The sequence below is a fragment of the Capricornis sumatraensis genome, chromosome 2 (genome assembly GCF_032405125.1).
Source record: "Capricornis sumatraensis isolate serow.1 chromosome 2, serow.2, whole genome shotgun sequence".
Classification (NCBI taxonomy): domain Eukaryota; kingdom Metazoa; phylum Chordata; class Mammalia; order Artiodactyla; family Bovidae; genus Capricornis; species Capricornis sumatraensis.
In genome coordinates this window covers 218,900,134-219,181,073 of record NC_091070.1, presented here as the reverse complement: position 1 = coordinate 219,181,073, position 280,940 = coordinate 218,900,134, and the positions used below count along the sequence as shown (strand labels likewise).

General features: G+C 56.4%; 1 protein-coding gene across 1 annotated transcript; it reads left to right on the top strand.

Annotated features, from left to right (window-relative positions):
• The first annotated feature begins 116,412 nt into the window (after positions 1–116,412).
• On the top strand, positions 116,413–259,684 carry HDAC4 (histone deacetylase 4). Its single transcript, XM_068961973.1, has 26 exons — positions 116,413–116,461; positions 116,696–116,767; positions 150,891–151,135; positions 166,492–166,642; positions 178,001–178,121; positions 186,652–186,773; positions 195,374–195,505; positions 199,302–199,414; positions 202,748–202,864; positions 202,959–203,157; positions 208,779–209,017; positions 213,350–213,607; positions 215,739–215,925; positions 218,108–218,241; positions 222,291–222,411; positions 227,511–227,557; positions 231,344–231,451; positions 233,365–233,420; positions 234,929–235,016; positions 236,565–236,684; positions 237,310–237,407; positions 247,193–247,311; positions 248,848–248,981; positions 258,021–258,105; positions 259,024–259,165; positions 259,584–259,684. The coding sequence occupies exons 1-26, from the start codon at positions 116,413–116,415 to the stop codon at positions 259,621–259,623; spliced, it is 3,297 nt and encodes a 1,098-aa protein (XP_068818074.1). The 3' UTR covers positions 259,624–259,684.
• The last annotated feature ends 21,256 nt before the right edge of the window (positions 259,685–280,940 follow it).

The window sequence follows — 280,940 nt, the reverse complement described above, 5'->3', positions numbered from 1 at the left end:
GCATCCCCACCATTATCTCATCATCAGTATCACCACCATCACCAGCATCAGCAGCAGCATTCACACCACCACCACCATCATCATCACCAGCATCCCACCATTATCTCATTATCACCACCACCATCACCAGCATCATCACCAGCATTCACACCACCACCACCATCACCAGCATCACCACCATCCTCACCATTATCTCATTATCACCATCATCACCACCATCACCATCATCAGCAGCAGCATTCACACCACCACCTCCATCACCGTCGCCAGCATCCCACCATTATCTCATTACCATCATCACCACCATCACCAGCATCATGACCATCACGACCACCATCACCATCAGCAGCATTCACATCACCAGCACCAGCACCAGCACCAGCACCAGCACCACCGCCGTCATCACTGTCGTCATTTCCTTGCTCTCCTCCGTCTCTGCTGCCTGTTGGTAGAGTTCCCGTGGATCCATCCAGGGCACCAGCTTTGTCCTCTGAGGTGTACTCGGCTGGGAGCCGCGCCCCCGGCCCCGTCCCGTTCCTCTGTGGGTCTCTTCCCTTGGCGCGTGCCTGCTTGAAGTCTCAGCATCCTTGTGGGCGGCCTCCCCTGCTGGCATTTCCAGGGCTGTGTTTCGCCCTTGGTGTCGCATTCTCTGTGTCACCTGTTACAGGGGTCCAATTACCTTGGTGTCTTCTGAGGCCAGTTCTTCTATTTATCTTGCTCTTATTTTTTTTCTTGTTGGCAAAGTAATGTCTCAAAATACGCTATCTAGGTTGGTCATAACTTTCCTTCCAAAGAGTAAGCGTCTTTTAATTTCATGGCTGCAGTCACCATCTGTAGTGATTTTGGAGCCCCCCAAAATAAAGTCTGATACTGTTTCCAGTGGTCATGTATGGATGTGAGAGTTGGACTGTGAAGAAAGCTGAGCGCCAGAGAATTGATGCTTTTGAACTGTGGTTTGGAGAAGACTCTTGAGAGTCCCTTGGACTGCAAGGAGGTCCAACCGGTCCATTCTAAAGGAGATCAGTCTTGGGTGTTCTTTGGAAGGACTGATGCTAAAGCTGAAACTCCAATACTTTGGCCACCTCATGTGAAGAGTTGACTCATTGGAAAAGACTCTGATGCTGGGAGGGATTGGGGGCACGAGGAGAAGGGGACGACAGAGGATGAGATGGCTGGATGGCATCACCAACTCGATGGACGTGAGTTTGGGGGAACTCTGGGAGTTGGAGATGGACAGGGAGGCCTGGCGTGCTGCGGTTCATGGGGTCGCAAAGAGTCGTACACGACTGAGCGACTGAACTGAACTGAACTATTTTTTTCTTATTTAAACTTTTCCTTAAATGGCCAGTGAATTGCCTGTTCATGTTTAAAGAAGATGAAGGGAAGGCGAATTCCAGCAGGATTCAGCGTGTCAATAGAAAAAGCAGAGCCGTAGGAATCTGCAGTGACAGTCACCCGCTCGTTGGGCCCAGGGTTCCCAGAAGCTTCAGAGGACACCTCTGACAGTTTAAAATTTAGGACTTTTGATCGGATAAGGATACCATCAACAAAGTCCAGGAGTCAATGAGAGGTTTGGGTAAAACGTGTGTAACATTTGACAGCTAAAGAAGAATGTTTCTGTTCTCCAGAGGCCTCTTCGAGACTGGAGTTTAGGAACCAAACACGGGGCTTCCCTGCTGGCTCACTGGCAAAGAATCCGCCCACCTGTGCAGCAGGCGCGGGCTGGAGGCCTGGTCTGGGAAGATCCCGCAGGCTGTGGAGCAGCCAAGCCCGTGCACTGCACCTCCTGAGTCTGCACTCCAGAGCCCGGGTGCTGCGACGACTGAAGCCCGGGTGCGGCTGAGAGCCTGCTCTCAGCAGCTGGAGAAACACCTGAGCAGCAGTGAAGACCCAGCACAGCCAAGAGTAAATACAGAAAATTACACACATATATAAAATTAAAAAAAACGAGTGAACAGAGACTGGGCAGTACAGAGAGCGCATCACAGGGCAGAGATGCCCAGATGCCCCGTCGGCGGCATGAGGAGACACAGATCCAGGTGGCGGGGACTCTGCGTCTCAGCCGGAGCGGCGGGAGAGAGACATGACGTCCGCTGCAGGCGGGACTGGGGCAGCGGTGACCTCGGGTGGGGCTGGAGCAGGTGTGAGCGGTGGCCTGGCTCTGAAAGACGTCCCGCGGCTGTGCCCTGAGATGGGAGACACGTGGTCCCTGACTCAGCGTCCTCCCCCAGGGAGCCCGGGCACCCGCAGGTAAGGATGTGTGTACTGAGCCGTCCGGCAGTGACACCGCAGAAGGAAGCCTGCAGCCCTGAGTAGGGCGGTGATGGGCTGGATTTTGGTACACCCGCACGATGGGTGGGACGTCCCGGGAAGTACTGTTGAGGCAGAGAGGCCAGACGCTGAGAAGTCTGTTGGTAAAATCTCGCTTGTGTAAGGTAGAGTGTGAACACCTGGGGTGTGTGCGTGCCTCTCTGTGTGTGAATATGTGTGAGAGAAAACGGAGAACAGTATGGACCGTACCCACACAGAGGTGCCCTGCTGTGGCTGGTGGTGGAGAGGGGAGGAAAAAGAAGGAAAAAAGACAAGGACTCCAAAGACGGAGCGGTGCGGATACCCTGCGCTTACGCGCACCAAGTGCGTGCGTTAACGTGTAAACGACGAGGAGGGGAGACGCAGCGCAGCTCCTGGCAGACAGGGCAGGCCCTGAGGTCGCAGAGTGATGGGGTGAGGGGGAGCCCACTGGGCAGTTTGCAGGCCCGTCTGCCGGTGGGGGCCGTGGCCAGGACAGTGGAAGTCCTTGCACGTCTCCACTGCATCGATGCGCTTGGTAAACGGAAGGACGAGGATGAAGGGTGGCTTCCTGGGGGTTGAGGGGCCTCGGGGATGGGGGTAGACCCTTGAGTCCCTGCTCGCTCCCAGCCTCTGGGATCTGTCCTCAGGCCTTTAGTAGAACACTGGGGACATCGAACTGCCGGTACCTCCCCATCCCTGGGGATTCTTCACAATCCTGGGTTTGCACTGGTTTTCTCCCTTGACCTCCGCTTAGTGAGACCAGGCGGGGAGCCACACAGGGGCTTAGCACCCCATCTTGATGCGGAATGCCCTGGGTGCTCCGGCAATTGGAGTGTCCGGCCTGCGCCTGCCTGCCCCCCACCCCCCATCTGACTTCTCTGCTCACAAGTCAGATTTCCAGCTCCTGCCTGCCTGCTGGAACCTTTTCCTCTAAAATTATTTTATTTAGCAGCTCAGGAAACAAGTGTTGTTTTATCTGGACGCTTTATCTATTTGGACTCTTAATTAATCTAAAGTTTGTTTATGTGGCTAATTATCAATCAACAGACATGGCCGTGTGGAGAAGCGATCCAGGGTGCTGGGAGTCTGCTTACTTCGGGAGAGAGGGTAGATTCTGTCATGCTGTGGATGGCATGTGCACACGTGTGTGCAAAGGATGACACAGTGCCCGTCCCCTTTCTCCTCTCAGGGTTAGACCTTCTGGCCTCTCCAGAGCAGGCGGAGGGAGTCAGGGCTGATGGAATCCTATCCCTCTGCTCACCACAAGAGCCTAATTTCAGAGTTAGTGAAGTTCCTGTTTGAACCCAGAAATGAAGTCTTATTACTGTCAAGTGTAGAGCCTGTTGGGCTTTTCCAGGTGGTGCTAGTGGTAAAGGACCTGCCTGCCAATGCAGGAAGCATAGGATAGGCGGGTGTGGTGCCTGGGTCGGGAAGATCCCCTGCAGAAGAGCATGACAGCCCACGCCAGTATTCTTGCACGGAGAATCCCATGGACAGAGGAGCCCAGCGGGCCACGGTCCATAGGGTTGCAAAGAGTGGGACCTGACCGAAGCAGCACTTTACACGTAGAGCCTGCTGTGCAACTGAAATATAAAACTGTCCACACAGACCATGGGGAAAACGTCTTGTCTTCGACGTTTGACGGTGTGACCATCCGTCATCAAATGTCACTCTTACAAAACATAGTTGCTCAACCTTACGGCCCGTATTTCATGAAGGGTGTCTGGTGAACAAAACGATGCTTATTTAAGAAGCTGGCTATGGATAAATAGGGCTCAGAAAAATCATACAGTCAACAGTCTGTTTTTTGACTGAAACTTATTTAAACTTATTAATCTTAATTCAAATTAAATTTACTATTTAATTGAAAAATATTTGAATTAAAATCATTCCACTATACGTTTCTCTGTCTGACAGCCCGGCTTGGGGCCTCCTGGGACTTGCCTCGGTTTGAATCCCCCCCCTCCCCCCCGCCCCCGTCACTGTATTTGCGTTACAGACTTGCACTCATGCACCCTGTGCGGCCTCTGTGAGCTTTTGCTGTTTCCAGACGAGGTAATCCGGTAAATATTTCCCGAGTGCACGGTGGTTGTGAGAGCGCAGCAGCAGGAGCCTGGTGTGTCGTGGGAGCCGGCAGCCCAGAAAGCCAGTGTTCTGCTGAAGCCGCGCAGGTGGAGTGGGCCCGCCCAGTAGGCATGATTCTGAGTCTTTCTTCCCTGTAAGACGACCTCTGAGTGCTTGATTCCCTGTCTCTGTTAGGCAGCCCAAAGCATTCAGCTGGGTGATTTCTGCCCCTTCATGGAGTTTTCACTGGGATCAGGAAACAGAACCCTTCCGCACACCCCTTGGCTCTTCCTTGCACACCCAAGGGTCATGTGTGTCGGCTTCTCCCAGCGCAGGTTGTTTGACCTGCTCTGGCGTCTCACACCGGGGCCCCCGCACTGTGTGCTCCTGAGTGTCTGCTCTGCCCCGGCCGCAGAGCGCAGCTGTGCTCTGCTCCTCGGAGCGCTCTGTGTGGTCTTGTTGCTGGACCACGCTCTCCGCAGGATTGGATTCTGATTCACAGTTATTTACTCTACTGCTGATGAACACAAGTGGACGGTGCTCCTGTGTCGCCTGGGCATGGCTCCGGGGAGCCCGCGTGAGCCTCAGCGGGTGTGTCTGCAGGGTATCACTCGTGCATGGCTCGGGGGAGCCTGCGTGAGCCTCTGCGCGTGTGTCTGGGTGGTATCCTTCGTGCATGGCTCCGGGGAGCCTGCGCATGAGCCTCTGCGCGTGTGTCTGCGTGGTATCCTTCATGCATGGCTCCGGGGAGCCCACGTGAGCCTCAGCGGGTGTGTCTGGGTGGTATCCTTCATGCATGGCTACGGGGAGCCCGCGTGAGCCTCAGCGGGTGTGTCCACATGGTATCACTCGTGCATGGCTCCAGGGAGCCTGCGTGAGCCTCAGCGGGTGTGTCTGCGTGGTATCCTTCATGCATGGCTACGGGGAGCCCGCGTGAGCCTCAGCGGGTGTGTCTGCAGGGTATCACTCGTGCATGGCTCCAGGGAGCCCGCGTGAGCCTCAGCGGGTGTGTCTGCAGGGTATCACTCGTGCATGGCTCGGGGGAGCCCACGTGAGCCTCAGCGGGTGTGTCTGGGTGGTACCCTTCATGCATGGCTCGGGGGAGCCCACATGAGCCTCAGCGGGTGTGTCTGGGTGGTATCCTTCGTGCATGGCTCCGGGGAGCCCGCGTGAGCCTCAGCGGGTGTGTCTGCGTGGTATCCTTCATGCATGGCTACGGGGAGCCCGCGTGAGCCTCAGCGGGTGTGTCCACATGGTATCACTCGTGCATGGCTCCGGGGAGCCCACGTGAGCCTCAGCGGGTGTGTCCACATGGTATCACTCGTGCGTGGCTCCGGGGAGCCCGCGTGAGCCTCAGCGGGTGTGTCTGCAGGGTATCACTCGTGCATGGCTCGGGGGAGCCCACGTGAGCCTCAGCGGGTGTGTCTGCATGGTATCCTTCATGCATGGCTACGGGGAGCCCGCGTGAGCCTCAGCGGGTGTGTCTGCAGGGTATCACTCGTGCATGGCTCCAGGGAGCCCGCGTGAGCCTCAGCGGGTGTGTCTGCAGGGTATCACTCGTGCATGGCTCGGGGGAGCCCACGTGAGCCTCAGCGGGTGTGTCTGGGTGGTACCCTTCATGCATGGCTCGGGGGAGCCCACATGAGCCTCAGCGGGTGTGTCTGGGTGGTATCCTTCGTGCATGGCTCCGGGGAGCCCGCGTGAGCCTCAGCGGGTGTGTCTGCGTGGTATCCTTCATGCATGGCTACGGGGAGCCCGCGTGAGCCTCAGCGGGTGTGTCCACATGGTATCACTCGTGCATGGCTCCGGGGAGCCCACGTGAGCCTCAGCGGGTGTGTCCACATGGTATCACTCGTGCATGGCTCCGGGGAGCCCGCGTGAGCCTCAGCGGGTGTGTCTGCAGGGTATCACTCGTGCATGGCTCGGGGGAGCCCACGTGAGCCTCAGCGGGTGTGTCTGGGTGGTACCCTTCATGCATGGCTCGGGGGAGCCCACGTGAGCCTCAGCGGGTGTGTCTGGGTGGTACCCTTCATGCATGGCTCCGGGGAGCCCGCGTGAGCCTCAGCGGGTGTGTCTGCGTGGTATCCTTCATGCATGGCTACGGGGAGCCCGCGTGAGCCTCAGCGGGTGTGTCCACATGGTATCACTCGTGCATGGCTCCAGGGAGCCTGCGTGAGCCTCAGCGGGTGTGTCCACATGGTATCACTCGTGCATGGCTCGGGGGAGCCCACGTGAGCCTCAGCGGGTGTGTCTCGGTGGTACCCTTCATGCATGGCTCGGGGGAGCCCACGTGAGCCTCAGCGGGTGTGTCTGGGTGGTATCACTCGTGCATGGCTCCGGGGAGCCCGCGTGTGCCTCTGCGGGTGTGTCTGCGTGGTACCCTTCGTGCATGGCTCCGGGGAGCCCGGGTGTGCCTCTGCAGGTGTGTCTGCGTGGTACCCTTCGTGCACGGCTCCGGGGAGCCCGCGTGAGCCTCACAGGCCGCTTTGAGTATCCCTTTCCCATAGTTCTTTTCTCCCGCCCACTCTCAAGGCAGCACCTGAGAGGTCTGGTCGTTCCGCCCTTGCTGGTGCCAGGTTCTGCTCTGCTTTTATATTTTCGACTTTTGTGGGATCCTGTTGTGGGCTTGACTTGCATTTCCTTAGTATTTCAGTTGCTGAGAACCTCTTCCTGTGCTGACTGACCGTTTGAAGTCCTGTTTTGTAAAAATGCCTGTTCATAGGTTTTGCCCATTTTTTATTTGGGTTGCTTGCCTTTTCTTTATGATTAGTGAATTACTTATTTTGGATTCTGATCCTTTGTTGGATGTATTGGGCGGATTATCTTCTGCTCTCTGGGTCACCTTTTTGCTCTTCTGCTGGATTTCTCGACAGACTGAAGTTCTTTGTTCTGATACAGTATAAGATGTCATTTTCTCTCCTCCACAGCTAATGCCTCACACTTCTAAATTATTACATAGGTTTAAGGAATCCTTGTCTGCCCACAGATCTTTTCCTTAAGCTTTTGTCTTCTAGGGGAGGCTTTCTCGTCTTGCCTTTAACATTTAGGTCTGTCGTCCGTCTCACACCAATTTGCTTGTTGATGTGCTTCCAGGTCACAGTTCATTTCTGTTTCCATAAAGATCCTAGTAACTCAAGCACTGTGTATTGAAAAGACCCACCTGTTTCCCTGTGGGTTTGGAATGCAGCCTTTGCTATAACCATATTACTATGTGTGTGCTGGGCTCAGTCTAGAATATTCTGCTCCTTGTTTTATTTATCTGCTCTCTCACAATGTCTTAATTTCATAGGTTTACACTGCGTGTGTTAGCCACTCAGTCTTGTCCAAGTCTTCGCGACTACATGGACGATAGCCCAGCAGACTCCTCTTTAGGCAAGAGTATTGGGGTGGGTCGCCACCGCCTTCTCCTGTACAGGGTATATGCCTCCATTTGTTTAGACCTGTGACTTGTAATTTGTTTCATGGACTTCCCTGTAGCTCAGATGGTGAAGAATCTGCCTGCAATGCAGAAGGCCTGGGCTTGATCCCTGGGTTGGGAAGATCCTCTGGAGAAGGGAATGACAACCCACTCCAGTATGCTTGCCTAGAGAATCCCACGGACAGAGGACTTTGGCAGGCTGCAGTGTGCGGGGTCACAGAGAGTTGGGCACGACTGAGTGACTAACACCGCTACTGTAGTGCTTCATGGCTCAATTACAGAGTTCTTATATATGTATCTTTCGGTGGACTTAGCCCTGGGTATCTGCGATTTTAGGTGTCATTGTCAGCGGCATCTTTCTTAAAGATGGTATCTTTTTATTTTCTATGTGCTTACTGCTGGCATGTGGAAAACCACTGGCTTTTGCATGTCAGCCTTGTACCCTGTCCTCCGGTTAAGTTCATTCAGGAGTTTTGACGGTTATTAGTGAATCGTTTTGGGCTGTCTGTGTGTGCAGCATATCGTCTATGAGCAGTGCAGTATCTTGCCTTTCCCCTCCTTGTGCCTTTCGTTTCTTTTTCTTGCCTTGTTGGGTTGGCGAGCGTTACCAGCGTGGTGTTGAATGGACGTGGTGTGGGGACACCCTGGCCTCCCGCTTGACGCCGGGAATGGCTCTGCACTGTCCTCGCCTGATGACCTGCTTCCTTCATCCTGCTTTGGGGCGCTGCAGGCTGTGGCTCTTGGCTCTCTTTTTGGGCTCGCTAGCGGCATGCTGTCTCTCCACCAGCCTGGCAGGCCGAGGCCACAGTGGGAAAGAGCATGGAGTCTGGGCTGCGGTCGTTGCTTGTCCCTGTGATGGGATGCAGAGGGTTGCAGGGAGTGGCAGAGCGTGTCCTCTTTGTGGTTGCTTAATAAGATTTTTTAAAGAATGTTCTCTTAAGGATTTATAGTTTCTAAGACTTTTACCCTTTGGAACATTTATGGCTTATTTTGTGAAATTAGGTCAACTGAAATTTCCAAGGGCCGTGCAGGAGGGAAGAACTATGGGTGATTCTTGATTCAAAGGGTTTGGTGAAGGAAATGTGAGCACACACAGGCAGTGGTGATGCGTTTGGTCTCAACTGTTTTGTATGGAGCAGAAATAAATAAGGAGGTGTCTTCATATAAATGCATGCATAGTGTCAGAGATTGCTCATTTGTGGATGATCATTCCTGTCTTTGTAAAAGTGCTACTGACTTAGAATTACACATTCCTTGCTAGTGTTCCCCTTCACAAATGTGGGCTTTAATTTAGATGATAAATCAGGAAAGAATGAAATTATAAATGCAGTTGCTTTTGTAGTCATCACATGTTCAACATTTGTCTAATATTTACCAGAAATATATAATTCAGTTAGAGCTGTACAGATCTATATTTAAAATGTTATCCATGAGTAGTTCTCACAAACCTTCAGTTCAGTTCAGTTCAGTCGCTCAGTCGTGTCTGACTCTTTGCAACCCCATGAATCACAGCACGCCAGGCCTCCCTGTCCATCACCAACTCCCAGAGTTCACCCAGACTCACATCCTCCGAGTCAGTGATGCCATCCAGCCATCTCATCCTCTGTCATCCCCTTCTCCTCCTGGCCCCAATCCCTCCCAGCATCAGAGTCTTTTCCAATGAGTCAACTCTTCTCATGAGGTGGCCAAAGTATTGGAGTTTCAGCTTTAGCATCAGTCCTTCCAAAGAACACCCAGGACTGATCTCCTTCAGAATGGACTGGTTGGATCTCCTTGCAGTCCAAGGGACTCTCAAGAGTCTTCCCCAACACCACAGTTCTAAAGCATCAATTCTTCGGTGCTCAGCGTTTTTTTCACAGTCCAGCTTTCACATCCATACTTGACTGCTGGAAGAACCATAGCCTTGACTAGACGGACCTTTGTTGGCAAAATAATGTCTCTGCTTTTGAATATGCTATCTAGGTTGGTCATAACTTTCCTTCCAAGGAGTAAGTGTCTTTTAATTTCATGGCTGCAGTCACCATCTGCAGTGATTTTGGAGCCCAAAAAAATAAAATCTGACACTGTTTCCCTATCTGTTTCCCATGAAATGATGGACCGGATGCCATGATCTTTGTTTTCTGAATGTTGAGCTTTAAGCCAACATTTTCACTCTCCTCTTTCACTTTCATCAAGAGGCTTTTTAGTTCCTCTTCACTTTCTGCCATAAGGGTGGTATCATCTGCATATCTGAGGTTATTGATATTTTTCCCAGCAATCTTGATCCAGCTTGTGTTTCTTCCAGTCCAGTGTTTCTCATGATGTACTCTGCATATAAGTTAAATAAGCAGGGTGACAATATACAGCCTCGACGTACTCCTTTTCCTATTTGGAACCAGTCTGTTGTTCCATGTCCAGTTCTAACTGTTGCTTCCTGACACACACAAACCCTAAACTCCTCTAATGTTTCAGATCTTAATACCAGGTGTTGTCCATGTGTGTGTGTGTGTGTGTGGTTTTTTTTTAGGAAAACAGTAATCTGCTGGTTGGTAAAGTGTCATCAGACATTTACATCAGGAGGAAAGGAACTATTTCACACTTGAATTTTATTTTGTGAGGAGGTTAAATTCCTCGTTAATTTTTACGTTGGGTTGTCCACCTGAAGCGATGCTGATGCAGTGCGGCGGGGGCAGAGGAGAAATGTGGTTACACCGGCGGGTCACGGTATTGGTGGGTTACCCTCTTAGACTGCACAGAAGAGCCTTGCTCTCCTTGTGGGGTTGGGTGGTTTGCTACCTGTGTTAGGAGTTAACTTAGTTTCAGCTGTAAAACCATTTGCTCTTGTCATTTTCTCCTATGCCCTGGCATCTTCATGACAGTGAGCGGGGTTCTCATGTGACCCAGGAACCCCGAGGGTTCACAGGCGCCTCAGTCACCCACAGGGTCCTTATGTAACCCAGGGTCATACCACTCAGAGAAGGCGGGAGACCGGTCTAGGGTCATACCACTTGCTGGGAGATGCGGGGCTGCACAGAGCTCAGCCCCCAGCTCCAGACGGGTGGGCGCTGTGCAGGGACCGACGAGTGCCCGCTGGCTCCGCGGCACCTCCCGTGCGCGCAAGAGGCAGACGGTAATCTGACGGGGGCGCCTGCGGGGCACGTCGGGGAGCTGGGGGGCCCAGCAGTGCTGCCTCTCGGGGGGCCTGCGTCAGTCCCCCTGAGTGTAACGCTCGGGCCCCATCCTGACCCCTCACAGCAACTCGGCTGGCCTCTGGGGAGAGAGCCCTCCCACGGGTTCACTCTGGGGGGCTGCCAGTCGAGGCGTCCGGCCCCGGCCCAGCCAGGAGGCGTGCATCAGGGCTGAGCCCTGGGGGCCTCCGGGGAGTCAGTCTCGCCGGCTGCTGAGGGCTGCCTCTTGCGTCCTGCCTCCAGACCCACCCCCTCCTTTGTTTTCCAGATCCTTCTGGGGGGTCTGTGTTTGCCCGGATCATTCAGGGGCCTTTTCTGTCACCTGTGGCCCTGAAGCCCTGGCGGGTATGCCTTCCTCCTCACAGGCCTGTGTTCCGGAACCCGAGTTCTTGCCTTGCTCTGCTCTCTGGAGAGAAGGGCTCACTGTCCAGGCACCGGCATTGCGCCTTGCGGGTTTGGGAACTGGTTCCCCCGTCTCCTGGCTTCTCGTGCACAGTTCCAGACTCGCTCCAGAATCTATCCTCCAGCCCGGCTCCCGCTGCCTTTCTCCCAGGGGAGCCAGGGGCCCTGGCGCAAGCTGCTCTGAGACGGGCGTGACCAGGGCCGAGCGGGGGCCGATGGCCCCGGCGGACTCCTGGCCCGGGGAGGTGCCCTCTGGAGGAAGAGGCGCGTCTCCGTTCACACCGTTGCCTGTGCTGGGCCCGGCCCCGCGTCTCAGCACTGCTTCAGTGCCCTTCTGCTTCCCCCGAAATAGACGGCATGGTGTCATGCAGAGCGCATCGTTTGTAAGAGAACTGGATCCTGAACACACCAGATCACAGGGAATGTCTCACGCAGCAATAGGGTTCCACGGGTGCCCCCTGTCGAAACTGCAGCCACCTCTGGGCGTTCCGGTGCGTGGCGCAGGGTTTGCAGGGGAAGCCGGCCTGGCAGGGCGCCTGTCGACAGTCCCCGGGTCTGGGTGCTCAGACTCGTTATCCGACTGTGTTTACCTCGTGTAGGTTTGAATATTCCGTAAGACCAAAGCTTGCTTTCTTTAAGCAAGAGAAGTTCATGATAAAACCCTGTAAAATCTTAAATTTAAAACATCAATATGAACATGTGTGTGGTGGTTTTTTTTTTTTAATATTTAAAAAGTTTGTATTTCTTACTCTTCCTATGTCCAAAAAACAAACAGTTAAAACCAACCAGGATGTGGGAGGAACCAAAGTGAGATACACACGCTGGCGAAGGAACCGAGCTCTAGCACAGGTACGCAAGCCCCCGCACAGAGGGGTGCAGAAGAGCTGCCTGGGGCCACCGTGGGGCCTGGGGACCCAGGCTGGAGGCAGGAACTGGGCGTGAATTCTGAGTCTTGTCACGTGTGTGCCGCGCGTGTGTGGGCCAGCAGTTCTGAAAGCACTTTATACTAGAGTTGTATCCTGGAGGTGAACAAGTAAGCAGATGGATTGTAACCAGTAAGAACCAGGTTTCTCACTGTTGGAGAAATCAGTGAAAATCGGGAAAGGAGGAGACTGAACTCGGCCTGTGATGCTGGGTTGGATCTGAGGTGTCAGTGTGAACTCATGATTTAACCAGTGTACGGAATATGGATGTGTGAGTTTGCATCCAGCGTCCCGTGTGCAGGGCGGGTCCTACGGCGGTGGCGCCCAGCTCTCGCTGCCCTCACGCAGTTCGCCTGAAAAGGGAGCCAGGACTTCCCGGAGAAATGGTTGATTCCCAGGCTGTGGCAGGGGTATCTCGTGGAACTGGAAAGTAAGGCAGTGCCAAAAAAAGGTAAAAGTTGGGGATGGGGGCTTGTCAGAAAAACACAGGAGCTCCCAGTGGCCAAAGCTTGAACGACAAAATAAATAATGATGGTTGTGATGATCACGCACAGAATAAAATAAAAATCCATAATTTCATAATGATGCAAACAGATGATCAAACAGCAGGAAGGGCAAGTGACAGGCCCTCCTCGCAGTGGAATTCCGATAATCGACAGGTGCAGAAGGAGGGGAGGTAAACATCACCCTTGGGCAGATAACCAAGACAGGGAGAGTTGCGGATGGGACGTGGTGGGCGTGGCAGCCACGAAGAAGCCCGGGGTGCTGACTTGGTCTCTCTTTCCTTGAGTGAGCTTTGATAGTTGGGGCCTTTTAGGCATTTATTTATTTCACCCAAACTGGCAGATTTATTCACATAAAGTTGTTCATCGTCTCCCCTTATCATCCATTTAGTATCCGTGTGGTCTGTGGTTAATTCCCCCTTATTCTGGATTTTGTCGATTTGCTTCTTCTTTCTCTGATTTTTTTATGATCTGTTTAGCTAGGCTCAGATGGTAAAGAATCTGCCTATAACGCAGGAGACCTGAGTTTGATTCTTGGGTCAGGAAGATCCCGTGGAGGAGGGAATGGCTGCCCACTCTAGTATTCTCGCCTGGAGAATCCCATGGATAGACCATCCTGGTGGGCTACAGTCCATGGGGTCACTAAGAGTCAGACACGACTGAGCAATTTTACTGTTGCAGAGAATCAGCATTTAGTTTCATTGATTTTTATATTCTGTTGATTTCTGCTTCTTGCTATTGTCTTTTTTTCTGCTCATTTTGGGTCTGATTGATCCTTTTTCTAGTTTCTTACAGTGAAACCTGAAGTCACTGACTTGAGACCTTCATCTCTGACACAGGTTTTCAGTGCAATAAGTGTCCCTTTCAGCACTACGTATTTTGATATGTTGTGTTTCATTTTTGTTCATTTGAAAATACTTCATGATTCCCGTTTTACTTTTCTCGTTGACCCGTGAAGTGTATTCTTTAGTTCTGGGTTTAGATGTCTGGTCTGTTATATTTGTTATTTAGATGTTTGGTTTTCCAGATATCTTTCTGTTACTGATTTCTAATTTAACTTCATTTTAGGAAATGAAATTAAATTCATTTTATCAGAGGACAGTCTTTCTATGTCTTGACTTGAGTGCTTTTAAACGTACTGAGGCTCGTTGGATGGCCCCAAAGACGGCCTGTCTTGGTCAATAGTGTGTGCATTTTAAAAGAACGTGGGGCATGTGCATTCTGCTGTTGTCCGCAGTGTTCTATAAATGTCATTTTGATCAGGTTGGGTGATGGTGTTGTTCACATCTTGTACGCTTTTATTAATTTTCTGTCACTTGTTCTAACCGCTGCCACGAGCAGGGCGTTGAAGTTCACAACTACAGTTTTGTCCACTTCTCCTTATACAGATTTTCTCCCTTTCCTGTCTTTTGCTTCATGTATGAAGCTCTGGTATCAGGTGCATACATGTTTAGGAATGTTATGTCCTTTTGGTGAGTTGACCCCTTGATCGTTATGAAACGACCTTCTTTGTCCCTGGTAATATTCTTTCTTAACATTTACCTTGTCTGAGTAAGTGTTAGCCATTACAGCTTTCTTTTGAGGAGTATTTGTATGCTGTATCTTTTCCCATCTATTACTTTTAACCTATTTGTGTCTTTATAAATAAGACCTGTTGCTTGTTGGCAGCTATAGCTGGGGCCACGCATCTTGGGGAAGATTTGTTTTACAGTGAAATGCATGCCCTCTTCTCCGCCGTTTTCAGGCCTTCCCCGCACAAGTCCTCTTTTACTCCGGGAGCAGGGTCTGGCCGTTTCACCCGCTCTGGCAGCATCTGCCCTTTGAACTGGGGGTGTTTGGACTGTTGGTTGTTGATACCGTTTGGCTTAAAGTGACCGTCTTGCTTTATGTCCTCCGTCTGCCACTTTCCTGCCCTTTTTCCCTTTTTCTGGCTCCGTTTGGGTTGAGCCTTTCTACCATCGTGTTATATTTCCCCTATTGACTTGTTAGTCACTTGCTGACTAGTTAGTCAGTCACTTTTCTAAGTGGAGGTTTAGGATCTCCGGTCTGCATTTCAGCCTGTTATGGTTCTATCTTCAAGGGTAAACCACTCCCTGTCTCGTGTAACAACATACAGCAATACGCCTCTCTTCCTCCCCTCCTGGGCTTTGTGTTGTTTCTGACATGTGTTTTCTTGGTGCATATGATCTAAACTTCTTAATACATTGGTATTTTTGCATTAAACTGTTCTCTTTGAAAGAGATTCAGCATCAGAGGAGAATCGTTTACATTCACATGTACAGTTCTCGCTTCTGAAGCTCGTCTCCTCTCTGTGGATCTGTGTCCATCTGACCTTGTTTTCCTTTTGCCTTTGAGATTTCTTTCAGTGCAGGTCTGCTGCTAAACACCTCTATTTCACCTTTGTTTTTGAAAGATTTTTTTCATGGGGTGCAGCATCCGAGGCAGAAGTGTGAGTGTGTGTGTGTGTGTGAGTTTTTGTGTGTGTGTGAGTGTGTGTATGTGTGTATGTATGAGAGTGTGTGTGTGTGTGTGTGTATGTGTGTGTGTATGAGTGTGTGTATGAGAGTGTGTGTGAGTGCATGTGTGTGAGTGTGAGAGTGTGTGTGTGTGTGAGTGTGTGTGTGAATGTGTGTGTGTGAGTGTGTGTGAATGAGAGAGTATGAGTGTGTGAGTGGGTGTGTGTGTGAGTGTGTGTGAGCGGGTGTGTGTGTGTGAGAGTGTGTGAGTGTGAGTGGGGGTGTGTGTATGAGTGTGTGTGAGTGGGTGTGTATGAGTGTGAGTGTGTGAGTGTATATGAGTGTGTGTATGAGTGTGTGTGTGTCTGAGTGTGTGTGAGTGTGAGTGTATGAGTTGTGTGTGTGTGTATGAGTGTGTGTGAGATTGTGTGTGTGTGTGTGTGAGTGGGTGTGTGTGTGTATGAGAGAGTGTGTGAGAGTATGTGTGTTCACACACGTGTGCATGAGTGTCCCACGGAAAGGGGTTGCCCCATCGTCCTCTGCCTGGCATTCTTCCCACTGAGAAATCTGCCTTTCCTCTTGTTTTTGTTTCTGTCTGTGATGTGACTTTTCCATCCCAACTGCTTTTAAGACATAATCTTAAAATTGGTTTTAAGTAATTTGATTATGCTCTGGCCTGGTGTAACCTTCATAGCATGTTTTTGCTTGGAGTTGATTGAACTTCTTGGATCTATGGGTTTATGAAAGTGAAAGTGTTAGTTGCTCAGTCACGTCTGACTCTTTGTGGCTCTCTGGACTGTCATGCGCCAGGCCCTGTATCCATGGGATTTTGCAGGCAAGGACACTGGAGTGGGTAGCCATCCCCTTCTCCAGGGGATCTTTCTGACCCAGGGGTCGAACCTGGGTCTCCTTCATTGCAGGCAGGTTCTTTACTGTTTGAGCCACCAGGGAAGCCCTGTGCGTTTATGGTTTTCATCAAATTTGGGAACTTTTAAGCCACTATCTCTTTAGGCGTTGTCTGTGTCCGCCCTGTGCTGCTGCGTGGAAGCTCTCGGTCACCTGGGCAATTCATCAGGTGTGTATCTCCTCAAGGGCCCCACGCCTGATGTCAGCGTCTGGAAACCACACAAGTTTTGTCTTTTGTAGGTGCTTCGTGTGGGGGACTAAATCTGGTCTGTATTACTCGATTTTGACTAGAAGCAGACTTCTGATGTTTCCCAAGGAAGTTGTCAAAACTTTATCAGAAGCTCTTGGTTTGGAGTAAGTAACGGCCGTAGCGATGGCTGGTGTGTGGACGTTGCCGTGTGCCAGCCCTGACACGGGGCTCCTCCTGCGCCGGCGCCGTTGTGTCGCCCTTTCACACCCCCGTGATGCTCCCAGTGCTGTGTGCGCCTTCCTCCCCATCTCCGCAGGCGAGCAGCTGAGGCGGAGCGCGCTCAGGTCACTTGCTTGAGGTCACGTCCATATTAAAGTGCTGTTTCTGAGCTTCACGTCTGGCAGCCTTGGTCCTCCTGCTCGCCCTCTCAGCTGCTAGCTAGACTGCCACTGACAGTGGGCTGGAAGTTTCTGGTTAGGACTCTGATTCCTCTCAGAGACCCAGAGTGCAGAGTCTCCCGACAGGCTTGGTGTGGCTGAGGTCAGAGCACCCAGGCCAAATGAGGCATCCAGAGGTTCAGCTGAGAGCAGGGAGGGAGACCCTGCCCCGCTGCCTTCCCTGGACGCACAGCGTCTCTGCTGGGCCCTGTGCCACATGGGGCTGCTCTCCAGACCCTCTGCCTCTCTGCCTCGTGGTGTTAGGGGCATCCAGCGGGAGCTGGCCTGTGTGGGATGTGGTCTGGTTGTAGTGCAGGGGTTGAGAGATGAGAACGTCAGCTTCACACAAGGCTGGCGAGGCTGGCGGGGAGCCCCTGGGGGAGGCCTGGGCACCCTGCCTCCTGGGCATTAGGGCTGGCACTGTGCCTCCCTTCCAACAGCTACATTGCAGTCCTAACCCCCAGCACCTCAGAGTGTGACCCCATATGGAGACAGGGTCCCTGCAGATGTAACGCAGACGAAGTCGTGCTGAGGTCAGCTGAGCCTCTCATTCTGGGTGACCGTCCTGGGAAGTCGGCCAAGTGAAGGCAGACACACGAGAGATGAGGAAGGCAGGGTTTGGAGCTCTGCAGCTGCTGGCCCGGGGACCCCAAAGATGCCAGCAGTCCCCAGAGGCGGGAAGAGGCCAGGGCGGGTTTCCCTGCAGCTTTGGAGGGAGGTCGGCCTCGCCAGCACCCGGACTTCAGATTCCTGGAGACGAGACTCCACGGCTCCTGACTGTGAACAGTGCGTTTCTGCAGTTTTTACACCGCTCAATCTGCGGCCCTTTGTTCCTGCGGCTGCAAGCAATGAACCCACCGGGGTTGGGAAGGTCCTTTCACGCACATCTCCCCTTGGAACAGGGCATGCTTGTCTGACTCAGTGGGTCATGTCCTCCCTGCACCTGGTGGGGAGGTGTCGGTGGGATGCAGACGCCGAGCTGGGTCCACTTGGCTTTTCCTGCTTCAGCAGTGCTTCTTAACGTCAAGGAACAGGGTGTGGCCACTGGGGACCCTGGAAGGCGCCTCTCCCCCCCTCCCCCCACCCCACCGCGGCTCCCGCTTCTTGCTCGTGTTGGCCGTGTGCTCTTTCTCGAAACTGGTTATTGCGTGGTTTCCTCCATCTCTATACGCTCTGTCCCCTGTTCCGTGACCCAGAAGCTTCAGTTCCCCCTCTCAACCTCTCCCGTCGCCCCGTCGCCCCTTTTACAAACCTCTACCTTTGCGGGACATTGTACACGGGATTAGGGCGTTTACGTGTCTTTTTGAAAAGTGATGACTTTAAGACTAGAGTTAGTATGGATTTGTCGCATCCTAGTCATTAAATTGCAGCTTTTGGTAGTCTGCTCCAGCCTTGTTCCCCCCCGCCCCATAAACCCTGGTATTTTTATGCAAGTTTTCGGAGCGTGAGTTTTTGCCAGAGTGCGTTACTGTATTATAGCAGAAGCTTCTTAATACAGAGGAGCTTATGCAGGCAATAGCTGTGTTGCAGCAGTTCTGCGTCTCGTTCTGTCTGCGTTTGGTTTGTCCCAGCCCCTCAGCCCTGGGCTAGCTGAGAGCCTGCTGACGCTGAGCACTTACCTTGGGTTCTGTGCGTGTCAGCTGCCAGAGGGGCGGCTCTGAGAAGCGTTTAGCCACTGTCGCGGTGGACAGAGAAGGGGTAGGATCAGAGGTACACAGTCTTTGGGCAAAACTGAGATCTAGGCCACAGTTATGTTCACTTGAGGATAAACAGAAGTAAATCCCCACCACGGAGTCTTGAAAGGTATTCTGGCACGTGGTGGAAAGGGAACTCTCCTGAAAGGCAGAAGAAACCAGTCAGTCATCAGAATCAGAAAAAAGGAAATTTCGGAAGGCTTTGGCCAGAAATACACAGAACAGAGGTCGTGAGGAGGGACTCAGGTGAGAGGAGAAGGCGATGGATTGAGTCACGAAGGAGATGATTGAAGACAAAGAGCTTAGGTTTAGTCAGAACTTGTGTGAAAAGCTGTAGGAATGAAGTGGAGATCATGGGAATTAGCAGCAGTGACCTGGCGAACACTTGGGCAGAGGCGCCTGGGGTGCAGAGTAGAGCACGAGCACCAGTGCTGAGACGCGAGAGGTTTTGGGTTCCAGCCAGACGGTGTGGGAAGCTATGAAGACGCCAAAACAGGTGTGGCAAAGCAGCCACCAAAACACGATCAAAGAGCATTTTCCTGAGCAGAAGAGAGGACCTGTGCGTACCGAAAGGTTCATGTTTGGAGCAAGTTAAATGAAAAGAGATTCTTACCATACGTCTTCTGACAACATTTTTGAATTTCAAGATCAAAGTAACGGCAAAATCCTGGCAGAGTGCAGACAGAAGAAAGCATCAGAAATCAGCCCCAGAGGCTCCCTGGAAATGCAGTGCTGCCTGGCTGGCCAGAGGGACGGCCCCTAAGGCCTTGAGGGAGAAACAGTTGTGACGCAAGGCTTTTATACCCAGCCACGCTGTGACTTTTGGGTGGAGGATCCAGAGATTTGTTGTTGTTCAGTTGCTAAGTCGTGTCCAGCTGTTTGTGACCCCATGGACTGCATCACGCCAAGCTTCCTTGTCCTTCACTATCTCCAGGAGTTTGCTCAAATTCATTTTCATTGAGTCAATGATGCCATCCCACCATCTCATCCTCTGCTGCCCCCTTCTCGTTTTGCCTTTGGTCTTTCCCAGCGTCAGGGTCTTTTCCAGTGAGTTGCCTTTTTGCATCAGGTGGCTAAAGTATTGGAGCTTCAGCTTTAGCATCAGTCCTTCCAATGAGTATTCGGGACTGATTGCCTTTAGGACTAACTGGGTTGATCTCCTTGCAGTCTCAGATTTGTAAGAGTTTGCAAAACATACCACCGATATTGCTTTCAAGACTGTGCTGTTTCTTTCTGGTCAAGAGATGAATAAACATTCTGTTTATTTTTAAAGTTTTCCTGAAGTACAGTTAATTTACAACGGGTGGATTTCTGCTGTACATCAGAGAGACTCAGTTATATGCAGACACGTTCCTTTTCATACTGTTTTCCATTCTGATTTGTCTCAGGGGGTTGAAGGCAGTGCCCTATGCTACGCAGCAGGACCTTGTTGCCTCCTTCCTGTGCATATTAATGATAGTTGGCATCCGCTCACCCAGAACTCCCCACTCATGCCTCCCTCACGCCTCCTTCCCCAGGCGGCAGCCACAAGTCTGTCCTCTTTGTGTGGCTGTTTTTGTTTTGCAGATATGTTTATTTGTGTCTTGTTTTAGATTATGTAAGTGGTATTAGATGGTATTTGCCTTGTTCTTTCTGTCCTAACTTCACTTAGTATAATAATCTTTAGGTTCATCCACGTTATTGCAAGCGGCGTTATTTTATTATCTTTTACGGCTGAATAATGTTCCGTTGTATATGTGAACTATATCTTCTTCATCTGTTCAAGAGAAGAGTAAAAGCCGTGAACATGAGATAAGTCATTGTGTTTCCTAAGGAAGTAACCATGTACAGAATAATAAGCGTGAAGATGCTGCTCAGTTATGGGTGGATGTGTTATTGGGTACCACCTCAGCAGACACCTTTTGGGATTTAGTTCTTGGCGTGATAAATAGGTTGGAGGTCTTTGGTTATAAGCAACAGGGGGAAAATCCTTGAACAGTTTAATCGAGAACAGGAATTTGTCACACTGTTAGAGGAGCCTTAGAGGAACCCCGGCCAGGGTCAGTATGAGGACTTTCATAATTACCATGTTCTCAGTTTATGTCTACGTTCCAGCTGTAATACATGCCCATCACAGCAAGGAATTTAGAGAGTCCTAGGTGGTGCCGTGCTGCACAGGCAGACGCTCGGCGGTGGGCGTTTGTGCCCCTGTTTCTGTGGGTTCTTCTGTTAGTGACTGTGATCTGGGGAAGAGGCTGGACTTGGGAAGAGGGTTGGTGTCTGTCAGGTGTCGCCCTCCAGGGGTCTGGGGACGGGGCCTGTGATCTGACGGCCAGGGCTGCCAGACCCACCCACGGTGGGGGAGGAGGCAGGCGGCTCCCAGCACAGCCTCAGAGCAGTGTTCCCAAGAGCAGATCCTGATGCCGGGGAGTTCCCAGCCGTCATGCTGTCAGAGAGGGCAGGGTGCCCGGCTGTGGAGCCAGCCGTCTGTGCGGGGAAAGGTGACGGAGCCCAGTGCCAAGGACACGCGTCACAATGCTCCCAGCATCTGCACGTGTGTCACGGCGTCAGGATGGCTCTTTAGACACTTCCTGTGAGGAGCGTGCTGTCCTCTTAAAATCAGAGCATGGGAGTGGATCGAGGAAATGGTTATCGTGAAGGTGGAGACCAGGGAAACTATTTCAGGCACAAATGAGCTGAATTTAGAGAGACTCTCAGATTGTCGCTGTGTAAGATAGAAATTTTGCTGGGGTTATCGTGAGAATGGAAGAATGTGTGTGTGTGTGGGGGGGATGGGATGGGCTTCAAGTGATTTCTCTTTTAAAGTGTTTTCCATCAACAGTTCCGAGCTTGCGCTACAGATACATTATTACACATATCCACATAGATATATTTACTAACAGAACCTCAAGTGCAGGACGTCCCCCATCTGTGAGCCGTAGAACTGTGAATCTTCAAAGGTGCAAATGTGCGTTCACACGTCAAGTCACATAAGTCAGCTCACGTGTCTGATGTTATCTGTAAGGCTGGGTACGTAGGTGAACTCGGTTGGGCTTATGAACAAAGCAGACTTATGGATGGGCTCTTGGGGGGAACTCGTGTGTGCGTAAAGGACTTCTGTAGTCTGTAGGACCAGAGACGGTGAGTCCGCGTGAGTGTTTTAGCACTCCACCGAAGGGGCGGGGGGGCACGCACCTGACTGAGTCCTGGCTGCACCTCCTAACCGAAGCCGCCCCTTTCTCTGCCCACACAGGTTGCCCCCTAAGAGCCCCTGGAGATCCCCGCCTCCTCTGGATTTCTGGGCCCACGACGTGGTCAGCGAGACCAGGGTGCTTCGGTGGCTGTGGGCCGGCCCTGCCCGTTGCTGGACTTGTATGTGCCGCTCGGACTCCGGGCTCCTTGGAGCTCTCGTTTACGTGGAAGTTTTGAGCCATTTTGAATCTTTTGAAGGAGAAGCCGCTGCTCGCAATGAGCTCGCAAAGCCATCCAGGTAAGCCAGACCCCGGGTCCTCGTGGAGGTTGGGTCCCGGGTCTGTCTCTGTGTTCATGATCACGAGCGCGGCTGGTTTAGGTCAGCCCCAAGGCCGGGCAGCCAGCTGTCCGTCTCAGCGGCAGAAAGATGAGCGGGGCCTCTCGGGGGTCGGGGTCCAGGCTTGGCCCTGACCCGCTCGCCGATGTGGGCAGCGCGCGCCTCCCCAGCGCCTCAGGGAGGCAATGGGTGCAAGGCCATGTGTGGTCTGGAGAGCCGCTTCCTTCTCCCTCTGCTTTGATTCTGAGGGTCATGGGGGTGGGCTGCCCCTGGGCTGGACACAGTTGGTGCCCCTCGGTGGTGAGCACCCACGGGCATCAGTCCTGGTGCCCAGGGCTTCACCAGGCATGGCGCTCGCATCTACACGCAGCGAGTCTTCACAGGCCCGGAACGTCCCCCACCTGCTGGGAAGAGGTGACTGGTCCAGGGCCACAGAGCTCGTGGCCGGGTGGGATCCGGGAGCACGTTTGTGCGGCTGTCAGGTTCAGAAGCATGCAGGGACACAGCGCTCAGGCTTCTCCAGCCCCGTCACCAAGTCACCTGGCCACCCCATGGCAGCGAGCCGTGGCTCGTCCAGCCTCACCATCCGCTGCAGCGTGGCCCCTGGGCCGCTTACACTGTCGTCCTGCGTCCACTCGGGCCTCCCATCAGTGTGGCTGGGGTCCCCACTGGGTGAGAGTGGGGGGCTTGGTCTGCTCTCCTTCCTGGGGATCGGACCCCTGCACGTCCTCTCCTGCCCTGAACAGAGTTGTCTGAAGCTCCAAGAGCAGGGTTCCTGCTTGTATTTAGATACAGAGGCTTTATTGATTTAGATTGTTCGTGTATTGATTGATACTGAGTGTAAAATATAATTTAACAGTCTGGATCGAAGTGGGTGAATGTGGACTCCCTTCCACCCAGAGCTGGGGAGCCTGCCTTCCTCCTGTGTCTGAAGATAAGGGTATGTGTAGAAATGTTTTAATAGAGGATAATCATCCTATCTCTGGAGTTCTGTGTTTCATTTTTTTTTTTTTTTCATTTAGTACCTTATGAGCATCTTTTGATGTCAGTATGTGCATAAACCTAACTCATTTTTGGTAGCTTACAGGTAGACACTTATGTGGCTGCAGCAGCGTTTAGAACAGCCCCAGATCATCATTGGACAATTACCGTACACATGTTTTGTTCGCACGCTTCTGTGACTGTCTCTGTTGGATCACTTCCAGGCAGCAGAATTGCTGGGTGGGTGGCACCTGCGCTGGAAACTGTTTGCTCTGCCTCGGTTTCTCCCCTTAACCCTAGTTTATGATCATTTGCATTTTTCTACATGTCCACAGGCACTAGGTGGGTTCAGTTTATTTTGTTCTTCTCAGCATGCCAGGGGAAATTTATTGTTTGAATTTGCATTATTGTATAAATGAGGGTGCACATTTTAAAAAGTTTTATTTTATACTGGAGTGTAGCTGATTCACAGTGGTGTGTTAATTTGTGGTGTACAAAGTGATTGAGTTTGATATATATATGTGTGTGTGTGTGTGTACATATACACACATATATCTGTTCTTTGTCAGATTGTTTCCCACTTAAGTGAATACAGAATATTGAGTAGATTTCCCTGTGCTATGCAGAAGGACGTTGTTGTTATCTATTTTACGAATAGTAGTGTGTGTCTGTTAATCCCAAACTCTTTAGCTTATCCCTCCCACCTTTTTCCCCTCAGTTAACCATAAGTGTGTTTTCTAAGTTCGTGAGTCTGCTTCTTGGTAAGTTCATGTGATGTCTGTCTGTCTCTGACTGAGCCTCACTTAGTGAGACACTCTGCAGGTCCATCCTTGCCGCTGCGAATGGCGCCGTTGCATTCTTTTTAGTGGCTGAGTGGTACCCCACTGCCTGTGTGCCCCGCATCTGCCTTATCCACTCCTCTGCTGACGGACGCTCGGGCTGCTCCCATGCCCTGGCTGTTGAGTCGGGCTGCAGTGAACACCGGGGAGCTGGTATCTTTCCAAGTTACGATTTTCTCTAGATATACGTCCGCATATTGCCGCGTCATATAGCAGTTCTGTCAGTATTTTAGTTTTTAAGGAACCTCTATATTGTTCTCCGTAGTGACTGCCCCCGTTTACATTCCCACCAACAAACAGTGTAGGAGGGTTCCCTTTTTTCACACCCTCTCCAGCGTTTATTGTTCATAGACTTTTTGATGATGGCTATTCTGACCAGTGTGAGGTGATAACAGATTTTTTATGAGCTGCTGTAGACATAAATCTCATACATGCCAGTAGGCATTTGAAGAGAAAAAATGCTTTTTTCTCCCCCCCCCATTTTTTTTTCTCGCTCTTTCTTTAACCTAGTTATGTCTATGTGTCTGCATCAGGACTGTGTGTGAAGTTTTCTCCTGCATGTGCGTTGTGTACAGCTGACCCTGGGCCAGCCTGGGAGTCAGGGGTGCCAAGCCTCCGCACAGTGGAAGATCCGTGTGTGGGTTGTAGTTGGTCCCCGCATCGGAAGTTGGCTACTCTGGATCTGTGAATCCAAGCCTGTGGATTCAGCCAGTCACGATGGTGCGGTGCTGTGTGTGGTAGTAACCATAAAAAACCCTGCTGTAAGCAGATTGTGTGGTGGTTCAATCCCATGCTGTTCAAAGGTCAAGTATATTTATATATAGGAGTGTACGTATGCATTTTTCTCTATGTGTTATCCATACATAATAACTTCAGGTACTTAAATCAGTGATTAAAGTATTACATCAGCATAGCTTTATCTTCTTTGTCTCTGATTTCTAGAGAAACGTGTACTTTCTCTTATGATTATAGTTTGTGGTATTCTTTTTACAATAAGACGTTTGTGGCTTTGTTTTTCAGTGCTTAAAATCTAACGAATGTGTCTTGCTGGCCCCGGTCTCTTAACAAAATGCAGTGTGTTTCTCTCTGTTTCGTGCCTCTTTGCCCCAGAATTTATCAGTCTCCTAAAAGTGTTTCTGCCCTTGGGTTCTCTTGGCTGATGAACGCTTCTCCACCCACTTATCTCCAGTGCTCTCACCTGGAAAACCCCATGGACGGGGGAGCCTGGTGGGCTGCAGTCCATGGGGTCACTAGGAGTCAGATATGACTGAGTGACTTCACTTTCACTTTTCACTTTCATGCATTGCAGGAGGAAATGGCAACCCCCTCCAGTGTTCTTGCCTGGAGAATCCCAGGGGCGGGGGAGCCGGTGGGCTGCCGTCTGTGGGGTCGCTCAGAGTCGGACACGACTGAAGCGGCTCAGCAGCAGCAGCATCTTCGCGTCTCAGACCTCCTCCTCAAGGCTGGTCCCCGTGAGCAGCAGAGATCTAGCAGGGTGTTGCTTTCCCCTCCTTCCCAGAGTCCTTGCGTCTTGCGCAGAGGCCTTGCCCGTGGCTGTTAACTGAGGTCGGGTCCTGTCTGCTGTGCGTGACCCTCTCGGTGGATGGGCCTGGCCCCCGTCCTCCTCTCTGTCTGACGCCCCCTCCTCCCAGGGCAGTCCTGCAGCGGCCTGGGTAGCTGACGCCCGGCAGTAGCATCTGCCGACGCGAGGGTGGGCTTGCTGGCAGGTCTCTTCGGCTGCTCTGCGGTCCACCCCGCCGTCCCCACCCCGGGTGGGTGCAGGCTGGGGGTTGGGCTGAGCCATGGTCAGCATGCACCTCCCTCCACCGTCCGCAAGCCCGTGGCCCGCCAGGGTGACCATCTGCTCGCTCATGGTGGTCCCCCATCACTTGGATCCCCCAGACAGGCATCTCCTAGGAGGCCCCTCCCCGTCCCTTGTCAGCTGACGCCGCTGTGTTCCCACCGTGTAGACTCGCTGCGAATCTTTCGTGTTGGTGTTTGTGTCTTGTCGTTTCAGTGGATTTGTGGGAGGAGGAGAACACTTAACCCCGAACGTGTTCGGTTTGCTGTTCGGAGCAGGGCCCCTCCTGGGGTTCCCTGTCCCGTCTTCGGCCCCAGCCTCCCTTGAGTCCCGCGTCTGTCTCTGCCTCCCTGGGCCGTGCGGTGTCCATCTGTCTGGACGCCCGCCGGCCCCGCCGTGTCACTGGCTGTCCCCCATCCCTCCCGGCCGCGGCCCCGCCAGCCCGGGTGGCCCTCGGGCGCCGCGGGGCCCCCCGTCACGCCTGTGGAGCCGGCCGGCTTGGCCCCAGTGATGAAACGAGCTTTTCACTTGACGGGGAGGTCTTCTCCCCGGCCCCCGCGCTGACCCCCTCTGGTGCTGGGTGAGGCGCGCATTATGGTTTTATTGCCGTTCCTTCTGCGCTTTGCCAGAGCCCGGCCCTGGCGCTCTGACGTAAAACTGCTGACTGGTGGGGCTTTTATTGCTCTGAATAACGATTGCGAATGCTGTGAGCGGCCCAAGCAAGCGGCCCGGCCTGACTCAGGCTGAGAGAACTCTCCTTTGAGAGCAGGAGGAGCGAGGAGAGGTGCTGAGACGTGATGCCTCTCCCGCCCCAGCGCTGCACGCCTTCCTGCGCGGGTGTGCGGGGCGGGGGGTCGCTGTGAGGACGCGGGGCCTCCACGTGGAAGGCGAGCCCCCCTCCCACACTGAGGGGCCGGGCACAGGCTCCCCGCCTTCCCTGCCTTCGTGTTCCTCAGATGACAGGCTGTGGTCGTCCGCGTAGCCCGAGTGTGCTGGGAGGTGGGGGCCTGGGTTGGCTCAGAGTGAGACCAGAGGCTGTCCCTCGGCCACGTTGTTACCACCCCCGCCCCACCCCGAGCAGCTCAGCTTCCTTGCAGTGACATTTCTGCCCAGAGGGCGTCTGAAGGAGCGGCTGTAAACCTGAGGGCGCCTGGTGTGCAGTCCTCTGGACCGCTTGTGGGCATCTGAAGCCCGCTCTCGACAGGAAGCTGGCCGAGCAGGACTGGGATCCAGTTACTCAAGTGTCCCGACCCTCCTGGAAGCTTGGCAAGAGGCTTGCATATGTTAAAACACAAGATGAGCCATTTTGAGGGAAACCTGTATATTTTAGACCCGTGTTTTAGTTTGGACCACACTCTGATTTGTCAGCATTCTCGTCACTCTGAAATGCCTCGTCCACATGAAAGCAGCTGAATGTCTGCGTCAACAGTAACTTGGTGATTGATGAGTTTCGACACAGTTTGATTTCTTCCGACCTCCATGGAGTTCTCATCCTGCGGGTCCCAGGAGGAGGCTCTCAGCTCCACCGGCCCAAGCCCGAGCCCTGGTCTTGCCCTGTTGCATCTTGAGTCTTGTTTCTTTCCACTCGGTTGGCCACCAGGGTTATATTATATTTCAGTTTAGAAATGGCCTCAGAAGGATGCATTTTTCTGTCTTTTAGACTGTGCTGTGCAAGGGTGGAAGGTTTTAGGAGCACGTTTCAAGGGAAGGAGATGAATTTTGAGGACCTGCAGGGAGCACAAAGGGAACATCGATTCTGAGACACTGGTGGTAGGGCGTGGGCCCCGTGTGAAGCGCTGGGGCCCCGGGAGAGGCCGCGGACGAGGCCCCGCGAGGCCCAGGTCAGGGCTCTCGGGGGACAGGTGTACAGCCAGCAGGGGCAGCCCTGGAGTCCTGGGGGCTCGGGCCCGGAGACCTGTGCTCACACCCTCAGGGAGCCGGGGGAGGCGGGAGAGCTTCTTCAGGACGCATCTGGGAGGCGAGGCGAGTCCCCAGCCGCTGGTGGGCAGGCCCAGGGGCTTCTGGACAAGACCGAGGCTGGGTCCCCAGTGTCCTGTGGAACGCAGAAACAGACCGGGGCTCTGGAGACCAGTGGAAGCAGGTGTCCCGTGGGAAGGGGCAGCCTCATTGTTTTAGCCTGACCTTGGGGAAGGAGGTGCTCACGGGCCCCTCATAGCACCTGCTTCTGCTTCCTCCAGGGCGGGTGCAGAAACGGCCTGCGAGGCTCCCAGCTGCGTGCGGCCCCAGGCTCCTCCGGGCGCCCGCCCGCGCAGTTACGGCTCCTGAATTGTTGCGGCCCGGATCCTCCATGCCATGATTATCCGGGATCTTAATCAGTCAAGGTTTGTTCTGGAAATCATGGAGACATAACGGCTTCTTTTGCAGCCTCCTTTTTTTTTTTTCCCCCTTTTTTCTCTAAATCCTCAAATTGTGTTTTGTCTTTTAAAAATCACGAATGCTCAGTCGTTATGAAGAGCGGAGAAAATCTCTGTCAATGGCACGCTGATGGTTTATTTTGGCAGCTCTCTGAAAACTCTTATACGGTTTGTGGAACATTTCCATCTATGTCCCCTTTTTCAAAACCGCCATTGTAGAAATGCAAATTCCTGAATTCCAAGATGCTGAATGTTGGATGATTAATGATATTGAAACTTAAGAATGAACTCCCGGTATGTGTTTGACATAGAAAGCCCTGAGCCGGGATCATTAGAAACCACAGCGCACAGCTTGTCGGTGGCACAGAAGGGCGGTGATTGAGGCGCCCAGCAGAGGGGCAGGTGGACAGGTGGGTGCTGGGCGCCCACCCCAGACGCTGGGCTGTGAAGGGCCGGGGCTGCTGTGTCTGCAAAACACATCGATGTTTCAGGCTTCTAATAGTAACAGATCGACACTGGTTACTTGCTTACTGCCAGTCAGACCTTGCTGTGCTCTTAGGGGCCTGGAATGAACAGCGATGTGGTTCTGAACGGTGCTTTATGGTTACTTCATGGTCTTCCACAATGAGCCCAGCAAGTGAGATGCATGCACGCGTGCTAAGTCGTTCAGTCGAGTCTGACTCTGTCATCCCGTGGACGCCTGGCTCCTCTGTCCATGGGGATTCTCCAGGCAAGAATACTGGAGTGGGTGGCCGCGCTCTTCCCCCAGGGGATCTTCCTGACCCAGGGATCAAGTCACCCTGTCTTTCACTTCCTGAATTGGCAGGGAGTTTCTCTTCCACTGGTACCACCTCGGGAGCCCGGGAAGTGAGATGGAACACGGTCATTCCTGTTCTGTCCACGAGGAAACCAGCACTGACTGCCATCCAGGGCTTGGGCCAAGGCCAGGTATCCACTCAGAGACCATCCTGGAGCCAGAATTGGTCGTCTGCCTTTGAGGGACGTGGGCCCCTCTGCCGAACAGACGCTGGGCACCCCGGACCAGTTAGCAGCGGATCCCGACCATTTATGTGGGGTGCCCGGGCTGGGCCAGGTGGAGGGAAGCACAAAGCCACGTCGACACAGCGGCGTTCACGGGGAGAGAGGGGATGGGCCGGGGGTAGGGGCACAGCGGGGTTCACGGGGAGAGAGGGGATGGGCCTTGGGTAGGGGGCACAGCGGGGTTCACGGGGAGAGAGGGGATGGGCCTTGGGTAGGGGGCACAGCGAGGTTCACGGGGAGAGAGGGGATGGGCCTTGGGTAGGGGGCACAGTGGGGTTCATGGGGAGAGGGGATGGGCTGGGGGTAGGGGCCCCCGAAGGGACGTGTGAGCAGAGGGTGCAGGGCAGGAGCTCCACTGCCCTGTGGGGCATAGAAGGGCCTGCAGGTGAAGGTGGGCTGGCAGAGGAGGGAGGGGGTGGAGAGGCGGGCGTCTGGAATGGGTCCAAACCAGGAGGGTCTGCTGTGCCCAGGTCCACATGGGCCCACCCCCGGCTGTTCTGAGACCCTGTTGGCCTGGAGAAGGGGCCCCAGCCCCCCTCCCAGGACACGAGCCTGTTCTCTGCTGGTTTGAGGCAGCAGGTCCCTGCCGCGCCTGAACCTCTTGGCTCCCGCAGCATTTCCAGTGTGTCTCGAGTGTGCTTCTGAACTTCTCTGAGCTTCTCTCTGCTGATCCTTAGAGGTGGCTGGGGGTCTGGCCAGGTTAACGGGAGAGATTTTGGTTGAAACCTTTTGTTTCACTTCCACTTTATTTGCTTATTTCACGAGACCATGATGCAAAAGTAAACATTTTTTTTTGGAAAATGATTAAGAAAAAAAATCAAATGAGGCAAATGACTGTGAACTTTGTCGAATCGTCTCTCAGTTCAGTTCAGTCACTCAGTCGTGTCCGACCCATTGGGGCCCCACGGACTGCAGCACGCCAGGCCTCCCTGTCCATCACCAACTCCTGGAGTTTGCTCAGACTCATGTCCATCGAGTCAGTGATGCCATCCAACCATCTCATCCTCTGTCGTCCCCTTCTCCTCCTGCCTTCAATCTTTCCCAGCATCAGAGTCTTTTCCAAGGAGACAGTTTTTCACATCAGGTGACCAAAGCGTTGGAGTTTCAGCTTCAGCATCAGTCCTTCCAATGAATATTTAGGACTGATCTCCTTTAGGATGGACTGGTTGGCTCTCCTTGCTGTCTCTGCTGCTGCTGCTAAGTCGCTTCAGTCGTGTCCGACTCTGTGCGACCCCGGAGACGGCAGCCCACCAGGCTCCCCTGTCCCCGGGACTTTCCAGGCGAGAGCACTGGAGTTGGTCGCCATTGCCTTCTCCAATGCTGTCTCTAGCTCTGTGTTTTTAAATGGGTTTTCTCGTACCCACTTGGTAAGAGTAGGGGTATCAGCCTGTGACAGCGAGTGCTAGGCAGGGCGTGATGGAGAGAGACCTCATTGTGTGATTTTCGTGTCCCCCCCACCCCCCACAAAACAGGCAGAAACGAGGGGGATGGACTTGTCTTCTCTTAGACACAGACACTGGTCCTCAGGTGCTCTCGGTCCCGGCAGGCTCTCGGCTCTGGCCGTCGGCGAGGTCAGAAGCCCTGCAGTCCGACGACGGCCTCATCCTGTTGGGCTTTAGGCTGTGTGTCCCCCAGCCCTCCTCCTTCTTCTCCTTGGCACAGGGTTCCTGCTGCCGCTGCTCAAATGGGGCAATCCTGACTCGGAACTGGAACATTCCAGGCTGCGGTGCACCTTCAGCGCTTTTGGGGTTTTAGCGTGAAAAGCAGTGTTCCGTGTTACAGCCATTCTCTCGCTTCTACAAATACTGGATACTTCTGAAGGGTAGCAGGAGGCTTGGTTAAAGGTAATATGAAGAAAAATACATATATATGTTAACATCTGCTGCTTTTTTCTCTGTTTGCAATAACGTTTGTAAGGACTTCTGTGAGATGGTGTCAGCGTCCCGATGGAGGCTGTTCAGCGCTCGCTGCCTGGGGGCTTCGTTCTCCTGGGGCTCCCACGGGCCCTCTGATACTGTACCCTTGCTGGATGTTGATGAATTGTTATTGTTAAGCCCTGTCTTCAAGCCTCTTCTGTTGAGGGGACTTTTGTGACTGATGGCGAGTTATTTTTACCTTTAAACTCCGAGGCTGTCTTGTAGAAGATTGCTTCTGACGGTGCAGTTGTTCAAGGTGCTGATGCCAAGGGAAGACCTTGTGTTCCAGGAGCTAAAGATTCTGTTTTGATTTGCTTGCACTCATAGCCAAGTTTATTTCTTCTTAAGTGCAGTGTTTTGAATTTCCCTGCGACGTCCTTTGTAGAAACTGGGCGTTTGTTAGAGCTGCACCTCGCGCTGACCTGTTGATCCAGTAGGATTTGTGCGGTGCTGCTGGAGTTAGAAGGGATTGCACGGACTCTGTTCTTAGCACAGCTTTACTGGATGTTGTGCTGTACGAAGGGCCCTTTCTGACGTGTTCCCATTTCTTGCAGCAGGTGTGTTTAGCGAAAGTTCCTCTAGTGTTGAGCAGCGTGATTCAGAGTTCTTAATGCTCCTCATTTGCACGCTTTATTGATTTCATCCAAATCAGGGGCTGATTGACTATTTCTTACGGCCCCGCCCTCACCAGGGTCTGACACACAAAATGCAAGCCTGCTTGCCACTTTTTGTGCTTGAAAAGCCGCCCATCCCAGCGCTTTGCCCGAACACCTGCAGTCTCCACGTGGCTTTTCATCCAGACCCGTCACGCCTGGGCCCAGGGAGCTGACTGCTTTATTTCACTCTCACTGAAAGAATCAGGGAATGGGAGGAAGGCGGGGTAATGGATCTCTTTCTTAGGTGCTAATACACAGAAAGGGCTTTTAGAAAATTTGGGAAGGCACTCGGGAGGGCGGAGACCTTGGAGGGCAGAGGTTTTTGCTGGGAGGTTTAGCCAAAGCTGGAGATGAGGGCTTTTGTGTTTTGCCATGCCGGACACTCAGAGCGTGTTGGAATCGAGTCACTGACGGTGATAGGATGAAGAGCGGGCGGTGGGTCAGGATCGCATTGGCGGCTGGTGGGTGTCTGTGGTTGCCTGTTAGCTGTAGGTCCTGAACATGAGCACAGTTCCCTGAGTGACAGGGAGAAGGTGTGGCTGCCGGGGAGGAACAGGTCAGAGAGGCGCTCCTCGCGGGGGGTCTGAGGCTCTGAGTGGGGGCGGGGTGCAGGCGGCTGCTGCCTGGGGGCTGTGCATGTGGGGTCCCCGTGACCCGGGCCCTTTTGTGGGGCCCTGCGTCTCCGTCCTCCCAGACAACGCTGCACCCTGGGCAGCTGCTGCTTTGCTGGATACAGTTTTGGCCATCGGTGTCCTTAAAGACTTTTGGAAGGGGTGGGTGTTGGAGCCAAGGCAGGTGAGGGCTGGAGGGTCACAGGGGAGAGTCTGACCTCAGTGCTACAGGAGGCCTGGCCTGGAAGTGCTGAAACCCCACTGAGGCTTTTCTGGCCCAAAGAGCCCAGCCTTCAGGAAACACCCTGCCTGGGGTCTGAGCAGCCAGCAAGGCGCCCAGTTCAGCCACGCCCACCAGGGCCGCTGGGGCCTCAGAAGGGTGCAGCCGTCTGTCTGCCCTTCCGTCCTTCTGGGATTGGGCTCCTTCTGTTATGTCCCCGGCATCTGTGGCGTTTGTGGTGGCGTGGAAAGGGGGCTGGGGCCACACTAGCCGGTGAGGGGCCACCTGGGCACGCCGGGTTTCGCGGAGGGGCTGGAGCGGTCCCGGAGGTGGGGGGCAGCAGGGCCTGGTGGGTGATGAGCCGCCGCGTGGAGCCGGGAGACCCCAGACCCAGGACATCCGTCTGTCCCTGCCCCGATGTGCTGCAGAAGGAGACCCCGGGGGGGGCGTGCTCCCCGCTCTGCCCCCCTCGGCGTCCAGCCTTCCCGCCCCTTCCTCTCTCGTCTCAGCGCCTCGTGCTCCGCTGGCTGGCCCCTCTGCCCAGCGTCAGGCTCACACGGCTGCTGGCCCTGGCCTGGACCGAGCCGCGGCCTTCTCGGTTCTCAGCTGGGCTTTCTCTGAGCTCCTCATGGGGCCAAGGACTCGGCGCCTGAGACCCTCGGGGCGAGGGTTTCTTCGCGTTTATAGGCACTCCACTTCCTAAACCGGAAACTCCAGCATCTGGTCCATGTTATATGGACCCTGTTAGGAGTGGATCGGTGACCGACTGGCACGGACACGGCCTCAGCGGCTGTGGTTCTGAAGGAGATGCTGTCTCTAAGGCCTTTCCCACGTGTGTTCCTATGGGGTGAGCCTGCTCTGACTGAGGGGCACGGTTTCAAACATCCGTGTTATCTGTGAGAAGAAAAGAGCCTTTCTCACGTTCCGTGCTGTCTGAGAGGACATCACGCTAGCGCTTCTTAACTGGTGCCTCCAGTTCTGGAACAGCCGGAGGTGCTGGGGCTGGGCGGGGAGGCTGGCCTAGCTACTGGGCCGAGCAGCCACGCGTCCCCCGGCTCCTCCGCCGGAGGACGGCTGGGCTCTGAGCCTGCCGTGGTGCCTCCCAGTGGGGGCTGCGCTGTGCCAGGCCTTCGCCCTTCAGGAAGACACGGCCCACTGGACTTTGCCTTGAGCCTGGCACCTGCCCGTGTGGCCGGTGGAGGTGGCGCAGTGACAGGTGGGCAACCCCGTGCCTCCTTCCGGAACCCCGCGCTGGAGCAGAGGGGGACAGGGGTCTGTGTAAGGTGGCCCCATATTCACGGTCAAAATCCAGACCTTTCTACCCTGGAAAGGGGTGGGCACGGCCTGCCACCCCTGAGTGGACAGCCACACGATGGAGGGGTACGTATCCCCCTCACCCCCCAGAGGGCAGCTGGACTCCACCTGGACGGGGCAGACAGGTGGCTCGAGGTATGAGTTCCTACATTCATTTTGAGACATTGGTTCAAATCACTGATCAAGATAACATCTTCACCCATATTTTCTACAAAGCCAGGGGCTATATTTTCCAGTTTTATGGCAACTAAATCCGTAGTTTTCCCGTTTTATTGTTCAGTCGCCAAGTCATGTCCGACTCTTCGTGACCCCATGGTCCGCAGCATGCCAGGCCTCCTGTCCCCACCGTCTTCCAGAGTTTGTCCAAGATCATGTCCACTGAGTTAGCGATGCCATCCAGCCATCTCATCCTCTGCTGCCCTCACAGTTATTGTGGAGCCCTTTCAAGTGAGTTCCACACACGCATGCTTGCTGGAAACAAAACTCTGCCATAGGAAGCGGAAGCTCAGGTCCTAATGGACGCCGGACGGGGGCAGGAGCTGCTGGGCCTGCCCCACGTGACCTGAGCGTCTTGCCCTGGAACCTTCCACCACTGGCTGAAGTGCTGTCCGCAGCGGAGCCTCCCTCATCCTTTGGAAGCTTCTGGAATCTCCTAGATTGACTGAGCTCAGAGCCCCCTGATTGCAGTGCCCTCTGTCACTTTTAAGCTAAACTCATCCAAACCCACAGAAGCTCCATGGCAGCTGCGGCAGATTTAAGAAAAGGCCTGGAAAAAGTACAAACTTGTCTCGCATTTTATAGTGATATCTCAATTCTGAATGTGAAATTCTAGTTTTGGATTTAAAAAGCAAACACAAAAAGACTCTGAGCGTGGAATGGGACCTTGTTTAGCATCATGGGAGTTGGAACGTTCACTCCGTTGGATGTTGACACCCGTCCTGGCGGCAGGGGTGGCTGAGGGTCAGCCTGGAGAAGTACACAGTCCCACGTGCTCTGCAGGGGCTGGAAACGCCTTTCAGGTCCCGCCCCAGAGAAGAGGAACAGGGACCTGGGCCTGCTGGGGTGTGAGGAAGGAATAAGGGGCTGAGCAAGGAGTGAGGGAGAGGAAGCCCCCCGCCCCCGGGACACACCAGCTTGGGGGTGCCAGTGAGGCACACCGGGGGGCCGCAGGGGGGTTTGCTTGGGGACCAGGGTGAGCCAGTGCCCCTGGGGTCCTGGACCCCCAGCCGGGAGCTGAGCTTCCCCTCCTTGCAGCCCGCTTCTCCTCTATGAGCAGCCGGGACCTGGTGGGTGAGTGGGACGGAGGCGCCACTTCCCAGGGCGTGGGCGTCGTGGGATGCCCTCCCGAAGCCTGCCTCGGACTCCGGGCCAGAGACGCACAAGCTCGCCTCCACTCCTCTCTGCCCGCGCCTGTCCGCGGGGAGGAGGGTCCGAGCCGCTCCTCCCCTCTGTCTCTTTCCTTCCCTCCCGGCCGAGCCAGCAGCGAGGAAGAGCGAGCCAGCAGCGCCCACTCTCCGTGGGAGTCGCCACCTGTCCCGAGCCAGGCCATCCAAAGCTGCTCGCGGGGCCGTCGGGGGCCGTCGAGGGCCGTCGGGGCCGGGGCCGTCGGGGCCGAAGCAGCCGTTTCCCCCTGGGCACGCGCCGTTCCTGGGAAGGCCGGGCCTGGGGGTGTGCCCGTCTGTCTGGGGGCAGAAGCGGGCTCCGCGGACACGGGCGCTGCTCGTGCCCCCTTGCCGTGGGAAGCTCGTGGGGCCCCAGGGGAGGGCCAGCAGCGGCGGCCGTGGGACACGGCTGCCCGTCACCAAACGCGCGATTGGGACGAAGCCCCGGCTCTTCTCTCCGTCTGCCAAACTTGGGCTCACTTTGTTCACTCTGATGAGTCCTAATCTCCTCCTCTTTCAGAGAGGTAGCCAGCTTCCTTTCCCTGGAGTTTTTGGTCGATGTGGCTGCCTGCTGGTGAGATGGGAGGGAGGCCCCGTGGCGTGCCAGTGCCGGAGTGAGCCGGGCAGACACCCCACGACCTGAACCTGGGCCGTGTGTCCTGCGGTGAGGCCGCTGAGGCCCGCGTGCGCCTGGTCGCCGTGCCTTCAGGGAGCCGTCTGCCCCGTCCCCTTGGGGCTCCTGCTGTGCCCGCCCCCTCTTCTGTACTGCCCATGCGGTGGAGTGAGGGCATGTGTGTTCTCCGGGAATTTCCGATTAAGTTGCATGGAGATGATGGCGCCTTACCTCTGTGATCTTCCTGCCCATGGGGCAACCTCGAGCCCCGGTCGTGCCAGCCGTCCGACCCCCGTAGAGGTACATCTTGTGATACACCTGCCCAGGACCCCTGCCCCACGCCTCCAGACCATCAGCATCCTCGGCAGCCAGATGCACAGCCCAGGGGAGCCTGGGGAGACAGATGTGAGGACTCAGCGCAGCGCGGGGCCGGGACAGGCTCCTGGGGTGGATACGAGGGGATCTGAAGGGATGGTGACCTCAGTTAAAAATGCCGTCATCAGTGTAAAGAATGGACTGTGGCCACGGCGGCAACGCGGGTGGACTGTATAGATGGCCACACTAGGTGACTAGGACAGACAGAAAAATGCCATATGACCCCCCGTGTATGTGGAATCTCAACTGTGCTACACGGGAGCTTCTTCACCAGTATATTCAGTGTCCTGTAATGACCTGTAACGGAAAAGAATCTGAAAAAGTAGATATCTGTAAACTGGGTCACTTGGCTGTGTGCCCGAAGCGTTGCAACTTACCTGCACTTCACCAAGAACATGTCTGTCAGTGTGCACTGTCCCGCAGCTGTCATAAGGAAGCCTAACCCGAAAAGAGCTGTGGGGCGGTCACTGCCGGGGGAGCCGAGTGCGGGCTGGCTGGTGGGGCACACGGGAACTCTGCCTGTCTACTCCATGTTCAGTGAAGTCTGCCGATAAACTTAGAAAAAATAAACGCATAGGTGTTCTCTCTTGCCCAGTCTCTATTTATGAATGATAATAGATTGCAGATGCTTAGGCACCCAGCTTTTAAACTTTTTTCTTTGGGGATTGTTCTAAATTAGTACAGAGAGTGAAAGTGAAAGCCGCTCAGTCATGTCCGACTCTTTGCGACCCCATGGACTAGTCCATGCACTCCTTCAGGCCAGAATCCTGGAGTGGGTGGTCGTTCCCTTCTCCAGGGGATCTTCCCAGCCCAGGTCTCCCGCATTGCAGGTGGATGCTTTACCAGCTGAGCTGCAAGGGAAGCCCAGATTGGTACAGAACAATGTCCTGTTCTTTTTTATGGTTGTGTGTGGGTGTGACGTTGCCCATTTAAGGAGCCCCTCGGGGTGGATCCTGGGTTTCTTTCCAGCCCTCTCACTATTGCTGCCGCCCCAAACAGCGCTGCCCTGAGGGTCCCCACTGCTGAGTGAACTTTGTACTGGGCTAAGACATGCGTCTTCTCTAGATGCACAGACCACCAGTGCTTCTCTTGAATTCTCACGAGAGGAGGACACTGGTGAGCGCTGTGCAGAGTGGGAAGAGGGGAGCTCGGGGGACCCCAGCAGCCCTTATGCAGCCCCCTCCCTGCCCCACCCCACCCCCGCCCCTCCTTTCCAGCTTCTCACACCTTGGACCAGCCCCTCCTGGTTTTGAACCTAATAAACTCAGCCACAGAACATCTGCCTGTTCTGTCTGCCTTTCTTCCCGCAACAATTTGTGAGGCTGACACCGCGTGACCCAGGCTGTGTACTCCTTTGCATGGGTGTGTGATATTTCATTGTATACACAGATCACAGTTTGTCTGTTGACGACACCTGGGTGGTTTCGGGCTGCGGCTTTTACACACAGTTCTCCCACGCGTTCTTTTGATAAGGTGTGTGTGAGCCCGCTGCTCAGATCTCCTGTGCCAGGTTACACTCCGAGAGGCCTCCGGGCTGCCCGCTGGCCAGCACGTGGCACTGACTCCTTTCTGTTCCGGCCACTGAGAGGCGTCTCCTATTTCCCCAGTCACTGAGTTTGCTGAGCATCCTGTCATATATATGTCAAACAGCTGGATGTCCCCTTTGCTGAAGTGCCTGTTTAAGTCTTTTGCTCGTTTAAGAGACTCGATTGTCTTTATTTTTCCTACTGACTGGTCGTTGTTTTCATAGGCGAGAGATGAATCCTTTGTTGATTGTTTCCTTGGCTGTTTTCTCTTAAGTCTGTGGGTTGCTTCTTCACTTTCTTAATGATGCTCTTTGATGAACAGATGTTCTTAATTTTCACATTGTCCAGCTACTGGTCATTCTATTTATGCCTGCTTGAATGCAGCGGAAAGAGTCTGTTATTTTCTGTTGTAGTTGCTGTTCAGTAGCTCAGTCGTGTCCGACTCTTTGTGACCCCATGGACTGCAGCACCAGGCTTCCCTGTCACAGTCTCCCGGAGTTTGCTCAGATTCATGTCCATTGAGTTGCTGATGCCATCCAAACGTCTCATCCTCTGTTGTCCCCGTCTCCTCCCGCCCTCAATCTTTCCGACCTTCAGGATCTTTGCCAGTTGAGTCTGCTCTTTGTATCAGGTGGCCAAAGGATTGGAGTTTCAGCTTCAGTATCAGTCCTTCCAGTGAATATTCAGGGTTGATTTCCTTTGGGATGGACTGGTTGGGTCTTGCAGTCTGTTATTTTCTAGAAGTGCCATTTTACCAAATGGATCTGTGGTCTACCTATAATTGATTTTTTAAGAAAATAGGATGTGCAGTAGTGGCTGAGGGCTGGTTTTCCCGTTTGGATGCTCCTTTGGCCCATCAGCTTGTTAAAAGCTGCTCCCTTCCTCCGCTGCCGTGTTGCCACTGTGTCCGCAGCCACCGTCACACACGCGGCTCTGTTCCTGGGCTTTATCTGTGTGTCAGTGAACACAGAGTTAACTGATGGGGCTGTCTGATTGCTTCTAACAGCTGGCATTGTTTGTCCTCCAGCTTTTTTGAATCATTTTAAAGGCTGTCTTGGTTCTTCTTGGCCCACTGCCTTTCCATATGAATTTTAAAACCAGCTTTTCAATTCCAGCAGACTACCTACTGGGATCCCAATTGGCATTTCACTGGTTTGTGTATAAAATCAGTTTGCTTTAATCTTCCAGCCCGTGGATGTGATGCATCTTTCTGTTTGGGTCTTCTTTCATCATTTCGATCACATTTTTCGTTTTGTATTTCACAGGGCAGAGCTCTTTCACATTGTCTATTTCATTTGCTTCTAGGTATTTTATGGGGTGCGTCTAAAAAATTTTACCGTTTGTTTGTATTTAGAAATACAGTTAGTTTTTGTGTAGCGACTGTGTCTCTAGACAGCTTTCAGAGTTGGCTTATTATTATTCTAGTTTACCTGTAGATTCTTTGGGATATTAATGTATACTGTCTGTGGATAGTAGACGTTTTAATTTTTTTGTGGCCAAGTTTTCAACTTTCTATGTATTTTTCTTGCTTTATTGAATTGTCTGGGGCCTTCAATCAAATGCTGAACAGAACTAGTGGTAGTGAGCATCAGTGTCTTGTTTGAACATCAAGGGAGAAGCCTTCACATTTCATCATTAAGGATGAAATTTGCTGTAGGTTTTCTGTAACAGCCTTAATCAGACCAGCACAGCTCTCTTCTGTCCTTACTAGTTGAATTTTCTCATGAGTCAGTGTTGCAATACTAGATCGAACCACATGGTATGCAGACGTTTGATCTCTTTCAATCTACAAAAATGACACTTTGACTTGGTTCACCTTAATATATTATAGGGCTTCCCAAGTGGCTCAGTGGTCAAGAACCCACCCACTAATGCGAGAGACGTGGGTTCAGTTCCTGGGCCGGGAAGACCCCCTGGAGAAGGAAATGGCCACCCCCTCCAGTACTCTTGCCTGGGAAATCCCATGGACAGAGGGGCCTGGTGGGTCACAAAGAGTCAGAGGAGACTTAGGGCTAAACAACAGCGACAAACAGCAATATATTGCATTTTGTTCTGCACCCATTAATTGTATGATTTCCCCCCTTCTGTTTCATTAATGTGATGAATTTTCTTGAATACTTTCTGAATGTCAGCCAGTCTTACCTTTCTTAGTAAATCTGACTTGATTATAATATGTTATTCTTCTTTTATCTGAAATCATTTTGCTTCTATTTTGCTTAATTTTTTTCATCTAAATTCATGACTGAAATTGGTCTGTGGTTTTCTTTCCTTGAAATGTCTTTGTTCAATTTTAATATGAAGTTTATACTGGCCTCTTAAAATGGAATGAGATTATCCTCTTTTTCTATTCCTAGAGTTGACAGAATTTTTTTTAAAAGAGTCAGATGGTAAATATTTTGTGGAACACATATGGTTTCCGTTGCATATTTTTCTTCTTTTTTTAAAAAACAGGCATTCAAACTTGTAAAAACCAGTCTTACTTAGCAAATTGTACAAAGTGAGGCCACAGATTGATACGGCTTTGGGCCATCGTTGTCTGATCTTCAATGGATTAGAGTTTATATAAGGGTATGTTGTTACTTCTTTCTTAAATATTCGGAAGAATTCACTGGTGAACGTATGTTGTAGTTTTCTCAGTAGGATGATTTCTAAATTATACCCTCAGCTGATGTAGGACTATTCAGAGTTTCTCGTTTTCTTGTGTCAGTTTTGATGTGTTTAGTTTTTCTCAGAATTTTTTTCTTTCTGTCTAAAATTTCAAATGTACTGGTGTAGGTTTTAAAATGCTCTTGTGTTATCTTCGTAGTGTTTGTAGGATTTATACTGACGTCCCTTTCATTCATATTGCTTGTTTATTCCTTCTCTTTTTTTTCCTCCACTGGACTTTCTGAGACAGTTGTTTTAATATTTGCAAACAACGATGTTTGATTTTCTTCATTCTATTAGATATTTTTTAAAAAGAATCAATTTCTGATCTTATTGCTAGTATTTCCTTTTGTTCTCTGGATTTTCTTTGGTTTTTTTTTTAAGTAATTGAGGCAAATATTTATCATTGAATTTATTCCCAGACTTTCTTCTTTCGTAGTGCACGCTCTTAAAGCAGTAATTTTCACCTATATTTGACTTTTCTGGATCACATAGGTATTTTAATGCCATTTTCATTATGATTCAGTTTAGAATGACAGCTGATTTTCTTTTTGATTTCTTCCTTGACTCGTGGGTTGTTTTATTTATTTCAGCCTTTGGTGCCTTTCTTAGTATTTTGCTTTTGTTACTGATTTCTCCTTGAATTTCATTATGGTCACTGAATTTTTATTTACTTTCAGTTTTTAAAACCTTTTGTATTTTGGTTTATTATGATATAGTCAATTTTGTAGGTTTTATATTTATTTGAAGAGAATAATTGAGATTTGTCAATTCTGTGTGTGTCTATTAAGTCAAGAGTGTTAATCACCGTGCTCAGCTCTTCTGCTGCTTTGCTGGTTTTTGTGACCTGCTTTTTCTGACAGGTACTGAGAATGATATTTTAAAATTCCTTGTTGTAATTGTGAGTTGGCGTTCATTCTTTTGCTGTTGTTCATTGTTCAGTCGCTAAGTCCTGTCTGACTCTTTGCGACCCCATGGACTGCAGCACGCCAGGCTTCCTTGTCTTTCCCCAACTCCTGGAGCTTGCTCAAACTCAGGTCCATCGAGTCGGTGAGGCCATGCAACCATCTCATCCTCTGTCGTCCCCTTCTCCTGCCATCGATCTTTCCCAGCATGAGGGTCTTCTCCAGTGAGTCAGCTAATATGTAAGCGTCCCAGCTAGGAGGCTTGCATGAACCCTCCGCATGGGCAGGCTCTGAAGGCGTTTCACTCCCCAGGGTCTGCTCCTCACCCTCCGCGTGGAACCTGGTGAGTCAGCAAATGTCTCCCGGGGGAAATGGGCTCAAACCGTGCCCTCCTCTCCCTTTCTTTCTCTCTCCTGCCTTTGCCCCTCGAGTCTGACTCCAAAGCCTTCATGGTACACATGTATGTTTTTATGTTAACCGCTGTGCTGCAGGGCTGGCCCAGCGTGGGCTAGTTGGCCGGAGCCGAAGTGGAAGGTGCCACGTAGTGTGTGGAAGGGTTCCCGGGTGACTGTCCCGGCGTGCCCTGACCTTTCTGTTCCAGTGAAGTAACTGCCGAGCACACTTTATAGCGGACCGAAGCGTACCTGCAGCCCCGGGCTGCTCTCACAGCACTTCTGCTCGGGTGTTTTACGAGGTGATTGATGTCACACCTTATAAACGTCCAGTCCCCAGATCTGAGTGCAGCGCACACTTGGCGAGCGCCTTCCTGCCAGCCTGCCTCCCCCCGCCCCTGCCTCCTCCCCTTGCTTTTAACTTACTTGTTTTTTCCCCCAGAGTGAATGAAGAATTCATTCCAGATTTAGCTTGAGCATTATTTCGTAGGACATTGCTTTTCATGCCATTAATGTCGGGACTGTAGCGGCAATGGTCTCTGCACTGGGCAGGGCGGAGCTCACGCAGCCCTGGGCCCCGTTTCCATTGTGTGTTGAGAAGGGGGTGGGGTCGGGTAGTAAAGGATCCCTCGGCTCCTTCTTCCTCTGAGATTCCACGGTTCTCACATTCAAGTGGCAGCCAAGGCTGGCGAGGTTGGAAGTAAGCCACAGGTCCGCAAACAGCGGCCTGGGGATCTTTGTGCTCAGGGGCAGCATTGTGAGACAGCACCTCATCTTTAATGGCTTCTGGTTCTGTGTGTGTGCGGGGGAGGCTGTGGGTGGAAACTGCTTTCCCCATTAAAATTCACTTTTTCTGTTTTCTAACACATGCATTGCATATAATGTGGTTACCTTATAAATACCACGTTTGGCTTTCTAGAAGTATATTTTCTTCCTGTAGTTGCTAACTTAGACCTTTTAAAAATAAATACGATTTTGTTGTTGCTGTCCTGTCAGTAATTCTGCTGTTGTTCAGGCGCTCAGTCGTGTCTGACTCTTTGCGACCCGACCCCATGGACTGCCACACGCCAGGCCTCCCTGTCCATCACCAGCTCCCGGAGTTTACCCAAACCCACGTCCATCGAGTCGGTGATGCCATCCAGCCATCTCATCCTCTGTCGTCCTCTTCTCTTACCCTCAGTCTTTCCCAGCATCGGAGTCCGTTCTTCACATCAGGTGGCCAGAGTATTGGAGCTTCAGCTTCAACACATAATTTTACTTACAGATAGTTGAATTACAGATTGCTAGTTTTCAGTATCGGAGAAGGCAACGGCACCCCACTCCAGTACTGTTGCCTAGAAAATCCCATAGATGGAGGAGCCTGGTAGGCTGCAGTCCATGGGGTCGCTAAGAGTCGGAGAGCGACTTCACTTTCACTTTTCGCTTTCATGCATTGCAGGAGGAAATGGCACCCCACTCCAGTGTTCTTGCCTGGAGAATCCCAGGGACGGGGGAGCCTGGTGGGCTGCCGTCTATGGGGTCGCACAGAGTCAGACACGACTGAAGTGACTTAGCAGCAGCAGCAGCAGTTTTCAGGATACGGAGAAGGCAATGGCACCCCACTCCAGTACTGCTGCCTGGAAAATCCCATGGACGGAGGAGCCTGGTAGGCTGCAGTCCATGAGGTCGCTAAGAGTCGGAAACGACTGAGCGTCTTCACTTTGACTTTTCACTTTCATGCACTGAGGAAGGAAATGGCAGCCCACTCCAGTGTTCTTGCCTGGAGAATCCTAGGGACGGCGGAGCCTGGTGGGCTGCCATCTATGGGGTCGCACAGTCGGACAGGACGTGACTGAAGCGACTTAGCAGCAGCAGCCGCAGCAGCAGCAGTATTCAGGAAGTCAGCGTTTCCCTCCCTGCAGGAGGTGAGGCTTTATGACCAGGAGACCACCTCAGCACTGCAGTCGGTTACTTTGTTTTTCTGGAATGTGCATCCTGAGGGCTGGCCGACCTGGGAGCCCCGGCTCCTCCCTGAGATCAGCGGAGGTCCGTGCCTGCTTGGTGGCAGGGAGCAGCCTCTCTGAGGGCCAGGCCCCGGCAGGCCTGCTTGGCCACACGCCTCTCCGTGGCCTGCTGCCCCCCTGCCTGCCCTGCTGAGCGCGGAGGCCTGTGTCCAGGCAGCTGACGGGGCCCGGCAGTTCTTGTCTAGAGACCCAGGCAGGACATGCGGCTGCTGCTGGCCTGGCGGCTCCTGCTCTTGCACAGAACTCCCCCGCCCTGGCCTCTTGGGGTGCTTCACTCCAGGTCACCAGGACGCCACAACCAGGCTCCCCCGTGTGGTCTGGGAGGTGCTGAAGCCAGCATCCGTGTTGGCGAGTGAAGTGCCATTGTGACACGATGTGGGGGCTTCCCTGGGGGGTGGCAGCTGGTGGGTCGTCAGTTTGGGGAGGTGGAGGCTCGACAATGGTGTGGCCTCCCTGTCCCTTCTCACTGTGCCCCCAGCAGCCGGAAGGATGGGGTGCTCATGATGGGCCTGGGGAGGCGCCCTTGGGGGCTCACAGCCTCCTCCACCGAGCTCCCAGCACTGAGTGTCCTCTGGGAGTGGGCTGCGGGGCTCCCACCCTGGCCCCTCAGGGAACTGGTGACCTCTGCTCTGGGCTCGGCTTCTGAGAATGGAGGTCACACGGAGAGGCCAGTCCTGGGGGTCTGCCGTGAGGGTTGGCGGGGCCAGTGTGTGCCCAGTGTGGCAGCTGCCGTTCTTGTCACGAGGCCCAGGCCTGGCCCCGAGTGTCTGGCAAGTCTCACGCTCATCACCCTTGTCAGGCTCAGGCCCTTTTGATAAACATAAACACCACGTGTCTTTTCATGTTTGAAACTTGAGAACTGCTGACATCATTTCTGAAAGCAGATTCGAGCGAGGGTGTTTGCACACGTCTGCTCATCGGCACCCCCTCCCCCGGCCAAGACCAACTGCCGGCCTGGTCCAGACGGTCCCACCTGCTGCTGCCTGGGCACAGGCGGCACAGAGGGGGGCTGCCAGCGAAGGGGGGCGCCTGGCAGGCAAGGGCAGGCGCGCGAGGCCAGCAGGCAGGTGGGGGGCTGTGCGAGCTGGACCAAACGTCTGTGTTTCCCGTTTTTCTCCTTGGTGATTAGTGACTGCAAACTTTAAAGGCCAGCTCTTGAGGAAGGCGTTTTGCCAACATGAAAGATGGGGGGATGCATCGCCCCAGCAGGAGAACCTGCCTGCAGGTCTGCCCAGCCCGCCGTGGCCCCCCAGGACCTTCTGAAGTCGCCTGGGCCCTGGGAGGGCTGGCAGAGGCCCTGGCTTCCGTCTGGGAAGAAGCGGCCCGCGGAGGGCAGGGCGGGCCGTGCGGCTGGACTCCGCACCCAGTTCTGGGCCTCGCTGTCCCGGCCTGGGAGCTCTGCCCACGCTCGGCCCTGTGGCCTGTGGGCCCCGGGCATGCTGCCACTCCCTGGCGGCCCGGGGCCTGGAGGGAGAGCTCCGCTTACACTCTCAGCCCGTCAGGCAGGCCGTGGCCTCCGAGTGGTCTCTGAAAAGAATTCCTCCTTCCGCGGTGGATTTCTGGCATGCGGCGTCGGGGCGCTCTCGCGTCAGTCAGTCGTCATAAGCCCTCCGTTGTCCGGACCAGACATAAACAGCCTGCCCAGCCCCGCCGTTCCTGACTCCCGGCCAGCTTAGCAGCCCTGGGAGCGCCAACAGGGGCGGCCGGGGGAAGGCGCCCAGCGCCTCTGTGTGCGGCCAGGCCCTTCCTCCAAGGGCCCGAGCTCCCCGGACCGGTCACTGGGGTGGGGCTGGCAGAGACGTGCCTTCTGCGCTGAAGTGTGCGTTTCCTCCCCGGTCTCCCGTGTCAGTGACACGATGTCTTCACCGTCAGGAGTGTTTGCCTCCCCCCAGTGGGGCGTCTGTGCATGGGTTTCAGTCTCATTTCAGCCTGTGGGAAGCCCACACCCTGCAGACCCTAAGCCTGTGCAGCCTCCTGTAAAACTCCTCTGAGGCTTTACATCAGCACCTGCGATCTTCCGCAAGTCCCTGGGCCAAGCCCCATCCCGAAATTCTCCCTGTGGAAGCTTTTCCGCCGAGGCACCCTGGCAGTGCTCCCCCCGTGTCATCAGAAAGGGCTGGAAACCAGATGGCACGCCATCCCCAGAGCCCCAGTTTACAAGGGGGCGGGCTCAGGCCTGCGTCACGGATCCTCCATGGGGACTCGGAGCCAGAGCCTGGGCCTCCAGTGTTTCCGTGGGTCATTCGGGCAGTTGGCACGGTGTAACTGAGCCCGCTGCAGGTGAGTCCTGCAGAAATCCTGGCCTGCAGGACGTCTTCAGGGAGCTTGCCTTCCTAACCAGAGTGGCGAGGGGTCCAGAGGGATGGGCCTGGGGGATTGGGCTTGCTTCCACCTTCAGGAGGAGAAGCGATGGGCCATCTGGGCCCCTGGCTGGAGGGTGTGCAGGCAAGCCCTGAGAAGGTGGCTCCGGCCACCCAGGAGGCCTGTGGGATGCTTGCTCGCAGGTACAGGAGGTGTGGGCAGAGTGTGGCCACTCCCTTGGGCTCGGCCAGTGGGTCTGCAGGCGTGCTTCAATTTCCAGGCACCCGCAGGGCCCAGGTGCTTTCTGGGGACCTGTGTCTGGGCCCTGTGTCCCGATTCCGGTCCTATGAAACAGGCACAGGTTTTTAGGGAGAAGGGCAGCCACCGGGCCAAGTCCACACCAGCCAGAGGCTGAACCCAGTCGGCGGCCCTCCATGTCTGCGTGTTGCGGCCTGTGCTCAGGCTGGGCTGAGGACCGCGCTTTCCAGGAGCACCCATAAGTGAGGAGCGGAGACCAGGCGTCTGAGGTGCTGACTTCCTTGCCAGGCTGATGAGGGGACCGCCCTGTCCTGGGTGGGCAGAGGAGGCTAGTCCTGCCACCTGCGCCTCAGGGCCCCACGCCGTGGCCGGAAGCAGGGTCTGGAAGCCAGTGTGCCTTCTGCTGCGGAGGGCAGGGCCCCTCCGCTCCCCTGCTGTGTCCCCCCTCCCCGTCACCCCAGAAGGAGCCTCCCGGAGCATCAGCTTAGCCTCGGGGCTGGGCGCTGGCCCCCTGGGACGCCGGCAGGCCGGCCCGCGCTTCCTCGCGGCTCCGCACATCAGAGGCTCGCAGACACTTGCGCGGGAAGGCCGTTGGTTTATCGTTGGGGCTGAAGCCTGGCGCTCGCCAGAGCGGGTGCAGCTGTGAGGAGCCGCAGCTGAGGGCTGTGGTTGCCTTGTTCTCTGCGTCTCGTGTGGGGGCCTCTGGTTTGTGTCTCTTCAGGAGCCCGGCCGGGCGTGTTCTGGGGAGCCGCTCGCCCACCCCAGGTGGCTGCCGCGGTGGAGGCAGGGGCTCCGGCTGCTAGCTTGGGCAGTGCTCAGCAGGAGGGCTGGGGAGCTCTTGAGAAAAGTCACCTGGGTTTAAAAGAGCCACCTGTTTGCTTTTCCCAACCAGCCCCTCTCTGTGTTCATCCTTCCATCCTCAAGTTTTTTCCGTATTAGTTAATAAAATGACTCCTCATTCTCTTTCGATGCTTGGCTGTTATCTCAGTCCCGTTACAAACTCGTGTGCCAGTGTCTTTGTTCGCTGTGCCTTCTTAATTGTTGTGGAATATAAATAGCACAGACTGGCGATCTGAGCCGTTTCTAAGTGTTGTGCCTTCAGAGTGCTGTGTCATCGTCAGTGCCATCTATTTCCAGAACGTCTTCCGCATCCCAAACAGAAGCCCTTTCCCTGTAAGGATTAGCTCCGTTCCTCTCTGCTGTTAGCCCCCAGCTTGCTTTCCTGTCCCCGTGAGCCTGTCTCTTCTGGAGGCCTCATACAGGTGGAATCATACATGTTCATCCTTTTGTGTCTGGGTTATTTCACCTGGCGGAGCATTTTCAGCGGTCATCCGTGTTGCACAATGCATGAGAATTTCGCTCCTTTTTAAGGCTGGTGACCCCCCACGTGTGCACGGGTCGTACTTTGTGTACCCATTCACCCGCTGATGGGCCCCTGGGCCGCCTCCACTTGCTGGCTGTTGTGAGTAACGCTTCTGCAGACACTGGCATGCACGCTGTCAGTCTCTGCTTCTGCATCTTTGGGGAAGATACCTAGGAATAGAACTGCCGGGTCATATGGGGATTCTGTTTTTTAACTTTAGAAAAACGACTGAACTATTTCCCACTGTGACTGTGCCATTTCGTGTTCTCTTTGGCAATACCAGAGGGTTCCAATTTGTCCATATTTCCCCCACATTTGTTATTTTCCTTCTTGGTTTGTTTGCTTGTTTGTTGATGATAACCTTCTGCTGGTGTGAAGTGGTGTCTGAGTGTGGTTTTAATTTGCGCTGCCCCGATGTCTAATGGACTGAACATCTCTTCCTGTGCTTGTCAGCCATGTGTGTCTCTCCTTCAGACAAATGTTTATTCAAGTCCTTTGTTCAGTTTTGAGTTGAGCGGTTTGTATTTTGTTGTGGAGTTGGGGGGGCGGTGTTTTCCATATATTCTGGATTTATGCTCTGCAAATATTTCCGCCTATTCTATGGGTTGTCTTTTTACTCCATAATGCCTGTCCTTTGCTGTGCAGACGTTTTAATTTTGATGAAGTCCAGATCTATTTATTTACTTTTCTCTTGTTCCTCATCCTTTTGGGGTCGTAATGAAGCTCCGACTGCCGACTCTACTGTCATGAAGGTTCCCCTCTGTCCTCTTCTAAGAGCATTCTGGTTTTAGTTCTTTTCTTTAGGTCCTTGATCTGTTTTGAGTTCAGTTTTGCACATGGGGTGGAGTCGGGGCCCAGCTGCGTTGTCTCTGGGTATCCCTTTGTTTCGGCATCGCTGGTTGAAGAGGACATGACTTGTTTAAAGGTTTTCTTTGGAAGCATTCAGAGCTACAATCTCAGATCAGTATAGATCTTGCTTTTTGTAAAAAGTTGGTTAAATATCTGGTACATCTTTGGCTGCTCTGGGTCTCCGTCACTGCTCCCGGGCTCTCTCTAGTTGCAGCGGCCGGGGGTCTCTTTGTCGCGGTGCAAGGGTCTTCTCGTTGGCGTCACTTCTCTTGGGGAGGGTGGGCCCCAGAGCCCACGGGCTTCAGTGGTTGTGGCACATGGGCTCAGCTGCTCCGCAGCGTGTGGGATCTTCCCGGACCAGGGAGGAAACCCGTGTCTTCTGTGTCGGCAGGCAGATTCTTAACCACTGGACCACCAGGGATGTCCTGGATCTTGCTTCTCCTAAAGAGATGTGGTCTCCAGTTACAGTTTCTCCTTCTCTGGCTCCAGTCCCTGCCGCTGTGCTTCCCGAGTCCGCACCTCCCTTAACCTCCCCCACTCAGGTGGCCCCCCCTCCAGGGATGCTCCGGGGATGCAGAGTTTGAGAGCAGTGGGCTCGACTTTATACAGGGGACAGAGCAGGTGGAGTTCAGCCGAGGCTCACAGTTGACGCCCCCTCTTACTTTTGTAGCCTCACGGGATTAGAGCCCTGCCGGCCACATCCTCAGTTTGCCAGCCTGGAGCCTCATGATTTTCTGCCCAGGGATCCAGGACATGATGTCCACGCTGGCGATGTCCAGCACCTTGGGGGCACACACAGACCCCCAGCCTCGCCCAGGGCCCACCGGGAGCACACACAGAGAGCCGTGGGCGTCATGGAGAGCTTTATTTATGCAGGATTTATTTATTTTATTTTAATGGGTTTCAGCATTGCTGCTCTCATATTTAATCGACACTATTTAGAGACCCAAGTTGCTGTGTCCTCTTGGCTTTCGTTTTCCTTCTTTTCCTAACTCTCCGAGACCGCGCAGAGCTCTGGACACCTCTGTTCACGCTGGTGATTTGCAGCAGGACAGGCTTTCTTGTCGAGTGCCTCCCGGCTGTGTTTCTTTCCACTAACTGTGGTTACATTTTGGCCTTTGCTTGTCCTAGTTGGGTTTACAATTCAGGTTCTCTGAGCACTTTCTGTTTGAAAATATTTCTCAGATGCCAAAAGTTTCCCGTTGTTATACTACAGCTGTTTCTTTTTCTTTTTTATAAGCTGCCACCCAGTTTCACACTTTCAATTATCTTAATCCTTAGCCTTTGAAGAGTTATATCAGACTTCCTCAGTGCTTAATAAATGCACACCATTGTGTATGTATCCTCGTCCAGATAGACATTTTTTAACTTATATTATAGAGGGCGCTACAGAAACTGTATTTCATTCTGAAATTGTTAGTGTTTCTTACAAGTGAAACATTTTAAGAGCAATGCACAGGTCTTGCCTTTTTTTATGTTCAGTGAGTTTTACCTTTTATTTATTTATTTTTTTTGGAGTGAGCCATTTTTAAAGTCTTCGTTAAGTTTGTCACAGCATTGCTTCTGTTTTATTCTTTGGGAGTTTAGCCGCGGGAGCATGTGGAATCTTAGCTTCCTGACCAGGGATCGAGTCTGCACTGCCTGCGTTGGAAGGCGGGGTCTCAGCCACTGGCCTGCCAGGGAAATCCCTGAACTGAGTTTTGTGCCACTTCCGCCTGCTCGGAGGCGGGTGTTTCTTCCCGCACAGGCCCTGTGGGTCTGTGACCTGGCTATCCCCGGGCGCAGCCCTCCCTGGCCCTGGGCCTGAGCTGTCGTCCTTCAGACGCTTCCCTCAGTCCTGTGGGATCTTCCTTCCCCTCCAGGCCCGGCTGGGGAAGAGCTGGAGACAGAGGCGTGGCTGCAGGCCTTCCTCGTCCTTTTGCGTGATCCGTTGTGTTGCTAGGCTGTGTGTCCTTGGAAAGTGGAGGCTGACCTTTGTGCCTCTGTAGGCTTGCCCGGCGCCCAGCAGGTAGGCTCCACGGGGCAGCTTCACCAGGAGTTGGCGAGAGTTACTGGATGGCTTTCGTTTTCGTGAAAGCAGTTTATTTCGTACATGGGCAGGGGTCCCCTAGCCCCTTGGGGGTGGTCTGTAGGTTCTGAGACAGGACTTTCCTTCTCACTGCGCTGCTGTGTCTGCTAGTGGTGGGGAACAGCAGTGGTGACAGTGCCTGGGCCGCAGCTGGCAGCAAAGCGGTGCCGCAGCACACCGCCCAGGGCTTCCTCCCCGCCGGGCGTCGCACGGAGGAGCCAGCTTCAGTTGGGAATATTCCGCACGAGGCAGGATGACTGTTCCTTCCACGCAGCGTCTCCATCCTGGGGGCGCACGTCTTTCTGACATCCTAGACAATGAGGGAACGTGCACAGATAGCCCTTCTCCTGCACCGAAGCCGAAGCACCTCGATCCACTCAGCCAGCGAGTTGCCAGCTGACCTAACCGCTCTATTCACGGGACACGGTCCTTGCCAGAAAGAACCACCACAGATGAACTGTGGTTATTCAGATCTGAGGACCTGCCGGGGATTTCCCTTAGAAGGAAGTCAGTCCGTCACGTGAAGGAAAAGAGCCACCTGTGTGAGCCACCAGGGTGACCCTTCAGCTGGAACCCAGCATCCTGGAGTGGTGCGTCCCCCCAGGTGTCTGCTGACCCGCGACGCCTTGGGCAGCCCCCGCGGGAGCAGCCTCTTCCCGGGACGAGTGCTGGCGTCGGGGCATGCGGTGCGGGGCCGCGCCGGGGTGGTGGGCATGGCCAGGTGCACGAGCTCACCCGGGACCGGCCCCCCCTCCCGCGGTCCCTGTGCGCCCAGCCTACTCCCAGCATCACGTTAGACAGGCCCGCCCACGGCCATCCTGCAGCCGCAGAGATGCTCCCCCGGATTCAGCCGCGTCTCCTCGGCGCTTCCCCGCGTCACTGCCACCCAGACACCTGTCACAACACACGAAGCTCGGAAGCAGAGGTGACGGCTCCCCGCCTGAGCGATCCCGTCGGGGTTGGCAGACAGCGCCTCCTTCCACCAGATTTTTTCGGTTTTAGAAAAGGTGCTTTTTTTTTTTTTTTCCCAAAAAATAGGTGATCTGTGTTCATCACTATTTTGAAATGAATTAGGTGAATGTTTTTTAAAAACTCTCCGTTTTAACTTCTAATACGGTTAATATTGACTGGGCTTCTCTGCTGTCTCAGCAGTAAAGAACCCGCCTGCCAATACAGGAGACGTGGGTTCAGTCCCTGGGTCGGGAAGGTCCCCTGGAGAAGGGAATGGCACCCACCCCAGTGTTCTTGCCTGGAAATCCCATGGGCATAGCAGCGTGGCAGGCTGCGGTCCATGGGGTCTGAAAGAGTCAGACACGACCTTGCAGTTTAACAGCAACAAATACCATTAGGTCCCACCACGTCATGAAAGGTCTTTGGGGTCCTGGGTAATTTTTAAGAGACTTGAAGTTGTGGGAGCTGCTGTTCTAGCCATCTGGGGTGGACAAGCATATATTTCTTAAGACACTTAAAAAGACTGTCCTCCGTGATCTGAGGCCCCAAGGAGGTGTGATGGGCTGTCAGAGGGAGTGTTGACCTCCTTGGGTGTGTGTGTGCCTGTGCAGGGGCTTGGGGGGTGCATAGGCCTGGCAGGTCAGGGTTTCTCCATGGTCCCCCTGAGCGGCCGGTGGTCTCAAGGGTGACAGGAGGCCTGCTGCAGGCCCATAGGCACTGCCACACAGGACTTGTAGCCATTTAAAGCAATTGATTACCTGCGCGTGCATTATACTTACGTTACATTGAATTAGGGATTATTACGCTTATCCCATAAATAGGTGCTAGCTGATGCAGAGGAACTTGCTAGAATTTTTCTTCTCATTGAACCTTTTGTCATTTTGCACAAAGATAAACTTCAGGGAAGACAGTGGACCCGTGTGGATCTTTGGAAAGCTGCTTCTGAACCCAGGTTCTCAGAATAAATATAGTCACCTTGAAGATCTATGCCAATGTTCGAAGTGCCGAGTCGTAAAGAAAATAAACAGGAGGGACTGGCCGAAATCTCCAATAAGAAGCTTAGACAGAAACACTCTGAGTAAATAGCCTTTTCTGCCTTCCGTAAAAGGAAGGCTCTGCTCTTAGAGACTGAACTCAGCCTTCCTGGCCTTCATAGGCGGTGAGAGTGTGCTGGGGGCTGGTGGTTTGGGGGTAAAGGACCCATCTCAATGTTTCTTTTCTTAAAAAAAAGTTTATTGGCGCATATTTGATTTATACTGCTGTTAATTTCTTCTGTGTAGCAACGTGACTCAATTATATATACATATACATTCTGCTTCGCATTTTTCCCATTACGCTCTGTTACAGTGTGTTGAGTATAGTTCTGTGTGCAACACGGTAGTACCTTGTTGTTTATCCATCCTACAGATGGTAGTTTGCCTGAATGTTTCTTAAAAGCACCTACTCCTTACTCAGTATTTTCCCAAAGTTTATGTGATGTCGACCCTCCTTAAGATTGCCTTTAAACCTAGGAAAATATTATCAAATTCCGTGAAACTGAAAGTGCCTTCATTCTAGAACCTGCTGGAGACAAAAATGAGACAAAACTTTTGTGCAGCTTGTACTTACGTGTGGAAACGTAAAACCCTACACGGAATATTGGGGAAAGACTTCGAGAGCAGCTTCTCTGGTTATTCCCAACCTAAGGCTCTGTTGCAAGAGCGTTGTGGCACGGGGAAAGTAGAGAACTTAGGAAATAGGTGAGATTTTTTTTTTTTTAATAAAAACGATGAGATAAATATTCCAGTTTTCGTAATGAATACCAAAAAGTCCCCAAATTTGGAGGAAATGATCAGTTTGTATAAATAGTTAAGGATTATTTGAAAGCAGAAGCAAGCCTTTTTCACAGTGGGAACTTCTAGACGCCTTGTCCTAACAGCAGCAGTTTAGTAAGTCACCTATTCATTACATTTGAGATGTCGACACGGCTTCCCCGATAGCTTGCTTGGTAAAGAATCCGCCTGCAATGCAGGAGACCCCAGTTTGTTCCCTGGGTCGCAAAGATCCGCTGGAGAAGGGATAGGCTACCCACTCCAGTATTCTTGGGCTTCCCTTGTGGCTCAGCTGGTCAAGAATCTGCCTGCAATGCGGGAGACCTGGGTTCGATCCCTGGGTTGGGAAGATCCCCAGGATAAAGGCACGGCTACCCACTCCAGTATTCTGGTCTGGAGAATCCCATGGCCTGTACAGTCCATGGGGTTGCAAAGAGTCGGGCACGACTTTCACTTTCACTTTGAAATTTGGACAGTGTCAGTAAGATATGAAAAACCAGCAGAGATAAACAGGAAACTCTCAACAGATTTTCAGATTGTAAGAAACCCATGATAATCCGTCTAGTTTACATTTGCCAGTAATCAATAGAAAAGTGCAATAACAAAGTAGACAGTTTTGATTACACGAGATTCCCGATTTCTGCAGAGAGGATCTCAGACTCTGCGTTCCCTTGTTTCCCTGTTTAGCACGTTTGGACCTGCCCATATCTTCTGTCCCGGGCTGGTGGGGTGCCGCAGTCAATTCTCCATGATTCCCTTCATTTTTATTTTCTGTATTGACTCATTACTTTCTTAGCCCGCTTCAGGTATACGTTCAAAAATTTTCCCACACATTTTTAAAAAATTTTGATTACGGAATATTTTACCTCCTGAAGAATGTGGGGAGCGCCATTTAAAGGAGAAAACAAGCCGGAGCCGTGCACTCCCTCCCCGCTGTAAGCCAGGGGCTGTTGGCAGGGCTTCTGTGTTTTTGCTTTAAGAAATTCATCCCTTGGTTTTAAGAAATTCATCTTCCGTGTTCCTCAACAATGCGACTTCATTTTACGTGTCTTTGAACCTGATGTAAATGGAATTATTCTGTATGTTTCATGTTTGTTTTTTTTTTTTTGAACACGACTGTTTTGGAGGCTGATTCACGTTTATGCGTGTAGCTGTGCTGAGCGATCGGTTGTGTGAGTTTTCACAGCGTGCTCATTTTCCTGTGGATGGCCCTGCAGCGGGCCTTGGGGTGCTGCTACCTTCAGACGCGGCTTTCGGCACCCTCCGCAGTGCTTTCTGGCGCACGTGCGGGGTCCTCTGAGGGTCCCTGCCGAGCAGTGGAGTGCCGCGTCACTGTGCCAGTACATGCCCAGGGGCTGCCCGGCGCCCTCCTTCCCTCACCCCCACCCGGGCCCCTGCCAGAGGCTCGGAGACTGCACCTTACCGTGTTCGCCTTAGGGAACGGAGCGGCCTGGTTCGGGCACCGATAGCTTCTCTTTAGATGTCCCCGTTTTTCTGTTCAGCTGTGTGTTCTCTTTTCTCCTTCATCTGTAGAACTGCTCTCTCCGCTGTATGCATGTGTGTGTGTTTGTGTGGGGCACGCACATGTGTGTATTTCCTTCCAGTAGCTGGATGCAAAGCCACTGTCAGGCGTGTGTGTTGCCTTCTGCACGCGTGCCCGGTCTTTTCACTCTGTGTCCTTAATGAGTCCAGCTTCCTAGTTTTAATCTCACACTTATTCTGTTTGCACACCATTGCTTCTCTTTGGATCTCACTCTGCTGACAGTAACACCCCTGAGAAGTTTCTCTAGCAGCCCTTGCAGCTATGAACTCTCGCACGTTCTGTCTGTCTGAAACGGTGTTCTCTCCCCAGCACCATGGTCTGCTGTCCAGGGGTGGACCCTTCCGGGTGGACAGCTGTTTCTTCCAGCACTTTGAAAACATTGTCGGCCCGCAGAGTCCCACCGCCGCTGTCTAAGGGTCCCTGCCCACACTCCTGCCCGCCACCGTCTAAGGGTCCCTGCCCGCACTCCTGCCCGCCGCTGTCTAGGGGTCCCTGCCCGCACTCCTGCCCGCCGCTGTCTAGGGGTCCCTGCCCGCACTCCTGCCCGCCGCTGTCTAGGGGTCCCTGCCCGCACTCCTGCCCGCCGCTGTCTAGGGGTCCCTGCCCTCACTCCTGCCCGCCGCTGTCTAGGGGTCCCTGCCCGCACTCCTGCCCGCCGCTGTCTAGGGGTCCCTGCCCGCACTCCTGCCCGCCGCTGTCTAGGGGTCCCTGCCCGCACTCCTGTCTTTGCAAGGGTCCCTGCCCGCACCCCTGTCTTTGCAAGGGTCTGCCGCTTCTCTCTTGGTGCTTTTGTGGTCTTAGTCTCAAGTATTTTCTGCTCCGTTTTCACTGAGTGTTTTCATTTTATCCATCTTGACGTTTTTTTGGAGTTGCTGAAGGTGGGGGGTTAATGTCTTTAAAAAAATTCTGGGGAAGTTTTAGCCCTTTTTCTGATTTTCCTTTTAACTTTGAATTTTGCTATAATTTCAGACTTACAGCAGCAAGAATAGTACAGAAAATTACTGTATTCATTTGTGTTTTTAAAAATGAACTTTCTCAGACTCATTTGAAAGTGAGTGGTTGAGATGACACCCTTCCCCCAACTAATGCCCAGGAATAAGGGCAGCTTGTCAGCAGCCGGCATGGCAGCCGACCTCAGGGAGCTATTAATACCAACCACATGGCAGCATTATCTCCTCGGGGGCCTGACGCATGTTTTGCCAGGTGTCCTAATAAAGCCCTCGATCTCAAGAGGGGCCTCCGCGGCGTTCAGGCCCCCGAGTTTCTGACTCTGGTTTCTGTACCCAGCGATGACTCACACCTGAAGCCGCTACTGTGATGATGGTGCTCTTGGTGATCTTCTAGCCCTGTCTTTCTTGTTAGTTCAGCCGTTGGCTCTTTCCTGTAAAAAAGAACTTCCCTTTCTTATATATTTGTTTATGTATTTATGTTTTGCTCTTGTTTAGTCACTGAGTCGTGTCCAACTCTTGCACCCCATGGGTCGAAGCCCGCCAGGCTCCTCTGTCCATGGGATATTCCAGGCGAGAATACTGGAAATTGCCATTTCCTCCTCCAGGGGTCTTCCCGACCCAGGGGTTGAGCCCACGTCTCCTGCTTGGCAGGCAGATTCTTTACCACTGCACCACCTGGGAAGCCTGACAGCTCTCCGGCCGTCAGAGAGATCATCCTTGGGTTCGTTTGGACTAGTGGGCTGTTTTGCTGACCGGCTTGTAGTCCCTTCGTCACCATGATCTCGTTTGGTGCCCAGACTGTGCAGGTCTGGCTGGTGGGAGCCCCCCAGGCCGACCCCACACCTGTGAGCCCTTTACTCTCTGCGACACAGTGAGGTGTTCTCATGTCCGCGTGCCCCCCTGCCCCGGAGTCGCTGGTTCTCCGCAGAGGCCGGGGTCTGTTTCCAGGGGCTGGTATTTAGGAAGCAGGCTTGGCGTGCGGGAGGTGCCACCCAGCGCCAGAACACGGATGGATGTCCGTGTGAGCACTGACTCGGGCGCACACACACACACACACACACACACACACACACACACACACACACACTCACCTAGAGCCCCATGAACTCTCAGTGTCTTCCAGCTCCTCACAGGGTCCCTTAAAGGCCCTTGCTCTTTGTCATATGTGTGACTGACTCTCCGTCCAACACTGGGAAGTGTGGCTCCCGGTCTCCACGATGTATTTACTCAGTTGCTCAACCCCAGAATGCTCAGAAGTTGTTAATCTACACCTCTGTGAGAAACACTGTTATAACTGGAGCTCAGTCCTTGCTCAGGGGTGAAGTCCAAGCATCGTCCAAATACCGTGTCCCCAGGCTGCGTGGGCCGGTTCTTCCCTGCCCCTTGCTCTGGCCCAGGGCGTCACATTCTTCATCTGCAGTGGGTTTGGGGTCATCCTTACTGTTTTTATCTCACTGTGCGGTATTTTCATTTGTTTATTTTTACTTTTTGAGTACATAGAACATGAGTGTGGCCCCCGAGGCCGGTGCTGTGTAGGAGCCTGGACTGAGCAATGGTGTCCATCCCCCCCACCCCTCTGGCTTCCGTCCCTGGGCCCTGCGCCCTCCCCAGCCCCACCCTTGCCCTCCCGCGTTGCCTCCTGGACAAAGGAGGAGCATCCCACAGGCTGCTCCTGTGCACTCGGCTTTTCCACCCCAGCACATTCGCCCCATCCCTCCCGGGGCTCCTCCCCGCCCCATCCCCGACCTGCGCGTGCGCTCACAGCTCGCCGGGTCTTGCTCCTGCGTCCGGCGGTCAGGCCTCCAGGAGGGGCCCGTATCGTGCCTGAGAGCCGTGCCCCGTGGTCCCCTGGTGCTGGCGTGCTTCCCCGCGGTGGGAGGTGTGTCTCCAGACTCAGGAACCGAGTGCCACGGACCGAGGAGGAGCCGGCATTGTGCGGGGCCGGGGGCCAGGGGCCGGCGCCGGGCAAGCGGGTGCGCACGTGCGTTCCCGGCACGGCCCGCAGGCGGCCCGCTCTGTCCCCACACCGCGCGGGCAGAGGCCCTTACCGTTTGTCCATCTGACCGATAAGGGGGGGCCGCGGCGTGAGGCCTCTTCTCTGTCTTTATGCCTTTGACCTGGTTTTCGGTCAGGACTTGAGGCTCTGTTCCCACAGTTTTTAAGACTTCTTTATATGCAGGGGGTATTAGCTTTTATCTGTGAGTCTGCAAACAATTTCTCCCAGTTTGTCAGTTATTTTGTGAATCCTTTATGGTGAATTCTCCATATTCTTTACGCTTCTGCCCTGTTGACTGCCTCTCCCTTCTCCCCCCGTGGTGGTTCAGACGTACCAAGTTCTGTTTTTTCAACTGCATCTGGCTTTTGAGTTGCAGTTAGGAAGCCTCCCTCTGTCCTCAGGCCACCTCTTCTGGGCTCGTGTCTTCCATCCTGGGCAGGTGGGACCCGTGTCCGCGTGGAGGTTGCTGGGACCTAGCTGTACCTTTTCCTGGGGGCAGGCACCCAGCCCTCCATCAGCGCCAGTCTCCTCTTCTCCCATCCTCTCTCCAGCTCTGTCTAATCGACCATGTTGCTCATTCGTCCTCGACCTTTCACCATTAGCTTTCTTATTGCTGCCGGTTCTGCTCAGATCATTTTCAAACGTGCCTGGCCGTGTTCTGCATCAGCAGCGCTCGTTCGCGATCAGCGGAGCCCACCTTGACGGTCTCATTCGCCCCTCCCTCCGCGGTCTCTCGGGGAAGCTGCAGCTCTGTTCTCTGGCGGGTGAGAGCCGAGACGCAGACAGGGCCCGGGACCCAGGGCCGAGCAGCTGCTGAGTGCAGGCCCCGTCACCCGCTTTCTGCTCCGTGACCCTTCGGTGGCCCCGTTCCCTCAGACCTGTTGCGGAGGTGATCTTGTGGGCACATTAGACTTTCCTGTAATCGCAGTTTGCCCTGGCCTGACTCCCGCTGCCTGGGCTTTTTTTTTTCCCTGCACTGGGATCTTCAACTGTGACTTTCCGCCCATGCAGTGTTCCCGGGCATCCTGTGTGGCTGACAGCACGCTCGGCCAGGGAGGATGTGTGCCTCGTGCCGGTGCAGAAGCAGCCCCTGTGGGTGCAGTGCTATGCCCTGGTGTTGGCCGGGTCTTCCCGGCCCCGCGAAGCGGTCTATGACTATCGATCGGGTCTCCCCAGCCCCGTGAGGTGGTCTGTGACTATCGATCGGGTCTCCCCGGCCCCGCGACGCGGTCTGTGACTGTCCACTCCCAGGGGGGCTTCCTTCTTGGTCCACCCCCTCCCAGCCAGCGTCTGGCACAGGCGTGGACGCATCCGTCCAGAGGAGCTGCAGTCTCTCTGCCCTGGGCGGGACCCGTGACTTGTCCTCCTGCCCTGAGGGTCCTTAAACAGTGACAGTGACCCTGTGAGCTGTGGCTGAGGTGGGCAGCCTTGGGACAGCCTCAGGAGAGGCCCCCGGCTCCATGCCCTTCCTTCTCCCTGAGTTTCTGCCCTTGCTGTCCTGCCGACTCAGCTGGACACAGGTTTCAGACAGTTGCCTGCCCCCTGGCGAGACACGGACTTCTCTCAGGCCGGGCTCGGTCGCCAGTGCCCTAAGCTGGCTGTTGAAACGATGCTGATTTATCTACTCTGCTTGCTTATTGGCTGCACCGGGTCTTCAATGCAGCAGGCGGGATCTTGGCTCCCCGATCAGGCATCAAACCTGGGCCCCCAGCACTGGGAGCGCTGTCTTAGCCTCAGGCCACCGGGGAAGAAGTGATGGAAGAGCCTGGAAGGTCCGGGGTGCGGCGTGCTGGTAAGAGACAGACAGAGCCGCCGGCGACCACTGCCTTGGCCTCCTGGTAGCTCATGACGAGGCCAAGCTGCCCTGTCACAGGGCTGTGTAATGTCACTTGGAGAAGGGGCCGGGTGAGCTGCATGCCCCGAGCCTCAGTGCTGACCTTTTCCTCCCGGAGAGCAGGACATCCCCAGGGCGTGAGCCTCTCACGTGTCCACTGCTGAAGCTACTCGCTCGCTGCTGCAGGGACATTGGCATCGAATGGTTCTGCAGCTCCTTTTGTGGCTTTGCGTTCAGCGTGTTAGTCGCTCAGTCATGTCCGACTCTTTGCGAGCCCATGGACTGTAGCCGGCCAGGCTCCTCTATCCATGGAATTCTCCAGGCAAGAGTACTGGAGTGGGTTGCCATTCCCTTTTCCAGGGGATCTTCCCAACCCAAGGACTGAACCCGGGTCTCCTGCATTGCAGGTAGATTCTTTACCATCTGAGCCACCGAGAAGCCAGTGTAGCTAAAAATACAAAATAAATTCAGGCAGCAGCTGGACTCCAGAACTCAGTGCATCTGTCTGCTGGTCGGAGGGAGGGGCCAGGCCGGGGTTGGGGGCAGACTCCCGACCCTCTGTCTCTCCATGTTCCCACGTACAGAGGTGCAGCCTGAGCGACGGGACCCCCGACCACCAGCTCTTTCTTCAGCCCATGGGCTCCCCTGTGCTGGGTGAGGCACCCAGCCCTGTCTGCCCAGCTCGTCTCCTCCTTGGCTCCTTGCCCCCCACCCCTGCTGGTGGGGAGCATGCGAGGGCCCTGCAAGAGCCCATGAGCACAGCGCTCCTCGGGGTTCGGATCCGGGAGGGACTGGAAAGCTGCACTCTGCAGAGGAGGCCTGAGCCCTGTGCTCCAGCCAGCCTGGGCCTGGCACCAGGGGCGTGCCCACCGCCGCCACCCTCTCGCCCTCGGGCCAGGCCACGTTCTGGGGGACTCGTGACGGGCCACCCCGATCTCTCCTGCCTGCTGCCGCGTGAGTGCAGGGGCCCCCTCCTGGGGGTCACAGGACATCAGCAGTGCATCCTCGGGCCAAGCCGGCGAAGCGCCGTGGTCCTTCTTCTTGGGGCCTTTCTCCTCGTCACAGACGGTGAACAAGCGGGCTTTACCTTAGTTGGATGCACAAAGGAAAGAGTGGGCTTGGCTCTCCCGTGCGGCGCTAGAGAGGCTCATTCTTCTGAAGAAAGTTGCTTGTGAGCATCAGTGCCTCCCTGCTGTCGATTGAGGACGGCAGGGGACGTTTCTACTCCTGGGCTTCACACCGAGCTCCAGCCGGCCGGCAGAGGACCGAGGAAGAAAGGGCAGGCTGTGGAGCCTGGCTTGGCCCTCAGGGCTGCATTCCACGCAGGGCTCGTGGTCTGGGAAGACGGGCCCGCAGGCCGTCTGTGGGGTCTGGGTGTCTCTTAGCTGTGGTGACAGCGTCTTCCTTGTCGCCCCCTCGTAGCCTGGAGACCAGGGCGGGTCATGACCCTGGCCCTGAGGTCACTTAGGAGGGGCGTGGCCCCCAGACCCAGGTCCCTCCATGCAGCAGGCCCACCTGCCGGGTCTAGCGTCCAGTCCTTGTCCAGGTCGTGCCCTACGTGGCCTCCTTGGGTGGCAGTGGGCACTCTGGGTGTCTGGACGCCTCTGATAGTGAGGCTTTTATCTTAATGCTGCACGTGAAAGTGAAAGTCGCTCATTCGTGTCTGACTCTTTGTGACCCCATGTACCATAGCCCGCCAGGCTCCCCTCTGTCCGTGGAATTCTCCAGGCCAGAACACTGGAGTGGGTTGCCATGCCCTCCTCCAGGGGATTTTCCTGACCCAGGGATTGAACCCAGGTCTCCTGTGTTGCAGGCAGATTCTCTACCGTCTGAGCCACCAGGGAAGGCCCTTAATGCTGAGCTCCTTCAAATGGCAGCTGAGGATATCTGCTTGTGGTCTTCGTGACTTGGGGTTTTTCCTTGAGACATTCATGGAGGAGTCTTCTCTGTCTGTTAGTTCAGCGCCGTGGGAACCACGCCATCCCGCCTCCTCTCTGAGCTCTGTGTCCCTGGGGAGGCCTGGCGCACCCCTGGGACGAAGCTGGCCCCAGCCCTGAGCTCCCCCTGGCCCCCGCATAGCACCCCAGGGATGAAGCTGGCCCCGGCCCTGAGCTCCCCCCGGCCCCCGCATAGCACGCCTGGGAGAAGATGCTGCTCCGGCCCTGAGCTCCCCCCGGCCCCCGCATAGCACCCCAGGGATAAAGCTGGCCCCGGCCCTGAGCTCCCCCCGGCCCCTGCATAGCACGCCTGGGAGAAGATGCTGCTCCGGCCCTGAGCTCCCCCCGGCCCCCGCATAGCACGCCTGGGAGAAGATGCTGCTTTGTCATCTACAGCACGAGCGCGGTCAGTCTCCACAGGGGAATCTCACATGAAAATGCAGTTTAACACCTGCCTTTTACTGTTTGTTTAAGATGGAAGCGTGAAGTTCTGTAAAAACCTTGAGTCTGTGTGTGCCCTTGAGGGTCTGGGCTCTCCTCTCCTGCTGGGCCCTTTGCCCTTTCCTCAAGCAGTGATCACACCAGCCCTCTGCACTCAAGCGTCATTCATTTCTGGAGTCCCATTTTCAACTGGCTGGTAACACTTGGGCCTTGCATTTCCCGGATGTTCCGGATGTCAGTGGACAGAACACAGATGTCCCATGTATCTATGGACAGGGACAGCTGACGCCCGTGAGGATGCCTCCTCCTGCCCTCTGCACGGCCTGCGACACGTGCTGCCTGGTGGGCCCATGCCAGACGTTGCGACACAGGGCAGAGCCGGTGTGCCGTTGGCTGCAGCCAGCCTTACTCACATGCCATGGAGGATGCTGAGCGCCGGCCTGGCCGTTGCAGAACGTCCCAAGGAGGCCATCAAGCTCTCGCCTTGGGCCGCTGGGCACCCTTTCTGGGAGATTCTGTCTTTTTTCTTGGTAAAATAGAATGTGCTCTTCCTGAACCGATAGAAATATTACGAACCAGTCAGTTTATCTCATGCCTGTGTGATTTTTTTTTTAACTGTAGGCTAATACCATTGAGGTCTGTTGCAGAGATGACTGTGGATGGGTTTGCAGTGGGGGTAGATAACTGTTGCCTTTGCCCCGAGACCCACCTGCTGACCCTGCCCGGGCTCAGCCTCCTGGTGAGACGCAGCCGGCAGGGGGTGAAGCCGGAGGTCAGACGCCAGGAGTGCAGTGGGCACCCCTCCCTGAGACCTGTCCACCACTGGCTCGGGCCAGCAGCCCCGTCCAGGGCTCTCAGACAAGGCTGCACAGGAGCAGGGAGCCGGTGGGCAGAGAGCCAGCCCGCGCCTCCCGCAGGGCTCAGGGCCTCTCCTCAGCCAGCCCCAGGGCCTGGGCAGTGCCTGTCTTATGACCAGCCTGCGCCCGCAGCCTGTGGAGTGGCCCTTCCCCGGCCACGTCCGAGGCCCCTGCCGAGGGAGGAGAGTGAGTGCTGAGGTCCCGTCGGCCCCGTGCTGGCTGTGGAGCCTGGAGCAGCTGGGGAGATGGAAATGCACGGAGCCCCGGGGGCTTCCCCCGACCTGGCCCCCGGCCCCCAGATGCACTGGCCGTTCAGGTTTTCTACCAGTCAGGCGGGCCTTGCCCCTGGCGTGCGCTGCTTGGAAGAAAGGTTAAACTCCCGCGAGCAGAGCGTCCGCCCCGCGTCGCTGTGGGGTCGGGCTCTGTTTACCTGAAGCCCGGGGGCTGCCTCAGCCGCCAGGCCTGGTGCTCGGGCGGGTGGAGGGGGCAGAGGCCTGCTCGGGCTGGGAGTGGGCAGCTGCTGGAGCTCCCGCGCCGGGCATCACAGCATGCACCTCCTGCGGGGCGGGTCCCTGCACCTTCTTAGCCAGCTCTGCGGCCTCCCGGGGATGCGTGCCCCAGGACCCCTGCTCCACCCTCCCCCGCACCCCAGAAGCCGACCGCCACCCCTCCTGGCTGGGCTCCACCTCCTCATATCGCCGGGGCTGAGGCCTCATCCCAGGTGTGGCCTCAGGTGACTCCTGCGTCCCTCACATTTGAACGCGCACGGAGGGATTAGGGACAGCTCGGCTGAAGTGAAGAGCTGCGAGCAGGCAGCGTGGTGTTTACTGCATGTGTGGTGTGTCGGCCAGAGTGTGCGGGGTTCAGCCAGGGTGTGGGGTGTCAGTCAGGGTGCGGGGTTCAATCATGGTGTGGGGTGTCAGCAGGGTGTGGAGTGTTAGGGTATAGGGTCAGTCAGGGTGTGGGGTGAGTCAGGGTGCAGGGTTCAGTCAGGGTACAGGGTCAGTCAGGATGCAGGGTTCAGTCAGGGTGTGGTGTCAGGGTATGGGGTCAGTCAGGGTGTGGGGTTCAGTCAGGGTGTGGGGTGTCAGTCATGGTGTGAGGGGTTCAGTCAGTGTGTGGGGTGTTAGGGTGTGAGGTGTCAGGGTGTACAGGGTTCAGTCAGGGCGTGGCGTATCAGTCAGGGTGTGGGGTTCAGTCAGGGTGTAGGATTCAGTCAGGGTGTGGGGTGTCAGGGTGTGCGGGGTTCAGTCAGGGTGTGGGGTGTTAGGGTATACAGGGTTCAGTCAGGGCGTGGCGTGTTAGTCAGGGTGTGGGGTTCAGTCAGGGTGTGGGGTGTCAGCCAGTGTGTGTGGGGTTCAGTCAGGGTGTAGGGTATTAGTCAGGGTGTGAGGTGTCAGGGTGTACAGGGTTCAGTCAGGGCGTGACATGTCAGCCAGGGTGTGCAGTGTCAGCCAGGGTATGCGGGGTTCAGTCAGGGTGTGGGGTATCAGTCAGGGTGTGCAGGGTTCAGTCAGGGTGTGGGGTGTCAGCCAGAGTGTGTGGGGTTCAGTCAGGGTGTAGAGTTCAGTCACAGTGTGGGCTGTCAGCCTGGATGTGCAGGGATTAGCCAGGATGTGGCGTGTCAGGGCGTGGGGTTCAGTCAGGGTGTGGGGTGTTAGTCAGGGTGTGAGATGTCAGGTTGTACAGGGTTCAGTCAGGGTGTGGGGTTCAGTCAGGCTGTGGGGTGTCAGGGTGTGCGGGGTTCAGTCAGGCTGTAGAGTTCTGTCACACTGTGGGCTGTCAGCCTGGATGTGCAGGGATCAGCCGGGGTGTGGAGTGTCAGCAGGTTGTATGGGGTGTCAGCCAGAGTGTGTGGGGTTCAGTCAGGATGTGTGGGGTTCCGTCAGGACATGGGGTATCAGCCAGGGTGTGGGGGGTGTCAGCAGGTTGTGTGGGGTGTCAGCCAGGCTGTGTGGGGTGTCAGCGGGCTGTGTAGGGGTCAGCCAGGGTGTGGGGTGTCAACGGGGTGTGTGGGGTTTGGTAAGGGTGTGGGGCATCAGCCGGGCTGTGCAGAGATCAGCCGGGTGTGGGGTGTCAGTGGGCTGTGTGGCCTTGGCACTGAGCCTGGTCTGGTGGCCCTGGCCCTGTGTGAACAGCGCTCTGGCTGAGCCCTGAGCCCGAGTCTGGGGTGACCCTGCGTCTCATCTGCTCATTATGTAACGTGACAACACGGGCATGAAATAGAAACCAGATGTCGGGGCGGAGCCAGGGAGCGCGGCGGCACCACTGGGGTTTCTGCTGTGATCCAGCCCCGTGCCCTGGGAGGCCCGAGACGGAGGCCTGGTGGAAGGTAGGGAGCAGACACGCGGGCCTCTTTCTTTCGGGAACTGCGCGGGGCTTCCTCCGTGCGGTGTAGTGCTCATGGTCCTGGGAGGCCCGTGACTCGCTCCCAAGGGCCCGCTTGGACGGTGAGGCCAGCACGGGGTGAGTGGGCTCCGTGCGCCTGCCGGTGCCCCGCCTGGTTCGAGACTGCAGGGTGTGGGCCTGGGGCTGGGGAGTGGCCGGAGTGCATGGTGGGGTCAAGTGGGGGGCTGCTGGCAGCCGGCGGAAGGACTGGGGGGGCCCACTCTGGGCGGCTCAGGGCAGCCTCCCGCCGGGCCAGGCCCCTCCCGGATGCCCAGAGGCCTCGCTGAGCACCTCTGGCTGGCCTGCACCCGGGGTGCAGGTCTCTGCCTCTGTGAAATGCGATGAACTCAGCTTGCCCACAGACGTCGAGCCTCCTCCAGGAAACGTCAGACGGCCACGGGCGGTGGTTTCTCACTCTCATCTAACAGATGAGAAGATGCCCGTCACTGTTACTTTCCGGAACGTGATCCTCCAGTGATCCACGGGTTCCAGACTCTCTGTGGAGACCCTTCTGGAAATGGGCCTGGGTTCTTGGCTGTGAGCTTCACACTGGCCTGCTTGAAAAGCTCACGGAAGTGTTGCCTTCTCAGTAGGGAAGCCCCGCCGGGAGCCGCTCAGGTCACAGCGTGCTCCGGTGTCCGGGGCCTGTCCCGCAGAGCCACAGAGGGACGCGGGCGCCTAGTTCTGAGTACAGACACTCCTCGGGGTCCTCAGTCTAGTGTATCTAGAGTGACTGCCCACACATGGAGTGCTTTCTGGGTACTGGGCTACGCTCAGTGTGTTAAAGAGCTTCTTACACCGTCCTCAGAGCACTTCTATAAAAGAAGGCGCAGGTGGTCCCCGACATAGGAGGTTCGACTTGACGAAGGCGTGAGAGTCATTTGAGGTCAATAGAAACCATACTTTGAACGCTGGTTTTTTGCTCTTTTCTGGGTCAGCGGTGGGTCCAACCCCGTCTTGTGATGCCGGGCAGTGCAGCGCCCCCGTCAGCCCTGTGATCCCAGGGAAAGCGACCGATACACGGACAGCCACTCTGTCTTCAGGCTCATGTTCATGACGTCTCGTGAGATAGCCAGTGTCTTGCTGTTAAGTGGGCTCTGTGTCTGACGGTTTTCCCTGACTGTAGGCTGACGTTGAGTGTTTTCTCTGACTGTAAGCTGACGTTGAGTGTTCTGAGCACCTTTAAGGTAGGAGGCTAGGCTGTGATGGTCAGGAGGCCACGGTGTTAAGTGCGTGTTTGACTGACCATGTTCTCAACTTACTGGGGTGTAACCCTGTGGTGAGTCAAGGGGGATCTGTGCTTTTAGGACTCCGTTTCACAGATGAGGAAACGGAGGCCCAGGGACAGTGAAGGATTGGCCCCGGCCGTCCCATGGCAGGGTCCTGCCCGGGCAGGGCCTGGACACAGCACGGTCACTGGCGTCCGGGTGGACAGGGGGCCTCACTGGCATCTGCTGCTGGGCCTGTGTGCTGTCCACCTGCGGACGTCAGCAATGAGGGCAGCAGTCCTGGTGCTGACGGAGCGGGATACTGTGGAACTGTGTGCAGCGACTCCTTAATCCGGGTCCTGGGAGGAGGATGTGAAACATTGGGACATCTTTATTCTATTTCGCGTGTTCTAACAGAGAGCTCGGAAAAACCCACTGGCAGTGTTCGGCAGGCCAGATGCGGTCATTAGGAAATGCTCTGAGTAAGGAGAACGTCTGAAGCCATTCTCTCGAGCAGGCGTTGCCTTTGACGGTAGAAAAGCGTGTTTAGAATTGCAGGTGGTGATGGCACCATGGAGCTGCGTTCTGTGGACGAGGCGGGGGCTGCCAGGTGGTGGGCGGATGCGTCCTTCTGACCGGGGTCCCCGGGTCTCCCTGTACAGCCCTCTGCCCTCCCGGGCCCCTCGCCTGGGTCCCAGCAGTGGCCACTGTGCAGCACTGGGAGGCCGCTGTCGTCTAGGTCTCAGGCTCAGTGGAGTTTTGTTTCTAAATGTGACCCCTTCTTCACGCTCCCCAAAATAGCCCTGCCCCCCTGAGGGTCCTGGGTTTGGCCACGGCCTGGCTGAGGGCATGGAGCCCGTTCCAGGACCTGGGCTCTGCGCCCAGGGCCCTTCTCCTCTTTGGTGTCAGGTTTGCAGACCCTGCTGGGCACCTGAGGCTGGAAGAGAGCAGAGCATGCAGGGGCCTGGCTTGCAAAGGGACAGCTGACCACTTGGTCGTGGAGGCTGCCCTGCACTGTCGCTCCTGGAGCGTGGACCGGAGGCCACGGACAGGCCGCCCCCAGCCCTGCAGCCCCGCGGCCCTGCTGCTGCCTGCTCAATGCCGGGCTTGTAACATCCAGTGCATCTCAAGCCTTTTCCAGAAGCTTCTCCCTGTGAGCAGCCGCTGCCCAGCACAGGGCTCGGTGGGACACAAGGCTGGGTCATCAGTCGTCATCTGGTGTGGGGATGTGCTTTGGCTTTCACGGCCCCCGCACCCCTGCTCACCGTTCAGAACCGGACGTGGGTGGGCCCGGGCACTGCTGTGTCCGGCAGCCTCAGTCCTGCCGTCAGCCCAGCCCTTGGGGGCTCGTGGGGCAGGGGCCCAGCCCTGACGCCGAGCAGATGTCCTGTGGCTCGTTTGAAGACTGTTTTCCAACATGCGCTTCACGTGCAGTCATGAAGGCTGTGAAGCTGGGGTGTGTTCAGAGCTGCCTCCGTACTGATAGGCCAAGTGTGGGCCCCAGACGTGTATTTACTCAGGAAGGAGCAGGGGTCAGGGAGGCTGTTGGGCCTTGGCATTCAGCTTGACACTCAGCAAGCAAAGAGCCTGGCCAGGTCACCTCTCAGGTCCTGGTGCCCATCGTGGAAGTCAGATCCTGGGTCATCACCACTGACCTCAGGGCCCAGGTCAGCGGCTCACATCTGACCAGTGGACCCTGGGAGTCACTGCAAGCCTAAGCACAGTGCACAAAGGGGTGGGAAACAAGAGCAAAACAAGTGGAGACCAGGGATTTGTTCAGAAAAGTGACTTCCTGGAGGGGAGAGCTGGGATGACTGTGACCCCACACTTGTCTTCAGTTTCTAGGAGCGAGACTGACTGGTCTGCCAAATTCTTAGATCTTGAGTCCCCAAAGCGTCATTTTAATACTTACACATTAGGCCAGACCGCCCAGGGCACCGGGAATAATCCCCGCTGTGGGATCACCGTCGAGTGAGTTCACCCACAGGAGTCCATTCATCTGGTTGCTTCTGTGTCCTGGCTGCTCGAAGGTGCTGCTGTCCAGCTTCATGGCCTGTGAGGGCAGTGACCGCTGTGTCCCCAAAAGCCTCCAGATAAAGGGAGGTGGAAAAGTGTTTGCCGAAGATTCACCTGTATAAACTCAAAAGTGTGTGTGTGTGTGTGTGTGTGTGTGTGTATTTACACTCAAAATACAGACTTGATTGTTCCATTGGTCTTTCATTGTTCAGTTGCTCAGTCGTGTCCAACTCTTTGTGACCCCGTGGACTGCAGCACGCCAGGCCTCCCTGTCCATCACCATCTCCTGGAGCTTGTTCAAACTCATGTCCGTTGAGTCAATGATGCCATCCAACCATCTCATCCTTTGTCTTCCCCTTCTCCTCCTGCCTTCAGTCTTTCCTAGCATCAGGGTCTTTTCCAGTGAGTCAGCTCTTTGCATCAGGTGGCCAAAGTATCAGAGCTTCAGCTTCAGTATCAGTCCTTCCAGTGAACGAACATTCAGGGTTGATTTCCTTTAGGATTGACTGGTTTGATCTTATTGCAGTCCAAAGGGCTCTCAAGAGTCTTCTCCAGCACCACAGTTTGAAAGCATCAATTCTTCGGTGCTCAGCCTTCTTTATGGTCCAGCTCTCACATCCATACATGACTATTGGAAAGACCCCAGCTTTGACTGTCCCGAGAGACCCATTGGTCTAGGGATGGCTGGAATTTAATAACTAAGTGACGTGAAGCTGCACATGTGCAATAATTTGAACATTATTGAAAGCCAAACAAAGTTTTCATTTACCTGCCTACAAATCTGTAAACTTCTAGAATTCATTTTGGAATACTTTTTCAAAAATAGTTCATGCAGAAAGCATTATAGACAAAGATAGCCCGACTCCTGCATCACCTGCCCATGTGTCTGCCCTCACAAAAAACCCAGCACCTGCAGTGGGTGTGAGCACTGACCACTAGGTTACTGTCCTTACAGTTACAGAACATGGCAGAAGCAATCAGATGAACGTGACTACATTTATGCTACTTAGATGGATTTATCACTAGTGGTGAAGAACCCACTGGCCAATGCAAGAGACGTAAGAGACAAGGGTTCGATCCCGGGCTCAGGAATGTCCCCTGGAGGAGGGCATGGCAACCCACTTCAGTATTCTTGCATGGAGAATCCCTTGGACAGAGGAACCTAGCGGGTTACAGACCATGGGGTTGCTCGTTAGACAGGACTGAAGTGACTGAGTGTGCGTTGTCTGCACTTGAAGGAAGGAACCCTAACTGCCTTCAGCATGTGCCCTCGAGGCAGTGGGTGTGTCTGCCCCACAGGCAGGTCTTGCTAAAACCAGGGCCTGCAGGCCAGGTCCTACCCTCTACGTGCCCCCAGCCAACCGCTCCAAATGCCCTTCGCTAGGCTAGCGGGAAGGGGCTCACCCCGAAGACTGTGGCTCCAAGTCTTCTGCATTTTTATAGGGCTTTGTTTGTTTGTTTTTTGAATCCTGTTCCTCTGAGGGTAGAGGCTCTCACTGCCCTTCCTAATCCTCATCAAACAGTTTAGGAAACAGTTACCCCGCTGTCCACGAACACGGGGAGCAGCCCTGGGGCTCCTGACTCTGGGGGCCTCGGCACAGGAGCCTGGCAATGGGGAAACGCTCCTGGGCCAGCTCCTCTTTTAAAACAGCCTCTGGAAGGGGCAAGACGTTTAGAGGACTCGGGCAGTTAATTCACCGCGAGTGTTTAGGATGTTCTCCTGTGTTCTGCTATTCCATCTGAGCCTCGCGGGAGCCCCGAGAGAGTTAAGCCGGGCCTGGTGCGCGTTAATCTGCTTTTTCAAATTGTTAATAATGAAAGTGACACCAGGCTGCCATCCAGTATCACTTCATGCTCACGACCAGTTTACACGGCTTAGCGTGTGTGATCCTCATAGGAGCTAAGAAGGTTCCTGCGTCAGGGGCTGGGCTCGTGGGCTCCCGCCGGGTGGAGCAAGGGCCTCCCCAGCTCCAGCTGCTGTGCTCATCTACCCTGTGCTGTGCTCCCTGTCCGTCCTGGGCTGTGCTCCCCATCCTGCGCCGATCCTGTTCACGCCTGGGGTCCGCTCAGGTAGACCTGGCTGAGGTCAGTGGTTGCTGCCAGGGCAGCCAGGCTGGGGTGCAGGCCATTTGGTCCCAGTGCTGGGCTGTGCCCTCCACTGGTGCTCAGCAGGGCGGGGAGCAAGGCGAGACGGGTCAGGGAGGACCTGGGAGACCTCGGAGGCAGTGGAGAAGGGAGCGAGGCCCTGATGCTGGACTCTGCTGGGGACACCAGGGCAGGGGCCTCCCAGGAGACTGAGTGAGCACAGGGCCCGCGTCTATGCAGGGCATGTGGCGGCCAGAACCTTTGTTAGGAATAAGGAACGAGGCCTCAGGTCGCTGGGGGACGCAGTCTACAGATGAGCTGTTTTTACCGATGACACGGCATTCCGGCCCACCTGGACATTTTCACTTGATGGGCAAATCGTGGAAGCAACTCAATGGGTTGGTTTTCTCAACTGTGAGCTAAAAAGAAAAAAAAGCTGAAAACTCTATGATGACAAGTGATTTCAAAAAGAGAACAAAGCAAAACCGCTGGGAGATAAACATAAACAGACTGGCCCCCCGAGGCTCGGCTGCTGTGCTCAGGACGGGCCGGCCTCCACCTCGGGGCAGGCCACACCAGAGACCTTTGGGGGTGATTGCAAAAGAGTGGGAAATATTTCCCTTTACAGAGGACAGGTCTCGAGGAGAGGAAGTGGAATTTTAAGCAGGCACTACAGAAAGACAAAAATAAACAGGCTAGAGTAGATAAAAAGAAAGAGCTCCTTCAAATCGTCAAGCCCTCAGGGCTTCCTGGGAGCCCAGTCCTTAGACCACCGCACACCTGTCTTTGCTCTAGTCTCCAGGCCAGGGCTGAGCGTGGGGGCACAGGCCTGGCCAGCGTGCCCCACACGAAGGGGGGGTTCCCCCCATTGCCCGGGCATCTGGGTGCCCTCCCAGGCCTCTCTGGCTCTGTTGCCCGGCTCGGGGCACCAGTCTTCACGTGCTAAACTCGCGGCAGGCCACCCTGGGGAAGAGTGGGTGTTGTCTCTCGGGTGCTGTGATCACCCTGGCCTCCGCAACACGAGTGAGCCCTGGTCGGACGCTCTGCTCAGCAGCCTCACCAGCAGCGGCCCCTTGGCGATGGCTCCGTCTTCCGCTCGCGTTTTTTCGTAAAGAAGCAAATGGATGAAGGGCCAGCAGGACTGAGATGTGCGGACCGGTGTGGAGAGCCCAGAGTGGCCTCTCCCGCTCATGCGGACTTGAGCAGGAGGAGGACAGTCCCTCGGGGGGGACACACAGGCGGGAGGGACGTCCTGCAGGAGTGAGAAGCTCACAGACTCAGACGCACCGCGAAGCCCACAGTTGCTCCTGTTAGTGGCTGGGACGGGGCGGAGGCTGACTTGTCAGGATGCGGGCGCGGGGGGGTGGGGGGGGCCTTCTCTCACCAGGGGGCCTCCGGCTGGTGTTTACAGGCTATGGAGACAGCCCCCCACCACCACCGTGGCGGGGGTGGCTCAGGTGCAGGCGTCTGGCCCTGCAGGGGGCAGGGAAGGGACAGGGCGGCCCTGGAGGGGTGGTCCCGTGTGGGGGGAGGCCCGGGGTCGGGGTTGGGGTGGGGAGCCCTCGCCCGGGAAGGCGGGTCCTGGAGCCGCTCGGAGCAGAGGGGCGGAGTGAGGCGTAGATCGTGGACGGGGCGGAAGGGGAGGGCCGCGCCGAAGGGTCCCGGAGACCTCGCGGCGACGGTGGGCTGGCTGCACTTCCGGGTTCTCACGCCCATTCGGCAGGCAAACTCGGTCAGATTAATCCACGTGTGCAGCAGAGAGTCGCGTCTACTTAAGAGGGCATTTTCCCTGTTCACCTGGAAGAAGAGGAAAGACTGATAGACGATGCTTAGTGAAGAGGAGCCCTCCCCCCGGCCTCCAATCCAGGCCGTCCACGTGGCGGGGGGGGGGTCTCAGCTCCACCGTGGAGACCACTTGCCGCGTGTGGCCGTCCAGCACTTACGTATGGCCGGTGCAACCGAGGAGCCAAGTTCTCATTTTCCTTTTAATTGATTTCAGGGTTAGTTGTCACAGGCGGCTCGTGACTCCCACACCCCAGCTGTGAGCAGGGCTCCAGGCTGAGGGCTTTCTCCAGCTATTGGAAAATACCCCGCTGATTCCTTTCGAGTTTCCTGATGAGGATGAAAACGGAGGGGGCTTGTGTGGGGATGGGGCGCCCTTTAAATGATCCTGCCGCGCTGGGTATTAGCTGTGGTAGGCGAGATCCCGATCGCTGACCGGGGACTGAACTCGCGCCCCGTGCACTGGGGGCACTCGGTCGTAACCCCTGGACCAGCAGGGGAGCCCCGGGCCCGCCTGGGCAGCCCCTTCTCACGGCCATTAGGAGGGCGGGCAGGGGACTTACTGAGCCCCTGGGGGCCGTCCCCGTTCCGGGGCGCGGCCATCTGGCCCCAGCGGTGTGACGGAAGCGGGGGTCGCTGAAGGACCGGGGAGAAGTCCTGGGGCCGCGGCGCCTCCCCCGCCCCCGTCTCGGCCGTGTCCTGACACCGGCCCGTCCGCGGCGGCCCTCTCGGGTTACAGCGGGAGCAGGGCGGGACAGCGGACGCGCAGGCAGGCGGCGTCCAGATGGGCCTTCTCGGGCCGGAGCCAGCGAGCCCGCAGGAGCCACGGCCAGCGGAGGCAGAGCCGCTCCGTGGGCCCAGCCCGGGCCCTTCTCACGCGGGGAGGCGTCTGCTGTGGCCGTGTGGACGGTCGGCAGTTCCTCGGCCCGTAAGTGACCGCCGGCCACCAGCCTGTGAGGCGTCGGTGCAGCCGAAGAGGTGCGGGTGTCCCTCCGCTGCGCGCGTGTGGCCGGAGGCCCCAGCCCCGGCCGCTGCTCCTCGTTTCTGATGCCGGAGCGTCTGCGCGCGCCCGGCCCGCGCACAGAGTTTCTTAAGGTGCCGAGATCACTTCCAGCTCTCTGTGCTCTGTGCGAGGCCTCTGTCCAAAGCGGCTGTGCTCGGTGTCGCCGCCCTTCCTAAAGGAAAAAGAGATCAGACCGTTGGCGTGTTGATTGTGGGGACTCTTCTCTGGTGGCAGGCTGCCAGCCAATCCCAACTTTTAAATACGTGACAAAGGAGGGGGTTTTCCCGACTTGTGTGTATGTAAGGGAATAATGTCCGCTGCTGCTGCTGCCGCTGAGTCGCTTCAGTCATGTCCGACTCTGCGCGACCCATAGACGGCAGCCCGCCAGCCTCCCCCGTCCCTGGGATTCTCCAGGCAAGAACACTGGAGTGGGTTGCCGTTTCCTTCTCCAATGCATGAAAGTGAAAAGTGAAAGTGAAGTCGCTCAGTCGTGTCTGACTCTTAGCGACCCCATGGACTGCAGCCCACCAGGCTCTTCCGCCCATGGGATTTTCCAGGCAAGAGTGCATTGCCTTCCCCGGTTGTCCGCTGCATGACACGGTTGTCTATGAGAGGGCCTCGTAGTTACGTGAAAATGGTTCTAGAGTTGTATTCCTCTGCGGTGCATGTCCCAGCTCCTGCAGGTGAAGTGTGTTGAAGTGTGTTGCGTGTGCATTGCCGGGCTCTGGGTGCCTGAGCTGGGCTGTGGTTTCGGGGCTGTGGATGTGGTCAGATGTCTGTCTGTGTTGCCCAGGCCCGGGTTGCCGGCTGGCAATTAGCTAAAGCAGACTTCAGCAGGAGGACGGCTGTGAAGACAGTGAGGAGTCTCCTGCAAAGTGCGTCCCCCCCGGGGACTCGCCCGCTCGAGTGACAATGGTGACAAAGGGACCTCAGCCCTGGGGGTTCAGGGTGTGCACACTTGAGCTGAAGAGCCCTAGGGTGCCCCCTGAGAGGCAAGGGCCGCGGTGTTTGTGGTTCCGGCTGTGAGTCAGGTTCTGGAAGCGTCCACCCGCTCCCTCGTGATGCCCGGGTGGGCTGCCAGCCGCCACTCGCCCGGGGGCCAGCCAAACCCAGTCCCAGAGCCTGGACGTGGTCCCAGCCTGGCTGCCTCTGGACGCCCCGCCCTCCCCCCGCGGCGCCCCAAGCTCACTGCCCTCCCGGCGTTTCTGGCTCGTGGTTTAGTCTTCGGCGTTTTCTTTTGACCCTGAGGGTGTGCTGCGTGTGGGCTCACCTGTGCTGGCCTCAGCAGACTCGCACGCCCGGGCCGCGTGGGTCTCTCTCCTGTGTTTCCTTCAACCTCTGTCCCTCCTGGGCATCTTCTCGTGCCCGCGGTGCTGTGGGCAGACGCAGGCACAGCGGCAGTGGGCATAATGGGGGCGACCGCCCCGCGGTTAGGAGATCTTCAACCCAGCTGCGTTGAGAATGAGCTGTCACCCGCTGGGCCTCAGTTTGCTCCAGGATTCTGGGGGTGAACGCAGCCTTCTGAAAGTCCCTCCCTGTGTCTGAAGTCAGGCAGCCTGGTGTGTCAGAGAGTCCGGTGGGCCTCAGCAGGGAGGCCTGGAGCTGCAATGGCTTGGCATCTCCACTGGCAGCGGGGTTTCTGCAGGGCGTGGGGGATGCTGGCGTGGCCTGCTCCCCATGGAGCTTCATCAGCTCATGAGGCTGAAGCAGTGAAGAGGGCTCCTGAGGACGTGCTGTCCTCTGGGTAGAGGGGCCGTGGACACAGGTTCGCGGTCACAAAAACTGACCGCTGGTCTGAACCTCGGCTCAGAGCCTCTGTCTCTGCCCTGGGCTGCCCCATATCTGAAACCACGAGCTCAGTGCACCAGACACACACATAAAGGCCGAATGTTCCCCTCTCTGCAGGCCGTGACCCTGCTGCGCCTGAGCACAGAATGGGGTGCCCACCCTGAGCCCTGGTCCCTGAGCACCTGTGCTGAGCTCATGCATCAGGCAGGCTGGTTTGTGGCTTCCCGAAGGGCAGGGCTGCCAGGCACAGCCCCTGAGAAGGCGGGGGTCCCTCTTCCAAGGCCTGTCCTCTGAGCAGACCCTGCATCCGTGGAGTGTGGGGGCCCCTGGTCCCCCATATTGGGGAAAGTGCACACCCTTGTGGGAAGTGTAGATGCCGCCTGGCCACTCATTCTGACCCCCACTTACTCCCTGCAGAGCTAAGAGCCTGACTGGGTCAGGGAGCAGGCCGGGAGGGGACCTGGGCCCGGAGGGGAACCCAGGCTGGGAGGGGGTCCAGGCCAGGAGGGGACCTGGGCTCACAGGACCGTCTGATGTTCCTGCCCTGAGGCGGGGGGTCCTCCCCCCGGGTGAGAGCACAGCCCAGCCTTTATATTAAGTAGCATAAAACTAATTGCTTTTTTTAAATACAAAAATAAACAGAAATGAACGTTTTGTTATTTTTTTTCTTGCGCCCCAGGGAACATCTTTTGGAAGCCATCGAGATCACTGTGTCATTTCTTTGGCAAGAATAATCAAATACTGAATGTCAAGGAAAATTAGAGCAAATAGTTCCAAGACCATCTGATTCATACAGGCCTGATGAGCAGGTTTCACCGTCAATCAATCCAGCGTTTTCTAAACGTTTCCGCCAGCCCCCTCTGCTCAGGTGCAGAGCCCCAACCCTTGGGCGCCCCCTCAGCCCCACAGAGCTGGTCCGCAGGGTCCAGTGTGTGACCAACACCCAGTCCACTATCCCCAGGCGGTCGGGGAGTCTTGCCTAGGTTTCTGATTTAATGACTGATGTTCAAGAAAGAGAGTCAGAAATTATCAGATAAATGCTAAGTCCGAAAAAAAAAAAAAAAAAAAGCAGTGAAGGTTCTCTTAAATGCCAGCCAGCATGGTGGCCCTGACCGCAGGAAGCCCTGCAGGGAAGCTGAGGCCCCAGGAAAGACGGTGACCTTTAGAGGCTGAGCATTAGTGCTCAGTTCAGCCGGCTGTCTGCATGGAAAATACAGATAGCAACCAGCGGGACCAGGAGAAAGCTGTGGGCCGCGGCACTGCAGGTGGCGGTGGCCTCAGCACGGGGGCTGTGCTCCGCGGCTCGGGATGAAGGCCTCTAGCGCCTGTGCGTGCCATGTGTGCCCATGTGTGTGTGGCGTGTGTGCTGCACGCGTGCTTCCTTTCTGTCCACGCCAGTGGAGGGCCCGGGGCGGTGCTGGTCCCCCCCCTGCTTAGGCTCCTGCGAGGGTGCTGTCCTTTCCTCCCACTGACCCTCTGGGCCTCAGTGGGGTCATCCATAGAATGGGTGCTCACGTCCTCAGAGATCGGAGTCCCCGCTTGTGAGCTCCAAATCCCTGCCCCTGACTCCAGGGCCGGGTTGACCCAGGGCCCCATCAGAAGCCGCTGCAAGTGAAGCGCGAGTGTGTGACCAAGCAGGGAAGTGTCTTAGAATGTAGGTCACAGGGCTCTCCGTTCTCGAGATGCTCCGCACCTGGTTTGGAATACAGGTGGCTGCCCCTCCGGTCTATTCTTGCAGAAAATCGTCAGTGGTGTGGGCGAGAACATCTTACTTAAGAAATTAAATGAAGCTCAACGGGAACAGTCAACTGGACACAAAACAGGAAAGCTTTAGGGAAGTTCCAAGCATGAGAGGAAGTGAGAGATTAGACGATAATTACGGCGAGAGCACTCTCTTTGAAGAAGCAAGGGTGCTTTGTCTTTTTTCGATTGTAAAGATGGGAACTGTTTACTGCGGGACATTTTTAAGAGTGTAAAAGCCGGTGCCTCCTATCTCCTCCTCACCAGATCATGGGGTCAGCGCTGCAACCACGGGGGATGGCCTTTGCAGCCCCTTCTCTCGCGTCCTCCCTGTGTCTGGTATCTCCAGGCCAGCTTCTGGGTGACCGTGAGGTTTGCTAGCTTGCCCCCACACGGACGGTTGCTGTCATCACCTGTATCAGGGCCAGGGGACCCTCCATGATGGCTGGCCTCCAGAGCGGTGCTGGCGGGCATCGTCCCGAGCTGGCCTGGCGCGTCCCTTGCCGCTGGGCATGGGCGGTCTGCGGGTGGCCTGTGGAATGCGAACAGGAGCAGACCCCTTCTGCCTGCTGCCCGGTGCCACCAGGCCTGAGCAGGGACGCCCACGGGACAGCGAGGGAGATGGGGAGGGGCTGAGGCTGGGGCGGGGCCCCCAGCCCCCACCTCACCCCCAGGCCCTTCTGTGTCCCGCCATGTGCCCTGGCCTGGGCCTGGCCCGCCGTGGACTCTCGGGGCCTGGGGACAGGGCTGTGCGTGCCCAACTGTTCCCGCCGTTGTTCCCCCACCACAGAAATGACAGCTCACCCCGAGAACCTGGCCTGATCGGCGCATGGACGGGCCCCTGCTCATGAGAGGGGCCTGCTCTGTGTGCGGCAGACAGTGGCGGGGAGGGGGGCGGGCGGGGTGACCAGTGGAAATGCCCAGCGCTTTCTAGAAACTTGCGTCCCCTGTCGCTGCAGCATTTGGATGACTTGATGTCCCCTTGTTGCCTTTAGCTGACGGGGCCCCAGAGGTGCTTAGCGAGAGCGTGTAGTTCGGTGTTTTCTCGCTGAGGTCCGAGGAAGCACAGGGCCGGCGTGCCTGCCTTCGGGGTGCTCGTGCTGCCCATGTAGACCTGTTAGCCTCACAGGCTCAGTGCCAGGGTTGCTAGGCGGAAAGGTGGCCGGGCGGGGGCCGGGGAGGCACGCCCATTGCTCCCTGAGCCCTGGTGGAGGGGGCCACCCTGGACCTTGGGCACAGCCTGGTGGCCCCGGCGGCTTCCACGGGCCTGTCTGGATCCTGTTCCTCTCCGTGGTCCCCCGCTTCCGCCGTGCTCCGGTCCGGGCTCCTATAGGTGCAGAGGCGGGGTCTGCTGCTTCAGCATTGCCGGGGTCCCCAAGTCTGAGAGCTCTGGAACCCCTGCATTGCAGGCCTGCCAGCTGGGGCCCTGTCTGTGCTCCCCTTGCGGGTTCCTCTCCACCTGGACTACAGGGCAGCTCTTCTAAGATGGGGTTTTCTGGAACCCTGGATCTTACAAGATGTTTACACTCACCTGAAAAGCTGGCGGGGGACCAGGTCAGGCGTCTGAACCCAATAGGCCCTTAAAGGGCCTGCTGCAGCCCGCTGTTTGAGCAGCCTGCCCCTGGTCCTCCAGGGAGGACGAGTCTGAGGGGCAACTGAGCAGAAGGCAGCAGCAAGAGGGGCGCTGTCCCCAGGGCTGCTTCCCGGGAAGCCTGCCCGGTGGGCAGCCCTGCCTCATTTCTGGATGGGTGTGCAGCTCCTTAGTTTTACTTTTACTTTTAAAGGTAAAAGCACATCTAATGGGGCTTCCCATTTGTTATTTGGATGGTAACTAACGTGGAAAGTCCGTTTCCTACCCAGGGTCCTGCATGCGCTCGGCTTCGAGTGCTGACAGGCTGACTTTTAAAGGGGGCCGTCCATCCCACATACCCCGGAAACATCTCCTGGCTCTTGGGAGCTTCTCCTACTGTAAGTGCAGAAAGAAAAAACTGGAACCTGTATTTTCCCTACCTGCCCCCCCGACCAACTCACTGCTACCAGTGAGTGGAAAACCGGCGTGGTCCAGAGTGACGCATGGTTTTTGACTCGCCTGCTCTTTAATGTCCAGGTAGGATCCTGTCCTTTGCTCTTCTGCAACTGAAGTTAAACATTTTAAATAACGTCGGGGTTGGGGGTGGTGCCCTGTGTCTCCCAGGCCCTGCCACGGCCGGTGGCTGTGTCCAGGGCCGGGATACCTGGTCCAGCAGTGCCTTGGCCCAGCGCCCCCTCCCTCTGCCCATCGTTGGCATGCTCACCCTCCGCTGCCGTCCGCACCCAGGTGTTCGGCAGCCTTGGCGTCACACTTCGAACAAACAACAAACACCGGAAGGGTTTATGTTCTCAGCCAGGGGAGCCGCCAGAGCCCCGGGTTTACTGCGTGGCCAGCGGGGCTCCTGGGGGCCCTGGGCCCAGCCGGGCTGTGACGATGCTGCGCCGCAGGGCCGTCTGCAAGGGTGTCCTGGGAAAGGCTCTGCTAGTGCTCTTAGACCCCAGGGCCTGGTGGCTTACAGTCTCCCCAGCACCTGTGTCCCGGCCCCGGCCCGCCTTCCAGCCTGGGCCGGGCCCAGAGACAGCTTTCTGCTCAGGGAGCCTCTGGGTGCTGCAGGCACTGAGCGGTGCCCTGGGAACGCCTCTGATCAAGGCTCTCCATCCTCATGCAGGGCACCCAGCCGGCACCCAGAGTGGCACCCACTCTCTGGAGCACCTAGGCCCTTTTCTCCAAGGTGCGGGTAGATGTTTGAAACCTTCCTAACGATACTTAAAATGTGTGGACTTGGGAGAACAAAGCGAAAAAGCACCCACGTAGATGTCTCCAGGGCTGGCCCCCCCTCAACCTGCCAACCCGGGCTGCGAAGTAGAAATTAACCTAAATTAGGAAGATAATTGTTCCCATGTTAATTGCAGGTTGTCCTCTAAAGCTGTTTTCATTTGTGAGGTCTCAGCGGCAGGCTGGCTTCGGGCCCGCCGGGGCCTTCCTGCATGCTAGGGCCCCGGAGCCTGGGTTCCAGAAGCCAGCGGTCAAATCCAGGCATTTCCTGAGCCAGCCTCCTGCTCCACGGATGCTCCCCAAGTCCCTACTGCCGGCTGCGTGTTCCCGCAGACCCCTCGGCCCAGCAAACCCCGACAAAGGGCCACGAGGCTGCCTTGCAACACAGGCGACATAAACAAACAGGCGGCTATTTTCGGCAGGCCCCGTCGCTGTCACAGCTGTTCGGGCCTGTGCCCTGGCCAGCACGGCTGGCCCCCAGCCCTGCACTTGGCCTTGGCCAGCTCAGGCCAGCGCTGGTAGGCGGCGATGACCTAAAACCTTCTTGGAATAGGCTTCATGGTAAGGATCGTGTCCAGCAGGGCCTGGGACAGTTCTCTTGGTTTTTTTTTTTTTTTTTTTTTGTCAGGAGCTTGGTTTTCCATTTGGAAGAGCCGTTAGAACATGGGGTCAGCTGTGTCCTCTGTGGCACCACCAGATGTAGCCTTGGCTTCTGAGGTGCTTTTTTCCCTGTTTTCATCAGTCCTTACTGGATAAAAGCTTTGAAGGAGAAGAAAACCCAACCCCAGTGCTCCCTGTGTGATGAGTAATCGCTGGTGAATGATGTGGCCCTTCCCCCCCCCGCCCTTCCCAGTGGCTGTGCAGAAACAGTGTGATGGCTGACGCAGTTTTGTGTGTGCACGTGTGTGTGCGCCTACATGTGTCTTGTGCATGTGTGTCTGTGTGTGCGCCTATGTGTGCCCGTGCGCCTGTGTGTGCCCGTGTGCGCCTGTGTGTGCACATGTGTGCCTGTGTGTGCACATATGCACCTGTGTGTGCACTTGAGCCTGTGTGTGCCTGTGTGCCTATGTGTGCACATGTGTCTGTGTGTGCGCCTGTGTATGCCCGGGTGTCTGTGTGTGCCCGGGTGTCTCTGTGTGCGCCTATGTGTGCCCATGTGTCTATGTGTGCGTGTGTGTGCCCATGTGCGCCTGTGTGTGCACGTGTGCATGTGTGTGTGCACGTGTGCGTCTGTGTGTGCGCCTGTGTGCCCATGCACCTGTGTGTGCCTGTGTGCACCTGTGTGTGCACGTGTCTGTGTGTGCACATGTGTGCCCATGTGTGCCCATGTGTGTGCGCCTGTGTGTGCCCATGCGCCTGTGTGCACATGTGCGCCTGTGTGTGCCCATGTGCCTGTGTGTGCCCGTGTCTGTGTGTGCGCCTGTGTGTGCCCGTGTCTGTGTGTGCCCATGTGCCTGTGTGTGCCCGTGTCTGTGTGTGCGCCTGTGTGTGCACGTGTGCATCTGCACGTTTGTGTGTATGCACGTGTGCGCCTGTGTGTGCACGTGTGTCTGTGTGCACCCATGCACCTGTGTGTGCCCATGTGTCTGTGTGAGCCCTGCGCCTGTGTGCACACATGTGTGCATGTGTGTGCCTGTGTGTGTGCACGTGTCTGTGTGTGCACATGTGCACCTGTGTGTGCCTGTGTGTGCCCGTGCACCTGTGTGTGCCCATGTCTGTGTGAGCCCTGTGCCTGTGTGCACACGTGTGCGCCCATGCGCCTGTGTGCGCATGTGTGTGCCTGTGTGTCTGTGTGCACCTGTGTGTCTGTGTGTGCACATGTGCGCCTGTGTACCTGTGTGGGCACACCAGCGGCCCTCCCTGGCTGCAGCTGGTCCCGCCTGCTCTGTAGACCACTCTTCTGCGTCCTCTGTCCTTGTCCCTCCATACCCTCCGGGGGGGCCTCTCTAGGTCATCGGTCTCACCCCCTCGTGCCCTTCAGCAGGTGAGATGGGCTGCTCGTGGATCTTGTGTGTCTTGCGTCGGTGCTGCTGGGCGTCCCGTAGCCTGACCGCGTTATGGTCTCGAAGTTGACTCAGAAGGTAGGGAAGTGGGTATGAGGAAGTCTGACCATTTGGAAAATGTTAGCTCACACTTGGGAAAGAAATAGCAAATTAAGTTTAGTCGTTGACACATGCAAGCTTTTAAACAGAGACTTTCTGTTGGTGAGGCCTGTGTTTGGAGCGACAACTTGCACTCGTAACTCCAGGTAGCGTCTTCTCTTTGGGGCGCTCCGAGTAGAAAGCGCCACGCTTCTCTATGGCACTTTGCTGTTGCCGTTTAGTCGCTCAGTCCTGGCTGACTCTTTTGCAGCCCCACAGGGTGTTGGGAGCAGGGAGACTGAGTGTATGGAGGGGTGTCTTTAGAGGCCAGGCAGAGCCACCTGGGGTGGCCAGCTGCGGGCCTGTATCGGGCTGGTTGTCTTGGGGTGTTGCTCCAGGCCCTTGTGGGCTCCCGTGTCCGGTGGGTGAAGGCAGGGCCCACCTCGCAGCCTTGCTGCTCCTGACCGGGGGTGACTGCCTCGCCACTGCTGGGGCTCGTCGCCTCGAATCGTACTCGTCCTTTTATTTTCTGAAGCACGGTCCTGGGCACGTGGTTGGGATTCACTGGAGGCTTAGGAGCATGTTGACGTTCACTCTTGCCATCTCCTGTTTGACCACTTCCAATTTGCCTTGATTCATGGACCTAATGTTCCAAGCTCCTGTGCGATACTGTTCTTCATGGCCTCGGACTTTACTTCCATCCCCAGTCCCATCCACAGCTGGGCGTGTTTTGCTTTGGCTCCGTCTGTTCCTTCTTTCTGGAGTTATTTCTCCACTCTTCTCCAGTAGCGTATCTGGCACCTGCTGACCTGGGGAGTTCACCTTTCACTGCCATATCTTTTTACCTTTCATACTATTTCATACTGTTCAAAACACAAACAAGTGGCGTGCAGAAATTGTTCCTCCAAAATTACGACTTGCCCATGCCCAAAAGAGCCTTTCCTTTTGTAGTTAATGCTTATTAAAAACAGGATACCAAAGAAAACCTGCCAAACCTCAAGGTCATGGAGGTCATGTTGGATAGTTCCCTTCTGTAACTTCTTTCTCCTGACAGTGAATTTCCTTATTTAAAATTGCTATAAAATATACACAACATAAAATTTGCCATTTTGGCCATTTTTAAAACTCATTAGACTTCAGGTTTAGAACACTGTTAGCTTTACGGAAAATTGAAGCATGACAAAGAATCCCCGTATACCCAGTCCCTGGCACCCGTTCTTCCGTTACTAACATCAGTATGGCACGTTTGTCATCGTCATTCAGTTGCTCCGTCGTGCCCAGCTCTGCGACCCCGTGGATGGTTCCCCTGTCCTCCACCATCTGCTGGGGCTTGCTCAAACTCATGTCCTTGAGTTGGTGATGCCATCCAATCATCTCATCCTCCGTGGCCCCCTTCGCCTCTTGTCCTCAATCTTTCCCAGCGTCAGGAACCAATGTGTGCGTGCCGACTCGGACTCTTTGCGACCCTAGGCCCACCGGGCTCCTCCGTCCATGGGATTCTCCAGGCAGGAATGCTGGAGTGGGTTGCCATTTCCTTCTCCAGGGGATCTTCTCACCCAGGGGTCGAACTCAGGTTTCCTGTGTTATAGGCAGATTTTTTACCATCTGAGCTACCAGGAATGCCCCAGGGAACCAGTACTGATGCATAATCATTTTATGTGATTCTATAATGATAGACACATGACATTATGCATGTGTCAAAACCCGCAGAACTGTACCAAGAGGGAACTTCAGTCCCTCCTGTGACTGTCCATTTTGTCTCTCACAAGGAGGTCTTTGATTGCTGTGGGTGGTGCAAGGCAGGGGTCGGTTCCATTTTCTTGATCACGAGCTATCCCACGCCTCCCTGCCCTGTCCCTCTCCTCCAAGGGTCCCAGCGCCCCTGGGCCTGACCCCACAGATGGAGTTCACTGGACATGTTCCTCTAAAAAACTGAATTGGAAATTTGATTGGAATTGCATTGAATACACGGATGATTTTGGGGAGAACTGGCATCTTTATCACATCTTCCCCTTTCTTTGTTTGCTTGCTTTTTCATTGATTAGATCTTTTAATAGATTTTTCATAATTTTCTCCATACAGACCTTGCACATTTTAGGTTATATTTATGTGTGGAAAGTGGAAAGTGAAGTTGCTCAGTCGTGTCCGACTCTTTGCGACCCAGTGGACTGTAGCCCACCAGGCTCCTCTGTCCATGGAATTCTCCAGGCAAGAATACTGGAAACCGTTCCCTTCTCCACAGGGCCTTCTTGACTCAGGCACTGAAACCGGGTCTCCTGCATTGAGGTGGATTCTTTACTGTCCGAGCCACCAGGAAGCCCTATAACGTTAAGATACTTTTTTTTTTTTTTTTTAAGCAATTTGTCCATTTCATCTAAATTTTCACTTTGGTAGCAATGGAGTTTTTTGGTGATATTTTCTTATTGTTTTGAATCTCTGCTGGACTTATAGTCATGCACCCATATCCTTCTTTCTGAGTAATCTTTCTTAAATTTTCAGGAACCAGGTTTTGATGCTCGATGGGCTTAGCTGTTAGTGAGCGCGAGGTTTTAGGGTTTCTCGTCTTCCTCCTCCTCGCTCTGGGTGTTATCTGTGTTCTTTCTTTCATTTCTGGGGTTGGGTGGACCACTCATTCCTTCTCATCCCTCCTTCTGTGGAAAGTCACACGTGTCCTTGGAGTACAGTGTGCTGTGCGTCCACGCTCAGCGTTTTTATTTACATTCTGTCACCATGATCGAATCCACCCGTGGTGTGATGGCAGGAGAAGGCACTCACCTCCATGGTCTTCCTGCTGAGCACACAGCCCCCCATCCAGGCCATCCCCACCAAGGGACTCGACAGACCACCTGACTCATCCTCCTCAACTGCCAAGGCCGCCAGCAACAAGGAGCGTCCTGGGACCTGGGGGGACGTGATGACTGAACGTCACTTGAAGTCCTGGGTGGGGTCCTGGGACAGCAGGAGGGTGTTGGGGGAAAACAGAGGAACCTGAGCAAAGTACAGGCTTCAGTTAACAGTGGCATGTCACTGCTGGTTCACTTGTCACTAATGCTGTGTCCCTGGGAGCTCAGCTGGTAAAGAATCCGCCGGCAGTGCAGGAGACCCCGGATCAATTCCTGGGCCGGGAAGATCCGCTGGAGAAGAGAAAGGCTACCCACTCCACTATTCTTGCCTGGAGAATCTCATGGACCGAGGAGCCTGGTGGGCTACAGTCTATGGGGTCCCAAGAGTCGGACATGACTTAGCAACTAAAGAGAGAGAGAGACACACACACATACATGTGCACAGATACACACACGGACAACACGTGGAGGACTCTGTAGTCACTGGTAACAGTGGGCACCTTGGGGGGTGTCTCTGGGTCAGCAGGGGCTCCGGGTCCCAGCAGAAGGCTCGTGTGTGACCCCTCGCAGGGTGGTCTCCTCCCGCCCTCTGCGCTGCTGTGAGCTGGTGCTGAGTCGGGGATGGTGGGGGGCAGGCAGCGGGCTGGACTCAGTCGTCGCACCCACGCCATGCCCAGAAGCAGCTCTGTGCTGCTCCACATCCCTGGGGGGACGTTCACCTGCGGGGGACTTGGGTCCGAGGCTGGCTTCCTTTGGCTGAGCGTCGCAGAGGGACGCGGCACGCTGACCTCTGCCTCTGTCCCTGCCTCGAGGGCCGTTGGCGGGGTTACAAACGAGAGAATGTGAAGGAAGAAGTTCCAGGTGACCAACACGTCTTCCAGGGCTGACAAAGCAGAGCCGGGCGTGTCTCAGGTGTGTCAGAACTTTGATCACCGTTCAAGCAGCTGACAAGCCTGGAATCCCAGAGCTCTTAGAGACGAGGTGCTCTAGGTGCGGGGGGGGGGGGTGGGGTGGGGGTGGGGGTTTCAGAGTCCTCCCCTCTCTCGGTTCCTATAACAAGGAGACACTCGCGAGCAGGGATTGTGCCCTCCCCACGTGGAAACCATCTCTGGGGCATAGGGAGGGAAACGCAGAATCTCACAGCTCTTGGCCTCAGCGAGACGCTTGTCAGCCGTCCTCCAGAAGGCATGGAGGGGCCCAGCGCCCGGCCGGCACGCGCCCTCTCTCCCTGGAGGCCGCCCTCCTGTCACTCAGGCAGCCGGCTCTGCGCGGTCCAGAGTGCGTCTGCCTCGAGGGGGAGACGCTCATTCCCTTCCCTGCTTTCCCGTCTCTCCCTGCAGCCCGGGCGGTTTCGGGTCCCAGGGTCACCTGCTCGCCGGAGGCCTCCGTTGGTAGGTTCGCGGCTTCACTGCTGCTGCTGTCTGTTTGAGGCTCACTCCTCCACTGCCTGCCTCTCCCGGCCTTTGGCTGGACTAGCCCCGTCTGAGCTCCATGTGGGGAGGGGATCCAGGTTCTGCCGGGACTGGCTTTGGAGTCACAAGACCAGGACCGAACCCCAGCTTTGCTGTTTAGATAGCAGGTGCATATCTAGTTTCTTGCAGCCTCGACTTCCCTCATCTGTAAGATGGGCATAATGAGAGCCAGTTCACGTTTATCCTAAGGCTTTGGGGCGGGTGTGAGTATAAACGTGTACCTTGGTGCAGTGTAGACAGTCTGTTCCCTGGATCATTAATAATCAGTCAGTTGCTCTGTGTCTTCATCACCTCCGCGGGCACAAATCTCAGGCCTGGGTCTCGAAGAAGGACTGCAAATCATGACTTCGTTTTTGCAGGTAAAGGCTGGTTTTGAGTGAAAGTGTCCGGAGACCTGTGCTCTGGGGTCTGGAGGAGGCCCTGGGGGGCCGCTGCTGTGCTGAGGCTGCCCTGGGCACCTCCCCACCTTGCACCTGCCCCGCCCTTCCCGTCTGGCGCCTGCAGTGACCCCTGACGATGGCCTTCTCTGGTTAAAGAGAAAGGATGCTGCGTGCGCATCTACAGGCAGGGAAGCCAGCTTTGCAGAGAGGTCCAGAACTGTCTGAGGAGGCAGGTTGCAGCAAGCCTGGCATGTTATTGGGACACAAGGTCCAGACACATCACTGCACTGGAGTCCTTTTTTTCTTTGCAAGTGAGATGGTCAGTATTTCTACAATGCTCCTGGTAGCAGAGGCACCTCTTTTTGGGGGACACCCCCTCTCTGCGGGAGCTCCCTCAGAGATAACTGGGCCACACTGTTCCTGGGCCCTGACCCTCTCTTGTGGGTCTGTGTTTCTTTCTTCCCATTTGAAGATGTGATGGTCTGAAGCCCGTGGCGAGCACACACCGTTTCTCAGGAGCCCCGCAGCCTCCAGGTGGGCCTGGCCGGTGGGGAGCCGGGGCGCGGGTGGCACCACATCTTGGGGAGAAGGGTTGTCTGATGTATCTCCCAGCCCGGAGAACCTGGGCTCTTGGAGTCCCGCAGACCGTCTGGGGTGGGTGGCCTCGCTGTAGGAGAACCAACCGGCCTTCAGTCCGCAGGCCAAGTGCTGGTGGGAGTGGGGGGCCTAGGGCAGGGGGCTGCGTGCCCCGGGGCCGGAGGGCGGGGGCGGCTTTTAAGGTGCCCAGACAGGCCCGGTAGCATGCAGAAGCACCCCAGAAACAGAGGTCTCTGCTTTGGACTGTTTCCTAAAATTTCATCAAGGACGTTGAGAAACTTGTCTTTGGGTGTGTGGCGGGCTCAAGGTGGGTCGCGGTTGTGCTGGAGATGTCAGCGTCTCTGCTAGGCTGCCCATGCCCCGGAGGGAGTGGCCCTATGCCCCCACCCGCGCCCGGCCCCACCCTGCGCCCCCACCGCCCACCTCCCCTCCCAGCCTTGGCCCCACCCCTGTGAAGTAAGACACAGGAAATGGGGAGAAACGGCCGTGCCTCTGGGGGAAGCGAGAGGAGCCGGCCGTCAGCGGCCGCCCCCCACCCCCCAGCCACGCCGAGGAGGCCGCTCTGGCGGCTTCTGTTCCTCCTCGCAAGCGTGCGGCCCCCGCTGTGCCCGGCGAGGGGCTGCCCGGCCTGCTTCCACGGGCCGACGGCGAGGAAGGAGACGGTCCCAGAACGCCTTCCGGGGTGCGTCCCAGGGCGTCCGCGGAGGCAGACGGAGCGCCTGGAAGGCACCCGACTCCTGGACGTCTCCCCAGCGCCCGGGGGGTTCATCTGGGCGTTTGCGCAGGGGTTGGGGTGGGGTTGGGGTCTTTGGGGGCGTTCTGTGAAAGAGGTCCGAGAATGACGATGGCGGCAGCCCCCGCCCGCTCTGTCCTCCCCGGGCCTGGCTGCAGACCGCTCGCCGGGCCACGTGCACGGAGCTGGCAGCTCCCACCTCCCCCGGCGTTCCTGACCCACTCTGGGGGAGGCTTCCGGGGCCCTGGAGAAGGACGCGGCACCCCACTCCAGTGTTCTCGCCTGGAGAATCCCAGGGACAGAGGAGCCTGGCGGGCCGCGGTCCATCGGGGCGCACAGAGTCGGACAGGAGTGAGCGACTGACTCGCCCACGGCCCTACGGGGCCTGTCCAGGCCGGCTGGGGGTCCATGAGGGCCCCTGCGAGGGCGGCGCAGGCGGAACCTGCCGACCCCCAGGGCACCTGTCCCACCCGGTCTGGTGAGTGGAGCTGCGGTCTGACGGCCCAGCCCGGGAAGAGGGCACGAGGGGGCTGGTAGACCCGTCAGCAGCGCAGACGCCTGGCTCACAGGCATTTTGTACGTTGTCCGCTCCGCGGTGCTGGGGGTCAGGCCTCCCCTTCTCGGTGGGACCGGCTCCGTCTGCCAACGGTCAGGGCCGTGTCCTTGTTGCCAGCGTGGTCTTCCCAGCATCATCGGGCTGGGTGTTCCTGTGTCGGGTCCTTCTCTGGTTCTCCCCACCCCTGGAGGAGGGCACCCCCATGCCTGCGAGCGGTCCCCCAGCCCCGTCCCCTTGTGGGCCTCCCATCCCCCCTCTCTGAGCCTCCTGCCCCCGCTTCCCTCTCTGCCTGAAAGCAGCCTGCCCACCCCTCACCTGCCAGGCTCCGGCTCCCTCCTCAAGCCTCAGCTCCTCTGGGACACCCCCAACCGAGGCAAGACCCGGGGCTGCGTCCCCTGTGCCCTTCACACAGCCCCTCGAGGGGGCACTTGGCACTGAGTTTCTGGGGCACCCTCTCTTCACCTCCCCAGGGGTGGTGGCTTAGTTGCTCAGTTGTGTCCGACTCTTTGTGACCCCATGGACTGTAACCCTCCAGGCTCTGTCCATGGGATTTTCCAGGCAAGAATACTCGCTCGGGTTGCCATTTCCTCCTCCAGGGGATCTTCCTGACCCAGGGATCGAACCCTCGTCTCCTGCATCTCCTGCACGGCAGGCAGATTCTTTACCGCTGAGCCTCCTGGAAGGCAGGGTCCTGGCTTTCCATCTTGCCTCCTCACCCTCCCCTCACCTCCTCACCCCTCCCGGGGGGAGTGGTGGTGCTGGGAAGTCAGACCAGGGAGCTGGTGTAAGAGGGCCCATTGCCCCCGGCCTGGAGTGCCCTGCACTTGGGCACATGCGCAGCAGGGCTGGCCCAGGCTTCCGGAGGCTGCCCCGTTGCACGCCTCCCTGCATCTGCCCTGCAATCCTCCCTGTATGCTGTGCCCGGCCTCACCATCACACTCTGAGCGGCTGAGTGCATGCGTCCACGTGCAAGTTTGACCCGGCAGCGCCTCCTGGAAAAGGGGACATTTCCCAGTGACTCAGCAGGCTTGCACCCGCCCCGTCTGCGTGTGCCCTGGGCCCGGACCATCGTGAATCACCCGCTTGCCTCTTGATTTGCGTCAGTCAAACCACATGTGAAGAAAGCAGCAGCCAGGGAGGTTTTGCTTGGGGATGCTGGCCCAGGACGGCCCGGGGCGGCCCCCCAACCCCCACTGGCCCTTCCCCGCCACAGTGACCCAGGCGCTCCCTGCTCTTCCCTGTCCCCTCCCCACCACCTCGCAGCCGCGGACAGAGTCACAGTTCTGGGAATGCTGACGGCCCAGGGAAAATCATGTCGGAAGCTGGCTCTCCTTGAAAAGATCTCTCATAAGAACGGCTTAATTCAAAAGGGCTGTCACGTGTATGACTGGATTGCTCTGCTGTCCCCCGAAAGGAGCACGATGCTGCAAATTAGCTGCGCTCCAACAGAAAACAAAAATTTTAAAAAGGAGGGGCTATGGCCGTTCCCCGCCCATCTGCACCCGGCAGAGGGGACGGTCCCCACGGCCCTGGGAGCCTGCGGGACCATGGGCGACCGGAGCCCCCACCTTGCCACCCTGGGAGTGCTGAGCCTTGTCCAGCAGGCCTTGGTGGACGTTCTGCCCCCGTGCGTTGCCTGGCAGCTGTGCCCTCTGCCTGCAAGGAAGCCCCCCCAGCCAGGGGCCGGCTGAGGCAAGGCTGGGGCACTGCTGGTTTCCTGGTTTGGCAGTTAGTTCTGTCTGAAGCAGGCCCATGAGGTTCTCATTTTGAGTGTAAAGGTTACTGGTATTGCTCTCGTCCTTTAGACCGTAGCTGACGTCCACGTTCCCGGCCGCTCCCAGCTCCAGCCGCGTCTGGGAGCACCGACCCTGCCCCGCTGCCTGGCATCACCACCAGCACATCCTGCTCTGACCTCAGAGGGTGGTGGGCCCAGGCGTGCCTGGCTTACCCAGTTCTGCCTGCTTCGGCCATGACCGGAAGCGTGCTTCAGGGAAGGCAAGGAATGTGGGTGCCCCCGAAGGCCTGTCTTTGGAAGTTTCTCTCTGGACCAGCTTAGAGAGTGTGGCTGGCCCAGACCCGGAGCCCAGGTTTGCTTCTGAGCAGCCTCCAGCAGCCCGTCAGCATCGGCCAGGAAGCAGCGGAAGAGCCGCCAGCTCCAGGTCCAGCCCTTCTGTTGGGTGTCCTTCTGTTTTCTGTTACATAAACCCTCCAGAGTCTGCAAAGGTAGAACAGGACCCCGAGTGGCCAGGTGGCCGCCCCATGGCCTCCAGACCCCCTCCAAGGCCAGGCCTGCTCGCCCGTCGCTCCTCTGTCTGGCCCCGGCTGTCATACGTCTGTCCTCAGAGATCAGGACTCTTTATGGTGACCTGTGGTCACCATACCATTATCCTGGGTGAAACACTGATGCTTAAAGGCCATCGAAAGTCACTTTTTAAAATCCTTGATTATCTTAAAAGATTTTTTTTCCCCCTGGGTGTTTTTCAGATAAGTGTTAATTGGGGTCCACACGCCGTCTCTTTCCTTGCAGTGTGTTTGTTGAAGAAACTGGCTGGTTGTCCTGGCCTGTCGGGTGTTGCCAGGTGGGACTTCACTGCTCGTACTCGGTGGTGCCTGCAGCGTGTCACTGGCAGCTCAGGGCTCCCTTTTGGAGGCAGGGACGCTCCGGCTGCAGGCTCTGTGATGGGCAGTGTGGAGCCCAGGGGCCAGCTTCTCCCCCCAGTGCCCATCTGGCCTCCTTGCGTGGGGTCCCTGGCCGCTGGGTGAACCTTGACAAAGGGGGAGGGCTCCCAGGGCAGAAAGACCGACCAGCAGGGATGGAGCGGGGACCTTGACTTCCTGGTGTTTGGCCTCAGCTTTGTTGAGCTGAGCTCGAGGGGCTGTCAGTGTGCCCTCGGGCCGTGCAGCTGTCAGTCCTCTGCTTGTTAGCATTCCCGCCACTTGGGCCCAAGCCCTGGGCAGCCCCAGGCACCTCTACCCAGATGTCTGTGCCGGGCGTTTCTTTCCATGGAGTAGCAGTGGGCGGTCTTTCTGTGTCCGGCTTCCAGCATCCGCGAGTTCCAGGTCCCCACGCTGCAGCCTGCGTCACTTCCCACCCCTTTCCCGTTGCTCCAGGTACAGGGCGTGCTTGTCCAGGTTTTTGTGGGGTATTTGTTCTCAGCTGTGGTGGGGATATGCCTAGGAGTGGAATTGCTTGATCAGGTGGTAGCCTTGTTTACCTGTTTGGGAGGCCGCCACACTGGTCTCCACTGCCTTCCGTTCCTGCCAGCCATGTGCGAGACCCCTGGTTTCTCCGCTTCGTCACCAGCACTGGCTCTTGCCTGACTTTCTGACTGCAGCCTTCCTAGTAGGTGTTAGGTGGTGTCCCACTGTAGTTTTGATTTGAGTTTCCCTGACGACTAATGATGCTTAGTGTTTTTTCATGAGCTTATTGGCCACTTGTATATCCTCTTTGGAGAAATGTCTGTTTCAGTCCCCTGCCTTTTTTTCTTTTTTTAAGTTGGGCTATTTGCCTCTTTGCTGTTGAGAAGTAAGAGTTCTTCGTATATTCTACCTGCAATTCATTTGTCAGATAAATGATTTGCAAGCGTCCCATCCCTTTTCTGCGGGTTGCTTTTTCATATTCTGACTGGTGTCCTTAGAGGCACAAAGGGTTTCGATTCTGATGAGGTTGTTTTCTTTTGTCACTTGTGTTTGGTGCCGTATCAGAGCTATTTATTGAAGTCGAGTCTGATTGACGGTGACGGTACAGCCCCCTCTTAGGGCTCCTGACGATCCGCTTGCTCGTGTCGAATGCAAACGCTAAAGGGCTTCTCCAGCTGTTACAGGAAACACTTTCTTCATTGCCTCGATGGGCTCTGCAGCCTTCTGACCACGATCCTCTTTTCCCACAGTTGGTTTTAATTGAATGTCCGTGGGAAAATGGCCAAGTGAATTGAGTCTCACAGAGGGAAGCGAGTTTCCATGTTGATTTCTTTCAACTGTGGTTTTTGGTCGTTCCTGGGCACGGTGTGTTGGAGTTTGGCACCTTGTTGTGAATTTTCATTGAGAGTGGTGTTGCTGGTCTTGCTGACTATCCCGGCATTAGAGAGGGATTATCCCCTTCTCTCCCCAAACAAAAACTCCAGAACATTCTGCAGGCCCTGGGTACCGTACAGAGGGCCCTTCCTCCACTGGTAGTTTAACTGTGGGGCACACACCCATTGCAACTCTGTACAGGGAGCCGGGCATCCTGGGGGAGGCTGGGAGTGGGGGCCCTGGCCCTCGGTCGCTCGATGTCACCAGGCTCGGCCACCCAGGCTCACGTCTATGAAACAGGGCCAACAGCAGCCTCTGCCTGAAAGTCGGGAAGACTCACTGTTAGGGATGGAAGCTGTTGGCCTTGGGAACGGTCACCCCCAATTCAGTGCCACTTTCTGTTCTTCAGTCCCCTGAAGTGTTCTGGCCACTCAGAAAGTGACCACATTGGACACTCAGCAGCTTGTGAAATGTGAGTGACTCCCAAGTCAGCTGCAGTTTCCCTGGCTCTCTGAAAGCGCAACGCTCAACATCAGTTTCCTCCTAGGATGAGTTCTGCGTCTTTCATTTCCTGCAGATAGTTTCATGAGTGAGTAGAGAGCTGGGTGTCTTCGTAGGGTTAAGTTCTGCAAGAATTTTTTGAGCAGTGTGACTAACTCAGGCCTGCTGCTGTTCACTAAGTCGTGTCCGACCCTGCGACCCCCGTGCACTGCAGCACGCCAGGCTCCTCTGTCCTACACTCTCTCCCAGAGTTTGCGCAAGTTCATGTTCGTTGAGTCAGTGATGCCATCCAACCATCTCATCTTTTACCGCCCTCTTCTCCTCCTGCCTTCAATCTTTACCAGCATCAGGGTCTTTTCCAATTTGGGTCTAGTTAGTGTTAATCCTGACATCAGTCCTGAATGTTCATTGGAAGGACTGATGCTGAAGCTGAAGCTCCAATACTTTGGCCACCTGATGTGAAGAGCTGACTCATTGGAAAAGACCCTGATGCTGGGAAAGACTGAAGGCAGGAGAAGGCAACGACAGAGGACGAGATAATTGGATGGCATCACTGACTCGATGGACATGAGTTTGAGCAAGCTCCAGGAGTTGGTGATGAACAGGGAAGCCTGGCATGCTGTGGTGCACGAGGTCACAACTGAGTGACTGAACTGAACTGAACTAGTGTTAATCCAGATATTCAGTGTGGTTGGTTTTTTTTCTTTCACAGTGAAGAAGTGTCCCTTTGCATTTTCTTTACGAAAAGCCAGACTGTCGTATGTGATTTACTCTGTATTCAGTTTTTGCAAGTCTACATGTATCTGTCTGAACCGTGAGCTGCCGGGCGCCTCCCAGGTAATGCCTCCATGGTGGCCTGTCCGCCGGCTGGCTAACTTCCGAGTGTTGAGTGACTGTTTCAGTGATTTAAGGATGCAGGCCGTTCCCTGTCTGCATGCATAGCACATTAGAAAGGTTTTGAGTGTGTGCAGAACTTACTTGTTGGGGACAAGGAGCTTGGTCCAATTCCCAGGAGCTATCAAACCCCTAATTAAGGTGCGCCTGTTCACTTTCTTACCCCAGCAACTGCGTGCTTCCTCTCAGTTCTCATTTGGAAACCTTTTCCTCCTCTTCTTTGTCTCTGCGCTTCGCTGCAGCGTTTCCTGATTCTCTTTTTTGCGCTTGGTCAGCTCGCCCTTCCCTCTCCAGCTTGCCACGAGGGGGCCACGGCCCCGTCCCCCAACTGGCTGAGCACGCCTCTCCCCGTCACCACTGTGCTGCCGTCAGAGTTCCCACAGGTCCTGATGTGGTCCAGGCAGCGAAGGTTGGCACAGGCGCCCCGGTGAGGCTTCATGGCAGCTGACAGTCAGCGTCGCCGCTGGGCAGGGCTCCCCGGGTGGCCCCGGGGTGTCCAGGCTCTGGAGGGCCCTGGGCTCGAGGGCCACCCTGCGCAACGAGCTCGTCCACTCAGAGTCACCTGTTCTGTTTTGTGTCAGCTCCTCATTTGAGGGGAGAGAGCAGGTTCGGGGAGTGGGCGCCCGGGAGGCCTTGGCAGGTCCTGCTGAGCCATGGCTGAGGCAGCGGAACGCGCCCCGGGCCTGTGGCCACCGGCTCGTCCTTGCACGTGGCGTGGGTGTGCACACTCTCACCATGTCTGGGGGGGTGCTCCCAGCTCAGAGTCACCTTCCTGTGTCCAGCGTCTGTCCAGCTCAGCTTCTGAACACACGGGGACGGGTGGGGCTGGCGAGGCAGGTGGGCCTGGGGCAGGCCTCCCGTGGCCGGGGCCTCGGGCAAGACCGAACCCCGCCTGAGCTGGCAGGAGGGTGACTTCCTGACCTCAGCGCCTGAGCGTACTGGGCCCGGGGACCCGGCACTTCCTGCCGCCGCCCTGCGGGGCCGGGAGGCCCCCCAGTCCCAGGGGGTCACTCAGATGCTGCCCGGTGCTGCCAACCCTGTCGGAGCCCTTCTGGTGGCCGGGGTGGGCGGTGAGGACATGTGGGTGCCTTTCATCCATTGGTGGGCTAAGTGCAGATATGCGCGTCGGGGTGCTTCTCAGTGACGCTCTCACAGGAAGGACGGGGCTGCTCTAAGCTCGGCCGCGGGAGGAGCTGACCCTCGGCCCCCCGGCCAGTGCCCTCCCTCCTTCCAGGCTGCAGAGGTCACGTCCAGCTGCTGGGGCGGCTCTGGGCCTTCCGCCCTTTGGCCCCAGAGGGGGCTCCCAGTTGGCCTCTTTGCTCTAAGCCAGACACTCGTTTCCTCCCAGAGCTGCTCATTTTCTGATCTACGCTTGGCTGATGGGGATGAAAGAGCAAAGGGAAGTTCTGCCTCCTCCCCCGGGTGACGTGGTTCCTGGGAAAATCCTGTTCTCTTTTCTGTCACAGCCTTGAGAGGGTCCTTGCCTCCAAGAGGAGGCCGGGCGGTCGGCTGGCCCTGCTGTCCACCTGGGGCCCCTGCTCTCCCAAGGCCTCCAGGTGCTTCTGGCTGCTGGGGAGGGGCTGTCCCCCAGGCGGTTCGGAGATGAGGCGTGTGTGTTTTTGGAACACTTGGTAAACGTCAGCACGATGAAGTATGTTGATTCCTCTTTGCGATAACTCAGACTCGAGGACAGAAATGTGTTCACTTTTCTGATGAATATCTTCATGTTTGACATACAAGCATGTTGACTCAGCATCTTTCCAGAATCACATTTAACCCAAGAAATTCTAAACCTCTTCCAATCTTCTCTCTGATCTCTTGGCTTGTCTGAGGCTCCTTGCCCGTCCCTGAGAGGCTCAAGCTTGCTGTGGGCGGTCAGTGGCCTGACCCGGCCACCTCCACCCAGCACCCATTCGTGCCTCAGATGGAGAGGGAACGAGTGAAGTTAGGTAAAGTTAAAAATGACCGTCGAGTAGATTGTTGGTGATTACTGTGATAAACCTTCGATTTCATTTAGACAGGAAAGAAAACGCCGAGTTATGTATGCCGTTGACGCATAGCTCATAGTTTGGTGTGCAGCTTTTTTTTAAAGTTTGATGATCTTTGTCTTTTTAGGAGAACACCTTTGTTCTTTGGTGAGATGGCATTTGAAAGACTATGCATTAGTAACATGAAGAGTTACTCTCTAAAAGTCCAGAAGCTGGAAACCATGAGCAGCAGACGTTGAGAAAAAAAAGTGACCAGCTGACCTAGCCCGGCCCCTGGTCCTCCGCACGGACAGTGCAGGAGGCCAGTGCCCAGAGGCAGAGGCTCTGGGGAGGGAGGGGCCGCCATCCGCCTCCTCCCCAGGGTCTCCTCCCTGCAGCCCTGCGGCAGCCACATGGAGGCAGAGGGCTGCTGGTGCACAGGCCCTTTCGTGTGACAGCCCTCATGGCCCGCTTGGACACTCACACCCTCCCCGTACTCTCCTGAGGAAGTGAGTGCTGCAGAGCTGTGGTTTGACATTTCCGGCTCGTGGTTAGTTTTGTGAGTGTACAATTCTCTCTATAGCCGTCGGCGTGTGTGAAGCCCTTCCTGGAACAGTTAGAGATTGTAGCTGTCTCCACGGCGTCCTGAGGGGTCAGGTCACCTCTGCTGATGGCTGTGCTCTGGAGTCTGCGGCTGTGCTGGGCTGAGGTGTGGCCAGATGCCCCTGGCGGGACCGTTGGAACACGGTACCCTGCAGACATGATCAGCTTCCCTGCGGAGTCCAGCTCCCAGCTGGAGGGGTCTGGGCGCCTCCAGCAAGAGAGGGACACTTTTCCAGATGGGGGCAAAAACCCAGAAGCAGGTGGCTGTCCAGTCAGCGTTCTCTTGCCCGCTGGGACTGTCCTTGGTCCCAGCGCCGCCGTGATGGCACCCGGGAGAGCTGAGCGGCCTGGCCGGCTCTGTGGGCTGGGGGCAGACACTGAGGTTTTTGTTTTTGGAAAGCCTGTTTCTGAGTGTGAGCCCTTGGCTTCTCGGAGGAGTGATTTTCTTTCTGAAACCACACCCATTGTTGGTCTCAGAGTGATTTCCTGATAAGAAAGTCAGTTGTATTTGCTGAGAAATCATGTTTGGAAAGGAAGCAGTTCACAGTTCCTTTTATGAAGGAGCCTGTTAGAAACTGTGATTTTTTTTTTTTTTCCTTTCCTGAGAGGTGTGCTTGACCCTGGGGGTCAGCACACCTTGTGCAGAGGGCCTCTTGTCACCTGAGGTCAGGGAACTGTGTGTTGGTGCACAGGCTGACCTTGGGTAACCCCAGGCCGGGGGACCAGGGGGTCCAGGACTCAGTCCCAGCCCTCAGCTTCAGCGGAGACTCAGCCACCAGGCCCCAAGCCCCTGCCTGCCTCAGTGGCCTGGGCCCTAGCGTCCATGTTTGGCCTCTGGCCTGCCGTGTGGCGGGAGAGGCGTTTCCTGAGCCTGGAATGTTCTGAGCCAGCTTCCAGCGTATGGACAAAAGAGAAACGGGCTGACGTGAACAGCATGGGGGGTGTCCTGATCAGTGTCTTATCCCCAGGAAGGAAGGACAGGGCAGGTGTGGCCAACCCCCACCCTCCCTCTGCTCCGAGGGTGACGGCAGACCCCGGGCCCCCACGTGGACACTGCCACCCTGGGTGGAAAAGCATGTCACAGCCTTCCTAGGAGACAGATCCTGCCTGGTCTGCAAACTGCACCTCGTCTCTGGGGGAAATGAGTGGAGACAGAGGTGCCTGCAAAGAGACCCAGGGGTCCTCCTGGGAAATGGTGCTTTATTCTCGCCGCCCTGTGGCCCCAGCACCCACCTCCTCCTCTGCGGGGCCCGGAGTGGGCGTGTAGAACCGCGTGGTGAGAGGGTCCTTTGTGGGCTGCATGGGATGGAGAGCCTTCATCACCCATAGGGAATGTTCTCGGTGAGTCATGTGTGGTTGGCCATCGTGCAGTGCAGCGGACACCATGTCTCTCTGGCCAGGACAGAGCATCCAGGCTGCTGAGTGACCTCCACGGAGTCCCACGCTCGCACATTCCTTGTAAACACTGGAAAACCAGCCCAAGGAAACCCATTTCCTGCCCCCACGCTCTCTCAGTGCCCTCACAAGTGAAAATCACATTTGGAGATGCCTGTTCTTGCCTGGAGAATCCCAGGGACAGGCGAGCCTGGTGGGCTGCCGTCTCTGGGGCTGCATAGAGTCGGACACGACTGCAGCAACTTAGCAGTAGCAGCAGCAGCAGCAGTGCTTACATTTAAAACCTACACCTGATGTATCCTTCAGCGAGGCTCCAGAGTTTTAGCTTAACGGACAGAGGCAGCTGCACCAGGGCGTCCTGCTTTCTTCCCCGGAGTCCCAGGGAGCCCTGCAGGAAGCTCAGCTGGGCAGATGGGAAAAGGGAGCCCTAGCTCCCCTTGCTAAAGGGGCTTCCCAGGGGGAAGCCACCTGCCAACGCAGGAGATGTGGGTCCAATCCCTACATCAGGAAGATCCCCTGGAGAAGGAAATGGAACCTACTCCAGCATTCTTGCCTGGAAACTCCATGGACAGAGGAGCCTGGAGGGCCACAGCCATGGGGTCACAAAGAGTCAGATAGCTGAGCACAGCACTGGAGCGACCTCAGGCCCCGCTGAGTTGACTCCCCCCGTCCATGCCGCCACCGGCTTCCCCGTTTGCATCAGTGAAGCGAGACTTCCTCCTTCCTGGGCTGTGCACCGCCATCTCGCCCACACCTGGCCCTCCTTGGGGCCCTGGGCAGCACGGGGGAGCCAGCAGCCTGGAGGTGGTGCCCAGCCGGGGGCCGGTGACCCAGGCCAGGTCCCAGCTCCCCGGTCCCATCTCAGGCACAGAGCCCGTGCAGTGTCAGCCTCCCCCCTGCATGGGTGGTTGACGCCCTCCAAGCCCCCCGAAACGTCCTGACCCCGAAGGCTCTCCTCTCCCGTGCCCACCGAGAACGCACCCTCAGCGGTTCCTTGTGAGCCATGTGGGTGGGGCCTTCCCTTCCTGACTCCTGTCCCCGGCTCCCCATCCTGCACAGTAGGTCCACCGGCCTCACAGGACCACCTGGGGGTTGGGGCTGAGGGTCACCCTGCCCAGGGGAGCCTTTCCTGGAGTATAGAGGATTCCAGAGCATCCCTGGGTGGACATCGGACCTCCACTGAGAGAGGGCCCCCCACTCACTGAGAGGGCCTCACACTCCTCGCCCAAGACACCAGCCGATCAAACAGAGGCCGGCGCAGCGCTGGAGACAGGCTGTCCAGTTGCTTCGGTGTGTCAGAGCAGGCCCGGAAGTCTTCCTCCTGCACGGGAGGACTGGGGGTGTCCTCACGCGGCCCCCGCATTATCAGCTGGGCCCCCTGCACCTCTGCTGGGTGTGCCGAGCGCTGGGACCTCGGGACCTGGGCTCTCCACCTAGAAAATGTATGCACCGTGGGTTGTGGTCAAAGGGTGGCCCAGATGCTGTTTCAGGAAGATTGCGCTGGCAAGAGCGTTTTCAGCGGATTAGCAGGAGTGAAGGACTCAGGGGAGGCCCGGGGGTGTAGGGGGAGGGGCCGGACCCGCAGCAGTGACCAGGCTGCTCGGCCTCCCGTGCCCTTCAGCCTTGCTCCCTTGTTTCACGCCGAGGCAGGGCACCCCCCTTGTGAGACGTGCCCCTGGCTGGTTGGTGCCCATTAGCAACCTCCGCTTTTCGTGGGGCGCTGCTGCGTGCCTGCTCAGCCGTGTCCAGCTCTTTGTGTCCTCATGGACTTGAGCCCTCCAGCCTGCTACAGCCATAGCATCTTCCTGGCAAGCGTGTTGGAGTGGATTGCTGTTTCCTTCTCCAGGGGATCCTCCCACCCCCGGGAATGAACCCACGTCTCCCACCTCTCCTGCACTGCAGGCGAGACTTCTTTGCCACTGAGCCACCGGGGCCTTTGGTTGACCTTGCTGCATTCCAGGACAACTGCTTCTGGAAATTCTTCGTAGTTTTCTACATGGTGATTGCAAGCAGTGACAGTTTTGTTTTTCTTTTCCATTCTTTATGTTTGTCTGTCTTTTTCCTGCCTCGGTGCGTTGGCCAGGAGCCCTGGTACCGCTTGAATAGTGGTCATGCTCCCTGGCTCGGGTCTCAGAGGAGAACTTCCTCTGTGTCACTGTCGATACGATGTTGCGGTGGGTCTTGCTGGCTGGTTGATTTTGGTAAGAACCCATCATCACATCGCTGTTGTGGCTTTCTGTTTCTGGTTTCATATGAGGTTAGTTTTTGTTAATTTCCTCATGAATGTATGCAGAACTATCAAATGCTTCTTTTCTCTCTATTGAGATGATATAAATTTTATTTTGTTAATGTGGTTAATTATACTGATTAAAAAAAAATTAAACCCACCTTTCATTTCTGAACTGAACTCACAGTGACCAAGATATAGTATCCTTTTTGTATGCTATTGGATTTGGTTTGCTAATAGTTTATGATTTTTCCTTTTGCCTTAGTGAATAAGTTTAACACGTAAAATTTTTTCCTGCCAATTTTTCATATCAGGGTAATGCTATCTCATGAAAAAAGTCGAGAATTGTTTCCTTTCTTTATATTCTCTGAAGGGCTTTGTGTCAGATTGGAAGTTTTCTTAACTGAAAGAAAGCTTGATAGAACTTTCAGGTGAAGTCATCTGTGTCTGGAGTTTTCTTCCTGGGGAAGTTTTAAATTACAGATCTTGTTTCTTTCAAAGTAACTGGACTATTGAGGTCCTTTATTTCTTCTGATACCAGTTTTGGTAAGTTGTAGTTTTCAAGCAGCTTTTAGATTTTATCGGTATTTGCATGGAGATTGTTTTAAGGTCCTCCTGGTTAACCTTTTTCGTATCCATAAGAGCTATAGTAGAGTTTCCTCACTGTGAGACTCTTGTTCTTTGGGGCCACTCAACTCTTTGTTTGCGGTGCTGTCCTGCACATTATAGGATATTGAGCAGTCTGGAATCTCTCCCGGCTTTCCTGGTGGCTCAGTGGTGAAGAACCCGCCTGCCAGTGCAGGAAACTCGGGTTCAGTCCTGGAGAAGGAAATGGCAACCCACTCCAGCATTCTTGCCTGGGAAGTCCCATGGACAGAGGAGCCTGGCAGGCTGGGGGTCATAAGAGAGTCAGACACGACTTAGTGGCTAAACAACAGCAACACCTGGAGCTTCCCAGACGGACGCCAGTGACGCCCCCGGCCCCAGCCATGACAGCCTAGATCCTTCTGTTGGTCTTACCAGAGCTTTTTCTATTCTATTAGTCTTTTTACAGAACCCATTTTTTGTTTGTTTGTTTAGTTAATCCTAAGTTATTTGTATCTCTTTTCTGTTTTATTAATGTTTACTCTTTATAATTTCCTTTCACTTTTCCTGAGTTCAACTTCCTGTTCTTTCATAAACCCTTGAGCTGACTCACTGGGAAAGACCCTGATGCTGGGGAAGATTGAAGGCAGGAGGAGAAGGGGACGACAGTGGATGAGATGGTTGGATGGCATCACCGTCTTGATGGACACGGGTTTCGGTAAACTCGGGGAGCTGGTGATGGACAGGGAGGCCTGGCGTGCTGCGGTTCCATGAGGTCGCAAAGAGTCGGACACGACTGAGCGACTGGACTGAACTGAACTGGATGGACCCTAACACAGGCATTTTAAGGCTGATTTCTTCTCTCCACAGCTTCAGCCTTTTTCTGGTTGTCATTTAGGTTGCATGCTAAGTCGCTTCAGTCGTATCCAACCCTGCGACCCTATGGGCTGTATGTAGCCCGCCAGGCTCCTCTGTCCTTGGGATTCTCCAGGCAGGAATACTGGAGTGGGTTGGGACTAGGCTGAGACTCAAATGACCTATCTCATCTTAAGTTGCACCTTGTGTTTTTTGGAGAAGTCACGTTTATCTGTCCTTCAAATACTGATGTTCTGAGTGTATTTTGTCCAAGCCAAATCTCTTCCTATATGAATCTGGGGGAGGGATGAGCAGCAGAAGATGCCCAGCAGTTATCTGGGGAAATTAGTCAATTCGAAATGTAATTAATAATGAAATTGACCATTAAAGGGATTGTTAGAAGGTTTAGAGTTATCTGTCCAGAGACATTCTGGAGTTTTAACGGCAAGCTTATATGAGAGCAGATGTTCGTTTTGAGAGGCCTCTGAAAGTACCAAGGCTCTCCCCCTTTCCTCTCCAGCCCACTGCATGGGGATTTCCGTCTACTGTGTCTGATTGGTAATATGTTTGCATTCTCTACAGAAGGAATGGTAAAATTAGCATTGTTAATGTTTTGAGATCCCACTGTTTCCAAGAACTCTTGATTGGGTAGAGATCTGGAGGCTGAATGTATTTGGAATCTGAAGAGTCTCAGGCCAGTTTTTTCATATTATCCGTTTCCTCATTTAGAGCGTGATTTATTTCATCCACACACCCATCCACCCATCCATCCACCCAGCTTCTACCAGTACTGAACTGGTCATTGACTTAAGGGCATGAATTTAAAAAGAAACACTGACAAGGTGTTTGCTGGTTTAAGTTTTAAGTTTAAAACTTAAAACTTCCCCAGGAAGAAAACTCCAGACACATTTCGTCCCTGTTAGGAGCTCTCGATTCTGTGGCAGAGAAGGCAGAGGGATCCAGTGATCTTAGGATGGCGGTGTTGGCCAGGAGCCTCCCACGTCGGCACTCTCATCGCAGACGGAGGACGCGGTAGGGTGAGGGCAGAGCTCTCGAGGGGAGCAGCCTTGTTCCTGCGCTGGGCGCTCTGATAGCAGCCTCATGCCACCCAGTGTCTCCTTTCCAACACGCGTTTCTCTTCTGAGTGTATTTTCCCAACAAAAGAATTTATAAAAGGCAATCCTAATTTTTCCTTAGAACCATTGAAAAAGAAAATCCCACACAGAAAGCCCAACTGCTCCAGAAGCAAATTCTGGAATTCACTCTTGGATTTGTTCCTCTCTTGCCTAAAAAGCGAAGAAGCCTCTGCAAGAGCCACAGGAACCGTACCCCACTCACTGGCTTCCTGCTCTCTTCCCTGCCCTTCCTTTTGTGACGCTGGCTCTCTGGAAATCTGCTTCAAGCTCTAAAAAGCAGCTGGAACACACTTGAGTTGCTCAGCACAAACTACAAAGCGGTGGCATTGACTGTGCAAAACAGATGCTGTTTGCATTCAAATAAAAGACAAACATAATATTTGCATTAATAGAGAGCATTTGCAAAAAGTCTTTGCATAAAGTGGTTTATTCCTTTCCAAGAGCTGGTTACTTTGTACTAATTTCCGAATGTAGCAGAGGATAAGCAATCTTTTGTTGATTATGTCTCACAAAGAGCTGCTTTTGCACAAGTATAGCTGATTTCGGAGAAGGGCTCTCCAATATGCAAATACAGTGTCAAGTGGAACACCATATTGATTGCTGTCAGTCATGTTCTTGTAGCTTCTTGTGTTTAGAAGTTGGGTTGATGAGCTATTACTGTGTTCTCAGTGCTACCAAACTCTGCTTCTGCAAAGAGTGTTGTGAAGAGTTACTTGGGCTGGGCCATGTCTCACTGGTTGCCTCCTCTTTGTGAGGAGAAGAAGCCAGACCGTGTGTGGAGCGCTTTGGGACTCAGCCAGTGCAGTTTCAGAGGTGGCTATAGTTAATTCTTATTTCATTAACAAGGGCTAGATGAGTAAAGATACAGAAATCAGAGCAAAGTACAGATGATGGTTCATCAGAGAGAAGGAGAGCGCAGAAATGCATATTTTTAAGTCCTGCACACCAGCTTGCTAAGTTGCTTCAGTCGTGTCTGACTTTTTGTGACCTCTATGGACAGTAGCCTGCCATGCTCCTCTGTCAGTGGGATTTCCCACCCAAAAATACTGGAGTGGATTGCCATTTCCTTATCCAGGAGATCTTCCTGACCCAGGGATTGAAGCTGTGTCTCCTGCATTGGCAGGTGGATTTTTTTTAACCCCTGAACCACCAGGGAATTATTCAAAAATGAGCTAAACTTTGGTCATTAGTTTCCTACCTTAACAAAGTGAAGAGGGGAAACTTGTTTATGTTGAGGATTTTCATTGTTTGTAAGAGGAAACCCACTAGGTATTTTAGACAGTGATTTTGAAACACACACACAGCGGCGCTGCAGCAAAGGTTTGAGGAAACGGGATGACGCACAGTGAAAATGACCTTCGTGACTCTGTGGCGCTTGGCGTCGGCTCAGTAGGCAGTCCTTATCTGAATGCACTTACACGGTTAGTGGTGCATTTCCTTGCCCTTGCTCCTAGCATCACACTCTTCCACGCTGGAAGGGACTTTCTGAAATAAACCATTAATGGTTATTTCAACAGGAGTTTGTTTGTGGTAAACTTTCTCAGTTTCTGTTTGTCAGAAAAATGTCCTTTTCTTCTTCTTGAATGACAGTTTAGCAGGGTATAGAACTGTAGGTGCAGAGAAGGCACTGGCCCCCCACTCCAGTGCTCTTGCCTGGACAATCCCGTGGACGGAGGAGCCTGGTGGGCTGCAGTCCATGGGCTCGCTAGGAGTCAGAAGTGACTGAGCGACTCCACTTTCACTTTTCACTTCCATGCATTGGAGAAGGAAATGGCAACCCACTCCAGTGTTCTTGCCTGGAGAATCCCAGGGACGGGGGAGCCTGGTGGGCTGCTGTCTGTGGGGTCACACAGAGTCGGACACAACGGAAGCGACTTAGCAGCAGCAGCAGCAGAACTGTAGGCGACTTGTATTTCACTCGTCTGTTTTAAGGTATTTTATTGTTTCTTGGCTTTTTTGGTTGAAATGCTAGCTTTCCGTTCAGTGTTGTTTCTTCTTAGGTAATCTGAGAATTGTATAGAATTCTCCGGATGACTTAAACCTAACCAGGTTCAGGAGCCCAGAGGCTCCTGGTTTTGTGTCTTATTCAGTTTGTAGTCGATTCTATGTCTTGTTCACCTCTACGCGTTGGGTGCTCGTGGTGGCCGCGTTTCCCAAAGTGTGAATCGGTTTTTGCTACAGGTGCCCCTGTTAATTCAGATCGTCAACCGAGCGACCCAGATTTGACCACTGTTGTTTCCCAGTTCCTCTTTCCTGCAGCTGCATTAGAACGTTTGCCATTCTTTCTAATTGTCTGCGGTTACTTAATGCTCCATCAGTCATAACTGAGTGCCCACCTAATGGTGCTCATTTTCATTTCATTACCGATCGCCCTCCTGCCTAAGCAGTCAGACATAATCTGTCTGTATAGGTATAAGAACCAAAGGAACTGGTTATAGATTAAGAAAGGCTCCTTTTTCTTGGTTTTGGTTTGGTGAAGTTTCTACAGATTTCTTTTGCCTCATGACTCTATTAGTTGTTGGTAAATTAATACAGTGGAGGGCTACACACATGATTTCACATCTGGGTTGAATTTTGAGGGATAGGAAATGACTCTGTTCCAATGATTATAATATCTTATGAGACGATGAAGATAAGTCATCAGTTCAGTGCAATCCATCAAGGAGGTAAACTTTGGGGATAGAAAGATGCCCCAGGCTATTGCTTTGCTCCTCCCACTGTGGACGCCCAGGACGCTTGCTGGGCAGTGAGAGGTTCAGGCAGCTTAGCCAGGTGGAGCCGCTGGCCGCCCAGGCCAGGGGGCTGTTCATCCTGAAACTGAAATAGGCAGGCAGGGAGCAGGGCACGATATTTAAAAGGATATCCATATCCATAGGGCATGACGAAAGCTGGTTAGAGCCAAGTAGGTCCAAGATGGTGGGAGATTTGACTTCCTGCAGGCCTTGAGCATCATTGTACACTCATTATGATGCATCAGTTTAGTCGCTCAGTCGTGTCCGACTCTTTGTGACCCCATGAATTGCAGCACGCTGGGCCTCCCTGTCCATCACCAACTCCTGGAGTTCACCCAAACTTACATCAACATATGCTAAGTAATGCGCAAACGTAGGCTCCGTGACCATGTAAGGCCAAAGAGTGGGCGGTGACCCTGTTGCTGGAAATCCCCACCTCTTCTCCCAAAATAGTCTGAATAATCCTCCCACTCATCAGCCTATGAAATCGCCCAGCCCATGACTTGCCCACCTCGTATTTCAGGGCCTCTTGCCTTCAGAGTGGCTCACACTCTGCCTGTGCGGTGTGTGTCTCTCTAAATAAATTCACTTTCTTGCCTAGAACTTTTGTCTCTCACTGAATTCTTCCTATGAAAAGACGCAGAGAACCCGAGCTTCGTTAAGTCCAGAGACCACCTGTGTGATCTCACTTAAAAGGCAGGGAGTCCGAGCCCCAGCCTGGGGCGTGCGGCTTCTAAACCAAGGGCAAGTGAGCGTTAGCGGGCTGATGTGCCTTTAGAGCACCATCTGGGCGGCCAGAGTGTGCATGTCTGTGTCGAGGGGAGGAGGGGAGAAATGCTTTGTTTCTACTTTCTTCTTCTTTCAAAAATTAGTCCATATTGAACACAGAAGATAGAGAGTGTCGTCTAGAAATTTGGATATATCTCTGTTTTTAGAACTGTGAAGCTTTCAAAATTTGGAAGGTTGTTTGAAACAGCCATTTTTAACATACTGGCGACTGGGAAGCAGCCTGCCACTTTCCAGTGTGGCTGGGGGCCACGTCTGTACTTGGGAAGAGCAGGGTGGGGGTGGCTGGCAGGGGCCCCTGGGCCCGGCCCATGAGGGCTACACAGGACACTGGAGCTCGGGGGGCAGGAGCTGCCCTCCTATTCTGCTTCTTCCCTGTGCCCCCTTAGTTACTGCTAAATCTTCTGAGAACTAACCCGCCTGCTGGCGGGAGGGAAAGGCGCCAGGCCTGGCTCTGGGGCTGGGGTTTCCCAGGCAGCCTGCCCCTTGGGCCTGGGGGTCACTCAGGGTACTACACAGGAGCCCCTTCTCATCCCGTCTGCCCTGCTGGGTGAGGACCGCCACTTAGCCCATTTTACGGATGTGGAAAGTGAGGTCAGGTCATTCGTGTGAGGTCAGGGGCACCCAGGAGCAGATCTGGGCCATGGCACCGGGCACCCGGTCTCGGTGGACCCAGCCAAGCCTTGGTGCCGCCAGCCAGGGTGCCAAGCCACCCACGGAAGAGAAGGCAAAGGACAGAAACCCGTATCCTGTCACCGACGTCCGCGCAGCTAGTGTCTGACAGCGAATTGCTGCTCCTGCCAGCAGCTCCGTTTTTAGAAGGTAAAATAGAACACGGTGGAGTGCAACCGCAGTATTTTTAGAAACTGAAGTTCGCGTTGTGTAAAAACGGTTCTAAGAGGAAGAATGATAAGGTTTAGTTCGTCTTGTTTCAGGAGAAGCTGCGCTCCGTACAGTGGGTCCATATTCTGTGTGACGAAATGGAGCAGTGATTCTGCTGCTTGTATACCAGCCTTTCACAGCACCTGGAAAAGCGAGTTTTACTGGAGGAAGGGGTGTGCTGGGGAGTTTTGAATTAAATAATGATGCCATTCTCCTGCGTGCGTGGACACCTTCGAATGACCGGCGGCTAGTGCAGCGAGACAGCATCCCCTCGGCCACAAGGGGTTCACGTGTAGTTCAGAGCAGGTGACGGTTCAGCCACGCCTGCAGGAACCCTCCAGGGGACTGTCGGAGCAGCGCCCCCTCCAGGGGATTGTCGGAGCAGCGCCCCCTCCAGGGGACTGTGCCTTTGCCGGGGGTGGCCTGTGTGTCCCCTCTTGTTTCTATAAAGTGACCTTTTGGAAAATCAAGATGATGGCAATCGTTTTTAAAAAACCAAAACTACAAGCTGTATCTCATTAGGTAGCACAACCATGAGAGAAAGGCAGCTTCCTGAGAAGGTTCAGAGCCTGTGTTGCAGGCCTCCCCATCCTCTCCGCGGCGGCCCCTCAGCTGCACTTGTGAGTTGACTTGAGATGATCCGTGGCTGCAAGGGGAGGCTGGCGCGGGTGCCGCACGGGCGGAGGCGGCCCGGTCCGGGCCCCAGCTCCTGCAGCTGTTGGCCTGGCGTCACTCCCATGCCAGTCCTCTGCCGCCTTCCTCGGGCCGTGACCTCCCAGCACGGGAGTCTGTGCCCCCAGAGCCTGCAGGGTGCGTCCCCCGTGAGCGCGCTCCAGCCACACTGTCAACTTGCCTGTGTGAACTTGCTCCAAATGGCCATTGTGGGTTTATTGTTCTGCGTTCGTGACTCACTTCTCACAAGCTGCTTATTAACAGGCACCTCTTTTCTGGCTTCCTGTTGCTTAACCACCGACACCTTCCAGCTAGTCTTTAATGCTCAGCGGTGTGGAAGGTGGGCTGGGCACCGGCTCATCCATCCAGTGGTTTTCCTCGCTGACTCAGGGTTTCAGGAGGTGCTTCGTCCCATCAGCTGCCGTGGGACTGGGCGTGCGTTGGTTCTGCCCACAGAAGGGGCAGAGGGGCATGTGAAGTGAGAAGGGCATGTTATTGTCCTTCATTTACGTTCTTTTATTTACCCTGGGTCAGTTTACGTCCCCACTTGACACATGAGGAAACGGAGCCTGGGCTGAAGCGACATGACCACTCACCACCCTCCATGTTTGGGGGAAGCCTGGCCTGGTGGACCCCGAACAAGACGTGGCCTTGTCCCACGCAGAGGGCCGCTGTGTCCCGGTGAGGGGGTGGCCTCGGGGAGTTATGCCCATTAGACCGCTCGGCAGTTCAGAGGTCGTTAGTTCAGAAAGTAGGAAGCCTGCAGAATTCACGGTGGCGGGTTTGCCTGTGACTTTTCAGAGGCGTGCGGGCTGGTCTGAGCAGCTGGAGGAAGCCTGCTTATCGACAGGTGGGCCTCAGCTGGTTCTCAGTCCTTGCCAGTAGCTGTGTTCCTTTCTGCTGTTCTTAAGTCACGGAGATGCAGGCTCACTGTGTGCGCCTGCTCGGGCCCCTGTGGACCTTCTGTCGTCTATGATTTCTTGCTCAGACTCCGAGAATCTGCATTCTGCCTCCGAGGTGTTTCCCTCGTCTGCCTCCGGAGCTCTAGCAAACAGCTTTGGAATGACTCGCCCAATCGTGTCCTCCCCGCGGGGCAGGTGGACATCCTCCCCAGAGCAGAGATGGATCTGTTTTCAAAGGCGGGCTTAGGACACTCTCTCCTGGTTTTCTAAATCACTTATTAACGGTTGAGCTGGGCCAGGCTGTGGAGACAGCTGAGCTGTGGGCTCCACTTGGGGAGGCTGGGGCGGGGCAGACAGTCCCTGGAGGACCATCGTCCAAAAGGCGGACTGGGAAACTCCCTCCAGGAAACACGGCCCTGGGCCAGGGAGGACAGAGCCGGCCTTTGTCTGGCCTCCAGGGCTCCAGCACTGCCCACCCGCGAAGCATCCCTCCCTGGCCTTCCCTCCTTCCCCTTCTGCAGCCCGAGCTGGACGTGAACCCCAGGGATGGGACCGCGTGTGCTCCACCGCGGGCAGCTCTGTGGTCCAGGCCCCTCCTGGGAGCTCGTGAACACGCTCACTGCATGTCCTTCCTCACAACCCGGCTTTCTGGTCGGTGGGTCGTGTCTCACGTAGGTGAGGGCCAGTCCACCCTGACCAGGGCTGAGGTCAGCCTGACATCAGCTGGGATCTGTGTCCCATGCATCTCAGGAGCTGAGGATCCAATCACCTTACAAAATGGTCGGCCTCAAAGTTGAGAGTTACACCTTATTCCGTGGGGATTTTTAGGACTTCAAGCCAGGGAGACGGCATCTCAGTAGCCCTGAGAGAGCTGCTCTGAGGAGGCAAGGGGAGGAGCCAGGTTACATAGAAGTTTCACGACAGAGGGTAGGTGGTCTGAACATCACGAGGTGACTGTTAAGTAAAGGAAACCAGACAACCCAGTTTCAGGGATTTAGTGCTTTTCTGCGTACGGGAAGATGCGAGAATCTGGGCTCACTGAAATCACTCCTTTCACATGTACCCCAGCTCTCTGGGGCCAGCGTCCCGAGCTCCTGGGTGCTGCCCGCAGGACATGGGTGCAGCCTGGTGGCTGCCGCGTTGCAGGTACTGTTCTCCTTCCTGAGCGCCCTCAGGACTCAGAAATTCACTTTTGGAGGGCCGCAATCGCTGATGACTGTGGCATCCGTGTTTACTGATATGGCAGGAAATACCCCTTTCTTGACCCCTTCGCTGAGTTGAATGTGTGTTTGGAGGGTTCGCTTGCCTGCACAGCTAGGGGCTGGTAATCAGCTGGAGATGGTTAGGAACGCTAGTGAGAGAACTGGTTAGACCAATGTGCAGGCCTGTGTGAAGTGAGGACAGATGCTACTGAACAGGAAGCGAGGGCTTGTCTTGGCACCTCTCGGAAACTCTTACTGTGAAGAATTCCAGGAAAAAAAAAACGATGAGCTTTAGTTGGTGCAGCGAGAGCCCCCTGTGCCATCAAAACCCCAGGCTTTCTGACCATTCCCACGTCATCAGACCCCCCTCCCCAAGCTTTATCTCCTGGAGAATTTAAAACAAATCCCGAATGTCACAGCACTTTCCCATGGACACTTTGGTGTGTGTTTCTAACAGGTGTAATCCCCTTATCACACTCAACAAAATGAATACTGATTCCCAAATATCTTACACCCGAGCTGGGGTCCACTTTGCTGGTTGGCTTTGCCGCATTTTAGGTTAAGGTGCATACCTGGGCCTGAGCCCCTGAGCTGCAGTCCCTAGCCTGTAGGGGCCCGCCCACCACCCTGGGAGCCGGGGCATTTGACTTGCCATCCTCTCCTTCCCACCTGCCTGATCAGAGCCTCCTGGTGGCCCTGATTGAACCTGTTCCTTGAAATGCGTATTTCCTGCAATCTGGTAGCTAGCTGGAGGGGATTTGATTTTCAGGGGAAGGACAGGAAAACCTCATAGATCAGCCTTCACCTTTGTGAAGTTTGCGTGATTTTCCTGCAGGAAAAATACTGCTCTAGAGGAAAAAGGTCCTGATTCCGTTTTTATTTTCTCTTAATAAATATCCGCAAACGGTATTGGATGTGCCTCAGGAATTCATAACACTTAGCTCATTAAAGTTTAATTCACATTAATGGGCACACGCAAGCTTTATTATAGAACTGGGCCATTCTTCCACAACGTGCATGATGAGGACACGAAGCATCTAATGGTTCGGGATGCTGTTGGCTCTTAGCAGAGCTCATGGGGGAGGCGCCTGCCTGGCCGTCCTGAGTGTATGGAGCCTGGAGCGGGGCTGGTGTCAGCTGGGCGGGGGCCCCGTGGGACGTGGACTGGGAGGGAGAGGGGTGCCCGAGGGCCTGTTGGCAAAGGAGGCAGGGAGCTGAGCGGCGGGAGGCCAGGATGGGAGGGGCTGAGTCCTGCCGGAGCAGGCGACTGAGACTCCTCCACGTCAGGCGAAGGGGCCCGGGGGGACGTAAGTGTGTTCTGACCTTGTGAGTCGCTTGTGGCTGTGACATTTCAGTCTCCTGAGCCGCCTTCCTTGGTGTGAATGAGCGAGAGGGTCAGACTCCCAGCAGGAGGGCGCAGGTCCAGGGTCGGGGGCAGGGCATGCTGGCGTCCTGCGACACCCCACACGCTCCGCACAGACCCGTACAGCATGGGAGGGGCTGAGCACCCCCCGGGCCAGGGCGGGGGTCAGCAGGTGAGCCTGGCCCGCAGACCCCGCCCTGTGCGCCCACCCTCCCGCCCAGGCCGGTCCCTTCCGTCCTCACTGGGGCTCGGTCAGCAAGCCTGTGACCAGGCGCGAGGACTGCCTGCTGGTTTTGTCCTTCTTATAAAGGGGGACTGGTTTTTATAAAGCTCTCTTCTGTCGAGTTGAAAGCAGCCCACACACAGCAACGCACACATCCCCACCGCAGGAGCCTGTCTTTTCTCCTCGAGTCCGTCTGGAAGGACCCAGGGCGTCTGTCCGGGAGGATCGGCCCTCGTGGTGGCCCCACACCGAAGCACTGAGCACCTTCCCTCCGACAGCCCCGGTCTGCCAAGCCCGGCCCACCTGCGGCTCCAGATTTGGAAGCCTTCTCCTCGGCTGAGGCCCCACGTCCAGGAGTTGGGGCCACCTCACCCTTGGACCCTCATTGCAGACGTATACCCGGGAGCCTTCAGGACCCAGGCGGCAGAGGGAAACCCCAAACTCAGACACGTGCTGGGGAGGAACTCCCTTTCCTTTGCAGACCTTCTAGCAGTTCCCGGTAATGCCGAGTTCACGGGGAGGGAGGGGAAAGCGGGGACTAAGACCTTCATTCTTGCTGAGATGTGCCGGCCTCTCTCCAGGCCCTGGAGCCCTGGAGGTGCGGAAGTAACTTGCACGCTGACCTTGCAAGTGCATCCGGGAGACGCAGACCGAGGGCCAGCCTCCCGCCTGCCCCGCTGAGCCCCACTCGGGGTCCCGGCCGGGCCCTGCCCCCCACACCTGCTCCTGCCTCCTCCGGGGGTCCCACGACCGGGCTGCCCTGGGTCCCCTGTGGCCTCCTCGGGAGCAGGCCCACTCTTCCTAGCTCCTGAGGAGTGTGGGGAGGAGAGCTTGGGCCCTTTTGACACGTGTGGGCAGCTCATAGTGGCTTTCTTCCAATGAGCACTGTGTGGAAGGGGAATAAGCGAGCACCTCTACTGTGGAGAGGCCTGGTGGACGGGTGTCCACCCAGCTGGTCAGCCCCAGCACCAGCGCGGGTTCAGTCCTTGGTCAAGGAGCTCAGATCCCACATGCCTTGCAGCATGGCCAAAAAATAAAAATGAATATAACAGCAATAAGGGTAATAAAACAATTCTAAAAATTAAAAAAACCGGGTGACAGGCAGCCTTGTCACCCCCACTTCATTTTGGTGACCTACGTTGAGAAAGCCCACTAAGCACCTCTCAGAATAGTGCCTTTTCCTGTTCTTTCACGTGCATGATGAGAGAGCAAGCGTGGAACTAAGGCGGAAATGCGAGGCTGGGTTGCCAGTGCTTTGGAATCAAAAGTAGAACAGAGTCCCGACCTCGCTCAGATTCCATCTGTCTGTATGACCTTAGCCTTTCCTTTTGTCTCAGAACTCACTGGACCTGACCAAGTCCATTTACCCCAGAAATGCAAGTTGGTTAGACACAAGAAAAGGAAATCCTCAGATGAAAAGGGGAATTATTTAACTGTATGAATCGATACAGAAAAGTTTAATAAAGTTAAGCACACACACGTGATTTTAAAGTAGTCTTTGCAAAGTAGAAATAGAAGGGAACTTTTCTTAAACTAATAAACTTACGTCAGAAACCGATAACAAATATTATACTTGCTGGTGAAATAGTTGCAAACATTCCCAGTAAGATGGCAAGCCAGACAAGGGTGTTCCCTTTCACTATTTCTGTTCAATAATGTACCCTAAGTCTGAGCTGTAGAATAAGGTGAGGAAAGGACACAAAAGGGCTGCAGGTCTGGAAAGGAAGAGCGGTGATTATCAGAAGTGATGTGGTTCCGCATGTAGAAAGTTCAAAATAGCTTCAGGTGAATGATTAGAATGAATGTGGGTTGATTAGCAAGATGCTATAGTGCAGAGCTACCATATAAACATTGATTGTGTTTCTATATACCAGCAAAAAGCAATTAAAATTTAAAGTACTATACATAATATTTGGGGGCTTCCATCGTGGCTCTGAGGGTAAAGCGTCTGCCTGCAACGTGGGAGACCTGAGTTCGATCCCTGGGTCGGGAAGATCCCGTGGAGAAGGAAATGGCAACCCACTCCAGTACTCTCGCCTGAAGAATCCCATGGATGGAGGAGCCTGGTAGGCTACAGTCCATGGGTTAAATAATATTTTACTTCAAGTATCTGGCAATAAATCTAAAGATGTTCACGATCTCTGCACTCAAAAGTCTAAAACCGTTTTGAGAGAAAGGAGATGAAGCGATGCTCCGTGTTCATGGGTTGGGAGACACGGTACCGCCAAGGTTCTCTGCCCCCAAAGTCTGGGCACGGTGCGGTCCCAGTCAGGCTCCCTTTTTCTTCTTCTTTCCTCCCTTCCCGATTCTCTTTCCCAGCCCATCATAGTGTGTGTCCTGTCCCCCCCATCGCCCTTCACAGAGGGGTCCGGGGCACCGGGGGGGTCCCAGCTCTGGGCCCATCAGGGGGCAGCAGGCTCTGTTCTCAGGCCGAGGGAACAGCTCTTCACCTGCCACGGTCTCCTCCTCCCCGTTCTCCACGGAGGACGGAGAGGCCGCCAGCACCCCCAGCTCTGCCTCATGGTCGGGCATGTGGACCGGGGCCCCGGGAGTCTGGGCCCGGCTCCGAGGCCCCGCTGCCTCCCCCGGGCCAGCTCCCTCGGCGTGAGCGCCCCCTCTCCCTGTTCCGAGCCCCAGCTGCCGCTGTTGTGGAGTGTTGTGTCGGGGGCCGAGGGGAGGGCTGGGGAAGAGACCGCAATGCCTTTTTTTTGCGGGGGTAGGAGGCATTTGAGTCATGTACGGATCAATAAGAGACTTTTTAGTTTGAAAACAACAACGCCCTCCCTTCCTTTTTCTGTCTGTCTCCCCACCTCTGTCTTTTTCTTTCTTTGGGACTTAACTGATTCTCAGATTTCTGTGGTTAAGGCCCAGTACCGCCCAGGGTGATTTTGCAGAAGACAGAGGCTTTCACCTGGCTGGGTGGTAAGACCTGCTGTCAAGTTATGGCTGTTAGTGTGATTATTGGCACAGGTATAAACAAGTTGGCCTAAAGGACAGAAGTTTGGCTTGTAACAGAATCAGTGTTGCCGAAAGTTCCTGAAAGTAAGGCTTCTTAATAATGGTAATGGGACATTGGGCTGTTCTCATAGAAAAAAAAAAAAAAAGACATCCTTTATACCGTATACAAAAGCAATACCAGAGAGATGAGATCTACACACCAAAGGGGAAACCACGACACTTTCAGATGGCCGTAATGTAAAGTGTCTTTGCAACCTCCGCGGGAGGAAGAGCTTCTTAAACCTGATACAGAAAGGAAAAGCTGTGAAAGAAAGACTGATACCGTGACCTTGAAGAAGGCACCTGTGCTCTCTGAAACCAGTCCTGAATACTCACTGGAAGGATGGATGCTGAAGCTGAAGCTCCAATACTTTGGCCACCTGATGCGAAGAGCTGACTCATTTGAAAAGACCCTGATGCTGGGGAAAGATTGAAGGTGGGAGGAGGAGGGGACGACAGAGGATGAGATGGTTGGATGGCATCCCTGTCTCGATGGACATGAGTTTGGGCAAGCTCTGGGAGTTGGTGATGGACAGGGAGGCCTGGCGTGCTGCAGTTCATGGAGCTGAGCTGAACTGAACAGCTTTGCTTTCTGAGCCCTGAGACCGGGACCTGGATTTGTGAGGCCCTCGGGTACTCGTCACCAGCTCTGGTCTCCGACGTGACATGGAGTGACATCCCCAGGGCTGATGTCCGTGCCTGGCACAGTCATGCACCTGCTAAGCTTGCCTGCCACTTGGGGCCCTGCTGCCCCCATCCGTGGACGCAATGCATCTTCCCTCTGTGTTCGGGTCTGAATCCCCCAGGGGCTCAAGGGGGCCCCACATGCCTCCATGTTCTCAGCCTGGGTCATCACCTTGTGACCTTAGGAGTCCTCCTCATGTGCCCAGGGCCTCACGCCCTGAACTGGCAGCCTCAGGCTCCCAGAGCTGCTGGCAGGCAGGGAGAGGAGGCCTGGCACCTGTGTGTCCTCCCTGTGGCCTCATCTCCTGGTGCCCAGTCCCGCCTTGATTCAGGTCATGCCCCCTGCCGTCCTGTCTGCTGCCTTCTGCGAGGAGACCTCTCACGTCTGGGCCCCTGAGATCCCCCTTTCGGAGTGAGGAGTGCAGAGTTTGCTGGTGGCATCGGGCTGACAGGGTGGTCTGTGGAGGAGCGGGGAGAGGTGGGCCGTGTACCCGGCACTCTGGGCTCTCCCGGCTTCCCGGCTCCACGCTGCGGGTGTCAGAGCTGGGCTCCAGCCCCTGATGGCCCCTCTGCGGAGTCGACTGTCGGAGGATTCCATGCGGAGACGCCTCCTGAGAGGCAGGGCGCCTCCTCCGCCCTCACACTGAGGCGGGGTCATCTTCCCGCGCAGCTTCCCTGCCTGACCTCACTCAGCAGGGCTGGGAGGATGTCCGCGTGGGGCTCGGACTTGCAGCTTGTGTGAGGCACAAGCTGGCCCAGCCTGAGAACGGGGTCCAGCGGTTCCCTTCCCTGACCCGGGTGGGCAGGCCAAACATCAGCTTGTGTGTGGGGTCCGTCATACTCTGAGCAGAGAGCTCCAGGCCCACGACGCCGCAGAGGCCTCCCTGCTTCCTCGGGAGACGCTGCGGGGTCTCCTCAGGGTCATAGTGTTTGTCCTTGGATTTTGACCGTCTCCAGAGACACACCAGGGTCATGGAATAATGCTCTCGAAGGCCACGCGGTGACGTCCATTTGGGGTGAAAAGCAAGGCTTTAGTATAAAGCTGGGAGACCTGCCCTCATCTTACTTGCTTTTGTCCCAGTTTGTAAGCTGGCCTGAGGGAGCCGATGGCTGCTCTGGGAAACCAGTGATTTCTCCTGAAAGTCACTAGCGAGAGTGACCACAGGCCAGCGTCTGTGATGACGCCCTTGTTACCATGAATGTTCACACCCATGGTTGGAGCTAATTTTACACCCAAGTGTGTGATTCCTGGAAGTCTTCCCGGTGTTTCCTTCTCATCTGTGGGAGAACGTGGTCTAATGGCACCCTGTGCTGAGTGAAGGGCAAGGGTGGTTCTGGTTCTGCCATCTTTGCGGTCAAAATACAATCGAGACCTGTAAGAAACGGTCCTTTCGGCTCTGGGAGCCTGGGCCAGGCTTTCCCGGGAGCGGGTTTGCGAGTCTTGGTTTCCTCACCCGTCCCGAGAGCGGGAGCAGCCTGGGTGCTCTTGGCGGGGCCTCGGGGCTGTGGCTCGGTGGCCCCGGGCCCCTGGGCTGTGTCTGGGAAGGCGTGAGCAGCTCTTCTGTGTGTACTCCCCTGCCGCTCCTGGTCGCTCCAGAAATGTGCCCTGGCTATCAGCTGGCTGTTCGCCTCAGCCAGACGCCCGCAGGCCAGAAACTGGTGTTTGCCCTGTTGGAGATCTGAGCTGGTTGGGTTGTTGTGCACCGGGTCTTTTCTTTTTCTGATTCCCCGCATCAAAATAGAACCCGTCTCCTTTAAAAGTGAGAAGGACACATGGATTCCCATTGTCTGCAAGGAAGTGCTCTTTGCAGACTCCGCGTGTGAAATGCTTTCATTGAATCACGAGCAGTTTCTGAAGCCCAGTGCTTTCTCTGTCCTCCAGATGGACTTTCTGGCCGAGACCAGCCAGTGGAGCTGCTCAACCCCGCCCGTGTGAACCACATGCCCAGCACCGGTGAGTCCACCCCCAAGCCCTGCTGGGCCCTGGGCGCCCTCAAAGGAGTGTCTGGGGCTCCACCGTCCTGGAGGCGTGTGGAGAGAAAGGGGTGGGGTCTCAGGTCCAAGGGGGTCGCGTGCTCTTTCCCGGGGTAAAATAGGGCGACGGTTTTGGATATGAAATGGGCGCGGCTTAATGCTACTTAAGTGGCAGAGAATTCCGGGTCCTCTGTGTCCTGAGCTCCGACGGGGTGTGTTCTTCCCAAAGGTGAGAACTGCTCATTTGGGGTCCAACTCCAGGCCTCGAAGGAAGGAGCCCGCACTTGAGCTGGGGACACCACGGGGCAGGTCTCATTGGGTCCAGGGCCGCAAGCTCCTGGGGGAAGGTGTCATTGACGTTTCTCGAAGCAGCTTTCCTTCTGTAATTAGCAAAAGGCGTCGGCTGTGATAGGAATTTCTCATCCCATGTCCGCTATTTCCGCATGCTGCACCCTGGGCAGTGCTCTTCTAATCTACACGGCTGTGGAAGCCTTTCTTTCTCCTTGTGAAATGCTTACCTTCCATCTGATATCCTCCAGGATTTCAGCTCAGAGACAATCCGTTCCTCTCAGGCTCCTTGGCCTTACTGAGAATAAAACAGACCCCGAGAAGGCCTGGGGTGGATGTAAGGGAGCCCCTGTCAGCATTCTGAGGTCAGCACTGCCGGGCCTGGCTTGGCCGTGTCCTGAGGCAAGGCCCCCATCTTTGTGGTTTGCGCTCCGTGGCACCTCCTGGACGCCAGCCTGCCTGCACCCACCGTGCCCGCTGTCTGCATGTGCAGGGCCGGCTGGGATGAGGAGGGGCACGCGGACCCCCGCCTCTGCCCCAGCCCCCGGCCACACCGCCTGTGGCTGCACCCTCCCCATCTGGCTGGAAGGAAGTCGAGGCTGAGCTGGAAGCGGCAAAGGAGAGACTCCCTTCTTTGCTAGCGACTCTCGGAGGCCTGCCGAGCGCCGTCTCTGGCGTCTCCCCAGACACGAGCTCGGGTGTCTGCGGTGCTCCTCGAAGGTGCCACGGCCCCGGGCTGGCATCCACCTGCCCAGCAGGTTTACGTTCACCCAGGACTGCGGGGGGTGGGGGGAGCGCTGAAACGAGCGGCTGGCGATGCTCCGCTGTCCTGTCTGACCCCCGCAGAGTCAGAGGGCCGCTTTCCCTTTCCCTGAGTCTGTCTGGCCAGGGCGGCTTTGGTTTAAACACTGAGTTCTTGTGTAGCTCAGGCCTCTCCAGGCAGTTTCCTGATGCTTGCCCAGGTGTGGGTGGAGGGGGTTTCAGTAGCTTGATAGACTGTGGAAAGGTGGTTCCCAAGTGAGCCAGAAAGCGGGTGCCTTCCCGTTCGCCTCCTAGCTTGAGAAGCACGTCCTGCTGGTGGAGACTTTGTGCGGGCCTTCTGTGTACGAACATGGACCGTAGTTTTGGATGGGGGTGCGCGGGGAGGCCTGGAATCCTGGTGACCCACGGACTGGGTGGCTTCAAGCAAGCCACCCAGTGTCTTGGTCTCAGCCCTGGATGGGATAATCACGTCGTCTCTGCAGGATTCTCAGAGACCAAGCCTGTGTCTGTTGGTGGTGGTCCCTGGGTAGACGTCAGGCGGCTGGACACTGGAGACAGCGTGGACAGGGCTGTGGCCGTGCCGGCTCTGATCACAGCCCAGTCCTCGTGGTCTGCTACCCCCCGTCTCTCTCTTTTGGGGAAGCCCCCTACTTCAGAGATGGCGTGTCGGGGAGGGGGCCCCAGGACACAGGAGCCAGTAGCCCCGCACCTCCAGATTCCGTTGGTCAGAGTCAGAGGATGACGCTGCGCTTGCTGGTGACCCCGTGGGTCAGCGTGTGCAGCGTGGCTCGAAAACCCGGAGAAGAGGCGCCCGTGAGCACCAGCCTGCAGGAGGAGGGCCGTGCCGGGGGGCTGCCCGTGCCGCACACTGGCCACGGAGTCTTCTCCGTGAGCTCCGCCTTAGAAGCTGCTGAAGCGACGGGCATTCTTTAAAAGTCTATGCTTTCGGTCATTCTGAGCACTGTACTGGAGAAGGAAATGGCAACCCACTCCAGTATTCCGGAGAATCCCCTGGATAGAGGAGCCTGGTGGGCTGCAGTCCGTGGGGTCCCAAAGAGTCGGAACACGACCGAGCACACACTGCCCATTTACATAAGCACTGTACAGTGCGTTCAACACAGAAATACGAATCTCAGCCTATATAATAATTTGAAAATCAGTATTGACAGTTTCTGTCAAGCCACGTTTAAATAGAATATTTATTTTCCGCTGAGCTGGGTCTTCGCTGCAGCGGGCAGGGGCGCCTCCAGTCGGGGGCACAGCCTTCTCATTGCGGAGGCTTCTCCTTGTAGAGCATGGGCTCCAGGCACGCGGGCTCAGTAGTTGCAGCTCACAGGCCAGGTAGTTGTGGCTCACAGGCTTTGCTGCTCTGTAGCACATGGACTCCTCTAGGACCAAGGGATCGAGCCTGTGTCCCCTGCATTGGCAGGCAGATTCTTAACCACTGGCCCACCAGGAATGTCCTAGAGCCACATTTTTATGATACAGGGGTAGAGACATTTTCAGGTGTGTTATGTCAATCCCAGTTGAGCTTAAAGTACTCTTTTGACACTCGGCAGTGTGAAAACAGACTCTATGATTTGCAGGAATTACTCCAGCAGTCCCTGTGGGAACTTGCTCTCGTGAATGCACGCCTTTTACCGTGAGCGGGCAAGCGCCCACGTGGCCCTCCCCACCTCCACCTTGTGCATTCCTTGTCTGTTCCTGGCTGTGGAAGGCAGCCCTCTCGACAGCCTTTCTGACAATGGTTTTCTTTAAACACAGTCAGTCCTTGTGAAGTCTTACTTCAAATAAAAAAACACCGTTCATCCCTTCTATTTGTGGGCCATCTTGACTCAAGACTTGAGATCATTCCTACAAGAATCTCTCTCACTAGAAAAGTTTGCATTGTAGAAGGCACACGCTAAAATGCTCTTTGGGGGTTCTTTCTGATTTCTCCACCTTCCCCCTTAACTTTTTTTATGTTAACAAGCCTTTCCTTCTTTTTTGCACTTTTTTTCTTCTTTTAAAGTTTTTAGTTGTGAATAGTTGTATCATAAAAGGGAGAAAACATATAACGGTTTGCCTACCACTGGGTCATAACAGCGCCTCCATTACTATTGTCCTGTGTGTGTGTGTGTGTGTGTGTGTGTGTGCGCGCGCGCGCACGCATGCTCAGTTGTGTCCAACTCTTTTGCAGCCCCATGGACTGCAGCCCTCTAAGCTCCTCTGTCCGTGGGATTCTCCAGGCAAGAATACTGGAGTGGGTAGCCATGCCTTTCTCCAGGGGATCTTCCTGACCCAGGGATCTGTGTTAGTATCATATTTCCTCATTTTTTGGATGAAGTGGAATGTCACCACCTCATCCTTCCCAGGGGCGGTTGTCTTTTCCTTCCTGGGGGGGGACTTGGGGTGCAGGCAGAGTGGCAGGCACCCTGCAGGCTCCCGGGAAGCTCAGAGTATAGTGGGGGAGAGACGTTGACTTGAGGGCAGAAGAGGAGGCGAGAGCTGGGCCCTGGTGGAGAGCTCGCATGCCCGCTGTGCCAGGGGACTCTACAGGCACTTTGGTCCTCCATTCCTGAACCACTTTCGTTTATTTTTTTTTGAAAGTAGCATACTTTTTTCCTGATTATAAAAGCAGCGCGTGTTTAGTCTGGAAAAGAGGCCTCATGGTGAGTGTGTGGGGTGCAGGCTGTGGACCTGGCAGGCGAGCTCCCTCGGAGCCGGACTGTGGAGACGCTCAGCACCAGGATGGGTGCAGGGCCCGAAGGAGAAGCCCCTGTTGCCGGGAGCAGCGTGGAGGAAGCAGCCCTGGGGGCCTACGAGAGGCTCATCTGGGCACCGCTGCGGTGGCTGCCAAGGGCCCGCTCCCCACCAGAGGTGAGGGGCAGGGCAGCTTCCCCAGGGTCAGCCGGCGGGTCCGCAGCAGGGCAGGGGCCCATTTCTGCTCTGCAGGGCCCACCTCTCAGAGAAGGCCGGGGACCTCTAGGCCATCCCAGCCGCCAGGACGAGGTGCCGACCACACAGGAGCCTCGCCGGCGATGCCGTTGCCCTCACCGTAAACGTGTGTTTCCATCAGCATTCCCGAGCTGTCCTTTCAAGGGTGTGTGACAAGGGTGTCATTTTTTAAAGAGAATAATGGAAACTTGAAGACACTGCCGAAACTCTGGAGAACTTACCCAAACCTGTTATGAAAAAGTGAGGTCTGGCTCCAGCCGCAGATTCCCGAATCTTCCCGAATCTTCCCGAGCATCCGACCACCGCGCCGTGCAAGGGTTACCAAATTGCTTGACCCTCCTCAGGTTTTAGAGCAGGGACCACTTGAGGCTGGCTGGAACTCAGGATGGCTCCCAGGCACGCCTTGCCGTTCTTCTTGTCCGTTCGCTCTGGCGAGAGGAGAGGCGGGGCAGGTGCCTAGCTGAGGATGCACAAGGCCTGGGGAAAGCAGCTGGCCCGGCCCTTCCCCCGCGGGAAGCAGTTCATCCCGGATCGTAATCCCCCGCAGCAAAGCCTCACCCGTTGTCCTGCCTGCTGGCCCCTCCCTGGTGTGCTTTTCCCATAAGGCTGGGCTCCTGGGGTCGGGATGGGGCTCAGTAAAGGCCTGATGGCCAGCTTCGGGGGCCCCCACGGCTGCCGCCTGCTCAGCGCTAGAAGGGAGAGCGGACTTGGGCTTCCTCGTCCTGGGCCCATCCTGACGCTACTCGTCTCTGTTCTGCGCGGGCCAGGGAACTGTCTCCTCTGCTCACAGCCTCTCACATGGCACCCACCAGGCTGTCTTTTCGTCCAGTGTCTCCTCCTCCTCCTCCTCCTCCTCCTCCTCCTCCTCCTCCTCCTCCTCCTGGTTCCCGAGGCTCCACCCTTGCCCTCCCGCTTTGGGCTCCGTGGTAAGGAAGTCAGTGCAGGGTCAGGGCTGGGCCCAGCTGTGTTAGCTGCTCAGTCGTGTCTGAGTCTTTGTGACCCCGTGGATTGTGGCCCGCCAGGCTCCTCTGTCCGCAGGATTTCCCAGGCAAGAATACTGGAGTGGGCTGCCGATCCTTTCTCCAGGGGATCTTCCCGACCCGGGGACTGACCCCGGGCCTCTGGCATTGCAGACAGTCCACCGTCTGAGCCACCTGGGAAGCCTCGGTGACTCCGCTGAGCTACTGTTGGTGCAATGCCTGGGGCCCGGGAGCGAGACCTGCCTGCCTCCCCGAGGCCGTGTGACCTCGAGCCACCGGCACGTCCTCTCTCAGCCTGGCAGAGCGTCGGGGGCCCCGAGAGCGGGGGGCTGGGCGGGCCCCACAGTGCTTCCCATCCTTCTCTGTCTGCTGACCCCAGCTCACTGGTACCCTTGGGCCTGCTCGTCCCAGTGCCCCCCCCAGCTCTGCTGCTTCCTCCAGCATGACTGTGGCCCCCCACAACCAGCCCAGAGGCCTTAATGGTGCCCCCGCCCCCCAGGACAGCTGTTTAAAAGGAAGCAAAACCAGCCCGTGTAGAGAAGCTCAATGACAAAGCACTCGGAGTTCCGTTGAGCACCAGGCTTCACACCTGCTCGGGCCTTTTCTTGGAGTCACGTCCGAGGCACGCCTGCTCTCTGCTGCACTGAGCACAGACCTCCTGAGTGATTCATGCCCACGTAGCCGTCTTTAACACCGAGCCTGGCGCATGGGTCTGCCCACAGAGGGGGGGACTCGGGTTGCCACGGATCCACCGGCTGGTCCGGGCCCCCCTCCCCCCGACCGACGGCAGCGCAGGTGCCACGTCTGGCTTTGAGCGGCGGCCACAAGAACCGCCGCAGCTCGACCATCAGCGGCTAGGCTGCCCTCAGTGCTCGGGCCGAGGGGTGCTCCCTGGAGCCCCCGCCTGCCTGGGGACTGAGCTCCCGAGAGAGGAGGGACTCAGGGCTCAGCGCTGGCCGCTCCCGCCGAAGGCCTCGCCCCCTGCCTTGGAGGAACACTGGGCAGTGGGATTTACAGGCAAGGAGGTGGATGCCTCCCCCCCCGGTGGTTCTTCTTGGGAGAAAGCTGTGGGTTCTGCGCCGTGGGTGGCGTCTCCAGAGGAGACACAGGCGTGCCCCGGCGTTTCTGCCTCTGGACCTAAATCCAGCCCCGCTTCCCCCCGTGACTTGCTGCCTTGGGCCTTGACAGTCGGTGCCCAGGGCCCCGAGCGAGCCGAGCGTGTTCCTGCAGCTGCGCGGCCTTGGGGGCAGAGCTGCACCCGCTGCGCTGCGTGCACCGTCGGGGCTTTTATGGATCCCTTGGTTCCGAGCGGGCCGGGAGCCCTCGGGCCCGGCTGGGTTTGCAGAGAAGGGAACATGCGCCCTCTGGCGCTGCCGCTGCTCCTGGGGACGCTGCTGCTGTCTCTTTCCCTGCTGTCTCCTTTCTTCTTGTGTTGCCTGGTGCTTTCACTCAGGTCTCACCAAACCCGGGGCTTCTCGGATGGCTTTGGGGAGCGCTTTCCCTCCCGATACTGAGGCCCGGCCCCCTTGTCTGCTGAGGTCAGCTTCCTCCCTGAGGGACATCCGGGCAGTGGGGCCACCCTCTCTGTCTGTTTTTAAAACCATTTATTTATCTGGCTGCACCAGGTCGTCGTTGTGGCAGGTGTATCTGGTCCCTGATCAGGGACCGAGCCGGGCCCCTGAACTGGGGGCGTGGGGTCTTAGCCTCTGACTGCCACTCTTCTCTCTGGGATGGCCCTGCTGGCTGGCTCCCTTCTCCTTGGGCAGCAGGTTCCCTGCAGGGTCTTGTTGTCTGTCTGTCTGGGTCTGCCTTCCGTGATGATGGCTTTCCTGGCCTGTCTGCTTCCCTTTAGGGCAGGGCACCTAGAGACCGGGGACCTTCCGGGGGCGCCGGCGGCCGGGGCCTCCTGCCCTGCTCAGGCGTGTCTTTCGCGGGGCTGGGAGGCAGGCGCCCCTTGTTCACACATGTGTTTTCCCCTAGAACCCTGCTCTCGCTGGTTTGCCTTTTATCTGCGATTGTGTAGGTGACTTTTTTTTTTTTTTTTTAAAGCGCACACAGCTTTAGTGGTCTCTGGAGGAGTGTTCCATTTGCCATCTTTAACCGCCCCCCAACGCCGTTCCCCTGGGTGCCCCGCCCCAGGCTGGCTGCTCACGCCCTCCTCCCGCACCCCTGCGGCCAGCCACCCCTCCAGGCCCGCTCTGTCCCGCCTGGCGGTGGCCCGGCTCCCAGCTGCACCCTGCAGTCCCCACAGTGCTGGCCGGCTGCCCCTCCAGGCCCGCTCTGCCCCGCCTGGCTGTGGCCCGGCTCCCAGCTGCGCCCTGCAGTCCCCACAGTGCTGGCGGGAGGGAGACACAGGCCCCCCTGCCAGGTGGAAACTGGGTTGTTTGGCTTGTTTATGTTTCTCACCAGCTGTCCCACCCCATTAAGTTTGTATTGTGGTTGTTGCCACAGACGCCGAGTTAGAAAGAGCCTGCTGGGGGGCCCGGAGCCATGAGGATCGAGCAGGCCCCAGTTCAGCGAGGCGGGCCCCGAAGGCGGCCGGGCAGGGCCTCGCGCCCCAGGGGCCCCTGATGCGGAAGCCGCCCGCTCCCGCTGGAGCCCAATGCGGGGAGGTGGGCCACTGGCTGGCTGTCCGCCTTACAGGAAAAAACGGGGCTCCGGCCGCTGTGACCCTGCAGTCTGCACTGATACAGAAACTGTAGCGTGAAACCTTGGTGTCCTCGTGGTGTATCTAAAAGTGGTTATTAGGCAGAAGACACGACGTTTTTCCGGCCCAGGACTTGGTTCTGTTTGGGCGCTGGACGCACACCTGATGCCAGGAAGGGAGGCGGTGTGTGCACGTCATCGGTGGGTAGAGCGCTTTCCGTCTTTTTTTTCAAGCAAGCTTTTCTGCTCTCTTCTTGGGGCTGCGGGGTGTGAGGGGGCTGTGTCCAGAGTCTGTGACCCCCTTGCGTGTGTCTAAAGGTGTCCTGCCAGAGTTAGTTTCGTCCACGTCTGTCGTTGTCTGTTGGGAAAGCACTCACACTTAGCCTGCTGTGACTTCTCAGCCTCGTCCCCTAGGAGGGCAGAGTGCTGTCCTTTAAGGAGAAGCCGCACAGCGACCTGCACCGTCCCGCAGCCGCGGACCCACACCCCCGGCCCCCGCGTCCCTGGCAGGCGGGCTCCCGGGCACTGTAGTAGGCCGGGGTCTGACCAGTGACTTTGGGCGGCCGTGTGAGATGGGAGCGGCTGGGGAGCAGAGTTGGGAGCCCGAGGGGAGGGGGCAGCATGACTTTCAGTCCCGCAGGTGCCCCCTGAGCCCCCTGTGTGTCCAGCCCGGGAGGCCCGCCGAGGGGTGCCCACAGCATCCTGCTGGTCGGGTCTGCCCCTGAGCCTGCTCCCTGACCCCCCAGGTGTTTCCAGCGGGACAGGGCGCGTGCAGAGCTGGTGTCGTGGGAGCCTGTCTGTCTGATCTGGCTTTGTCTGTTTGTCATCTGTCAGAGGACCAGCTTCTGCCTCTAGCGACACCTGTGTGTTTATTTTCTCCTCCCTGCATTCCTGTTCTGACTTCTGCTTTCGGTGAGCGGTGCGGGCTGCGAGTGTGTGGATATCCCTGCTCCAAGCTCTCAGGATGAACGTCCTTTAGCCCACTTACTTTTTGGCCTTTCTTCTTCCTGAGGGAGGTTATGGGGCTCTCTGGAGACAGGTGCAGGGGCTTTGGTAAATTCCCACTTGTAGGATTCAGGTTCTACTTGATAGTAGCTAATTGGTAGCCTCTGGAAACTTCGATGCTTCTTTTTTCTTTGAAAAAAATGACACGTTTACAAGTGTTTTTCATCTGGAGGTATAGAGTTTCCCAAGTTATCTTTTTGTTATTGATTTCTAATATTATGAGTAGCGAGTCCCCAGCCTCTGAATTTGTTTGAGAGTTGCTTTATGGTCAGTGTTTGTGACCCTTCAGTATGTGCTTTAGAAGAGTTTTATTCTCTAGCTGTTAGATGCAGGATACTAAAGACGGTCATGAAATCCTGCTTGGTGGCGGTAGATGATACAGAGCATGAGCAGATGCTAGAAGGTCGCCAGTGCTGTGGAGGAGAAGGAGCAAGGAGAGACGGGAGAACGCTCGTGGGGAGGGGGCTCTGCAGTTTTCAGTAACGGGGTCTGGAAAGGCTCATGGTCAAGGCGGGCTTTGGTCCCACTCACTCACTCACTCACTCACCCCCTCCTCCATAGTGATCGTCCTTCCCAGGCATCCGTCAGTACCCTTGGCGCTTGGGACACGTCTACTTATGAGTAAAGCCAAGATCCGTGTTATTTGTGGAGCTTAAATTGCGGGCAGGGGTGGGGAGCTGGCATGGACGTAGTGGGCAGGCTTAAGCTGCCCCGCGTATGGAAGTAGGGGGCTCGCCGAGGGGCCGGCGATGCAAAGGACTGCAGGTGGCCCCAGGGTCTCGGCTCTGCGCATCGTCGGGACGGCGGAGCTGCCAAACCGAAATGGGAGCTCCAGGGGGCTGCCCGCGGGGGCCGGTGAGGGCTGGCATGGGACACGGGCGTGCTGGAAAGGGGCTCTCAGAGCCCCCGCTGGGAGGGGGCTGGGCTGGGGCCGGGGACCTGGAGTGGCTGCATGGAGTCCACGTGGATGTGACGTCTCCGCAGGGGGCCATGCCCCCGTGTGCCACCTGTGTCCTGGACAGCGTCCGTGGTGTCGTCCTCCGGGCAGCGCTCTCCCAGCCAGGGGCTCCATGCCGCAGATCAGGCCGCCCACCGCCCTCACGAGGGCTTGGCATCCCTGCACTGGCCCTGTTGCTGGTAGGGGTGGCGGTAACCACGGTAACGGGTACTCTGCCAGCCTGCTGGCTCTTCAGCCATGACCTGTGCTGGTCGCTGCAGAGGCTCGGTCACTTCCGCCCTGTCCCTACACATGCATTGTCAGTCACCTGGTCATGGCTGACTCTGCGACCCCATGGACTGTGGCCCACCAGCCGCCTCTGTCCGGGGGACTCTCCAGGTAAGAATGCTGGAGTGGGTAGCCATTCCCTTCTCCAGGGGATCTTCCTGACCCAGGGATCGAACCTGGGTCTCCTGCGTTGCAGGCAGATTCTTCACCATCTGAGCCACCAGGGGCTTCAAGTGCATTGAATTTTTGACAAGTGTCCCAGGTGTTCCTTTTAGACACTGGACTCTGAGCCTGACCGCCTTCCCTCCCCAGCCTCAACACACACTACATCCCCACACCCCTGGCCCTACTCCCCATCCTGCAGAGCCCCCAGAAGATGCTGCCTTCCTCGTTGGGCACCTTGTTGTCCAGGAGGCGCTTGCTGAAAGAGGCCAGGCCAGCCCTCCCCCCGAGAAGCTGGGGTTGCTCCCTGCTTCACCCCTGCTGCCCTCCCTTCTCTGCTGCCAAGTGGAAGAAACACCTTCTATTTTTAAATATTTCAACTGTTACTATTAAGTAATATTTGCTCCTACTGCAACCCAGCTGTTAGGTGAAACCCATAAGCAAACGTTAGGGGGTTGCTAAGAGGGAAATGCTGAAATGCTTTCTTCTCTCTGTTAGGTAAACTTGACCTTACATAACTGAAATGGCAAGGACGCTTGCAGAGGAGGTCTGTGGCTTTCCTAGACCACCGAAACTATTTTTAATTTTCAGATAATGTGTTTTTTATCCATGGGGTTTAGGGTAAACCAAATGGCTTTCAGGGGGTAACCTGATGTATGGTAGAGTGAGCACAGCCCAGGCGCAGAGTGTGGGCAGGTGAGGAGGGCCCGCGGCTGCAGGGGTGTGGCCAGATTGAACCCAGGTGTCAGCAGTTACTGTCCCAGCAGCCGGGATTACCCGTCCCCGCTGGGGCCACAGCTGATGGCCCTGGGGGCTAGAGGGGGGCTCTTTTAGTAAATGCTTGAGGATGAAACGCTGGGCTTTCTGCTGTTGTTTCTGTCTCACTGTCCATGCATTGTAATTGTGGGAGAGTTCTCCCGTCCACTCGCACAGTTTCTAAAGTCACGATGGCCGCTGGATTCCTCCGCCAGGCGCCTCCTCTGGACTCACATTTGCCTTCGCTGGCTGCCTTTATACGGGAGAACTCAGAGCACGTCCCCCCACCCCACCCCCACCCCCGTTTTTTTTTTTTTGCACCGAGCTGGCCTGCTTCTATTTTTAGTTTCCCGGAAGCACATTTGTGCACTTCTCGAAAGCCAAGTTCCCCCACTGCACGCCAGGTTTTTATTTACAGCCTCTTGCTCAATTTGCGCTTGCAAATATTTCCCAAAGACAGTTTCTCTTCTTGGGGGATGCAGAACAAATTAGAAACAGTCAAAGGATTTTCTGAAGAGCTTTAAGGAGAAGTTCCCCAGATAGAGAGTGGGGAGGGAGTGGGGACCCGACGCCTGGCTTCATCTGGACTCACAGAGCGCCTAGTGCCGTTGGTCTGCTCTGTTTATGCACTCCAGATTCCCGGAAAAGAACGCCCGGGCTCCGGGGAGGCCCGGGCAACTGCAGCGGGACTGCAGCGGGACGGCGGCTGTGTCCCTGCGCCAGCCACCTCTGCCCTCCTTCTGAACCGCCCGGAGAGGCGGGGTGGGGGGCGCCCAGAGGGCTGTACCTGGAGACCCACGTGCCATCTAAGTCACTATTTTCTGTAGACTCGGGTTTGGAATGCTTTCTTCATTGTTGATGCAGTGTGTGTATTACTCTGGAGACTCTGTTAAAGAAAGCCTGTCTCTTCAAGCGGCTTCCGGGAGGCTCAGATGGTGGAGTCCGCCTGCGCTTCAGTAGTTTCAGCCGGTCGGATGAGAATCAGACTCGGGTGGCGGGTGGTACAGCGGCGGCTCCACGCCCGTGCAGCCGGGCTGAAGATACGATTGTCCGGTTGAGCGTCCGTTTGGAGCAGTGTGTGGAACGGCTCTTGTTGGCCCTGACGTTTTCCCGTGTCCTACCCTCGTCACTCACGGATGGGATCGCAGAGTCGGACACGACTCAGCGACTGAACAACAGCGATGTTGATGTGAAAAATCTTGTTTCTTTAAAAAATGACTCGTTTGTCATCTTTTATCAGTTTAAAGCTGAGATGTTTTATTCCATGCAGTTACCAAAAAAAATGGGTGTTAACATGAAACAAAATGTTGATCATTGTACAAAGCTGTATATGAGGGTATTCCCAGTAATCATCTCTGGTTTTCTGTATCTTTGACGATTTCCACAGGGAAAGGGCTGTTTTGTTTTGCTTGTGATGTTCCAGCCTGGGTACTTCAAAACCTCCTCCAACTGTCATTTCCACATTTTCGCTCCCATTAAGCACAGACAAACTTTGTCCACATGGCACGTTTTAGCAATTCTATGGATTTTCTGTTTCTTGAGTGAGTATTTCCTTTAATTTCTTTTACTATTATCGTGTTCCTCTTCTTTTCTTGAATGAGATATGGCTTAATTTTTTGGTTCCTTTTCGAACTTTCTGAGTCCAGTGCTTAATTGTTTCGATTCCTTTTTAAAAACGTTGCTTACGTGTGTAAGACTATGAATGACTCTCTAAGCTCAGTGTAATCCATTCCTGAAATTTTCAGTATGTGATGAGCTCATTAGATTTATTTTATAAATTTTCTTCACTTTCCTTTCAGATTTGGAGTGTTCAAGAGAAAGGCGTTCAGTTGAATTTCTGTTTTTCTTCTGGTTTTATTGATTTCTTTTTCTGTGGCAGTGTGCACAGGACTTGGGGCCTGTACGTTGGGTTCTGTGTATTTACCTGGAAACTTTCTGTTTGTGTGGCTTGCTTGTCTTAAGTGTTTTGTGGGAGTTTGAAAGTCATCCGTTCTCTGATTGTGCAGCCTTTTCAAGGCTCGCTTGGCTGCGGTGTTAATTGTGTTATTCAGGTCCTCTGTGTGCTCACGTTGTGGGTCACTGGTGCCAAGTGCGCCAGAGCAGGTTCAGGTCTGCGGTCAGCTCTGTGTTCTGACTTCTCTGCACTGTCCGTGTTGGCTTTCATTAGAGCACACACAGCTCCAGGACACCCTTTTCTCACGGTAAACTGTGTACCGACTGGCTTCCCTGGTGATTCGGTGGTTACAAAATACGCCTGCAATTTAGGAGAGCTGGTTTGACCCCTGGGTCAGGAAGATCCCTGGAGAAGGGAATGGCAATCCAGTCTATTATTCTTGCTTGGAAAATTCGATGGACAGAGGAGCCTGGTGGGCTACAGTCCATGGGGTCACAAAAGATGACTGATTTACACACACACACACACACACACATGCAATGGGCCTCGTGACTTTCACACACACACACACGCGTGCGTGCACGTGAAATGGGCCTTGTCTTGTTTAGGTTTTGCTTTAGGGCTGACCTTTGCAACACTGATGCTTCGACCTCAGATTCCTTTTGGTTGCTCTTTGCCTGTTCTGTTCTGGATGCTTCCTAGGTGGACAGTAACTGTCATTCTGTTTTTACCCAATCTGCTCGTTTCTGTGTGACTAGATCCCATTTACACTCGGCGGCACGACAGATGCGCTTAGTTCTGAGTGCCCCGTGCAGCTTGTGTGCCCCTTTCCTGTGCCACGTGCTTCTGCTTTGACTTCTTGTCTGCGGGCTCTCTGGCCTCCTCTTTGGTTTTAGGGTGAGTGGCTGTGTTGTCCTTCTGGCCACTTGGGAGGCTGTATCCTCTGTCCACATGTTCCTGCCGGATTGTTTACAAGCCCACATGTTTAGCTAAATGGCTGTTTCTTGACACAGCCACTCTAGGCAGTGTTTGTGGATGCCTCGTGAGAGATTAGATAATTAACACATACAGATTCTTCAGCCTTTTTTTATCATGTTCACTTTCCGATTTTGCTAGTTACAGTGTTATTTTTCATTCAGGCTATTATGTTTATAACATATAAATGATATACTTCAGTTCAGTTGCTCAGTCGTGTCCTTCTCTCTGCAACCCCATGAATCGCAACACGCCAGGCCTCCCTGTCCATCACCAACTCCCAGAGTTCACTCAGACTCACGTCCATCGAGTCGGTGATGCCATCCAGCCATCTCATCCTCTGCCGTCCCCTTCTCCTGCCCCCGATCCCTCCCAGCATCAGAGTCTTTTCCAATGAGTCAACTCTTCGCATGAGGTGGCCAAAGTACTGGAGTTTCAGCTTTAGCATCATTCCTTCCAAAAAACACCCGGGACTGATGTCCTTTAGAATGGACTGGTTGGATCTCCTTGCAGTCCAAGGGACTCTCAAGAGTCTTCTCCAGCACCACGGTACTTACTGTCTACCATTTGCTGATTTATTAACCTTAAAGCAGTACTGCCCAATTCCTGAGAAAGCTAAGAAAGTGAAAATACGTTGTTCCTTCTCCAACACCTTGGTTTGTTTCATTACAGCTCTGCAAAATGTGAGGAACTCTAAGTTAACCCTGAGGTGTCTAGCAGTAGGGCCCAAAGATTCCGCCGGCTGGGTCCTCACCGAGGCGAGGAGGGCACCCTGCTCTTTGGGGCAATGCTGCCGGCCGCCGGGCTGGGCCAGCGGGGCCACCCCGTGTGCTCCCTCCTGCCTGGGGGCCGGTGACCCCGGCTCTGCCCAAGCCTCGCTGGTGGCCCGAGTCCGCAGGGTGGCCGCAGGGTTCTGTTTGTATGTGGAGAGTTTTCAGTGACCCCCTCTTGGGGGTGATGTGCTAGTGCGGGTGGGGGGACGGCCTGAAGTGGACGCTTGTTCAGACACGTCTGACTTCTCTTCTGCCAGCCAGGGAGCATGGCAGCTCGGCACTGTCGAGGACCCAGGCCCCCAGGCGGGCCTTCCTTGTGTGCCGGCTCTGCCTGTGGGCAGGAGACGCGCCTGGGCTAAACCGCAGCTTCCCTTCCACTGGCTCAGTGGCAGAGGGCCCGCCTGCAAGGCAGCAGACGAGGGTTCGGTCCCTGGGTGGGAAAGATCCCCTGGAGAGGGAAGTGGCAACCCGCTCCAGTGTTCTTGCCTGGAGAATCCCAGGGACAGAGGAGCCTGGCGGGCTACAGCCCATGGGGTTGCAAAAGTGAGACACGACCTAAACCATCGCCAAGCAGCCCGCCGGAGGTTCTGAAGGTCGAGTCATCCGTGGGTGGGGCTGCAAAAGCTGTGGGTGTCAGAGCATGTCGTCCAGGAGGCCGGACACTGCCCTGTTGAGGCGCCCACGACGCACAGGTGTAAATACTCAGCGGATGCCATGCCATCAGCTCTGTTTGTTCCAAGGGCAGTGCGACTACAATCTAATCACTTAGAGCCAATGCGTTCTGGAGGCTTTTTCTGTTTTCCTCTAAGAGAGTAAATGCATGTATCGTGCTGAGTTGCTTCAGTCGTGTCTGACTCTTTGCAACCCTTCACACCATGGCCCACCAGATTTCTCTGTCCGTGGAATTCTCCAGGCAAGAATACTGCAGTGGGTGGCCATTTCCTTCTTCAGGGGATCTTCCCCACCCAGGGATCGAACCCTAGTCTCCTGCATGGCAGGCAAATTCCTTACCACTAAGCCACCAGGGAAATCAGGGGAGGAGTTCTAGCCTGACGATTCTAGAGTCTGCACCACGGTGGCGTGTCTTGCCTTTCTGCTTGTATTGTTACCCCTCAGCCAGCTCCGCTTGCAGGGTGTTGCCTGGAATCTTGTCTCAGTCAGCACTCGCCTTTAAAAGCAATACTTGCTGTATTTTTTTTTTTTTTAAGAAATCCCCTTTTCAGGCTAAAGAAATTTTATTCACAGTTTGCTAAAGGCTTTAATAATGAATAGTCGTTGGATTATATAATATGCTTATTTTTATTATGATGGAGTCATTATTAATGCAGTGAATTACATTTATAGATGTTCTATAGAGATGTTGCATTCTCATTTTAAAATGCCACATATTTTGGTCAATTACCGTTTGGGGGTTTTTGGGGGTTTTTTTGTAGACTGCTGGATTAAGCTTGCTAATAATTCATTTGGGAATTTTGAGGCTGTATTCATGGCCAGGACTGTAATTTTTCCTTCTTATACTGTCTTTGGTTTTTGTAACAAGGTTTTATACTAGCCTCACAGAGAATGGGCATATTTTTCTAGAAGTATGTCTATTTCTGTAGGGTTTTTAATTGACTGGCTTCAAGTTTGTCATTGTATTTTCCATTTCTGCTGTATCTGGATTTTGGTGGCCTCTTGCATTCCTAATGTTTAAGTCTGTGCTTTACTCTCATTTTCTAAGTCATTCTTATCAGAAGTTAGTCGATTTTATTGATCTTTTCAAAGAACCAACTTCTAATTGTGTTGCTGTATAAGGGTGATGGACATTTTCCATTTATCTATGTGTTTGCTCTCTCCCCTCCCATCTGTTTTCCTTGGATTTGTTCTAAAATTTTTTCTAAAGATACATCTTTCTAGCTTATGAATTATATCCTTGTTATTGTCAAGGATAATCATTTAAGTTTGTCAGTTTCCTCCTAGTAAGACCAGAAACTTTCAAGTTACTATAGGTAATTTTTTTCACTATCTTTCCATTCTGCTTATTTTTAAGTGGTTGTTAGGATTTCCTGTTTGACTCAGAAGATATTTAGAAATGTAATTAAAAATTTCTTTTTAATTTTGTATCATAAAAAATTTTTAGACACATTCAGAAGCAGAAAGACAAGTAGCAGGGCTCCTCACGTTCTCTGAGCCAACTTGGCAGAGTCAGGTCCTGTCCAGCCATGTTTGGCCAGTGCCCCCACCTCACCTCTTACCTCCAACCATGGATGTTTTGAACCAAATCCCACTCAGTGTATCATATCATCTGTAACTATCCCAGGGCCTGCATCTCTAAAAGAAAGGGACCTTCTTGTTTTCAAAATATGTACAATGCCATTTTCATATTAATGCAGTAATTGGATGTAATCTCAAAAACGACAGGATGATCTCTGGGATGACCTCTGTTCATATCCCAGGCAAACCATTCAGTAATCCAAGGCTATGCCCCAGCTCGTAACGTTGAAGAAGCTGAAGTTGAATGGTTCTATGAAGACCTACGAGACCTTCTAAAACTAACACCCAATAAAGATGTCCTTTTCATTATAGGGGACTGGAATGCAAAAGTAGGAAGTCAAGAAACACCTGGAGTAACAGGCAAATTTGGCCTTGGAATGTGGAATGAAGCAGGGCAAAGACTAATAGAGTTTTGCCAAGAAAATGCACTGGTCATAGCAAACACCCTCTTCCAACAACACAAGAGAAGACTCTACACATGGACATCACCAGATGGTCAATACCAAAATCAGATTGATTATATTCTTTGCAGCCAAAGATGGCAAAGCTCTATACAGTCGACAGAAACAAGACGAGGAGCTGACTGTGGCTCAGATTATGAACTCCATATTGGCAAATTCAGACTTAAATCGAAGAAAGTACGGAAAACCTCTAGACAGTTCAGGTATGACCTAAATCAAATCCGTTATGATTATACAGTGAAAGTGACAGATAGATTCAAGGGATTAGATCTGACAGACAGAGTGCCTGAAGAAATATGGACGGAGGTTTGTGACACTGTACAGGAGACAGGGATCAAAACCATCCCCAAGAAAAATAACTGAAAAAAGGCAAAATGGCTGTCTGAGGAGGCCTTACAAATAGCTGAGAAAAAAAGAGAAGTGAAAGGAAAATGAGAAAAGGAAAGATATAAGCATCTGAATGCAGAGTTCCAAAGAATAGCAAGAAGAGATAAGAAAGCCTTCCTTAGCGATCAATGCAAAGAAGTAGAGGAAAAGAACAGAATGGGAAAGACTAGAGATCTCTTCAAGAAAATTAGAGATACCAAGGGAACATCTCATGCAAAGATGGGCTCGATAAAGAACAGAAATGGTATGGACCTAATAGAAGCAGAAGATATTAAGAAGAGGTGGCAAGAATACATGGAAGAACTGTACAAAAAAGATCTTCATGACCCAGATATTCATGATGGTGTGATCACTCACCTAGAGCCAGACATCCTGGAATGTGAAGTCAAGTGGGCCTTAGAAAGCATCACTATGAACAAAGCTAGTGGAGGTGATGGAATTCCAGTTGAGCTATTTCCAATCCTGAAAGCTGACGCCGTGAAAGTGCTGCACTCAATATGCCAGCAAATTTGGAAAACGCAGCAGTGGCCACAGGACTGGAAAAGGTCCATTTTCATTCCAATCCTAAAGAAAGTCAATGCCAAAGAATGCTCAAACTACCACACAATTGCACTCATCTCACATGCTAGTAAAGTAATGCTCAAAATTCTCCAAGCCAGGCTTCAGTAATACGTGAACCGTGAACTTCCAGATGTTCAAGCTGGTTTTAGGAAAGGCAGAGGAACCAGAGATAAAATTGCCAACATCCATTGCATTATCGAAAAAGCAAGCAAGTTCCAGAAAAACATCTCTTTCTGCTTTATTGACTATGCCAAAGCCTTTGACTGTGTGGATCCCAACAAACTGTGGAAAATTCTGAAAGAGATGGGAATACCAGACCACCTTAACTGCCTCCTGAGAAATCTGTATACAGGTCAGGAAGCAACAGTTAGAACTTGACATGGAACAACAGACTGGTTCCAAACAGGAAAAGGAGTACATCAAGGCTGTATATTGTCACCCTGCTTATTTAACCTATATGCAGAGTACATCATGAGAAACGCTGGGCTGGATGAAGTACAAGCTGGAATCAAGATTGCTGGGAGAAATATTAATAACTCAGATATGCAGATAATACCACCCTTATGGCAGAAAGTGAAGAAGAACTAAAGAGCCTCTTGATGCAAGTGAAAGAGGAGAGAGAAAAAGTTGGCTTAAAACTCAACATTCAGAAAAGCAAGATCATGGCATCTGGTCCCATCACTTCATGGGAAATAGATGGGGAAACAGTGTTAGACTTTATTTTGGGGGGGGGCTCCAAAATCACTGCAGATGGTGATGGCAGCCATGAAATTAAAAGATGCTTACTGCTTAGAAGGAAAATTATGACCAACCTAGACAGCATATTAAAAAGCAGAGACATTACTTTACCAACAAATGTCTGTGTAGTTAAGGCTATGGTTTTTCCAGTGGTCATGCATGGATATGAGAGTTGGACTGTGAAGAAAGCTGAGCGCCAAAGAATTGATGCTTTTGAACTGTGGTGTTGGAGAAGACTCTTGAGAGTCCCTTGGACTGCAAGGAGATCCAACCAGTCCATCCTAAAGGAAATCAGTCCTGAATATTCATTGGAAGGACTGATGCTGAAGCTGAAACTCCAATACTTTGGCCACCTGATGCAAAGAACTGACTCATTGGAAAAGACCCTGATGCTGGGAAAGATTGTGGGTGGGAAGAGAAGGGGACGACAGAGGATGAGATGGTTGGATGGCATCAGTGACTGAATGAACATGAGTTTGAGTAAATACTGGAATTTGGTGATGGACAGGGAAGCCTGGCGTGCTGCAGTCCATGGCGTCGCAAAGAGTCAGACACAACTGAGTGGATGAAGTGAACAATTCTTTAGCTTTATTCAGTGTTCACCTAGTGTTTATATGTTCCTGATACAAGTTTGTGTGTATGTGTTAATTTAAGTAAAATTGATATGCAAACCTGTGTTGGTTCTGTGTTGGTACTACACAACACAGTAATTCCCTGGTTCTATACGTTAACAAACGTCATCCTGATAAGTCTAGTTACCACTTGTCACCATAGAGAGATACAGTCAGGCCCCTACGTACAGACCTTCAAGTTGCGAACTTTCAAAGATGCACGTCTACTTTGCGTCAGCGTCGGGCGTGGGTGAGACAGCAGCTCGCCCTCCGTCTGCTGTTGCTGACGCCCCTTCAGCTGTACCATCTCCCCTCCTGGCCCTCCTCCCGTCAGTCACTCTTCTTAGCTGCTCTTGTCATGCCAGGCCCTGTGTGCCAGCTGTTGGGTTGGACTTCTGTACCTTTCAAGGTGCTGAACTGTAAAGTGGAAGACGGCTTGCTCTTTCCTGTATTGTGTGAGAGAAGTGGCATAAAGCTGTAGCAGCGCAGTACTGCCGAGCTGCTTGTGCTAGTCGGGGACCCAGGCTCACGTGGCTCACCCTGTGAACCAGCTGGACTTCGCGAACGCGCTCTGGGAACGGGACCTGTTCGTGTGTGGGGGCCTCCCGTGCTGCCGTCCACTGACTGCTCCCTGCGGCCGACGCCACACCCCGCGACTGCCTGACTTAATCTGCGAGTCTGGACCTCCCATCTCCCTCGCCTGTCTCACTCACACCCCAGCCCCCGTGCCCTCTCGCACCCACCAGTTGGTCTCTTTCTGTTTTGTTTGTTCATGTGTTTTTTTTAGAGTTCACATATGTGAGCTCATGTGGCATTTGCCTTTCTCTACCTGACTTATTTCACTTAGTATAATATCCTCTAGGTTCATCCATGTTTTCACAAATGACCAGATTTTCTTCTTTCCTACGGCTGAAGCTCCATTGTATTTATATACTGCAGCCTCTTTATCCCCTGTCGCGGCTTCACAGCTATCCTGGCTTCCCTGATAGCTCAGCTGGTAAAGAATCCGCCTGCAGTGCAGGAGACCCCGCTTCAATTCCTGGGTCGAGAAGATCCGCTGGAGAAGGGATAGGCTACCCACTCCAGTATTCTTGGGCTTCCCTTGTGGCTCAGCTGGTAAAGAATCCACCTGTGATGCGGGAGACCTGGGTTCAACCCCTGGGTTGGGAAAATCCCCTGGAGAAGGGAAAGGCTACCCACTCTGGTATTCTGGCCTGGAGAATCCCATGGGCTGTATAGCGTGTGAGGTCACAAAGAGTCGGACATGACTCAGCGACCTTCCCTTCACTTCTCTATCCCTTCACCCTGATGGTGTTTGAATCAGGTGTCTCTGTATTTCATTGTTTGACACGAGGTCCACTGAATGTTCGTGCGTGGTGGCTGGTCTGTCCCCAGCTCATCTGTAAGATTCCTCCTGCCTCTTTGTGAGCTTTGCAGTCTATCTCTGAAGACACTGGGTTGTCTGTCCTGCAGGGTCTCCCTGGGTTCTAGATTTCGCTTGATTTCCTCCCTGAGTTGTCTTTCAGAGCGGGCCTCTCTTGCCTGAGTTTCCTGTCCGTCGGTGGTTAGACCTGGAGGTTTGATCAGAGTCAGTTGTGATTATTTCTGGCCGGACTCTAGGTGCAGTCGTGTACGTCCACTGGGAGGACCAGCTCTGTGTGTGCAGGTGGGGGCGCTTAGCAGCCGCGTGTCTTTTTCTTTCTCCTTAAAATCATTTTACTGACCTAGCCACACCCCCCACCACTGCCCTGAGGGCCCTCCTCTTGGTCTCCAGCAGGTCTGTGTGGCAGCCTGTGAACCTCTGTCTTCTACCTCCACCCCTGTGGGGGGCAGGGGTCCCAGGGCCCTGGGGCGCTCCCGCCTCCCCACCGGCCCCCGGGGTTTCCTCCGTGACTCCATCCACAAGTCGGACGCTGCCGCCCGCCTCCTTGCTGTTCGTGTGGACTCGTTTCCGTGTGTGTCGGGTTCTCTGCTCGCCGTTCCTCCCGCGTCTCAGACTCGCCGTGGGCTCGTCCTTCCCCGAGGGCTCGCCGGCGCGCCTGCAGCCTTCTCAGTCTGATGCGGCCCCGTCTGTGTGTGCTCTGTATGCAGGCTTGACCGCTGTTCCCCAGCACGTGGTTCTGGGTTGGCAGCTGTTCCTCTGCCCTCGGGGCTGGCTCAGGTTCTCTGGCCGTTTCCACGCGCCCCTCGTCGGCAGCTTGCTCGTCCTCGGGGTCCACTGACCCTCTTCTCGTGAGTCTGCAGCTCCGCTTGGAAATGGCCTTGATTCCTGCCATTTGCTGGGGTCCCTGCTTGGTTGGGGCTCCGTGTCTCCCACCAGTTCTAGAAATGCTCAGCCATCTGTCTTAGGTGCTACCTCTGACCTCCGACCTTCTCTGCGGGGAGGGGGTGGGCCCACACTTTGGAACCCACCGCGGGGCCTGAAACACAGGCTGCACCCTCCCTGCTGGAGGTGGAGCTGCCCCATGCAGGTGCCCAGCGGCCTGGGCTGGGGGATGGAGCAGGTGGGGTGGGTGAGAAGGGAGTGGGAGGGCCTTGATGGTCTGCTTTTGCAGAACGGTGAGATGGCCTGGATTCTGCCCCATTGTCTGAGTTCTCTCCCCTGCATGCTCCCGTCCTACAAAGGCCTTTTTCTTTCTTTGACCAAAGGAGAGAAGGGGGCGGAGGGGGCCCTGACCTACACTCCTCAGCAGCTGCCGTGGGATCGGCGCTCCGCCCCGAGGAGATGAGGCCGGTGCTTGTCCTCTGTCTGCATCAAATACACGCCCTCTCGTTCCTTGTGAAGCCGGCGTGTCTCCACATCGTTCCCATCCTTTCAGTTGAGAAGCCGTCTTGGCTCCATGTCTGGGGGACCTGGGGCCCCTCACTCGCACTGCGGGCCTGCCCTCCGGGGCCTCCACCCCTGGTGTGCTGGAACCTGAGCCTGGGTGCTGTGGATGCCTGTCCCCAGGCGCGCTCGTGACTCGGCCTTCAGTTATCATGTGTGCAGACGCTGAGGGCCAGCCCGCGCCCTTCTGGGGGTCTCCTGCATCCTGACCACCAGGTCCTGCCTTGGGTCAGTAAAGTCGCCTCAGTAAAGTCGCCTTCTGGGCCCACTTTAGGGGGAGGGCGTTCAGCAGCTCGGGAGGCAGGACAGGCTCAGCTCAGCCCGCCGCGCCCAGATACCCCTCCGGCCAGGTCAGCTCCTCTGGAGTCTTCTCCCTGCATTCACACCTCCCTGCCATGGGATCTCCCAGCTCGAGGCTGCGTCCTGACTCTGGATGAATGCTGGTCACATGCAGGGCCCCTGGGTGGCCGCTGGTCCTCAGGGGGATTTGGACTCATTAGCCCCGACCCCACACTGGACGTTGGAGACCCGGTGCCTGTGCCAGGGGCCCGGCCTCTTCTCCCTCAGCAGCGTTACCTGGACACCCGCCCTGGTGCCTGGAAGTGGGGCCCTGGGCCTGCTTTCCACGGGTGGTCCCACCTCCCGCCTCCTGGCCCCCGACCGGGTCCTCGCTGGTGTCCGCAGACATGCAGGCGCGGCGGGGACCTTGAAGAGGAGGATCACGGCAGCTGCAGGAGAGGCCCTCACGGTGGTGGGTGAGGGGTGGCCGGGCCCCGGTGTGCTTGCTGATGGCCTTCGACTCTCCGCCAGGGAGAAGCCTGCTGAAAACTTGGCGCTTAGGGAGGAGGTGTGAGTGAGTGGAAGTGAAACCCAGCTTTGAGGAAGAGACAGTGGAGAAAGACATTACCTGGTATTAATGGTGACTTGTTGTTTTTGGCAGCGAAAGTGAGCTGTCAGGAACTTGCTGTTTGCGTCTCTGCTCGGCAGCCGGGTTTGCTCGGTGGTGCTGTTTAGCCTGTTTTCTGGGACTGGTTGGGTGGTGCAGACCCAGGCTGGCTGCACCCTTGGGGCTGTGTCTTGGCCATGAGCAGGGGCTCTCGGAGCAGACCCCTGTGAGCCTTTCAGGAAAAGTAGAGGCTTTTCTTGGCTGGAAAGCATGGGCCTGTGGGGTGCTGGAGCCAGCTGGCGATCCTGGGTGGATGCCCAGCTCTTGGTCAGGACAGAATCTACAGCTGGAGCCGTGGGCAGGGACCTAAGGGGTCTGCCGGCCCTGGTGGCAGGGAGTGCGCTCAGAGCCCCAGAACATGCATGCTCGGGCTGCAGGGGGCCTGATCACCCGAGCGCTGCTGGAGCCCCGGGCAACCCGAGCACAGCAGCTGAGCAGGGGCCAGCCTCTGTGGCTCCCAAGTCCACAAGCTGCTGACCACCCCGCCTGAGAACCACAGTCCCACCCAGGGTGGCCTGTGCCACCCCGCCTGAGAACCACTACCCCAGGGTGGCCTGTGCCACCCCACCTGAGAACACCCCCCGGTGACCTGTGCCACCCTGCCTGAGAACCACAGTCCCACCCAGGGTGACCTGTGCCACCCCGCCTGAGAACACCCCCAGGGTGGCCTCTGCCGCCCCGCCTGAGAACCAGAGTCCCACCCCAGGGTGGCCTGTGCTGCCCCGCCTGAGAACACCCCCAGGTGGCCTGCGAGCCCCCTCCTCCCGGCTCTTCCTGCTCTGTCACCCGTAGGCATCCCGTCCCCCCTGGTTAGTGTCCGGTTCCGAGTTTGCCAGTGAGACTTGCTGTGTAGCCTTGGGCACGTCACTTAGACTCTCTGAGCTTGTTCCCTGCCCGTCAGTGGGGATGATGCTGGCATCCACCCATGTCCTGCAGGGTCCCTGTCGACATGTGAAGCTAGCCCAGGCCAGCAGCGACTCAGGGCCGACCTAGGGGATTGCCGCGTCTGCCCCTGATGCCCTCTCCTGCCTTCAGCTTGAGGCACTTGCTCTGCTCCCGCCTGTCTCCGCTTGCTTTTGAAGGGTCATCCACTGCCTTCTTGTCTGGAGGCGGAGCCCAGGCCGACCAGGGCCTGAAGGTGCACGCTGCTCCCTCGTGATGGGCAGGTGTGTGCAAGGCGCCCAAGTGCAGAAAGCAGCTCAGAGGCGCCGCGCGTCGCGTCTCTCCCCGCCCCAGGCCAGATGCAAAGAGCCTTCCCATGTAACACATGGGTAAAGTGGGAGTAGCTCAGTCCTGTCTGACTCTGTGTGACCCCATGGACTGTAGCCCACCAGGCTCCTCTGTCCATGGGATTCTCCAGGCAAGACTACTGGAATGGGGTGCCATGCCCTCCTCCAGGGGATCTTCCTGACCCAAGGATCAAACCTAAGTCTCTGGATGTACGTGTATAAATACCACTATATATGTTTATTTCTTTACATTCTGATCTCAGCTGAAAACAAAACAATATAAAACATAATACTATGTTCTTGCTCCATACTGTTTGTTTTTTATTTTTCAAGCATAATTTATATTCTCCTGAGTTGCTCACATAAGCTCATTTCTTTGGCGTCGCCTGTGTACATACATCTGAATGAGGCGAAAAAGCAGGGAGAGCCATGCTTATCTACATGAGAAGCTGAGATGGGACCACTTGTCTTATTTACCTTCCCTACAGAATATTTTTAAATGTTTACATTGAAAAGCACTTCTGACTTCTCTACCTCATTTCCCCTTTATACACACACACACACAGTATTACATAGAATAATTGTAATTCAGTTAAGAGCACCTTTGGGGAAAATGATACTGCATATAAATCAGTATTTTGAATGGAACTTGATTATGACTGTTCAGCTGTTTTGAATGATATTTCTAATAAGTTACGCACCCAAAGTTCCATGGTGAGATGACAGATCGAACGCATAGATCTAATTTCTCTCACTCCTGAAATTCACAAAAGCTCCAGTAAGGATATACACGTTATAAACTGTGGCAACCAAAACTCAGACCGTGGTCTCTGTGTTTCCCACTGAAGGAGCCCAGGTGTCCTTGGGGACATCGCTGCTCCCTCCTGGGGACCAGGGGGTGCAGAGGCATTTCGGGACAGCTGTCACAGCCACACTGAGGGCTGTCCCCAGGGCCGCTGGTGGGTTCTGGGTGACCTGGTGCTGTCACGCAGGCTGCCCGAGGACGCGTGTGAGCATCAGGACAGGACTGCAGAGGCTCGGTTCACTGCGATCCCGAAGCCAGACCCGGCATGGCCAGCTCAGTAGTGTTGAAAATTGGCAAATAAAAGATCGTCAAGGACTGGCCCTGCCTCTGCTAAAAGCTGTCTGCGGGGATAATGTGACACTTGACTTGGAGCCCTTTCACACCGGCCAGCAGCCCAGGACTGGCAGATGGGGCTAGAAGGGCCGTGTTGGCAGGCCCAACAGCATCATCGGGGAACACCTTAGCTGCTGGCGACACAGGAGTCCGGGGGACACCAGACCCTCTGGGGGTGGCGGCCCTGCTGGGAATCGGAGCTGCGTCCCCCGGGACTCCAGAAACATTCCTGCTCCCAGGGGGTCCGTCGTGTGGGTCTGCACCCCAGGTGCAGTCAGCGCGGGCCGGGTGACCAGGGTCTGCGGCCCGTCAGCTGGAGACGGCGTGGGCGAGAGGGAGAAGGGGCATCTGTAGGTTGGAGAGAGTGCGCAGCTGCACCAGCCGGCTGCCGCCTGCGGGCCTCAGCTGCGTCCTGATTGGTTTCTGGCTGCACAGGGTCTTCGCGCCGCCGCGTTTCCTTTCAGCAGATTCTCGCGCTGAGGCTCGAGGGCTTAGTTGCCCCATGGCCTGTGGGATCTTAGTTCTCTTGACCAAGGATCAAACCCACATCCTGTGCATTGCAAGGCAGATTCTTAACCACTGGACCAGCAGGGAAGTCCCCAGTTGAATCTTGAGTTGAATAAAGTCTCAGAAACGTGTATGAGACTCTAAAAAAATGATAATACTTTCTGGCTATTTGATAGCATCATGGAGTTGTTAACTTATTTGGGTAGGTTGACTGTTTTCTTAAGAGTTTATTTAGAGATACCACAGTCCTTATGGGTAAAGTGCTCTGCTGGCGGGTCAGCTGCAGAATAATCTAGAAGGAAGGGCAGTGGGCTGGTGTGGAAGGAAGGGCTGGCCACAGGGCGGCAGTTGTTGGAGCTGGCTGACGGATCCTTGGGAGGTGATTATACCATTATCGTTGGCTTTGTGTTTTGTTTTTTTTAAATTTTCCCTAAAAAATTATCTATCTGTATTCCAGGGAAAGGCCATCAGCTCAGAGATGGGGGAACAGGGACTTCCCTGGTGGCCCAGCGGCTGAGACTCCGCGCTCCCAATGCAGGGGCCCGGGCTCAATCCCTGGCCAGGGATCCAGATCCCACCCGCCCCAGTGAAGATCAAAGACCCCACGTGCTGCTGCTGAGACCCAGTGCAGCGAGCCCTGTAAGGGGCATTCTAAAACACAGGGCGGGGAACAGAAGAGGAAGCGGCTTCAGCAGCTGTCTGGAAGGTGGAGATTGAAGTCACAGGTCACACTGGATTTGGCCAGACTCCACGCCGCCCTTGGGTGCAGCCAAGATCCCAGCGGGTGGACGCCACGGCATCCTTGGAAAGCAGCCCCACATCCCGCCTCCAGGACAGGACCGGGGCAGGAGGGGGCCGGGCCGAGTGGAGTGGAGGCTGGATGGCAGCAGGCACGGTCACCCCCCCGCTGCTACAGCCTCCTGCCCTGCAGCTCCGGGTGCCTCAGACCCCAACCGTGGGTGCTGGGCGTGTGCTGACGGACGCCAGCTCCATGCACCACCTAGCGAAGCTCAGCCTTGAGTCCCCTCACAGCTTAGGATCCTTGCCTCCATTCGTCCTCAGGGTCACAGCCACAGAAAGTATGCAAAACCCAGTGAGAAACTTAGAAAATACATTTAACGGAATCTCAAAGAGAGTTGAGCATTAGACACGGAAAATGGGGGAGAAGCAGAGAGAAAGTCAGCGATTGTTACAGGTTTACCACCAGGTACTGGAAGTTCCCAAAGGGGAAAAAAGAGGAAAGGGCGATGGTCTGCACGGTGACCCAGGGAGATTCCCCATGGCTGGGGTGTGAGCTGCCAAACCGGGCAGGCGGCGTGGAGCTCCACGGTGGGTGAGGGGAGACCCTCGCTTCCAGAGCCTCCTCAGAACGCGGCAGGCAGGAGCTGGTCTGCCAGAGGGAGAGCAAAGGGCACGCGTCCAGAGTCAGAGCTTCTCAGTAACAGTCTTGGGAACAAGGAGGTAGGGATGTTGTCTCCACCATCCTGGAGGAGGTCACTGCTCCCTGGAGTTCTGTGCGCAGGCAGAGGGACGATCCCTGGACGAGGGCTTGAGCACACGTCCAGACAGGACACCATGCGCCTCCTTCCCGAGACACAGGAGGAGGCTGAGCTCCTGCCAGGAGAGGGCAGCCCAAAGGAAGAGGAGTGGAATGAAGGGGCACGAACGGCGGCCCTGGGCAGCCCTGGGAGGCCTGGGGCCAGCCTCGGGGAGGGCGCAGCTGTGCGGGAGGCACTGTGCAAGAGCCCTGCAGCCTCCAGAGCGTCCGGACCTCCCTGCCTCCAGCCCTCACTCACATGAGGCCGTGCTTCTCCACGGGGCTCCTGTGCCCCCCACCTGGAGGGTGGACGTGGAGGGCACACCTGAAAGGCACACGTGAGGGCACACCTGGAAGGCACATGTGGAGGGCGCACCTGGAAGGCGCACCTGAAAGGCATACGTGAGGGCACACCTGGAAGGCTCACCTGAAAGGCATACGTGAGGGCACACCTGGAAGGCGCATCTGAAAGGCATACGTGAGGGCACACCTGGAAGGCGCATCTGAAAGGCATATGTGAGGGCACACGTGGAGGGTGCACCTGGAAGGCACACGTGGAGGGCGCACCTGGAAGGCATACGTGAGGGCACACCTGGAAGGCGCACGTGGAGGGTGCACCTGGAAGGCGCACCTGAAAGGCATATGTGAGGGCACACCTGGAAGACGCACGTGGAGGGTGCGAGGGCACACCTGGAAGGCACACGTGGAGGGCGCACCTGGAAGGCGCACCTGAAAGGCATATGTGAGGGCGCACCTGGAAGGCACACCTGAAAGGCATACGTGGAGGGCACACCTGGAAAGCGCACGTGGAGGGCACATCTGGAGGGCACACGTGGAGGGCACACCTGGAAGGCACACATGGAGGGCACACCTGGAAGGCGCACCTGGAGGGCGGCTGTCTGGAGGGCACACCTGGAAGGCGCACCTGGAAGACAGCAGGCTCAGGCAGCAGCAGGAGGCAGGGCGGTTCTCGTCCCAGTGTTGGTCCCACTGCGGGGGGGTGGCCCGTGGTTTTCCCGGGGTCACTCTTGGCCTCGCCCCAGAGGAGCTCTTCCTGTCAGCTGTCCTGGAAGCTGAAGCAGCCTGGCCCCAAGACTCTTGTCTTTCCCTGGGGGCCTTCGTCTTGCCTCCCCGCACCCACAGCTGCTGATTGCAGAGGACGCGTGTTTAGGGGTGCGTCCTGGAAATTGTGACCACAACACGCGGAGGTGCTGAGCAAAGTCAGCACGGGGCTGGGGGCCTGGGGAGCAAGGCGGGGGTGTGCCAGCGTGCCCCGGGGTGTGTGACGCGTTTTGTCATAAACGTTGAAAACGTTTTGAGATAGGTTATGCATTTTTAATAGACCCCCGTCCTTTCTCCTCCTCCTCCTCCCCCCGCAGGCGTCTCTCTCCTCCCCTCACAGAGGCAGACCAACGTCAGTGTGAGAGGAACTCGTGCTGACACGGATGAAGCATCTGTTATTGTCCCCTAGATTTGAATGAGCCGTTCTTTACTTGAACAGAGCCTACACTCTGGCCCTGCTTTCTAAAGAATAGACCTTCTCTTTGTTGGCTGTCTATGTGATGACATGAAATAGTGTTATGAACAGAAGAACCAACCCATGTAATGGAAAATTACAGTGTCCTTTTTTCTCCCCCCGATCATTTATTTTTTTAAAAAAATTAGAGACTAACAGATTTCTTTTCTATTTCTGATTGAGAACTTATAGGTCACGGCCCAGCCTCGCCATTTCTTATTGAAACTCTGAATATAGTCTTTGTGCTTTTACTAACGTCACGAGTCTGATTGTATTAATATGTTTCTCAAGGCACAACCTATAAAAGCAATTTTCTACTCTGCCGTAAAATATTCATGAGAATACAGGCTTTTTTGTTTTGATGCCACATTCTTTAAGTAGAGAAAGTCTCATTGTTTTCTTCGGGGAGCTTTGGGTCAAAAGCACCAGCAGCTTCTGTTGGGAACTCGTGGCATTTCGGCGAGTTTTTGATACAGAAATAGTCGCGGGCATGTGTGACGCACCCTCCAGCAGCGGAATGAGTGGGGACTGTGGGTCTGATCCCCCAGCTGGGGCTCTGGCTGCCTGGGGGGCCCGCCTGGCCTCCCGAGGCTGAGCTCAGGCAGGGAGAAGCGCCTGGCCTGGGTCCGCGGCCCTGCGTCCACGCCAGGGCTGGTGTGCGTGCCTGTCCACAGGGCCGTCTCCTGAGGTGCCGGAACGGCCGGCGCTGGGCACGGCCTATCCGGCGGAGCTGATGTCTGGCTTTGCATTCTCTTTGCATTGGACTTTCTTTAGCAGAGGATGAAGTCTTATGTGAAACCTCAAAAGGGGAAATTCCAGCAGGCCTCCCCTCCCTTTCTCACAGTAAATGGTGAGGACCACCCGTGACCACCCCGCCCCCTGGCCTGGTGCCCCTGTCTTCTCTGCGGGCAGGATGGTGTTGCCCGGGGGTCTCCTTGCCGTCCCCTCCCTGGGCCACCTGCTCTGGTGTCCAGAATGACTGGAGGGGTGGGGTGTGTTTCCTGCTTACGTTCCCTGCAGCTCTAGACTCAAAGGGAACCCGAGGGAAGGGGCAGTGAACACAGGGAACCTCGGACCTCCCCACCCCATCCACGCCGGGGCGCCTGCCGCATCCTCCCTTCCCGCCCTCGGCCCCCGCCCCCTCGTCTCTCACGCCCAGTGCCCCGATGCCAGCCCCTCTGCATCTGAGGCCCGGCCTCCCCCTGCCGCTGGCACCCCCACCTGGGCCTACAGGGCCCCCCAGGATCTGCAGATGCAGGCCCTGCGCCCCAAGCGAGCGGTCCAGGCGCCTCCTGTGTCTCCGCCCCCATGCCTGCCCTCTTAACGCTGGCCGTCTGGGACCTGGCTCGCCTGCCCCTTCCCACTCAGAGCTGCGGCCCCCGAGTGGGCCCTTCCCCAGGGCGTCCCTCAAGCCCTCTGCCCTCTCCTGTCCCTTTGCACGGCAGACCCACTGCAGGCTGGACTGGGAACAACCCCCCAGCACGCAGCACAGACGAGGCCCTGGCGTTTTTCTGCAGTGAGGGGATGCAGTCGTAGGAAACATCTGGCCCGTCCTGTTTCTGAAGTTGATGAAACAGGTCCCGCAAAGTTGTTTCATGTTCAGCTGTTTACGAGGTTAACTATTGGACATTTCTGATCGTCCTCCTGACCTCGCCGGTGAAAAATCAGGAATGGGGAGATGGCGTGGCACAGTTTCCCTGGTGGCTCCAACAGTAAAGACCCACCTGCCAGTGTGATGCGAGTCCATCCCTGGGCCGGTGAGATCCCCCGGAGGTGGGCCTGGCACCCCACTCCAGCGCTCCTGCCTGAAGAATCCCACGGACAGAGGAGCCTGGCACCCCACTCCAGCGCTCCTGCCTGAAGAATCCCACGGACAGAGGAGCCTGGCACCCCACTCCAGCGCTCCTGCCTGAAGAATCCCACGGACAGAGGAGCCTGGAGGGCCACAGCCCATGGGGTCACAGAGCTGGATGGGACTGCGTGACTAATGGCAGCAGCATGACGCAGTGAGCAGACAGTGCGTGGGTGTCTTCTGTGCAGCGTCTCAGGCGTGACCTTGTTCCTGTGTAACATCTCAGGTCGCCTTCACATGTCGCCTAAGGGGACCACCCCCTGACCACCCCTGCCATCAAGGCAAGGGAGGTGATCCTGCTTACAAAAGGCAGGCAGTACGGTCATCTCATTAATTCTCTGTGGCTTTTTGAGCTAAAATACTGTTCCCTGACCAGATAAGAAGAGTGTCAGAGACACTGCAAGCCAGTGCACACATATGGACGTGGACCCAGATGTGCCCAATGAAACAGTTGCAGGCTCAATCTGTCAGTGATTCTGTGTGTGTGTCTGTAACCCAGGAAGACAAAGTCAGCTTTATCTTTACAAAGCAAAGGCCAGCTAACCTGAGGGGATCTGCTGAGTAACTCACCTGTTAATCCATGAAAGAACTAGGCAGGTTAACCGGTTAATGAAGAAAAACTTTTCATCCTCTTCCAGGGAAGCAGAAAGAAGAGCCAGAAAGCCTGCCGTCATACACAGACATGATGTTTTCCAGGCAGCATTCAGCACCGTCATTAGTGAAAGCAGGAAAATACTCAGCCCTTCCCCACCCCCGGGAGAACGGAAAGCAGAATTTCCTTTAAGACGTCAAGTCACCTTCCCTCTCCTCTGAGCCCTTTCCTGAGCCCTGCTCCCTGACTTCCATAATACTCTATTCCTTAAAATAGAGCCTGAAGCAAATGGAGGGAAACACTGAGGGTTTATGAATCTGGTGTTGTTTACACAGTTTTTCCATCCGGCTATGTTTCATAATAAAAATGATCAAAGAAAGAAAATAAAGGAAGTCAGTAAAGCCCCGTCTCTGCCAGCTGTGTGTGGTGGGAGTGGGATGGGGCGCCACTGTCGTCTGGGCCGGTTCACGCGGACAGTCACTTGTGTCCGCTTCTGTCACATAAATATAAAATAAAAAGCCCTTCACACATCAAGCCTGACACCCAACTAGAAAAAAACAAATACATTTAAAACGGAGTTTGCACCTCACTGATTTTGGGAAAAAGCGAAGAGCTGGTATTTACCCAGGGCTTGTTAGGACGTCAGAGAGAGGAGAATTAGATGTTTTCTGAAAAATGATCGAATATTGAGGATTTTCCTCCATTCCCAGGGGCCAGGGCCCAGGCGTTCCGTGCATGCAACCTGCCCCGGGCTCTGGGGGCCTCGGGGGGAATCCAGGCTTGGTTCTGGCAGCGGGAGAGGGAGGTGATGACTGCAGCCCCGGAGCCAGGCCCCTGCTGCCCCGGGTAGCGCCCCACGCCCTGCCCAGCTGAGCACGCCTGCAGGTGCAAGGCCGCATGTCGGTCCAGGACACCAGGGCCCCCGGCGTGGGCTCGGGGTTTAGGACCCAGGACTGAGCTGGAGCCAGGCCTCCCCCCCTCACTTCACTCGTCAGCAGGCTGGCCGGCAGGGGCCTGCCTGTGTGGTGGCCACTGAAATGGGCTATTCCGAGGGGTGGTTCCACTCCTGGGTCATTTTCCGAGAATCCACCAGAACCAAGGTGGGGCCAGCCTGCTGTGTCTCTGACAGTCCACTTACCTCATCAAGAAGCAGTATTTTAGCTTAAGAAAATAAGCACAGAGAATTCATGAATGGCCATACTACCTACCTTTTGTAAGCCCCTCATTTGCCCCAGTGGCAGGGGCGGTCAGGGCTGCATGGCACTTCCAGAGGCACTGGGTTAGATCCGGTCTCACCCAGGGAGACCCTGGGACCAGGTCCAGGGCGTCAGAATGCCTGACTGCAGAGGTGCTGCGACGAGGCCCCCTCCTGGGTCGCGATGACTCTGGAGGGGAGACTGGCCCGGGAGCCCTGTCTGCTGAGCGGGGTCTCCCCCAGACCTCTGAGCCCCCGGAGAGGCCCAGCCTCCGGCCCTCGGGCCTGTGGCTGGGCAGGTTGTGAGCGGGCTTTCTGGTCGAGGCGGGGCCCCGGGGTCTCTGCTGGGCTGTCTCTACTTCTGGGGGTCGGGGGGTATCTCTGACAGAGACCCTCAGGGAGGCAGCCCCGGAGCCTCTCTGGGAAGTCGGAGGCCCACAGCCAGTGGCCCAGCTTTTCTGATATAATCCCGTCCTGAGAAGAGCGCCCACTTGGGGGTATTTTGTGAGACCCGTAATTGGAGACCTGGTTTCTGCCTCCTCTTTGCTTTTAATTTGGCGTTGATCTACAAGCCTTTAGATCAATTCTGCTTCCGTTTCTAATCAGAGCCAACTCATGGCTGTTCGTGGGCCCACGCCTCCGTGCGGTGAAGGCAGTTTGTTTCTTAGCAAAGTGCAGAAACGGCCCCCTGCAGCATGAGCCAGGCAGGCCATCCGGGGGAGCCTTGCGCTGGCTGTCTCCCAGAGGGCGCGCCCATCACCACTGAAACGCGCTGCGCACCTGGCGCGCCTGTCTGGACCACTTCGAGGGCACACGCTGTTCCAGGGGCCCTTCACACAACTCTTCTGTGGCTTCTTGCAAAGGAGAAAAGCACGCCGCTCGCCCCTCTGCCTGCAGGCAGCCAGGGCTCATTAGAGCCTTTTCCTGCTTGCTCTCTGGGTCAACTTTCAAAAACGGCATCAGAAAAGGCCCCCAGGCCTGCACCCAGGTCCCTTGAGTGAGCAGGGCCTCTTGGTGCAGGGCAGGGCAGAGGCAGGAGATCCCATTTGAGTGTGTGTCCCAGTCCGACCTCCCGCTGGCTTCTGCCTGAGGGGTGGGCCCCTCAGAGGAAGAGGGCGGAAGGCCCGAGTCCTGCCTTTTGAGCCTGTTGAGTAGGAAGGGGGAGGAGGCATCTGAAGTGAGCAGTGGCTCTCACTGCGTGGGCGTCCCCGTGGTGGCAACGTGGGCGTCCCCGATGGCAGCGTGGGCGTCCCCGATGGCGGTGTGGGCTTCCAGGGAGGGTGGCCGGGGCCAGGCCAGGACGGCGGGCCACCTGGTCACCGGCGCCTCTGTTCTGTGCCCTCTCCGCAGTGGACGTGGCCTCGGCCCTGCCTCTGCCGGTGGCCCCCCCGGGGGTGCCCATGGACCTGCGCCTGGACCACCAGTTCCCGCTGCCCGTGGCGGAGCCGGGCCTCCGCGAGCAGCAGCTGCAGCAGGAGCTCCTGGCGCTCAAGCAGAAGCAGCAGCTGCAGAGACAGATCCTCATCGCCGAGTTCCAGAGGCAGCACGAGCAGCTGTCGCGGCAGCACGAGGCCCAGCTGCACGAGCACATCAAGGTCAGTCCCCGCCTCGGGCCCGGGCCGGCCCGCCGCGTGCCCAGACCCCGCCGCCCGGGACCTGCCCGGTGGCCCCCGGGCCAGCCCGCCACGCGTGCCCAGACCCCGCCACGCGCCCAGACCCCGCCGCCCGGGACCTGCCCCGTGGCCCCCGGGCCGCCCCGCTCTGTGTGCCCAGACCCCGCCGCCCGGGACCTGCCCGGGGGCCCCCAGGCCAGCCCACTCTGTGTGCCCCAAAATCTTGCCGCCCAGGACCATCCCCGAGCCCCTGGACTGGCCCCCTGTGTGTACCCACAATTCCACAGCCCAGGACAAACTCCAAGCCCACAGGCCGGCCCACTGTGTGTGCCCACAGTCCCGCTGCCCAGGACCACCGCCCCCAGCCCCCAGCCTGGCCCGCCCCGCCGGCACTCTTATCTCGCCTCCTAGGACCTTCCCAATGATCTGCTGCCAGTCTGAGGTTGATGCCTGGGGATGTTCCTCACCAGGCCATGTATACCTGCGTGTCAGCACTTGGAACTTGGTTGTGGCCAAGAGTGGAAACAGCATTTAAAGTCACCCTGTAGAAGCTTAAAGCAGGGGAGAAATCTTATCGTTGGACTTCATCTACAAACATATGTCCCTAAATAGAGACATTACCAACAAGAAGAAGCGCCAAAATATTAGCAGTGGTCACCTCTGGGTGAGGTGTTTAGGAATTGTCTTTATTTTCTTCTTGTGAGTTGTCCATCTTCTCTCCATTTTTCCCACTGACTTTTTATAGTTGCGGGGGCTGCTGCTGCTAAGTCGCTTCAGTCATGTGCGACTCTGTGTGACCCGATGGACAGCAGCCCACCAGGCTCCCCTGTCCCTGGGGTTCTCCAGGCAAGAACACTGGAGTGGGTTGCCATTTCCTTCTCCAATGCATGAAAGTGAAAAGTGAAAGTGAAGTCACTCAGTCGTGTCCAACTCTTAGCGACCCCATGGACTGCAGCCCACCAGGCTCCTCCATCCATGAGATTTTCCAGGCAAGGGGGGGCGAGCTAATATTTACTTTCATTTAGATGGGATAAGGAAAAAACTAACATAATTTTTTCTTTTTGGTATTTACTGTCTGGTGTGTGCTAAGTCACCTCAGTCATGTTCTTTGCAACCCTACAGACTGCAGCCCCCCAGGCTCCTCTGTCCGTGGGATTCTCCAGGCAAGAATGCTGGAGTGGGTTGCCATGCCCTCCTCCAGGGGATCTTCCCGACCCAGGAACTGAACCCTTATCTCTTACGTCTCCTGCCTTGGCAGGCAGGTTCTTTACCAGTAGGCCACCTGGAAAGCTCCATTCACTGTCTACATATATTTTTTTCTGATCCCAGATTTTAAAAGCAAACATTCCAGGAAGACACGTGCACTAGTGAGGCACAGAGAGGTCATGTCACTTGGTTGAGGGACCACTTACAACGTCTGTGATCACGTGTGTCACCGCACTTAGAACCTTGCAGAACCTTGCTGTTCGGTGGAAATGTGTACACATTAAAATTCACAGGTAGTTCTACGTTTCCTGTAGCCACCTTAAAACACCCAAAGAAACCAGGTTGTGTGAGTGATTTATTGTTAGGTAACAAATTACTGAAAAGATTTTTAGCCGCTTGAAATAACAAACAGGTGTTATCAGATAGCTCAGCTCCCACGGACTGGGGATCTGGGGGCAGCTCGCAGATGGCCGGTCCTCTCGTGAGGTGTGATTGGGCGTGGTCAGGGCGGCGGTCTCACCTGAGCATGGGGCCGGGCCTGCAGGGTCCCCTTCCCAGCTCACTGATCCCCTGGTTTGGGGCAGGAGGCCACAAGTCCTCCTCACCTGGGCCTCTAGGATCCAAGTGACCAAGAAGGAGGTCGCAGTGTCTTCTGGACAAATGTTGAAGGTGACCTCCCCACCCACCCCTGCTACGTTGCTCTGCTGTCATAGGCATCAACCCTCCTGGCAGGGGCCCAGCCGAGGGGTGGACACCAGGAGGCAGGAAGGAGTCTTTGGGGGGCCACTGGGGACCTGGCTGCTAAAGGTAAAAGTAATTTCAGGCTATTTTATTTAACCTCGTATTTCTAAAGTGTCGCTTCAACCCATGACCCACATAAGCGGTTGTGGCCGTACTGAGTCTGGGTGCACGCCGTGGACCAGACACGTAGAGCCCGTTTCCCTGTGGACCAGCTGCACTGCGGCCACACGTGGTCAGTGGCTGCGGGACTAGGTCCTCACCAAAGTCAGTCTGGATAACAGCCGTTCGGAACCAGCGAGCGCTGCCTGCAGGCCGCCCGATCCGTTTTGTCCTTGAAGCTGCAGCCTCCTGTTTTCTGTGAATCCTGAAAGCCATCTGAAGAGCCCGCCCCACCCACTCGCACTGCTCACCCCTGGGGTGCGGTTTCCTCTCCTCACCAGCAGGCTTCTTGAACTTTCTCCATCAGACTCCTGCATCTTGATGTCATCTCAGAAGCCTGAAAGGTCAGGGCAGTACATCTCTTCCGAGTCCTTTACCCGGCCTCCCGGTGACCCGAGGGCCCCCATCTTTGGAGGCAGACCCCCTCCACCAGGGGTCCCCCAGCCCCCCAGACCTTCAGGCCAGAAGCCCGCAGAGGATGGAAGCCCCAGAAATGCAATTCACAAACCTTCTCAAGGTGACGTGTTCTCTGCGCTTTAATTGTTTCTTTCTCCATTTACAGCCGAGATCATTTGTCTGAAGCCATTTAAAACTATGTAACCGTCATCCCATCCGCCGGCCTCTGTTTTGACGATTTCCACTCTCTTCATAAGCCATCATCTTTTGGTGACATTTGGCCATGGTGTTTGTCAGACAGATTTCTTGAGCACACAATCTAATTAGTGTCATTAAACCATCAGTGAATTTGAATAGGATTTTATAATTAAAAAGAGAACGGTGTTTTTAAAAGGGCTTCCCTGGGGCTTAGATGGTAAAGAATCTGCCTGCAATGTGGGAAACCCGGGTTCGATCCCTGGGTCAGAGAAATCCCCTGCAGAAGGAAATGGCAACCCACTCCAGTATTCTTGCCTGGACGATCCCATGGACAGAGAAGCCTGGTGGGCTACAGTCCCTGGGGTTGCAAGGAGTCGGACACGACTGAGTGACGAACATAGAGTGTTTGAAAGGTAACCGACGTTGTTTACCTTGGGTAAGGATGCTCTCTCTCTCTGGGGTTCCGACACGCAGCGTCGCACTGCTTCTGGACGCTTGCTGGTCGTGGCCGCTCGGGAGCCTGTCCCTGTCCTGTCCTACACTTAGTTCTTTCCTCCCCGGAAGGGGGTCCTGGAGCGTGGTCAGTGGGGCCCGGGGGCTAGGGAGTCGTGAGTGTGGGTGTCAGCGAGTGTTTGTGTCCAGGAAGCCTTTCATCAGCTGGGACTGCTGAGCGGGTCACCCGGCGGGTGCGGTGTTCTCTGGCTTTGCCACTTCGGTGTGTCATTTTAAATTTTCTAAGCATGTTATCGAGGGAGTCGCTCCATCTCATGTTCCCAGCTGAAGCGCAGCGCGGTGAGAGCAAGCAGAAGCGGCCCTCCCTGCTCTGCCTCCCGACCCCTGAGAGCCCACCTCGGCTCCGTCCGCAGCTCGACCGGAGCGGGCCCGGGACTCCCCGTCTGGGGCTCTCGTCGGTAGTCTCGGTGGCCTTTGTTCCACTTGCTGACAGAGCTTCCAGCCCAGCCGTTGCCTTCTGTCAGTCTCTAGACGTTACTCGTGGATTTTCTCGATGACTGTGGCTCCAGCGTAGAGAGGAGACAGGGGTCTTCAGAGAGTGCTTCCAGGAGGGTGACAGGTGGTTCTGTCCTGCCAGCCCCAGGACCCCATGGGATCACTGGCTGTGGATGGACAGGAGCCTGAGGGCGCCGTCAGGAGCTGGTAGCGCCTGCACACGCCCGGCGTGGTGTCCCCAGAGCTGAGGCTGAACCCCGTGACCCCGGTGCTGCCACCTCCCCGTCTACACTGCAGGCTCCCCTCCCCTCCCCTTCTACACTGAGCCTCCCCTCCCGTCTACACTGCCACCTCCCCTCCCATCTACACTACAGCCTCCCCTCCCGTCTACACTGCAGGCTCCCCTCCCGTCTACACTGCAGGCTCCCCTCCCCTCCCCGTCTACACTGAGCCTCCCCTCCCGTCTACACTGCCACCTCCCCTCCCATCTACACTACCGCCTCCCCTCCCGTCTACACTGCAGGCTCCCCTCCCGTCTACACTGCAGGCTCCTCTCCCCGTCTACACTGCAGCCTCCCCTCCCATCTACACTACAGGCTCCTCTCCCCGTCTACACTGCTGCCTCCCCTCCCATCTACACTACAGCCTCCCCTCCTGTCTACACTACAGCCTCCCCTCCCGTCTACACTGCAGGCTCCCCTCCCGTCTACACTGCAGGCTCCCCTCCCCTCCCCGTCTACACTGAGCCTCCCCTCCCGTCTACACTGCCACCTCCCCTCCCATCTACACTACAGCCTCCCCTCCTGTCTACACTACAGCCTCCCCTCCCGTCTACACTGCAGGCTCCCCTCCCGTCTACACTGCAGGCTCCCCTCCCCTCCCCGTCTACACTGAGCCTCCCCTCCCGTCTACACTGCCACCTCCCCTCCCATCTACACTACAGCCTCCCCTCACGTCTACACTACAGCCTCCCCTCCCGTCTGCACTGCAGGCTCCCCTCCCGTCTACACTGCAGGCTCCTCTCCCCGTCTACACTGCAGCCTCCCCTCCCATCTACACTACAGGCTCCTCTCCCCGTCTACACTGCTGCCTCCCCTTCCGTCTACACTACGGCCTCCCTTCCCCGTCTACACTACAGCCTCCCTTCCCCATCTACACTGAGCCTCCCCTCCCGTCTACACTGCCGCCTCCCCTCCCGTCTACACTGCAGGCTCCTCTCCCCGTCTACACTGCCGCCTCCTCTCCCCGTCTACACTGCTGCCTCCCCTCCCGTCTACACTGCAGGCTCCCCTCCCCTCCCCATCTACACTGAGCCTTCCCTCCCGTCTACACTGCCACCTCCCCTTCCCGTCTATACTGCAGGCTCCTCTCCCCGTCTACACTGCTGCCTCCCCTCCCCGTCTACACTGCTGCCTCCCCTCCCGTCTACACTGCAGGCTCCTCTCCCCGTCTACACTGCCGCCTCCCCTCCCCATCTACACTGCCGCCTCCCCTCATGTCTACACTACAGCCTCTCTTCCCCGTCTACACTGCAGCCTCCCCTCCCGTCTACACTGCAGGCTCCCCTCCTGTCTACGCTGCCGCCTCCCCACCTGTCTACACTGCCGCCTCCACTCATGTCTACACTACAGCCTCTCTTCCCCGTCTACACTGCAGCCTCCCCTCCTGTCTACGCTGCCGCCTCCCCACCTGTCTACACTGCCGCCTCCCCTCCCGTCTGCACTACAGCCTCCTTTCCCCATCTACACTGCCGCCTCCCCTCCCGTCTACACTGCAGGCTCCTCTCCCGTCTACACTGCAGGCTCCTCTCCCCGTCTACACTGCAGCCTCCCCTCCCATCTACACTACAGGCTCCTCTCCCCGTCTACACTGCTGCCTCCCCTTCGTCTACACTACGGCCTCCCTTCCCCGTCTACACTACAGCCTCCCTTCCCCATCTACACTGAGCCTCCCCTCCTGTCTACACTGCCGCCTCCCCTCCTGTCTACACTGCAGGCTCCTCTCCCCGTCTACACTGCCGCCTCCTCTCCCCGTCTACACTGCTGCCTCCCCTCCCGTCTACACTGCAGGCTCCCCTCCCCTCCCCATCTACACTGAGCCTTCCCTCCCGTCTACACTGCCGCCTCCCCTCCCGTCTACACTGCAGGCTCCTCTCCCCGTCTACACTGCTGCCTCCCCTCCCCATCTATACTGCTGCCTCCCCTTCCGTCTACACTGCCGCCTCCCCTCCCGTCTACACTGCAGGCTCCTCTCCCCGTCTACACTGCCGCCTCCTCTCCCCGTCTACACTGCTGCCTCCCCTCCCGTCTACACTGCCGCCTCCCCTCCCGTCTGCACTACAGCCTCCTTTCCCCATCTACACTGCCGCCTCCCCTCCCGTCTACACTGCAGGCTCCCCTCACGTCTACACTACAGCCTCTCTTCCCCGTCTACACTGCAGCCTCCCCTCCCGTCTACACTGCAGCCTCCCCTCCTGTCTACGCTGCCGCCTCCCCACCTGTCTACACTGCCGCCTCCCCTCCCGTCTGCACTACAGCCTCCTTTCCCCATCTACACTGCCGCCTCCCCTCCCGTCTACACTGCAGGCTCCTCTCCCGTCTACACTGCAGGCTCCTCTCCCCGTCTACACTGCAGCCTCCCCTCCCATCTACACTACAGGCTCCTCTCCCCGTCTACACTGCTGCCTCCCCTTCGTCTACACTACGGCCTCCCTTCCCCGTCTACACTACAGCCTCCCTTCCCCATCTACACTGAGCCTCCCCTCCTGTCTACACTGCCGCCTCCCCTCCCGTCTACACTGCAGGCTCCTCTCCCCGTCTACACTGCCGCCTCCTCTCCCCGTCTACACTGCTGCCTCCCCTCCCGTCTACACTGCAGGCTCCCCTCCCCTCCCCATCTACACTGAGCCTTCCCTCCCGTCTACACTGCCACCTCCCCTTCCCGTCTATACTGCAGGCTCCTCTCCCCGTCTACACTGCTGCCTCCCCTCCCCATCTATACTGCTGCCTCCCCTTCCGTCTACACTGCCGCCTCCCCTCCCGTCTACACTGCAGGCTCCTCTCCCCGTCTACACTGCCGCCTCCTCTCCCCGTCTACACTGCTGCCTCCCCTCCCGTCTACACTGCCGCCTCCCCTCCCGTCTACACTGCAGGCTCCCCTCACGTCTACACTACAGCCTCTCTTCCCCGTCTACACTGCAGCCTCCCCTCCCGTCTACACTGCAGCCTCCCCTCCTGTCTACGCTGCCGCCTCCCCACCTGTCTACACTGCCGCCTCCCCTCCCGTCTGCACTACAGCCTCCTTTCCCCATCTACACTGCCGCCTCCCCTCCCGTCTACACTGCAGGCTCCCCTCATGTCTACACTACAGCCTCTCTTCCCCGTCTACACTGCAGCCTCCCCACCTGTCTACACTGCCGCCTCCCCTCCCGTCTACACTGCCGCCTCCCCTCCCGTCTGCACTACAGCCTCCCTTCCCCATCTACACTGCCGCCTCCCCTCCCGTCTACACTGCAGGCTCCTCTCCCCGTCTACACTGCCGCCTCCTCTCCCCGTCTACACTGCTGCCTCCCCTCCCGTCTACACTGCCGCCTCCCCTCCCGTCTGCACTACAGCCTCCTTTCCCCATCTACACTGCCGCCTCCCCTCCCGTCTACACTGCAGGCTCCCCTCATGTCTACACTACAGCCTCTCTTCCCCGTCTACACTGCAGCCTCCCCTCCCGTCTACACTGCAGCCTCCCCTCCTGTCTACGCTGCCGCCTCCCCACCTGTCTACACTGCCGCCTCCCCTCCCGTCTGCACTACAGCCTCCTTTCCCCATCTACACTGCCGCCTCCCCTCCCGTCTACACTGCAGGCTCCCCTCATGTCTACACTACAGCCTCTCTTCCCCGTCTACACTGCAGCCTCCCCACCTGTCTACACTGCCGCCTCCCCTCCCGTCTACACTGCCGCCTCCCCTCCCGTCTGCACTACAGCCTCCCTTCCCCATCTACACTGCAGCCTCCCCTCCCGTCTACACTGCAGGCTCCTCTCCCCGTCTACACTGCCGCCTCCCCACCCGTCTACACTGCCGCCTCCCCTCCTGTATACACTGCCGCCTCCCCTCCCGTCTGCACTACAGCCTCCCTTCCCCATCTATACTGCAGCCTCCCCTCCCGTCTACACTGCAGGCTCCTCTCCCCATCTACACTGCCGCCTCCCCACCCGTTTACACTGCCGCGTCCCCTCCCATCTACACTGCAGGGTAGAGACCCGTCCTGACGCCTCGGTCTGACAGGTGCGATCCTGGGGGACGGGGCTGGTTTTCTGCAGTTCCTACTTGTAGCCCAGACTGTCGGCACCGTCCGTTAGGCAGATTTCCTCGGAATAAACCCCTTCCTATGAAAGATACGCTACAGTGTATTTCGGTGGCCTCATCGGGCCTCCGTCCAGAAGTGTGCCTGCTCTTCTCTCCCCAGGTCTCAGGGTATCTCCTGTCTCATAAGTGAAAAATAAAAGCGCTTTCCACTCTTTATTTGCACATCCTTTTTCACTAGTGAGGCTGACCTTGTGTGTATGAGAAGCCTGCTGTGGTTGGTACTGTCTCCCTGGACAGGAGAGCTTTAGGAGCTGTGTGTGAAGCCTGCTGTGGTTGGTACTGTCTCTCTGGACAGGAGAGCTTTAGGAGCTGTGTGTGAAGCCTGCTGTGGTTAGTACCATCTCTCTGGACAGGAGAGCTTTAGGAGCTGTTTAGCAAGCGCATGACACTTTTCCTTGCAGGGAAGTGGATAGAATTGAAAGGAGCCTGCTTTTCCGGCCTGGGAGCCAGGCCGCGGTGTTTACTGTCTTTATTACCTGCCCCAGGTGGCTGAGTGATGCTGCCTGGACCCCAGCTTCTGGGTCGTCTGAAGCAACTTGTAATGAGCCCGGAGGACACGCTTCGGCGGCCATAGCCCTGGTGCCCGGGAAGGCGCGTGGCTGCCGCGAGTGCCGCGTCATTCCTGAGCCCGTCGGCACCCCGTGAGCACACGTACGGTCAGGGCTGGCTCATAGCCTGCACTCCGCATTTCTAGGAAGACGCCTGCCGCCCTGGGGGCATGGATGGCCGCTCCATGCCGCGCTCTGCCCTGCGCCGCCCCCGGCTGGTAGGAGGAGAAGCGCCGAGCGTGTTTCCAGAGCTGGCAGCCGTAGATTGTTCTGCAGAGAAAACCCTCTCGTGTGGCCTTGCACCACGGCCTCTCATCTCTCCTCACTGGCTCTCGCTGATAAATGCGCTGCCTCTGGTCCGGCCCGGGACCCTCATGGGCACACGTAGACCTGCTGTGTGCTGGATGGCAGGGAGGGGCCAGAGGACACAGCCTGGGTCTTCATCAGCCCTGAGCCGCCCCGGGAAGTGTGTCCAGGTGGCGGTGAGCCCCGTAAAGAGGAGGGGTCGGGGTGCCCTGCAGAGTGAGGCGACCCTCCGCTGGTCTCCAGGGTGCCCACCTAAGAGGAGGCAGCATGTCCCGGGAGTGGAGCTGGGGTAGTGGGGGTGGCAGGCTCCCCCTGGGCCGCTGTCACCACCCCACTCCCCCCACCGCTCACAGCGGTGCCCCGTCCGCAGCGTCCCCGCGTCCGGGGCGCCAAGCGTCTGTGATGCAGGCCCTCCTCTCTCTGACCCGCCTGTGGATGGCTGACCCTTTGTGGCATCTGAGTGTCCGATTTGGGGGGAACCTGAGTGACTCGTCCACGGGACCTCTTGATTACTGCTGCTGTGCTCCATGAGGCTGGAGGGAAGGGTGATTTTGAACTTAACTGAAATGAGGGTGCCTCTTTGATTTGAGCCAGTAAATCCAGGGAGATAAAGATGGACATGGTTCCATTTCGGAGGACCCCGTAGGCAAGAATATTTCAGTCTCGCATGGGCCCTGACCACCGTGGCCAAGTAGCTCGTGAGCCTGAAGATGAGCAGCCTAGAGGAGGCCCCCTCCATCAGACTGGTGCTCTGGCCCCCAGGGGTTACTGGTCTATCCTGGACTTCTCCCCGAAAGCGGGCCACCTGAGCCTTAGAAGCTCCTTGACCATCTTGGAAAAGCTCCAATACCGCCGCCTGTCGGGGCTTGATGCACAGAGCTTCTGGGTCCAGCCCCAGGTGGACATGGCCTTCACCGTGGCAGCCCCATGCCCCCAGGGTGACCCCTGCTCTGCCGCGGCCACGCCAGGCTGTGCTAGCGCTGTGCGTTCTGTGGTGAGGGGCCACCTGAAATCCGTGCGTTTATTTTCACAGTGACTCAGGAAGTGGGTAGCAAGAGCAGCCACCGCGTCAGCCGGAGACAGGGTCGAGAGGCCTCGGCCAGCTCCCCGCCTGCTGCGCCCACTGCGTGTTGAGGTGGAGACAGTCCCACGAGTGCCTTAGAGGAGCCGGGGCGGCCCCGCGCCGGCCCACTTGCTCAGCTCGGGCGTGGCCTGGGCCCCTGGTGGTCCTAGCCCCGGGGGACGGCTCAGCCCCCACGGAGCCTGGCCTGCCTCTCCGGTCCTGGCCCTGCCGACCCCGGCTGTCCTGTGTGCGGGTGTGGGCCTCCCCAGCCTGAGCCATCAGCAGATGAGGAACAACAGGAGCAGGCGGTGCCCGCCACCTGCGACCAGGAGCCCTCCTGAGACGGGCCAGGTGAGCCTCCAGCTGCCCTTGGCCTGGAGCAGACAGGCAGCCCCAGCGGCCTCTGCTTTCCCCTGGGGCCTGGGCTGGGCGCAGAGACCACGGCACATCGCGCATCCTTCCTGTTTGGGCACGAGAGCTTAGGGGCAGAAAACGAGCTGGACCCCTGTGTTCAGTCGGCCAGTCGTGTCCGACTCTCTGCGACTCCACAGACTAGAGCACGCCAGGCCTCCCTGTCCTTCACCACCTCCCAGACTCTGCCCAAGTTCATGTCCATCGAGTCGGTGACGCCATCCAGCCATCTCATCCTCTGCTGCCCTTTCTCCTTCACGCCATGACGCTGGGGATGCCGGAGACCCGGTTTCTTAGCGCTCCTTTCACTAAAACTGCGCAGCAGTCGTTTTCTGCGAGTTCTGTCGTCCTGTGAATTTTAATCACCGGGATCTAGGCTGGTTGTTTCCAGAGTCTCTTTGTAATGATAATTGAAAGATCTCACTTTCCTTTTCTGGGTCCTGGCTGAAACGTAAATATTGTGAGACCAGATTCAGCAGATTTCTGTCTGTGCCTCATTCACGCGTTAAATGAACGCTGAGCAGTGGAAGGGAGCCCGGGCTGTGTGTAGGCAGTTTGAAGGCATCGGTAATACCAAGAGCGCCAGGTTCTTCATCCCAAGACCTGCTGTTCCGGGCACTGTCTTGGCTTCCCAACACCACACAGCCCTTTGAGGTGTCCGTTTCCGAAGGCCAGCGATGCTGGTAGAATCCCAGAGTGGCTGGCAGTGGCCTGGTGATGCCCATGAGGGCCTGTACCCCTGGACATCAGGTACAGTGCCATTGGGCCCCAAGGCAGGATCCTCTGAATCCAGGCAGATGAACAGACATTTTCTCTGGTAGAAGAACCTCCCTCGGTGAGCAGCCCTCCTTCCTGGAAGGAAACTAGTAGCAAGGGACGTGGTTCCTCTCCACTTCGGTTAGTCTTTTACCCCAGCCGTGTCATTCCATGTTCCTTTCAGAAGAGAAGAAAACACCCCTTTTTAAATCATTTGCAAAGTTCTCGAGCTGGTCTTACAGACACGCACAGTAACGCCAGCTGGAAGCGCTGAAGGTCAGACCCAGATGTGCTGACCGCGGGCGACGGTCACTGCAGAGCTGGGGAGCCAGGGTGGAGAGCTACTCTTGAAACCCGGTCACCCAGAGCCGCCTCTGCCACCCTCGTCCTGCCCCGGCTCCTGTCAGCCACTTGTTGGGAAGGCGCTTGTTTTTATTTCTGCCACAGAGAGAGGTCGGCCGTGACGCTCAGCGAGTATGGAGCACACGGGTGGGCACTGAGCTGGGCGTCCGCTCCTGCCCGTCGCCACACAGCCTGCTGCCCGATATGGCCTGGGAGCCCCGGGCCCTGGCGGGGGGCAGGTGCACTGCCGCCTGGGGGCCGTCTACACCGGCTCCCCTGCCGCCCGGGGGCCGTCTACACCGGCTCCCCTGCCGCCGGGGGGCCGTCTACACCCGCTCCCCTGCCGCCCGGGGGCCGTCTACACCCGCTCCCCTGCCCCCTGGGGGCCGTCTACACCCGCTCCCCTGCCCCCTGGGGGCCGTCTACACCGGCTCCCCTGACGCCCGGGGGCCGTCTACACCCGCTCCCCTGCCCCCTGGGGGCCGTCTACACCCGCTCCCCTGCCCCCTGGGGGCCGTCTACACCCGCTCCCCTGCCCCCTGGGGGCCGTCTACACCCGCTCCCCTGCCCCCTGGGGGCCGTCTACACCCGCTCCCCTGCCCCCTGGGGGCCGTCTACACCGGCTCCCCTGACGCCCGGGGGCCGTCTACACCCGCTCCCCTGACGCCCGGGGGCCGTCTACACCCGCTCCCCTGCCCCCTGGGGGCCGTCTACACCGGCTCCCCTGACGCCCGGGGGCCGTCTACACCCGCTCCCCTGCCCCCTGGGGGCCGTCTACACCCACTCCCCTGCCCCCTGGGGGCCGTCTACACCCGCTCCCCTGCCCCCTGGGGGCCGTCTACACCTGCTCCCCTGCCCCCTGGGGGCCGTCTACACCGGCTCCCCTGACGCCCGGGGGCCGTCTACACCCGCTCCCCTGCCCCCTGGGGGCCGTCTACACTGGCTCCCCTGACGCCCGGGGGCCGTCTACACCCGCTCCCCTGACGCCCGGGGGCCGTCTACACCGGCTCCCCTGACGCCCGGGGGCCGTCTACACCGGCTCCTCTGCCGCCCGTGGGCCATCTACACTGGCTCCTCTGCGTGAGCCCCGTTCAGGCACCCTCTGTCCAGCGGCCGCCTACCCCCCCCCCCCCTCCCGCGCTGAGTTTGAGCTTCCTCACACCCACGCCTCTGCATTCTGTCTCCCGTGGTCCCGGCTGGGAAGGTGGGAGGTGGCAGGGCTTGTGGGTGGGGCCCCTGGGTGCCCTGCTGTGTGTGCGGGCACCGCTGTGACCACAGGGGCATGTGTGTGTGTCGCAGCTGTGATCTGCCTGCCCGGGCTCCGTCCGATCGGGGCTCAGCCATCACTCCTTTTCCACAGCGGGCTGGTGAGGAGGTGTCCACCAGGGGCCCCAGCAGTGGCCACGGGGGCGTCCGCCCTGCCGCGTCTCACACGCGTGGTGGCTGACTTGGGGGGAAGCGTGCTTGTCCACGGAGAGTCCTGGGGCCTCGCAGGAGACAGACCGCAGTGCCGCCACCCGCCATGGGACAGGGAGAGGGCGAGACCCGCCCCAGCCGAAGGAGAGGGGTCGGGAGTGAGTCACGGCTGGGACACAAGCGCCTCCCGGGAAGGTGCTGTGGGCAGAGGCCTGCCCTGGGCGGGTGGCCAGGTTGGCAGAGGAGGCCCTTGGGGCTTCCCGAGGCCCCACGTGGCTGGTGGGAAGCTGAGGCTGTGCAGGGGTGGCCAAGCACTGGAGCGGGAAGGCGGGGTTGGGGCCGGACAGACGGCAGGAGCATGAGTCGGAAGGGCTGTCCAGTGGGAGCAGGCGGCTCTGGTCGCCAGTGGAGGACTTGGCTGGTTGATGTTCCGGGAAAACCTGGCAGGTGTCTGGGCTTGATCGTGTCCCTCCCACAGCCCCGTCAGTGCGGGCCCGCTTGTCCGTTCTTGCCCTTTCCAACGCACTAAGTGAAAATGGGATTTGATGGCTAGTGAAGTTGAACATTGTTTCCCATTTATTTTTAACCACTCTTTTTGGTGACTGGTTTGATTTCCTTGCTGTCCAACGGACTCTGAAGAGTCATCCCAAAACCACAGTTCAAAAGTATCAAACCAGTCCGTCATAAAGGAAATCAGTCCTGAATGTTCATTGGAAGGACTGATGCTGAAGCTGAAGCTCCAGTACTTTGGCCACCTGATGCGAAGAACTGACTCATTGGAAAAGACTCTGACACTGGGAAAGATTGAAGGCAGGAAAAGAAGGGGCCGACAGAGGATGAGATGGTTGGATGGTATCACTGACTCAATCTACAAGTTTGAGCAAACTCTGGAAGATAGTGAAGGACAGAGAAGCCTGGCATACTGCAGTCCATGGGGTCGAAGAGAATCGGACATGACTGAGCGACTGAACTCTCTGATGAATCTCCTGGCCTTTTTTTGCTCACCTTTTTAGTAGCTGCTTATCATATTCGTATTAACGTGAAACGGCCATCTGCATATAAAAGTTAGTCTGTGCACTGTAAGTGTGGCAAGGAGCTTTTCTCATTCACCTTTTGCATTTTAATTTTGTTGACAATATACATTGTGAAGGTAGCTTCTTACATTGTCAGTTACATCATTTTTGGAAACGTGATCTAACTTACACAGAACAGAACGCGCACATCCTGAGTGTGTGTCCGTGGACAGTCGTGAGTGTCTGTGTAGACGCCGCCTCCGACAGACAGTGCACACCCCGGGCGGCTCCCCTGGCTTGCCCACTGCCTCACCCAAGAAGCAGCCTTCTCTGACTTCTATCTCCGTGTCTTGGGATTTCCTGCTCCAGAACTTTGTGTAAATAGAGTCTGCAGGTGGGCTCTTTTCTGTCCTCTTTCCACACCCGACACCAGACCTGATCATTTTGCTTGCTTTATAGCCCATCCTTGTTTTCGCCAGTATGTCCAGTTTATTCTTTCGCATCGCCGGGTGGGATTCTCACATAAGAACGTGCACTCCTGTCCCTGGGCTCACATCCGGAGGATGTCGGGGGTGTGTCAGGCAGGGCTGCTGTGCACACAGCGGCCACGCACCGTCCTGCACAGGGCTTTGCCCAGATGTGTTCCCATGTCTCTTGGGTTAGTCCTGGGTGTGGGATGGCTAGGTCTTGGATGGGTGTGTGTTTAACTTTGTAAGAATGTGCCAAGCAGTTTTGCAAAGTGACCACGCTCTTTCGTGCTCTTTTGTGTCACTCTCGAAAAGGCATTCCAGTCGCTCAGTCGTGTCCAGCCCCGCAACCCTATGGACTATAGCACACCAGGCTTCCCTGTCCCTCACTATCTCCTGGAGCTTGCTCAAACTCATGTCCATTGAGTTGGTGACACCATGTAACCATCGCATCCTCTGTTGTCCCCTTCTCCTCCAGCCTTCAATCTTCTCCAGCATCAGGGTCTTTTCTAATGAGTCAGCTGTTCAGGTGGCCTAAGTATTAGAGCTTCAGCATTAGTCCTTCCAATGAATATTCAAGATTGATCTCCTTTAGGATGGACTGGTTTGATTTCCTTGCAGTCCAAGGGACTCTCAAGAGTCTTCTCCAGCACCACAGTTCAAACGCATCAATTCTTTGGTGCTCAGCCTTCCTTATGGTCCAACTCTCACATCCGTACATGACTCCCGACTTCCTAGATAGCGTAAATCGTCATGTGTATTTTCTTCCAGGAGATCAGTCGTTTTTATTTTCATTTACAGCCTTCAGCATGAAACGTGTAGGAGACGTCCTCGAGCAGCCCTGCTTCCTCCTTGGCGATGTGGGCCCTGCAGCGGGGAGCGAGGCCCAGGGGCCACACGGCAGAGAGGGGACCCTGGCCCCCCGCCGCTCCTCTCGTGCGTGTCTGCCTCACTGTCCCTTTTGGGGCGAGGTTCTGACCGTCTGTGTCTGCTGCTTCCCGCCCACAGCAACAGCAGGAGCTGCTGGCCATGAAGCACCAGCAGGAGCTGCTCGAGCACCAGCGGAAGCTGGAGCGGCACCGGCAGGAGCAGGAGCTGGAGAAGCAGCACCGGGAGCAGAAGCTGCAGCAGCTGAAGAACAAGGAGAAGGGCAAAGAGAGTGAGTGCGCGCCGGGCGGGCGGCGGCGGGCGGGCGCCCTCCCCTCACCTGCCCCTCACCCGCGATCGCCTGGGAGCCACGCCCCAGAGCCAAGCCGTCAGGAGCCACCTCGCCCGTGTGTTTCTGGTCCCCGGCTCTGTCTTTACGCAGGGACTGCAGAGGGCGTCTGGCCCCACTTTTGGTTTGGCTTAAGCATTTACAGGAAAGTTTGCAGACTCTTGGCGGACTTAGACATGACTGAGACCCGTAAAGCATCATAGTGAGCTTCACCTATGAGTTCAGCCTCAACTTTCTCAAAGTTGCTTTATCTGAGAGCGTTTCTGAGCGGCAGATGGTAGGATGGCCTGTCACCTAGAGGAGGCGTGATGACTCCTGGGTTGCACATTTTTGCCCTTTGGCCCCAGTGTTTGCTTTCCATCCTAGCTGTGCTTGTGTGAAGACCAGCAGAGTCCGTTATCTTGCAAGAGTCGCCCAGTTGATCGTAGACAGGAGACTCTTCCGTGTGCTTGTCTCTGGAAATTAGGTAGACTTTCCCAGGCTCTGGTCCTTTCTCCCAAGACATCAGAGCTCAGGTGCACGTGTGGGTGCCCTGTTAATCCTGCAAGTATGTCAGGCCGTGCACTTCTCCCCACGTCAGGATTCAATGTCCTGACCAGATGGTGCTTCACTCGTCTCATTCTCACGAGTAAAACCAGTCTTTACACACTTTACCAATACATGCTAGCCTCCAAAAACCTCAAAGCTCCTTTATCCTCACCTGCTGAAAGTGGTTGGGTTCCCCCAGTGGCTCAGCGGGTACAGAATCCACCTGCAGGAGACGCAGGTGACGTTGGTTTGATTCCTGGGTGGGGAAAATCCCCTAGAGGAGGGCATGGCAACCCACTCCAGTGTGGACAAAGGAGCCCGACGGGCTATAGTCCAAAGGGCTGCAAAGAGTCAGACATGACTCAGCGACTCTGCACACAGGCACACACTGAAAGTGGTTAGCCATCTATACCAGTCATTTTAACAAGCTTTAAAGTTTATATACAGTTTATATACACACAAGATACAGCATAACATGTCTTGAAGATTCTTGTAAAGTCTGTTATTTGAAATTGTTTTAAAAGTCTTCTTACTGGTGTGTGTTGTACATAAAGAATAGTGCACAGACTTCCGTGTGCAGGGAATTACCCACAAGTACACCTCACTGAGCAGCCACCCCCAGCACAGCACCTGTGACCAGTTCAGGAGAAGCCGCCCCGCCCCTCGGCCCTGCAGCTCCGACACACAGCACCGCTTTTGAAGCTGAGGTCAGTGGACTCACTAACACGTAGGCTTTTGTCTTTTTCTCCTTTCACCCCACACTATACGTGTGGTGTCTGCCATGTCCTTGTGTAGCAGGAGGGCTTCACTTCCTGCTGAGGTCCCCGCAGCTGTGTCCATCCACTCGAGAGTTGGTGGATGTTTGGGCTGTTCCTGGGCTCTTACAAACGCTGCTGCTCCATACACTTTTGGCCACGTCTTGTGGAGCAGGTCAGCTTCCACAGGTGAGGCCAGTCTCCAGAGGGGCTGGACCGCTCATCAGCCCATCAGTGACATCACAGAAGTCCTATATCTCTGCATCCCTGCCATGACTTTAAATCTCAGCTCCAAGCAGCGGCCCCTTGGCTTCATCTGCTTCCTCTGATCATAGTGGGACTCAGCGTCTTCTCCTGGGCTCCTGCTCATGGGGATGTCCCGTCCAGTGGGGTCCTTGTTCCAGTCTCTTGCCCATTCTCTGGTCGGTCATGGGTGTCGCAAGGGTCTTCCTTCACCTGCCCTGTCCCTCTCCTGGTGGTGCCTTTGAAACCACAGAAGTCTCAGCTCTAATGCAGCCTAAATTACACTGGTCTTTTCTAAATTAAAATGGAATCTAATCTGTATTATTATGCCTATATTATTTTGTACATTTTTATAAATAATTTCTTTCATAAAGCATATTATTTTTCCTCAAAGGATGTAACTAGTGTAGCCTCTTCATATTCAGTTTATGTCTATGTTTATTTGCACGTTCTTAGTCCTTGTTTTTATACACAAAATTAACAGCTTTTCCAGTCAGTTACTACAGCATTCACTCTTGAAATAATAAATGTATTTTAAGCATATTTGCACTTTCACTGTCCAATAGAATTTCAGTGTGAAAAGCAGGTCAGCAGAGTTTGTTTCCCACATGAAGCCTAGCTTGTGTGCCAGTATTTGAAAGGAATCGGTAAATCCTAGTGGGATAGCTCATTACAGCTCAGTGATGAGGCGGGTGACGACAGACAGACTCACTGGGAGCCCGCAGCCAAGACTTCATACGTGAGGGTGGAAGGCTGGTGGGAGAAGTGGGCTTTCAGGCTTGGCCGGCCACCTGCACCTTGTTCTGTGAATTCAGATCGCGGCCCTGCTGTGGGCGGCTGTGCCAGATGGCACCCATCACACGTGGTCCCCACTTCCCTGCCCTCTGCTTCCCATGCCCCCCATCTGCCACCTGCCAGGCTGGTCCACACCAACAGGCTCAACCACCCCAGGAGGCTGGTCTACACCACAGGCCACTCACCACCACTCGTGCTGAGGGTATGGCTGGGCGCTGATCACACCTGAGCCTGCAGCGCTGATGTCACGAACCACCAGCACACAGGCTGTCATGATGGACTTATCTGGGGCGGAGGATGGGCGCCAGCTTTCATTTCTGATACTCCCGGGATGACTGTAAGGTGCAGTGGAGACTGCGAACCGGGGTTGGGGTGGTTGCCCTCGCTCTGAGTTAGTGGCCTGAGGATCCTGGAGGCTACGTGGCCTTCCACTGTGTCCACCGCGTGGGGGCTGCCTTCCATAGACCCCGCCCCACGGACAACAGCATGTGGTTCCACAGGTGCCCTGTGAGGGGCTTTGCTGTGGGACAGTAGGCATGTGGCACCCAGAGCCCGCTGAGTTGCCCACGTGGTCCCCGAGGGCACCTGCTCTGGCCCCGCCCCCTCTCCTGCCCCGCCCCCTCTGCTCCCGCCCAGCCCGCTCCCGCCCCATAACCTGCCCTGCCCTGCCCTGCCCTCTACTCCCACACCACCCTCTGCTCCCTGCCCTGCCCCTCTCCCGCCCCGCCCCCTCTCCCGCCCCGCCCCCTCTCCCGCCCCGCCCTCTGCTCCTGCCCCGCCCCCTCTCCCGCCCCGCCCTCTGCTCCTGCCCCGCCCCCTCTCCTGCCCCGCCCCCTCTACTCCAGCCCAGCCCACTCCTTGCTCCATAACCTGCCCTACCCCTCTCCTGCCCCGCCCTTTGCTCCAGCACCGCCCTCTACTCCCATCCCACCCTCTACTCCCACATCACCCTCTACTCTCGTCCCACCCCTCTCCCACACCACCCTGGGCTCCCTGCCCCGCCCCTCTCCCGCCCCGCCCCCTCTACTGCAGCCCAGCCCACTCCTTCCTCCATAACCTGCCCTACCCCTCTCCTGCCCCGCCCTTTGCTCCAGCACCGCCCTCTACTCCCGTCCCACCCTCTACTCTCGTCCCACCCCTCTCCCACACCACCCTGGACTCCCTGCCCCGCCCTCTGCTCCTGCCCCACCCCCTCTCCTGCCCCGCCCTCTGCTCCTGCCCCGCCCCCTCTCCTGCCCCGCCCTCTGCTCCTGCCCCGCCCCCTTTCCTGCCCTGCCCCCTTTCCTGCTCCTGCCTGCTCCTCGTTGTGATCTTACAGGGGCTCTTCGCAGTGATGGTAGGTTGTTCTTTGAGGAACGAGGGCTAGGTGGTAAGGGTCAGCAAGTCTGTGCGCCCGGCTCACCAGCAAACCCAGGGACTCACCAGGTTGCTCAAAGGCATCTTGGTCTATCCCGGTCTGCCAGAAACTTCCAATAAAAATAACATCTCAGGCCTCACAAAATATGAAAAGATTTGACTTCTGAAAACAGTTTCAATCTGTTCAAAGTCAAAAACAATTTCTTCTGCCTGCCGGGCAACCCCTTGACAGGCTGTAGGAATGTTCTTTGCTCCCCTCCAGGCTCATCGCAGCAGCAGCCCCAGCGATTCAGCTCGTGGGTTTGGGTGGTCGGGTTTATTATTAATAAGGGACTGTGTACAGTGGGTACTTGGCATGCTTGCATCGGCCCTGCAGCCCTCAGAGTGTGGTCTTGAGAGAAGGCAGGCTTGGCAGGCCGCATGTTGGACGCTGCTGGGGCCTCACCTATGAAGGAGATTCTTGTTTGTGTGGCTCACAGAGGCCCTGGCATTAGCTTCTCCAGTTTGTAAGCATTTGAAAATGTAGTGCAGAGCTTCTGTTGTGTCGTTTCTTGGGGTTCTTTAAAAGATGAATTTCTTTTTGAATATTTCATTGAAAGGTTTGTTACATTTAACATTCATGGTGCTTTTAAATTCTGCAGTTTTCCTGATTGATACCAGTTAATGCTATTGATTTGGTAAAACAGTGAATTCTTAGAGTTGATGGCAGTTTTCATCTTATTCAGCATGAACACATGCTCTTTCATCTGTTTTATTTAATATAACCATGTTTCAGACTCTAAGGTACACCGTATTTAAATTCATTTAAAAACAAAAAGTTCAACAGAAGACCTGTCTTTGTCCTCTGGACAGTTTGGAACTAACACAAGTGCATATTTTTCTCTGGTAGTTACAACCACAGCCTGAGGGGCGGGAAGAAGGCGCCCTCACTTGGAGAAGTTGTTAGCTTTGCCTAAAAATGGCTCAAAAGGGTGGAGATAGGGACTTCCCTAGTGGCTAGGTCCAGTGGCTAAGACTCCCCACGCCCAATGCAGGGGGCCTGGGTTCAATCCCAGGTCAGGAAACTAGATCCCACATGTCACAACTAAGACCAAATAAATAAAATTTTAAAAATATGAAAAAAGTGTAAAAGGGAAAAAAAAAAGATGGAGCTAGAAGATGGGACACCAGCCTGAGAGAGTCGTTCTTTGTCCCGTTTGTAGGGTGATCACTCCTTCCCCGGGCGCTAACCTGGGAGACATGTCTGGTGGCACCTGCTTCAGGGACCACTGAGCCCCCGGCCTCTGCCCCCAGCAGGTGGGCCCCACCCAGAGCCCCTTCCCTGCCTGGGTTTCCTTGAAAGCTTGTCCTCTGACTACCCCGACACCCCCCGGGGCAGAAGGCTGCCTGTGTCTTGCTTACCTCTGTCCCCGCCAGCTAGTTCACTGCTGGCACATAGTATATTCCCTGTAAGGCTGTCAGATGAATGAGTGATCGTCAGCAGAAATTAATTTAAGTTAAAAAATTCAAAACATGTGGACTCATTTGCTGAAGGTGTTTTGTCACTGCTGGAGCCTTCACTTAAGGTGGAGACGTCTTTTGAGAGGCGAGGGCGTGTGTAACTAGAGGACGAGGAGCAGAGCCAGCATCGTCTGCTCTGAGTTCTCTCCTGTCAGGGAAACTGCCAGGTCTTTTTTATGGGGGAGGAAGTCAGGGTTTGGGGACTTGCATTTGTTTCCCTCTGTCTCCATGAGAGCCCAGCAGGGTGTCCGCACCCACCCTGGAGCTGGACAAGGGCCTCGTGTGTCTGCGGCTGCCCAGGGCCCGTCAGATGCACCTCCTGCTGTGAGGACCCCACAGGCGGCTCAGGGAGCGGGAATACCATCCGTGCCCTGGCCTGGTGGGCGCCTCCGAGGTCCCTCAGTGCCCCCAGGGTGGTCGTCTCCCTGGACGGCACAGGCGCCTCTGCCCACGTCTGGGCCCTGCTGCCCAGCCTGACACTGTGTTTATCATGGGTGTGCCCTCTCTGCTGGCACCGGACATCTGTTCTTGTTGCTCCTCAGAGCTCAGGAGCCCATGGTGCTAGCCTGGGTTGTGGCTAAGCGGGGAGGCCAGCACTTGCCCAGTGTGGCCCGTGCCGTGCACTCTGCAGGGGCAAATGCCTCCGTGTTCACAGGGCTTCCTGGGCAAGTCAGGCTAGCTGACACCCAGGGAGTGGGGTCCTGTGCCCCGAGGACCCTGCTTCTCGTCTGCTTGGTTTGCTCCTTTGGGCCTTTTGGACGGACCTGAGGCTCAGCTCCTTGGACAGGCCCTCTGGTCGTCCTGCTGCCTGTCCTCCCAGTGGATTTTGCCCCAGCCCAGTGCTGCAGCCAGGCAGCAAGCCCCTCCCTGGGCCCCCGTTTCTCCTGGCCCCGCCCCTGGTGGGGGTGTCCTGCAGGACCTTGTGTCCTGCTGTGGTCTACCATTTGCATTCTGTCGAGTGTCCACCTGGGGCTGAGAGGCCATCCGGAATGCCAGGGGGCTGCATGTTGGGCACCTGATAAGCAGATTTCAGCATTTCTGTGCGTGGGATTTTTCAGACCAGACAGACACAGACAGGCTGAAAGTGTTCCGAACGGTCCGAGCCCAGCCCTGGCTGCATTTGGAGGGAGCCCAGGGAGCCTTGCTCGAAAGTGGAGGTGTGATTTTACACCTCCGGTCACTTCCCACCACCTGGTCGCATCACCATTCCCTTGGCCTTTCATGCTGGTCTCGCTGGGTCTCTAACGCGGTCTGGGCCGCTCTGCCAGGCAGCTGGCTCACCCGCTTGCCCTTCACACATGGAGCCTGGGCAAGCCTCGCTGCTCCAGCAATGGTGGGTTGTCTCCTGGGACACCAAGAAGGCCTGAGGCAAAAGCCCCGAAACCCCAGTGAACTGTTCGCCGTGCACTCAGTGTCTGGCACTTTCCTTGTGCCTTCCTGGTGGGTCTCGTTCAGGTCCTGCTGCAGCGTGGACCGATCTGTGCGCAGGGGGTTCGTTCTGCCTGACCCTCATCCACGGCACCCTGAAATCTGTCGTGAAATGGCCTCAGTGGAGTGCTGCCTTTAATGTGAACCTATTTATGAAAACTCAACACAAGAAAAACAAGGATACAATGAAACTGATTATTTTCCCGAACCAGTGCAAAGATCAATTTCAAAACTTCCAGGAAATCAAAAAAAAAAAAAAAAATCACAATGAGAAAACTAGAATAGACTCCATAAAAACAAGCTCTGGAACATTTGAGTTAGGAAAAAACAAGTCTTTTCTTTCCAGTGTTGGGAAAGCGCAGCTCTTTGGTCTCACGCTTTTCCTTTGGTCTCGCGTACACCCCGGTCCCGCAGAGGACTTCACTCCTGACACTGCTGGTCACCAGGCATGTGGAGGATTTCCCCACAAGAGGCAATTCCTGCAGCACTGGGTGGGGCGGTCCTGCAATTTAGCTCAGTTCTGATACTATCTCCCCAGAGGAAGCATCAGATCTCACAGGCTAAGGGCTGAGTCGAACAAAATGAGGGACTCCCCTGCTGGTCCAGTGGATAGGAATCTGCCCTGCCAGTGCAGGGGACACGGGTCTGGAAGGAGTGCACATGCCCCAGAGCCGCTGAGCCCGTGGGCCATGACCACCGAGCCTGCGCTCGGCCGCAAGTGAAGCCACCGCAGTGTGAAGCCCCGCAGCACGACTGGAGAGCAGCCCCCGCTCGCCGCAGCTAGACGCAGCCCACGGGCAGCGCCCAGGACCCAGCGCGGCCAACGAGAGGATAACGACGCCGGGTGCTTCAAAAAGAAGAGCCGCCCAAGAACTGGTACAGAGGTGCTGTGGAAAAGCTCCGAGTGCAGAAGCCCCTGGTATGTGGAGTTGGGCCTCCCCTCCTGGTGTGGATGTGCTCACCAACCTGGACACCCTCCGAGCCCCTACAGTTGGGGTTTGCGGAGGCTTCCTCACGGGAGCGTGATCAGTTACCAGCTCCACCTCCATCGAGCCCCTCTCTCTGGAGGATTCAGGTGGAGCTGAGAATTGCAAGCTTCTCCTGAGGCTTGTCTTGCTGGTGGCCCTCCCCCCACCAGAAGGCCCCTCAGAGTCACCCCATTAGAGCTCAGGGCACTCCTCATGCTCCTGTCACTCAGAAGTGACAGGGTCTCAGGAGCTCTGTGCCAGGCGCTGAGAGCAGACAAGCATTTGCTGCCACCTCACAGCATCAGAATGTAAGCCACATTTTAAAGAGAAATGAGAGACCGAGGCCAACCTCGTGTGAACCACAGTGTGTGGAGCTGGGAGCCAGGGGTCTGATGAGACTGGACATCAGAACGACTTCGCCGGGACTGCCCATCCTGAGTCCTCCCGGACCACGTGGTAATGTTAACACCTACTTACAGCATTAATCACTCCAAAATCACTACACATGGTGCCTGCAGCCATGAAATTAAAAGACGCTTGCTCCTTGGGAGGAAAGCTATGAGCAACCTAGACAGCATACTAAAAAGCAGAGACATTACTTTGCCGACAAAGGTCCATCTAATTAAAGCTATGGTTTTTCCAGTAGTCATGTATGGATGTGAGTGTTGGACCATAAAGAAGGCTGACTGCTGAAGAATTGCTGCTTTTGAACTGTGGTGTTGGGGAAGACTCTTGAGAGTCCCTTGGACTGCAAGGAGATTCAACCAGTCAATCCTAAAGGAAACAAATCCTGAATATTCATTGGAAGGACTGATCCTGAAGCTGAAGCTCTGATGCTTTGGCCACCTGAAGTGAAGAACTGACTCCTTGGTAAAGACCCTGATGCTGAGAAAGATTGAAGGCGGGAGGAGAAGGGGACGACAGAGGATGAGATGGTTGGATGGCATCACTGACTCAATGGACATGAGTTTGTGTGAACTCCAGGAGTTGGTGACACACAGGGAGGCCTTGCGTGCTGCAGTCCATAGGGTCGCACAGAGTCGGACACTGAACTGAGCAACTGAACTGAACTGAACAGCATTAATGATGAGGTTTAAACATGCCTTAACGTGTGATGGCTGACAATAAGTGTATTACTGCAAAAAAAAGAAAGTCACGCTAAAGGATACAAATGTTAACTGTACACACAGACCCACAGCACCACCACTGCACACACCACGGGAAGCCTCTGAGAAAACTGAGCCGAGAGCATCACTGAAGAGCATCACTAGAGAGAAACACCAGTGCATCCTGGTGGCCATCAAGGGCCTGGCAGTGAGACTCGGTCTTCTCATTTGCAGCAAGTGGCACTCCTGAGTACTGTTATAAAGGGTCAGAGTACTCTCAAATACTGTTTTAGAGATGCTGGGTCAGGCAGTACTCATAAGTGCTAGTAGACAAGATTGAGTGGTACTTCAGAATCCTGACAGACAAGGATCAGGTGGTACTCTTCAGTACTCTTATAGAGACATGGGGTCGAGTGGTACACGTGAGTACTAATCGACAAGGCCAAGTGGTATTCCTGAGTACTGATAGATAAGGATCAGTTGGTACTGCCTAGTATTGATGGATACTCAAGGTCAGGTAGCACTCCTGAGTACTGAATGAGACTCAGAGTCAGGTGATACCCCCAAGTACTGGTAGAAAAGGGTCAAATGGTACTCCCTGAGTACTGTAGAGATGCAAGGTCAGGTGGTACTTCCAAGTACTGATCGAGACAAGGGTCACGTGGTACTCTGAGTACTGATGGATACTCAAGGTCAGGGGGTACTCCTCAGTACTGATATAGACAGAAACAAAGATTAGGTGGTACCCTGGAGTACTGATGGAGACACATGGTCAGGTGGTACTCCCAAGTACTGATCGAGACAAGGGTCACGTGGTACTCTGAGTACTGATGGATACTCAAGGTCAGGGGGTACTCCTCAGTAGTGATATAGATAGAAACAAAGATTAGGTGGTACCCTGGAGTACTGATGGAGACACACGGTCAGGTGGTACTCCCAAGTACTGATCAAGACAAGGGTCACGTGGTACTCTGAGTACTGATGGATACTCAAGGTCAGGGGGTACTCCTCAGTAGTGATATAGATAGAAACAAAGATTAGGTGGTGCCCTGGAGTACTGATGGAGACACACGGTCAGGTGGTACTCCCAAGTACTGATCGAGACAAGGGTCACGTGGTACTCTGAGTACTGATGGATACGCAAGGTCAGGGGGTACTCCCAACTCCTGAAAGAGGCACAAGGTGAGGTAGTACTCCTGAGTGCTGATAGGGAGTAAGAGTCAGATGGTACTCTTGAGTACTGTTATAGACAGAAACACGGGTTAGTTGGTACTCTCAAGTACTGATAGGGAAACGTTGGCTCCCGGTCTGTGGCCAGTGGGTGGCATGTGGTGGTCATTGTATAGAGACATTTTGGAAAACAGCTTAGCTTCTTCAAGGGTTATAATGTCGTTTTGTTGTTCACGGCTCCTTTGCTCATCCCTTCTGTGGGAATCATCCTACATGTGGGGGATGGTAAGTGTTAGTTGCTCAGTCACGTCCGACTCTTTGTGACCCGTGAACTGTAGCCTGACAGCCTCTGTCCATGGGATTCTCCATAAAGAAGACTGGAGTGGGTTGCCACTTCCTTCTCCAGGGGATCTTCCTGACCCAGGGATTGAACCCACGTCTACCCTAGCCCTGTAGGCAGTCTTTACCGTCTGAGCCACTGGGGAAGGCGGTGGGTGGGTGATATTCACCCATAAATGTTGGCCAACATCGTTTCTAACACAAACAACAAAAGGAAATGTCTGAAACTGTCTCCCAATCCGGAACGGGTTTTCTGAAGTGGGCTTTGCTCACCTCGTGAGGCCTTTTCCCACCATTGCGAATGCTGTTTGGATACTGGGACAACAGGGACGAGACCGTGTCTCTGATGGACAGATCCCACGTGCCCTGGTGTCTCACTGCAGCTCTGAGGAGCACAGATCAGATGCCAGCGGCCCCTGAGACAGGGCGGTGGCTTTGGCCTTTATTAGTGTCTTTTCCCCGATTTGCTGGTTTTCTTTAACAGGGCTGTGAACAACCGCCACCACCACCAGAAAAGCACAAAACATAAGATTTCAGCTTTAGTCCCACTTGGTGAAACACGCCTTACCTCAGGAGGTAGCTGTAGGCTAGAAAGAGCAGGACTGTCCCTCTGGCACGCCTGGCCAGGCCCCCGGCTGCCCTGCCCGCTGCCCTTGCCTTGCCCATTCCCCACGAGGCGGGCCGCATCGCTGTCACTCTCGTCCCTGTCTCAGACACGGTTCTTCAGTTGGCACAAAACCTCTTCTGAGGCTCGGCCTCGCTTTGCTGCCATGAGAAAGAAACCACACAGCTGCACTCCTAACTCAGGCCCTCCTCTTATGGAAGACCATTAGAACTTCTTCCGCAGGGGATTTGTGTAAGGTAGCGCTGGGTCTTTGTGCTGATTCTGTCTGCACTTTAAATGAAATGCAGCTGTATGAAATGTTCCTGGGAAGAAGCTCTCTCCCTTCAACCCCCTGATCCCCCTCTTTCCCATGAGATGCTCTCTGGTGTCGGTGGCATCCTGAGTGGGAACCACCCCTGCCCATCACTGTCCTGCCTTTTCCAGCATGCAGTGCAGGGGGCCCTGGGCTGGAGCCTCCAGTCACTCGCCCCCGCTCTTTCCCACGCCAGGCGCCGTGGCCAGCACAGAAGTGAAGATGAAGCTGCAGGAGTTTGTTCTCAATAAAAAGAAGGCCCTGGCTCATCGGAACCTGAACCACTGCATGTCCAGCGACCCTCGCTACTGGTACGGGTACGTGGAGGGCCCCGGGCACACAGGGTCCGTGGGAGACTGGAGGGGCGCTCGGTTCTCCCCCCGGGAGGGCGTGGAATTAGATGCTCCCTGAGCCAGCAGCAGACGTGGTCAGACCCGAGTGGTCCAGTGGTCAGGGCACATGGCTGTTGTCCAGATGCAGAGAGGGCTGCTCTTTAAACAAACATTAAAGGGAAACTCGTGGGGCGGTGTCTGACCATATTCTTGGCTTCTCATGCAATTTTTGGCCACAAAAGGCACCTGTTAAACTGGAGCTCTAGTCTAAATCGTCCATATGCACCTACTGAATTTCTGCCCAACATGTTATTGATTACTGGTCAAGTCAGAAGCACCTGTGGTCTTTTTATTGTTTTTATACTAAGAACCCTCCCAGAGCCTGCATAACTGACAGAGACCACAAACTGCCTGTTAGTGCTCAGAGGCTGACGAGCCTGGCAAAGAGGACTTGAACTTGGTGGCGGGATTGCTTGTGTTGGGTCTTTCCTCTGGGCCCACGTGTGGCTCTGAGGGGCTGGCCACCAACCCAGGCCAAGCTGGAAGTGCAGTGACGAAGTTCTGTGGCTTCAGACCATAGTCCAGGGTGCCCCACGGGTTTTTTCTGCTTTGATATCGTTTGCTTCTCCTTTCAAGGGTGATTCTGTCCTGGAAGAGGCCTCATTGGCAGCTTTTTTAAATAAATGGGATTATCATTCATTCATGGAGGGAAAGCATAGCTCTTCCTGGAGCCCCGAGATGGACAGCAGTCTTGCTAACATGCTGCCAGATCACATAGAAATGAACGCATTTGTTTCAGTAGATTCGGCCTAAAGGGCATTTTGGTTCTGAAGCCATCTCCACTCTGAGCGTCGGCAGCCCCCACAACACACAACCACTCCGGCTGCACCCGCACCCGCCAGCTGCGGGCTCAGCAGCTCCACCACCCGCCCACAGCCGCGACGGCAGCGGCCGCCTCGAAGAGCCGCCCATGGCGGCCACGTGCCCCAAGCGCTGGACACTGGGGCCCGGGGGCAGTCCTGGGGCCGTGCTCCTGGGGGCCCCACTACGTGGCAGCACTGATCCGTCATCTCCCCGCTAGTGACCACCCCCTGGGTTTTGTGCTGGGAAGGCTCTGTTGTCCTCCTTTGTAGGGGGGCCTACCAGGCAAATGCCCTGCACTGTGGTAGGTTGGGCAGGGCAGGAAGAGAAGCTGGGTGGGGTGGGGGGTCCAGGACTCCGGGGAGTAGCCTGTCGGGTAAGGTGGGCAGTGCTCCTGGATTCTCCCTTGGGAGAGGTGATGTGATCTGCAGGCTAGGAAGCTTTTCAGCAGAGGCCCTGTTCTGAGAGCAGCAGGGGTCTTCAGGAGCAGTGCTAAGAAGGCGGTGGGCCCAGAGGAGGTTGTGGTGGGAGGAGGGTCATGGTTGACCATGCCGGAGTCAATGGATGGTGGCCACAGGGATGCAAAGGGAAGATTGGGGTGTCAGGACCCCCGTGAGTGGAGAGGTGGGGCGTCCAGTCTCCAGGAATAGATGCCATGATGATGTACTTGCATGTAAAGAGGAGGACAGAGTCCATGGGCTGGGAGCTTGCATCACCTCAGTGCTGGGGGCTGCTGGGGAGGGGGCTCAGCAAGGAGCACCTGGGAACTGGAAGGGGGAGGCGGGGGCGTGCAGGCTGGGCCTGGGGGCAGGGTCCCAAAGGGTTGGATATGGCTCCCTGGTGGGCAGGGTGGCCCAGATTCGGAGGAGGCTTGCTTGCCCCGGTCCAGTGCTTGGTGGGGAGATCCCTCTTTCCCGCTGCAGTGGGGGAAGGACTCACCTCGGTGGAGTCAGAGGGAGTGGGCCTGTCTGCCTTGGGTGTGGTGGGCTTCTTGAGTGGTCACACAAGCCAAACTAAATCGTGGGTCATGTTCACTTGCTGCATGATGGCAAGATGGGAAAACCCATCTCTATAGAGAAAAACCTCACCTGGACTCCAGCTTCACTCCACCCGTGTGGTCAGCTCAGGTGTCATGGACCTGAACATAAAAGCTGCATTGTTAAGACTTCCAGAAGAAAATGTAGAAGAAAGTTTTCATGACGTTGGTGAAGAGGTAAGCAAGGAGATCTTTGAACACCAAAATCATCAACTATAAACCAAAAATGTAAACTTAATCAAAACTTAATACTTTCATCCTTTGAAAGGCACCCTTAAGAAAATAAAAAGGCAAGGCACAGACAGAAACAAAATATTCACAATGAATGTGAGCAGCCGAGCCCTTGATCCAAAATACATAAGGAAGTGCTGCAACTCAAAGAGCTTCCCTGGCGGCTCAGATGGTAGAGAATCTGCCTGCAATGCAGGACACCCAGGTTCGATCCCTGGGTTGGGAAGATCCCTTGAAGGGAATGGCAACCCATTCCAGTATTCTTGCCTGGAAAATTCCATGGACAGAGGAGCATGGCAGGCTACAGTCCTTGGGAGCACAAAGAGTCAGACACGACTGAGCAAGTAACACTTCACTTCACAACTCAATAACAAAAAGACAAGCACCCTACTGAAAAAATATAGGCAAAAGACATGAGCCAATACCTCACAATGAGTTTGAGCAAGCTCCAGGAGTTGGTGGTGGACAGGGAAGCCTGGGGTGCTGCAATCCATGGTGTTGCAAAGAGTTGGACACGACTGAATGACTGAACTGATTACCTCACAAAATAAGATGCAAATGGTCAGTAATTTCACGAAGATCATTAGTCACCCCGGAAATGCAGTGCACAGCGGGACGCCCCCTCACACAGGAACGGCTGAAATTGAACAAACCCAGTGCCAGCTTTCCAGGTGGCTCAACCGTAAAGAATTCACCTGCCAGGAGGTGCAAGAGAGAAAGGTGCTATCCCTGGGTCAGGAAGATTCCCATGGAGGAGGAAATGGCAACCCACTCCAGTATTCTTGCCTATATGCCGACTCCATGACCCATGACCCATTCTCCTAGGTGTCTCCCTAAGAGCAGGTGAGGCCTTCCATCTGGGCAGTGACTTGTGTTCTGATGGTCACAGCAATTCTGCTCATTGTCTCCAAAGCATGGGAGTAGCTGAGTGTCCGCCAGCAGGTGATGGCAACACGGGCACCTGCTTTTGCATCTGCTCAGCAAGGCCCGGGGCGGCCTGCCCATACCTAGAAACATCAGGCTTTGGAGAAGACGCAGAGTCTGTGCCTTCAGATGCCATTTGCATGCATGTGGTCCTAGAGTTGGCACAGCCAGTCTGTAGGGACAGGAAGCCAAGTGGCAGTGGCCTGGGAGGGGCACAGGGCCTTCCCGTGGAGGCGGCTGCTCTCTGTGCTGTACTGGCATGGTTCTACAGTGTACCTGGGTCATAACCCCCAGTTTTAGGCGCACCGGAGGAGACCGTGCTGCCTGCCATGGTAGCTGCCAGCCACGTGGGCTCCGGGGCATCGAAATGGACTGTTCAGATGGAGACAAGCTGTGAACGTCAGACACGCCGCATGTGAAAAACATGAGAACTATCTCCTTAATACTGTTTAGTTGCAATGATAGGATTTGGGGTATATTGGATTAAGAACACTGAACGTAATTTCACTGCTTCCTGTTTGTTCCTGCTCATGTGGCCAAGAGAGAATTTTAAATTGCACATGCAGCCTGTATTACTTCTGTTGGACAGTGCTGGTGTGAGCGATTACAAATGTTATTCACCTGCATAAACCTGAGGTCATGGGAAAGGCCAGTTGTTGGTAGAATTTAGTTAAATGGCTAAATTTACTAAATTACTTGGTAAATGGCTGAGTTTGTGTTCGGCTTTGTTCCATATCATGGTCAGAGCAATGTTTAGAAAGAAAAAGCAGGCGTGTTTGTCTTCCATCTTCTTCACTGAGGACCGATGGTCTTTAAGACACGGTGCCCCTTCCGTCCGCCAGGATCACGGCAGAGCTACTCCAGGCACCTCCTCCCAGCTGGGAGGGCAGGTCGAACACCTGGACAGTGATTCTGGTTGGAGCTGAGTTAGAAGAGCAGCGCCTCACGTTCTGCCCCCGGGACACAAGGGGTGTGTGTGGTATGTGTATGAGGTGTATCTCTGTGTGTAGTGTGTGTGTGTGTGGTGTGTCTATTTGTGTGTGTGTCTGTGTGTGGTATGTGTATGTGGTGTATCTGTGTGTGTAGTGTGTGTGTCTATGTCTGTGGTATGTGTGCTTGTGTGTGTGGTCTGTGTGGTGTGTGTCTGGTATGTGTGTGTGTGTGGTCTGTGTGTGTGTGTGGTATGTGTATGACGTGTATCTGTGTGTATAGTGTGTGTCTGTGTGGTGTGTGTCTGTGTGGTCTGTCTGTGTGTTTGTGTCTATGTGTGTGTGTGGTGTATGTGTGTGGTCTCTGTGTGTGTGGTCTGTATGATGTGTCTATGTAGTGTGTGTGTGTCTGTGTGTGTTTGTGTGTGGTCTGTGTGGTGTGTGTGGGTATAGTGTGTGTGTGTGTGTGTGTGTGTGGTATGTGTAGGAAGTGTATCTGTATAGTGTGTGTGGTGTGTGTGTGTGTGTCTGTGTGTTTGTGTCTGTGTATGTGTGTGTGTGGTGTGTGTGTGGTATGTGTATGAGTTGTATCTGTGTATAGTGTGTGTGTGTGGTGTGTGTGTCTGTGTGTGTTTGTGTCTGTGTATGTGTGTGGTCTGTTTGTGTGTGTCTGTGTGTGTGGTATATGTATGAGGTGTATCTGTGTGTATAGTGTGTGTGTGGTGTGTGTGTGTGTCTGTGTGATGTGTGTGTGTGGTCTGTGTGGTGTGTCTATGTGTATGTTTGTGTGTGTTGTGTGTGTGTGTCTTGTGTGTGGGTGGTCTGTGTGGTATGTGTGTGGTCTGTGTGTGTATGGTATGTGTATGACATGTATCTGTGTGTATAGTATGTGTGTGTGTGTCTGTGTGGTGTGTGTGTGTGGTATGTGTATGAGGTACATCTGTGTGTATAGTGTGTGTGTGGTCTGTATGTCTGTGTGTGTAGTGTGTGTGTCTGTGTGGTGTGTGTGTCTGTGTGTGTGTGTGGTATATGTGGGAAGTGTATCTGTGTGTATAGTGTGTGTGTGTGTGGTGTGTGTGTCTGTGTGTGTGTGTGGTATGTATAGGAGGTGTATCTGTGTGTATAGTGTGTGTGGTGTGTATGTCTATGTGTGTCTGTGTGGTGTGTCTGTGTGTCTGTGTGTGTGTGTATCTGTGTGTGTGTGGTATGTGTAGGAGGTGTATCTGTGTGTATAGTGTGTATGGTGTGTATGTCTTTGTGTGTAGTGTGTGTGTCTGTGTGGTATGTGTGTCTGTGTGTGTGTGTGTGGTATATGTGGGAGGTGTATCTGTGTATATAATGTGTGTGTGTGGTATGTGTGTCTGTGTGGTGTGTGTGTGTGCGTGTGTGTATCTGTGTGTGTAGTGTGTGTGTGGTGTGTATGTGTGTCTGTGTGGGGTGTGTGTGTGTCTGTGTGTGTATCTGTGTGTGTGTGGTATGTGTAGGAGGTGTATCTGTGTGTATAGTGTGTGTGGTGTGTATGTCTGTGTGTGTAGTGTGTGTGTGGTGTGTGTGTGTGTGTGTGGTATATGTGGGAGGTGTATCTGTGTATATAATGTGTGTGTGGTGTGTGTGTCTGTGTGGTGTGTCTGTGGTGTGTGTGTGTGTCTGCATGTATAGTGTGTGTGTGGTGTGTATGTCTGTGTGGTGTGTGTGTCTGTGTGTGTGTGTGGTATATGTGGGGGGTGTATCTGTGTATATAATGTGTGTGTGTGGTGTGTGTGTCTGTGTGGTGTGTGTTTGTGCATGTGTGTATCTGTGTGTATAGTGTGTGTGTGGTGTGTATGTCTGTGTGTCTGTGTGGGGTGTGTGTGTGTCTGTGTGTGTGTGTATCTGTGTGTGTGTGGTATGTGTAGGAGGTGTATCTGTGTGTATAGTGTGTGTGGTGTGTATGTCTGTGTGTGTAGTGTGTGTGTGTGGTATGTGTGTCTGTGTGTGTGTGTGTGGTATATGTGGGAGGTGTATCTGTGTATATAATGTGTGTGTGTGGTGTGTGTGTCTGTGTGGTGTGTGTGTGTGTCTGCGTGTGTGTATCTGTGTGTATAGTGTGTGTGTGGTGTGTATGTCTGTGTGGTGTGTGTGTCTGTGTCTGTGTGGTATATGTGGGAGGTGTATCTGTGTATATAATGTGTGTGTGTGTGTCTGTGTGTGTGTGGTATGTGTAGGAGGTGTATCTGTGTGTGGTGTGTATGTCTGTGTATGTGTGTGTCTGTGTGGTGTGTGTGTCTCTGTGTGTGTGTGGTATGTGTAGGAGGTGTATCTGTGTGTGTGGTGTGTATGTGTATGTGTGTCTGTGTGGTGTGTGTGTGTGTATCTGTGTGTATAGTGTGTGTGTGGTGTGTATGTCTGTGGTGTGTGTGTGTGTGGTGTGTGTGTCTGTGTGTGTGTGTGGTATATGTGGGAGCTGTATCTGTGTATATAATGTGTGTGTGTGTCTCTGTGTGTGTGTGGTATGTGTAGGAAGTGTATCTGTGTGTATAGTGTGTGTGGTGTGTATGTCTGTGTGTGTCTGTGTGAGTGTGAGTGTGTGCCTGTGCGGTGGTTGCGTGTGAGGGTGGGTGTGCGTTCACATGCCCTTGCAAACAAGGACAGGCCTGCCCTCGCTCACACCCCCGGCCGTCGCCTGCTGCGGCGCGTGTGAGCCCTGGGCTCTGTGACGAGGGCCGGGTCCCACAGGAGGGCCGGTGGCCACTGCTCCCCGGGAGGCCTCGGCCTCTAGCGATGAGCTGGTTTTCCCCCGTTTTGCATGGTGTTTGGAGGCCTGGGGAAGCCTGGCTGCTGAGAAGTCTGGTTCCACCCTCGCGGCCACCAGCGGGGGTCCAGCTCCGCTGGGTCAGCCCGGCCGCTGCCCCGGGCCCGAGTGCCCTCTCAGACGGCGCGGAGCAGCGGCTCGGGGGCCAGCCCCGCCTGCGCTCCTCCACGTCAGGCCTGGACGGGAGGGAGGCTTTCAGTACTGACGGCATCTCAAGAGGTCAAGACAGGAGAGTCTGCTAGACCTTATACTGAATGTACTTCTGGCTTAATTGCAAAGTCTACCAGTGGAATCTCATGACAGTAGTTATTATTATTACCTATGAGGTTTCATTAATCGTAATTATCCATGTTTTGAGATTACATAACACGCACACAGGCCTTTCCATGTTTCTCATGAAAGAGAAGGTGAACTCTCTCCCAGCTTACACCTCGGCAGTGATGGCACGGTTTGGGGCCGCCGAGGCCACGCTCCCTGGAGGCTGTGGCCTGGAGAAGTCAGGTAGAGAGACGCCCTCAGACCTTCCGTGGGGTCGTGCCAGGCTGGACCCGCGAGTGAGGCCTGGCAGTCCGACGCATCAAGTGCGCAGACGGCATGAGCGTGGCTGGTCCAGCCCTGAGCCCGCAGCCCTGGCCCCCGACATGCTTCCTGGGGGCGGTGGGGCTGCAGGCGGGCAGCAGGCCTGTCCCAGGGGTCTGAGCACCCGCTGTGGCCTGCCTGCAGGCATTCATGGATCCGGCTCTGTGATCACCGTGTTCTTTACACCCATTTGCGCTCTCAAATATTTAAACATCCACCTGTAACCGTTTAAGTGCTCACATTCTCAATTCAAACACCACCAGGTGCGGGGGGACGTGGAGTGCTGTGTATGCAAATAAATAGTCTAACAAATTCCAAATAAGTAAGTTGGCTAATTTGTTTCAAGTCATTAAGCAGATTACACCGTGTACAGACTCTTGGAATTCATTACACCTTCAGTGTTGCCAGCGAGATGCAGCACGTTTGCGGATGGTCATCACCAGCACGGCCAACACCCCCTCCTGAGGCCTGAGCCCACCTTGAGCCGCCTCTGGCAGCGCCCTCCTGTCATTCCGTTTGGGGCTGTGTCTGCCAACTCACAGAGGAAGCAAATTTCCCGGGATCAGCTCCTGGGCCCAGGGTGCCGCCGATCCCTGCCTCCCCAGGGGAGGGGAGATGGCCGGGGTGACCGTCCCCAGGAGGGGGACAGTCCCCATGTGGCCTCTGCCCTCCAGGACCCAGAGGCCGCCAGCACTGTCCCTACAGGCCCCGGCCAGGTCTCAGCCGCCTCCAACAACAGCTGCGTTCCTTGCACCTGGAGCCCGCTGTCTCCCTCCTGCGTACTGGGGACAGGCCCCTTAGTGGCCGGGGGCAACACCTCCCTCAGCCTGAGGCCTGCCAGGCCAGGAGACCCCAAGAGTGAGGGGGCCAGGCAGAGCCCAGGGATTGGACCACACCTGGAGCCCCGCAGGCCGGCCGTCCTCAGCCCCTCGGGCCCGGGGAAGGCTGCACGCGGCCGGGTCCGCAGGCTCACAGGTGGCCTTGTATCATCATTTCAGTCCTGCCCCGGGAGGAAGCCAGGCTGCCCAGCAGGCTGGCCACCGAGCCAGGCCCACACATCAAAGGGAGAACCGCCCACGCGGGCGCCCAGAGGTGCTCTTCCTGCACGGCCGGGGCCCCAGGTCCCTGAGGGTCACTCAGCCCCTGTCCCCACTTTCTCTCCAGGAAGACGCAGCACAGCTCGCTGGACCAGAGCTCCCCGCCCCAGAGCGGGGCGTCGGCCTCCTACAGCCACCCGGTCCTGGGCATGTACGACGCCAAAGACGACTTCCCCCTCAGAAAGACAGGTGGGTGCGGGGCCACTGTAGGGGTAGGGGGTTGGGGGGCCCACCAGGGGGTCCTCAGGGCGGCGGCGGCGGCCGCTCTGTCACAAGCCAGAAGGATGTTTAGACACAAGCGAGGTGCCCGGGACGCGGGGACCCTGTCCAGCGGTGACTGTAAGCGGGCAGTGGCTTTTAAGAAGGATCGAAGCAGCCCAGGGTCTTGCACTGGGGCGCTCAGGTGGGCAGGAGCCAGCAAAGTGGGCCTCTCCCCAGAGCTGTGCCCTCAGGAAGCCTGGCCACCCTCCTGGTTGTGGAGGGTGGGGCTCTGCTCTCGGAGGCGGTAGGTGTAGCCTGGCCCTCGAGGGAAATGCCAGGCTTCATGGAGTGGGGGTGTGCGGCAGCTGCTTTTTCACGAACATGAATTTGTCTTCATTCAAAGGATTTTGGTCAGTTCCGGACAGAGAAGCTTTGGAACAGCTTCTCTGCCGGAGTGGCGGGGTACAGGGAGCAGGGCTGGGGGCCCCTGCCTCCCCATCCTAAGGCCACAGGTGGACCCCCTGTAGGCAGTGCACCCCAGAGAGGACGTGGGGTCACCAGCCCCAAACAGGAGCCGGACACAAAGGGGGCGCTTCCGCTCAGCGCCAGGGGACTTGACCCGCATCCTGGGTGCAAGACGGAGGGGCCCCGTGCCAGAGCTGGACCCCAGTGGGCAGCGGGGCCCACAGAGCCTTGCCCGGTCAGAGAGATGTCTGCACACGTGGCTGGGGTCTGCGTAGGCTGGCAGCACTATTGGTGACTGTGTGAGCGTGGCTTCTCCCCTCCAGTTTGAGCGCATGGTTGTCCCCTGTCGTGTGCTGAGAAGGGCCATGGCCTTCAACTAGAGAGCCTGCAGGCTCCACAGAAAGAAGCGTCTGTTCGGATCCGGGCCAGCTGCCCCCAGGCCTGTCCTCCACGCCCCGTCCTGGACCTGACACTGCGATCAGCCACGCCGCTGCCAGTCAAACAGGGCCCTGTGCAAAGAGAGACCCTGCGCACCTGCCCCAGGAGGCCGGGGCCTGGTGGAAGTGGAACCCAGGGAGGTGGGGAGCTGGCTCTGAGCAAGTGGCTGGCGGTTCTGCAGCTCAGTGGGTGTCTCCCTCCTTCTTTGCAGCCCTGGGCTCCATGACAGATTCCTTAGGCTCTCCTGACCTCAGTTTCTCATCTGCAAAGTGGGTACACTGAGTGCACAGCGCTTGTGCCCACCCTGGGGCAGGGGAGGATGTGAAGGACAGAGCTCCTGGCCACCGAGTAGAGCCACCTTCCATGTGGCCCTGAGCTGCATGATAATCGGCAGCGCCGCGCCCAGCCCCGCATCCCCAGGACAGAAGAGAGGCCCCAGCCCCGCGCTGCGTGGGCTGTGGAGGAGCTCAGTAGAGACACGCTTGCATGGTCTGTCTTCTAAAACGGCAGCCCTGGCACATTAGTAATGGCAGTAAGGCCAAGGCTCTGGGGGAGAGTTTTAACCCCTTAGGGGACAGAGTGCAGCACGGCGTCCTGCGTCTTTCTTGAAGCACCTATTTTCAAGCACTTGTCGCTGCTAATTCTAAATAATTTACATCTATCTATGCATTTAGCTCCCGGGTGGCTCAGGCAGTAAAGAGTCCGCCTGCACTGCAGGAGACCTGGGTTTCATCCCTGGGTCGGGAAGATCCCCTGGAGGAGGACATGGCAACCCACTCCAGTATTCTTGCCTGGAGAATCCCATGGATGGAGCGGCTTGGCAGACTGCAATCCATGGTGCCGTGAAGAGTCGGACACGACTGAGCAGCTGACACACTCGCTCAGCTAATCCCACGGTGATCCGCCTTCCCTCCATCTTTACGGGCAGTTTGGGGCGAGTGAGCCTCAGGACACTGTCAGGGACGGCTCCTCCCGGGGGCTCCTCTCTGGGCCCTGGGGACAGAGTCTGTGTCTGCGGGAGCTGTGTGTCTGTGACGGACTCAGGGCTGTGGCCCCCAGGGCGGACACTCATGCTCAGGCCTTGCTAGGTCACAGGGCAGAAAGCTGGGGACCCCGGGGTTCCTGGCACTTAGTCAGGAAGACATGTGCTCACTCCCAGGCAGGGACCTGAGCCTGAGCAGCGGCCGGCTCCTTGCGCATCTCCACAGTGGTTACGGAGCACGCTGGTCAGGCGCTCCCCAGGTGCCCAGCCCTGAGCTGTGTGGCAGGCAGGGGACAGGCCACCACTGTCCACGTGCTCCAGTCCTGCAGGAGGAGGGGAGCTGCAGAGTCCAGGCCCAGGGTGGACCTGTGGGGCCCCGGGGGAGGGGACCTGTCCCGTGGAGGGCAGGGCTGGCTTTTTACCCCAAACAAACAGAGGGGACTGAGGCCCCCCATCAGATTTGCACAGAAGCCCTGGCCCGTTGGCTGCCTCTGGGCCTCAGGGTCCCCGTCCGCAGCCCCCGACCCGGTGGGGCCCACACCACCAGGGAGGGCCTGCCGGGGCTGAGACAGTGGGCAGTGTCCGGTGGAAAGCCAGGCCATCTGATCACTGAGACCCCATGACATGTCGGTGAGTGTACGCAGCTTGCTCTGCAGTCATCCCCTTCCTACTCATCCTAGCCATGAGTAGCATGGCTCAAGGTTACCAGGGACGCACGTGGCACGCCTCTCTGCAGTTTGGGAAGGGTGGGTCACCTCGCGGTCCGTCTGGTTCTGATGTGGTTTGTGGACTGGGGGCAGCCCACTGGCCTGGGCAGCTGTGGGCATGGCCCACGCTGCACACCGCTATGCCTGGGTGTGTTTCATGTGGGTCTGGGAGGGGCTGGGGGTCGAGGGTAGAGGCCCTGCGGCCCTGGCGCGGGACAGGGCACTTTCTTAGCTTTCCGGGTGGGGTGAAGAGGGTCGACCCCGCAGTGCCCAGCCGTGCCGGCCCAAGGTCCCAGCCCTTGGGGGGCTTTTGGTGCTACGTCTTCCCTCAACTTTGTGCTTGTTGCAAAGTGGGTGTGAATATGTTCAGAGGGTTTTCATAAAGGCTTTGTTGTGCTTTACCAAAGAAACTTCCAGAGATGACACGTGTGGTTAAGTATTCATACTAGGCAGTGTCTATGTGGAAAAGGACCTCGCTGTCCATCAAACCTGGATTCCTCTTCGCATGAGAAGTGCCCAGTGAGACCTGGACTTATCTTGTCCAGATGCACCCTGTTCATACCTGAGCTTGGCAGCCACCTGAAATACGCTATCAAAACAATTGGTGTAAACACCTGTCTTAAACACCATGTAGAGTGCTGCTTTTTTTTTTTAATTAAAAAAATCACGAAAGGAATGCATTAGTTCAGTGCAGTCACTCAGTCGTGTCCGACTCTTTGCAACCCCATGAACTGCAGCACACCAGGCCTCCCTGTCCATCACCAAATCCCGGAGCTTGCTCAAACTCATGTCCATCAAATCAGAGATGCCATCCAACCATCTCATCCTCTGTCGTCCCCTTCTCCTTCTGCCTTCAATCTTTCCCAGAATCAGGGTCTTTTTCCAAGGAGTCAGTTCTTTCCATCAGGTGGCCAAAGTATTGGAGCTTCAGCGTCAGCATCAATCCTTCCAATGACTATTCAGGGTTGATTTCCTTTTGGATGGACTGGTTGGATCTCCTTGCAATCCAAGGGTCTCTCAAGAATCTTCTCCAACACCACAGTTCAAAAGCATCAATTCTTTGGCACTCAGCTTTCTTTATAGTTCAATTCTCATATCCATACATGACCACTAGAAAAACCATAGCTTTGACTACATGGACCTTTGGTGGCAAAGTAATGTCTCTGCTTTTTAATATGCTGTCTAGGTTGGTCATAACTTTTTTCCCAAGGAGCAAGTGTCTTTTAATTTCATGGCTGCAATCACCATCTGCAGTGATTTTGGAGCCCAAGAAAATAAAGTCTCTCACTGTTTCCATTGTTTCCTCATCTATTTGCCATGAAGTGATGGGGCCAGATGCCATGATCTTAGTTTTCTGAATGTTGCGCTTTAAGCCAACTTTTTCACTCTCCGCTTTCATCAAGAGGCTCTTTAGTTCTTCACTTTCTGCCATAAGGGTGGTGTCATCTGCATATCTGAGGTTATTGATATTTCTCCTGGCAGTGTTGATTCCAGCTTGTACTTCATCCAGCCCAGCATTTCTCATAATGTACTCTGCATAGAAGTTAAATAAGCAGGGTGACAATATACAGCCTTGACGTACTCCTTTTCCCAATTTGGAACCAGTCTGTTGTTCCATGTCCAGTTCTAACTGTTGCTTCCTGACCTGCATACAGGTTTCTTAGGAGGCAGGTCAGGTGGTCTGGTATTCCCATCTCTTTCCAAATTTTCCACAGTTTATTGTGATCCACACAGTCAAAGGCTTTGGCATAGTCAGTAAAGCAGAAGTAGATGTTTTTCTGGAACTCTCGCTTTTTCAATGCTCCAGTGGATGCTGGCAATTTGATCTCTGGTTCCTCTGCCTTTTCTAAATCCAACTTGAACATCTGGAAGTTCACGGTTCACATATTGCTGAAGCCTGGCTTGGAGAATTTTGAGGATTACTTCACTAGCATGTGAGATGAGTGCAATTGTGCAGTAGTTTAAGCATTCTTTGGCATTGCCTTTCTTTGGGATTGGAATGAACACTAACCTTTTCCAGTCCTGTGGCCACTGCTGAGTTTTCCCAATTTGCTGGCATATTGAGTGCAACACTTTCACATCATTATCTTTTAGGATTTGAAATAGCTCAACTGGAATTCCATCACCTCCACTAGCTTTGTTCATAGTGGTGCTTTCTAAGGCCCGCTTGACTTCTCATTCCAGGAAGTCTGGCTCTAGGTGAGTGATCTCACCATCGTGGATATCTGGGTCGTGAAGATCTTTTTTGTACAGTTCTTCCATGTATTCTTGCCACCTCTTCTTAATATCTTCTGCTTCTGTTAGGGCCATACCAGTTCTGTTCTTTACTGTGTCCATTTTGCATGAAATGTTCCCTTGGTATCTCTAATTTTCTTGAAGAGATCTCTATTCTTTCCCATTCTATTGTTTTTCTCTATTTCTTTGCATTGATCACTGAGGAAGGCTTTCTTATCTCTCGTTGCTATTCTTTAGAACTCTGCATTTCATGGGTATATCTTTCCTTTTCTCCTTTGCCTTTTGCATCTTCTCTTTTCTCAGCTATTTGTAAGGCCTCCTCTGACAACCATTTTGCTTTTTTGCATTTCTTTTTCTTGGGGATGGTCTTGATCCCTGTCTCCTGTACAATGTCACAAACCTCCATCCATAGTTCTTCAGGGACTCTGTCTATCAGATCTAATCCCTTGAATCTATTTGTCACTTCCACTGTATAATCATAAGGGATTTGATTTAGGTCATACCTGAATGGTCTAGCGGTTTTCCCTACTTTCTTCAACTTAAGTCTGAATTCCGACAAGTTAACAAATAAGTCAGACGCATGAATCCTGTGTGTGACCTCCGGAAACAGCTCCTGTGTCTGGTTTGGTGCCTACAGCGCAGACGGGGTCTATGCCGGCGTGTGGGGTGTGTGTCTGTGTGCGGGTGATGCGCGTAGACTGTCTCTTTGTCAAGAAAACATCTGTTTTGCACTTCCACTGTAGCTCCACTTGTCAGTTACTATTGTATCTGGGGTACCACTCCATTTCAACGCATAAGGTCAACACCTTTCCTGTATTATCTCAATTTACAATTATTGTAGCAATGGTAACTGTTTTCTAGCTTTTAGTTCTGCCCTCAAATATGGGGGCCTATAGTCACTCTGCAGGATCGACTCCTGAGTTAGAAAGCGTGTGCAGAGCCTACAAAGCCCAGCTTGGTGTGCCGCACCCTCCGCTCGTGAGAAGCCCTCGTCCCCCTTCATTCACGCGATGCCTCCACGGGTCACCCCAGCCAGCCTGATGGGTGCCGAAGCCATGACCTTTCTGCCTTTTCAAAGAGCAGTTCCGTCCCCGTCAGGGACATGCATGTCTGTTATGTCCCATCGTCCCTGCTCGGGAGTAAGCTGAGCACCGCATTGCAGAACCGCTGGGCCTCGTTCCCGGGGCCCAGTGTGGCCCATGCCCCTGAGCCTGGTGGCGTGCGTGCTGGCCAGGCAGTGTCTTCCTTGTGCACCCCCCTGTGCCCAGCATCTGCCGCCACGCCGGGCACTCAGGGACGGTCCCTAATGTCGGCGTTTAGTGGCAGCTCCCCCATATGCTTTTCTCTTGGCCGGCTTTTTTTTCTCGTTGCTTTATATGTTAATATCCCTCCTGCGTCTGTCACGTATGCTACAAAGAATTGTATTCCAGCCTGTCCTCTGTCTTTCTAGAAAAGAAGAAAAGTCACTCAGTCGTATCTGACTCTTTGCGACCCCAGGGACTATACAGTCCATGGGATTCTCCAGGCCAGAACACTGGAGTGGGTAGCCTTTCCCTTCTCCAGGGGATCTTCCCAATCCAGGGATCAAACCCAGGTCTCCCGCATTGCAGGCGGATTCTCTACCAGCTGAGCCACCAGGGAAGCCCTTGTCTTTCTAGAGTTCTCTTTTTATTGTTATCAGCGTAAGTAACTGTCCATAAGTCACAGAGCCCCACAAGGCTCCCTCCAGAAGCAGCTGGCCCCGGCTCGCCCGGCCCTGTGTCATGATGACATTGCACAGAAAGAGCATGTAAACCGCCCGTGACCTCGACTGCGTCCCCATTCCTGTGTGACTTCCCTTTATCCTGAAGTTGATGGTTTCTTTCATTTGCTTAGTTTTCTGTCTGCCTGTGTTTTTAAAATTGAGGTATAGTTGATGTACAGTATTATACAGCTTTCAAGTGGACAATTGTTTAAAGTTGTATTCCATTTGTAGTTATTATAAAATATCAGCTCTGCCCTGGGTATCTCCCTGTCCCTGGTTTTAATTCAGCCGCACGATTTGGCAGACGGAGGAGGCTGTCCTCCGGGGCAGGCGGTCCAGAGGCTCTGCTCCAGGCCCTGACTGCCCTTCACGGCCTCCCGGGCCTCCTCCCTGGACTCCACCTGCTCCTGGGTCTCGTCTCCTCCTCCACCTTGGTTGTGCAGCTCCTCCGAGCTTTCTGAGAAGCTCTGTGTGGAGCGTGACTCTCTGGAGCCCTTGCCTGCTGGCAGGTGCCTTTATCCTGAGTGATGGGTAGTGTGGCTAGGTCCAGCATCACCTTCCTTCGGGGCTTTCAGGCCCTTGTCTTACCCTGCAAATGACTGGAGCCTGACCCTGCTCACAAGGCTGACCCTTGGGCCCCGAAGCTCTGAGACCTCCCGGGACACCCCCGTCAGGACCAGGCCGCCGACAGGGCCCCCCACGCTGGGGCGGGGGCCGTGCTGTCCTTCCTGGGTCTCAGGCAGACTCCTCCCCAGGACGGATATGTGGCTGTAGCAACCTCGTGCAGGCTCAGCTGGCATCTTGCGGGGAGAAGGGTTGTGCCTGTTAATCTCGCGGGGGAGCTGGGCTTTTTTTTTCTTTTCAAATAACGGTAAAGTAGGAAGCTCACGTAGAAATAGAAATACGTGAAATGGGAAGCTCCACTTCTCAAAAATGTAAAAGCATTAAATATTTAAAAACACAGAAGCGGGTCCTCTCGCCGGCAGGGATGGCTGTTCCGTTACTGGGTCCTTTTCCTCTTTGGACACGAACTTGCTGCCGGGGAACCTGGCCATCCAGACAAACACTGCAGAGCAGAGGGCGTCTGCCCTGGGAGCGGGGTCTCCAGAGCAGGCTGCGCATCTGGCGAGGCTGCCACCTTGCTCGCACCTGACGCCTCATTTCTCTGGGAAGCACCCTTCAGGCGGGTTGCTCCTCCCTCCTCCCAGGACCCGCCTTTACCTCCCAGCACCTCCCAGGGTCACCCCACTGCCGGCACCCCCGGCCCTGCCCCCAGGCTCCCCAGAGGACGGAGTCGCAGCGGCCGTGAGACGCACGCGCGGCCTCATTCTTACAGCCCCAGCCAGCTTACTTCCAGCTCTGAGGGGAAGTCTGACCCTGCTGCTTGTTGCTCTAGAGAGCAGTAAACTTCCTGTTCCAGAAGGATTAAAGTCAGCTGCTGATTGCAAACAAAAACAAGAGGTAAAAAACCCGCCAGTTTGCAGGTCCACCAGTAGCGGAAGCTTGAATGAACTCATAACGCCTCCAAAGGCAGGGGTCTGGCGGTGAGCTCACCGCTGCTAAGGGCTCCCGGGGGGCTGACTCGGGTGTGCAGAGGCCACAGGGAGGGCCCCGCTGAGTGACGCTGCCCCCTTCCCAAGGCAGCCACGCTGACTGAGACTGGACGGGTCCAGGGTGCGGTCTGCGCTCCGGGTGCAGAGGCCAGACCGCTGCGGGTTTGCAAAGGGCTCCATTCACACAAGCGGGGCTGTTACCAAGAGCAACCCGAACACCTGTGTTGGGGGGGTCACCTGCAGGCAGGTGGCTGACCCTCTCCTCAGGTGGGTTGGCCTTAGCACCTCTCAGTGGCCGGGATCCGAGTGGGCAGCCGGCCTGGGCTGTCACACGTGGGGGAATCTTTGACTGACTTGCAGGTGAGCGAGGACATGTGTAACGTAGAAGTCGTGGAAAGCCGCCCCCAGTCACCTTGACCCAAGTTGTGTCTGCCTGCCGGTAATGACGTGTCCTTTTCCTGCAGCTTCTGAACCCAACCTGAAATTGCGCTCCAGGCTAAAGCAGAAAGTGGCTGAGAGACGGAGCAGCCCCCTGCTACGCAGGAAAGATGGGCCAGTGGTCACGGCTCTGAAAAAGCGCCCCTTGGATGTCACAGGTACTTTGAGTGTGAACCCCACCTCCTGCCTGCCGATCTCAGAGAGGCCAGCCTGCACGCTCTCCCTTTTGCAGGGAAACCTGCATCTCTCTGCATCCACACCCGCCCTCCGAGTCCCGAGGGCGGTGCCAGCCCCCAGGACTGAGTCCGAGGGCCCCAGGTGGCCCCCAGAGGCGCCAAAGCCCTGTTCCTGGGCAGCGTGTCCAGCCCCCAGGCTGGACCCGCAGGGCAGCTGAGAGCAGTCAGGCCCCCGGACATCCCGGAAGACGGTCAAGGATTCTAAGTGGAGGGTTCTCTGGAGCTGGGGTGTTTAACAGCTCCCGCCCTGTTGGTGGTGAGCCCAGGTCTCTTACCTGCCCCTGCCCACTAAACGGCAGAGTCTTCCTGGGAAGGAGGCGGGAGCTTGGGAGTCTCCGCGCCCGGATCCGCGCGCTGCTCTCGGCCCCCACCTAGTGGCCGACGCGCGGAAGCACACCCACCGGGCCGAGGCCCTTCCTGGTGGTCCCGAGGACGCACCCCACTTCCTGGGCCTGTGCGGTCAGGAGGGCACGCGCCACTCTCAAGGGGCACCCCGCCTCCGGAGGGCGCACCCCTCGTGCAGAGGGCGCACAGCCCCCGTTCCTGGAATCACAGCACGGAGGGGTTGCCCAGGTGGCCTGGAAACAGGCGGGGAGGGCCCGAGAGCACCAAGGACAGGGTTTGATGGAGACCCGCGGCTCTCGGGGCCGCCCCCCAGGAAGGAGGGGCTCCTGGGCGCCGTGGGAGGGGCCTCAGCTCTGAGCGCCCTCAGCCCTGCCCTGCGGCCGGGGTGGAACCTGCCAGAAGTCGGGTCTGAGGCCGAGGGCCTGGGGCCCGGTGGTTTTGATAGAGAGACCAGGCCGCCCTCACCGCGGGTTCCATGCAGACTTGGGCCTTGCAAGAGGCAGGGCGCGTGTCCCCCCGGCACCGAGGCCTAGTCTCTTCGGGGGGCAGCGGCCCCACCGGTCAGGCCTGGCCACTTCTGTCCTGGGACTGGCTCTGGCCTTCACGCCCTCAGCCTGTGAGGTCAGGACCAGGCTGGGCACTGCAATGCTGAGCCACGTCCTCACATCCCAGCAGCTTCCTCTCTGACTCCAGAGACCAGGGCGCCACACTGGGGCTGGGAACACACGGCCTGCGGCACCTGCTGGGTGCTGGGCAGCATCGCCCAGAGAGGGCGCCGTGCGGGAAGCAGGAAAGGCGGGCGGTGGGGGCCCCGTGGGCCAGGGGGAGCTCGACGGATGGGCACAGGCTGAACGGAGATGGGGGTGGGTTTCCGGTCCAGCACAGCCCCAGGAGGCTGGGGGTTTGCAGAATGCTCTGAGCAGAGCTGGCTTTCCAGAAGACGGGAAAATAAGGAGCTCTGGACAGGGTGGGGTCCCCTCTCCTGGGGTCCTGGGGAGGAGAGGGCCGCGGCATCCCAGACGTGGCTCCTCTGGCCTGTACAGGGAGGCCGGGAGGGACGGAGGTGAGGGCGCGGCCAGCGGCGGCCCTCAGATGCTCATGAGACGGGTCGGGGGCGTGGCCGCGTCACACCGTGTGTGCCTGGCCCCTCATCAGAGCTGTGCCTGGCAGGGCGAGCAGGCAGGAGAAGCAGTCGCCGCTCTGACCCTGTCCAGAGAGATGCCGTCAGCCTCTGCGTGCTTGTCCTCCGGCCCTCTCTGCGCGGGCCTGGCATGCACCCTGTGTACACTCGGCTCCTTTCCCACTCAGCGCCTTTAATGATGCTCCGCCGTGTTGATGCAAGTGATACCGTGGTGATTATGCGTTCTTTCTTAGACCGGATTCCTTGAAGTAGAGTGAGGAAGTAGTCCAAACACTGTTGCCCTGAAGATGGGTGAAACGTTGGCGAGATCACATATAATTTTTATTGCCCCCAAAAATTGTCCTGGTTTCCCACACACTCTGAAGGGTTTACCTGCCGACGGTGCTGGGTGGGCCTGTTTAAAGCAGGGCCAGAGGGGAGGCTCTGTGCAGCCCGGGGCAGGCTGACAGCAGGGAGGGTGCCCAGGCAGGGGGATGCCTGTGGTGGGTGTTGGGGGCTGACCAGCCCAGGTGGCCTTCCCAGCTGCCCCCATTCAGGGAGGCACGTGTGAACGTGACTTAACCTGGTGGAGGCCAGGCTCTGGATCCGGTGGGTGGGGAACCAGGGCCTGGGTTCACCATCAGTGCACGGGGGAGACGAGGGGGTCCCGGGGGACCTCGAGTGGACAGAGGCACTTGCTGCCAGGGTGTTCCCAGGGGGACGGCTGCTCGGTGGCGAGGACTCGAGTGCTCGTGGTCCCCTGGGTGGAGAGTGTCATGCATGTGGCCTTGGGATCGGGTCTCCTTCTCCATGATAGCTGGGCCTGCAAATGTGGGCACTGCCATCCATCCACATGGCACCCCCAGTCTCCTCACTGTTGCCCCGACTTCAGCTGGAACCAAGTCTCAGAGTCCTCTGGGCCCCACTGGCAGCTCTGTGGGCTCGCGCTCCTGGGCCGGGCCTCAGTGGCGGGGAGGGGTCGTGGAGAAGATTTGCCCTGGAAGATGCCTGTTGAGCCCCTTTGGGATCCAGCTTCAGGAGATGGACCAGGCTTCCCCTCTGCATGCCTGCAAGTCTAGGTCGGGGTAGAATGTTAAGTCGTCAGAGGTCCCGTGGTCAGTGTGCTTGGGGCAGGCAGTGAAGTGAAAGTCATTCACTCGTGTCCGACTCTTTGCGACCCCATGGACTATACAGTCCGTAGAATTCTCCAGCCCAGAATACTGGAGTGGGTAGCCTTTCCCTTCTCCAGGGGATCTTCCCAACCCATGGAGCGAACCCAGGTCTCCCACATTGCAGGCAGATTCTTTACCAGCTGAGCCATGAGGGAAGCCCAAGAATACTGGAGTGGGTAGCCTAGCCCTTCTCCAGAGGATCTTCCTGACTCAGGAACTGACCTGGGGTCTCCTGCATTGCAGGCGGATTCTTTACTAACTGAGCTATCGGGGAAGCAGGCACTCGGGAGGGAAAGGCAGACAGCTCAGGCTGGTTCCCTCTGAGAGGCTGTACCTGGAGGTGCCAGTGTTGGGCACCATCCAGCCAGACAAGAACTCAGAAACGCAAGACACACCCTCCTGTTACCATAGAGAGTCACAGGGGCTTCCCGTCACGTGTTTGCACACGCAGCAGTAGTGACTCCTTCGGCAGTGAGGGTGGGAGGACCGGGGTGGGACACGCTCCATCCTCAGCCCCGGCCACGGTGGGTGAGATGGGGCCACACAGGCCATCACAGCTGCTTGGAGACTGTCTGGGACGCATTGTCAGATAACCTGGTCAGTCACAGAGGCCAACAGCTGAGCTTTTCCCAGGATGTCTGAAAAACTCGAGGATTGGTTCAAAGCAGACGTTGACAGAGGAGGCTGTGTACGTGCACAGCACACTTGACCTTCCCCTGTTCACAGGCGTTTGGCCTCTGTGCTTTCTCATCTCTTGTTACAATATTAACGATTGTTCAGGGCTTGCTTTTCTGGTGTTTACGATCATTTACAAAAGAAGAGTAAAATTGACAGTGTGTGTTCAGCTCAGAAGGTTTCAGGGGCACGTCTGGGGTCACAGGTTTGTGAAGGTCTCGAGTCGACAGCACAGCCGGGAGCAGGGAATTAGCTCCATGGCCCCTGGGTAGGGACTGTGGTCCTGTCCTTTCCACCGACGGCCAGCTCAGAACAGAGGGCCACCACAGCGGGAGGCCAGCCCAGCTCACACCTCGGGGTCCTCGCTAGGACCTGGGTCAGGCTCACGAGTGTCTGTCCCTCCTAGACTCGGCGTGCAGCAGTGCCCCAGGCTCCGCGCCCAGCTCGCCCAACAACAGCTCCGGGAACGTAAGCACGGAGAACGGGATCGCGCCCGCCATCCCCAGCATCCCGGCCGAGGTCAGTGCACGGTGCGCTCGTCCACAGGGCGGTGTCCAGCCGCCCTTCCGTCTTGACCATCAGGGCAGAGTCTCCGAGGCATCTCAGGACTTCCGAGCCTCAGGCCATGGGGGACGGTGCCCCTCACCTCTGCCGAGCAGACCCCAGCTGTGCTGCAGGTTGAGAGGCGGCTCCTGGACAGCCCTCCTGGGGCTGCTTCAGCCAGGCGGGGGGCCTCAGGGCTGGCTGCAGGCCTCACCCTTGACCAGACCTAGGTCAGGGCGATGTTCCAGAACCTTCACTCCATGCTTTCTCTTTCTTCCTTATTCACTTTGCTCCCCCAGCTCATGCCACAAGTGTCTGGAGCTCCCACCTTGTGCCAGCCGTGCGGCCCCCGCACAGGGCCAGTTTCCACTCGACTGGGGAGGGCGGGTGCTGGCCGGAAGGGGAACCGGCTGCATGCTGCGCTTCCCAGGACTGAGCCGGCCGTGCCGTGTGCTTCCTGCTTGGATGGTCCTCCTAACTGCGAGGTTCTTGTGAGGTGTTTTTTTTTTTTTTTAAGTTCCTTCCAACTTACAGGAGGCTATCTGCCATTTGTCAAACACAGTACTTTGCTCTCTTCCTTAAATGTTTAGAAATGAGTCCTGCCGCTCCAGAGGGCTGACAGGTTTTGGTTGGAGTACACAGGCCCGCGTGTCCACTCCATTTTCAGGTTTTAGACACTTAAGATAAAAAGCAGATTTTTAGAAACTGAGTCGATTTTATACTGCTGCCTCTTGCTTGTTAATCCCCCTTTGTTCTTTTCCTTGTACGTCTTTATTACCTGTGCATTTCAGCCTCCCTGTTAAAGACTTGTTTAGATTAAGAGTTTTAACAGTCCTGCTCTGTGAGGCTGAGGTCATAGCTGAGATCTGTCTGTTATCAGCCTTAGAACTTGCCCTAGAAATTGCTTCCCAGAATGAGCTGTAAAAGCTGCATGTGGCTTGTCAGTTGTGCTCACAGATCCTGGTTTTATTTCAATGGGTAGTCACCTAATGGTTTCTACTGTAGAGATGCCTTATTTGAGTGGATGCCAGTTTAAGTTGCATGTTAATTTTTACAAATTGCATTTTCATGTAAATTAACCTACTGGAAATTAATAGAAGATGTCAAAGGATTTGCAAGAAACAAAGATTGCAGTTCATGTGTTTTATGTTAGATATTTACTGTAATCACAGGGCTAGCCCTTGAAAATGTGGTCACAGTTGGATGTCCTTCGTGGGTTTCAGTTGAGTTAGGCCTGGACAGTTCCCTGAGTGCCTCTGTAATCTCGAGGCCAGAGCTGGCCACTCCTCTTCCTCCTCTCGTCCAGAGGCGGCCAGGGGTCCTCACGCGGGAGGGGGGCCACTGGCCCAGTTCTGCAGCCCCTTTCCCTGCTGGACTGAGGGATGCTCAGCATCGTCTTTACACAGTGGGGAGCAGGGCTCCCCGACCCTGGACAGCCTCTCCCCAGGGAGGGAGCTTCATGCGATGCTGAAAGCCAGGTGGGATCTGGGGACGTAAGTAGGGGTTCTGCCATGGCCCTGGCCTTCCTGGGCAGCTGAGGGGCATGCCACAGGGCAGATGTAGACAGCCAGCAGCGGAAACGTGGACCAGTCAGCACATCAGATGATTCCCAGAAGGCTGCTTGACTTCTAAAAGTAAAGTAGGTTTCGTTTGTTTGTTTTTTTTGAAAAAAAGCCTTGGTTATAAAGAGGAAATGACAACTTTCAAGCATTCAGTGTTTGCTTGTTTTATTCCTGGACAATGATAATACAGTGGAATCATGCTTTCCTTGGCAAGCTCAGTCACTTTCTCTAAATCAGAACTTGCTGATTTTTTTAAAACCAGAAAAAGAGCTACTTTTAAAGTCGCCCTTGAGTCATTACTGTACCATTTACTATGTGAACAGAGTGAAGTGATGCAGCCTTCACTAGGAGAGACACTCTAACCTCCCTCCCGAGTGGCCCTTCCTACGGTGCCCTCAGAGCACAAGTGTGTGTGAGTTTCCACTGACACCGTGCGTGTGACACCAGGAAGCCACCCAGGGACTGCTGCCTGGCACAGGACTCCAGCACACACAACCTGAGGTGATCATCGCTCTGTCCTCGGATGGACCGAGGGGCAGTTACCGCCCGGGGCTGCAGTCCCACCCTTGTTCACAGTAACTTTCAGCTCATATTCTTTCTAACCGTGCCAATGAAATCTTAAAGCAGGCAAAATGTTTCTCAGCCTTAACTGCATAATCCGTTGTGAGAAGAGCTAGGAGAAACCCGGTTGTAAGTCCATCATCAGTGTCCTTTTCTACTACTGAGAGGGGGCAGTGTGAATGCTACAGTGTCCTTTCTGCCAGGAGCCTTCATTCTAGAGGCAGAACGACGTGGAATGCGACCGCGATTCAAGTCCTCGGAGACCAGCACCTAAGCACACGTGGTGAATAAGGCTCCAAGTCATCCACAGGAGTTTTCCGACCTGAGCGTCCCCGTGGATGACTGTGTCCTTGTGTGTGAACACACCTCCTGGATTTACCCTCTGGCTGTAGGGCCCTGTGAACGCTGCTGTAGCCAAGTCCGTCTGTGTCCAGCTTCCTCTCCCAAGAGCACGTCCTGCGAGTGGAGTGGGGCTTAAGATCAAGGCTAGATCTGGTTTTAAGACTTTTGACATGGATGGCCAAACCGTCCTGTGGAAGGAGCAGGCTGATTATGGTCCCCCCAGCAGTGTGGTTATGTTTCTCTGGGTCAAGATGCTGTTGTCATCCTAAAATATCTTTGCCAACTGCATAGGTTTTTTAATGTTTTTTTTTTTAGATCTTTTTTCTTTAGATTACTGCTGATGTTTTTTTTCAAATGAGTCTCTTCTCCATCCTGGCTCTTCTTTGTTGCTTCTCACTGGTTGTTGTTTGATTTGCTTGCTCTTTACATATGGCCTTTGTCTGTACTACAGTCGCCGACTTTGTCAGCACTGTTATTTGCCTTTTACATGAAAGCATTTTTCTATAATCTGCATTTCCTTCTCTGGCTCCTCCCTCTCACATTATGTTTGGAAAGACATTCCTGATCCTAAGACTACATTTTTAAGTATATTATCCTAGGTTCATTCTGATAGTTTTGCAGTGTTGTGTGGATTGAACAAGAGCAAACAGGAGAGGGACAGGTCATGAATCAGTTGATGACTTTGCGATGCTGTGTCTGCCTCCGAGCTGTCCTTGTTCACACGTCTCTGTCCCGGGGACCTCAGCCTGCCCTGGAGGGTTTCTCTCGTCACTCCCTGTGGCCCAGGCGTAGGGCCACAGGCCGGCCGTGCAGCCTGCGTGACGCCCGTGTGCTCTGTCCGCAGACCAGCCTGGCGCACAGACTCGTGGCGCGAGAGGGCTCGGTGGGCCCGCTGCCCCTCTACACCTCACCATCCCTGCCCAACATCACGCTGGGGCTGCCCGCCACCGGCCCCTCCACGGTAAGTGGGCGCCCCTGGGGTCTGCGAGGCGGTGGTGCGGGGCAGCCCCCGCCAGGCCCCTGACCCGGGCGCCCGGCTGTGCCTGTCTGTCCAGGGGGCAGCCGGCCAGCAGGAGGCCGAGAGACTGGCCCTCCCTGCCCTGCAGCAGCGCGTCTCCCTCTTCCCCGGCGCCCACCTCGCCCCCTACCTGGGCACGGCGCCCCTGGAGCGTGACACAGGGGCAGCCCCTGGCTCCCTGCTGCAGCACGTGGTCCTCCTGGAGCAGCCGCCTGCACAGACGCCCCTCGTCACAGGTGAGCGGGCTGCATCGGGCCGTCCTGGGCTCCCTGGGCGGGGCGGGCGACCTGTCCCCCAGAACGCCTGCTCCCAAGCCCTCCCACGCCAGGCTGTGGCCGGAGAGGCCGAGTCCCCTCACAGAGCCAGGGGCGTGGAAGCCAGAGCCCCAGACACACCTTCTGGTTGATTTCCCAAGAGCAGGTTGCCAGGTCCCTGACGTGTCTGCCCTTTGGGTGCTCAGGGTGTGATGGAGCACAGAGCTGGCCCTGCTGGGCAGCGGATTCCTATCAGCAGCGTTTTTTTTTTTAAAAAACGTGCCCCATCTAATGGGTGGTTATGTTTAGAAAAAAAAATTAAGGCTTTCCTGGTGGCTCAAATGGTAAAGATTCTGCCTGCAATGCAGGAGACCCAGGTTCAATCCCTGGGTCGAGAAGATCCCCTGGAGGAGGGCATGGCAACCCACTCCAGAATTCTTGCCTGGAGAATCCCATGGACAGAGGAGCCTGGCGGGCTACAGTGCATGGGGTCACAAAGAGTCAGACATTATTGAGCGACTCACACACACACACACAAATTTGCTCTAAGATTTGCATAGCAACAGCAGTGTAAAGGTGTTACTTTCCGAGTGACAGAGTGCTCAGGGTTCTCTGTGAAATGAGGGGGCCCTGCTGCAGAGCTGACCTCCGAGGTCCAGGCACCATCCAGCTGGGTCTTTAGCTTCCTCCCCAGGTTTTAGGAGGGCCGACAGAGCCCCCAGTATCAGTATCAGCAGGGAAGTCCCCTTCAGCTGTTGGTTGCTCTGGTGGAGACACTTGGTTTTGTCATTCTCCACATTCGCCCTTGCTCTCTCCCTTACTTCCCAGCTGGCCTGTCTGTCCTTCCCAGCGTCGCGTGGGCCCTTCCCTGCCCCACTCCCTGTTCCTAGGCCTCCCTGGGGTCGCCTTACACTCCTGTAGGTTTGCCAGGAAGCCCTCCCCAGGCCCAGAGCTGTGGCCGTTCACACTGACACTGGAAGTTGTGGTTTTTTCACTTTTTTTCTTGGCTCTTTTCACTTTTTATTTTGCATTGGAGTATAGCCAATTAACAAACAATACTTCCCTGGTGGCTCAGACACTAAAACATCTGCCTGCAATGCAGGAGACTCAGATTTAATCCGTGGGTCAGGGAGATTCCCCTGGAGAAGGGAATGGCAACCCACTCCAGTGTTCTTGCTTAGAAAAATCCCATGGACAGAGGAGCCTGGCGGACTGCAGTCCATAGGGTCGCAGAGTTGGACTCGACTGAGCAACTGAGGCTTTTCACTTTCATAGTGAAAATCTCACTTTCATTGTTAACAAACAGTGCGGTGACCGTTTCAGGTGGGCAGTGGAGGGACCCAGCCACTACACACACACCCGTGCTCCCTCAAACCCGCCCCCCATCCAGGCGGCCACACCACATGGAGCGGAGTTCCGTGTGCTGCTCGACAGGTCTGTTAGTTACCCGTTTTAAGCCCAGCAGTGTGTATGCATCCATCCCAAGCTTCCCAACGGCCCCTGCCCCCGTCCCTCCCCTGGACAGTGACAGTTAAAAGCGGGGGCCGGCTGTGGCTTCTCCAGGCCACGTGTGATTCGCCACGTTCTCATGTGGCCACTGGCTGAGGCGTGGTAGGAACGGGGACCATCCCACCAGCACGGGTAGCACAGGCAGACAGCTCCGGCCTGGCGCACAGCCCCCGGCCCGCTCTGCGCTCGGGGTGCAGGCTCACCCAGCGCTGACGAGGCCCACATCACCTGCTGCACGCCCGGCCTCAGGGCCCTTCCTCCACGTCAGGCCCAGCTTCGGGGCCTCCTGGGCGCTCAGCACAGGCAATTTCTCTGTGCACCTCCATCCCCCAGAGCACAGACACCGAGTTACCTTGCGCAGCCCCTCCCAGCACCCCCTCAGCATCTGATGCCAGAAAGGGCACAGCAGATACCTCTGCGGTGGCACCTGGTGCCAGGCGGTGTCTGAGCCATGTCAGGAAGGGTCGGGCTTACACTGCAGGCTGGCTTCTGGTAGGTTCTCTGAGGTTCCCAGGGCCCACAGACGTGCCTGCTTGCTGGTGGTCACTGTGGACAGATGGTGTCAGAGCTAGGGCCACATCATTCCACAACGGCTGACTGTGCGGGAGGAGCAGCCGGCCTGGGTCTATCAGGGAGCAGGCGTGCGGGTGTGAGTTCCACATGGCGCCTGCTCAGAGTGGCTCCCACAGCCTGGGTCCTCGCCGCTGCAGGAGGCTCCTGATAGCCGGTGATTGTGTGCTAGTCTACTGAAAAGAGCCCAGTGCCCCAGTCTCCAGGTTGAACACTGAGCAGCTGGTCAAGGTGGGGTGTGCAGGTCGACACACCCCAGCTTTAAAGACTCTTTAAGTTGGACAGTGGGTGTGTAAGGGCTCAGGCCACAGGAGTCACCTGTCTCACGTGGATTTCACGTGAGAATCCACATGGACTGAACAGGATCCCCAGTGCCAAGGCCGGCGCAGCTGAACCGGGCCCAGAACAGAGGGCGGTTTGGCTTTTCGACTCCTCTTTTTCTTGAACCCCCACACCTGAGGGGGCGCCTGTGCGGCACCTTTGTTTGCAGAGTCGCTCACTGTTAGTGCAGGTGAAGGAAACCTTCAGCCCAGGTGTCCGCGGAAGGGCTGGGTGCTCACCGGGAGCTCCCGTCCCATAGCTGTCCTTACCCCCTGCTCCAGAGAGGACCTCTGAGGAGGCTGGTCCGCCCTGCCCCCGGGAGGAGCCGCTCAGCACCGGCCACCCTCAGGTCCCTTCACTGGGGCTGAACAAGGGCAGCCACAGGCTGCCAGGGCCCTGCTATCCAGCCAGCCTCCACAGGCCGGCCGGTCACTAGGCCAGAACTGGACCCTAATGCGCTGGGCCCTCTTGCTTGGAAGTTTCACAGCACATACCGAAAGCCAACCAGTTTCCAGTTACCATCAAAAGCTCCTGTGAATGGTCTGAGCGGTCATCTTCCAGTTCTGAACCAGAAACTTCTGAACTCAAGTGTGGCCTGAGTCCACACTGGACCAGGTATGGGGTATTTCTCCTGGAAGGTCAGATGTCCAGTTTTAAGGGGTGCTGATCGTGACACTTTCCTCAAGTGTGGGGGCCCCAGTGCTTTACCCATCCCCCTGCCAGAAGATCTAGAGCCTAATCTTGGGTGAAAGGGTGGAGGTAAGAGGTGAGGGGTGGAGGGGAACCAGACCAGGGTCCAGCCTGAACAGCCGGGGCTCTGTGTAGACACGGCTCCCCCGGCATCGGGGACTGGAAGTCAGGCCTCTCCACCACCAGCTGCCCGCACTCTGCAGGGACAGAGGCCTGTGTCCTCAGGGTGGTGTCTTCCTGGCCAAGGCAGGCTTTTGGGCCAGCATCAAGCGGCTGGAGCCCCAATCACAGGGAGGGGCACCTGGAGCACCCAGAGTCCTCACCTTTCCAGCTCACTTGGGGTCCTGGTTCCCTAACGGGGGTCACAGCAGACACTGGATTTCTGGAATTGTTTCCTCCTCTAAAACTGAGAGCCGCTTCCCTGCGGATATGATGCATGGCCAGCCCAGTGGCCCCAACGCAGGGCTCTGCAGCCCTGCCACCTGTGACACCCTCATTCTCGGGGGCCCAGGAAGCTTTAAAAACAAGCGATGTCTTCTGAGAGGGTGACTTTCAGTGACTGAGTGGACTTTTAATCCCATAAGTGCAGCGTCCAGTGGCTGACATCCTTCTTCCCTCCATGAAATGATTTACGTGCTGAGTCACTTAGGGCTTCCCCGGTCACTCAGCTGGTAAAGAATCCACCTGCAGTGTGAGAGACCTGGGTTTGATCCCTGGATTGGCAAGGTCCCCTGGAGAAGGGAAAGGCCACCCACTGCAGTGTTCTGCCCTGGAGAATTCCATGGACTGCATAGACTCAGTGACTTTCACAGTCATGTTCGAGTCTGTGCCACCTCGTGGACTGCAGCCCGCCAGGCTCCTCTGTCCATGGGATTCTCCAGGCAAGAATACTGGAGTGGGTTGCCATGCCCTCCTCCAGGGGATCTTCCCAACGCAGGGATTGAACCCACGTCTCTTATGTCTCCTGCATTGGCAGGAGGGTTCTTTACCACTAGCGCCACCTGGGAAGCTGGTGAAATGATTTAATCCCCCATAATACCCAGACCAAGTGAAAGAAAGTGAAAGTGAAGTCACTCAGTTGTGTCCGACTCTTTGCGACCCCATGGTATGTAGCCCACCAGGCTCCTCCATCCATGGGATTCTCCAGGCAAGAATACTGGAGTGGGTTGCCATTTCCTTCTCCAGGGGATCTTCCCGACCCAGGGATTGAACCTGGATCTCCTGCATTGCGGGCCGACTCTTGACTGTCTGAGCTACCAGACCAACAACTGATGAAAGACCTCCACGTGATGCTGTGTTTTTGTTTGTTCTTAACTTTTCTATCCATAGAAAACCCAGGACAGAATTGGTTCTACCTTTCGAGTTATTCACTTTAGTTTACTAACCAAGCAGATCATAAGGTTTAAGATAACTTATCTTCCCAGAAAACTGTTTGGGTTGGATCAAAAGTGATGGTGGTTTAGGGAACTGTGACTGGTTAACTTTTTGAAAAGGTAGTGAAGGACTATTTTGCTAGAGTTGAACCTTTTTTTTCTATTTGTACACAAAGCAAAAATTTTAATACAGAAATAACCTCCAGGAAGGGACTAGGAAAAGACTGACAGTCAGTTCCCCCTGGAGGGGGCTTGGGTTCGACTAAACACGGCAACACAGCCCCCTCCAGGAGTCAGCACTGGGTGGCTGAGAGCTGGCATGGCCTGTCCACCCGTGATTTTCCTGGTCAGACGCCCTGATCTGGGGTCACAGGCAGCCTGAGTGATGTGGTTTAGTTTCTCCAGCTCTGGTGCCGGGGGACAGATACTCAGGGGGCCTGGGAAGGGTCTGTTACACCCTTTTGCCTGTGGTACCAGGGAAAATGGCAAACTGTCTAAACCCACAATTTGTAAAAGAAAAAGTACTGATGGTGGAAAGGAATATAGAAGGAGAGCATTCCACCTCCTGGTTCACATGAGGAGGTTGCATTTTGAAGCAAGATTCAAACCTACCCTCTTCTGTCCACACAGATTCTTAATTTAAACACTCAGCCCAGACACGGTGCGGCCGAGCTGCCCTTCTCCTGGGCAGCAGGTGACAGCCTTTCCTAGAAATTTGCAGAGATTTTGACAACATGCATCAGAATTTTTTTCAAGTGTTGATGCCCTCTTTGTGTATAAAATCGACGTCTTGAGACCCTTAAAATGGTTTGGTTCATAAGGGCAGGTGTCTTCCTCAAACCTGGGTTTCTGAGGCTGTCAAGAAGGTGCCCACTCGCTGGTCTTCCAGAACATTCTGGAGCCACCAGACCCTGGCCCCTTCCTCTGAGGGCGCCTGTGCTGGGGCTGCCCACTTACGACCTGGACTGGGTATGGGGGGACCAGGTGATTGGCCACTGCCCCTAAGTCCAGGCTTCGGGTGGTCAGCGTGCAGGAGCAGACCTGGCGGGCTTCGGGGAGGCTGTGGCGGCCAGCCTCCGTCACGGACTCACCAGGCCTCGCCCCTCCCTTCTGTTCTTCCCCTCCCCGTGCTCTCTCCAGACCGCTATCTTGCAGGCCTGGGCGCGCTGCCCCTGCACGCGCAGCCCCTGGTAGGGGCTGAGCGCGTGGCACCCTCGGTGCACAAGCTGCGGCAGCACCGCCCGCTGGGCCGCACGCAGTCGGCGCCGCTGCCTCAGAGCGCGCAGGCGCTGCAGCACCTGGTCATCCAGCAGCAGCACCAGCAGTTCCTGGAGAAGCACAAGCAGCACTTCCAGCAGCCGCAGCTGCACCTCAACAAGGTGAGGCGCGGGGCGGGGCCGGGAGTGGTGGGGGCGGGGCCGGGAGTGGTGGGGGCGGGGCCTGGAACACGTCGGGGCGGGGCCGGGGACACACGGCAGTGAGCAGCTTGTCCCGTTGGTGGCATGAAGGAGGCAGGAGTGGGGTGGGCTATGTTCCCGAAGCGTCTGTGTCCCTGGGTGGCTTATTCTCCTTGCCCCTCAGGAGTCTCTCGGGTTTCTTAAGGGGATTTATCCTCTTAAGCAAACTCCCAGCAGAGAGTCCCCAGCGGAGAGTCCCCAGCAGAGAGTGCCCAGCAGAGGCACAGGTTCCAGGCCCCTGGACACTGGCGCTGTGCCTGCCCATTGCAGCAGCCTCGGCCAGAGGGCTCCTGCCCAGAGGTCTGCATCCCTCCATCCAGCTGGTCGGTCACTCCCGACCTGCTTTCAGCAGCAGGCGGCACCGAGGTCAGTGTGGCCCTCCCTGCTGGTTATTGAAGCAAGAGCAGCAGTTTCAAATAACTGGTTCCAAATGCTAACATTGGAAGCAAAGCCCTTTTCTGATAGAGAATGAGAGGAACTACTCTGGAAAGCTGTCCAGCGGTTCCTCCAAAGGTTAAACGCAGAGCCATCACATTGCCCGGCAGCTCCCATCCTGGGAGAACTGGGGGCCCTGAACAAACAGCAAGCTGCCCCAGACCAGGCCCTACTGCCTGCCCAAGCGCTTGGACACAGGCTCAGCACCCCTGCCCCAGAGCCCCTCTGCCTGGCAGGCTCCTCTACCAGATGGCACAGGGCAGGGTCAGGAGTGGGTTGGGCAGCTGAACGCAGCCCCGTGGGGCAGGAAAGGCACCTTTAAGGTGGGCAAGACAGGCCGAAGTGTCAGAGGCACTCTGTGTCACCTTTCTGATGCCGGCTGTCTTCTTAATTGTGTTGTGTCGTTCTCTGAGTGATAGGGTAGGAGACTGGAAAGACAGGAACACCTGTTCACGTGTGGTATGTTCTCCAACAGAGAGACAGACGCGGCTGATCTCTCTGGATTTCCCTCCGTGATTGATTTGCTGTCGCGAGCGACAGCTGATTGAATTGTTTATGCACTGATCTCCCAGAGGGTGCGGGGAGCTGACAGTCGTACCCAGCACTGCCAGCACTGACGTTTCTGCCCTCTGTCTTCCGGGCCCGTGGCCTGAAGGCTCCTGAGCCAAGGCCCGCAGCCCCACCCCGCAGCTCTGGCTGGAGTGCACCAGGGTCTCAGCCATTCCTCGCATGGGTTACTGCTCCTCAGCCCAGTTGTGAACATGAACACTGGGTCCCAATTGTTTGGGCATCTCATGGTGAGCGTGTCCAGTAGTCTTAAATGCTGGCCTGCTCACCAGTTTGGTTTGGGCCCTGAACTCCAGTCTGGCTTTCAGAAGCTTGCTGTTCCAAGCATGGAGTTCCCTCCGTTCTCGCTCAGTTGGTGAGAGGGTGCTCCTGAGGCCCAGAAGGCCTTGGGGAGGCAGAGTGGCTCTGTGTGTGCTCTTTGCTGCTGGGTCAGCGTGGTCGTTCCCAAGGTCACGCATGCCCACTCAGAGCTGACCTCCTGGCAGGGCCGGGGGCAGCCCCGGCTCCTCCAGGATTAGCCACGGCTTCTCCAAGTTCCCTGGGAGCAGCCCCGCCTCCGTTTCCCTGCTTCTTCATCTGCCTGCTTCTTCCTAACCATCATTTCCAGCCCTGGTCTATCGCCCGATCCCTTGCTCCGATCCCCGTTCCCAGGACAGCCCCTCACAGGTTGCCCAGAGTTTGGGTCTCAGCCTCTCTGCAGCAGGCCCAGGTCCCGTGCCCCTCATGCCCCGACCTCCCTCCATGCAGCTGTCCTCAGGCGCCTGGCCTGGAATCCCTGGGGTCCCCTGGCGCGCCTGGACCAGCCCCTCTGCTGATCTTCCACCCCCTCCCGACTGAGCCCCCAAAGGGTCATTTCTCTGCAGGCAGTCCCCTGACCCCACCCGTTCTCAGCCTGACTCTTTATCTTCCCACAGCAGAGAGGAGCTTGCCTCCCGCTCTGAGACAGCACCTGCCTCCCAGACCATCATCTGGAGGCTTAAGTCTGTGGTGCTGGGGGCTCCCGTCCCCATGTCCCCCCCGCTGTCCACGCCCCGTCCCCGTGTCCTCCTCCCTCCTCCCACGCAGTGCCCACAGCCTCTTCCCTCACAGCCGCACCCTGGAGCACACCACAGGGTCCTTGCCTGCTCCCACTCTCCCCCGTCCTTGTTCCCTCCCCGTCACTCTGCTGTGACGTCTACTCACCAGTCTGTCCCCCAGCCACCTTCCCAGGCCCTGCGCTCCCCAAACCTCCCGTCAACCCCAGCCTGTTACTTGTTAGGCTCTGCATCAGACGCTGAGGGATGACAGAAACGCTAGCGCTTTGGCCCCGCGGACCATAAAGCTGAGGCTCCTGATGCCACCTGCTGAGGTTTCCAGGCCCCTGTGGACCTGGGGGGCCCAGGAGAGGCCCAGAGCCCTCTGCTGGTGGAGATGGGTCCTCCTGCCCCCAGCCTGGTCGGGAGGTGGTGGTCTCACCCCCAGTGGACTCTGTATAAGCACAAAGCTCATAGTGGGGCCTCACCAGCTCCAGGTATGTGGGAAGCAGATGAGATGGACAGATCCCCAAATCTTCAAAGACAGATTTTCAGAACATTTTTTGGATGAACCGCTGTGAGAAGTCAGTCAGATCACCAGATGTAAGGTTGGAGGATTGTTTACTCGAAATGTTTTGGAGCCTGTCTGCCCCCTGCCCGCCCTGTGGCTTTGTCCCCACTCACACCTCTCACCTTCCGCTGAGCACGGACCTGCTCCAGAAGCTGTGTCCTCCGTGTTCCAGCTGGATTGGAATTTCCTGAGGATATGCTGCCTTGGGGCGGATGTAGAGAGGGGCCGGGCTTTCCTTTCACAGCGTGCTTCCTTTGCAGAGCTTAGCACAGCAGCTTAGGGGACGGTCACTAGAACAAGTCCCTAGCCCAGTGGAAACTGTTCACTCGGCAGAGCAAGCCAGCTGCCCGGGAGGGTGTCAGTGGGTCCGTCCTCCTCTGGGGCCTGCCCCTGGGGCCCGCGGTACAGCTGGCCCCGGCTGCTCACCGCACATGCAGCCCAGCCCTAGCACAGGCGTCCCCAGTCCTCCCCTCTTGGGCCAGGCTGCGCTTGTCCAGCTGTGGGTCAGGGAGCAGGTGCTTCCAGAAGGACTTTTTTAAAACACAAGTGCTCAGGACTAAAACTTGAGGCTTCTTGGAAGCCCTTGGTTTCCTTCCAGAAACAGTCAGGATGTGGGGAAGGGTCCGTCCTCCCTGGCAGGGTGGGGCTCTTGCTCATGGAAGTTCAGCAGGGACGGGGCATGGTGTGCCGGCTGCGGGCTCAGGGCCAGCGGCGTGGGTGAGCGCACTCAGAGGCCGCCTGTCCCTGTGGTGCCTGGCTGTGAGCTGCTGGGGTGGTGGGTGGGGTGACTGAGAAGGAAGGAGGGTGCACCCCCCCAGCCCCACTTCACACCCAGGTATGGACGTGGGTCAACACCTTGCGATTGTGGTGAGTGACTGCATTGTGATTTCACTGTGACTGGCAAACAAGCACGTGGTAGCAGGTACCACACTAGGCTGTTTTATCTCAGCACTACGGACAGCGCCCGGGTGTGTGTGTGTGTGTGTGTGTGTGTGTGTGTGTGTGTGTGTGTGTGTGTGTGTGTGTGTGTGTGTGTGTGTGTGTGTGTGTGTGTGTGTGTGTGCGCGCGCGCGCGCACGCGCGTGCTCATGTGTGTGTGCGCGTGTGCGTGCACGTGTGCGCATGTGCACACATGTGCACCGTGAACAGCTCCTGGCGTGTGTGTCTGTGTGTGTGCACATACACGGGCACACACCACGGACAGTGCCCAGCACGCACGTGTGTTCGTGCGTGCGTGCATGTGTGTGTGTGTGTCTTTGTGTGTGTGTCTGCACGTCCCCTGCCTCAGACCAGAGTGACAGTGTCCTCGGATGGTCAGCCCCATTGTTCCTGAGACATGGGCTCTGTGTGTCTGTGTGTGTGTGTCTGTGTCCTGTCCTGCCTGAGCCCAGGGTGACAGCATCTTTGGGCGGTCAGCCCCATTGTTCCTGAGATGTGGGCTCAGTGTGTGTCTGTGTGTCTGTGTCCTGTCCTGCCTCAGCCCAGGGTGACAGCATCCTCGGACGGTCAGCCCCGCTGATGCTGAGACATGGGCTCTGTGTGTGTCCTGCCTCAGCCCAGGTCAGCTCTCTGATCCCGAGACGTGGGCTCTGTGACCACCCCCTTCCTGTCCCAGCACCTCCCTCGTCCCCATCCCGCCACACTCCACCTGGTAACCCTGTGTTACAGATGATCCCCAAACCCAGCGAGCCAGCCCGGCAGCCCGAGAGCCACCCCGAGGAGACGGAGGAGGAGTTGCGGGAGCACCAGGCACTCCTGGAGGAGCCCTTCCTGGACCGGCTCCCGGGGCAGAAGGAGGCCCATGCGCTGGCTGGGGTGCAGGTGAAGCAGGAGCCCATCGAGAGTGATGACGAGGAGACGGAGCCCCCACGGGAGGCGGACCCCGGCCAGCGGCTGCCCACAGAGCAGGAGCTGCTCTTCAGACAGGTGCCCGCAGAGCGGGGGGGATGGGCAGCGGCGGGTGAGCACGGCGCCTAGAGCAAGTCCAAGGTCTTCGTCCTCCACACCTGCCGGCCCAGGCCCCCAGCTTTCCCTCCTAATACGGGGGCAGATGTGACGTGAGCCCTGCTTTGCAGGTATCACCCCGAGACACTGGCCCTCTGTCCACTGTGTATTTATGCACCTGCTTCTCAGCTGAGCAAGCCCCAGACTCTCTAGGGATGGTTCCCCTTCAGGCCCAAAGGCTGCAGATTAACGCAAATCCGAATGCTGGTGGATTCAGCATAGAAGGGGAAGAGGGAGGCTGACTTAATCATTGATCAAGAAGGTTTGCAGCATCTGGTCAGAAGCCATGACCTTTGAGCCCAAGAAGACACTAGTGACCAGCCTGGCAGATCCAGAAAAGCAGCCTGGTCTGGACACCCAGAGCCAGTGAGGTTCCCTGGCACCGACAGTTAACAGACTCCTAAGAGACGATGAATACACCCAAGGAGTGACTCGTTAACTTACAGTGAAGAATAAAACGGCCGGGACGAGAAAGCACTGGGACAGCCAGCTAGCCAGTCGGAAGCCCGTCTTAGGCCTGAGTGCCCCCAGGGAGTGATCTGGTTCCTGAGAAGCTGGGCCAGGGCGTCCGAGGGGTGGACTCTAAAATCTAACGGTGTCCTTCATTGTGGAGCTCAGCACCTGGGGTGTAGGGCCCTGGCTCAGCCAACCCTCCCCGTGGGCCCAGTGCTGGCTGCCCAGGCATACTCCCCCTCCCCCGACAGCCCAGGGGGTGCCTCCCCCACCGCCCCGGGACCAGGGTGGGAGGTGACACCAAGGCTCAGCTCAGTGCCTCGGTTTCCCGGGAGCCCCTCTTGGGTAGCAGGTCAGCCTTCTCCCTGGCTCCGCATTTAAAGGCGGGGCCACAGGTGGCTGGCGGTCACTTTTGCTAGTTCTCATTCAGAGGGCAGCCTGTCTCACGTCTCGGCCAGTGTTAGCGCGAAACCCCTGCTCTTCAAGGGCCCCTGCAGCCAGTGCTAATGACAGCAAGGAGGGCAGGGCAGGGGAGGCCACTGTCCCCGCTGCCGTGTGGACTCGGCAGTGTGAGCACGCCAGGCGGGCCATCCAGGCCGTGGGCCTCCCACCCCGGGGGCTTAGGTCAGGGCCTCGCCCGTTCACAGAGGCGGCAGCTTCCTCTTATAACTGGAGTTCAGCGTGTTCTTACTGCGCTGGTGTGAAACCGGGAGGCAGTTTTTTAGGGCTGGTGTCTTGCCAATGATAAGGTGGTCGGCATTCTCTTAGGGGAGTTATCCCTGGGCTCTGAGTCTGAGGCAGTGATCAGAGGCGCTGGGTGTCTGGTTCTCGGAAGAAGAACCGCAAGCAGAGAACCGCAAGCTCGTCTCGGGGAAATGCGGTGGCACGCGCAGCAGTCTGCAGAGTCACCTTGGATGGGCACCTGCTCCGGGGGCGTCAGGTGTCACATCTGGAGAGGCCGTGGGAGGAAGCACCTGCGGAGGGAGGCCCAAGGCAGGGGCGGCAGTCTGCTCCTCACTCCCCTGCAGCGCAGGCTCCGAAGTAGGGTGTCCTGCCCTTCCCTCCTTGGCCGTGCTGGGAGGAGACCCCCCGGGTCCCCACAGAAGCAGCCGTGCTCCTGGCAGGGCCGGGCAGGCCCCCCCACCCGTCCCACCACCTCTCCCCGGGTTCCGTCCGCCTCCCTGGGCAAAACCGGACCCGCCCCGAGTCCCTGCCTTCACACTGCAGAGTCCACCCCCCCGCCAGCACCCTCTGCCTGGGTACTGCCACCCGGCCCCCCCCGGTGTCACCTCCTCAAGGAGCCCTCCACGGCCCCCAGGCTGCCCAGGCCCCCCATTAGCTCTGAGCAGGCTTTTCCGCTGACGGTCTGTCTTCCCATGGGGATGTCCAAACTCATCAGCAGGGCCCTAGGCTGCCGCCTAACTGGCTGCCCTCCTGGCCCAGAGGGCAGGCTTCTCCCCAGCAGCCTGGCACGAGGCTCTGCACTGGGAGCCCGGGGGCGGTGGGGTGGAGGGTCTGGGAGAGAGGGGCCCCGAAGCCCTACAGCTGGGGACAGGAGATGCGGGGAAGCAACAGAGTGGCCCCTTTCCTCCGCCCCCAGCAAGCCCTCCTCCTGGAGCAGCAGCGGATCCACCAGCTGAGGAACTACCAGGCATCCATGGAGGCCGCTGGCATCCCCGTGTCCTTCGGCGGGCACCGGCCCCTATCCCGGGCGCAGTCCTCCCCTGCGTCCGCCACCTTCCCTATGTCCATGCAGGAGCCCCCAGCCAAGCCGAGGTTCACCACAGGTACCGTGGGGCGGGGTGTTGGGGGCCGGGGGAGGGCGAGGGCCCCCTCTCGGGGGAGCCGCGGCTGCAGGCATGAGGGAGGTGCCACGCGGGGCCTGCGGGGCCAGATGGCAAGGCTCAGACTGGACGAGGCTCCCGGGTGGTGCCCAGCCTCACACCCACCTGACCTTCTGCCCGAGGCTCAGCCCCAGCCTGGGGGCACCAGACAGAGAGAGGTCACCAGGGTCTGTCCTGGCCAAGAAGCCCATCTCCTCTTCCCCAGAGAAGCATGGCCTCAGAGAACTGCCCATCCCTGGGCCTGCCCCCACCAGGCAGCTTTCCGCCCAGGGTCGGCGGGGTCACCACCTTGCCTTCCTTCGTCTGTCCTGGCCTTGGACCGAGGCTCCGCCCAGGGCCCTGCTCATGAGGCCCGGGCGATGCCTGGACCGTGCAGGTGGAGTGGGTGCAGGGCGCGGCTGACCCAGACACTTGCTTCCACTCCTGGACGGCCCACGGCCTGCTCCTGCCTGTGGTCTTGTCGCACCCCCACCCACAGCCTCCCAACCCTGCAGAAGTCTCTCTCCGCCTGAAAGCATTCCCTGGTAGTCAGGGCAGAGGGCTGAGTGCAGCGTCTGCCAGAGTCGAGGCGCTGGACTGGCTGTCCCGGCCCAGGGGCTCCGGGTCGGCCCCTGCCACCGGCCCCCACCCCGCCTGGGACGGAGGGCCCCAAGACAGCGCCTCGCCCCGTCCTGTGCTAATGCGTCGGATGTTTCTTCCCAAGGACACACTCAGGACAGGCTATCTAAATGCAGTTCCATTTCATCCCGCGCCATCAGATCTCACCGAACACTGTTTCGCTGTGACGTGCAAACGTGGCTACGTTCTCCTTGTCAGATTTTGGAAGGAGACTGATTGTATTCGGAGAAGAGTTTCGTAGTCAGGTTCCAGAAGTTAAATTCTTGCTTTGCAGTAAGAAAACCAGAGAACTGCAAGGTGTCACGAGTAGTCAGCAGGGGCTCTGTAAGAGTGAGTCCTTGGCATCGGCTGAGCTGGGCCCGTGCTTAGGAGGCACAGCTCAGACGACCCCAGGACCGCAGTGGAGACACTCTCACGTCGCGTGTGCCCCCTGGGTGCTCGGGGGTCCCCACGAGGGAGCCCGTGGGCCAGCATGATGTCACCACGAGGGTCCTGGCCGGCGAGCCCCGCTCTGTTGCTGTTTCCGAGTTTCTCTTCATTATTCCTTTTTGACACTTATGAAACAGTGCATGTTCCTTGAAAGAAAGCACACAGAGTGGACACCCTGAGCAGGCAGTGGGTGGCCCCGACCCCACCCCTGGGGGAGCCGCTGTCAGCATCAGGCCACACGTCCAAGGTTGCGTCTGCGCGTAGCCAGACAGGCAGGTAGACACAGACACGGTGTATTTTCCGAAGCCAGGGCTCTGCTGGGCCCACACTGCCGTGGGCCACTCTGGGCCTCTTCCTGCGTCCACACGCATCTCCGCAGCGTCCTGGCCACTCCCCGCTCGCTCGGCTGCCGTTGCCCGTCTGCGAAAGGGGCGCGGGTGGCTTCACCGTGAAGCTCCCGCCTCGCACCCCGAGAGCAGCAGCACGTGGCTGTGTCGCCGTGATGCCGTCGGGTGGGGCCCATGTCCTGGAGCTGTCCACACACGCGCGCACCTGCGGTCCATGTGGACAGGCGTGTGCGTCTGTTTCCGTCAGCCTGCTCCTGTCCTGCTGCTCTGCTATTGGAAGGCCGCGCCCCACCCTCCCCCGCCCCACTGTCTAGGCTAATTTCAAATGCAGTTGCGTCTCTGCGTGTGTCTGTGTGTGTGTGCACGCACATGTGCTCCTGTCAGCGGCTCTGCACGCAGAAACCGAGCCTTCTAAGCCCCAAGAACCTCGGACGGATGGATGTCAGTCCACAGGGGCAAACTACTCCATAGACCGGGTCCCTGGCAGACCTGAGTTTGGGAGCAAAACCTCCCCGCTGTCTGGGTCAGCCTGGTCCCTGTGATATGAGAGCCCTGAGTCCTGGCGACAGGGATGCCTTTTCATGTCTCCCTCCCTCGCCGGCTCCCCCGGGTGTTGCGGACTCTGGCTGTTGGGCAAGTGCCCTGAGCTCAGCTCCCCTGGCAGGGGGACCAGCTGCCGGGTACCCCGAGGGCTCCTCTGACCGCAGCCACCCCTGCCTCCTCCGCTGCAGGCCTCGTGTACGACACGCTGATGCTGAAGCACCAGTGCAGCTGCGGGAACACCAACAGCCACCCGGAGCACGCCGGGCGCATCCAGAGCATCTGGTCGCGGCTGCAGGAGACCGGCCTGCGAGGCAAATGTGAGGTGAGGGCAGCCCTGTGGGTGTTGCGAGCCAGGCCGCGTGTGATGATCTGGGGGACGCCACCCTTGCGCAGGCAGACACGCAGGCCTGCCCTCTGGGGGAGCCCGAGGGGCCCTTCCCCGGCCCCCTCTCACCTACTCCCCTTCCTGGTCATCCTCTGGGAAGCCTGCCTTTCGCCAGGCTCCCTCTCATCACCCGGGATGCACAGCCAGGCTATCCCAGGGCCTCTGCCGCGGGATGGGGTCTGGTGGCTCTGAACTGGGGGAGGACGACCGTTTCTGCTGGCTCTTCATCGAAGGCTCTCTTCCTTGAGTTTTTGGGAAAGCTCCTCTCCGGGTGTGGGTAGAGCCTCAGGCCTGCAGGGTGGAGGTGGTGGACAGACTGACTAGTCTGCCTGGAATTCGGTCCCCATCTCTGCACCCCTGAACATTGGGTCCTGGAGGACAGGTCTGCTGAAGGACTCTGTAAGGTCCCTCCACCCCTCTGATGCAGGAGTGTGGCCACCGTAAGGGACTTTGGATCTGGGGCGGGGGGTCGGGGTAGAAGGGCATCTGTGCACAAGCAGGGGGGCTCCAGGCTGTGGACGCCATAGCACTGTCATCTGTGGAGCAGGCAGGCGACACCACCTCCTGGGAGCCCTCCAGGACGATGGGGCCTGGCCTCCCATGTGCCCACCCAGTGGGGACCTGCTGTGTTCCCCAAACCATGAACCCCACAAAGCCAGGGATAGGATGCTAGCAGGAGGTTGAGCTCTGCAGGGTGACCCTGGAAAGCCCGAGCCTATGGCTGAGCAGAACTGTTCCATCCATCCATCCTTCGGAGCCCAGCGCCGTCTGGAGGGTGTGGTCAGAGCCCACTCCCCATCTGCCCCTCATCGGGACAGGGTGTTGAGGAGTTGAGGTCAGCCCGTCTCTGGTGACCCCACATCTTTACCAGCTTATGACGACTCACTATCTTTGGAGGAGATGGCTGGAGGTCTGGGCCCAGAATCCGGCCCAGGAGTCCCTCTGGAAAGACGATAGGGACCCCAGGCAGAGGGCTGGAGAGGCCACACCTGCTTCCAGACACGGTGAGGACGCGCCACTGGGGGGCAGCATCGGTCCGGTGGACACGCCTCGTGCAGAGGACCCCCTGCCCGGCCATCCTCCCGGCCACTACTCGGCCTGTGGGGCCCTGAGCTACTTCTACGCTCACAGGACGGTCCCCTCAGGCTGGCGGCCACCAGGGTAGTTTCCAGGCAGGAGCTGGAAGATGGGGGCGAGGAGAGCAATGCTGAGGGTGGTCACTGACAGCCACAGGGGTCCCCACACCCAGGAGACAGGCCTGCAGACAGGTAAGAGAATGGACCCAGGATGAGAGACACAGGCTGAAGGGGGACCCGGGGTGAAGAGACGCAGGCTGAGGGGGGACCCGGGGTGAAGAGACGCAGGCTGAGGGGGGACCCGGGGTGAAGAGACGCAGGCTGAAGGGGGACCCGGGGTGAAGAGACGCAGGCTGAGGGGGGACCCGGGGTGAAGAGACGCAGGCTGAGGGGGACCCGGGCTGAAGAGACGCAGGCTGAAGGGGGGACCCGGGGTGAGAGACACAGGCTGAAGGGGGACCCGGGGTGAAGACACACAGGCTGAGGGGGACCCGGGGTGAGAGACACACAGGCTGAGGGGGACCCGGGGTGAAGAGACGCAGGCTGAAGGGGGGACCCGGGGTGAAGAGACGCAGGCTGAGGGGGGACCCGGGGTGAAGAGACGCAGGCTGAGGGGGGACCCGGGGTGAAGAGACGCAGGCTGAGGGGGACCCGGGCTGAAGAGACGCAGGCTGAAGGGGGACCCGGGGTGAAGACACACAGGCTGAGGGGGACCCGGGGTGAAGAGACGCAGGCTGAGGGGGACCCGGGCTGAAGAGACGCAGGCTGAGGGGGGACCCGGGGTGAAGAGACGCAGGCTGAAGGGGGACCCGGGGTGAGAGACACAGGCTGAGGGGGGACCCGGGGTGAGAGACACAGGCTGAGGGGGGACCCGGGGTGAGAGACACAGGCTGAGGGGGGACCCGGGGTGAGAGACACAGGCTGAAGGGGGACCCGGGGTGAGAGACACAGGCTGAGGGGGGACCCGGGGTGAAGAGACGCAGGCTGAGGGGGGACCCGGGGTGAAGAGACGCAGGCTGAGGGGACGGACCCTGGGTGAGAGACACAGGCTGAGGGGGGACCCGGGGTGAGAGACACAGGCTGAGGGGGGACCCGGGATGAAGAGACACAGGCTGAGGGGACGGACCTGGGGTGAGAGACACAGGCTGAGGCAGGACCCAGGGTGAGAAATGTAGGCCGAGGGGATGGACCCGGGGTGAAGAGACACAGGCTGAGGGGGGACCCGGGGAGAGAGACACAGGCTGAGGGGGGACCCGGGGTGAGAGACACAGGCTGAGGGGACGGACCTGGGGTGAAGAGACACAGGCTGAGGGTATGGACCTGGGGTGAAGAGACATAGGCTGAGGTGGGACCCAGGGTGAGGGACACAGGCTGAGGGGAACCTGGGGTGAAGAAACACAGGCTGAGGGGACGGACCCAGGGTGAAGAGACACTGGCTGATGGGTCGGACCTGGTGTGAGAGACACAGGGACAGACCCGGGGTGAGAGACGCAGTCTGAGGGCACCGACCGTGGTGAAGAGACGCAGGCTGAGGGGACGGACCTGAGATGAATAGATACAGGCTGCAAGGATGGGCCCGGGGTGAAGAGACACAGGCTGAGTGAGACCCTGAGTGAGAGACACAGGCTGAGGGGGCACCCGGGATGAAGAGACACAGGCTGAGGGGGGACAGACCCGGGGTGGAGCAACACAGGCTGAGAGGGACCCGGGGTGAAGAGACACAGGCTGAGGGGGCACCGATCCTGGGTGGAGGGGTGCTTCCTCGCAGCATTATGCTTGGAGGCCAGGCCCGCCCTCTGCACGCTTGGGAGCACTCACCATGCAAGGCATGGTCCATAGGACATGGCTGTGGGACTTGACCCGAGGCAGGGGAGGTTAAGGGACCTGCCGTGCCATGAATTCCTGAGACCCCCAAGCCTGCAGCCAGCACCCCCACTCTTTGAGTCGGCTCCCCTCTTTGAGCCACTCTGTGTGGAAGGTCATGGTGTGGGTGGGTCGGCTTTCCTGCCACCTTGCACCCCTTCATGCTGGAAGCCAGGCCGCGAAAGTCTTCGCCACAGCCTGCCGATCTTGGGCTCCCTGTCCTTGGCCCCTGGTCAGCAGGCAGGCGTCTCTGGGAGCCTGTCGTACTGTTAGGAATGGTTCCAGGGCCCCCTGGAGGTTTCCATGGGAGTGCAGCTCCTGGCCCACTTCTGTACAGGGTGTGCCTGGCCCCGAGAGCCCAAGCCTTCCCCCTGCAACCCGGAGTCTGGTCGGTTCCCCTGCATTGCTCCGACTCGGAAAGTGTAAGGTGTCGACCAGAATCTTGCTTCACAAACTAGCCTGCTTCTAAAAGGTTAAGTAAACATAGCTCAACTCAAGAGTGATGTTCATGGCAATTTCTGGGGAACATCTGAAAATAGCCCAAGATCTGAGGAATCTCCAAAGTGAAGAAGCATGCAGACAGAGTGTCAGGCATGTGCCAGTCAAACCAGCCCGGGGTGTCAGGCTGGTTATGGGCCGCCTTCCCCTCCAGGAAGGCTCTCGGTACCCGGAGAGCTGGGGTCTGGCCTCGTGAGAGCTGAGCGCAGCCCCACGTGTGAGGCGGTTTCCGTCTATTTTAAGACCAGACAGTTGGAAAGCAAAATAACAAATTGATGCCAAATCATTGACGTGACAGTGAAGGCTAAAGCGTTGAAGGCTGAAATTATCTTTTTTTTTTCTAAAATGTCTAAGTTGTAATTAAAGTATACGCCCTCTAAAATATTTCCCAAATATTTTTCAAATATCATGTGGGGTGGTGTTTGCTTTTGATTTCACAACAACTGAGTCACACTGTGCTCATGCGCACGTGAAACCCCGCTCCGTCTTGGGTGCTGGTTTGCTGCTGTGGCTGACCGCGGCGGCCTCCCATCCCCTTTTGTCCCGCAGTGCATCCGTGGACGGAAGGCCACGCTGGAGGAGCTGCAGACGGTGCACTCGGAGACACACGCCCTGCTCTATGGCACGAACCCCCTCAACAGGCAGAAACTGGACAGTAAGAAACTTCTAGGTATTTCAAGGCCTTCTTTACCTTTACCGCGAGGCTGCTCCCAGCCCAGCCCACGCCTGAGGCCCCGCCATCCCTCCCTTGGGGCCCTGGCTGGTGGCCGAGTGTCACCCACCGGGCTGTGTGTGGGCAGTGGGGGCAGAGGTGGCCCTTCTCCGTGGTGCCTGGGCCAGGCTGTCAGGTGAGGGTCCAAGGAGGAACCCGCCCTTGGCGTTCACATGGGCACTTGGCTTCCTGCTTTGCATTGAGCGTGTTGGGGAGCAAACGGGCTGAGCACCGCTGGTTTTGCAGAATCTTGACTAGCTGAGTTGTGATGGGCGAGGCTGGTCAGGGCCCGCAGCCACCACCCGGCCACCCCTTTCTGGGCCTGGAGTCCACCTGGGGACGCTCGTCCAGGCTTCCAGGGGGACGGCAGTGGCCTGAGCCTTTCCTGGGGCCCAGGGCTTCATTTGGAACAGGCAGCCCCCCAGATGAAGTAACGGGATCTGGGCCTGATGGAAGGAACTGCTTCCCCCTAGGGAGGTGGTCAGGGTCCCCATAAGGCAGGTGGGGCTGACAGACAGGTGGGGTGCCCAGGCTCACAAGGGCAGAGTCCCCCTTCAGAGCACTTCCTGGACAGTTTCCACCCGCTACCACCACTACCACTTCCTAATCATCTTGAGCCAGGACAGTCGCCAACCTGGGTTTCTCTACCTGTCCCAGCCCCCTGGAGCGAGACGCCCCTCATCTCCCTTGAGCCAAGGCAGGCAGAGAGGGTCCCAGAACCAGACTCTCGGGTCCTGCTGGGGTTGGGAGAGATGGACCGTGCCCTGTTTGCTCTCATTTCCAGGGTGGACGTGGAGAGGGTTGGCCTTGTGCCTGGCCCTCACTGCATAGGTGTCACCCCCCTCCCCAGGGACCCTGCAGTGCGGCCCCACCACCTCCCCGTGTGCCCACAGGCCGCTTCACCCCCTCGTGCACGTGGGGTCGCATCTTTCCTGCTGGGCGCCTTGTAGGTGCTGAGTGCTTGGAAAGCACATAGCTGGAGGCGGGTACAATAGGAAGTGTGCTCGGGTCTGGGCAGGGGACTGTGTGCAGTGACTGGGCTTTTAACTGTCAGAATCCACCACACTTTGGAGACGGGAAGGGGCTTGAGGCGCAGAGCTGGGCGGCACGTGCCAGGAAGTGGGTCCAGAGCTGGCCCCAGGGACAGACGCCCCCACCTCCGCCCGCTGTCAGCCAAGTGACATGGACTGTAGAGACCCTGGCCCTGAGGTGCAGGCAGGCAGGACTCAGGGGACCAGGCCACAGGGCCTGAGAGATCTCCATCACGTCCCCTTGGCAGCCCTGTAGCCCCAGACAGACAAGCAGGGGCCCCCTGGACTGGGACAGACTCAGGCCCAGAGGAGGTGAGGCCGCTGGCCCTCCCTCCCTCCATCCTGGGCTCCCGGCACACTGACCTTTACCCCCTGGCAGAGATGGGGGATCTCCTTCAGGGTCCGTCTGCCCAGAGGGAGCTGACAGTGGGGCACCCCAACACATAGCGCCTTGAGATCCTCGACAGTGGTGATAATGGTGCCTGAGCCCACCGTGTCCCTGGACCTTCCACCAGCTTCACACCCTCACCCTCAGCCAGAGCAGAAGGTCAGGGGTTGCGGGCACCTAGGAAGGTGCTCACCACTCGGAGGCCAGACTTCTAGGAGTTGCCACAGAAGCCAAGACTGGCCTTAGAATCGTTGGAGGGGAGGCAACATGTCCACAGAATGCGAGCCAAGACAAGAGAACAGGAGAAAGATAAAAACATTCGGGGGGAGTAATGTGAAACATGGTCTCAGAAATTGAGTTCTGGGCTGGACGGATCAGGGAGTCGAGGAACTTGACCAGGGCTGAACACCAGAAAGCCGGAGAAGAGAAGAAATCCAAGGAGCATCCCTAGCACGCAGGCCCGGGAGCTTCTGGAGGACGTGGAGAGGAATGGCAAGCACTGGGGGGCCACTCGAGGGTCCCAGGGCGGGAGGACCCTGCAGCGAGCACCCTGGAAAGTCTCAGAGCATGGGGGCCAGACGTGAGCTTGCTGCTGCCTCCCAGGAAGAGGACCAGGGCTGCTGGGAGCCAGGACGAAGTCAGGCCACAGCTGCAGGGCAAGGCCTGGCCAGCTCTGAGGAAGGCTCTTTCCAGTCTGAAGTCTCCAGCCAGCCAGTCTCAGGCACGTTGTCCAGACATGCCCCTTGCCCCAGGACTGGACTTGTGGGTTCAGGGTGCCAGCGTGGTGGGTAAGGGCCTCTGCCTGGTTCACGGCCGATGCCGCCTCATGGTGGGAGGGGTGGGGAGCTCTCTTTTTATGAAGAGCACTGACCCCACTCCTGCGGGCTCCACGGCTTAAAGCCGCTGCTGAAGGCCCCACCTCCCAGCCCCACCTCCCAGCGTCACACTAGGGTCAAAGTTTGACTTGTGAACCTGGGGACACATACACTGAAGCTGGACCAATCACAGAGGCCAGCCCTGGAGGATGAATGCTACCCCACTGAGTTTTCCAAAGCTCAACCGCATGGTTTAGGATACCACACAAGAAACCAGAAGGAGCCGTGCAGGTTCACTTGGCCCAAAGCTGGGCAGGGCCCTGGTCGCCGTGGAGGGGCACCCTGCTGTTCACTCTCCCTTGGCTGAGGCCCTGTGTGGTCCCAGTCTGTGCAGACGGGACACAGACTCTTCAGTGTGGATAGCATCCTCCACTTGGCCCCCGAAGCACGTCTGTGTCCTCTGAGCTTGGGAGGGGGTGTCGGGAGTGTCCAGGCCCCACACCCAGAGTCACTGGGGAGAGGGGAGGGCAGGGTGGTGCAGGCTGGCCACTCCTAGGAAGGGGAGGACAGGGGACACCGAGGAGCCCAGAAGCCAGCCTGTCGCACTGGAAGTGGCATGGGTACGAGCCGAAACGTCTAGAAATGAGACGGCACCAGTGGGGGGCCCAGAGGAGAGGGCCTGGCCTGTGGCTGAGTGGGGCTTGGTGAGAAGGAGCCCCCAAAGACAAGGACGGTGCAGCTGGGGGACAAAGTCAGTGGCCACGGAGGGAGGCCTGGAGCTGGGCCAAGTGCAAGGTCTGCAGCCTGGCCCCAGATCCTAGGGGCAGCTCAGCTCCTTCCCGCAGGAAGCCCCGGTCCTGGAACGCTCTCCAGCACCGGTGGGGCTGCCCGTGGGTCCCATGACAGCGCTGGGCTGCAGTCCAAGTGACCCCCACTTCTGCAGGGCCTCAGGCCAGAGAGTGGTCGGACTACCCCTGAACACACCCCGCAGCCTCCAAGCCCACTCACGTCCTTCTCTGACCAGCACGGGTCTTCCCAGCTCACCCTGATGCTCCGCGTCCACCCTCTTGGTCAGCCCACCCCTTTTGCCCACCCGCCAGGCATGTGACACTTGAGGGACAGGAGATGGGGTGATGAGGGACTGGTCCCCGTGCTGGGGTGCAGGTGGACTCAGGTTCCCCACCAGGAGGATGGATGAGGTTTTCAAACTGGTTCCAAAGTTTAAGGCAGGTGATGAGAAATGAGAGAGATGCCAGAACAGGGGTCACTGGGGAAGAGTAAACGGGGCGGGGCGGTGAGCCGGGAGCTGTCGCTTCCCGCCCACCGAGCCAGGCCCGCCCCCATGGGGGCCCTCCTCAGTACATCCAGTATCGTTCTCCCTGGAAGCCCCTCTGCTGCTGTGGTGTCTTTGTTGAAGTGTTCCTCCATCATCTCAGACCCCAACCCCTGCCCTCGGCAGCTGTTAGTGTTTCTTTTATGAGCCAAGGGTATCGTCACACACACACGTGTTGTGTGTGTTCCATTTGCATTAATGACAGTACAGCCCCTTCTGTTTCCTCTTTCTCTACTGAGCTCTGTTGTGATGTGTGCTTGCTTGGCCGTGACTGTGTTGTGACGTGCGCCCACGTGGCTGTGAGGATGCCCGGGCAGATAGCGTCTCACTGCTTGAGACCTGTTTACGTGTCTGGTGACTGTCCTGACATCAGGACATCTTTCTGAGTATCCCGACCTGGTGGTGACTGGTAACCTCTGATAATGGTAATGGTGCCCCAACACTGCCCTGTGATCTCCCTGCCACTTTCAGTTGAATCCGCACATTTCTAAGCCACGTGCAAAAAGACCTGTGTGGTTAGTACGGGGCAGTGACACGGCTTGGCCACACTGATGTCAGCAGCAGACCCTGGAGGGAGCTGCCTGATCACCGCCTTCTCACGGCAGCGAGCTGGGGAGGGAGCCTGGTCTGGTGGCTGAGGCTCACGGGTGCAGTAGGAGATACAGCCATGCCCGCTGCCTCACAGGGAAGGGGGCTGGAGGCCGTGTGGCTCTGACAACGGGCAGTTTGGGAACTGCAGTCCAGAGCCGCAGTGGCAGGCAATGGGGGAGGCCCTGACCTGGAGGAGAGCAGTGCGTACAGGCAAGACAGGTCCACCATCTCGAGGGGCAGGGAGGGTCCCCAGCATGGTCCCGGCCAGGAGCCCGGATGAGGTGGGCACAGGCCTCGCCTCCCTTTGGAGAAGGGGCGCCTTCTAGGCTGGTCGTCGTCCTGCACCCGGTTCAAACCGAGGAGGAAGACAGTCCCTGGCCTTGTCCTTGGGCGGGGACAGTCCGAGCCTCATGGACCCTGCGCAGGCCTTCCTGGATGGCCAGCCCCACGGCTGTGTGGTTTCTTAGCTGGGCACATCCCAATGAATCTGGAACACTCCTGCATAGGGAGGGGACCCTGCCATGACTCGCATTCCCCATCTAAAGGGCTCCCCCAGGACGGGGCGGGGGGCAGCGACAACCCCAAGTCTCCTGCTCACTGCTGGGGAGGGCAGCAGCCAGAGCTCAGGGCTGAGAGCGCGTGTCCGCGGCGGGAGCTCTGGACGCTGCCGCTCAGACGGTTCCCCGCCAGGTTCCCCACAGGGCTCCCCGCCCCTTGAGGAGCAGCTGGTGCCCTGGGGAAGGCGGGGTCTCTCCCCGGGGCTGGGCCCGCTCAGCCCGGGACCCTCTGCTAGCCAGGTGTCGCCCTGGCAGCCGCACGTGCCCCCTCAGTGGACACATTGCGTCCCTACTAGTGCCTGGTGACCCTGCCACCTGACCCGGGCTCTCTTCTCCCCGCAGGCTCATTAACGTCCGTGTTCGTCAGGCTGCCCTGCGGTGGTGTCGGGGTAAGTGTTTCTTTAATGTGTAAATAACGTCCTGTTTGTTCTCGGGGTCCCGGTGGTCACAGAAACCGCCGCCCCGCTCTCCGAAGAGCAGGTAATTGCTGCCAGGTGTTTTCCATAAACAGGGTCCGCGGGGCGGATCGCCCCACCGCGCACACGTGAGGCTTCAAAGGCCCCGTGAGCCTGTGAGCGTTTTGATGGTGGGTCTGGGGCACCATACTCCGGGGAAGGCCGTCTGGCAGCCTGGCTGGCTTCAGGAAACGGGATCTGGTGTGCGGCCCGTCTCATCTGACCCGCCTAGCCACGGTCCCCCCTGGTCCGGCTCAGCTCGCAAATCCCATCGCCGCATGGGAGCTTGTCGATCCCGATCCCAGAGCCGAGCTCCAGCCCAAAGCCCCCAATGCCACTCTGACTGTGGGCATGAGATTTATGGGCCATGAGAGGCGGGCAGAGCCGCGCCCCTTGGGTCGAGCCCTTGAGCAGAGGTGCGGGGGCAGACACATGGGAGAACTAGGCTCTGTTTCACCCGGGCTCTCCCTGCCTGTGGCAGGGGTGCTGAACCCGTCTGGGCGCCCAGCTGACCCCCAGCAAATCCAGAGCTTCTCCTTCATCCAGGGGGGTCTGCCCCCCAACCTGCCGGCCTTTGGATGAGGAAGGGTGCAGGCAAGGCGAGTGTGCTGGGTTCGGGGGTCAGAGCAGCCCCCTCCCAGCCAGCCTGCTGGCCGTGGAGCTCCACGGCCGGTTCTGGTCCCAGAGAGGCCAGAGGCTGCAGTGGACGCAAAGGCGTCCTGGCTGGAACCGCGCAGCGGTTGAAGGTCCGTGTAATGACAGATCGCACAGCGGAGCCCAGGTCTGGATTCTGTTATGGAAATGAAACAAAATTGTTTTCTTCCTGAGTCTTTACAAAAATTGCTGCTTTGAAAATTATCCCGTCAGAAAGAGAATAAACGGCATTTATTCATACCACCACCAGGCCCTCCTAGAGTTATTGTATTTTGTATTGTAAATAGGCTGCAATCTCTTAATTCGGGGCAAATTTTTGGCCAGACTTGAAAAGGTTTGGATCTGCAGTGCCCTGCAGCCGCTCCGCGCAAGGCAGGATTTATAATCCACAAACGAAAGCGAAATGGGGCCTGGGGCCTGGGGCCTTGAGCCAGGCGACCCCTCCCCAGTGTGAAGTCCAGGTCCCACCCCACCACGGCAGGCTATGGCATCCACCTCCACGTCCGGGCACAGAAACGCTCAGGAGCACGGAGACCTGTAGAGTCTTACCAAGAGGAGCCAGGTCAAGAGGGGAGTCCGTCAGTCAGAGTAATCGGGGGAGTGTGAGCCGTGCAGTGTCCAAAGGGACTGTTCACTCCCAAATGTTTGCTGTAATTACTCCTAACAAGAGGGCTTCCCTAGTGGCTCAGATAGTAAAGAATCCGCCTGCAATGCAGGAGACCCAGCTTCTATCTTTAGGTCGGGAAGATCCCCTGGAGGAGGGCATGGCAACCGACTCCAGGATTCTTGCCTGGGGAATCCCATGGACAGAGGAGCCTGGCGGGCTACAGTCCTTGGGGTCGCACAGAGTCAGACACGACTGAGCGACTGACACAAACAGGCGGGCAGAGGGTCGAGGTGCCCGTCCTCCTGCCAGGCTCAGCGGGGCCTCGCCGCACCACTGGTGCAGCCACAGCCCTCCTGGGCCTCAGTGTCTCCTTCCAGACCGCAGGGCCAGCCCCCGGGGTGTCGAGGTGGCTGTGGAGACCCCAGGGACCCAGATGTGGCTGGGAGGGTGTGGGTCAGCTGTGGAGACAAGGAAGGAAAGGTCGCTCAAGTGAACATCCAGGTTGTGCAATGCAGGCTTTTCTGGCTTTACACTTTTTCCCCCCAAACCAAGTTAACAGCAACTTCTGCTTTGCGCTCCTCCCAATTTTTGCATTTCCCTTCCAGCCCTGCCATGGCTAAAGGGGGCAGCCCCTCGCAGGCCCTGGGGGCCCGCAGCCCACCCAGAAGGGCTACCCCAAGTGTCCATTTGAAACCTCCGTGTGAGGTCTCCCCAGCTGTCCTCCCATCCACCTTCGCTGTGGGGAACTGTGGAGGAGTCGGGCGGTGGGCCCTGTTTCCCCCGCCTCCACCACTCCCGTGTGTGGCGGTCACCCCGAGTGGGGTCGCCTCTGTGGTGTCACCCTCCCAGCGCCCTCCCTGGAGCCTCATTCTGGAACTCAGGGCTCCCAGCCCTCCATCCGAGCGGGTCCACGGGGAGCTGCTGGCCAGCAGCTGGAGGCCCCGAGGCAGTGCAGATCACCTTCAGTTTCTCGGGCGGCAGTGGCAGCCTCGGGTCTTGCAGTGGGGCTGCGGGTCTGTCCCTTACCCTGGACACAGTGTTACCTATGGGAGCTTCTGGACCCTTGAGACAAGAGCAGAGCACAGAGACCCTTCACTGAACGCGGATAGTCGGTCCATTTTCCCCCCTGGCTCTGGTTACTTAGCCAAAAGCCCAATTTATTGCATTTGGAGGAGAAAGAATCTGAGTATTTTTTTTGCCCAAACCACCCCTGAGTATCAGGGATGGTACTCTTATGGACTGAAGTGCACGCCTGGGACTCCCATGCCCTTCCTAGAGAGGGCTCTGGGAAGCCTGAGTGACAAGCCTGTCCACCTGGAGCGGAGTCTGCAGGGTCCGTGAGAACCTGCTGCCCACAGCAACCCCTTCCAAGCCCTGAACGCTCAGGGCCCAGACACAGGGGCTGAGCTGCAGGTGAGGGTCTGGCACCCCGCCCCCGCCAGGGTCGGCGTCCAGGCCCTGATCATTACGTGGGATGGATGGGTTTCTTTCAATGAAGTCTTGAGGCTTCATCTTCAAAGCAAGATGATTTAAAATACATTTACGAGCGGTTCGAGCTATTTCCTGAGGAGCGTTATTCCGTGCGGGTTCTTCTTTTCAATGACCAAACCGCTGTGTTCTTTAAATAGCTTCCAAATGTCAGAAGAACGCTCTGCACTTAGTCCGGTCTCCACGGCATTAATATTCAATGTTCAAAGACAGGCTTCTGTTCTAAATAATGGTGTCCTGTTATTCATTGCAGTAGCCTCTCAACTAGAATATTGGGGACCAGTTATTTCAGCTCAAGAATCAGTTCAATAAAATCAACATGAGAGCCGGCCTTCCCAGAGACTGGGTTGGGGATCTTCCCAACCCAGGGATCAAACCCCAGTCTCCCACATTGCAGACGAATTTCTTTACTGTTTGAACCACCAGCAAAACAGGAGATACAGGTTCGATCCCCGGGTTGGGAAGATTCCTTGGAGAAGGAAATGGTAACCTGCTCTTCTTGCCTGGGAAATCCCATGGACAGAGGCGCCTGGCGTGCTGCAGTCCATAAGAGTCGAACACGACTGAACAGCAAACAGCTAATTCTAACCCTTCTTAACATTTGCTTTTGCTGACTGTGAGTGTAACTCAGCTGCAGTTGCAGTTTGAAAAAAGAGGCTGGGGGAGCTAGATAACCTTGACATCACGACTCTTAGCTTGGAGTAACTTGGAGCCACTGAGAAAAATGACACCTCAGAAAGCAGTGAGAACGCAGGTGTGCTATTTTGGGTGCATTTACCATTCTTTTCCTGTTCCGTATTTTTTGGCGTGTCTTCAAAAAAAAGTAAGCTGGAATGTGAGCCATGTTCTGTAATTAGTCAGGGAGAGATGAGACCCTCCAGTTTCAGAGGCAGAGCACAGGGGACCCGGCAGGGCGGGGGCGGTGTGGCCCTCGGGGCACTGGGCTCACCGCAGGCGCACTCTCTCCACAGGTGGACAGTGATACCATATGGAACGAGGTGCACTCGTCGGGGGCTGCCCGCCTGGCTGTGGGCTGTGTGGTGGAGCTGGTCTTCAAGGTGGCCACGGGGGAGCTGAAGGTCAGTGAGGACCCGCAGCAGGGGCTTGGGGTTGGGGGGAGAGTGCCCGGGGAGGGGGCAGCCGGCCGCCTCTGCTCCCCGCTTCTGCAGGGCACCAGGCGGCTGCGAGGGGGGCGGGGCACCCAGGTCTGTCCCCGCCGTTGACCCGCAGGGGACCCTGCCCCTTGTGGGAATACACACAGCCACACAGCAGTTCTCAGCAAGGCCGATCTTGGAGCCCCGCCCCCTCACGGTGGCTGAAAGACCAGGAGAGCTTTTGTCTGTAGGAGTTGTGTCATCCACATCTGACTAGTCATCAGAGATTGAAAAAGGAAGCTTTGTAAATATTTGTTAATTTAAAAATAACAGTACATCTGGCTTCGTGGCTCAGCCGGGATCGTCACACCCGCTTCTGCGTCTGTGGCTGGCGACACGCAGCCTTTGTTGAAGCACACGAACGCAGTGCAGCCTGGCCTAGTGGAGGGCAAGGGGAGGGGGCTCCTCAGGGGGCTGCAGGTCTGCGTCTCTGACCCTACACCCCAGTTCAGCGAGGGGCGCTGTCCTGAAGACATGTTGCTGTGCAGACCCTGAAACACACCAGCGGCCTCTGTCCTCCTGTTTCATGAGGGGCCCTGCACGCCAAGTGCGTCGTTTATCCTGACTTTGCACGGTGCTCGGTTGTCTGGAGATGAGGGGTCACGGAGGGCCCCAGACCCTTCAGTCGCCTCTTACTAGGCAGTGTTCACTGCAGCCCACACCCTGGGAACCGTGCCTGTCACCTCCCATCTCGTCAGGAGGGTCTCCTCTGCACAGGCAAGAGCTGGTTTTCCAAAGCTCTCATTTTCACCAGGAAGCTCAGATCCCACGCTGACCACAGTCTCATTCTCCCCAAGATGACAGCCCTGCCAGGCTGGTTACACACCCCCTATCTCTCTGCACGGGTGTTAAAGAGACGTCCAGGTTTAATGACGTTGATAGGTTTCGCTGCTTCCTCGGGGCGCTGGCACAGAGGTGCTGTTCCACTGGGAACCTGTGTGCTCCCCCTACCACCGCCCCTGCCGCCGGTCAGCTCTCAGCTACACGGGAGCGGGCACAGAGCCATGGGGGTACTGGAGAGGCCCGGGGTGTGAGGTCCTGTCCAGGGACAGGGAGATGGTTGGGCGGTGCTGAGGGGGGCTCCCACCAAGTGCACCCCCAGCCCAGTCTCCGCAGCAGGCTGGGCACACTTCCCATGCCTGGCCAGCGTGGTCCATGGCCCTGGGGCCTCCGTTGCAGACCTTGACCACACAGCTTCCTGGGCTGGCGAGTCCGGGCGTGCTGGTCTAAGCCGTCTTTATTACGGTGGCTGCAGGATGGTTTGCAGATGGTCCTTTTAAAACCTGAGTGATTTCGGGGCCTGGAGGGGGCAGCCTGCAGCTCTTCTCCAGCCTGTCGACTTTGCTCACAGGCAATAGTGGCCCTTTTTTTGCACTACCCATTCCCCGGGGAACTGAGCCACAGAGACAGCAGGGAAGCTGACATTACAGCCCAACCAGGGTGCAGCCAAGCCCCGTCAGATTCATCTGCTCCAGCATTCCCATCCAGTTACTTCCTGATGGTTATCATCAGAACAGGGCCACAGGCGCCCCTTCCCCTCCTTCCTAGACTCCCCCGCTCGGCAGCCCACAGCCTGGCCAGAAGACTGTTATGGATAGAAAGTCAGGAGTGAGCTGACCTTTTGTCTCCATGATCTGTGATGACAGCAGGCCTCACAGAAGGGACCTGGGTGTCTCCGAACCACTCACAGGGAGCCCTGGGTCCTGCCCACGTCTGCGCCCCAGGGGCGGCTGGAAACCATGCAGACTCTGCCTGTGCTCAAGGGCAGCCTGTGATCTTTTTCTCACTGACCTGAAACCAATCTTCTGTCTGTCTCTCCCCGCTGGTGTCGTGCCTAGAACGGCTTTGCTGTGGTCCGCCCTCCAGGACACCACGCAGAGGAGAGCACGCCCATGTAAGTGGACACGTGGTCACTCACGGGCAGGGGACACGACTGTCTCACACCCCTCCCGTGTGCCAGGCCAGCAGGATGTGCAGCTGGAGTTGACCGTGACTCTGGAAAGATGCGGGGTGGGGTGGGGTGGCGGGGGGCACAGAGGGGGGGCCGAGGGTGCAGAAGTGAGTCCAGAGGTGCCGCCTCCTTGTCTAGCCCAGGAACAAGCCCAGGAAAGGGAACGTCAGCTGCCCCAGGAGGAGTTCAGGGGGCGCGTCCTTGTTCTCGGGCCTGCTCACATGTGGCCTTCCAGCCAACCTGCTCAAGTCACCATGGCCACGACCACAGTGGTCAGCTGTCCAGCCTGTGTTTGGGGTTGTGGAGAGTGGGGAGGTGGCAGGGGGTGGCATGTGGACTCAGGGTCCATCCCTGTCTAGGAGAAGCCCCCTGCAGGAGTCACAGGACTTGACCCCACAAGTTGTGCCCAAAGTGGACACAGGAAACCCTCAGCAAGTGCCATATGGGGCTTCTACCCGGGGCCTGAGACAGAAGACTCAGGGTTGGGGTCATCAGGATGAGGCAACGGGCAGAGCCTGGAAGGCTGAGTGCCAGCCTGTCTGTTGGTGAGGCACACACATGCAGACAGAGCCGCGGGGAGAAGCAGGAAGCACTCAGGCAGGGAGCCACCTTGACCCCGTGGGGGTGTCGGGACCCGGCTGCAGGAAGGGCCCTTGCTGTGGAGGGAGCTGTCGTCACCCGCGTGCGTCCCTCCCTGGCCCAGGACAGTCCACGTGACCCAGCAGCAGGTGCTAACCGACTGGGTATCTGCTCTGAGGTCACCTTTCTCATCTGAGTCTGGCTTGTCACATGTTCTAGAGAGTGGGCTCGGGGGACCCAGATGGAGCCTGGAAGAGTCTTGTCCCTGAAGGCTCTCTTGGGGGTCCCAGAGGCCAGCAAGGCAGGAGAGGCTATGAGTGCTTGGTACCCCTGCCAGACAGCCAGCCTGCGCCCCTAAAACAAGCCCACCCAGGCTTCTCAGCTTCTGTGGCAGTTCAGGTTTAGGAGATTTTCATTTTTACTCGCCTCACTTTCTTAGCTTGTTTTTCCCGTCCTCTCGAAGCCTCTCTAGAGTCATTGTATTCATCCTAGAACATGGAAAGATAAGCGGGGAGCAAGTAGAATAGTAACTTCTGTGCTCCGTGGGCCTTCGTGCCTCTTGGGAGGCTGGTCAGTGTATGTCCCAGGAGGTGTCCCGGGACACGAAGTGAAATGGACTCTGTCACCCTGAGAGCATGGACGGGCTGTGTGCAGGGTCCGTGCATATGTGTGCGTGCGTGTGCATGGGCATGTGTGTGCACGCGTGTGTCTCCATGATCAGTGTCAGTTAAGGTGTCCAGATCGTGTCATCAGAAGCCATGGTTCACCAGACTTCTTAGACCCTTGGGATTCTCGAGTGTTCTCGTGCAAGCTGTGTACAAACTAATCAGAGCCCACGTTTTCTCTCCGTTTCTCCTGATTCTCCCATGCAGGGGGTTCTGCTACTTCAACTCCGTGGCCATCGCTGCCAAGCTTCTCCAGCAAAGGCTGAGCGTGAGCAAGACCCTCGTGGTAGACTGGGTGAGTTGGGGGGCGTGGGGCGCTGCCAGCTCATCCCTACCCCACCCCCCCTCCAGCAGACAGAGGGGAGGCAGACTTTCCCACCTCCACTGATGACTGGATTTGTGGACCTGCACTTTGTGGAAACTCCCTCAAAGATGCAGAAAGTAAAACCCCAAACCTGAGGAGTGTGCCAGCTCCTACCAGCCCGTCCTATCAGTGACCATGGTTCTGAAGTGTCCGGAGACAGGCCGGTGGTTGAGGGCAGCAGCTAGAGGGTGGTCTTGCCAAACCTTGTAGGAGGGTGGGGGGCAGGTGGGGCTCGTGGGCCCTTGGGCACTGACGGGGGCCTGGCCACCCTGCCCCAGCCAGCCCAGCCACCCTGCCTCCCTGTCACTCCTGCTTCTGCCGGGTGACTGGGTTTTTACCAGTTTAACCCCGTGTCCCATTTTCCCACGTGACGGGCCACTTCTGACAGTGCCCTGCCTGAAAGGGCACAGCCTATGAAAAACGCTGTAGAATAACTGAATTCCAGAAGTAGGAGGTGGGTACTCAAGGTGTTCACTTTATTATTGTTTTTCAAGCCATAGATGGCAAGGGGAGGGGAGAAAATTCCCTTTGGATTTTATGATCCATTTCATAATTATTTTAGTTAAAAAAAATCAGGTACCTCAGGCGGGATTATCCTTTATGCTGCAGGGTTCCTCCTGGGTTTGGGAAAAGTAAAACCAGAGCACACCCCGGGACACCCCAAGCTCTGGGCCGTGGGTGCCGGTCAGAGGTCCTTGGTGCCGGGGCTACAGGGCATCGGCTGCTGACCCTGGTCCTCACACGCCCAGTGCCTGCTCTGTTCAGCCCAGGGAGCCCCTCGTCAGCCCCCCATGGGGAGCAGTCAGAGATGCTAGGGGCGTGAAGCCTCTGGCGAAGGCGGGCACTTGCCGGCTGCCATCCAGGGCTGTGAGGGAAGCTCTGCTGTGGCCGCAGATGGCGGCGGGTGGCACCTCCCCCACCCTCACCCTCAGGCCTCGGTGGAATCCGGCTGGTCCCCCGCTTCCAGCTGTCCTTCTGCGTTTTCTCCAGTGAGCTCAGACAGCATTCATGCGCAGATTCTCAGCAGTTCCTGGGCTGAAAACCGCGGCTGGTCTGTAGCCCGCAGCTCACGCACTGGCCGCCAGCCACCCCCACTCATGTGGCTTGTCACCCCACTCGGGGTCTGGCACCCCTGGTGTCCCGGGTCTGCCCCCAGCTCTCAGCCTCTGGCGGAGCTGGCCCTGAGCCCACCCTCCCAAGTGAGCAGCCGTGGGAGCCACAGGCTGGCGGGAAGGGCGTTTACTCCAGGAGTGACAGTGCTGCCAAGCTCCCCTGCACCAGCCCCTGACCCTCAGGGTTGGGGCAAGACACTGATCAAATGACCCTGCCTGGAAACGGCAGCCCCCGGGGCAGCAAGACACCCTGCAAACCTGCCACAGGCCGTGCCCTGAGGGCCCCGAGCCAGGGGCTCATCCCCGCTGGCGGGAGGTGCTGGCCTCACGGGAGGGCACCGGTACTGAGCACCCCCCCGCCCCACAGGACGTGCACCACGGGAACGGGACCCAGCAGGCCTTCTACAGCGACCCCCGCGTGCTCTATATCTCCCTGCACCGCTACGACGACGGCAACTTCTTCCCAGGCAGCGGCGCACCCGACGAGGTGAGCGGGCCCCCGTCCACGGGCACAGCCCGTGAGCAGAGGGGGCCCGGCGCGAGTGAGGGCGGCCGTCAGCCCGGATCCCTCACGTGTGCCCCCACGGGCCACGTCTGGTCCGTGTGCTGACGACATCCTGGGAACGCTGGTTCTAGCCTGAGCGGGCCGAGGGCTTGGGCCGGTGAGCGCAGGCACCCTCGCCCTCGGGAGAGGCTTCTGCACAATCACCACGTATGTCCAGGGCAGCAGCCCTCTCGCCGGTCGAGTGCCCATGGTGAGCTCCCGAGTGACCCCTGAGACTCCAGCGAAGGTCCCTGCTCTAAGCGGAGAAGCCCGACAGTGGGGAATCCCGTCCAAGGAGACGGGCCTGCCCACCTCGGGGTCTCGTCCTAGAAGGGATGTCGGGGCAGACCGCCAGCTCGCAGCGGTCCCCGCAGCCTTTCACGGTGTGGCCCCTCCCTCAGGCAGGGCACGCGGCCCCCACACTCTGCACGTGCAGGGGAACAGGGTTCCTGCCTCTGAAAACTCCCCATCCTGAAAGGCAGCGTGTTGGGGCGGGTGGGTGGGCGAGGGGCACACCCCGAGGGCTGCCCAGGTCGGGTCATGGCATGTGTGTCTCTCCTCTCTGCAGGTGGGCACGGGCGCTGGCGTGGGCTTCAACGTCAACATGGCTTTCACCGGCGGCCTGGACCCCCCCATGGGAGACGCAGAATACCTGGCGGCCTTCAGGTGAGGGTCCTGGCTTCTGCCCTGTGGGGCACTTAGGGAGCAATTGGGAACCCCCCGCGGGGGCCCAGCTCCTGTGGGCTTCACTGTTCTCCTCTGACCTTCACCTTCCCTCGTGAGCACCCCCGCTCCGTCCCCGGGCACTGCTGTGTGCTGGCACCGCGGGGACCAGTCTTGCTGTCTCTGCGTTTTGGGGGACGAACCCTGAGGTTTCTCACAGTCTGCTCTTCAGGCCAGAGGTGCCATCCCCAAGACTGTTTCTCACCTTCTGTCTGCAGGGTTCCCGTCTTGTGCGTCATGTGGAAACCAGGGCTCTATCTGGGGTCTTGATAGTAAGAAAGTGAGGGAGGCTGGGGGAAGGTGTCAGAAAGCATGAGGTTAATGAGAATCGGGTGCTGCGGTCTGAAAAGGCTCCTGATCTCCTAATTCTCTCAAAAAACCTTCTGTGAGATGATGGGAAACAGAAGTGAGCATCCCTCCTCTGCTGACTTAAAAATCGGGAGGTGACTCCCCTAGTCACTCCGGTTCTGTTGTGTTAGGCTGGGCTGGGCGAGTCGGGTACAAGGTGATTCGTAAAACCGTCTTTGCTTTTGTCATCGAGCCGCGATTTCTGCTTCGACCTGGGCCACACTGAAGGGACTCCTAGGGCTGGCAGCACTGGTTGCCTCCTCCTATTGCAATCGGAGTGATGCCTGGGGGGCGAGCAGTGGGGGGCGGGGGGCAGCCCCTGGCAAGTGTGTGTCCAGGGCCCTTGGGAAAGAGGAGAGCTCTGATCAGTAGCAAAGCCCAACAGACCTTCCATCTTTGTTTGAGACACGGCCTCTGCACCGGGCTTTGGAGCCCATCAAGTTTCCGAGTGACTCTCCTCCCTTCCTCTTGAGTGCGTGCTCTGGTCGTCCTGCCTGCGGGCACGTGTGTGTGTGTGATGTCGTGTATCTGTGCGTGTGTGTGTGTGTGTGTGTGATGTCCCTGCATCTGTGTGTGTGTGTGAGATGTGCCTGCATCTGTGTGTGTGTGTGTGAGTGATGTGCCTGTATCTGTGTGTGTGAGTGTGATGTGCGTGTATCTGTGTGTGTGTGATGTGCCTGCATCTGTGTGTGTGTGTGATGTGCGTGTATCTGTGTGTGTGTGATGTGCCTGTATCTCTGTGTGTGAGAGTGTGATGTGCCTGTATCTGTGTGTGTGTGTGATGTGCGTGTATCTGTGTGTGTGTGATGTGCCTGTATCTCTGTGTGTGAGTGTGATGTGCCTGTATCTGTGTGTATGTGATGTGCGTGTATCTGTGTGTGTGTGTGATGTGCCTGTATCTGTGTGTGTGTGTGATGTGCGTGTATCTGTGTGTGTGTGTGATGTGCCTGTATCTGTGTGTGGGTGTGATGTGCCTGTATCTGTGTGTGTGTGTGAGATATGCCTGTATCTGTGTGTGTGAGTGTGATGTGCCTGTATCTCTGTGTGTGTGTCTGTGCGAGATGTGCCTGTATCTGTGTGTGTGTGATGTGCCTGTATCTCTGTGTGTGTGATGTGCCTGCATCTGTGTGTGTGTGTGATGTGTGTGTATCTGTGTGTGTGTGATGTGCCTGTATCTGTGTGTGTGTGTGATGTGCCTGTATCTGTGTGTGTGTGTGTGAGATGCGCCTGTATCTGTGTGTGGGTGTGATGTGCCTGTATCTGTGTGTGTGAGAGTGTGATGTGCCTGTATCTGTGTGTGGGTGTGTGGGTGCCTGTATCTGTGTGTGTGTGATGTGCCTGTATCTCTGTGTGTGTATGTGATGTGCGTGTATCTGTGTGTGTGTGATGTGCCTGTATCTGTGTGTGTGTGTGATGTGCGTGTATCTGTGTGTGTGTGTGATGTGCCTGTATCTGTGTGTGGGTGTGTGTGAGATGTGCCTGTATCTGTGTGTGTGTGTGAGATATGCCTGTATCTGTGTGTGTGAGTGTGATGTGCCTGTATCTCTGTGTGTGTGTCTGTGCGAGATGTGCCTGTATCTGTGTGTGTGTGTGATGTGCCTGTATCTCTGTGTGTGTGATGTGCCTGCATCTGTGTGTGTGTGTGATGTGCGTGTATCTGTGTGTGTGTGATGTGCCTGTATCTGTGTGTGTGTGTGATATGCCTGTATCTGTGTGTGTGTGTGTGAGATGTGCCTATATCTGTGTGTGGGTGTGATGTGCCTGTATCTGTGTGTGTGAGAGTGTGATGTGCCTGTATCTGTGTGTGGTTGTGTGGGTGCCTGTATCTGTGTGTGTGTGATGTGCCTGTATCTCTGTGTGTGAGTGTGATGTGCCTGTATCTGTGGGTGTGTGATGTGCCTGTATCTGTGTGTGGGTGTGACCCACCTGTGTGTGTGTGCACATGCATGCCTGTGCACATGAGCATGTACGTAGCGGCACGCGTGGATATGAGCACGGCTGTGTTGCGCCTGCAGCTGGGATCCTAGCGAAGGCCAGGCCGTCAGATCTTGACCAAGGGCCCTCCCTGCCGCCTGCCCCGGGCTGGGCTCTGGGTGGGGTGGCCTTAGGGGTCACACGACCTCTCGCAGCGTCTGTGCCCCGGCCTCAGGGGCGGCTGTCTGGGTCTGGCGATGCAAAGGCCAGGCCCCAAGGGTGGCTCTGCCGGCGTGAGGCCCCGTCTCCTGCCACTCGGTTCCCGTCAAACAGCGGCTCAGACGATGAGCTGTGCAGACAGTGAGAGCGGCCGGTTCAGACAGGACCCCATCGCCTCCTCAGGAGGCCTGCGTGGTCGCCACCCAGACCACTCTCTCCTCCGATCTCAGTGGCTTAATGCTGTTGTTTCCTCTTCCTCTTGGTAAGATGTAATGCAGTCGTGACATTGTCCCCCTCCTTACTTAGGGGAGAAGGACTCCCCCCAAACAGACACCACGTCTGAAAACCGCTCACATACAGTTAAATGTCAGCTTCAGGAAATCAAAACTGGCCTTCACTGTGGAGGCCATCACCACCCGCCCTGGGATGCCCTCCAGCCACCTACATTTTGTCACGCCCCACCCCGGGAACTGGCCCTCCTCAGGGGCTTCCTGGAGAAGAAAAGTGTCTGGACTCGGCCCTGAGAGGCATGAATACAGCCCAGTGACCTCTGATGCCTCAGGGGACCCAGCATGGCTGAATTCTGGTGGAGGCTGTCTTTAAACTACAGGTTGCTACTGCTGCTGCTAAGTCACTTCAGTCGTGTCCGACTCTGTGTGACCCCATAGACGGCAGCCCACCAGGCTCCCCCGTCCCTGGGATTCTCCAGGCAAGAACACTGGAGTGGGTTGCCATTTCCTTCTCCAATGCATGAAAGTGAAAAGTGAAAGGGAAGTTGCTCAGTCGGGTTTAAAGTGATAAAAATGGCGGTTCCCTCTTCCTTCGGACCAGGTTCCGACTGAACCGGCCTCCAGGGCTGTCTCGGGGTGCTGGGCACGCTGATGGGGTGGGAAAGCGGGCAGGAGGCGGGTCCTGGGGGTCGCCCCCTCCCCGCCCGCCAGCGTTACGACAGATCCCTCACCCCTAGCTGCTGTTGATGTCCCGTTTTAATCTTCTGCCAAGTGTGTACATGGTGATGCCCTATCAAGTGAACTTTTTAAAGCTCAAATGGCCTCTTTGAAAAGGAAAATTGTTTCAGGGTTTTTTTCCTTTATTGATTTTAATGTAAAATAGCACTTTGAAGTTTACAATTTATGGTTCCCTGGGCATCGATTGGAGTGGGGAAGGAGGGTCAGAAGCCGTTTCCCCTCCTCTGCCCGCTCCCCAGGGGCCCGGACGACGCTCGCCCCATGCCTTCCAGGCGGCACCTTCTGCTGAGACCCTCGCCTGCCTCGTTGCATTTCAAGAGATCAAGCCCGAGATGAAGAAGAGATAAGAAAATTGCCCCTAATGAAAGCCAGAGGCAGCGGCACTTTCTCCTGGGCCTGAGACTCTGGGAGAAAAGGGGACCTTAATTCAAACCAGCCAGGCCAGCAGCTTTGAAGTCTGCTGAGCAGCGAGCGGAGGCCTCCGGGCCAGGAGATGCTGGTGTACTTTTCTTAACCCCTCACTTCCCTGCCGCCTGGCAGCGCGGGGTGCAGGGGCCGGGACTGCCGCTGACCTCAGAGCGCTGTGTGGGGAGAAAGGCCTTGTTACAAAGGTGCTCAGGGATGGTGGAGCCAGACCATCCCTGAGATGATGGAGCCAGGACTGCTCCTGCTTTCAGAGCCCAGTATGGGGTACCGGCCGTGATCTAAAGGTGATCAGGGATGGTGGAGCCAGACCATCCCGGAGATGGTGGAGCCGGGACTGCTCACACTCCCAGAGCCTGGTGTGGGTTTAAAGGCCATGTTATAAAGGTGCTCAGGGTTGGTGGAACCGGGACTGCTTCTGCTCTCAGAGCGCCGTGTCGAGGGAAAGGCCATATTATAAAAGTTATCAGAGATGCTGGTGAAACTGCCGGTTTGCAAGTGCAAGCCTTCATCTCTCTCTGAGTGAGGTCGGCCTCTCTTCTGAGCAGCTGGGCAGGTTCATTTCATTTACCCAGCCTTTGAAGCCCTGCAGGAAGGTTGAGGGGCTTTTGTTTCTCCCACGTTTTTCTTTTTTAAAAACACTGGTTGGTTGTTGTTGAGCTAAACTGTACATAAAACTTGACCCTCTGAAACACGTGTGAACCTCCAGTCCGGGGCGCTGGCTGCGTTCACGATAGCGTGTCTGCTCCAGGGAGACTGTCCCTGAGGGCCCAGCCCCCAGGGGCCAAGAACACACCCACCTGGACCCCTCTGGTGGCCACTGTAGCTCTTCAGGGGCATCCAGGTCTTCTTCTCGGCAGAGCGTTTATCCGAGGACGTTTCTACTGCAGTGGTCTTAGAAGCAGAAGATAGAAGTAAAACCTCGGAGTTGAGCGATGCAGCGTTTAGCCCACGGTCGCTGCGCCCGTGTACAGGTGGGGGTTGCACACGCCTGTCCTCGTGGGTGGCAGGTGAGGCGGGCCTGTGCCGATGGCATGCAGTGTGCTCCTGCCCTTGGGTGGGGGCCTCGTGGTGTCGGGGCGGGGGACGCACCCACGGCCAGTCATGGAGCTTTCAAGCACAAGGCTTCCTGGGGGCTGACGGGCGGGGCCCAGAGCGCAGGGCCAGGAGTGGGGCGAGGTGCCCGCCCGCTGCCCAGGAGCCTGCCGGGGGTGGGGAGGAGGGACGCCCGCACCTTGGCAGATGGAGGCTGGCGAGCAGAGAGCAAAGAGGCCAAGCCTCAGGGACGCAGCTCCGGTGGGGGTGGGGCCTGTGTGGGGAGACGGCAGCAGGGCCGGCCTTTGGCGGCTTTCAGCCTGGCCGAGGCCACGGCATCACTGCTGGGGGGCCCGGCCCAGGCAGTCACATTCCCGTCATCACTGTCTTGCTTCCCATCCCGACTCTCAGCAGAGCTTGGGTACTTGATAGCAGGTGCTGGGCCCCTGGCCTGCAGTCCTGGTGGAGGGGGCGGGGTTTCAAGAGGATGTGGGCCCCCAAAGCAGGGGCTCAGAGGCCAGGCCCCCAAAGCAGGGGGATTCAGAGGCCGGGACCCCCAGGGCAGGTGTACAGAATTCCAGATCCCAAAGGGCACATACCTCCCCTTGCAGAGCATGAACGAAAGGAAGTTTTTGATGATCAAAACACCGTCACTGAAATCGTGCTGTCGGACTCCTAGCAGCAACTTCTTATAAAACCGGGCCTGGATTCAGGGCTCAGCCACAGTCAGCGTCCTCTGCCTGGCGCCTCCATCCAGTGAGCGCTCTCCTGGCTGGAGACATGAACTGTGGAGCCAGCAGAAACACGGGCGTGAGCGTGAACAAGGAAGCCTGTGGGGCGAAGGCTCCGGGCCCAGCTTGCGTGACAGTGCTTCCAGGGCCTTCAGAGGGTCAGAAGGGAGCCCGGGGCAGCGTAGCAGCCGGAACCCTGGTTCCAGCCAAGGCCCTGGAACCAGTGGGCACAGCCCCCGAACACAGCGCCGCAGCCCACTGGCCACCAGGTCGTCTGCCCCTAGCTGGCGTTGACCGCCAGTCTGGTGGATTTGTGCGGGCCCAAGTTGGGTGGTGTATCGAGAAGTCATTTCTTTTTTAGAAGTTGGAGCCAGCTGTTGAATCAGCTCATGCATTTAGATTTCACTGTGGGTTGGGATTGGCATGTTGGCATGGCAGAGTCTGGCCATGCGAGGCTACAGTGCAGCTGATAAGACATGATTCTGGGAGCTGTAGGGGCCCTGTAGCATCCCCGGGCACTGCCGCCTTCGTGGAGCCACCAGGCTGGCCTGAGCAGGAATAAGCCCGTCAGCAACGTCCACCCTGTGGTCCGGCCTGCCGAGCCCTGGCCCCCAGCCTGGCTTTTCCCCGTGGAAACCTGGCTGCAGGTATGGACTGTCCAGCGAGCAAAGGATGGAAGGGTAAAAGGGTAAAGGATGGAGGGGTAAGGGGGTAAAGGATGGAGGGGCAGAGCGTGTGTCCAGGGCGGAGGCGCCGGGCTGGGTCCCAGGCGTCCCGGGCCAGGAGCTCAGCTACGCGGGTGGTTTGCGCGTTTGCATCCCACCCCCCGGGATGCAGAGGCCCCAGGACCTCCGCCGCTTGTCCCTGTTGCCATCTCCCCACAGCTTTCCCACGTCCAGAGCTGCACCTGGCCTCCTCCTCTCTCAGGGTCTCCTCCCTGAAAGCGGACGATTGGTAGTCTGCTGCCCTGGGAGGCTCCCGGCCCTCAACGCTGTCCTCAGTTGTCCCCCCGAAGGTCGCCAAGGACTCCTAGACCCACTCACCTTAGAGCTTGGACTCTAAGGTTTGAGGGAAGGCCTTCAACGGGTATTTAGATCTTGTTATTTTCACACTAATCTGCTCATTAAAACTTCATCCTAGAAATAAAATCTCAGGCAGTTTCCCAGTTTCTTTGCAGCACCTGTTAACTGGTCACGGGCTGGCAGCTTGCTTCTGGCACCAGGGTCCCGGGCAGGGTGATGCTGGGAGGTCCAGAAGGCAGGCTGGCAGACAGTCAGTAGTGACGCATCCAGCCCTCTCCTACCCACAAGAAAGCCGAGTCAAGGGGAGACGACGTTTCTCGGGGCTTAGGGCACACTAAAAATGTGTGCTGCACACCCACTCAGCACACACTGGGCAAACAGCACCATTTCAGATTTTCTTACTGTAGCAAGCATTCGGGATTACAGTCAACTGTCCAGCCAGGAAGAGGAAAGGAGAGTGTGCACACAGACATCCGCTTTCCCAGGTGCTCAGACTCCCGCCTGGACGGTGTGCCAACCCCCCTCCCCAGACCCTGCACACACGCATGCACACACCACTCACCCACACACCAACACGTGGGATCAGCCGTGCTTTACAACTTGTTATGATTGGCTTTGGAGCGAAGCCACACACCAAGCACAGACACCAGGGACCCTCTCGGTATTCACCTCCTTTAATGATGATTTTCACAGGGCTGTTTTTTTTTAATTTTGTGGGGGGATTAGAAATGAAATCGCTCCACGATACTTCAAAGCAGAGCAGCAGAGCGCCCACATGCACTTGCTTCAAAACGTCTGCTGGAGCTCTCTGAATGAGCCAGCGTCTGCTTGAAACGTCTGTGGTTTTCATTGAAACACCGTGCCGGCTTTAAAATCCCTACCAAGATTGCGGCTGAAGCCGGTCTCCCGCCCAAACACAAAGTTTATGTGACAAGAACTTCATTAAAAATAATTGAAAACCAGCTTCGCTGGAATGATGAGGGCTCGTGCAGAGGGGCCCACCGAGTGCTCAAAGTGGGGAAGGGTGGCCTGTGCCTTTGTGGGGACAGACAGCTGCTGGGCGTGGAGGGAGACCAGACGGCTCTTCCTGGATTCTGAGGCGGCCCCCCTTCCACCAGCCTGGACCAGGAATTTCTACACAAGCCCCAGGGCCTGCTCTGATGCCTGTGTTGTGTTTAGAAGACCGGGCTTACAGACTTCCCTGGCGTCCAGCAGTTAAGGCTTTGCGCTTCCAGTGCAAGGGATACCGGTCTGACCCCTCGTCGGGGAACTAAGATCCCACATGCGGTGTGGTGCAGCCAGAAAAAGAGGCTGTGCTGTCTCTATGTCACGTCTCCAGTTCCTGTGAGCTCTTGTCCCACTGGCGCCGAGAAGCATTCAGAGCTGGGGCTGGCGTCACGCGTGGAGCAACTTTAGCAGAGTCGGAATGGCAGAAGCCTGGGGCAGGGCTGGTGGACGGCGGCAGCCCAAGGACCAAGTCCCACCTTGTGTTTTTTAAGTCAGGTGGCCCAAAGATGGAAGTGTCTGCTCCCTGGCCCTCAGCAGGAATGCTCTCAGCCCCTGGTCTGATCCACACGCAGTATTGCTGGGCTCTGAGGGGTGGCCCCCGAGGCCCAGAGCCTGAGTCCTTGAGAGCACTTCCGTCAGCTCTGCAGAGGCTGTTCAAGAGTAAACTGAACTGGGCACAGCCTCAGAGGAAAGAATAGAAGCTGCAAGCTGCTGAAAGGCCCACCTAGCCTGTGACTCTCTGGTTCCAGAAAGGGGTTTCCTGGTGGACCAAGGGCCAGGGTGAAGTCGGTGAGTCTTGGTGGTAGACGCTCCCAGCACCTGACCCATCGCAGGTGGACATCCCTTGGGAAGCCCCCCGGGCCGTGCGTGGCCGCAGGAGTCCGGCCGGGCCTCCTGGCTCCTCACCGCGGACCCTGCAGAGCAGGGCCAGGTCTCCACCTGTGTGTGGCTCTCCGGGGTTCTCGGCCGCCCCCACCTGCGATCAGAGGGACCTCTCAACAGAACTGCGACCCAGGATAGTTCCTAGATGGAGAAGTATTTAATGCTGAGCATTCTGTTTCTTATGGACATGGGTTTGGGTAAACTCCGGGAGTTGGTGACGGACAGAGGCCTGGCGTGCTGCAGTCCATGGGGTCGCAGAGAGTCGGACACGACTGAGCAACTAACTGAATTGAACTGAACGGATTCTGTTTCTTTGACCAAAGTTGTCATCTTCCAGAGCTGACTTTGCTGTTGTAAACAGTGATTTCATGTCATCCTGATGAGAGCCTGTGGGATTGTAGGGGGTACCCTGTGGCCATGGTCCTCCCTGTGGCCCAGCCCGTGGCCATGGTGCTCCTTGGGGCCCGCCCCATGCCCATGTGCTTCCTGGGGCCCAGCCCGTGCCCATGGTGCCCTCTGGGGCCCATCCAGTGAGGGGTGGGGACCATTGGTCATGCCTAGCACACTGAGCCCCCTCATGCAATCTTCTGAAGACCTGGTGGGGGTGAGGTGTGTCTCAGAGGTGAGGAGCCGGGCAGGAGGAAGATAGAAAGTCGGGGTAATTTTCAGGCCCATGAGGCTGGCTCCGGGCCAGATGCTGGACTGGATGGGAGTCTTCCCGGTCTCAGCAGGAAGCGAGATTTCCAGGCTGAGCTGTACACTCAGGCTGCGAGCTCCTGAGGCAGTTAACAGGAGCTTCCCCCAACTTTTCTTGCCTTGTTTCCCAAATGTAACTTAGCCCCTGACCTCCTCAGTGTCTGTTTATACTTCTAACCAATTGGTTCTCTTAAACTGGAGCATCGGTTTTCCCTTTAGGGATCCTAAGTGTTGAATTTCTTTCTAATTAACCTTACACGTCCCTCCTGCACCCCAGCAGCAGGTCATTTGGTCCATCGCAGCTGACGGCGTGGCCTCGGGCTGGGGTTGTGGAAGCCCAGCGCAGGGGCTCTGGGACACCGTCACCAGCTCAGGCGCCCGGCCCCAGGTCCCTAGTGCTGGGCGGTGCCCCAGAAGCCCCGGCAGCCAGCGACGGTGGCTGCCCTGGGCTGACACGGTGTCTCCCCATCTGCCCCCTGCAGGACTGTGGTCATGCCGATCGCCAGCGAGTTCGCCCCAGACGTGGTGCTGGTGTCCTCGGGCTTCGACGCTGTGGAGGGCCACCCCACGCCCCTCGGAGGCTACAACCTCTCCGCCAAATGTAAGTTAGGTTTGCGGGTGGCCAGGTGTCAGATGCGCGGTGTGCACACCAGGCTTCCCCTCCGGTGGCTGTGGAAGGAGCATCCACCCCAAAACCCCAAAGACATCTTACTGAAACCATGACACCTGCTCCCCAGAGAGCACAAGGCCTGCGGCAGGCATGTAGCCAGGAGGCCAGCAAGCCTGGGGCCTGCCCGCTGCCGCTGTCAGCTGGGGCCAGGTCCCCCTCCTCCTGGGGGCTGTCGTCCCACGCGGGGCTTGTCGGGGAGCTGGCCTTAAACGCTGTGAAGACAGAAAGAGCTGAGAGCAGTCTCACTCCAGTCGGGAGGAGAGATTTGCGTGTCCTCTCGGTCTCAGCAACTCACGGAGGTGACAGCACCCCCCACCCCACCCCAGCGCCAGCCACAGAGAGGCCTGGACGCCCCCACCCTGACCAGCAACCTGGGGGTTGCAGTGTCTGGGTGCCTGGGGTTCCAGGGGGACAGGGAAGGCTTGTCAGGGGAGCCTGTCCCCCGCCCCCATGTGGGGAGAGCATGGTGCAGCGAAGAAGCAGCCCAGCCTCAGAGCACAGCCTCGCAGAGCCCACCTGCCCGGCCGGGGGCCGAGAGGCTGAGTCCTGTGCAGACGGCACCAGCGGCCTCCACGCCCAGCGTGGGGGCCATGCCTGTGTGCTTCCTGGGGCCCTCGCAGTCCCCCCCAAGCCAGCATCACTGTTGCCATCGGAGACGAGACCGGGGCTGGGGGCCCCCAGGGCCTCGCCGGCACCCACAGCTGCCCAGGGGCAGAGTCCAGCCTCGGGCCCGCTCTGCCGAGCGCCAGCCTCTGCGGACAGATGGGTCAGGCGGCCTGGCTCCCGAGGAGGGACATTCCCGTCCCCGTGGGGAGGGCGCTGCGCTTCCCATTCCCCGTCCCCGTGGGGAGGGCGCTGCGCTTTCCGTTCCCCATCCCCCATGGGGAGGGCGCCGCGCTGCAGTGCAGGGACCGTGGCTGCTGAGGCAAGCCAGATGGGGACGCAGGAGGGCCCTGGAGGGGTGCAGCGGTGACACGGCAGTGACACGGTGCAGGGGCCCTGGCGGCGGCGCGTGAGCGTGTTGCCACACCTGTGCCCGGCACTCGGCCAACGGGAGCGCCCTGGGCTCCGGGACGGATGTGGCCGGGCCCCGGCAGCTGCCCTGCCCGCCACCCTCCTGCCTCCTGGCTTCTGTGGTTCTGCAGGCAAGATGGGGGCTCCCCCGGGGCTCCTCCCCGCCCCCGAACGAGATGATTTGCAGCATTATAAAATCAAAGCCCCAAAACTGTAATTCCTACTGCCACGGAGATCAAAAAGAATCCCAAGCCGAAACCCTCCAGTGAATTTATCACAAGCCAACCTGACTTCCATTAGGTGTCTCACTCGGAGTGCCAGCCTCGGGGCCTCGGTAAGGCAACGTGATGCGCCCCTGGCCGCTTTGGTCTGCTGCCAGGCACCGGCACCGCGGCCTGGCCTCAACCCGCCACTTGCCTCACCCACCACTTGCCTCTCCCGTGTTCCCCGCAGGTTTCGGGTACCTGACGAAGCAGCTAATGGGCCTGGCCGGTGGCCGGGTTGTCCTGGCGCTGGAGGGGGGCCACGATCTCACAGCCATCTGCGACGCCTCGGAAGCCTGCGTCTCTGCTCTGCTGGGGAATGAGGTAGGAGGGCCCCGTCCTGCCCCACTGTCCCACAGCCTGCACACCTGCCACTCGCATCCGAGAGGAGGCTTGCCCACCCGGCAGGACTGTCTGGTTGTGGCTGGAAGCGGGTGGGCAAAGGGACAGTTAGAAGCCATGTCCCCTGAGCGGACGGCTCAGCATCTGTGTTTTAAAGGCACCCACCTCGATGCGGGGCTCGCACGGGACGCCTTTACCTGGTTTCCTCCTCGCAGGTGGTCGGTTCTCTGGGACGTCCTGAAGCAGGTCCTGGGGGAGGTGTCACCACGCCATCTCGGGGGCTGAGGCGTGGGCCTGGGTCCCTGTGGCTCTCCTGCTGCTCTGACCCTCGGGCGATGCCCAGCGGGGATCAGAGGGAACTTTGCAGGGTTCCATGGAGGGAGACCCGCTGGGAGGGAGCTTTCCAGACTAAAATGCCATCAGCCCAGGACGCTCATGGCCAGTGGCACTCCTCCGGCTGCCGGCAGGGGAGGACGGGGGTGGGGATACTGCCTGGGTCGGTTCTGAGAATCTGAAGTTCATGACGGAAACCCACTCTGTAGCTTCCACCTCGGATTTTGGAACCGTGCTCTCACCAAAGCTTTAAATGCATCCACGGCCTTGGACACGAGGCCGCATCCCAGCCTCCTGACCCCATCAGGGAAGCGTGGGTGGTTCCCACGCCCGCCACACAGCTTTCTCTGGCTGCTTTTCCCACGGCATTGCCAGGAGGGGCCAAGGAAAGAGCCGCTGGTGTTTGGGCAGCAGGGCCAAGTGGCCCAGGTCGCCAGCTGGCCCACGGCGGAGCAAGGCCCAGGGTCCACACTCCCCAGACACAGAGGGTCTCATGGGGGCCTTAGGGAGGTGCAGGCCCACCCGGCGATGCCTGGAGGCTGCTCCCCTCCCCAGGGCCCGTCAGACGAAATGGGGCTTCTCCACGTTCGCAGAGTGCACAGGTAGGGTCAGGGTTATCTGGTGCCCCGTGAGGGTGCCTGAGCCCCGCTCCTGGACAGGTGTGTCCTTCCTGCAGTAGCAGCTCCCAACAGCCAGGCCCAGGGGCTCACGGGGGCATCTGAGACTCCTGGCAGGGAGGGAAAGAGGCAGAATCGCAGGGCGGCTCCCTGTAAGGCCTGCCTGCGGTGCTCCTTGGCCTGGACTTGTGCTCCACGGCCCGGGCTTATGCTCCACGGCCCAGGGTTGTGCTCCACGACCTGGGCTTGTGCTCCCTGAATCAGGCACATGCTCCCTGGCCTGGGCACGTGCTCCCTGGCCCGGGCACGTGCTCCCTGAATTGGGTGCATGCTCCCTGGCCTGGGCACGTGCTCCCTGGCTGTCTGCTGGGACAGGCCACTGGCTGGCAACAGGGGTGGAGGTGGTAAGCTTGGGTGGGCAGTCACCGGGGAGGGCTCTGTTTTCTCCTGTCAACCTCTGCGTGTTCTGGATGGTGTCCATTGTAACCGAAGTCACACCTGGGTCCAGGGGCCTGCTGGAATCTCCCGTCTGGTCAGCTTGTTAGCAACATGTGTGAATGTTCTCCGGCAAACCCCCACCTGCTTTTGCTTTCCAAAGTGTGCAGAGCTCTCCACCTCTTCTCTTCCCATAACGTGATCTCCCCACCCCTTTTACTAGGAGAAGGCAGCTGATTTATATATTCAAGCCATCCTGAGGGCTTTTGATTCTGAGAGCCAGCTATTTTAAAACAGCAGCAGAGAACTCGGCTTTCAGCTCAGCTGCTCGTGCTTTTCGGACAAAGTGTTCCTTTGGTGAAACACATCAAAAAACAGGAAGCCCTAGTTTTATCGAGGTCTCTTAAAAATCTTTTTAATGCCAGAAAGTTGGAGGGAGCCTCACCCCTCGGCCTTTGATGAGGCTGATGCCGGGCACGGGGACAGCTTGCTCCGGGGCTGGGGAAGCCGACTGTGCGCGGCCGGTGTTGCCCACCCGTGGGGGTCAGCAGAGGGTCACGCATGGGGCTGGGCCTGGAGGGCTGCCCCACCCCAACAGCCATTGTACCGACTACTGAACTGAAGCTGTATGGATTGACCATTGGACATGAGGCCGCCGCATTGACTAGTTTCAGCTTCACGCCATCTGCAGCCCTTGGGGATGGTGACAGTGAGATGTCACTTATGGGAGCTGGGTGGGTGGGGTGCCAAGCAGCTGCAGCCCAGGGCGGGGCCCCGGGCAGGTGGGGAGTCACTTCCCCTGTCACAGGTCGCCCCCAAGGGGAGGCTCCTTTGGGGCCCATTTTCTATTTAGCCGTGCGGCTTCTGGGGGTCCCATGGCACTGTCTCATTGAGCCCAAGTCCAAGACTCCGCGGCGGGTGGACGCAGGAGATGCAGGGTTGACCGAGCCCGCTGTCAGCTTCCAGCCCGCCAGCTGCGGTTCACCTGTGCTTACCTCACCAAAGCGGCTGCACGCAGGCTGTGAGGATGGAGCAGGCTGTCCCCCAGTCATGTTTCAGGACACGGCTTACGCTGGGTCTGGGAGGTGGGCCGCGTGTCCGAGCTGTGCCTCCAGCAGGCTCATCAGCTCCCAACCCTCCCCTGGAGAAGTGGCCCTGCACCCTCTGCGGGCAAGAGGGGACCCGCCCCGGAGCTCCTGGGCCTCCTGCTGTGGGGGAATGGGGACCTGAGCCCGAGGGTGTTACCAGAACCCACCTCGGCGGCCCCGGGAGCGTCCCGCCATCCTGGGTGCATGCCTTCTGCAGTCCTATCAATGGAGCCTCAGTCTTTTAACCTCTGTCCAAAGGAATTGTGGGTTTTTGGTGCCATGTGGTTCATTTTCGCTAGTGTTTAAAAACTGTTGAAAACCAGCCGCATCCTCCAAGCCTCTGTGCCGTCACTAGGAGGCTCAGGAAACGCCACGTGGCCGGCCCCGGATAATCGCTGAGTCCGGCCCTGTCGCCAGATGCAGTCCACATGCTGAGGCCACAGAGCCTGAGCAGACAGACAGACAGACGTGCAGGCCCTCCTGAGGGGGAGGGGACCCCACCCACAGCCCAGCCCCTCAAGGACCCCGAGGAGGGGATGGCCCAGGAGGGCTCAGCGCAGGCCCTGGAGGGAGCGTGCTTCCCTAAGGCCCCCGGAGGAGCTCAGCCAGCAGGTGGGAACCGCAGTCAGAGGCGACCGCAGGTGGCCCCCGGCCCCTCCCCGGGGGAGCCAGCAGGGAGGCTGGGGCTGGGCCTGAGGGCGGAGGACTCGGGAGAGGAGGCCGACCAGAAACCCATCTCTGGAAGTGGTCCTGAAGAGGCCGAGAGAGGACAGAGGACGCGGGAGAGCAGGCTGGGGCGGCCCCCGGGCCCCCGTGGCTGAGTCCTGCAGGGCCCTCTGCCCATGGGGAGAAGGGACTGAGATGGGGAGAGGGGGTCGCAGAGCCAGCCTTTGGGCAGGGGGTAGGGTGGGCCAGAGAGACCTGGGGGATGTCGTCTGTCTCCTTGGGAAGAACGCGGGGGCTGGGGCACCTGCCGGGGTGGCCGGGCGTCTGAACCTGGGCGCGGCCATGAGAGTCAGGACCATCACAGGCTGGGCAGATGGCGGGGTGGCTCCCGGACAGGGGGACGGGGCGTGAGCCCCTGAGGATGGGCTGGGGGCCTGGGCTCCGTCATCTCTCGTGTTTCCGGCAGGCCCAGAGATGCCCACCAAAGTGCAGTTTCATTTTCTGGAAAACACACGCTGTGACCTGGGTTCGGCCAAGATTTCGTAAGGACCGTTTTCTCTGGTGCTGTAACCTCTCTGGTTTCTGCTCGCTCAGGGTGTGGTGTGAGCTCTTGTAAACTGCAGAGTAGAAAGCCACACCCACACCCACAACCAGGCGCTCTGCACAAGAGTTTTCTTGCGCACTTTCCCCGAGGCTGGCTTGTTAAAGGCTGAGCTTAGGACGAGCCTCCTTTCTGATTCAGTTGTGACATGGAATACACGCGAGGTGAACGTGCCCCGGGGCGGCCAGGGACTCCCATCTATCACTTGGACTCGGTGTCACCCACAGCCGGCCCTCTGTTCTCTTCCAAGTGAAAGTGAAGTCGCTCAGCCGTGTCTGACACTTCTTGACGACGTGGACCATAGTCCACCAGGCTCCTCCATCCATGGGATTCTCCAGGCAAGAATACTGGAGTGGGTTGCCGTTTCCTTCTCCAGGGGATCTTCCCGACCCAGGCATTGAACCCCAGTCTCCTGCATTGTAGGCAGACGCTTTACCGTCTGAGCCCCCAGGGAAGTCCTCAAAGCCTCTCCAGCTTGGCTCCTTCCAGACACAGGCGGCCAAGTGAAGGCACACAGCCCAGCTCTCCGAGCTCGCACGGCCGGGCCAAGAGCAGGATGGTGGCCCCTGTTTGCTCTCCTCCTGGGGCCACCATACGCCTCTGTGTGCCTCAGAGCCCTCTGCCAAGCCCAATTCCCTGCTCCCAGTCGCACCTGCCCCCCAGGCCCTCCCCTGCTCAGCACAGCCTGACCCCCTCTCCCCTGCTTTCCCTGCGGCCCACCGCCCTGGCCCCTGCGTGAACGTCACCCCTCACCCAGGCCGGTCCCACGGACATGGGGCCCTGCTCTGTGAGGCCGAGCGGAGGTCTGTCTCTTTCGTCCCCTGATGTTTCCTAAGTTTGTAGGATGCATAGTGGTTGGTTCTCCCTGGGCTGCTCAGTGATGTCTATTAAATGAAAAATAAGACCCCAAGTAATGAGAGATTTATGTACTTTAAGAGCTAGAGCCTCCCCCACTGCCCAGTCCTTGTGTGTAAAGTGGAGGCTAGACACATGCTAGGGGCAGACTGACGCCCAGAGCGGCTGGAGATGGGGAGCCGCCACAGAAATGGTGGTGGGGAGGCAGACGGCAATGTGGGCGCCAAGGTGCTCACCGGACGTGACCCGGGCAGAGGGTGCTGGAGGAGAGCCATGCAGCCCCCTGGAGGGTCAGCCCCCAGCCACGCCCAGGGCCCCCTGGGGAGGTTAGACGTGGGGGTCCCCCCAGGACTGGGAGCAGCAGGACCCGGGTTGCATTTTAGAAAATTCCTGGCACCGTGCTCTGACACACCTCTCTGCCTTCAAGTGATAGGCATTTTATGGAATGAGTTATTTTCTAAAGACTGCTTTTTTCTTAAAAGGGATAAAATCCTAGCAAACTGTCAGAGTTGTACTGCAACAATAAGGCCACAGCTGTTTATGCCACAGTGAGGACCCCAAACCTGAAAGGCGTGTTTTCTGCTCCAGCTTCATACACACAGGGGACCTGGGCTCTGCCCCTGGTGGCCCACTGACGAAGGTGCTTAAGGACATTCCTGTCTTCACGGGGAACCCCCGTTTTCACGGGGACCTGCAGGTGTTCCCGGAGGGGCTCCCCATCTGTATCTGCTCTCTGGCCCAGGACTCACCGGGTTGGCCCAGGTTGGGAATTACATCAGGGTCCCACCCTGTGCGGTCAGCCATGGCCCTGCGTCCCTGAGGCAGATCCCAGTGGAGGGAGGGGTGGTCCCACGTCTACAAGGTGGCATCTGAGTGTTTGTCCCTCAGGCCCTCAGTAGTGGAGGACCAACCTCAGCAACGTGGCATTTCATATTTGACCCTATAAGTCTGCAGGAAAACACAGAACTCAGTTCAGCTGGGGGGTCACTTCCTCGTTCCTCAGAGGCTGAGCACCTTTTCACGGGTCTCTTGGCCACTCAACCTTTCTTTTCCGGTTTTTTGCCCATTTTTCTATTAGACCATGTTTTTCCAATCAATTTTGAGGGGAGAATTGGTTGGATGGGTGGGTGGATGGATAGATGAACTGGTGGATGGATGGATGGTTTGGTGGATAGATGGAGAGATGGATAGATGGATGGGTGGATGGATGAATAGATGGATTGGTGGATGGTTGGATGGACAGATGGGTGGATGGTTGGATGGATGGATAAGTGGATAATGGGGGTGGTTGGATGGCTGGATGGGTGTGTGGATGGATAGACAGATGGACTGATGGATGGATGGATGGATGGATTGGTAAATGGATGGATGGATAGATGAACTAGTGAATGGATAGATGGATGGTGGATGGTTGGATGGATGGATGGATGGATGGATGGGTGGGTGGATGGATAAATAGATGGACTGGTAGATGGATGGATGGACAGATGGGTGGATGGTTGGATAGATGAGTGGTTGGATGGATGGATGGGTAAATTGATGGATTGGTGGGTGGATGGATAGATGATTGATGGATGGATGATTTGGTGGATGGATGCATAGATGGGTGGATGGTTGGATGGATGGTAGATGGTTGGATGGGTAGGTGGATGGATAGACAGATGGACTGGTGGATGGTTGGACTGGTGGATGGATGGATGGGTGGGTGGTGGATGGGTGTATGGATGGATAAATGGATAGATGGTGGATGGTTGGATGGATGGATGTGTATGGATGTGTATGGGTAGATGGATGGATTGATGGGTGGCTGGGTAGATGGATAGATAGGTGGATTGGTGGATGGTTGAATGGATGAGTGGTTGGATAAGTGGATGGATGGTGGATACTTGGATGGGTGCATGGATGGATAAATGGATAGATAGCAGATGGTTGAATGGATGGATAGATGGGTGGGTGGATGGATTGGTGGTTGGTTGGATGGATGAGTGGTTGGATAGATGGATGGATGGATGGAGGATGGATGGTTGGAGGGATAGACAGACCGATGGACAGCTGCGAGTACCCTCTTTGTAAAAGTGAATGTAGGGTCAGAATAATCTGTTCCTCGACTGAAAGGGCTTTCCTGGGCCGTGGGTCTCCTTTGGGTGAAATTTTTAAGTGACTGATTTTGTCATTTATTTTTTATCCCTTCTTGAGTAAATTTTGAAAGATTACATTTTACCAGGAATTTTTTCTATCTCGGCCAATTTTTCCAAATTATTGACTGAAGTTGACAGCGTTCCTGTACTGTCTTCATCTCTACTATTCCTGTAGTCGTGGTGCTTATCCTAACATGCTTATCTGTGCCGCCTCTGATTTTCGTCACCAGCCCTACCAGAACTTAATTTTTCATTTCAGTTTTAAATGATAAAGTAATCATTTTAACATATTAAAAGTAAGATACTAATGAATGATGAACCAGAAATCACTGAAACTGAAATGGGATAGTTTAAAGTTAGCCAAATGGAACTTCTAAAAATGAAAGCATATTAGCAGAAAATAGAAACTCGGTGAGATCAGCTAGGGAGAAGACTAATAACCTGGAAGGGATGTGTGTGTGCTCAATTGTGTCTGACTCTGTGCCACCCCGTGGACCGTAGCCTGTCAGGCTTCTCTATCCATGGGATTCTCCAGGCAAGAGTACTGGAATGGGTTGTCATTTCCTTCTCCATGGGATTTTCCCCACCCAGAAATCAAACCCTCATCTCCTGCCTTGGCAGGAGGATTCTTCACCACTGAGCCACCAAGGAATCCCACAATCTGGAAGCAACAACTGAAGGAATGGGGCTGAGCACAGCCCAGAGACAAGGGGTAGAAGGGGGCTTGTGTGTCTGTTCAGCGACCCCACCAGAGTGCGGGGTGGATGGCTGAAAGTGCCAGCGGCCCAGGATCTTTCGTGACTGATGGAGGCACCATTCTCAGCTCTGGAAGGCAAGGAGGCCCAACCCAGAGAGTTTAAAAAAAAGCTTGCATCCAAGCTCATCTGAGTGACTGCAGGACCACGAAGACAAACAGGAAACTGTGAAAGTAGCCGGAGAGAGCAGACAGGCAACCCACAAGGAGCAGTGTGAGCCAGACACCAACCGCTTCACAGTGAAGGAAGCAGAAGACAGCGGGGCAAGGTCTTCGTGTCGAGAGGAAGAACCCACCAACCCAGAGCCGCAGGCCCAGCGGGACTGTGGCCGCGGGGCTGGGGTGGGTGGGAAGAGAGAAGTAACCTGGGAAAGCTTGACCCATGAGACCTGCTCCAAAGGAAACTCTGTAGGAGCTTCAGGCAGAAGGACAACAGCCCAGGCAGCTGTCTGTTGAGCAAGACGGAGGCGTCAGTGCAGGAAAGCCCGAATCAACAGGAACTCCAAGAGACGGTAACAACGATGCCACGTCAGTGAAAGTCAAGAAGGAGGCAGAGTGAGGGCCGCGAGCCCTCAGTCAGGGGCGACAGGGAATTCGGCCGGGCCCTGGAGCAGGGGCTGCCTGTACCGCAAATAAACATGGGGGACGCTGGCTGCAGTGCACTTGTGAGGAGCAAGTACTTTGTGATCGGTTTAGCCCGCGTGCTGGGCGGCTCTGTGGCAGACACCCAGCGTGCCCTGTGGCCATCAGGCAGGTGGGCTGTGTGCGCCTCCCCACTCCACCTGCGGCAGGGACTTCAGGGAGAGCTCGGAGCAGAGATGCTCACACCCTCTGTCTACCTTTTCTCTGATCATTGGAAGAAAACCCTGAAGAGCAGATGTGCTTGTCGCTCAGTTGTGTCTGACTCTTTGTGACGCCCTGGACCATAACCCGCCGGGCCCCTCTGTCCATGGGATTTCCCAGGCAAGAATACTGGACTGGGTTGCCATTTCCTCCTTCAAGGGATCTTCCTGACCCAGGGATCAAACCCACGTCTGCTGCTTGGCAGGCGGATTCTTTACCGCTGAGCCACCAGGGAGGCCCAAAGTGGGGATATTCAAGCCCTGTCTATAAAACCCTTGTTTACAAGTGTGATGAAACTGATGTTTCCGAAAAGTCATCATCCCTTCCCCTGACGCTGTGCCGTGCATCCAGCGGTGGAGCCCACGCTGCCGCCCCTCTGCGCCAGCTGCCTCTGGACACCAGCTAGTGTCCTGCCCACACGGGCACCCACGAACGTACCCGAGAGCCTCCTAGGGGAAACACCTTAAGGAAAATAAGTCTACTTCTGTGAAAACATTTATGTAATGTCACAACCACCTCTGGCTTTTTCAAGCTGTCTTCTCTGTTAGCACGTGCACGTGAGGAAGACGCTGATCTGGACGTCCCATCTGAACACGCACGGGGATTCTATGATCCAGACATCCCATCCAAACATGCACAGGGATTCTACTGACGGCCTCGAACTCACCGTATATTCTTCTTTCGTCCCCAGCTCGATCCTCTCCCAGAAAAGGTCTTACAGCAGAGACCCAACGCCAATGCCGTGCGGTCGATGGAGAAGGTCATTGAAATCCACAGTAAGTGGCCTGGCCCAGGGCTCAGCAAGGAGACCCCCCCCAAGGGAGGGGCCCGACTCCACAGCCCTTCTCCCACCCCCCATACCCCCTGCTTCTCTCTCACTGCCAGCAGCGTCCCCAGGCCCGCCTGTTGAGACCTGGCTTTCAGGGCGAATATGATGAGCTGGTGACTCTCCTCTCACCCCGCTTAACGTCCCAACAACCTGCCACAGCCAAGTCACCAACTCTGCTTTGTGGGGCAGAAGAGCTGCAGTTCAGGGGATGTGTGAGGTCCCTTCTCCAGGCTCCCCGCTGACAGGCTGGGACCCGCATGGAAGCCTGTGTCCTCGGGTCTGGCCTCTGCCCTTGGACCAGCAAACCCCACTCCATCAGTTCAGGGTACCCTTGGCCCAAAGACCAGCCCTGCCCCTCGAGCGACGGGGCCCAGGAGCCCAGGGGCTGCACACGGCCTTCTGCCCCGCCTTCATCCTGGGTCTGCAGGGTGGCCCAGTCGCGAGTGTCCGTGTCCATGGGCGCGACCCAGGGTGTCCTGCTGTGCACTGAGCTCCTGGCCTCCTGAATGAGGAGCCCTGAGGCCCAGGAGACACCGGGAGGCTGCCTGCACCCACCCCCATCATCTCGGGACTCCAGCAGGGAGTCAGGGGGTGCTCGTCCCAGCCGCCCCACCCTGAGGGAGGGGCCCTCCCGGGAGCCCACCCCCACCCAGATGTCCTGCCCCTGAAGGGCCCAGTTCTCCTGGTCACGAGGAAGCTTTTCCAGACTGCCACCCTCTGAGTTTCTAACCAGGCCACCTCGTGGCTTCTGTCTCTGGAGAGCGTGGTGCTTTGGAGTCACCAGCGATGGGTGCTGCTGGAGCCCCGTGGGCCCAAGCTCAGGGTTGGGGTCCCGTATCTGAGCAGTCACCCGCCCCTTCCGCAGGCCAGTACTGGCGCTCCCTGCAGAGGCTCGCCTCCACCGCCGGCTACTCCCTGGTCGAGGCCCAGAAGTGTGAGAACGAGGAAGCTGAGACTGTCACTGCCATGGCCTCGCTGTCTGTGGCCGTGAAGGCCCCTGAGAAGAGGTGAGCACGGACACTGGCTGGCCGTGGGTGCTGCCGCCATCTGCGGGTGACCCGGGTCTTTGCTCCCGGGTGTATTGGGGGCACTGCTAGCTCAGCAGGGCCTCACCCTGGCCCCAGGGCAGACTGCACCACACCTCTTTCCAGAAGCAAGAGCCTGAGAAACACTTGAAGGGCGTCTGGGCCAGAAGGAACACTTCCCTAGGGGAAGAGTGGGGGTCGCTGGGAGTTGAGGGGGCGGGGGTGGCTAGAAGTGGGGGGCGGGGTAGCTAGGAGTCGTGGGCGGGGTGGCTAGGAGATGGGGGTGGAGGTGGCTCGGGGTTGGGGGCGGGGATGCCTCGGAGTTGGGGGCCAGAGATAGCTAGGAACCTCGCACACCCACCCTCTCTTCTGTTGCCACCCCGCCCGCCCGCCCCAGCAGACCCGACGAGGAGCCCATGGAAGAGGAGCCGCCTCTGTAGCCGCTCCTGCAGCTGCGGGTCTCTTGTTTGTCTGTCTCCGTCTTGAAGCTCCGCCGAGAAAAGTTGCTGCCGCCCTGCGTCCTGCCGGCCTCCTCCGAGCCCGCGGGCGCGGCGGGGCGAGCCGCAGCCGGCGGCCCTCTGCCTGCCGGACCCGGGCAGACGCCGGGACGCGCCGACACACGGACGTGCGGGAGCGGGCGCTCCGGGCCCCGCAGGGCAGCCGCGGAGGGAGGGAGCCCGCGGGGGCTCAGGGCAGAGCCGCCTGCCGAGCGAGCCGACCCGAGGAAAAGAAAATGAAAATCAAAGATCTCACGACACAAAACAAACTTGATTAAAACTGGTGCTTACGGTTTGGTGATTCCCCACAATTCCACAGTCTCCGTGTAAACCACTCAACTCATCCTGTAGCTTATTTCTTTTTCAGAGAAGAGTCAGCCGCTCCGCCGCTGGCCTGCCCCTGCGCACCCCGTGTGCGCGGTGGGGCTGGGACACGGAGCGGGCGAGCGTTTAAGGAAAAAAAAAAAAAACTGGACAGAAGCAGAAATGTGAGCCCGTGCGGCTTTGGTTTCTCAAAGCCGACGGAAGATGCGCGTTTGTGCCTTTTTTTTAATTGCTCTGATGGATTTTTGTGGCTGGGTTTTCCGAAGTCCGAGGAACAATGCCTTAAGAAAAATAAACAGCAGGAGTCGGTGGGACCGCTCCCTGTGGCCAGTGGGGCCGGAGGCCGGCTCGCACTGGCCTGGCGCTTCACAAGTGGTCCCCGCCATGGCCAGCAGCTCTGGAGGGCTCAGGTCCTGCCACCCTGTTTCGCTTTATTGCTGTTGAAGAAAAATGGAGGTAGTTCCAAAATAGTGGCAAATACTGTTGGGGGTTTTGAAGTCCAACAAATTTTAAATGAATCCAAAGTGTTCTTTTTCTCGTACATCATATAACAATTGAGCATCTCCATTTGGTTGTGAAGCATGTCCTAGGCACACTTTCAGTGTTACGATCGGAATGCTTTTTATTAAAAGCAAGTAGCATGAAGCATTGCTTAAAATTTTAGGTATAAATAAATATATATATGTATAATATATATTCCAATGTATTCCAAGCTAAGAACCTTGATTCTTATGAAATCTTGATGAAATATTTATAATGCATTTATAGAAAAAGTATATATATATAAAATAAATGCAGATTGTAAAGGTCCCTGGCGAATGAACGGCTTGTGACTCAGCTCTCAAGGTGCTTGTGGAAAGGGATCTAGTTTGAAGCTCATGTTATTTCTGAACTCCAGATTGGAGAGCTTTCAATCACAGGTTCGCCATGGGACGCCTGCCCTGCAAGATTGTACCTTCATCTTACTTATTTTCTGACCTGACCCCTCCCCACTCCAAGCCTCCATGCACATGTGTACCTGATAAGTTTTTATAGCAAAGGATATCAATTTGCTGTTGATTTTGTATGAATTTTTTCACAAAAAGATCCGGAATAAGCATTGTTTTGTGAATTTTACATTTTTTCTCACCATTTAGCAGTTTTCTGAATGGTAATAACGTCAACCTTTTTCCTTTCTAAACTTTTGCTTGTACATTTTTTTAACTTTGGAAGGTATTTTTTTTATTATTATTATTATTTTCATTTTGTTTATTTTTGTACAGTGAGCACAGAGTTTATTTTCAGAGTGAGCGCGGAGCGTGCAGCGGGGTCTGAGGTCTGCCCACCTGGGCCCCCCTGTGGCTGCACACAGAGCGTGGAGCCTTCCTTTGCCGCCCGTGCTTTCTGGGCAGGGGGCACCCTCGCAGCGCTGAGCTGAGGGGCTTGCCAGCCACCATGGGCCATCCGTATCCATGAAATTCACGTGTAGATGTCTCTGACCATGTGGTCAGGATAGCATTTTTCACTTGGCTTTTCCAAAGAGCTTGTAAACTTGTCGGCCACGCGTGGGGCCAGGGGTCCTGTGCACCCTCCCCAGGCTTTTCTGTGGCAGCCACGTGGCAGGGCCCTGGCTGGGAGCAGTAGGCCTGAACTTTGAAGCCTGTGGCCACGGAGAGCCTGGACCCTCGCTTCCTGGTGACCCCGTGGGGACAGCAGACTCCCCATCAGGACGTCTATCCTTGGCTCTTTTTTTTCTCTTTGACAGTAACTGAAAAGGATCAGTTTTTAGTGGTAACTCATTTTCCAGCCCTGAAGCCACCAGTTTCATTCCAGAGTGTGCATGGGGTTCTGACGAGGAAGCGCAGACACAGCTTGCCAGGGGTAGGGAACCCCAGCCAAGTCTCAAGTCTGGTGACATTTACAGGGTAGCTTCTGGAAGAGACTCTGACGCAGCCAGACTTGGGACCAAAGGAGCCCAGATTCTTGGACCGGCTTGGTCATCGGGTTGCTGTTGGTCACACTCAGGACAGTGGTCAAGAGTAGGACAGGAAGGTCTTGGGCCATGCCTGGTGTCCCCTCTCCTCCTGGCCCCTTGCCCTGAGGCCCAGGTTGGTGGGGGAGTTGGAGGCACCCAGCCCCCAACAGTGGAGGCAGGCCCCAGCCAGTCGTGTCTGCTGGCCTCCTGGGAGCCCCCCTGCCACCTGCCCACTTCCTGCCAGCCGTGGCTCCTGGGGAGAAACATCACCTGACATTTTTCCAGGTTATGGGATAACAGGTGACCTTGGTGGCCAAGTTCCTGTTGGAAGGGTTTGCTTCTGATCTCGTCCAACAGAGACCTCCTCTGCAGAAGGCCCGACGGGGGCCGTTTTCATTTGTCAGCTCACTCCAGCTTCACAAGCGTGCTTAAAGCAGTACCGTGTAGCCTTTTGTTTTCTTTGAAGACACACTCAGCCCTTCTCCACAGCCAGCCGTCTGGGGCAGAGGGCGGAGGGCCCACCCGGAGCTCCCACCGCCTCAGGGAAGGCACCCACACCTTCCCGCTGTGGTCCCTGGACCTCTAGCCTTTTTGTTCCTTTTCAGAGGCCTTGGGGGCACTGGCCGGGGGTCAGCAAGTGAGCACTTTATACCCCTTTGCAGGAAACCCCGTGATGCCGCGCGACTCGTGGTGTCCCGCTGCCCTTCGGGCCTTCCAGCTGCGCCTCAGGGCGCCCGAGCCCCACCAGCAGGCGGCCGTCCCCCGGCCGCCCCCCGGCCGCCTGGGACTAGCCGCCCCTCCGGTTCCGAAGGGCCACTTTGTCAAAGCGTTTGGGTTTTTCTTGACTTCCTTTCCAAGTTTGTTTCCAGAGGAAGGACCGTTTTGTCCTGGTTCTGACACGAAAGCAAGTCTGATTTTTGCAGCACTAAGCAATGGAGTTTCTTGTTTTTAATTTTCGATCGGAACATTCCTCCTTTCCTGGTCACAGCCACACGCTCATTCCATTCTTCTTTTTGTAGACTTTCGGGCCCACGTGTTTTACGGGCATTGATACGTATATAAATATATATATAAACACATATGAGTATATTTTTTTAAGTTTCCTACACCTGGAGGTTGCATGGGCTGTACGAGCGGCATGTCTTTATATTGTATACGGATTTTGCACGCAAACGCGGCAGCTTGGGGAAGAAGAGAAATGCTTTTCTGTTCCCCTCCCATGACATTTGCAGACAACAAAAGATGGGGATTTTTTTTTTTTTTCTGTAAAACGAAACCTTGAAGGAGAGTGGGGGAGGGGGGAACGTTTGCGTCTTATTGAACTTATTCTTAAGAAATTGTACTTTTTATTGTAAGAAAAAATAAAAGGACTACTTAAACATTTGTCATATTAAGAAAAAGTTTATCTAGCACTTGTGGCATACCAATAATAGAGTTTATTGTATTTATGTGGAGACAGTGTTTTAGGGAGCTTATGCGGAGGTCAAAGCGGACCGCCCGTCTCCTGCAGCTGCTCTGGAGGAACTTGTCCCGTTGGGTTTCTTCCCTGGTCCCCCTCCCCGGGGAAGCCGCGGCCCCGCGGCCCTTTCCGCACAGCCTGGGCCGCTTTTCCTGACTTCCGGGTGATGTTCGGCTAGGATTTCACTCGACACTCAGCAGTCACAAACTGTGCTGCAGTGTGGTTTAAAATCATACTTTGCATTGAAAGGACACCATTTCTTCCTTGCAATGAAGCAGAGCTTTCACAGCTCAGCTCACTTTGTGTCTTTGACATGATTATAAGCCTCCTATTGAAGGAAAAAGAAAGCAGACATTTTCTGTTTGTGGTTTTTTTTGTTTTTTTTTCAATCTTTTTGGTGTGTGTGCTCCACAGTGGAGGCGCTATTTTTCAATTTATGAGAATGACAAACATACTATCATGTGTCTGTATAAGAGGGGGGTTGACCCTATTCACCCAAGAGCTCCTCACGGTCTGTCGCAGAAAACGCGGTGGGGACGTGTTCCCGTCCCCGCCCACGCCCACTTCTGGCTCCTGCGGGCGCCACGCGGGCGGCAGAGACCCGTCTCCTCTGTAACTTCGCATCCGTTCTCTCCTGATTGTCTGGACCTTCCCGGGGTCCTTTCCCTTTCTCAGTGGAGTTGGAGATTCTGTCCTTGGTTTTCTCATTCTTGTTTCATTCTGTGGGGGGCGGGGGATTTGCACCAACTGCGGTGTCCTCCCCCGACGGCCGGCTCCACTTCACCGGAGTCCAGTATTTGTACCTCATCATGCGACTTGTCACTCTTGTGGTGTAAATAAAGAGCATTAATTGCCCTCCGACCCGTGGTTTCTGCCGTGTGCTCTCATGCTCGCCCGTTCCGCGCCGGGTCCCTGCAGGGGGCGGTGGGGGCAGGGGGAGCACCTGGGCACCAGCCCATCAGCAGCCCTCCCACCTTCCACCTGTACAGACAGCCCACAGACATATCTTCACTGAAATGTCCAGTAATTCTAACTATTTTCTCCCCAAAATCCTGGTCTGGAAACAGCCTTGGAAAGGATCGAGGTTGAAGGGAAAGGACCAGAGGCCTGGCCTCTGGAGCTCGGCACTATCCCTGAGGCTGTGAGCCTGCAAACACGGCCACCTCCACGTGGCACCGTACCTCCCCGCCCGTTGCACCCTTCCCAGGCGCTCGCATCCAGTGACGTAACTGGGGGAGGGGGGGAGGCTCCAGTCCCATTGGCCCCAGACAGAACAACTCAGGGGCGCCTCAGCCCGCCCCCAGCTGGGCTCTCCCTCCGCCAAGTCATATTTCCTCCCTCGCCCTTTCTCAGCTGTCGACCCCAAGGACGCTCCTTAAAAAATATCGTGCTCACCAGACTCCATCCAGGGTCTGCTTTCTGGGAACCCCAAATGCTACACCCAGGGGCCTCCAGGCCCCCAGTGAGACCTGTGGAGCGCAGCCACCTCCAGACACAAGCAGAGCTAACCCAGGCGAGAACCTAGGAGCTGGAGTCACTGAGTTGGGGGGAGGGGGGATATTTGTTATGCAGCATCATTGCAGCAATAGCTGACTGATGCAGACAGTGTAAAGAGACAGGAGGCTCCAGTGTAACCTGAGTCTTTTCATGCTTTGCTGGTATTTATGAAGACATATTTATTAATTTATGCAAAATGAGAGGATCTTATTCCAATAGGAATTCTCTTTTCCAAACAGACTCAAATGTAAAGAAGCCTTGAAAGAGTGTGTCCTTTCCAAGCTCTAGGAGATTTGTGAGGGCAGCTTTTCTTCAGGTTAATTTTTGCACTGTAGGTTTTTTGTGACATCTTTTGGATGATTTTTATCTGAAAATTATTTTTTAATGTATGTTATAAAGCAGTGGGGTTTTTTTTTAAAACCTTTTGGAAGTGTGAAATATCGCAACCACATTGAACAGAGAAAATAACACACGTGTGAGTGCCCATCCTTCAGGGTGAGCACACAGCCACACTTTGCTGTGAGCGTTGTGGTAAATAGATGCGGAGGACGCGGGTCAGCTCAGTGTCCTCTTCCCTTCCCTCCCTGGGTAAATGCTGCCCTGGAATCGGTGTGTGGACCTCGTGTCCATGTTTTTGCGTCTTTACTGCATAATTTTATCTCCATAGAAGTAGAAGTTAGTGCGAAGGTGCCAGAATTTTCTGTAAATGCCTTTTTCATCCACGGTGTGTAATTTGGCTCACCTTATGGGCTTCCCTGATAGCTCAGTTGGTAAAGAATCCGCCTGCAGTGCAGGAGGCCCCAGTTCAATTCCTGAGTGGGGAAGATCCCCTGGAGAAGGGAAAGGCTACCCACTCCAGTATTCTGGCCTGGAGAATCCCATGGATAGTCCATGGGGTCGCAGAGAGCCGGACATGACTGAGTGACTTTCACTCGCGCTTTCACTTTCTACCCCTGCGTGCTCCTCTAGGGACTCATTACAAGAGCTGCACGCTCGTGCACTGAGTGGCTGTCCCTGCATGCACAGCCCAGCCCTCCTGACTTAGGCACGTAGCGCTCACCGTGTGGTCTCCCCCACACATCGCACTGCCCTGGGGGTCATGGGGGCTCCCTCTCCAGGGGAGTTGCTGGCCCTGCAAGGTGTCAGCTCTTGTTAAATCAGAATGGTCACTCCCCATAGCAGTTCACCGATTTTCGCCTCCACCAGCACTGACTGGATCAGGAGTCTGGCCGAATACAGAGCAGCAGAAAGAGGGGTCCTGAGATGATACGTGTCCCGAGGTATTCTTTCCCTGCAAACACCCCACATCTGTGGGGGCTGCGCCTCTCCCCACAGACAGGGCGGCTTTGAAGCAAATCCCAGCAGCACATCACCCACCCGCAAATACTTCAGTAGACATCCCTGGAAGATAAGGACTCTTCACAAACATGGCACAATACCACATCATGCTTGAAAAACGGACAGTTCCTTCACATTGTCCAGTAACCAGCCAAAGCTGAGGTCTCATTTTTCATCTTGTTTCCTTGCTTGTTTTTCACAGTTGGTTACAGTGCCTACAGAGAAAAAGTAAGCCCTGGAAGGTGACAGTTAAAAAAGGAAGAAGTTTCCCATTCGTATCTCAGTGATACTAGATATTTCAACCGAAACTGAAAGGGTAATATTACATGGTTTAACTCAATATGTAAGACTCGGAGTTTAATTTTAAAATCCACTTCATATTTCTGTTCAAAATACACCCTTAGTGGGCTTAAACTATTGTCTTGGTTTGAATGTAAAAGTAACAACATGTTTTATTTCTCTGCCGGTAGCGTGAGCTCCAGTTTGGAAAACAAGAATGAAACATGTGCATTTTGATTCATTAAAGTGTTGGGATTTGTGCACGAAACTAAAGCAGTGGAGCATTCCCAGGGTCTGAGGCCACTTAAAACCCCTTGATCTGGTGCTGAGTGTGTAAAAACTGGGGTTCTCCTCACCCACTGCTCATGGTTCAGGCCCTGCAGCGACTCTGCTGAAGTTTAAACCCCCCGTCCTTGGAGGGGGTAGTGTAGTCACACCCATTCACGCTCGAGGAAACAAAGGCTCAGAAAGTTTAAGTACTTTGCCCGAGTTTGCACATCAGGCATGGGGTCCTAGGTGCAGGGCAGTCCCCTTGCTGAGCCTCTCGTTTGAACCCGTCTTCTGTCCCCCCGGGCCACACTCTGATGCACAGGCCACGGCTGACTGGAGAGGGTGAGGACCCACGGGGACCGATGCCTGTGGTGTCCGGACCAGGGCTGGTCCCCTCCACACGAGGATGCGTGGGGCCGGTCCTAGGGGCGCCCTGTACACAGCCCGATGTAGAGAGAGCTGGGCAACGCCACCCCCACCCCAGGGAGGGATGAGGTTCTGGGCTGCTCCCCTCCCCACCCAGCCATCCTCCCTGAGATGGATCCAGCCTCCCAGCTGCATTCAGACCAGGTGCCCCAAGCCCCAGCCCCTGTGTGGCAGTGACGCTCAGATCTCAGCACCGCCAGGAGGCCCAGGCACTGCTGGGGGCTCAGGCTGTCCCTTCCAGAGGCCCCACACATGGAGTCCCTACCGGGCTTCCCGTGCAGGCCAGCTGCGGGCAAAGCCCACCCTGCCTCCAGGAGAACGTCCTTCCAGGCCTCGCCCTTCCCAGATCCCTTGCCCGAAGGGGCAGAGGAGGCTTGGAACTGTGGTGTGGCCTTTGACCTCATGGGACCGCAGTTTTCTCCATAAAAGGAACAGGTGGGCGCATGGCCCCTCAGTCCTCAGCTGTCCCCACAGTCAAGCAGAGGCTCTAAACACAGGAGCAGCAACTGGATCCTTTCAGCCGCTGCCGGGGCTGACTTGTGCCCCTGTAAACGCTTCCCTGCAGCATTTTCCTAGGGGCAGAGTTGCTGGTGTGACTTCAGGTCAAGATTTGAATAGAAATTAGATGGGGTGGAGGGGATTGTATGCAAATGATGCCCTCAGCTCAGTTCAGGGAGGGTGCGAGGACCGAGCTCCTCCCTGGCCAAGCCTGGGTGGGGAATGGTCAGGGCTGCAGACAGACCTGTTTGCAGATGGCTGAAGCTCAACCTGGTAATTCCACTCCAGGAATCGGTCTCAGGGACAGAAATCTAATCACAGAAAGCGTTTCCTGTGCAGAGATGCTCACTTCAGCATTATTCAGTGGAAAGCTGGAAACACCTGGAAATATAAATGTTTAACAGTCGGGAGTGGGCGGGTGCCGGGTTGCTGGGCACGTGGGTTGCTGGGCACGTGGGTGGTGGCACCCCTCTGGGGCTGGGCTGACCGACACCGCTGCTCACCACACGGAGCACATCTTTCAGGGCCAGAGCGTGGACGAAGCACCATATTCAGTGTCAACCTGATGAAGAAACCCAAGCTGGGACTTTGAACTTGGCATCCAAACAGCACGGGGAGGGGCCGTCACAGTACGCTGAGGGCAGTTCTCCTTTCCTTCTGTGATAGAAGGAAGTATACAAGCTCTGAGTTCATCTCATTTACATTCATGAACAACGACCCTAAAGCCATTGTCGACTTAAAAAATATATGCGCGGTGTGAAAACTGGGGTTAAGGTTCACTTGGGCAGAGTGAGGACCGTGGCCCGGGAGACAGCACCTCTGATGGCTCTGAGAGGCTGCTCTGGATGAGGAGGGGAGGTCAGCGTGTGTGGTTTTGGTGACGGGGAACACACGCAATCGAGCACGTGCTTCTTTGCCGAAGGTTACTGCTGGTCGTGAGGAGCAGATGTGATCGTGAAGGGTTTCGGCGCGCTTTCTGCATTTCTAGGTGTAAGGAGCTGCAAGAATTGCACTGATCAAACCAGCTCCTGAAAATACCGATCTGAAGACCCGTTCTGCCTGTTTTCCCAGAGTACAGAGGCCTTGTTTCTGCTCTGCACCCTGACCTCCTTTCAGGGGGCGGTTGAAGGTCAGTGGCGATAGAAGTGCCTGATTTAATCCTCGTAGGGCTAGATGGCCAGTGTCCATTGGAACTGACAACATGTTTCCAGCTTCTGTCCCACAGAGCTGTTTCCTTATGGAGTCTGTTAGCTGTCATGGAGGAAAACCAAAAGTGCAGGGAAAGTGGTTTCTAGCATGTTCCCCAAGCTCCGCCCCAGCCCAGAAGGGCATTCCTGCCTCACCTCCTGTGTGCTGAAGGCCTTGGAGGCTCCCCCCTGGGGCACAGCCCCTGAAGAAGCCCACTGCTGGGGGCGGGAGGTGGGGGGAGATGGTGCAGGACACCCAACGCAAGGCGAAGGCCCAGGGGAGGCAGCTGAGCGGTCATGCAGGACCACCAGGAGGACCACCTGAGCACCGCCCGGCCTCTGAGGGCTGCCATCAGCCCTGTGACCGCCCCGCCGCAGTGTCGACTTAAGAATAACCACAGCCTAAATACTGAGCGTGCCTGCACCGTCATGTCCAACTCCTGTGACCCCATGGACTGTAGCCCGCCAGGCTCCTCTGTCCATGGGATTCTCCAGGCAAGAATACTGGAGTGGGTTGCAGTTCCTCCTCCAGGGGATCTTCCCAGTGCAGGTATCGAACTCACATCTCCTGAGTCTCCTGCACTGGCAGACAGGTTCTCTAGCCCTGAGCCACCTGGGAAGCAGTTTGTTGGGTGGGGAGTTTTAGGACTTCAGGCCTGGGGGGCAGCATCTCGAGTGACACTGAGAAAACTCTTCCAAGGAGGATGGGGCGGGAGGAGGAGGGTGGCGTCGGGTCACACAGAAGTGTGCAACAGGGGGCAGGGGCTCTGAACATCGAAAGACGAGTGCTAATTAGGAGAAACCAGATATCTCAGGTTAGGGAGTTTAGCACTTTTCTATGCATGGGAAGACGCAAGAGCCTGGGCTCACTGAGCTCATTCCTTTCTTGCACGTCTCAGCTGCCTGGGGCCAGCATCCTGCGATTTAAGTTTCACATCCTTGTTTCTCGCTCACTGGTCACACGTGGCAGGCTCAGAAAGTCACATTTGAAGGGCCGAGTGGCTGCTGGCTGAGACGCCCTTGTTTACTGATATGGCAGGAGACACTCCATTCCTCAGTCCTTCCCTTGTCCCTAGCTGCTCCACGTGCTTACAGGAGTTGAACCTGGTTCTCGGAGGGGAGAGGGCACAGGTGCCCCTGGACCCTGAACAGTGGAAAGTCCAGCCCTCAGCCCTCAGCCCAGACCCAAGATCATCAGGGGCCCACGGAGGGCAGTCCCTCACCCGGGGGCCAGCAGGGTGAAGAACCATCCATCCCTAGAGCTGCAGCGAAGCTGAGGCCTTCGCTGAGACCTCATCGCAGCTCAGCATCTCCTGCTGCCCAGCCCTGCCCCCGCCCCTGGCCTTTCTCCGGGCAGATCCCCGTGGCACCCAGCGGGCCTGCTTCCTGGGGAACCAGCGTAGCTGCTACCACACTGCAAGGAATGTGCTCTAGGAAGGTGAAAATGGGGCAAAAGGCCATCTTGGAGCAGAGCAGAGAGATCCTCCCTGAGGCCGGAAGGACAGAAGCGCCCCCATACCCACCCCACAGCCACGGATAAGGAGGCGCCCTGGCCGCAGAGGCGGGCGGGTGAGGGGATGGACAGGGAGGTGCCCAGCTCCTCCCTGGGCAGCACCCTGCTTGCTCGCCAGCTGCCTGAGCCGAGGGGCCTCCCATGTCCTGTCCAGGTGCCCACGGCCCATGAAACAGTGAGGAGCCTGCCTGGGGGCCCAGCTGGCCGTCCCTGAGCTCGGGACCTGCTTCCACACGTGCACCCCCCGGAAACCACCTGCCCGGGGCAGGATGCCGCTCTTGACCGTGGGCGGGCCTCCTGGAAGGCACCGTGGAACCCTGCCTCCCGGCCTTGGCCTCCTCCAGGAATGCCTTCCTCCCACCTCCCTGGGCCCTCTCTTCTTTACGGAACCCCAGTTTAAGTGGAGCCACCTTCCCGTCCCCCTCCCCAAATACTGCAGAGACAGAGGTGACGCGGCAGGCAGGGCTCTTCCCGAGACTGGGGTGGCAGCCCTTCCTCCCGACGGTGACCTCAGGCCAATCCTACGCCCCAGTTTCCTCTGGAGAATTGGCACCAGACCCTCTGGGCGACAGGGATCGGGCAGCAGCCCCACAAGGGTGGGCTCTGCTTCCACACTCTCCATGGGCACGGGCTGCCAGTGGCCCCTGAGGCAGCGAGGGTGGTGGCCGGGATGGACGGTGATGGGTGGGCAGCTCATGGCCCAAGGACGAGCCCTAATGCTGCACACGAGTTGGGAGCACCCTTGATGGGCTTCGGCCCCTCCCTGTACTGACCTGGATGGAGCGGGGCACTGGCCGCATTTGCCCAGAGAAGCTCACTCTTGGCAGCCAGTCCCTCTGACCTCGAGACAGGCAGCAGTGGGTGAGCAGTGGTCCCTCAAGAGACACCTGTATCCTGCCCCCGGGGATCAGCGGGTGTGTGGATGGAATCACGTGAGAATCTCAAGTGGGGATCATCCCGGATGGCTCAGGCAGCTCTCAACCCAGTGATAGGCGCCCCTGAAAGAGATGGAGGAGGAGCCCCATGGGGACAGAGGCAGAGACCGGGGTGATGTGGCCACAAGGCGAGGGGGGTCGACAGCCCCGGATGCTGAGGGGGTGGGGAGGCTGTGCCCCAAGCCTCGGTGGGGCCCTGCTGGCACCTCACTTCCAGCTTCTGCCCAACAGACTGCAAGGGAGTCAATTTCGGTTGTCCCGAGTACTCTCTTTACGGTGAGAACTGGACCATAAAGAAGGCTGAGCACCAAAGAATGGATCCTTTTGAACAGTGGTGCTGGAGAAAACTCTTGAGAGTCCATTGGACAGCAAGGGGATCCAACCAGTCCATCCTAAAGGAAATCAACCCTGAATATTCATTGGAAGAACTGATGTTGAAGCTGAAACTCCAATACTTTGGCCACCTGATGCAAAGAGCCAACTCATTGGAAAAGCCCCTGATGCTGGGAAAGATGGAGGGCAGGAGAAGGGGACGAGAGGATGAGATGGTTGGATGGCATCACCAAGTCAATGGGCACGGATTTGAACAAACTCCAGGAGCTGGTGATGGACGGGGAGGCCTGGTGTGCTGCAGTCCATGGGGTCTCAAAGAGTCAGACACGACTTAGCGACTGAACAGCAACAAGCCCCCCGGTTTCTGGTGGTTTGTTACCAGACCCCCGGGAGACTCTCACGGAGCCTTCAAGGGGGAGCCAGGGGACACTGGCCCTGCTGGGTCAGCGTCTGAAAGGGTCCATTATATCAGGCTTCTTGACCTGGTGTCACCCAGGAGTCTGGGGGCTTCGGAGTTCTGAGACCTGACGCCCTTGACATTTCACACAGTGTTCTCTGACGGGAGGGCATGGCGCTTCCAGCAGCTCCCCACATCTCAGGGCAATTTTGAGCCTCTGTCCCCATCCTTGGGGGCCCCCCAGGAAGGGCGATGTCCATCCTCCACCTCCTGTGGGGCTCCTGGGCACTGGACCAGGGCCTGGGCTGGTGTCCCCAGATCCAAGCAGAATGGAGCAGAAAAGGCAAGCGTCACCTGCTTGGCAGACCCCGCCCAGCCTGGGACCCTCTGTCCCTTGTCCTCCGGGGTCGCCCAGCTGCACCTGTCTGGGGGACTGAGGGCCAGGACAGGTGGTGCCGCCCGGGGCCCCAGGGAGTGTAGGGTGCTGTGCCCTGGAGGAGGGCAGGGCGTGTGTGGCATGAAAGGGGAACCAGAGGTGAGCGAGAGCAGGGTGGCCCCAGGGAGCCAGGCGGGGGCAGCCCGGGACCATGGGCCCTTCCTCGGGGATGGATGTCGTCTCAGCCCCGGCTGTGGGTCAGACAGGAGAACCGGGCAGAAAGCCAGGACCCAGATGCTGTGGAGTCCCCAGTGATGCGTGAGCGGGGGTCTGCTCAGCCCAGGGAGGGGCGGGAGCAATGACACCCACGAGGGCCTCTGGAGGGGCCCACGAGCACCAGTTCCCAGGGGCCCCTTCGTCTGGAACCTTCCGGGCCACGAGGCAGAAGGGCTTGGGAGACCCCGCTGGGCCCGTCTCGTGCTTGAGGCCCTTGGGACCCCCTCTCTGCTGCCTCCCCCTCACCCCGCCCAGGTTTGGGCGTCACTGAAGACACCGCCCCCACTGGATTGGGTTCTGTTGAGCACCAACCCCCGCCTGACCCCCAGACGCATGGCTGGGGCTGCAGAGCCGCCCCCCTGGGGCCTTGGGGAGGTGGAGATTGATGTTGCTCCCAGACAGGGCTTGTAATTAAATATGTCCAGTGGGCTGGATTCAGTGTGAGACACGGTCCGGCACTGGTCACTCGGTCTGATGGATTTTCAGAAGGCCCTGTGGGAGCCAGGGTTGGGGGGGGGTCCGCCCTCTCCAGGCCTTTCTCCCTGGACTGGGGGGTTACTCAGGCCACCCCTGGACCCTGACCCGCCCTCATCAGAGGCAAGAAGGCGGCAACAGAGGAGGCTTTCTGAGGTTTGAGGAGACCTCGCCACCATAGGGCGCCACAGAGGGAAGCAGGCTGCCGTCTGGGGAGCAGAGAGGAGAGTGGGTGCAGCCCCATCCAGATGCTCCTGGGGGAGCCTTGCGATCCCAGCGCCGCCTGCTGGCGATTCCTGGAGCTGCAGCCCCAGGCAGATCCCCAACCTTGTCCACATGCCCCTGAAACCCTCCATGCCACCCCCACCCCCGAGTCTGAGCCCCAACCCTGCTTACACTTTGGGCATGACAGTGGCGCAGCTCATCAGACACCGAGAGCCACCCCCACTATCCCGGGGAAAGGCTGACGTAGTGAGACTTCCTGGTGTGCAGGCTTAGGATGGGATTCTCCTAATATCCCCTGCTCTGCTGGGGGCCCCTGGGAAAAGCCCACCACCCCAGGGAGCGGAGAAGACCCGCGGCTGTTCTGCCGATCAGGGCCAGGGGCGCCCAGGCACCCTGGAGAGCCTGGCCTGCTGGCCCCGCAGCTCAGCCACCACCTGGGCCATCACTGCCTCCGTGTGGACGAGCCGGGTGGTCTGTCCACCTGGGCACTGGCGGGTGGACGGTCGAAGTGTCCGTAAGGGGGCTCACATCCCGGTGGGGGCGGGAAGGCAGAGACACAGCACAAAAGAAGGCGCCTGTCTGTGTGCCGAAGGGTGGGGCAGAGTCAGGGGCTCCAGGGTCCTGGGACAGCAAGCAGGGGCAGTCCTGAGCCAGTGCCCAGTCCGGTCAGAGGAAGCGGACCCAGGCTGCCGGCTGCTGGAAGCCCGGGAGGTCAGCCGGGAGCAGAAGCGTGGTGACCGCAGCTCCCCAGGACCCGTCGTCCTGGGGGACAAACTCCTCAAACAACATGGTCCCTGCACACCTGGCCCCAGGGGGCCCTTCCCTCAGGGGCCCCCACGTGTCTGCAGCTTCAACCTGATGACTGTCGTGAGACGATTGTGTTTATTGGTGGTTACGATGCTCCAGAAGCCACGCTACCCATTTGTCAGTCGCTCAGTCGTGTCCAGCTCTTTGAGACCCCATGGTCCGCAGCACACCAGGCTTCTCTGTCCATCACCATCTTCCGGAGTTTGCTCAGACTCATGCCCGTTGAGTCGGTGATGCCATCCAACCACCTCTGGGTATAGGGAAGGGGGCCAACCACCTGGGACTCAGCGGCCAAGGCTGGTTGCCTGTTTTAACATCATCTGCCCTGGTGCCCTCCTCTGAAACAGAACCTTGATTGTGTTCAGGGCCACAGGCACCCATTTCCACCAGACAGCTGTGGCCGTGAGACTGAGTTCGGCCAACGGTCGGTGAGCAGAAGTGAGTGTGGGATTTTCCAGATGGTTCTTCATAGGGGATGCACCAACCTGCAGGTTCAAAGAAGTCACTTCCAGCATTAGAAGCAGAAAGGGGCTTCCCGGGGAAATAGTCTGCCTGCCAGTGCAGGAGACGCAGGTGCGATCCCTGGGTGGGGAAGCTCCCCTGGAGGAGGGCACGGCAACCCACTCCAGTGTTCTTGCCTGGAGAAGCCCATGGACAGAGGAGCCTGGCGGGCTACAGTCCCTGGGGTCTCAAAGAGTCGACACGACTGAGCATGCACGCGTATTAGAAGCAGAAACAGATTCAGCCCATGCTGTAAGGACTTAAAATGCCTGTGGGCTAGGGCAGTGAAGAGGGTTTCTGCTCACACAGGCAAGGCAGCGGTCCCACCCCTGAGGCCGAGGAGACCAGGAAGCCCCCGCCCCGCTTTTGCTGTGACCATCACCACCTTCGGCCGCACACGCTTGCCAGCCCCTGCCTACTGTGGCCACATCTGCCTTCCAATCGCTCCTGAGTCCCTGCAATCAGGCCGCACCCTAACTACATACAGAACACCAGCTATAAGGAACTCTGGGAAGTACAGTTTTCCTAGTGGTGACCAGACGGGAAGTACAACTTGACCTTGTTATGAAACAAGCAAACAGATTCATCCAAGGAGAGGAAGAAATGAAAGTCGCTCAGTCATCCCCGACTCTTTGCAACCCCACGGACTATACAATCCATGGAATTCTCCAGGCCAGAATACTGGAGTGGGTAGCCTTTCCCTTCTCCAGGGGATCTTCCCAACCCAGGGATTGATCCCAGGTCTCCTGCATTGCAGGGGGATTCTTTACTGGCTGAGCCACAAGGGAAGCCCGTAAAGCTGTTATAGTCCAGCACAAATTAAAACCAAAAAAGCACCCATCACTGCAGAAGCCACAGAGTTAAAGTTGTGTCTCTGCAGAAAGTGGTGGTGAATGTTGTACCTAGAATTTGGAAGGAGACAGACTTAGTAGTGTTGCTAAGGTGGAAATTTCTGAATGGGAATGTCAATATACCTTGGCATTTCTATCAGAAATCTTCCCTGTGTTTAATCTCTGATGGTGCCAGAGGATTTAATGTCTCCTCCAAACCGAGACGAATTCTACAAAAGCTGAGAGGCTGATGGAATCTGTCACAGTCACGGAATGCACGTGAAGAATCTGCCTGGAAGAAGAGCGACACAAATGCCCAGTGGAAAGAGCCCCTGGCCCGGGGGAGGTGCGGATGTGACCGTGATACCAGCCGGGGTTCTTGCCCCTTAATCAGCAGAAATTGACCAGAGGGCAGACAAGAAATCCAGGCACGGCTCTGTCGGGGGCCCTGGTGCAGCGGGAAGACAAGAACAGACACAGCTTCCCCTGCTCTTTCCCCAGGAGGGGCGGGCTGGTTCCTTATATGGAGCGAAGGTGGGGGCAAGTCCGGGGGCTCGGGCCCGAGGGGTGGCTTGGGTGGCATGCCCGCCCCTTGCTGGTGTTGCATGGAGGGGCATGCACAGTGCCCTGCTTTTGTGCCTGGCTTCTCAGAAGTGGCAGTTGCTAAAAGGAATCAAAGATGTAGATTATTGGAGAAATATCCCATGTTTAGGAATTGGAAAGACTCAATATCCTCAAAATCATAATTCTCCCTAAATTGATTTATACAGTCAATTAAATCTTATAAAGATCCCAGCAGAATTTTTTAGTAGAAATTGGCCCACTGACTGTAAAATTTATTTGGAAATGCAAAGGACTCAGGATATCCAAAATGATTCTGAAACGGAAGAACAAAAGGATAATTCATACTTAGAGAGGATTTTAACCTTTCTCTAGAGCCGCAGTAAGCATAGCTGTACACCTCTGGCATAGGGTAGACACAGAGACCACGGAGTGAAAGATAAGCGTTCGTAAATAAATGCTTCCACTTATGGTCGCTTCATTTTCCACAAAAGTGCTAAGGAAAACCAACAGAGAAGAGTCTTCCCCATGAGAGTCTGGGACGAGTGGACATCCATAGGACAAAGGACGAATTCAGACCCTTACCTCCTGTTGTCCACAAAAATTAACTCAAAGAGGATTGTGGACCTAACTGAACACTCTAGAGGACGAACACAGAAGCAAATCTTTGGGAGTCTGACTTAGGCAACGTGTTCTTAATCTTGATGCTAAACGCATGATCTGTGAAAGAATAAAAGGATACACTTCAGCAAGATTAAAACCTTTTGCAGTTTAAAGACATCATTAAGGAAAGGAAGAGACAACTCAGGGACAGGGGAAATTACTTAGAAATTATGTATCTGGTAAAGGACCTGTATCCAGACTACGTAAAGAGTTTTGACAGTTTAATAAGAAGATAAACAATCCAATTAAAATGGGTGAAGATCGGGACTTCCCTGGTGACCCAGTGACTAAGGACCTGCTTGCCAATGCAGGGACACGGACTCGATCCCTGGTCTGAGAAGAGCCCACGTGCGGCGGAGCAGCAGAGCCCGTGAGAACTCCAGCCGGAGCTGCTGAGCCTGGGCCCTAGAGCCCGCGAGCTGCGGCTACTGAAGCCCGCAGGCCCTGAGCCTGTGCTCCACACAAGAAAGGCCACCACAGTGAGAAGCCACACACCACAGCCAGAGAAACGCCTGCACGCAGAGACCAAGACCAGAAGCTAGTTAATTAACCAAAAAGTAAGATCCTAAAAAGAGTTTTTTGAGAAATGGGTAAAAGACAGAAACAGCTGTTTCACCCAAGAAGATGCACCAACAGCTAATAAGACCATTAAGAGATGCTCTTACTTGGCCAACAAAGGTCCGTCTAGCCAAGGCTATGGTTTTTCCAGTGGTCAGGTGTGGATGTGAGAGTTGGACTATATAGAAAATTGAGCACCGAAGAATTGATGCTTTTGAACTGTAATGTTGGTGAAGACTCTTGAGAGTCCCTTGGACTGCAAGGAGATCCAACCAGTCCATCCTAAAGGAAATCAGTCCTGAATATTCATTGGAAAGACTGATGCTGAAGCTGAAATTCCAATACTTTGGCCACCTGATGCGAAGAGCTGACTCATTGGAAAAGATCCTGATGCTAGGAAAGATTGAGGGCAGGAGGAGAAGGGGACGACAGATGAGATGGTTGGATGGCATCACCGACTCCACGGACATGAGTTTGAGTAAGCTCCAGGAGTTGGTGATGGACAGGGAGGCCTGGTGTGCTGCAGTCCATGAGGTTGCAAAGAGTCGGACACGACTGAACGACAGAACTGAGGAGATGCTCAGGCTCATTGGACATGAAGTTCATGCAGGCAAACCACAGAGACTCTCTGTTTCTCATCAGCTGGAACGGCTGTCATCAGAGGAACAGGCAGTCCTGAGTGGTGGAGTAGAGGGTGGAGGAACGGAAGCTATGGCTTTTGTCCAGTAGGGACATACAGATGTGAGAGTTGGACCATAAAAAAGACTGAGAACCTTCTTTATTAATGTTTTTGAATTGTAGTGCTGGAAAAGGCTCTTGAGAGTTCTTTGGACAGCAAGGAGATCAAACCAGTCCATCCTAAAGGAAATCAGTCCTGAATATTCTTTGGAAGGACTGATGCTAAAGTTCCCATACTTTGGTACCTGATGCAAAGAGCTGACTCATTGAAAAAGACCCTGATGCTGGGAAAGATTGAAGGCGGGAGGAGAAGGGGATGACAGAGGATGAGATGGTTGGATGGCATCACTGACTCAGTGAACATGAATTTGAGCAAGCTCCAGGAGATAGTAAAGGACAGGGAAGCCTGGCGTGCTGCAGTCCGCGAGGTGGCAAAGAGTCGGAAATGACTTGGAGACCAAACAATGGCAACACCAGCGATTCGTGGCTGGTAGGAATGTCAAATGGCAGAGCCACTGTGGGAAGCCGCTGGCGGCTCCCCGAGATGTTGAGTCGAGTCTCCGTTAGTATCTACCTGCTCTCGTCTGAATGTTCCAGTTCCTGCAAAATTCACACGTTGAGATCCTAATTCCCAAGGTGACAGTGTTAGTGGCGGGGGGTGGGGGGGGCTTCGGGACATGGGTGGATCGTGAAGGCACAGCAGTCATGAATGAAATCAATGCCCTTATGAAAAGGACCCCAGAGAGCTCCCTGCCCCCGTCCACAGCGCAAGGACTCAGCAAGAAGACGGCTGCTTACTAACTAGGAAGTGGCTTCCCACCTGACACCTGATCTGCCTGCACTTTGATCTCGAACGTCAAGCATCCTGGACTGTGAGGAATGAAGGCTTGCTGTGTTCAAGCCACCCGGTCTGTGGCGCTTGTATAACAGCCCGAGTAGGCTAATCAACACCCCAAAGAAATGAAAACACAGGTCTTCACGAGGACTTGGACGAGAACGTTCCATTAATGGGTGACTGGACGCACAAAACGTGGCGTTTGTACAGTAGATACGCTCAGGGATAGAAAGGGGCAGAGTGCTGACCAGCTGCATGGATGCATGGCAAGAACGTTACGCTCAGTAAAAGCCTTGCCGAGTCCACTCATGCAGAGCCTCAGAAGAGGCAAGTCTGCTGAGAGAACGCACAGCAGTGCTTGCCCGGAGCTGGGCACGGGGGCCGAGACTGGCTGCACACGGGCACACGGAACACTGGGGTTTGGGGTGATGGAAATGCTTCAGAAATGCTTTTAAATTGGATTGTGGTGATGACTGCACAACTCTATAAATGCACAGAAAATCATTGAATTGCACACTTATCATGGGTGAATTCTATGCTACATAAATTATACCTCAATAAAAATAAACCACGCTCTGAAAGAAAACTGCTCAGTAAGATCGGCATCAGAATAAAAACGCAGTTTTCGCTCTTCTAGGCTTTGCCGAGTGAATGCTGAGTGAACGCTTGCTGCTGTTCAGGCGCTCGGTCGTGTCTGCCTCTTTGTGACCCCATGGACTGCAGCCCCCCAGGCCTCCCCGTCCATCACCAACTCCCAGACCTCACTCAAATTCGTGTCCATGGAGTCGGTGATGCCATCCAGCCATCTCATCCTCTGTCGTCCCCTTCTCCTCCTGCCCTCAGTCTTTCCCAGCATCAGGGTCTTTTCCAGTGAGTTCTTCGCATCAGGTGGCCAAGGTACTGGAGTTTCAGCTTCAGCATCATCTTTCCAATGAATATTCAGGGTTGATTTTCTTTAGGATGGACTGGTCTGAGTGAATGCTTAAATAGGTTAATGAGAAGATCCAGTCGCATTGTTCACGGTGACAGGGAATGCTGTGTTACTGGGGAGTCTGTGGGAGTTCAAAGTGGAGAGCAAAACCAGGTGGGTCCTTCAAGGCGGAAGAAAGTCCATGCAAGGAATGAGAGGCTTATGGCTGCAGGGAGGGCTCACGTCCCAGGCTCCACCCGGACCTCAGGCTCTCCGGCTCTGAGATCATCCTCAAGGGGCTTGGGTCCCAGGAGGCTACCCAGCTGGGACCCTCTCTCCAGGAAGCAGAGAAAGCGTGCGAGACGCTACGTCACAAGGGCCTGTGGCTTCCAATCCCAGGTGCCGGGGAGGGAGGGGTGGGCAGTCCAGGTCTCAACCCCCAGGGGAGAGCCATGCCAACCTGGACCCTCCTGGGGCGGTGTGGAAGCTCGCAGGGGATAGAGCCCACCCCCGGGACCCTCTGCCCCTTCTGGGGCTGTTGGCCCAGCACCTCCGGGTGTGGAAATGCTCTGCCCAGAGTTCTCATGGAGGCCTGGCCTGTGCTTCACACTCCGGGGGCCATCCAACACCCATCACCCTCACCATCGGCCTGTCCAGGAGCAGGGGTCACCGTCCCCATTTCACAGGTGATGCACAGCCTGAGAGCACCCGGGCCCCTGGCAGAGCTGTTGAGCCCAGAGTCCTGGCCTCAAGCCCCGTGCTGTGGTACCTCCTCAGGAAGTGGGCACTGGCATGAGAGCTGGTTGATGAAGACAGTCTATTCAGGCGGAATGCTTCCAGGAAAATCAACAAAGCGTTTACTTTATTCATTCAGTAAATGCCTCCCCGTGCGAAAGGGCGCCCTCTCCTGCACCTTGCGTCTCGGCCCTTGACCTGCCGCTTGGCACCCTGAGTCCCCAGCCCCTGTGGTCTGCATCTCAGACCTGAGAGGGGCACTGCGTCCTGGGAGGGGCGCTGTGCCCTGGGAGGGGCGCTGTGCCCTGGGAGTGGCTTGCATCTCCATCGTTAAACACTGGAAGGTCTGGCCTGTTTGGAGACGGCAGTGCCCACGCTGGGGCGCGTCTCCCCCTGGTGAGGTCACTCGTGGTGGTGGACA

Excerpts from the sequence above, each read along its gene's own strand:
- HDAC4 (XM_068961973.1), top strand. The coding sequence starts at position 116,413 with ATGTGCCCTGGCTATCAGCTGGCTGTTCGCCTCAGCCAGACGCCCGCA. Across the intron at positions 215,926-218,107 it reads CAAGCCGAGGTTCACCACAG|GCCTCGTGTACGACACGCTG; the intron begins GTACCGTGGGGC and ends CCTCCGCTGCAG. Across the intron at positions 259,166-259,583 it reads GTGAAGGCCCCTGAGAAGAG|ACCCGACGAGGAGCCCATGG; the intron begins GTGAGCACGGAC and ends CCGCCCCAGCAG.